Genomic DNA, 229,749 nt, shown 5'->3' with positions numbered 1-229,749 from the left:
TTGTCACAAGATAAACTGAGTCACAAGAGATGATAATGAGTACAAGTGTTGGGAGTATGCTCAGGGCAGTTGCAAGGTAATCTTGACCATGCTGTGATCTGTAAGAACAAAACAGAGGATGTAATCAGAAGCTAAAAGGATGACTTGTTTGTTTTCTCTCATCTTGTGTTTACTTCAGTTTGTCTTGCCAGTTCCTGAAATCATCTTTGTTATAAAGCTAATTACAGACAGCTCAGAACAGCTGAAGAAAGTTGCAGCTTGGAAGGACAGATAGGCAAGTGCAAAGATACCAGTGTGCCACAGCGATCTTTTCCTCCAAACTGGAACTCAGAAAGGAGGATCTTCTTTAAGACAGCATTTGTTAGCTTAAAGGAAATCCTCAAATGCAAGTGAATGGGATGACTGGTCCCCTAGTTGGAACGTGTGGCTAGAGGGGTGGGTGTTGCATGTACTTGGAAATGCACCACAAGGATAGTATAAGGTCCCATGTCAGACCTTACAGTATAAGGTTTACCCACGCTGGGTATGGGTATGTGTTTTGGCAGCATTGGCTCCCAAACAGGGTGTTCTTGTTGCCTGTAAGTCCATTTTAAGGCATTGAAGCAAGACTGTTGTTTGTGGTGATGCTCAGGTACTGTATCAGTAACAAATGTTCCCATGCACTGAACAAAATCAGGTAAAAATGCATTTTAAAAGCAGAGCATTTTACAGTTTACAACTATGAGCAAGCATGAATAGAAAAAGGCTGGCTCTTCATTTAATCTAGGAATATACTCCTTATGGGTAATAGCCTATTTTACTGTTGATCTAGGGTCCATCTGTTGATTATTAAGTGATGTAATTAGCTAAATGGTGTAGTTTGTTCACAGTCTGTGCTGCGTGTGGACATGGGAATCAGTTTGCACGTTGCTGTGTTTGTGAGAGCCCACCTGGAGTACTGTGTTCAGCTCTGGGGCCCCCAACACAAGAGCGAGTCCAGAGGAGGGCCACGAAAATGCTCAGAGGGCTGCAGCACCTCTCCTATGGAGACAGGCTGAGAGAGTTTGGCTTGTTCAGCCTGGAGAACAGAAAGCTCCGAGGAGACCTTAGAACACCGTTCCCTAAAGGGGTGCTACAAGAAACCTGGAAAAGACATTTTACAAAGGTGTGTAGTGAGAGGACAAGGGGGAATGGCTTTAAAGTAACAGTGGGTCAATTTAGCTTAGACATTCGGAAGAAGTTCTTTATTGTGAGGGTGGTGAGACAGTCACAGGCTGCCCCGGGAAGTTTTGGATGTCCCATTCCTGGAAGTGGATGGCGCTTTGAGCAACCTGGTCTAGTGAAAGGTGTCCCTGCCTATGGCAGGGGATTGGAACTAGACAATCTTTAAAGTCCCTTCCCATTCTATGATTCTGTCTCTGGGAACTGAAGACAATGGTGATGAGGTATGTGATAATTAACATCCATTCTCCTAAGAATCAATCCTCTCCACATTTCACAGGATGGTTCAGACCTGTGGATGTTTCAAGTTCACTTCTCTTGTTGACTGACCTCTGAGCTGGTATTTTCCATTTCTCGGCTCTGCATTTATATATTTGACAACTCTCTATTGTCCCTTACTTGTTTTATCCCATGTAACATTTTTTCCCCTCCTTCACTCTCTTAAATCTGCCCCCTAGACCAATTTCCACTGAATACCATAGAATGTCAAGCGTCTTCTCAGATCACAGTCCAGGATGTCTGATGCTTGGGTCTGCCAGGTTTTGGATGCTCCATCTATTAGTGCCAGGACCTATATAACCAGAGGGAAAGGATTCCTGCTGGTCTGTGGAACTCACAGCATTCATTGCTAGCCCTGAAGCCACCAAGGGATTGGACTTTGGAAAAACCATTTTAGCTTCCAGTTGTGTCCTCCCCCTGCTTTTTTCCACAGTAGAGCTAAGGTGCTCAGCGTGAGGAGAGCCCTTTTAGTTAGGAATCAAATGGTTTGCAATGGTTTTCCTGGAAGGTGGTGCAGACCTCCGAGTGGTGCAGAGGACGGGTCATGTGAAGACATGCTGTGAGTCACACAGCCAGCATTGGGGGAATATGGGGGAACATACAACATTCCACATCATCCCAGATTTGATACGTGTGAGAGCTGCTTCTCTTGCATTTGGGTTACCTCTTCATTTTCAAAGCCTGTACTTTAAAGGAAGCAAACCACTTTGCTGCTTGTTGATTGCTGTTGGAGATGTGATGGTGTATGTCAGTCTATGGTTTTGCTCGTGTGCACAGTATGGAAAAGCAGTGTGCTCCTCAGAAATGCATGCAGTCCTGCTGGAGATGTGCTGCTGACTGAATTCTCTTGCCAAGAAGGAAGATGTTGAAAATAGCCATGACTGAAATCGGAGCAGACAGGAACCTACACTGAACTCTCCTCAAAGTGCTTTTTCAACAGCAGTGCTCAGTGATCTTAATATGTCAGTGTGATCCCTGTGAAAACACCTTTTGCAGGGTTGTTCTTTCCTGTGGTGAGGCAGGGTCTCATTCAGCAGTGTTTGGGTGGGCTGTGACAACTGCCCCGGGAAACTGCTGATGCTTAGATGTGTCTGTGGGGGCAGAGGTGCCTGCAGGACTGTCTTTCAAGAATTAGTGACTTCACCAGTTCTGCAGCAAATCGAAGATGGTTACTTCGGTACTTACAGAGTTTGCACATGCCCTCAAGATGAGGGAATCTGGCTAAACTTGCTCCCTGGTAGCTGTAATGTGTCTAAAGAGAAGGGATCTGGAGGAGAACTTCTGAAATATTCCAGGAATGGGATATCTTGTGGGGAGTATCTGCTGATTGCCTCAGACATCATCCCCTTTGAGTAGTCCTCTGTCTTCACTGAACCCTTGCATTTTTCTGCCTGCCTGTCTTCTCTGAGCTCTTGCTTTTCTTTTTTGCCTCTCACTCATCCTCACTGTTTATGTCCATGAGTAAAGGCTTGCTCACGCTTGGCAGGACACTCTAGAAAGCAGGTTCATTCACTAAGTTATATGGATGTCTTGTACAGGTACTTTATTGAGAATTAAAACAGCCTGAAAGCATTTTGGCTTACTTCATTTTGGAAATGCATGAAGCCAGTGAATGCTTTTCAGCCCCAAGGATGGTTGTCTAGCTTCAGATTTGATCCTGTTTACACTGAGACTATCCAAGATTCGGGCCTTCAGATCACCTGGAGCTTTGTCTACACCTGCTCACGGGGTTTCTTGGCAGCCCTGAGCAGGGAAGTTACGCTGAACTAAGTTCTTACTGCAACCAGGTTGCAGCCGCTCCTGTGCGGAACCGGAGCGTCGTTTCGCCGCGATCGGCAGCCTGCCCTGCCGCTGAAATCCGGCAGCCGCGACTTGCACAAGTTATGTATGTGTGTGTGTGTGTGTGTAGCCCTGCGCCCGGAGGTTCGATGCGGCGGACACAGTCCGCTCCTAACCCGACACCGCTCGCTTTGGCACCCGCTTGTCCACCGGACCCGAGCGGGGGCGGCATTGGCTCCCCGGGGCGGGGCGCGGCGGGGCGGGACGAGGGGGCAGCGCTGCCCGGGCAGACGTGGCACCGGGCGGAGGCGGCGCTGCGGGGAGAGGGCCGGGGGAGGTGGCGGAGCGGGAGGGCCCGGGCGCCGCCAGGTGAGTGGGGCAGGGGCGACGGCGGCACCCGCGACCCCACCGCGGGGGTGAGCCGAGCCGAGCCGGGGCGGGGCGGGGCGGTGGGACGGGCAGCAACGGTGGGGGCAGCGCAGGTGGAGGTGGCTCGGTGCTGCGTGGCTGTGCCCGCGGCTGCTGCCGCTGCGGCACTGAAGCAGCTCCCTCGAGGGCGGGGGGGGGGGGGGGGGGGGCGAAACGGGGGAAATAAGAGCTGAAAGATAAATAACGGGGAGGAGAGGTGGAAAGGGGAGGCAAAAGAAAAAAAAGAAAGGCATATAAAAAGGGGGGAAAGGGGAAAAAAAAAGAAAAGGGAGGGCAAAAAGAGACGAAGGGAAAAAACAGGAATGACAAAAAGAAGGCAATAACGCAATAAAAGGCAAAAGGCGGTAAATAAAAAGGCAAGAAAAAGGCAAAATTAAAAAGAAAAAAAGAAAAAGCAAAAAAACAGAAAACGGGGGAAACAACCACAGGAAGAAAAGAAAAAAAATGGGGGGGAGAGGGGGGCAAAAATAGGGGGAAAAAAAGAGAAAAAAGAACAGATGGAAAAAAAAGCCAATGGGAAAATTAAAAGTAAATTTAAAAGGGGAAAAAAGTGCAAGAAACACCAAAAGGTAAAAAAGGGAAAAAAAGCCAAAAGATAAGGAAAGCAGCAGCAAGGGAAGGAAGGAGGCACGAGCAGGTGCTGGCGGCACTTCCCGGGCAGGGGTGGCCACAGCCCCGGTGCGGCGAGGGGCTGAGCGGTTCTGGGGAGCGGTGCCGTCCCTGCCGTGGCCTCTGCAATACTGAAGCTCTCCGGGCGCACCGGGAAGTTAAAGCTGCCGGGGTGAGCCCGGCCGTGTTTCCCGGCTCTCGTGTTCCACAGCGTTAAGTTACGCCGCAGGGGTACGTAAAGCCCCAAAGAGCTGGGTAATTGTCCTGGCTGTTGCAGTGAATGAGTAACCGGGAATAGCTGGGGATAACCAGGTGCTTCTATGCGTGGCATTACCTTTGTTGCACTGACGGCTGCCTTGGTCCCCTTCATTTCCTGCCTTCCTCAGTCCCCTAACTTAGATGTTTTTAAGAACTTGAGCTGGAGAGGAGTTGAGGGGATTTATTAAAACTAACGCGCTGTTGGCTGCTGTGTCTCCTGAGGGAGGGAGGCTTGGAATTACCTCCTCTGGCAGGGACGGAGGCTTCGGAGGTCGTGGGACCACACGCAGTTGTGCTCGGGAAGGCGTTAACCTCTCCTCTTTCAAATTAGGCAGCTGGTGAGCGGCTCGGGGCAGTGACACTTAGCTCAGGAATGGCTTTAGCGTGACGATTAATAGAATGTTACTGCTTTGGAAGGATGCAGAGGGCACGGATATTTCATCCATAGGAATCTGGTTTTGTAATTAAATATAGAAGTGTTGCAGGAGAAGGGGGAGAGCTTTTGTAATGTTTTTGCGAGGAGGTTTGCTAATGCTCTTCTGCTCCCTTGAGCCCTAAATGGTGTGGAAAGATTAAAACAGCCATTCTTTAATTTATAGAGTGCTTAATGTCTTTGGCAGGAACTTTAGGAAAAGTGATATCAATTAACTTCCGAGTTAGAGGCTCACTTATATTAGAGGAAAGTTGTGCCTGTTTGGTTTTCCGTGGCAGATGGGTGTGTAGAGCAGAAAAAGCTTCCGCTGGGTTGGTGACCTGGATAGGTAATACTGCCTGAAAACATCCCTGTGCTGTGCAGCAACTTTGAAACCACACTGCGCTGGTAGCATGTGGCATGGGACAAGAGGAAGGCTTCTGCCCCAAGGACTCGCCACTTTCAGACCTGAAATAGGAAAAATCTGCACACGTCGCATGGATCGGGATGTGGCTGCGTGTACAGCAGCTGTCCTGGCATGTTTGCTCAGCTCCGGCTTCTGTGCTTTATACCCACTCCTGTGTTTGCTGCGGTTGCCTTGTAGGGCTGAACGGATCCATACATCGCGGAGGGATGTAAACAGCGGCAGAACTGGGTAGTAAGATTTTAGGCGATTGGAAACACCCCAGAGGAGCAATAGTGGAGAGGCAATTTCCTGCATTTGTGGAGGGAAAAACCTCTCACACCAAGGTGAGCCAGAGCAGGGCTGAGTGGAAAGGGCAGGAGAAGGGGTTTAACCCTGAGGAAAAGGAAGGAAGTTTAGAGATAGGGGGGTTTAAATGTCTAGGAGGGTGACGTTTCCTGCAAGGGGAGCGCCAGGTCTGAAATACGTGCTTGGAGCCCTTCTTTCTGTATCTAGCAAGTTTCAGCCTACCCATGGTTGCACACCAGGCACGTCGAACGAGCGGCTTCAGCTGCTGCAAAGGGTTGGGGCCAACTCCTGGGCTTCCATGGTGGTGTGGTTTAGGGGAGCCAGGGACACAAGGGCTCCAGCCTCCGTGTTCTTTCTACATCCAGATAAAGCTGGTATGCATGACATGTTATAGTGGATCTTTTACTGAGTGGCATCTCTGGCAAGGAAGGGCTGCATTAGGAAGTAGTAGGAAAATATGGCTGTTCAACTGTAATCTTGTTTCATGTGCATTTTCTCCCTCGTTTTATTACTATGGCTATTTGCGTAAAAACATGAGATACGTTTCTTTGGAGTTTGGCCACTCCTGCTGTTTCTGCCCTGCTTGAAGCCGCAGTGTCCCTGTAACAGCAGCCATTTATGATATTGTGAAGGGTTATTTGCTTCAGAGAAGGGGAAGGGAACAGTGGGGAATCAATGAACTCTAAGGGCTTTGGTGCTACCTAACCGGCCATGTGGACAAGGTGAAGAAAACCCTCCTGTTCTGTCCATTGTACCCCAGCTGCAGGAGACCTTCTGTAGCTGAAACACCACAGTGGCAGCACTGGTTGTTTATTATTGAGTGTTTCAAAGTAGATTTATAGAAGTGGGATGATGAAAGTGCTGATCTGGGAGCTGGGATTCAGACCCTGATGCAGAAGTCCTCAGGACCCAAAGTGGTTTCTCTATGTCTCTGTCCCTGAGCAATAGAAAAAGCACATTTCTGTTGGTTATCTTGTCTCTGTAGCTTGCAGGCTTGAGGAATCAGAGATTCCTACATTGTGCCCATGGTAAATTGGATGTCTGGTCTCAGGTAAGGTGTCCAGCCATTGGTACAAACCTTGTGTGATCATGGTTGGTTCTGGTAAACATGTAGGGCTCCACTGCCAGGAAACTACCGGCCCCAGGAGAGCCAATGGTCCAGACAGTCTGCCCTCTCTACATCCATGGAGTGTGCCTTGTACCCTGCTGGCTGCAGCATCTTTGTCTTACCTAGGTATGGTGTAGCCTAGGGATGGCCAGAAAGGCTCTGTTGGCAATTGGTGTGGGAGAGTGTGGGTAACTGGTTGGTGGCCATCACAAGAACATCTGGGGGAAGTTAAGACTTGCACCTAGCCGGAGGGGGGTGTATAAAAGCAATTCTCTGCAATTAGTGGGAGAACTTCATATGAAAAACACCACAATAGGGAGAGAAACCATCAGTTTTGGGCAAAGAAATGCTTGTGCGAGCTTTCCCTTTCTGTGGAGGTGTGCTAGTTTATCTTTGAAATCTAGCCTGATGCTGGTTTCTTGGTACTTACATGGTGTTGAATCAAGCCTGACCCACTGCTGGAGACTGCCTGTGGCAGGTATATATCTGAAGTCAGGCCACTGCAGGGAGGAGAGCTGTATCTCCGAGGATGGGTATGACATGAGTAAAGGCTCCTCCTGTACATTGGTGCAGGGGATGTAGCTGAGAGCATCAGGAATACAGAGTGTGGGTTTGTGGTGGTGAACACCTACAGCTGCTCCAGTTCCATCTCTGCATCATGCTGAGTGAGGCAGAGTGGGGTGAGTAGCTTGCTTGTTGGAAGAGGTTACATTGTCAGGACTTTAGTCTGTAAAGATACAGCTGAAGGGGATGTGATCAAGGCTGCAGAGTGATTATTGGTGCTGGGAAGTAAATAGTCCACGTGTCCTGTGTCACTGGAGCACAGGGGCATGGAATGAAATTACCAGGCACCAGATTTAAAACCAGCGAAAAGGAAATGCATTTCCCAGACGGCACACCGTGGAGCTGTGGAGCTAGTGTTGCAGGATGCTGGGGACACCAGCGGTGTGGATGGATTCGGAAGGGGCCACCAAGGGCTGTTAAATGTAGGGCTGATGATGGAGCCTGTGCTGCAGGCAGTCCCTGGAAGGGTGCTGGGGGACTATTGCTTTCTGCTTGCTGGGGTGTCACTCTGCGGTTCAGCATCTGCTACGAGCTGCTCTTGGCACTGTCTGGGTAATCGCCTTGTGCTTCTGCAGACTAAGAAAGCAATAGTCGTGTTTTCTGTCTTTCCTGCTTCCACAGTAAAGTGCAATAAAACCATGAATCTTCTACAGTGGCGGATCCAGCACTGCAAGAATTTGCCTGAGGAGAACAGCTGACCTTCTTGGACCAGCTTCTCCTAGTCTCAGAGCTGTGAGTTGGGCAGGCCGAGGCAAAGCAAAGGATATGATGTTCAGCCTGAATGGTGCCAGAAGTGAGGGATATGTCCAAGAGTTGTTCCATGAGGAAGCACAGCAGGTATGTCGGTGGGCCATTTCCTTTCATAGCCCATGTTCCCATCTCCATGGTCTCTGCACCTCTTGGTCACCTTTGTGGCTGGTGTTTACCGAAAGTAAGAAAACTGCCCTTTGGTTTGCTGTGTAAACCAGAGGTATATTAATGAGAAAGGGAAAGAGGAGACTTGGTTTCCAGAAGGCAGGAAGGAGCGGTTGCAATGGGAAAATTGTAGTTTTGCTGGAGTTTCAGGTCTCGGTTCCAGTAGCTCTGAAATTCACTGTGTGCCCCTAGTGTACCATGTCTCCTCCAGGAATGTCATGTTCTGATCAGAGATGACTGTGTGATGGGAAGACCACCTTAACCTACTCTGTCAGTCCCAGCTGGATCAGCCACATTTGTCATCTCATCTAAGAGACTTCTCTAGTGAACTGAGGACCCCATTTGTCTTGGTGGGGTGCTTGGCAGGGACATTAGGAGAAGCACCATGTATAGCTGTAGGCTCTGTAAAGGACCTCTTGACTGGTCTCTTTGGTTCATATAATATCATCAATGGGGTTAAATTTGCTGAGGCTGAGTAGGATTCTATTGCTGCTTATCCTACAAGAGTATAAATAGGGTATTACAGGGAACCCTCTCTTCCAGGTTTCCCAGCAGCTCTGCTGCCCCTTCACCTTAGAGACATCTTGCAGCAAAGTAGTGCCTTAGCAGCTGTTGGTGGCTATCCCACTGCTGGTGTCTGGCTGTTGCACCTCTTCTGCAGCCTGCCTACACAATACAAGAGGTAAAAACAAAGGCTTTGCTTTTCTCTAGGTATGTCAAACACAGACCAAGCCCTGGTGGAAGATCCAGCTCTTTATGTGGGAGCCAGTGCTTTTTGGAACATGGGATGGTGTCTTCACCTCCTGCATGATCAACATTTTTGGAGTGGTTCTTTTCCTGAGGACAGGATGGCTTGTGGTGAGTGCTGACTTGGCTGAATGTATGAATAAGCATTTTCCTCCCCACCTCGTAACCTTGTATCTCCATCACCACCCAAGTGCTTTGGATTCTGTGCTGTTCACTGTAGGCATTGCTTACAACCTCTGGTATTTTGTACTGATTCAGAAAGTTCCACTAAAATGTAAAGCTGAAGTGGTCTTTGTAAGTGGCTGTCTATTTTAGATTTAGGAAAGAAGAAAAACACAACTACCAACCTTGACAATGAACAGGGACATCCTTGTGTTGTATTGCTGAGACAAAATAACTGCTTTTCAGGTGTAGTGCTGTAGTTACAGCTACTCAATCTCTTCCCAACACCACTAAAGTAGGTCTCTTCCAAATGTGTCAGTGTTGGAGTCCCTGATGTGGAGACTCCTCAGTCGGGTGGAACTGACATCGCTATTGAAGTGATTTCCGTTTATGCGTCCAGAATATCATCTCACTGAGGGTCAGAGCCTGGAAGAGTGTCTGTGCTCCAACTCCTGATGCAAAACATTGAAAGTCCCCCTAGGGACATGTGGGATTTTAGTTCCAGGCAGAGTTCATGTCACAGGCATGAGTTCGTGTAACAGACATGGTGACAAAAGGAGCAGGAAGACACTTGCACTCTGTATTGAAAATAGCTTTGAGGGGAGCTGCAGTCATGGTGGTGGTGAAATTGGAGTGATTTTCCTAGCTCCCTTTTTCTCCTGATCTTACTTCCTCCATGTCTCCTTTGAAAGCAAGTTACTGCTGAAGCAAACACAAATACAAATAAAGCCAGTAAATAAAAGAAAATCTAAAACAGCTGGAAGACAGCATAAAAGGAAGGGAGGAGAAGTTGGGATTGGCAGAGGGCATCCCTGGCAGAGGACAGGCATAAGTGAAGCCATTCGCAGAGTCAGGCTTTTGCTATAAATTTCCAGACTAGGGATGGTGAAGCTTTGCAATTCCAGAGCACCCTAATCTGGCCAAAATGTTCAGCAACTATTGTGACTCTGCACTAACCCCTTCCAGCACGCATGCATAAGTAAGCATCAGTGTTTAATGGGGGCTCTTTCTTTCCGCTTTCTATTTGCTATTGTTGCTGTGAGTCCAGCTTTCCTCCCTGGTTTTTGTGTTAACCCTTTCTTCTGTGGAAACCATGGAATTGCCCATTACCTAGCTGCTGCCATAGCCTGGTGCCACTAGCAGATTTGGGAAGAGCCCAAGGCTATGTGTATGTTTGTGTATGTGTGCTTTGCTTTTTCATTTCCTTTTCTGACACATGCCAGTTTTATTAACCCTTTTAACCTGAGGGTAAGCTGTTGAAGAAAAAGAACAATTGTTCTTTTAAAGACTAGTATTGGGTTGTAGCAGGCTGTGGTGCTGACCCAGCCAGCAGCTGTGTTTATAACAAAACCTTGGCTCTGTTCCCTACTGACCAGATAACGCCCCTGTCAAGGCAGCGGGATGCTGAACCAAAATAGGATCTTCTGATGATAGCAACATCCTGGATATATTTTCTGTTGTTTCACAAAAAAAGAGAAACGAGAAAAAACGCTGGGATTTCAACCCACCCCAAAGCTGGGAAGCAGCCTTTCAGTGCAGGTGATAAACAAGCCCTGTCAAGGCTAGCATGACCTCAGAAACCAGCACTGCTGGAGCAAGGTTGGAAAGGATGAGGACATGGCCTGTAATACGAGTAAAGGCAGGGGAGGGGAGGCCAGGCGTTAATGAAGCGCTGGGCACTGGAGGAGATTTCTGATCGTACAGTTGGAATCACTGCGCTGGGCTGAGCGGTTTGTCAGCAGGGGAAGATGGGCTGCAGTGCGAGGGATGGAAAACCTCTGACTCTGGAAAATAAATTACAGCCGTGTGCAAGGGGGGTGGAAGGTCCCGAGCTCCAAAGAGGCGCTTAAGAGCTTTTGGAGGTACTGAATGCCTTCTCTTCCTGAAAATCTGACCTAAATGGCAAACTGAACCCTCAAAATGAGGGCTATGCTGGTGCTTAAAGCTGCCAACAGGGACCTGTGGCTGGGTTTGTTCAGAGGCTTTTGCTGTTCACCCCATGGTGAGCCCGTGACTGGTGCAGCAGCTCCTCCCGGCACCCTCCCTCTGTCCAAGCAGGAAGCATTCGGGTTTTATTCAGTAGGACTGGATCCCCTGCAGGAAACTGCCCTGAGTACAGGGTGAGCAAGAGCCACCTGCCACTCGGTATATTGTCCTGTAGATAAGGGCCAGCGTGTGCTGGTTTGCGAGAGGGTTATTTGTCTTCCACGCTGTGTTGCCTCTGGGGTGTTGTTCTTTGGTATCTCATTGTTTGGGAGGATCAGAGCTTTTGAAGGTAAGTGTTCCGAAAAATTAAAATGTGAGCTTGGTGCTGTTAATAAATCAGCTTCACAAACCACGGGGGTTCAATTATGAAACTACTTTTTGTCATGAAAGTGTTCTGATTTTTTCAAGCATGTCATTATAAAGCATGCAAATACGTGGTGATCCCCTGCCCATGGTGGCTGAATTGTTTGACCTGCTCTTTTTAGACCAGAGCACAAATCCAGTGATTCATGCAGGAGCCTGGTCACGGGGCAGGAGCTTATGCAAAGGTCAGGCAGCCCCAGGACACGACAGGTCTTCTTCAGAAGAATGCCAATAGGAACTGTGAATTTGGCATTCTTTAGATAAGTGTGTGTGTGTTTGTGTTTCTTTTACTCTGTAATGACTCCAGAGTCAAAGACTAGAAGCGGGGACGTCCTTTTTCTGTCTGAACAGAGTTGGTGTAAGTTGATCATCATTTGATTTTTTTTTCCCCCCATTCCAGGGAAACACTGGCATTGTAATGGGCATGTTTCTGGTGTCCTTTGTCATCCTGGTTGCCCTGGTGACGGTCTTATCTGGAATTGGGGTGTGTGAGAAGTGCAGCATTGGAAGTGGAGGGGTCTACTCCATGATTTCTACTGTCCTTGGAGGTCAAGTAGGGGGCACCATTGGCCTCCTTTATATTTTCGGACAGGTAATTAAAATAAATTATTTAAAGAAGATTTGCAAACTTTGCAATGCAGATATTGATCATGTGCTCTCCTGCTGCAGGAAGCAATGCTCCAAGTAAAATCTGAGTAATGCTCCACCATGCTGGACAGCATATGAGAGCACCTCAGGGTGCATCCAGCCCCAATGTGCTCCCCAAGAGCAAGCCTGCACATGGCAGTACGCTACCTGGCATGGGTCACAGCAGTGGAGGAACTGGCTGTCCGAGCAAGCAAACTGTGTGGAACATGCCCTCCCATCCCAAATTACCCCCATTGCCAGGACATGCCCTTGCTGGTGGGAGACTGAAATTAAGCTGGGGTGGGAGAGGCCAGGGTGGCCACCTAAAGCACAGTGAGAGGCTGTGGGCTGGCAGGTTGGCCTTGGCATGCTCCCCATGCCCTTAAGGACCAATACACCTTGGCTGCTTCTCTGCGGGAGTCAGGAGCAGTGGAGCTGGTATGGGAGGAGGTCAGGGCAGCAGTAAGGGCCACAGCTAATTGACCTCTTGAGGTCCGAAAGTCACAGTTCTGGCTTTTCTGAAAGGTCCCAAGGAGCTGTCATGGTGGTGAAGCACTGAAATACACAAGTAGTAAACATAAAGAATGGAACGTAATATCTTAAACCCGCAGTAACTTAATCCCCTGCCCCCATAAAGATGTTATGAACAGTATAAAATGTGGTGAGGAGAGAAGCATTTTTAATTGAGGTTTGTTTTAACTGACTGGCTTACAACAATCTCCAAAAACTGGTAACAATGCCCAAGCCAAAACCAATCCCCCCTTCTCCTTTTGCTCCATGTTAAAAGCAAGTGTCCATAAAGCACAAACTGAACACAGTTACAAGCCAAGATATGGAAATGGGCCACACATGAGAATCCTTCCTGTCATATTTTCCACTCTTTGAGCGGACCATGCCTGGGAAAGCAGTCAGGTTGCAGCCTGTCCTGAGGGTTGTAAAAGCTGTGCTGTGGCAGTCCTGGCCCCTGCCTAGGCATCCCGTGTGGATGAGGGCCACGGGGTGGGAGCTGGCAGCTTGCTTGGAACACTTTGCCTGCTCCTGCAAGCTGATGCCTTTCCCTTCTCTTTGGCCTTGCTTTCTGCCCAAAGCGCTTTGCACCAGCTGCAGGCTGCTTCCCCACTACAAGATGCTCATGGAGCACTGTAACCTCAGACATAAGGCGAGTCCAGGCAGAAATGGGGATATTCACCATTCCCTGATCTGACTGAGGCAAATGGGGAACGACTGGCCACATTCCCTGGGAGGTGAGTGGTGTCTCAGTGCCCTGGGGCTCCTGCAGACATGAGCTCCTGCTGCAACAGCCAAGGTGAGCTGAGACCCAGCTGGGCTTTGCTGTCCTCCTGGGATGTGGAGCTGTGCTGTGTATCCCTCATCTGTGGACAGGGATAATGGGGTTGCAGGACCCAAGGTCACACCACCCATGCCAGTGTGCAGCTGTGTGCTCCAAGCTGGTTTGCCAGGGATGCCATGCACTGGAAAGGGTTGTTGCTGAAATGTCAGCTAATGGGAACCTCTGGGGGGAAATGTCCTGGTATTTAGGATTGCTGCCCTGCAGTGGGGTTTGAGGCCTGACTCTGAGCTGCGCATGTCCAGTCCTGCAGCTAGACAAACAAGCAGCTATCCCTGGAGCTCAGGGGGCATGGCTTGCATAATGCACCATCCTCAAAAGTGCAGGCTCCATTCCAGCAGCGAGATGGGGAGCCAGTGAAACATCAGACTTTACATCCAAACTAAACACCGAGTTAAAAATAACCCTGGGAGGCTATGAAGGGAGAAGCAAACTGCTGTTCTTCAGGCAGGTGTTGGACTGGGACCCTTTCCTTCAGGGAAACAGAAGAAGGGAAGAGACTTAGAGGTTGACTCATCCTTTTCTGCCTTGAAGAATCCAGTGTGTTTTCTCCTGGAACATTAATGGGGGGTAAATTTTAAAGCCAGTGGGAAGTTGGTGGGCTACCGGCCCTAGTGTCCAGCCTTCTCTGTTTACCTGGGCAGCAGGTATGCTGCTCTAGCAGTGTGCTGTCTTACTGTAGTGAGGTTAAGTCCCTGTAGACCAGAGTAACATTGAAGACTGTATTGTGACAGCACATGTCTATCTGTCTGAACAGAGACCCCTCAGCCCAGCATGGAAGCTGTGAACAGGCATCCCTTGTTCTGCCACGGTGCACTCACAGAACTCTGCTCCTCAGTGTGTTGCAGGTGCCATGTACATCACTGGCTTCGCAGAGTCCATAGCAGATGTCCTGAGCCTCAGCAACATCTGGGCAGTGCGCGGGATCTCCCTGGCTGTCCTGCTGGGCCTGCTGGGCATCAACCTGGCTGGGGTGAAGTGGATCATCAGGCTTCAGCTCCTGCTGCTCTTCCTACTGGCTGTCTCAACACTGGACTTTGTCATCGGGTCCTTTACACACCTTGATCTTGGTAAAATGGAGGGTTCATCACATTGGGATCAAGGGGTGTTAGTCTCCCAGGTTTTCTCCTTTGGTGTCTTTGTGAAATTAAACATCTGGGCAGAGGTAGAGTTCAGTGATTCCAGATGTGCCCCCTGTCCTTTGCTACTGAACTTTTAGAGGCACCTTGTAATTTTGCAAGGAGTAAGTATTTCCAGGGCATGACTGAAGATGCTTTATTAATTTGGGTGTTTAACCTCAAGAATTGAACTCTCAGTGAGTGCTGTTGTTACACTTGTATTGCACTCAGAGGTTTGCTAACAACAGAGACTGAATGCGTTTGCAGTCACCCTTTGTAGCCTTCTGCTAACTGCATTAAGCATAGTGCTCATGAAAACAGAGAATTGTGACTTTGCATTAAGGAGATCTTCTCCTCAGAGATCCTTGAGGTTACTTAGACTGTGCTGGGCTGCACACCGCTATATTCACTGCCCAGGACCATGCTGAGGAGCAGAGGAGGGAGCTGGGTGGGCTGGGCAGGTGACTGCTAGGATTTCAAGGAGCTGCGAGTACAGGTCTTCCCCCGTCAACCTTCTGAGGCCGACTTCAGCCTCCAGTGGCAGCTTCAGCTTGGGCAAGGTGAAGATTCAAGGCTCCCACCTGCAGCCCTGCTTGCACCCCGAGCCCCCTTCCCCTCCCTCCATCCTCATCCCCGAGAGGTGTTCACTGCAAAACACATCTCCAGGCTCGGTGAGCTTCAGTAGAAGGACCTGTGAGTGCCCACAGTGGTCACTCCAGCAGCAGCGAAGTGCTGAGTAAACGGAAGGTGTCGCCTTTTTCTTGGCTTCCCCTGAGTCCATCAGCACCTGGGGGGTTGCGAGCAACTTGCTGAAGTTGGTTTAAAGGAAAGATCTTCAGTTGGGAATTACAGTTGGGATTCAGGTGCTGAGCCGATGGCAAGAGGGGGGTCATGTAGGTGTTCACAGCAGCAATGGCTCAGCTGTCTTACGCTCCTGTGTTACTTTGTGCTGCCAGTCCAGGGTGCGAGGCCGGTGGGGGCAGAAGCTGCTGCACTCCTCTTGGAGAGAGCCTTGTGGAAAGGTGTTTGCATTTTACACTTAGCATGTAAGAAATGGAAGCTGGTGAAAGTCTCAGCAGACACTTGCGAAGGAGAACGGAGGACGGTTGAGCTCAGTGTGTGTTTGAACAGAGAAAGCCACTGACCTGCTCCTAACAGCTGTGTTTCATAGGAAGTTGTTTTCTAAAGGAAACAGGGGAGTTTGCATTTCAGTTGTGCTCAGAGGAGACCTTTAATGTGGACCTGGAGACCTTTCTATTAGTAGAGAGAAAATGAATGCTTGGCGTGAGACTTGATCGTAGGAGGGTGAATATGGGATCAGGAGGAGAGAATTATAGTACAGATGTCATCAGGAAACATGCCCTAGTTGAGGTCGATGTAGTCATCTTTGATTTCCTCCACTACTGAGCACTGTGCCATCTTCTTCTGAGAGAAAATAGGGAAAAGACGGGAAATAAGGCGGATGAGCATTGCAGATGCTGCAGCTTAGCCATGGCTGCTTAGAGAGGAGGGTTTCCAGTGCATGGAAGAACATGGGCTGATGGTGGCCAGATCGTAGCCCCAAACAGCAGAACCCCGGAGCAGCCCTGCCCGTATGGTGGGACCTACAGCCATAAGGCTGGCTGGGTAGAGCTGTGGGTTTCTGTTTCTACAAACCGCTTCTGTGTGAGAGAACTGTTCCGAGTTGGTTACTCTCAAGTCCTGCATTTCCCCAGAAGGCCTCTGAGTGGTGTGTCAGCATCAACGGTGAGCACTGAGCTCCGGGAAACCTCCTCGCTCTGCCTTGCATGCTTTCTGCAGGGCATGGATGGATGCTTTACTCTTGGGTGTGATTGTGCTCGTCAGCAAAGCATCCCTCCTGCAAGGAGCCTGCGGTAGGTGTCGGTGAAGCTCCACCCTCGAGAGTCGGCTGATGGTAACGTTGGGGTGCACTGCGTCTGAGCCCAGCATTTGAGACCCCTGTGGGGTGGGCAATCGACTGATCAGCTCTCTACAGCCTGCATGTGTGTGCAGTTGTTTTGGGTTTGGTTCTTCAGCTGCAGCAGTGACTGAGATGTGAAGGGCAGTGTGCAGGGAGAGGTCAGTTCTGAGGACAGACCTGTGAGCTGGAAAGATTTCAGCTAACATTTTATCTGGGTTGCCTCCTTGTTTTATGACAGGTTCATGGGGTTTCAGTTCACAGCCTCAGGTCTTGGTCTCCGAACCTATAAAACAGCCCTCGTGCCGTCATCTTGCCTTTCCTTCTCCTGCCATGGCAGCCTTTTCCCTCACTTACATTTCCAAGTGCTGTGCACATACCAAAGGACTGAGCAACTGCCAAACAGCAGTTATTTGGATTTAAGTAATCTCTAGGAATGCCTGTCCATCTTGAAGGCCTTAAACGGCTGCCTTTGTGTGGTTGCACTGGGTGGAGTCCCCTGCTCTTCTCCCCATTCCCTCAACTCACACCCAGGCACACACCAAATCGGATATTGTCCAAGCACTCACTCCCTTCCTGTGGTTTGCCTTTATTTTTAGTCTGAGGACAGAGCATGTTTACACAAAAGGGGGCTTCTCAGCAGGGCTTCCCGCTGCTTTCTCTCCTTGTTTTAATTTTCTTTCTCTCTATTGCTGTGGCTTACTCCTGCTCTGAGAACCGGCCGCGCTTCTGGAGCCCAGAGCTGGGGCTGGAGGAGCTAAACGGCTCCAGCTACACTGGAGCTCCAGGAGTGCTCTGATGCTGTTGACCCCAGTGAGACTGCAGGCAGGCCTGCCTGCTCCCTGCCATAGAGTCCCTCTGCCTGGCTCCGAGGGCTTTTGCTCCTTTCTGCAGGCAGCCTGCAGGGTGGGGTGGGACTGGCTGATTTTATAGAGTTAATCCTAAATCCTCCTCTTGGCCCTGGCCAGCGCTTTCCCTCAGGACAAGTCATGGTCCCAGGCTGGGATCTTGGCTAGGGGTGGGTAGCAGGGAGAGGCGCTCCCTGTGCTTCTGGAAACCAGCCTCCTTGAGCCATCTTTGGCTACTCACCTTAAAATTCAGTCCCACCTACAGAAACGGAGCCCCCCGTGCTCCTTCCGTGGGCCAGAAAACATCCGTGTTCTCTTTCTCCCTAGGCACAGCTTCCCGATTTTGCCAAATCTAACACAGGTGACTTGGAATCAGGCAGCACTTGACTTCCTAGCCCATAACCAAGAGCCAGCACTTGCTCTAAAATTGCACAGTAGCAGTGCAGGGTTTTCTTGGCTTGCGTGCATTTACATTTTAATTCTGGACATCCATACCAAAAAAATCAGCCTGAATTATTTTGGTGGGAGCAGTGAACATGAAGGAGAGGATGCTCCTCTCTGTGATCAGCTCCTCGGAACAGTGTGTGAAACTTTTTGGCCTCTTCACATCCTGAACATTAGAGTCACGGAAAAAGAAGATAAGCCCACTGTTAATGCCCACTCTTGTATTTTCCTAGCATATCTCTGCTAATTTTTGTGTAGGGTGACTCCCAAATACTCCCTTTCAATTAGGCGCCTGCTTTCCTGTTTGGCAGTGGCTCTCAGGTGCCCTGTTACAGCGGAGCGACTGCGGGAGCACATGGAGGGGGGTGAATGCTGGGAGGAGGGCTGGTGTTAATTTGGTGGTGCTTTGTTGGAGAGATGAAAGGAATCACCACATGAGCAGAAGGGGCCCATCAACAGCCTCTTAAATGCCTGGTAGGAAAAAGAAATAAATTATTTTGTTGGGAATTCAATAATTGGGTCCCCTTGGGCTGGGACCCTCCTTGTCCTGCAGCACATACCATATGGCTGGGGCAAGCGTGGAGCCTGGCTGCATGGGGCTGAGCCTCTTTCCTCTGGGCTGGGAAAATTGGGTAATTTGTTTCTCAGGGATGCAGGGAGGTTTGAAAGGCACGTTGCTGTCAGGATGCTTCTGCTTGGGATTATTTTCCATGCAAACCACATCCTTCATGTCACCAGCTTGGGGTTTAGCTTCCCGAGGATGCTCACACAGAGCCCAGAAAACTCATTTATCAATTTATCATCCTTGCTTCTTCCCCTGAGGGTGAGTCCTTTGGAGGATTCACCCTCCTTGGCAAGCTAGGGGAGCTGATGCTCTCCTGTAGGTACCCCTGGTGAGGAGCTGTGGGAGATGGTCTTCACCTGGGGCTCCTCCTGCAGACAGGGAACCTGCAGTTGGTAAAGTGATATATGTATATAAACACTGGTGATGTAAAGATCCCTCCAACAGTGCCTTGGGGGCTTTGATGGACTGAATTAATTAAATCTATTCCCACACATTTAACATGAAACTGATCAAAGCATCCTAATCAGGGGCTTTTGCTTGGCTCTGGGTTGTTTTATTTTATTTTTGGGCACAAGGGGTGTGCTCCAATTTCATAGGAGAGGGTGCAGGAAGGATGTGTGTGTCAGAAGATGATCTGTAGCTAATCCCGGAGGCTTTATCCAAGCTGATTGCTGGCTTCCTGGCCTGAGACACATCTGGAAACTGGCATTAAATTCCAAGTCGAAATCACTGAGTGAGCGGCAGTATAAAAAAAAATCCCCCTTTGCTACTGAGCAAGGTAGACACCGTGGTGAATAAAAGCAGAGGGCTGCTAATGCAGTCTTTATTTATTAAAAAACACAGGATTGCTTTCTCCAGGTTTTTCCAATTATAGTGCATTGAATGGCCCTGACATCACTCTTGAGCCAGGGCCAGCCTATTCAACAGTCTGGCGAAGACATTTATTAACTGGTTACCTGCCAATTGTCTGGGCTAGGAGCTGCGGGACAGATGTGTTTTCAAAAGTGATAACATTGTTAGAGGCCTTATTTAGATAGTGAGAGGAAAGCTGCACCACTCTGCCCAGGCACTCTGAAGTAGGCATTTAAAGTGGTTTATTAAAAAATAAATAATAATTAGGTTGAGCTATAACTTTCCTGTGTGGTTCCACTCTGCTGCCCTGTTTATAGGTAGATTTTCATGGTGTTTTCTCTTTGGAGGACAGCTGGTAGTAGGACTTTGTTGAGGAGCAGTGGTCTTGCCTGTTGGCAGATGCTCAGGGTGTCAGTACAGCTGCTGCTCATCAGGGCCTGGGGCTGGCATCCCTGTGCCCAGCTCCACTGAGGCCAGGCAGGATGTCTGAGCGTGCTGCCCTGAAGCATCTCCCAGGAGGTGAGTAAGGAGGAGGGGAGGACAGCTCAGGGCCTGCAGGTTCCTGCCCTCATGCAATTTCTGGGCTGTGCTGTGGATGCCGCTTGCATTTAACCTGCTCTTAAAAATGTGCAGTGGTAGATTCTCCACTATATCCTTGGGGATTCTGCTCTAGCTGCTCTATCTCAGTCTAACCCCTCCTTCCCGCAGCCAAAGCCTTTGGGTCCCTTGAACACTTGAGAACCAGCTGATATCTTTCTGCATTAAACCACCTTGCTTGGAAGACTTCTTGTGCTCCTCCTCAGTCTTCTCCAGGCTGTGCTGTCTCACTAGCCACATGGGGCACAGGAGCGAGGTGCCCTTGGCCACATGCTGCTGAGGATGAGGAGGGTCCTGGCCTCATGTGACACCCTGAAGCATGCTACTGCACAGTGCCATCAGGACTGGACTGGGCTGGGTCCACCCCTGGAGCAGGAGAAGGTTTGCTGAGGTTGTCACAGGTTTAAACTTGCTCAGTAGGTAACACTGCTCCTCATTTATACAGAAGATTTTGTACCTTTAATTTCTTTGCTGTTTCCCTGCGAGGCAATGCTAAACTCCTCTTCCTAGAGCTTGTAAATAAACCCTGAAATTCCTCACTCACTTCATCCCCTGCTAGATGCTGCCTTCACATGGGCTTTCCCCACATGCTCTGCCCATAAAACCTCCCATGTAGGGCTTCTTTTCAGCAGCGACTTGTTTAATGCTGGAGACCTAATAAAGTCAGCTGGCTTGGAGAAGATATATATAATCCCATAATCTCTCCATTTCTCCCTGTTGCTGTGTTTAAATGGGATAGCTTTATTTAATTGCACTGATTTTTTTTCTCTCTTTTATTTTGGTGCCACTACATGAGTCTTTTCAAATGATGGCGATGTTTTACCTCCTCTTTTTTTCATTCCACCAGTGTTTAATTCTAGTCACAGTTCAGCTGTGCCCTGAATCATCTTTCGTTATTTAGGCATTTAGTTTATGAAGATAATTTCTAGATATTAGATTCTTTCTCCAGCCAATTTACATCTAGTTTGCATTCCTCTCCTAGGCTAAAAACTTTGTGTGGGACATGGGTCCTTATCTACTGCTCGTCCTCTGCCGACGTGTGTTAACAATTTTTGGCCTTTTTTTGGCTGTAGGTAAGAGATTTTTAGCCTCGTCATACCTTCATTGGCCTGAATGATGGCCCAGTGGTTCTTGCTGATTTTCTTTTCTACTCCAAGGGAAATGCATTCACTGAAAAATGTGATTTTGGTAGGGAAAATGTGTTCTCTGATTTCAATTGAATTCAAGGAATAGTTTCAAACAACAACAAAAGAATCTTTTCAAGTCACAACATTTCGCTTAACCTTTCCAAAATCACACACTGATTTTCAGTTTGATTTGCAGTCTGAGACTAGACTTAAAGTTGTAGCTTTATGTGTTATATAGAGGATAATTAAAACCTCCCAAAAGTAAAATCAAACTATTGCTTTGGACACAGAATCAAAAGATTAACACATGGAATAGTTTTCTTTTGAAATACCATTGTCATCTGGATAATATATCCATAACTCGGAAGTACGGGATGCTCTAGTCACATATGGCAGAAGACTCTGTAGAACATAGTAGGGTCTGATGCATTATGTTACATTTTGGTTAACTGATTTCTTTTGAAAGATGGGATTTGATCCACATAGACTGGACTTTGTCCCAAGCAGTACATGGCGTAGCCTGAGTTAGAAAGGAGGTCACCCCAACGTGTCCAAAGGATGTGTGTCATCGCTGCTGCCATTTAACTGCCATTCATTTTCCTCCAATTGTTGTGGCTTGACTCAGCCTGAATTCTGGTTAATCAGGGCTGGGGTTTTCATCAGAGAAGTTCTGCAGGGAGCCTCCCACAACCAGGGACTCTGGGCATGACTTCCAAGAAATACCACTCTGTAATTAATAATAATATCCCATTGATGCAAACTGTATTCCTAGAAGAGGATGAAGCAAGGGATGTTTTACTGCTCATCCTCTTTGTAATGAATAAACCGTTTCTGCTTGCTGGTTTGAATACTGCTGAACAAACCAGGTAGTGGATACGACATCAAAAAATGAAAGAGTAATGGAAGGATTTTATATATTATGGCAAGCCTGGTACTTAGATAATATAAACCATAAGTAGACTTTGTAACGTTGAAATACCATGTTAAAATCCCTTCCTTTTTTTCTCCTAACCAAAATCTCAGATTTTCCACCTGCAGAAAACATCAATTTTTTTGGCTTTTTTTTTCTCCAAGAATAATTAAACCCCACCAACCTGTAGAGACAGAATAAGTGCCAAACAGCTCCACGAGCTAATTCCACAGGCACATTCCTAAGTTTTCCTTTACTTAAGCAGTGCTGAGGCACTAGGCTTCCATGATGAGGAGCTGCCTGTGTTGGCACTTTCGGGCTCTGCGTACGCCCATTGGTTTTCCACTTCTCCATCCTCTTGAGAAGCTGAGGTGGAGATAACACATGCACATGTGGAGATTGGCAGAAATTAGTGTTTCCTCCCAGCAAGTCTGGTCCCACAGGAGATGCGATGTGGCTGGAGAGAGCTCGGGGTGAGCATAGGCTGCTTCATGATCTGAGAGAGGTGATGGTATCCTGCGAGTGAAAATTGCCCCTTTAACTAAATCTGAATGTCAGAGACGTTCATATAAGCAGCTCCCTTTGTTTATTCTGCCTTTTGTGCTAGTTTTAGCTGTTGGCCAGCATCCTTTATTGCAGGTCTATTGGCTTTAGGAAGAGGAGGATGCTTGTGACCTGATGGCTGTCGTGGTTGGAGTGCTCCATGAAAAAAATCAAGGATGGACTGTGAGTGCATTTACTGAGGATGCATTTACCAGACATGGAGGATGTGAATACTTGGTTTTGTCACATACACAAAGGACGGATGGTCGCTGAGTGGGGTTTCTGCAGGTTTCTTCAAACAGATCACCCCCCAGCGCTTCTGCTCTAGGCTTTCCCACTCAGTTGGGGGTTTCAGTGCACAAATCCCATGCTCCTCCGTGCCTTCCGAAACATGACAGACCATTGCACTGGCTGGTGTTAAACCTCTTCCCATGTCAGTCTGCAGGGTGCACTGCCAAAACCCTGAGCAACTGGAGAAGAGGTTGTTGGCTGCCTTCAGAGACTTTGGAGAAGAGCAAGACAGGAAAGCAGTGAGTCCTTCCCCTCTACAGCGCTGTCAGTGTGACACACTTGATAATGTGTCAGCTCAGCTCAGAAATATTTATGCATGGGGTGATTCCCTGCCCTACAGCAAGGTTGCTGGCAGCCACTGGTGCAATGCCTGTCTCCATGCTGTGCTCTAAGTGTGGTCTAAATACCCTGTTTTCTTCCGTGCTGCTGGTGGCTGGGGCTGGCAGGTGCGGTGGAGGGTGGTTTTTTGGGAGAGGGTTAATGGTGGGATCCCTCAGAGCCCATGGCAGCAGGAAGCTGTATTGTGTGTTGACTTTAAACAGGAGGTTTGGGAGATCAGCTCTGGAGCAGAAAACAGGGACTTGGGAGGAACAAACACTCGCTGCTTCAGAAGGGCGGCGATTTCCTTTTGGGTAAACACGTCATTAATCTCAGGGAGCACATTCTTTTCCATCAAAAGATAAGGGATTCTAGTTGCCTTTCACAGGGCTTGGCCTTTTTAGATTGTTTTAACTGTGGCTTTCACTCCTTCAATTACAGACTTTACATAATCTCTCATTTTGGGTTTGCCAGGCTTATTATGGGTGCAGAGAATGTCTTGGGCAAGGGAACTTCTTTCCTTCTTTCTTTAAAATTGCTCTGATCCCTTTCTCCCTACCCCCTTACCATTTTTTTCACCACTAAAACCTGTCTGGTTTTTGCTACTTGCAGCTCTGATGAATTTGAAATGTGTGCTGTTTGTCCTAATTTATGAAACCATCTCACTAGGGCTAGTGGTACAATAGGAGCTTATTTGTTTGCCATAAGTGGAAAAAGAGCAATGGTCTCCTCTCCCTGCTCCAGGCTTCCTGTTGCTGCTCAGCTTTGGTTTGGCATTTCTGAGGATACCAACTTGCTGTGGCCAGTAAGGCATGGTAAGGTGCTGGCCAAGGCACCCAACGCTTAATGTTCAGCTGGCACCACCCTGCCATTTGGGGAAACAGCACCAGCTGAACTGCTGCTTTCACTCCTGCTGCCCGTGGCTTAGGGTCTGTGATTGTTCTGAGCTGTTTTGATTCTAAGTGTGTTTAACTGGGATTTAGGGATGAAATTACAGAGGGGATTTAGTCCCTTCCTGTTCTCACCTCCTCTTCTTCCCAGTACTTTGTGTTTAGGGCTGCCCGCAGTGGCATGGGTTGGGGTGGGGAGCTCCTGCATTACCCATTTGTCAGTGCCCTGGCAGCTTAAGCAGATGCTCTGCCATCTTTCTGCACTGATCCATCAGTGTGGCCATGTTCTATCACTGTAATTGCCCTTTTGTCACTGCATAATCATTGACCTGCATGCATTTAACACAGACATTCCTCTCTGAGTTTTCCTTTGCCTAGTTTAAGACTCCCGGAGCATAAATACTGAGGCTGTGGGAGCTGTCAGTAGGTAGGATGTGTCCTGGAGGACTGAGGCAAATCCAAGGAGTAAAGTCATTTGTGACGTCCAGAGGGTGAATCTGTAAGGTCAGGTATCAGAAGTCTTGTGTTTGCTCTTCTCTATCTGGGCTGGGCTGCACATACCCCATCTCCAGCTATGGAGTTGTGCCGCTGCCCACAAGTCCAGCATGGAGCAGATGAGCTCCTGGCTAGTAGAAAATGTGTGCTGATCCGTGCTGACTCACATGGCACATGTGTTGCATGGGAGCTGCAGAAAAGGACAACCAGGTTTGGTGAATGTGGTCCCCTTGGTAGATGAGTCCAGTGATAAGTGTCATGGAACAGACATTGATCTCTCCAGTCTCCTCATTCCCTCCATCTCTGCTCCCCTGCTCCCCTGTAGCTCTTCCCTTTTCCTTCTGTTTCTTCCCAGTCTTCCAGCCAAAACTTGTATATCCAGGGGGGAAACAGGAGACGTCCTGGAAAAAGTTAATGCATTTTTGTATCTCCATGCAGGTTCGGCAAAGATCATATTTATTCTCTGTGCCTGCCAGTGCAGCTCTGCCTGTTAACACACTTTGTTTTCATGACTCACCAGTTCACTGTCTCTGAGAAGACTGGGGCTTTCTGGTGAAAGCCTGTTCATTTGTCTCACAACAAGTTGAGCAGTGGACCGGTGGCACGGAAAACCCACCATACTGTCTTCTGTCCACATCCAGCCCTGCTTTTCTTCACTCTTTTCGTTCACAGCCTTTCCACGTTTTTCTCATAGATCTCTGCCTCCACCTGCCCTATACCAGGCTGGCAGCAGTGGGGCAGCACCTGGGAATAGCAGTGGTAGTATTGGACTTGCCTGGGAAAAAATGCAGGTAGGACCTCAGGAGTTGGATCTGGGAAGGTGTAAAGGCCTGGCTGCAGAAGTGGCCCAGCCTTGGAAGCACATTGGAAATGTGATTGTTAATGTCAGTGTTAAACAAGCCCAACACAGGAAGCCAAGCATGTGCACGGAGGGACACAGAGGCATGGGGCTTGTGACTGCGCTGCTTTGATTTTTTTATTCTATTGGGAAAGGCGATTCAAGGGTTATTCATGACCCTGGTGCCCTTTTCACACCTCTTTGATGATGCCAATTCGCTGAAGAGGTGCACTGCTTTTGGTGACTTTCGCTGACTGTGTTGCATGGTATTGCTGGGCTGCGGTTGTGGTCAGCTGGATCCACATCATTCTCTGGCATGTGTGAGTACCCCCTTCTGCAGAGGCATCTGGAGCATAGCTGTGTCAGTGCAGAGCAGTGTTCAGAGCTGTTATGTCAGAGGACCCTGCGCTGCTTGTTACCTTAAATTAGATTTCAGTATTTGCATAGTGTGTGGGGAACACAATGATAAAAAGATCGTGGGGTTTGTACAACATTCATGGTTTTGCTTCCAGATCTTCATAGGAGGAAGTGAAACTTTATCTTACTGTAGAGGTGTGTGTTCGGGTGAGATAGCAGCTGTGGGACCAGACTGTGAGGACCATTCCAGTTTCCTTGGCACTGGTGTGTCCAGGTATCTCTGGCACCTGCACCAGGACCCCACTCTGAATATGCTCTTGGACTGGTGTCCAAATGGGATGAGTGGATTTTGGAGCTTATGCCAGGTGGGGGTTAGAGGAGAAGAAGAAATGGTAAAGAGAGAGATAATTATGCCAGCAATATATAGTTGCTCTTTGGCTTTCCATGTCTTACATCGCACAGGATCCTGAAAATGCTGGGGTCAGACCTGGGAAATGTGCTGCAGGACAAACACTTCCAGCTGTTCCTCTGAAAGCAAGTCTCAGCAAGTACCTTCTAGGCAGGAATGTGTGGCCTTACTTATTTAGGAAAAGGGAAAAATCTCACCATTTTAAGCCTTCAGCATTCACCTTCATAATTAAAATCTCTAATCGCAAGCAGAGTGCAATACGTGACAGTCTTCAGGGAGCTGTTTCTTAAGGTGGTTTTCCATTTTTGCGCTCTTTAGCCCCTGCCTCAGTGCCAGGGTTTATTTAACCTTAAGCTTGTGAACGGGCTTATTGAATTTGGCCAAGACTTGACTAATCTGTAATGAGCTCCAGGTTGCCTGGAACTTGGCAGCACCATCATCCTCTGTGCCGTTGCATAATGGCCTGACCTCGCGTAACCACGGCTTTGCCTCATGCCCCTTCTTCAACCTCCTTGAGCCTGCTCTGAAAACCTGGGCTCCATGGAGGGGCCACCCTGCTAAGGGGTGTCCTGAGTGCTGAAAACCTCCTCAGCTGCTTTCATCCTTTTCCATGGGGTGAGAGGTGGCAGAAAGTGCAAGAAAGCCTCAAAGCTGGAAACCAGCTGGTGTGAATGGGGAATTCAGTGGTGGCAACCAGGTGAAGGCCAGTACGTCCTCCCAAGCACCTGTGGTGGCTGGGGAATGTGAGAATCCTGGCCACCCTCCTTCTCCTCCTCTCTCTCCAACTGCATCAGGCTGATCTGCAGTCCATTGGTGACCCCTGTGCTTGTGAATGGAGGATGCTCATCCTGGAAGCTCTTCCATTTGAAACTTGCTAGGTATTTTTTATTGTTAATTCATCATTTTAATAAGGGCAACTGGAAGGACTTATTTTGTCAGAAATCACAGGAATAATTCAGATGTTGCTCTAAGTCAATTTTTTCCCCTCTTATTTACTTCAGCTCCACCACTTGAGAAACCCGTTATTTACCTGCTCTTTATTGAGTATCCAATGATGAAAATAAATTGATACCATCTTTACTGTGCATTTCCCATAAGGTTGGTATGGCACAGAGAAAGAACTGGTTTATTTTCCTTCTAGCATGAACCTGGCAAGACTGTTTTATAGCCCTTCAGCTCCAGCCCTCTGCAAGCCAGCTGAGAGCAGGATCATTAAAGGCAGGATTTAGAGGCTGTGGGCTTGCATATATATTAATTGGGAGCAAAGTTTGTCAGACAAACACTTTGTAATGAGCGAGGAGGAAGGCATCTGGCCTGGATCTCAGGTACCCAGCAGTAAGCTGGAGGAAAAAATCCTCTTGCAAAAAATAAGAAGAATTAAAAAAATTAGTAAAATGATCTTGCCTTGTTTGGAGATCAGAGTGCCAAATATAGACCCTATCACATTTCCTTCCCTCCTCCTTCCGAAGCTCGTCCTTTTGAAGTGCACTTTCAATGGGATGTGGATAATTGACTCTGTGAACAACTGGCTGACTGCTCTGTTGGTTTAACCGATTGGTCTCAGTTGCTGATTCCTGTTTTGTTTTGGATGATTTTCAGCTCAATTGCCCCGTCAGCTACAATTAGTCCCACTAATATGACAGCTGGAAGGTAACAGATGAGTCGCTCTGGTCACAGGCATGGGGACAGCCAGGAGATACTCACAGCGTGGTGTTCTCAGCTCCATGGTCCTGTGCTGAAGCTTGCTTAAATCAATGGCAGTTGCAAATCCTGGTGTAAAACGGTTCAAAAGGGATGTGAGATTTGTTTCTCACACAGATAGGGTGACTGACTGAGGAATAAGGTAGCAATAGCTTTTGGATGGTTGCAAATAACTTTTGGATGAATTTTAATTTAATGAGACAAGAAAGCTCCTGGTTCTGTATAAAGGGAAATGTGGAGTGCCTGGGCTTCCTCTCGCACACCAGAGCATCAAGGAAAGGAAGCAGAAGTGGGATAGAGTTGTAGGTACATCCTGTGGCTCTTTCAACAAATCCACACTGTTGTTTTCTGTGGTTCCCGTGATATCTGCCATTGTTTTGGGCTTTGTTTCTTCTACCCACAATTTATATTTGGGGGACTAAAGTGGGAAAGGCAGCAGCAGACAAATGGATGGAGGACAAGGGATCATTTGGCTTCTTAAATTAATAGGAGATAGATGCATGGAGGTGCAGGTTAGATGTTGGACTCTTGGCCATGGTATGGCCAAAATGATATCACAGAAAATGTAGTCTGGTTGTATAATTGGAGACTTGAGGTACCCAAAGGGCCTAGGTCAGCCCATTGTTGAATTTATGTAGTCCCAAAAGCCATTTGGAAGGCCAGAGTTGAAGATGGTTCACTCGTGAAGCAAGATGGTGTGCCTGATGAGGTTCTGCAAGGGTCTGATATGGTTATTTGGCACTTCCTTTAACTGCCAAGGTGATGGAAAGGAGAATATGCAGATTCAATTTGCAGGTGACCCCCAGCTGGGAAGGGCTCCCAGCAGCCTCACTGAGGAGGTCAGACTTCCAGATGACCTCACACAAGCTGGGGAAGGTGATGTGAAAAGGGTGATTTGTGGGCTGATGAAGACAAAGTCCTACAGCCTGGCAGAAACTATCAACTATGCCAGTGCAGGATGGGACTGTTTCCAGTAGGTGAAAAGATGGTGTCAAAAAATGCAAGTAGCTTATGGACCAGGCAAGAAATAGCATCATGAACTGCAGACAGGGTGATTTGGGTTAGACAGCAGGGAAAACTGAAATGATAGGGATGGGGAAAATATGAGAGTAAACCACCAAGAGAGGCTAGAGTCCACTTCACAGGAGATTTAAGAATTGGTGGGGCAAACCTTCATCAAGGGTAACAGATATATTTGTTCCGGCTGCTACAGAGCACAGGTTGGAGAAGGTCTGCAAATCTCCTTGGGGTGAGATGAGTATTTTGCCCACTCCTTTTGTTTCATTAATGAAACATTAACATTTCTATGAGGAGCACATGCTTTCTGAAAAAACTCTTGGCCAAACTTCTCTTCAAGCAGCTTGATGGGAGCTTTGCAGGCAGCCCATGTGCCATGCTATTGTGTGCATGAATTCCAGTTGAAGGAGCTCAGGTCTGGTCTAATAGGAGCATACAGCCTACACAAATCTCCCCTTTATTTCTCTAGAAGCTGTGCTTTCTGTGGACATCTGTAACCAGAGATCAGTGTGTTGCGCTGAGCTTATTCCCTTTAAATCTCGTGTGGGACTTGTTCCCAATGAAGATAGCTGGTGCTTTTAAAAAGCCTAGCAGCAGGAGACCTCTTCTATCAGTGTGTTTCCATCCATGTTTGGGCAACACAATGAATGCAGATGTAGTAGGAAACTTTTGATTATCTATAGGTTTTTTTTTTTTCTGTGGCAACTTCAAAGCTCTGTGGTTAGTTATATTCTGAGACTTTAAATGGATATGTCTTGCGTTCAGAGCTCTGATTTAGTTTCCGGTTTAATCTATTGTCCAAACATCATTAATGTTGTCTTTGAGGCATGGGACAGCTTTGATGGAGTCTTTTTTTTTAATTTCTGGCCATCACCCCGTGCAGCCATAAACAGCATCCTGCCTGCTAATGAGAAAATTCAAGTTACTGCAGTCACGTGTCTTGTGGAAATAGACTGGAGTGGCAGGAGAGAAAAATGAACTGACTTTGCTCACCTTCCACCCCCAGCTGGCACGAGCATTTGGATTACTGACAGGCAGGAGATGTTTCCACAGATAGAGATACACCATTAAAAAGCAGGGACATCTGTTGAAAAGGAAATAATTCTTTTCATAGACGTATCATGAATTCCTTAATTCCTGCTTTTATGAGTTACGTTTTCTGGCTATAAGCATCTATACCCATTCCTGATTAATGCCCAGTTAGCATGTCAGGTGTTGGGCTCAGCTACTCCTAACAAATCGAGGTTTGTGGAAGAATTTGGCTTGTCTTTCTAGCGAAAAATGAGGGATCAGAATCCTCCGTTACATACCCAGTAAACCAGTTTCAAGATGTTGATAGCCTACACATTGCTTTCCCCATCTTCTGTAAAACTTTTTATTTGGAAAGTAAAGCTTGTGTGTGTATGTGACCTTGGAAACACCTGGCAGAAGCTGGTCAAGTTCTTGGTATTTACTCCTTGTTGCGCCGTGACAAATGTTTGCCAAAGATTTAGGAGGGGGGCAGCTGGTCATGATGCACAGCCCCATGTTGAGTTGAGTCCTGGTTTGGGGATAATAATGCAGCAACAAGTGGCAGTGAGAAGTTTTAGAGCACTTTATTCCTTCTTCATTGGGAAACCCATCTTGTTGGGGACAGCCTGCCCTGCAACAAGCTGGCGTTACTGGCTCTGGCCTCATTGACAACCAGTGTATAAGGTGAGTGTGTTGGTAGCAGCTTCACAGCGTGGGCCCATCTCAGGTCTTGTCTGTACAGGAGCTTGACTGGCAGAAACACAGGATTGGGATATGATGTGAGGGCTTGCTCAGGGATGCAGTTGTCTTACGGCTGCGTAATTTTGCTCTGTTTGGAAAGAGGATTAAAGTGGCATGGATAATGAGTATAAATACTAGCTGATCACCACAATGGACAGGTTTTACAAGAAGCTGTCCTGCTTGCTTGCAGCCAGAGCTGGGTGTGATCCATGTTCTGGCTTGGTGAGAGCTGCCCAGCCTGGTGGTGCCTCTTGAAGTGCTGGCCTGCATTGTGGCACCTTTCTATGGCATTTGCACCCTTGTAACCACACTGACCTCTTGTCTGCCTTCTCCCTCCACCAAATAAGTTGACGACATTCATCCTCTCAGTCTGTCCCAGGAAACAGCCACTGGTGTTGCATATGTGTAGAGGGTGGGTGATTGCCAAGAGCAGGCTGGAGGATCTCCTGCACTCCCTGTGGTTTCTCCTCTCACCCTGTGTGTCTTTGCAGAACATGGCTTCGTTGGCTACTCTGAAGAGCTTATGTTCAACAACACGCTGCCAGACTACAGCCAGGGAGAGTCCTTCTTCACAGTTTTTGGAGTGTTTTTCCCAGCTGCCACAGGTACAGTTAAGTTTTATCCTCCCCCTCTTTCCCTCCACTGTCACACCTTGGAAATGAGCAGAAGCAAAGGCAAGGTGAGTGGGATGGTACTTGGCCATAGCAGACTCATGTGGTTGGTAAAAAATGCTCAGACTTTCCTCCAGCACTTCAAATTTTACCCAGTCTTGTTCTGTTCACTTGAATGTGCTCTTCTGTCTCTCTGTCGTCGGAAACTGCTGGACAACGCTATGGGTTGATGGAGTGGTATAAATCCTTCCCTGCCAAGGAAAAGGCTCAGGCACTGGTCTGAGCCAATGCTATCAGGCCACAGGGTATCCAGCCTTTGTAAAAAGACTGATTTATCTTATTAGATAAGCCTTATGACTTGATTGCACTGGGAGGGTAGGAAGAGCACAGGAGGGCTTTCCTTACCACAGGCAGATGGCCAGGCTGGGCTGATGCCATTGCTCATGGTACTGACCCACCACTCTGCACGGTGTCACAGATGCATCTTTGCATGGTAGCAGAGCTCACGTTTATCATCTTAATTGAATACTTTCATATTATTCATTCCCTTAAATTACTGGGAAGATCCATGTCCACTTTCCAAAGCTGGCAATCTCCAGTGGGAATAAAATAACTATTAACTGAAGTTAATATCTTTTGTTGATGCTGTTTTTAAGCTATAAAAAGTACCAATTATAAGCAGTTTCCATAGCAATGAATCATTGGATTACAGAATGAATTTTCAGAGGATTACCTCTAAGCAACTCAGTGGAAGTTGTTCATAGAATTATGGTACAGAGAGACAAAATAAAGGGTTTTGTGAAACAGATGGGACTGATGGCAGAAATCATCGTCAGATGCATCCAGTGCAGGACTTCAAATTTTCCTTTGAAATCCTCTCTCCCAGCTTATGAGGCTGGCTATTGCCTTGCTGTAGACATCCTCCTGGAAAACTCACCTGCTTGAACTATTGGCACCATGGAGAAGTTGCTTTGTTCTTTCTACCTGGCCCAAGCGAGTCCCCCAGCCAAAGAAAGAGACTTTTCTCATGAGCCCTCCCTGTGATGCAGGAAAGCAGTTTTTTTCCAGCTCCCTGGTTATAGAAGAGGCATAGTTATGACAAAGCTGTGCAGAAAATTGCAATGATTAGCCATGTTAAATGGTTCTTTATCACTGCTAATGCTTGGCTGCTAGGAAGAATGCCAAAGCTAATAGATATAATTTATTTAAAGCCCTGGCAGCCTGTTGCTTTGTTAGTTAGCAGTAGTAATACCAGTAGTAATGTTAAACATTCTCTGAAAATAAAGTTTGGGTTGATGTATAATTACTTTGGTTGCTACACAGCTTTTTCATGTGTACTTTTTAATTGCTTGGTTATTTAAGCGATTTAAGTTATTCCTTTGGAATAGCAGTGCCAGTGGTACTATATAACATTGCTATTGCTCTCGTTCTGCTGTTTGTAGCGCTGTGGAGTTCAGGAGCCTCATAAAACACAGGGTTGTGTTCAGTGCTCTATCTGGAAGAACTTGTGATGTGCTTAAGAAATATTTATGGTGGGCATCAAGACTTCTGTGCTGCAGATCACAACTGGGGAGCCCAGTGCAATTTCAGCAGCTCTGGGAATAAAGCTCACAACTCCCAGGGCTGGGACAATGGGTGAGGGCTGGTTCCCCCATATCCCTCCTGACCCAGGCTGGTTTAGTTTGCCTTCTTCTCCACGATGGGGGTGTGATGCTAGGGCTGAAGATGGGACCCTTGGTTTCTCAATGTCCCACATGCTGGAGCAGAGCTGCTTCCCACTGCATTGCAGGTGCTGCCTGGATGCAGCCCGAGCCCGCCAGCAGGACAGGTGGTCCATGAGATTGAAGATGACACTTTAGGGATAGGTTTGGCAGTGGAATTAATAGCAGGCTGGAGAGATGTGATAGGATTGCCAGTGCCTCTGGTGGAGGGCAGGCAGCGTGATACAGATTGTGAGCAAGCGGCTGTGTCAGACTCCAACAACTCCACATGAAAGGGGGTGGCAGGGACATGTGAACATCACTCCCAGGTTATCACCTCCAGCTTGTGCTCCTGCTCCTCCCCAGCACCATCCCCAAGTGGTACCTATCTGCTGAAACCCCTGCAGTGACCCATCTGGAGCACTGGAAGTGAAATCCTTTGTGTTAACAGAAATTTGGGGAGAATTTCAGCAAAACAATGTTGTTTAGTTTTAAGGGGTTACTTCAAGCCAGTTTGAAACATTTCTTTGACCCCAAAAACCATTCTATCTGTAATAAATAAATGTTCTGTTTACTCTTCTTAATTTTTAGCATATGCTAGTTTACAATCTAAGATGCTGTTTTGATAAGAAAGGTTTTTTTTTTTAAAATGTTTAGGAAATTGTGAAACAAGATGTTTGGGTCTTTTTGGTATGAAATGTTCCTCTTTGAAGTGAAACTCTTTTGATCGCTTTGGGGTAAGCTCTTTCCCTTTGATATGGTTATCTGAATGGAATTGATCTAAGTTTGGTCTCTGGGATGTACTGAAAAGTGGGTTTAAGTTGCCCTTTTCCACCAGAAATAGCAGTGAAAGGGAAACTACGGAAATACTGGCTAGTAGCTGTAAAAGCAAAGAGGGGCAGCCACTTCAGGAAAAGGGAGCAGGACCTGAGGAGAGACCCTTGACAGACTGAATGGGCAGGAGGAGCAGCTGAGTGTGCTTCAGCTGCAGGGAATGGGATGGTCTTGCCAGCCTTTCAAAGGCCGGTAGCAACATGCTGCCTCTTATGAGCATCCTCCTTGGATTGCTTTACTCCAGGTTGAGTTGCTTCCTCTGTTTCTCTGTATTTTATTGGTACAACTCCAGCAACACAAGTGAAGTTATCCCAGTTTTATGGTGGAGCAGTAGTAAGCAGAGGCTGATCTGTTTGCTTCCTGGGTAATAGCTGTTTAAGCCATTTCAGCTGGATATGCAGTGTAGCTGGCTTTATTCCTTCAAGTTTGTAATTTAATAATCAAGAAGTAGCTGAGCATTCCAAAACATACCTCTAGAGCTGGTTTAAACGGGAGAGAATGGGCATGGAAGACTTGTATTTGCTGTCTTCTATCAAAAAGACTTTTTGATGTGAACATAACCCCTATAGAGATTCCGTGCATTAACCAGATGTTTTCCTTTGTGTTTGTAAACACCTTCTTGATGCACATGCTTTGCTGCTGCACTGTGATATGCAAACAGCCAGCTGCCCATCTAACCAGGGCTTTGCATGGGGAAGGAGTCTTGGGAGCTGCCTGCCCATGTTCACCTCCTAGCAGCAGCCATGCAACTGTCAATGCACTTTTAAAATGAAGTCACACGTTGTTTCTGTTGTGCAGAGAATGTTTTTCTACTAAATCCCTGAGGTTTCCTGTCTAATGAAAGGAGTGTGTTGTCATGTGATACAAGAAAGTAAGATGATGTTTGAAGTGGTGTTAGTGGAAAATATCAGTGTTCTGAAACCAGTTCTGAAATAAACTGTATTTGGCATTCGCAAAATGACAGCAAATGGATTTAGAAGTTTTCGGCTAAGCTATTAGATGATGTAAACTGGCACAACTCCATTGAAGTCAATGGAAAGCTGCCAGTTTACATCAGTGGAGAATGTGGCCCTTTAAAAAAATTAGCTACAATTCTTATCTAAGATTTTCCATTCTTCATGTCTTGGGTGAATTAAAAAAAGAAAACAAACCCAAAACTTTAACATTTTATAGCAAATTCACTGGAAAACGCGTTGGCTGTTTGTAGGTAGTCATATCTACAGTTATAAACCATGGCTGGTGGAGTTAGAAGCCAGAGCTGGTGGTGATGGTTGTGCCTAATGTACAGTGTAGGTGGTCCCCTTGTGCACGTATCCAGCCCCTGGATGATGCCGAGGACTGGATTATGCTGGGAATAGCAGCAATGTAGAGACTGTCTCAGCTATAATTTCCTGGCTGAGTTGACGATTTTTTCATGCTTCCTTGTCCAGAAGCTTTGTCATTATCTGCTGCTGTCTGAGATAATAGTGTGGAAAATCCAGCCTCCTATCTCATTGAAACAGAGAGGTGGATAATTTTCTCTGTGGACAACCTGCAGATATGATTGCTTGAGCTCAGAATAGACTGGCCATTTCCCTAGGGAAAGGTCTGTGTCTGGAGGAAGGAATGTCCCAGCTTCTCTGCGTCATTGAATTTTATATGGAAGTGTAGGGTTTTTCTTCTGTTGAGTAGCTCGAGTCTCTGGAAAGGCTGTTTGTGGCTGCTCACAAGCCAGATTGGTTCTTTGGCAGTTGGTGGCAGAGGCTATGGATCGTGAAGATTGCTTTGTTTTGTTTGAAAACTAACCAGGTTGTCCTTTCATTGAAAAGTGGGGTGGACAGTGTGCTGCACACAAAAGACCTGGTCAGTACTGCTCTTTGACAGCTCTCATCATGTCTGGAGAATTACTTTTTGAGAGGTGGTGGACAGGTGGCTTTGGCATTGTCCATGCATCTGTACTGTGAGATTGTCCATGCTTTTGCACTGATTGAATTAGAGATGAACTTGCAACACAGAGAAGATGGCTTTGGCCTGAGTGACTGAGAAATCTGTGTTGGTTCCCTCTGTGGTGGCCTTGGACTTTGGCAATGGAAGCCTCTGATCTGGAGATGCTGACAGAAGCTAATGGTGTGCACTGGCCTGGGTCTGACCCCTAGCTGCTGCCAGGCAGGAGGTCAGGCACTGGTGTCAAGATCCTGTTTATGAGGGCTCTGGCAAGTGATCTCCTGGCTGCTCCTGAATACACGTGGGTCTGTGGAGGGAGGCACTGAGGCGGACTGGGCTGTGCAGTCACCGCTATGCTGATGACTCACATGTCTTTAGCTTTTTTCATATCCAGTTCAGCAAACCCCATTTTGGTGTTTCCCCTGCACTTTGCTGAGCAAGGAGATTGAATGAGGAAGAGGTGAATCAAGCTCAAGCTGGAAGATTCAGAGGTGGTGCTAGATGTTTGGGAAACTTGGCCAAGAGGTACATGAGATTAATAGCAGTCCTGACAATAGTTTGCACCCTTTGAAAGAAAAATTCAGAGTATTCTTAGCTTTCTGCTTTGCCCCTGAATTGCAAAGTAGCATGCCAAGAGTGCTTCTTAGAGACTTCATGTAGCATGATGTTTGTGACCATTTCCACCAACTTCTGCCTTCCTGACTTTTCTCACTTCCAGCTAAGCCTATTGTGTAGCTGTTTAAGAGAAGCAGTGCTTGGAAGCTTTATCTGCGGAAAAGCACACCAATTGACAGGCTTTTAGCAGGGCTGTTCAGAAGTACATCCATACAGTAGTCTTCCAGGAGAAAATTAAGGGCTCATTTTGATTTGTAATGTTTTCAATATGGTATCAAGGATTTCAATCTGCTCTGAATCTGGCAAACAGCTCTTCCAGGAGCTGAGGAGTGCCGGGGCCATGGGGACTGGCGAGTAGCTGTTGGGGCTCTGGCTCTGTGGTGGAGAAGAGGACAGCAAAAGATGTCTGCTGAATGGAATGATCAAGGGGGGAAAGAAAAGATCAAAGAAAAAATGTTAATAATGAATAAATAAAGACTTGGATGCTTAGCCAATGTGTTTGGCAATATGTGAGTACCTTGTGCTCATTAACTGGCTCTTCTCATGGCAGCACAGTGAGGAGAGGAAGTGTTAAAATTTCCATCAAGCAGACAAGGAGATGGAGCTGTAAAGATGCACAGCAACACCTGGGATAGAGCAGGGAGATGAGCAACCCAGTTGTTGCTCCCTATTGTCAGTCTATCAGTAACCATGGTCTGTAGGGAAGGATCCATCTGGCTGGGCTGGGTTTGCCCCCTTTATTCTGGGATTTATCCCATGGCTCCCTTCTACCCTTTGTCAAGGGAGAAAACTCTTCCAAGCAGCAATCAATGAGCTTTAAAATGCAATGGGGTGTTGCTGCTTTAGAGATGTTGTCACTCAGATGTGCCGCCTGGGAGCCTTCATCAGTCTTGTGCCCTCTGAAAATGAGGGATGACTGCTGGACTTGGCAGCTGAGTGGCAGAACGGTGTGCGGTTGGTTCCCTGCTGCCATGGCTGGCAGATGCTGCGAGTGCCGTGGTGCTGGCGTCCTTCTTCTCATTGTTGTTCTGTGGTGATCTCACCCCGGCTCCCAGGGACCATCCCATGAGCGCTGCTGGCTGGCACCTGGCCCATACGCCTTTATAAAGATGTTAGTCTGACATCTGAGGGGTGAGATAGCAATGGACAGAAGTTAATGTCTTAAAAAGACTCTTCTGTCCTGACTTCTAATTGTCCAAATTCTCATCAGGATTCCAAATCACAGATTTTTATTTTATTTTATTTTATTGTATTGTATTGTATTGTATTATTTATAGCAGGTATCTGAAGTCTTCTAGGAAAAGTTTTCAGGTAATGTGACAAGAAAAGTTGTGTTTTCTTGGCAAATCTGGTATGACTCCTCCTTTAAGTACGGGCAAAGCCTCACAACCAGTTTGTACCTTGGGTTCCTAGCCTCAATATGGAGACTGTAATCCATTGCTTCATCCTGTTTCCCTTTCTTGCATCTTAGATGGCAATTTTTTAGGTTAAGGACCATTCCTGATTGTACAATACCCTGCACTCTGGCCAAAAATAACAGTTCAGTACTTTATTCTTAGTCCTACCATGTTTTCTACATGTTGCTGGGACAATCACTCGCCCTCTCAGCGCTTCTTTTTCCTATCTGCAAAGTAGAGATAATGCCTACTTCCAAAGCAGATCCCTTGGCTGGAAGGTGCCACCTACGTGCTGAGCACTGTTATTCCCTCTGCTAAATGTGCATGTGATAGTCATTAAGCACAGACAGGCCAGGCCATTTTGTAATGGTGGTTGTCCCCCATGAATGCAGGGAACTGTAATGGATCTGGTCTGGAGGGGGGTGGTACCACCTGCTGAATGCACTGCTGTGATGAACAGTAGCATTTATCTTTTCAACAATTAGGCAGCACTGTCTTCTGTGAGGTTTGCACTAAGATAAGATGGGTTTTGTTCTGCTTCCACCCAGCATTGTTCAAACTGGACAAAGGGTTCTTTGTAGATGTGGTATTGGTGCCTTGCTTCAAAGACATGAACAGTTTCTTACCAAGCATCAATGGAGACCAGTATTTGTGTGTACGGCAGTGCAATGAAGTGATACTGTTACTGGTTAATCAGTTAACTGATTGATTAAATTATATGACATATTGTAATACCTATTATATATGCTATAACTTAGATTAAATTGCATCTATACAGGTGTGATGGCTGGGTTCAATATGAGTGGAGATCTCCAGAAGCCTGCTACCAACATCCCCCTGGGGTCTCTGGCTGCCATTGGCACCTCGTAAGTCATTAACTGGGAAAAATTTACTCTTTGGAGACTGCTCTGGATGTGACCAATCTATTTCATATTCCCATCAGCCTATTATTACTAAGCCATCTGGAAAATTAAAGGCTGGCTGTCATTCAAACTGTTATCCATTACAACCACCTACTCTGGGTGGGTTAGAGAAGAGGTTCGCTAATGCAGATGTAATCAGTCTTTCCTTTGCTGGGTGGGATCTGTGTTGCTGCTAGAGCAGTTGTGCTGCTGCAGCCTGGCTGTCCCAGAACAGGATCAAAGTTCTTAAAGGCCTGGGGTGTGTGATTTTGTCACTTACTACTGTTCATTTTGAAGTGCTTTATTTTTCTATATAAATAGAAAATAATAAAAAAATAAAAAATGCAATTTTTATGGGAAAATGAGGCCAAGACAGGTGAAATGACCCTACAAGGCCAGAGGAGTGCAGGAGCCCTTCATCCCCAAGCAGTTCTCTTCCCAGGAAATTCTGCTTTCCAGGGGTAAAATACTGTTACATATTAAAAAAAACCCACAAACCTCAGTAGGTTTTCCTGACTGTTTTCATTGCCGCCTTAATTGCTTTCGAAATTATTACTTTTAATTGTGTACCAAGGTTTAGACAGAAAGGATCTTCACAATTTAGAGGGATTCCTGACAAAATTGGTGCTTGTTTGAAGTGAAGGGATTCTGTAGGACACAGAAGTATCACAGATGGAGGGACTGTGGCCATTTACATCTTTGCTGTCTAGGCTTTGCAGACAGACTGGATTATCCCTTCCCCTGAGTACTGGAAAGGCCAGGGACACCAGAAGAGGATCATGGCTGGGGTTGTAGAGCAGGCTGGCTGCAGTGTTTAATGTTACTGCCAGATGAGGGGATCACTGTACCTGCACAATCAGAACGGTTTGGGTTGGAAAGGAGCTTTCAAGGTCATCTAGTCCAACCCCCCTGCAATGAGCAGGGACATCTTCAACTAGATCAGGTTGCTCAGAACCCTGTCCAGCTTGACCTTGCATGTCTTCAGGAATGGGGCATCTGCTGCCTTTCTGGGCAACCTGTGCCAGTGTTGCACTATCCCCATCATAAAAAATTTCTTATGTCTAGTCCGAATCTACCCTCTTACAGTTTAAAAACATTACTCCTACAGGCCCTATCAAAAAAGTCTGTCCCCAGGACTGGGTTATTCTCCCCCCCCCCCCCCCCCCCCAGCAATAGCTCAGGTAGCTTCCCCTCAAGGGTACTGTAAGGTCATGCTGCAACTGTTCCTGGTATATTGTAGTGGGTAAGAAACATGGACTGGTGTTAAATTTATCCCTGAGGCTAAATAGTGCAGGAACAGCCCATGCAGAGTGATTGAAGACACAGCCTGCTGCTACTTGACTGTTTCCTGTCTCTGCTGATGAGCAGAAATACCAATGGTCTTGTCTTACTGGAAAAAAAAAGACTGTATTTTTATTGTTTGCAGGTGGTTTCTGTACATGGTCTTTGTTTTTCTGCTGGGAGCCATTTGTACCCGTCAGTCTCTCCGCTATGACTTCATGATAGCAGAGAAGGTAACTTGTTCAAATAACCCAGTGTAGTTTTATATAATGGTGCTTTCAAGTGGCCATCTGCCTCACTGAATGATTGAACTTTCCAAAGCCTAAGGAATTTGGGTACACATCCCTCGTAGAAATTCAGGGGGATTTTCCCATTGCAAATCTCAGTGCACAATTATTTGTATAATTTTGCATTTGTCAGCATGTCCAGTAATGCTGAATCTTGGCATAATCACCCAGCAATAGCTTTAAGAGCTAAAATATGCTAATATGGTCTAATGATAAATGCTGTATTTTATTCAGTGTTTCCTTTCTCTTTGGTGAAAGCTTAAATCAGATTGAAATCTCTAAAGAACCCTGCTGCCTATCTTTACTAAGTCAAGCAAAACTTACATTTCCACATCTAGTGGGCTATAATTGCAGGGCCAGCAACAGGATTATTAAATTTGAGACATTCCACGTGGGTGTATATACACGAGGGAGGTTTGCAGTGTTACAGGCAATGAACCTTATCATTTCAGGCCTTGAAAAAGAGAGCAAAAGATTTTGTTGTGTGCTGTTGTCTTACTTTAGATGGGATACAGAAGGGCTACATTTCTGTTATTCAGCATTATCCGGAATCATGGTTTCACCATATTTGACACTGTTTCTTGTGATTAATTTAAAAAGATGTTTGCCATTTATTTAATTTGTAGATAAAATGTAAATTTGAAAATCTGGCTTTGTTTTCTTTCTAAGTAATTGTAGCTCTAGAAGTCCTCCAGCCCCCCAGATAAGCTCCATATTATCGGTGTGGCTCCTGCTAAAGTCAAAAATCATTTCTGTTTCAGGGAAAAAAAGAATGAGCCAAAGGCAATGTCATTGTATGTTAATGACCTAGTAGGTGAAAAGTACAGTAACTAAAAGAATCAGCTTTAAATGAATCCACTGAAGAGACTGTTAAAGCTGTGGTTTAACTTCAAAACCCATGGGGTTGTGGAATGGATAAAAAATCTCACAGTAAAGAATGTGAAGATATTAAATAATGTTAAATATAAAAACCAACCAACCCAAGCCCCCAAAGAGCAAATTCAGTTTCCTTTTCCCTAGAATGGACCAAAACAGTGGTGCAATTCCAATATTCATGTTGCTTCTTTGAGTTATTCCAAGCTGCTTTAGATTTTAATGACTTTGTTTGAAGAGAGAGAGGTGGGGAGAGATTATTACACATCCGAATGCTCCCTTTCTGTCACTCACAGGTGAGCGAGTGTTTGGCTGCTTTTCTCCCTTACAATACTTGTTTGGTTTTTGAAACATAAAAATGAGATTCAGTAATTTCACTTCTAATGAGCTCCAAGTGCCAATTTCTTACAAAATATTCACACTCTCCATGCTCAAACCCCCCAGCAAATCCTTTCATCAACCTCGGTGAAAAGGACTCTTCCCCTCTTCCCCTGATTTGAATGCCAAGTAGTACATTTAAATGCAAGCATTTTTGGCAGCTAAAATAATATGTGGTATCTAGCACAACTGTTTGTGTCTTCCAAGTATTTCTCAAGGCAGGTCATGATTAGAGGAGAGGGAAGGGGAGATTCCCCATTGAGTCTCTGTCCGTTGATCTAGTGGAAACTGATAATTGCTTATCTTTGCCTCAAGTTTCTTCTGTCCCCCAAGATAAAATTCACAAGGCCAAGTGGACTCCATGGGGAAAATAAACGTTGTGGTAGGAAGTTTTGTGCAATCCTGGACCACAACATTAATTTTACGTGCCTTTACTGAAGAACAAGCATTTTATGGCTTTTTATCCAATCTCCTCTTTGCTCTGTGCAGATTTTATACCTGAGGAAAAGGCAAAGGTAGTTTGAATCATCTTTAGCCGTGTACATGTTTGTAATTCTTTCTAATAAAGCATGTGCCGCCTGACTTCAACAGGGGCAGAAGCTGGGAGGGACCATATTTGTTTAGACCTCATTTTCCATGAAAGGAGGTCTGGGAGCAAAGGACATGTGCAATGCAGGGGACCTGCATTCAGTGACATCCTCTGCCACAGATGTCTGTCTGGATCTCCAGCAGCTTGCTGCAATGGAGTATGGGCAGGATGGGTCTGGACTGAAATTTGGGGGTATTATCCCTGCCTGGTGTTTCTGCTGGTGTTACTCCCCCCAGCCTTGCCTTTCTCTGTGGCTGGCTGCTGGTTGTCAGACATGTATGGTCTTTGAGGACTGGGGGATGGATGAGGCGACCCCAGACCTTAGTCTGCTTGGCTGTATCTGCTCATGTCCTTACACCATGGCACCAGGAGCACTTCCGTTTCAAGGCTTTCTTGAACAGTGTTCATATTGTGGGGTTTTGTGTATTTGGGTGGGGTTTTTTTAGATATGCTGTCTGTGTTTGCAGCACTGAGGACCTGTGCAGAGGGACCCCAGTCCCCATTCTGTGTGATAGTCCATGAGCTACCCAACTTTCCCTCCATGCCTGTAGGAGATGCTCCCGATTTGAAAGGGTGCTCAATAGAAACCAGAAATAAATTCAGCCTTGTTAGCAATGTGGTTTTAAAGATTTAAGTTTTGTGTTGGCCAAAGGAAATTCTTTTCTCATTGAAGACAGGAAAATAAGGTCATTGTATTATATCCTTCAGAGCGTTTTGAGATGCCATTTGTTTAAGCGGCAATTTTGATTTGGTTTTACTGTGGGTTTCTTTCAGGATTGGTTTTCCCCTCTGGGACCCAGGGGTTTGCCTTCCTGTTTTGGATGGTTGGAAGCCTGGGCAGCTTTTCCTGTATGATGAGCACTGTATATAAGTGATCTCTCCTGAAATAAACTCACTTCCAGTTACTTAAGGGGAATCTAATAGCTGCTGCTTTGATGCAATTGCTCCAAGTGGCAAAGAATTTCTTGGATATGAGCTTGTCAAATGGCTCTGTCGGTACAGGATGTTCAGTATTAAATTACTTTTATGGGATAATTTTCCTGTATTAATTGCTTGCACTGTATATCACGGACCAGATAAATTGCTGCTTTCCCAAGGCTCACTCTGTTCATTTAGCAATGTTATGAAATACATGTGATCTCTTAAAATACATGTGTTTAAGACTGCCCGGGGGTCTTTAAAGAACAATATAATCAACTTCTCATTCTCTCTGCTTCCTCTAGGTATCCTTGGTGGGTTTCTTGTTTCTGCTAGGGCTGTACATCTCATCCCTGGCCTCCTGCATGGGAGGGCTATATGGAGCACCCAGAATCCTGCAGTGCATTGCCCAGGAGAATGTGATACCCAGGCTTGCTTTCCTTGGACATGGGGTTAGTCATCCTTTCTCTGATACTGCTGTCAAACCTTCACCTGAAGGAAAACTGGTGATTTGAGAAGCCAGGATGGCTATGTGTTTGTAGGGTGAGATGGGGGATCCATGAAATGCAGGGAGGGGAAGGCTTAGGTCCTGGTACCTTATGCACGTGCAGAAAAGCCAGGGAATGGATGGTTTTATTATAAAACCAAGAGGCCAGCTGCCTGCAGTCCTTTGCCTGCCTGTCCCTTGTGCTGCACTTCCTCTGTCCCAAGCTCTTCCATGGGGCTCCCATGCAGGAACAGCCCTGCTTCACTTCCAGCATCTCATTCACCCACCTCTGTGCTCCAGCCCTGGGCTCTGTCCTACCTCTGTGCATGGACAGCCCTTCCTGGATTGCCGTCAGTCCCCTCCCTCCCTCAGACCCACTTCTTTGAGATGTCCCCAGTAAAACAACTACTCATGAAACAGCTTTGCCCATGGGGAATTTTGCCAATGCGTTATTTATGCTGCTGCTGCCCCTAACCATGACTGAGGGAGGTTCCTAGATTTTCTCTGCCCTCCTGTCCAGGGAAGAAGCCTGAAGATTTTGTCCAAGCATGTAATGAAATGGATGGTAACTACCTCTATCTTTTTTTTCTTTCTTTTTCTTCTTCAATGCACATTTCCCTTGAGCTGTTCTTATCCTCCTTGGTAAACTCATAGCTGAGTATGTGACTAGTTGTGGTGCTGTGGATTCAGCCTGTGTGCAGTGGAGAAGAGGACACTTCTGTGTAAGATAAGGTGCCTTTTGAACACTATAAAATAAAACCAAACAATAGATTTGAAAAGTTAAGTTAGGGGGCTGCTAAGCTTGAGATATCCTTTGAAACAGTCTTGTTTTGAATATGACAAGAGGCTTTCCTTGTCCTCACAAATAATCCTCATTCATGTGAGATGTTCTACTGAGATCAACCAAAGTACCAGTCACTAAGGACTCTGTGGTCTTGGACTATACATTCAGCACAAACTACTTTTTATGTTCTTCTCTTCTTCTAAAAAGAAAGTAATGCCATCACTCTCAATAACCTGCAGTACCTCACTGCTGTCTCTCAGTGGCTGGGAAACCTCACAATGTTTTACTCCTTCAGAGCAGCTTGCAAACCAGAAATATTTTACTATATTGGTATTTCTGAATGTTTAAAATAGTTAAGTGTTTTATAATAATTTTCTATCTTTTCTTTATGTTTCTCAAAGTAATTTTCTAAAATTAAAGTCATAATAATAGCAATAATAATAACAAATAGTAAAAATTATAGGAGAAGCAGTTAACGACAGCAAAAGCTTCCATCTCCTGCAGGCAGTTGTCAGGTGATCCCAGAACAGGCTGTTCTCCACTTGGCAACCCTCATGAAATTCTCAGGGATGTACCAAACCTGACTGCAAAGTTGATTCCCTCTCTTTCTGTCTGTGTCATATTATCTGCTCTGAACTTTGCCGAGGCAGAGGGCCACGATGGGCAGGGCTCAAAAAGAGGTGAGAAATCAAAGGCAGATCACTCTTGCTCTTTCCTTCTCTCTGCCACCTTGAAGGTTGTCTAGATTGGCTTATGGATAGTTAAGTTTGCCTTTACCTATCTGTTCCACATCAGTTCTTCTTTTCTGTGGCTCAAGAAAGCACTGTGATCACTGTAACACCAGCTGATGGGAAGGACAGGAGTGTTTTCTGCGCAGTTAAACCTGAGGTTAACTTAGAGCAGAAGAAAAAGGAGTAATTTCCATTTGAGCTTTGTGTTTATTAAAGAAGCACATGAAGTAAGAGAAAACCTAAGATGTTTTGTAAGGTCCCTTGTAAGATGTTTTCAGTGATTTCTTTATGCACAAGCTTCTTGGGTACTGAAATGTCAAGAGAGTGCTTGGCCCAAGGTAGGGCATGTTAGACTTGGGATTAAAGCTCATGAGCTGAAGGGTCAAGTCTTTTCACCCCTGATGCCCTTTGCTTTGTTTCTCTTTTTCTCCTGCTTTCCCTGCCTTCACCCTACCCCAAGGAGGAGAGCAGGCAGTATTTCTCCTGGCTACCTGCCTTCTGATGCATTCCCAGCATTACTGGGGGCTGACTCCTGCCTTCCAGCATCCTCAGCTGCCTAACCTCTCTGCTGCTTTCCTCCTGCCACTGGGCTGAATGCAACTCAGAAAACCCCAAGTGCAGAGGCTCAGCAGACCATGGATTTAGCTCAGCCTCATGTCAGGGCAGGGCCAGAAGCTGCTGATGTGAAGGTGGCACTGCTCCATAGAGGCAGAGCTTCTTTGACTGTGTCTGGCAGTCAAAGCCTTTCCAAAGGCAGCATAAGGGAGCCTTGTAGGTAGCCAGTGATAGAGTCTTGAAGAGAAATTAGAGACAAGCAGTTAACCCTCATTAATATTTTTATTGCCAGATGTCCCATAAGCCTCACATATCTTTCTGAAGGTTTATTGCTGCTTTAATGACATTGTTTTACGATGGAGATACGGAGTGAGAGTGGATGAATTTTTCAAAGACAAAGCTTGACTAAGGCTCGGAGGTGAGGTGGGAACTCAGCAGGTTTTGGCTTCCACTCTAAGCTGGTGAGCCTCTGCTTGCACATGCATGTGTGAATTTCATGACTAAGGGAGTGTTGCAGACCACCCAGGTAACCACCCGTGGCAGCTAAGCAAGTGGGAATCCTCAAAGCGAGGCTTATGGTTATTAGCTTTAAATGTAAGTTTGTTTTCTTTATGAACTAGAAAGGACCCAACAAGACTCCAGTGGCTGCAATTTGCTTGACGAGTCTCATCACCATGGCTTTTGTCTTCATTGGGCAAGTGAACGTTCTTGCTCCCATAGTCACCATCAACTTCATGTTGACATATATTGCTGTAGACTATTCCTATTTCTCAGTCTCCTTGAGCTACGACATTCAACAGAAACCTGACAAGACTCAAATGGAAAATGCTAGACCTGCTCACTCTTCCCAGCCTTTAATTTTCAACAAGCCCTCCAGCCGTGCAGCAGATGGAATAATTCAAAGCAGATCAAATGGCACCTTGCTGGAATTCTCAAAAGACATGGACCAGCTTTTTAAACCATTTCGTAGTGAGCCAGGTGCTTGCAAAAATGAAGAAGCCAAGAATTTAACCCAGAAGGTCAAACAAAAGAAGACAAAGAAGCCAGCCAAGCAGACATTACAAGACAGCTTTCTGCTGGATCTCCATCACGATATTCCCTCAGCTCGGTACGGCTGGGATGAGACCACAGAGCCCCACAGTGACACCTGTGAGGACCTGGCTAAGCAGGACTGTTGGTGTGATGCAGGTCCATGCTCATCATCCCCTGTGGATGCCCAGCGGAAAACCAGGCTGCTGGAGCAGGGAGAGCAGCTCTTCAGTGAAGTGCCAGCGCTCTCTGGCCAGAGAGGAGCAGGTAAGGGCTGTAGCAGATAGAGATCTCTGTGTTCACAGGAGAGTGGTTTATAACCTTAGTCCTCCTGATGCTTTCCTGAAGGCAGGTGTGAAACTAGCTTTATGCAGGGCTGTCATTCAGTGATTCATAGCAGTAATATCATTTATTCCAGGTGAGGGTAAGAGTTCATCGCAGTGCATCACAGGAGAAGTTCCAACGCAATTTCCTATGGAAGATTAATCACAGGAAAGCAGGCAGGACTATACTTACTGTAGGGTTGTTTACTCTGTGCTCATTATTATACACATGCATGCTTAACACTGCACATTAAAAGGTTTTGAGTATATCTTGGGATTTACTTCATCCTGGTGGGGGGGTAAGAGGGAGCTGTGTGAGTCTAAAATTGAGGCTATTAAAGTGCGGTGGACCCCAGTCAGCAGGAGGAGTCTGTAATTCAACATCCACAGCTAAGAGTCTGAATTTCTTTTGTTGGTGATGTGGGTATTTGATAACTGTGCATTTGCTTGGAGTTTGTCATCTCAGTGCTGTAGAGGTTTATCAGCATTAGTCAGTTAAGGTTCATAAACCCCCCTGAGGAGAAAAGTATTATTTCTTTTTTTTTAATCCCCATGAAATTAGGGAAACCGAGGCAGAGACAGGCAGGTTTGGCCTTCAGATGGACTCAGTACCAGAGCTGGCAAGTTGTCTTTCCTGTTTTATGGTTTTTATTTTCTAGCATTTCATATTTCATTTTAGAGGTTTCAATCTAACTCTGCCATATCCAGCTGTCCTCTGTTTATCTGGAATCTGGTAATGAAAGTCAGAGAAAAAACACCACATTATAGCTCCACTCTAATGTCTTTTTTTTTTTTTTTTTAAATCTTCTTTCTCCTGTGTTTTTTTTTTTTTGTTTGTTTGTTTGTTTTTTGTTTTTTGTTTTTTTTTTCCTGTAGAATTGTCTATAAAGCAACAAAATCCAGAGCTGGGAATTCAGCGGTTACCAGAATCCTTGTACTCCAGATTCTGCAATCACTGGGTTTCCTTTGCTGGTGTAAGTAGTTGTCTTTTATTTTGAGCACTGATTTGTGATTGTAGAAAACAGAAGAAAATTCATCACTTACTGCAGTGTAATACACTCTCGTACTTTAAAATGGCTTTTGATTCTAATATCCCAGGTCACTTGAATTAAGTACTCAAGGTACCATGCATCTAGCAGTTCAAATTCAGAGAAAGCGAGATGGTGTATTAATTAAAATCACCGCAACAGCAGTAAAAAAACCCAACCCACCCAACCCCAAAAGATCCACATTCCAAGACTGGCATCTTAGGACTTTAGAGGTGTGTGGCTGGCTGGGGAAAAAAAACAGTGTCCCTTTTTTCACTGTGTGCAAACCTGCTTTTTCTTGCTGTGGGATGGAGTGAGACATCAGCTTCAGTACTATGTTACTTTCATTTATGAGCCAGTTTCTGCAGGCTCAGGGTGGGGTTTCATTAGTGCTGACCTCTTGATACCAGCAGCCCAGCTGTGAAATTCCATCTTTTGAGGGAGGAAAGTGTAGCATTCCACCAGCATGTTGCTTTAAAGAATAAATAACTTCTAAATAACTTCTGTCTCAAGCTGCTGTAGAATTTAAGACATTTAAATTTACCTTGGAAAGATAGATTGTTGAGCAGATGACAGGAAAAGGGTCAGATATGCATAATGAATGAACCATATGGTCTTACTGCATGAATGGGGATTTCATGGCAGCGTGTAAAATATAACAAACCCACTCAAACGACACATTGGACCCTTTAGTTTAATCCTCAGATGGAGTTTGACACTTACTTTTCAAATTTGCTGCTGCTGCCAGCAGCTAGCTCCTGGTGAGGGGTCCCACTGGACTGCAGCACTGGGGTGGGATGGATGTGGAGGCTTCTCTCTAGTGATGACATCTTTAGAAGGCCGCACATGGATGCTGTCTCTGGGCTTGGTAACTAAGGGGGTTCCCAGGCACATGTCATTGAGGAGCGGTCAGCTCTCTGCCTTCGCAGGGGAACTTGCTTGTGGAAATGACTGACATGTTCATTAAAGCAGATTTGATTTCCTTTCAACTGCAGCAGAGCTGAGGAAGGATCAAAGGTGCAAAATGAAATCAAAGAAGCAAAAATCAGATACATTTATTCATCCTGACTCCTTTTCCCTCCGCTCTCTCTCTTAAAGTTTCACCAGTTGTGTCAGTCTGGACTCATTTAGAATCACAGAATCATAGAATAGTCAAGGTTGGAAGGGACCTTAAGATCATTTAGTTACAACCCCCCTGCCATGGGCAGGGAGGGACACCTCACCCTGGACCATGTCACCAAAGGCTCTGTCCAAGCTGGCCTTGAACACCACAAGGGATGGAGCATTTACGCCTTCTTTGGGCAACCCATTCCAGTGCCTCACCACCCTCACAGTAAAGAACTTCTTCCTTGTATCTAACCTGCGCACGCTGCTGGCTCATGTTCAGTTTCTCATAGACCAGCACCCCCAAGTCCTTCTCTGCAGGGCTCAGAGCTTTTTGAGCTCTTTCTTTGCATGCCTCTTCCTAAGCTTGCCAATGAAGATGTTACCCCTGCCCCCATTATTATGCCCCTTTAAGCCAAACTTAGCACCTGAGTTGGTAAGTCTCTGGGTACTCCTCTTAGAGTATTTCAAGCAGAGACCCATGCTGCCTCTAGGACTCAGGGTAGCTCAGTGAAAGCTACCTCCATGCTGCTGAAGATGACACTGTAAACCTGTGCTGTTTCTCCTTTTAACAGTGTGCCCATATGAGGCTTCTTATCACACAAGAACCTCATTACCAAGAAACCTCAGCCATGCCATACCAAGTCTTTTCAGAGAACACTGGATAGAAACGCTCTGCATGTGGCCAAAAGCCACACACTGTGGAATGTTTTGCAGGCAGGAGATGACATGGTTCCCCAGGGGTCCTGCTGCATCACCAGCCTCAGCCACCAATACCAAAGAACGTCCAACTACCCACATAGTTGCAGCTGGCATCGTTGTGCAAGGAGAGTCTCTGTTGCGTCCCATCCTGGGACATTATGAGGGAGATGCCTAAAAGGAAACACTCATAAGGATAATTCCAAGTAGCAGCGTCCTAGGTCCTGACTGTGTACGTCTCTTACACAACACTGCCAAGAAGACCCTGAGAAAGATGGAGATGCAGAGATGCCATTGAAGCACTGGTTTTATATGCATTTAAAACCAAGATTCAGCATTTCTGGAAAACCAAACCAAACCACAACAAACCCAGCATTTATTGGTGGTCTCATGAGAACTTGAAAGATCCAGCACTGCCTCAGTTCTTAAAGAATTTCTGCTAGAGTGACGATGAAAGCTCTTCTTGCCAGGTTGAGGAAAAAAATGCTCCCATGGCAGGGGGCTTGGAACTAGATGATCTTAAGGTCCTCTCCAGCCCTAACTATTCAATGATTCTATGAAATTGCTGACCCAGTGTCAGGCTGTGTCTGAAGGTGTACAGTCATCCGCAGGCACCTGCGCTACCAGCTCTCCTGTAGGGCCAGAGCAGGAGTCAGTGGAGCCACTGGGCTGTGCAGGAAAAGAACTGTCAGGCTGTCATTGCCATGTGAGCTTACAGACTCTGGGGTAACCCCAAAGCATGTCTTCCCAATAGGTGATCGTGTGTCTCATCATAATGTTTGTGATTCAGTGGATCTACACCCTTGTCAGCCTGGGTGCAGCAGTTATTGTGTATTTCTACATTGGCCAAGTGAGCCCAGGACTCCCCCTTGGTGAGTATTATTTTTTTCCTGTAGTATTAAATCTGCTTAAAAATTCATTAAGCTTTAATTTAACTTAATGAGGGATTGAGACTCTGATGTTTAATATGCAGGTGACACAGTGAATGATGAAGTTTTGTTTCATTGCTGGTTTTAATAAATTTTCTCTCTATTTTTATATTGGATTCTAACTGTAACTGACATTGGTTTGATAGTTTGAACATTGTGCTTATTGCTTCATTATAATGTACTTGAAATGGCAAAACAAGATACTAAGACTTAACAAGGGTGGCAGATTGTGAATGTGTCACAGCAATGAGAAAAATCTGCTGTAAATACGTTTTAATAAACTTAATCTAAACCCACCTGAGAAAAAATGGGAATTATGACAAGTATCTCATTAAATCTCAACATTCCTAACTGCAGAACAAGAGAGCCTTTTGATTCCAGAACTAAACAGGTTGACTACGTAGGGAATGTAATCTGGGAAAATACTTTAAGGCAGAGGGTGTTAAAAAGGTCTGTTCATGTGATCGGCTTAAACAAGTTCAAAATTAAACAGTGAAGCACATTCAGAAAGAATCTCATGAGAGCCTACAGCTTCTTTGCACAGCCATAGGAGGGGTTTGTGTTGGTCTGTGTCTCTGAAGGGAGAAGGTGATATGCACAGTGTGCACATACTCATGTACTTATGCATACATACATGTGTAGGTACACACATACATATGTAGGTGCATGCATCTGTAAGTACCTGCACATGTGGATGTGCAGGTTTTTGTCCAAGATGAGAAAAGTCAAAAGAGCCTGAGTTCATGTGCCTTTTAGGCAATGCAGAAATAGCTGCCCAGGTTTATTTAGGTGAAGGATTATTAGGCACCAGTTAAGTAGGCACTAGATTTTAAAACCCAGATGATGAGAAACAAAAAACTAGTTGTCACTCAGTAGCCATCAAAACACAACTCAACCATTCTCCTTCTACTCTTATGTGACTTCTTTTCTATGTATTTGTGTGGAATAGTAGAAAAGAGCTGAGATTGTGGATAGTTCTTGCTAATTTGTATCTTTTGAGGTATATCTAAGTTTTAACAAAATGTTTTGCAGGCCCACATATTAAAAAAACCCACAAATTATGTTTTCAGACTTTGGACTTTGCCTTTGTGTATTCATAGTATTATATCTCTGTTATATGCTTTTGAAATAGGTACCAAAAATGACTTAAAAAGAATTTCTCAGTCAGTATGTAGAGGATTTTGGAAGGTGATCTGAGAAATAGCAACATGATTAGATATTTTTTCTTGGTTTCTTTTGTACATGCATTCCCATGCATACAGTCAAACAATGCACAGCAAAGAAAAAGTAGAAATGAACCCTCAAAGTTCAGCCTGATTTTTATTTGGCTGTGAGTGAACGTTGTTTCGTGGTCACATGGCATCCAACAGTCTGTGAGCATGTTCTCCAAAGGACTGAATGACCTTTCTGTCTATAAAGGGTGGGAGACACTAGCTTGAGAGATGCTTTGGATTAAGGACTAGATGAAGACCTCTGGAGCAGAAATACTTTTTCTCCTCTCTTTTTCTCCTCAGCAGTCTAAGCCAGCAGGAGCTGCTGGGTCTCTAGTCTCCTCCTTGTCCCTCAGCACAAACTTCTGCTGCTTTTGCTGCCAGCTCTGGCACTTCCCTGCCCCTGCAGTGAGCCAGTGCAGGAAACTAGCTACAGTGAGATCAGAAGAAATCAGTGTTGGTATAATAAGCAAAGACAGCTCTCCATGGGGTCAGACAAGAAGGAATGCATGGTGAGACCACAGCCACTCTTGCTGAGATGGTCTGAGTGGTTCCTCTCTTCCACCTATCCCTGCAGTGTGAATGATATTCGCAGTCTGGGGAGAGAAAAGGTACTGCAGTGGGTGTCTATGCTATGTTCATGGCTTTATGGGAGTTTAACAAACCTTGGTCTGGGAAGGGATAGCTGTTCCCCATGTGAAATTTGAGTTAATTTCTTGACAATGGCTTAAAAGCCACAGTATGTGGGAAGACTGCAAGAGTGTTCTCACCATCATGAAATCTTTGGGTACTGAAGTCTTATAACAAGCATGTTGGTTTGAGATTTTATGCAAAAAATTCGGTGGTGTAATGCTATTATGAGAGAATTATCAGTGTACTGACTTCTTGTGCCTTTTCTCTGTAGGAGCAGCAGCGAATTTCAGCTTCTTTGGCTGGATTAAGTCAGTTTTGATCACCTTGTGCAGGTTGGTACCAGTCACTTGGCAGTGAGAAAGGTGGTGATTGTTGTTCCTGTGGCCCACTTATGTGCACAGAGAGGGGTAGAAGAATTGATTTGCCTATTACCTTAACCAGTCTGTCTGGTTCTCCTTGCATACTCAAAGTTCTTCTCACTTAATGGTAAAAATTACTCCTTGCTTTCATAAGCCTTGCATATGGCTGGCCATGTAAGTGACACAATCTCCTTTGTCTTGTGTGTGGACATGTCAGCTGATGTCAGGTATCTTGGTGCCTGAAGTTTTATCTTACCCCAAAAGGTCTGTGCTCAACCTCTATGGCTCAGATTGAACAGGAAAATCTGGTAGGAAATGAGGAATGGGAGATTCCATCTCTTCCACCACCATTTATTGAAAGTAAATTACTGTGGTAGTGGTGAAACATGCACTCATGGCAGCTGTGCTCAAGTTTCAGAGAGGAAATTTGGGAGGAAGCTGCAATAGCTATGGGGCAAAATCAGTAAACAAAGTCTTCAGTGAAGGAGCCATTCAGTATTGAGTTTGCATGGGACTGCAGTAGCTTTGTCTTGGGGTTTTACTTCCCTGAACCTTAAGAGTTTTGTTTGGTTGGATACTAACTAGATTTCTTAATCTGTTTTGATGCTATTAATTATTAATTCCATTATGTTTGTGTTTCCCATAGCAGGGCATGACCATCTCTGCCTCTGCAATGCAATGGGGTTTGAGGTTCTCAGTGTATTGGGTTGGGTTTTTCTGTTGCAGCGTGTCATCACTGTAGTAAGGACTACAGAAGATGAGCTGCCAGTCATTATATGTGCAAATCTGATGGCTCCTTTAAAATAAATGAAAGTCCAGGCACTTAAGTACATTGGCACATGCACGTTGGCACATGCCTGTCTTGCCAGCTTTTGCCTCTGCCCACAGTCCCTATAACATGGCCATGTGCCTTTGAAAACAGAGGTGGTTTGAGAGAAAAGCTGGGGCTGATGGGACCTCTCTTAGGTCTCTATGGCAGGTCATTTTAGTTTGGTGCAGCTCCTGATTGTTGGTATGCCTCAGCCCTGTCTCCTGCCCATCGTCAGAGGTTCCTCACAGAAGGCTGGTTGAGATGTGAGGCTTTGTGGACAATTAACTGTCTCTGGAAAAGACAAACTATTCCTTTTGGAGAGGCAGCGCTGCTTCTTGTGGGTAGAGGTGCTGTTGTCGCAGGGGGATTTATCTTACGGGTTATCAGACTGACACAGTCGTCAGAGCTTCGCTCAGTGCAGTCAATGAGGAACGATCCTGGCAAGGAGGGCTGAGCTGAGAGCTGGTGAGTGCCCAAGGCAGAAACAGACCCTATTGAGTCTCTCCTCATGTGCAATCTCTGGGTCATCCAGCCAGCTTGTTTGCCTTACCTTAATGCTCCTCCTCATGCTGGTACAAAGACAATTCTGGCTCTGCTTGGGGGTCAGGTGGGTCATTTTGAAACCCACCTTTGCTACACTGCAAGAAAGTGCATTGAAGTAATTTACAGGTTTTTCTTCTGATCTTTTTTCTTGAAATCCAGGCAAAGTATTTTAATGAATTGGAGGTAAAGGAATCCCATTAGATTGCAAGAGAGTTGGAGGCAACCAAGGATCCTTGACACCTCTAAGGCTCTTAGATGCTCAGTGAGGTCTGAATTGGTGCTACCAGCTCTTACAGTTTTGATTTGGAATAAGGTTTTCTTAAAATCAGCCTCTGGGACAAAGAAATTGCAGGAAGATCTCCTCTTTCATTTAAAAGAGTTACAAAAATAATTGTACATTAAAGTTTAGGAAACTCTAAGAAGTGTCTTTTTCATTGGTCCTATGATTCTATGATGAGAAATATTTCATGTTCCTTCTTCTGCACAGTGTGGAAAGTGTTTGCCTTAGCCAGCATCCAAAAAGCAAACTTACTTGTTAAGAAAAATACATGTTTTCCAGAGTTTGCTGGGGGAAGGGAGTATATTTTTTGTGTGCCTTCTAAGAAAAATGTTTGCAGAGTAGCTCTATGCCTTCCAAGGGCATTGGGAAGGACTTAGCCTCTTCTCGAAGTGCCCTGCCTTGTTTGCACAGTGGAGAGCATGACCGCTAATGGATGTCAAACAAGGGGTGATGTAGATGCTTCTGCTTCTCTGTTTGCAGGAGAAGGCCATCTCCCAAGGAGCAGATCGTGGTGACACCGTCCTTTGCAACAGTTGGCATGGCGACCACACAGCTCACCGAGGAGAATGCAGACTTCGCCTCACGGGACCGCTATCACCAGTCCTCACTTATCAGCAGAGAGGAGTTTGAGAATCATTTCCATTAAAGGACACAGAGAAGAAATCAAGCTGTCACTGTCACTTCAAAAAGCATTTAGAAATGCTGATTGCTGCCACAGTGCCATGTGAAATACTCGAATATATATGAAAAGGATGTGAATAGTTATTGATATATTCAAGGCTTGTTTGTTTATGCGTACTACAACCTCGCTGAGTTTCAAATCTTATCCAAAATGGGGAAAAAAATGCAAATGAAAGAGCCAGTCCAGGGAAGTGATGACTTACTGAGGACAATATAATCCTGTTAAAGAATTCAATTATAAGCGCTATTGAGCTCTAAAGATCATTGCCGCTATAAAAGCGTGCAACACCCCATTTCAAATGTCCTCTGGGTGACCAAGGACGCTTTATGCCTGAGAGTGGTGACCTCACCAGCAGGAGCCAGTGCCCCATACCCAGCTGTGTGCCATGGATGGATGCAACCTTCCAGGTCAATTCACTTCTCCTCTCGGCATGAATTTGCCTGCTTCTAATACAGTCATTTTCTACCTCAGCATTTCAATAACAAAGGTCTTAGAAACTACTTTAAGGCATTAGACAATAAGCCAGAATCAGTGGCAAGTGATTATGAAATACATTCACAACTGGAATTGCACATTTAAATGCAGCAATGCAGTTTAATGACCTCTACTGTAAAACTGTGAAATGATGTCTTAGCAGCTGTTCGTAGTGATTTCCCACATCATTTCGGATGTGATACCTGGGACCTGACAACATAGCTGGGTCCAAATAGAGTACCTCCTGGCTGAAGGAATAGATGGCTCAGAAGTGCCTTAACAAAATATGTTTGCCTCATCTTTGCTTAAAGCCTATCCCGTAATGAGCCCCTGCAAGGAGCCATTCCTCCTGCTGAAGTGGTTTGGGATTTGCAGAGATTCACATGGGGATGCTGCAGGATTTCCTGTGCAGACCTTAGAGTGTGTGAGCAGTTGCTGTGGGGCAAGGTCTAAAAAGAATACCCCCATCACTATCGCTTCTGCTTCCCAGGGAAAACCCCCTCTGTTGAGAGCTGTCCTGCCTGCTGGCAGCAGTCTTGGCAGAGACTTACAGAGGTGAGAGAGAAGGGTCTGGGTTGAGGCAAGCCGCAGCACCACAGATCAGTTCTGATGCTACCAGGAGGGGGAAATCGCTGCCTTTCCCTTCATTTCATCTCTAATTGTTTCAGCCTTTAGATTATTTTGATTATTAGCTTATTTATTTCTCCTTCTGTGCAATAAAAGCTTGAGACAGAAGGAACTTCTGTTTGTGCTTGCTGTGGTTGCACTTGATGCCTTTGAACACCATTCCACTTGCCAGCACTCGGTGCCCTGGTGTTACCATCCATGGGGGGGCCCTCTCCTTCCCATCCCGTGGTCTGACCAGTTGCAGCTTTGGCTCTTCCAGTTTTCTTATAGAGGGAGGCAAAGGAGACTTTCTGCTGGGATGAAGAAGAGAGCAATCCTGGTGTACTGCAGAAAGTGGACTAATTTTTTTAAGGTTGCAGGTCTTTTACTGGGTGTTTCTAACCTTAATTATCTTGGTAGAGGCAAGAAGGAAGTTATGCTGCGTGTCCAGCTGAACCATTTCAAGTCAGTCATTCTGTGTTGGAAACACTTCTTCCAGGGTTCTTTATTTCTATTGCCTTTTGCCTTTGGTTTCCAAAGAATCTGGATCTGTTGTGGGGATGTGGCTTCATGCTAAAGCTTCCCCTGGCTTCCCTGAGACCAGTGGCTCCATCGTCCTCCCTGTGCTTGTAGCATTCTCAACCTTGGCAGCTACTGCTGTTGTGCAAACTTCAAACATGCCTTGGTGCTGATCCACTGCTGGCAAGCTTCATTGTGCTGTGTTATCCCCTGTTACAGTGTGATACACAACCATAATGCCATTACTGTAAAATCTGGTATTTCATAAAGTCCTGTCACATTAAAATATTGTGGGGTGCCTTCCCTCCTAAGGCTGGGATTGCCCAGCCCCACATTTCTGTATAGCTTGGACAAAAGAAAGCCCCAGAACATGGTATGGAGTGATTAATGGGCAGAAATTCCTGGGTTAACTTCTTTGTTAGCTCCTAAATAATTTAGTTCCCTTCTTAAAGTAAGGCAGCAAACAAGAGATGTAGAAGAGGATGGGGAAGATTCCCTTGGCCATGTAGCTGCCGGAAGAGCTGTGCTGGTTGAAGCCAGATGACTTTGGTGGTGGGGAGTGTGGGAGTGTTTGTCTCTCTGATGTCATGGTCCCTGATCATTCCCAAAACTGGGATGTGATGCGCCAGAAATACAAGCAGCTTCTCTCCTGGTCTAGAAGTATTGGGAAGGTGCCCCACAGCTTTGCTTTCCGTCAACTAAGTCTGCAGCAGCTGTCCCCTTCCCCTGCCACCATGGTCCTGACTCCTTAGCTCCAGCAACCTTTTGCATCTGAACATCCTCTGGAACAATTTTGGTTGTGACTGTTCACCTGCGCAATCTCTGCTGGCTGCTGGAGGAAGGCACCATGCTGTTCAGGGGCCCAGTGAGAGGCTGTCCAGGGGGTTCTGGGGTGCAGGATGGTCCATGCCTCCGTATTTTTGGAAAAAGGCAGTCACAGGGCTGGCAGTGTGGCCTGGCAATAGCTGCTATGGGGACCTGGCAGCAGAGGAGATGCTCTGCAGAGGTCATAGTTCTGGGGAGTTCTGATCTTTGTGCTTCGTGTGCTGCTGCTGGAGAAACTCTGCCACCTCCTCTACTGGCATCACCAACACAGCAGGAACCAGCTCCCTTCACCACCTGGTATGTATGGGCACCTGGCCCTTTCCTCCCATTCTGACGGGGAGGAATGCATTGCATAGGGCTGGTTTCCTTCTGCTGTTACAGGTTATGAGTAGAGCAGCTTTCCTCTTTAATGCTTGGAAAGGGACATGCTGATCTTTCCTGAAGTGTTAGCTCTGGTGTAGTTAACGGCAAGAGGGGAGGGAAGCCTTGTTTTAGCACCAGTAATCCCACAGACTGGGTAACACTAGAGACTTGATGAGTTAAAGCTGATAGGGGTATGCATGGCTTTGCACATCAAGCCTTTCCAGCAAGAAAAGGCAGTTGCATTGCCAAAGATTGGGGTGTCATGTCAAAAATGTCAGTTGTTTCTTTAGCACTCTAAATAAATGAGTGAAATTAGGGATAGGAATCTATCAGCTTCACACTTAGTGATTGAAGGGAAGAAATATAGGTGGGGATTGCTGTTGTGAGTGGTAACATGATGCTTTCACCCCTCTGTGAGCCAGGCTGATGCTGGCAGATGCTGAGGCTTTTGTGAAGCTTCAGGTTCCCCGAAGGAAGGTTTGGGACCTAGCTTTGAGCATTGTATGTCAAGTATAGGTTTCAGTTTGGTTAATGTCATTATGAAAAGGCCCCCTTATCTCCTAAGCCATGTAAGTTTCATTATCATCTGTAATTATTTTCCTTTCAGTTGGAAATTTGATTTTTTTTTTTTAATTATGTGAGAAATGAAAAGGTTTTGCAGTGGTTCAGGGTCTGAAAACATTAGTTTTTGAGAGAGATGTGGATGTAAAACCTCAGTTTTGTTCCTTTTCTGCGTTAACAACACTGTAGATCAGTGGCTCTAGTTTTGACGGCTTCCTTTGCAGAGCACGCAAGCACAGAAGGCAGGGAAGGATTAATATTTTATTATATGCCTTTCAGTATTGCCTGAAAGCTCATGCTGTGTTTGTGATCCCGCAGCACAAACAGGTACAAAATCAGAATCTTCTGCCTCAGAAACTTGCAGCACAAACAGTTGTTGTGGTTTAAGCCCAGGACAATAGCCAAAACTAAGAATGAGCATGAGGAAAGTGCAGTTTTATTGTGATATTGGCTGTGAGACAGCTCCTCAGTTGCTATAAGTTTTCATCATTCCCCTAGGTCTGCCTGTGTGTCCCATTAGGACTCTACATGGGAGAACCAAGCTCTATAACCTAGCTCAAACCCATCGTTTTTCTCTTCCCTCTTGGCTTTTTCTTAATCTTTGAGTTTCCTTGGATGGTCTTTGTGGTGTACACTGGCCAAAAAAATCACACACCTGCCATGATCATTTATTCACAGCAGATAGTCATGACCACAGTGCTGAAGTGGCAAAGAATGCTGACAAAATATGAAATTATGCTTCTGCTCATGGCTGAATTCAGGCACAGGGCTCTCTGTGCCACATGAGCTGGTATGCTCTCACCCATGCACCTCTGGTTCAGACAAGCAGAGTTCCTCAAACAGCATCATACTTACACCTGCAAAGGCTAGAAGAGATTTGCTGAATCACAGGAGCCAGCCTAGGATTGACATTTAGGTTAGTGGGAAATTGAGGTTGTTTGAATTATTGCCATTGCATGGTGAACTTCAGAAAAAGCAATTACTGGGATAAAAGAGAGAAAATTTTGTAGGCAACCTATAAATTGGGTAAGTTCATACAAAAGTGGTATATAATGGACTTATTTACATTCTGCAGTAGTGGGTTGCTGAGACCTAAATTTGGCGTAGCATCATTTAAACCCCAGTTGAGGTGAAACCTCAGAAGTAACAGCCCTAAAAGGTCTGTATGAGAGGCAATAGCAGCAAACTCCAGGCTAGAAATAAATAGCTTTAAAACCCATATGGCACAAGACGGGCTCGTTCCCTTTCTGCCTTCTTCTCTTCATGTTTTTTTTTCATGTAATTCTCATGCACGAACCCCTCAGCACCTGGGATTTGCCCCCCTCATGTGAGAGTGAATGGAAGCATGGGTGCACTCACAGAAACAGCGGTCAAGGAGTGAACCTGTAACATTATCTGATCCAAATGTTGCTTGTAAACTTTGGTAGGGGCTTTTTTTTTCTGGATTTTAAGGGGGCTGCTGTGCAGTATTTTGCTTAGCTCTAAAATGGCCTGGTTTTCCTTGACTTGCTCCAAACCAGAACTGGCTGAAAGGAGTCCTAAAAAAAAATAATAAATCTCAAATTTAGAATAGCTTTTTTTCCCAGCTAGATTTAGATGGCTGATTTTTATTCCCCCCCCCCCCCAAATACAGGATTTATTTCCAGTGACAGGATTCAAAACACGACATAATTTTAATGTGTTGTGCATTTTGCTGTGAGTGATGAGAAGAGATCACAAGACCTATATCCATCCTGATCTCCAAATGTCAAGTATCCGGAACAAACTGCTTCCAACAAGGCAAGCAGTTCTTGTAAAGATAAATCAATAAAAAAACACACACCCCCCAAAAAAAATTCAAGTAAAATTGTCAGGTACTAAGTGTCTTTTGGATGATTAGGATCCATTAGTGGATGGCTTACAGCATTGAGAGGAGATGGGGAAGGTAATTAATTACTTGGGAACTATCTGTCCACTTCGGAAACTCAGGACTTTTAATAACAAATTCCAGGAGTAGAAAATATTCACTTTGTACCTTAATTCATCATCAGCTTAAAACTTGTCTGAAGTTTATGAGCCGGATCCAAGTTTTGGACAGATCTGGGCTGAGTTTCAAGGGAGCTGCAGGAGTTTAGCGACATTGGCCAGGGCAGCGAAAACCTCCTATAGAACCGGAGGGAAGGGACCGGTCAATGTAATCCTGACAAAGTGCTGCAGAGATGCCTCTTCTGTACAGGTTCTTGTGGGTTTGGTGATTTCAGCCCAAAACAATGCAGAGCTGGGCAAACTTAGTCACATTTCTAGCCCCTCAATGTGGAAAATGGAAATCGGGGTGAAATAAAAAAAACACTGTTTTTCCTCCCCCAAAACAAGGTTGGGTTTCAATTAATCACTGTGCAGTATCAACCTTGTTTTATATAGTTATGTTAGAGGCTTCCTATGCTGATGAGGGATTTGTTTGTTTGCTTGCTTTTAACTCCTTTGTGTATCAAATGTGCTGGTTGCTTTCAGGTGGAAGAGTTGAATGCATTTTGTACATAATTCAGGGAGACATTTGAGGTCACAGCCTTTATCAGGAGGATGCTGTGCCATTATTTTATATCAGGCTTTGCCTGGCCCATCCAACTCCTCAGGCACGGTTTCATGCATTTAAATTTCCCATTAGTTTCGTGCTCTCAGAGAGGGAGGGGAGCAGCCCTCGGCCCAGACCTGCCCTGTAACCAGTATTAGTAGGATGTGGCAGTGAAGCGTGCAATCATGCCACAGGGATAAACAATTCCAGCACCACATGTGGAAAAGCCAAGTGCCGGTGGCCTTCACTGAGTGCTTGTGTTCCAGCATAGCCACTTTCATCCTTTGACGGTTTCCCCGTATTTTCATGTGGCTGCTGGAGCTGGAGCTCAAATGTACCAGTTGTAAATTGACTTCTTCAGTGCAGGGATATTCCTTATGAAGTGATGAAGGTAGGAATAAAATAACATGGCAGGAAAAAAACACAGTACCTTTACATTTACAGGCACTAAACCTTGGCAAATTAGGCACCTTGGTCAGGGAGGGATTGCATTTGGGAAGTCCAAAACTGGCTGATTCTTGGTGTTTCCTTTCAAAGTGTTTGTGAATAATGTGCTTCTCACTAATGGAATCATGATGGAGAGGTGAGAGATTTTTTTTCTGATGGTAAATACTGGTATAAGTGCATGGGTTCACACTGTGGGGCTTCTGCTGGGGCTGACAAAGGCATGTGCGTCAGAGGCTGCAATGGGCAATCCCCAGCCCCACCAGCCAGCTCGGTAGTGTGTCTTCTCACCTGTATTTTGGTGGGATGCATCTGGTTCAAGGGCAGCACAGGGCCCTTTGATCACTATTTCCCAGTGCTGGCTGTATGTATGGGCATATGGTCCTCATGGTCACCCCTGTTGTGGTCACCAAATGCCTTGTTTGATTCAGAAATGCAGTGTTATGGCTGCTCTGGCAGGCTTAATGGCAATCTGGGAGAGGGTCTTAGTTCCTCTTCTCCCAGAGAGGGTTAATCTGGGTCTTCACTGCTTTTATAGCCAGTGGCATGGTGTGGTGGGTCATGCAACAGATGCACCATAGGGGCACGGAGAGATGGAGCCATTTAATATGGTTGGACCAATCCCAGGCACAGCTACAGGTTGGGCAAAGAAGAGATTCAGAGCAGCCCTGTGGAGAAGGACTTGTGGGTGTTAGTCGATGAGCTGGCAGTGTGCGCTTGCAGCCCAGAAGGCCAACTGTATCCTGGGCTGCATCAAAATGAGTGTGACCAGCAGGTCGAAGGAGGTGATCCTGCCCCTCTACTCTGCTCTCGTGAGACCTCACCTGGAGTATTGTGTGCAGTTCTGGTGTCCTCAACATAAAAAGGACATGGAACTGTTGGAACAAGTCCAGAGGAGGGCCACGAAGATATCAGGTGTCTGGAGCACCTCCTGTATGAAGACAGGCTGAGGAAGTTGGGGCTGTTCAGCCTGGAGAAGAGAAGGGCTGCATGGAGACCTCATAGCAGCCTTCCAGTAGTTTAGATTGGATGTAAGGAAGAAGTTCTTTATTGTAAGGGTGGTGAGGCACTGGAATGTGTTGCCCAGGGAAGCTGTGAATGCTCCATCCCTGGTGGTGTTCAAGGCCAGATTGGACAAAGCCGTGGATGACATGGTTTAGTGTGAGGTGTCCCTCCCCATGGCAGGGGGGTTGGAACTAGATGATCTTAAAGTCCTTTCCAACCCTAACTATTTTATGATTCCATGAATATGGACACTCGTTGTTCTTTCAGTAATGTTTGTTTTGTACTTGCCTGCTTCTGTTATTGCTCTTGATGTGCCTGTTGAGTAAAACAGTAGAAATAATTTGTTGACACTTTTTTTTGGAAAAGCATTCGATACTGTGCTTCCTTCTGGTTGGATTTACAGCTTGGGAGGATGCAATAAGAGTGGGGAGCTGCTATGTGGCTTAGATGTTGGGGGAATCTCTTGGAAAAGGGGAAAAGAGAGGGATGAGACCTCTAGTCTTGGTGTTAGACTCTCAGGCTTGAGAGTGAATGGACACAAGAGCATCCATTTCATGTCAGGGCTGGGTTTGGTTTTGATTTGCCCCATGCAGCCCTGCTGGGGTTTCTCTGCCCCTGCTGCCTCACCTGTCTCACATAGGTAAAGGGTGTAGGAAAGAGTTGGGTTTGCTTGCTGACAAGACTTTTGTTTAAGGGCTAACAAAACTGTCTGAAGAATCATAGTTTTTACTGGCAAAACTTATTATCTTAGGAATCAGTAACATAAAGTCCTGCATTTCACATATAATGACATCCCCAAGCTGCTGCTCTACACATCCTGTGCCATCTCCTAAAGTATCAAAATATTTCACAGCTCTTCACCTGAGCTTCAACTCAGTCCCGTGGCATGTTACTTGGCTGTGTATTGGTCTCACCATTTTATCAATGAGGAAGCTTTTTTTTACACAACCTATTCCATACAGAATGGATGAGTACATTGACATAGGCTGAAGGAGCCTAAAGATGCCCTGCATGGTGGTAACTGCTTGTGCCTTCTGGGCCACTTGGGTCACACCATTTGTCAGGACTGGGATGCTTACTCATATAATTAAAGTGTCATTGGGCTCTGTTGGTGTTTCATGTCCCGAACTGACATTAGCTTGACTTGTTCCTTGAGTTTAAGCAAATCTGAAGCAAGAAGATGCCAAAAGTTACAGGAAGTAGAATGGGTGGATAGAGGAATGCCTCGAAGGGAGGAAAGCCCTTTTCCAGGGCTTTCATCTATGTTTATGAAAGCATCAGAGTGAAGGTTTCCAAGTGTGCTTCATGGCAAAGCTGTGCGGGATGGTGCAGAAAGCACCTGCATGTTGAGAGAAAAGCATAGGTCCAGGGGATACCAGGTCTTGTGTCTGGGTAAAGCAGAGGTCATTAATATGCTGGTGTGGGCTCATCAGTGCCACCTTTTGGGTGGAAAGAGGCTTCCAGGAGAGTGGGTTTATTGGCCATGGACATTGTGTTTGAAGGGAAAAATGGGGAGTGGGTCTGCAGACCATCTTTTGTCCTTGGCTGCGGTTATCTGGATGCAGTGTAGCATCACTTGTCACACCCCTCTGAAAGGTCAGATTCTTTTTTGCTTGTGGAAGTGAAGCCTAACTCTGAAATAGCTCAAGGGAAAAGCAAAGGGCCCACGAGAGCCTCAGGAGAGGATGGGTTTCTGTTCCCTGAGGAGGGTTTGCTCTGCCGGGACCCTAAACCTGGCACATTGTGATGCCAGCAGCCTCAGCGAGGCCCGACCTGCTGCTCCGTGGTGTGGTCTCTTGCAGAATCAGGAGCATGAAATTATGAGAGGGAATTTCAGAACAATGAAGGGAAATCCTTTGCCTCCCATGCAGCCCAGGCTGGGAAATTCACCATGGCAAGAAGCTGCAGCTTCAAACACAGCAGTTGGCGTTTAAAAGAGAGCAGGTTAGTTTTGTAACCAATGAAAGATTTTTAAGTAAGCTGGCAAGGACTCGGTATCGATGGCAATTCAGTTTGGGGCTATCTAATGCTCACCACACTCACCTGGAAAGAAACTTCTCTGTGCGGAGCACTGCACACCGTCAGGTTTTCATCTGCTTTAGAAACTGCATTGATCGAAGACAGAAACGTGACACAGGACGCAATAGATCGATCGCTGGCTTCGTTCCCCCGTAGCTCAAAAACGATTGCGGGAGCGTAACGGAGCCCATTTCCCCGAAGCCCGGTGCAGGACCCGGCCAGGCAGTGTTTGGGACGCCCTTCTTGCAGCCGGGCTGGGTTGTTTCCGCGGGCACCCCCTGACCTCCAGCGCCCCTGGGGCCTGGAAAAAGAACAGGGCAGCGCTTCCCTGGATAGAGAAACGCCTTAGTGCGGCAGCTGCTGCCGCGGAGCGATGCGCGGAGAGCGGCCGTGCGGGAGCGGGGGAACGCAGTCCGGCTGGGCCGCTGCGCGGGGCGCAGGATTTCCGCGCTGTGGGCATTTAAACTCGGTAGCGATAACGCTGTGCGCTAGGGCAGCTCCTCGGCGGTTTGCGGCTCGGGGTGGCGGGAGAAGACCAGGAAAAATAAAGTAAAAGTGAAAATAATTTAACTAATGGTAACGATGCTGCTGCTGCTCGCAGCCGGGTGAGGGAGAGGCCCGCCCGACGGCTGCGCGGGGCGGGAAGGGGGGCCGACGGGGTGGGGGCATACGGAGCCGGGCCGTGCAGTGCCGAGCCGAGCCACGGCTGGGTGATGTCAGGCTCGAGGAGGAGCCTCCGCCGCCTGCCCTTTTACTTTCGGGCGCCGGCACTTGGCTGCAGGCTGCCGCTACTGCTGGCAGGGTCCCCCCCTTACCCCCTCCGCTATGGGCACCCTACACTTTTAAGGCCGGGGCGGCTGCCCTCTGTGCCGCCCCGGAGGGGTGGGGGGGGTGCGGCGGCACGGTGAATTAGTTAAAAATCCCTATTTACGTGGTTATTCATTGCCCCGCTCCGGGCATGTGAACAACCACCCCCCTTTCCCCTCCATCCACCCCCAGCGCCATGCCGGCAGCCTGCACCCTGCTGCTGCTGCTGGGGCTGGGGCCGGTCCTGCCGACCGGGTCGCTTCCCCTCGCTTCCCTACGGCGTCTTCCATCTCCTCCTCCTCCGTCCCGAAGCCGCTTCGGCCGCCCTTCCTCGCCTCCCGCCGCGGGACACGCCGGCAGCCCGGGTGAGTGGCTCATAGGGATGGGGATGGGATGAGATTTGGTCCCGGCGGTGGAGGGTGCGCGGTATCCCACTCACTCTCCACTGCCTCACGACCAAGCCTTGCTGAGCATCCCTCTCCATTTTAAACCTTGCCTTTAAACCTTTAACTCGAAGGTCAGCAATGGAACTTCATACAGGAGCATGAGGAAGGTGCTGGTGGGTACCAGAGCACAGCCAACATGCAGTCACCCACCAAAATGCTTTCCAGGTGGGAAACTGGTGGCTTCTGTAGGTGATCTTCCTGAGCTGTCTACTGCTCATCTACAGACATGCCCTCATCTCACCTTAGTTGCTGTCCCACATGCAGGTGTGAGGACAGACACCATCATCTCTCTATAAATACCTTTTCTCTCTGCATCGCCTACAGATTGTCAGATTAGTCATGTGTGAAGTAACGTTTTTCCTTGCATGCCACATTTACAGTGTCGTTATCAGGAGTGATGAGTAGTTTGGTGCTTTATGAATGATGCTGAATTTGGTTTAAGGACAGGATAAACCATATTTTTTCCCAGAATAAGCAGGGCTCATTTCAAGTGTCAGCCAGTAAACTGGTTCACTTGCTCGCCAAAGAAGACACATGGTGAATGGTGAATTCTCAATGAGTTTGGAAAGCACTGGGTGTCTGAAGGTGGTATAAGGAAATCCAATACACCGAATTAGTCCTGTGTACTTTTAAATAAGTTTTACTTTAAATAACTTTAAATAAGTTTTAGGATTTGTTTGCTTGCCTGGGCTTGACCGTCAAATTTTGTCTTTTAATTTCTGATGTGGAAAGAATATCATGCTTTGGTACTCCGGGTTAAGTTTACTTTCATGGAGCTGTATGGTTTCAGGAAACGTGACAAAACTACATTTATAACATTTTAGTTTTCTTCAGGAAACCCAGGATGTGCCTTTGTAAGATGTATCCACACTGGACCAAAAGTGTAGTTGAGAATGTCAACTGGAATGTACCCTGCAGTGGACTAGAAAGCTCCTAATGAACAGTGTTTGTGTGAGAGCAACCTGGTGACTAGGATACTGCACCAAAATGAAGGAGCTTTGGGTCTGTTCCCAGCTCAGGCACTTCATTGTGCCACTCCAAGTGTCAGTTTACCCTCCAAACAGGGAGAGAATAATGCTGTTTTACCTGCTATCAACCTTGTGAAGATAAAATCTGCAACTTGCCACCAAAGTGTTCGCCTATTACTTGATGAGAGCTGTGCAAATTCCTCAGTGGACAGAAAAAACCTATTTAATTTCATCTCAGCTTTCAATCTGGCATCTTTTCCTGTGACCTTGATGACTCCTGAGAGTCAGCGGAGGAATGCATTTCCTTTGTTAAAAGTCTGAAAAGCTAGAACTATCTGTCCACATGCTGGAAAAGCCATTTGTCTGGCTGCCAGTGCCTGGACAACCAGCTCAGTGGAGGAGGCTTTGCTCGACGCAGCCTGTGCTCAGCAGCTACAGGTGCTCATGAATTATGTCAGCCCTATCCAGAAGGAGTGGGGGATGCATCATGGAGTGATAAATAGCCCAGCAGTAGCTCGCTCCCTAGCAAACAGCATCATGAATTACACTGGATCCTGACAGCTGCAATTCACTGGCTGTTAGCTACAGCTCTATGCTTGTCAGTCAAGGGAATTGTTTAGTGTTAGGGGAGCAGGCTGATGAGATCTCCTGAATCCGTCTCAGGTTGAGCTGCAGACGCTCGAGAAATCCATTTGTCTCATCACCGCTCCTGCCCCTCTGAGATGCTTTTCACCTTTGAAAGCACTTGCTTGAAGCAGGGCAGGAAGAGGTGGGGGGAGGAAGCATTTCTTGTGAGCCCATTACTTGTGAACGTGGAAATGAAGATTACACCTCTGTTTGAAATGAGTCTGAGGTTAGGCAACAAAAGCCCTTTCTCAGGCAGGCTTAGTGAGCAGATGGTGAGGCAGGGGGTATAGAAATGGGACTTTTGAGTCTCTCACAAAGCATGGGGTGAGGGAGAGGGGCGGAAGGCAGGCTGCCCTGAGGAGCCTCACTGCCTTCCCGGCCTGCCTGCTCCTCAGACTACATCTGCTGCCCCTCCCTGCCAAAGCCACTGTGGGCTTGTCTGGTGAAGAAAGGAGGACAGATGGCTCTCGCATGTTCCTTAAAGTACAGGCTGAACCCAGGGGGAGGAATAGAGGGGAAAAAAAAAAAAAGGTGAAGTAGAAAGCAAGAATGGTGACAGTAAAGTTAAAGCATCATCAAACCTCTCCATGGAATCCCTCCTGGCAGCTATTTTACATGGGCACTGGGCTAGCTGAAGGGCACTGTCTGCTGCCAGCCTGGGTCAGGTGGGGGTTTGGTTACTGGCTTTGTCCTCCTGCAGGTCTCCTTACTTCAGATTTCCCATCTGTAACATGGGAATAATTCCAGTGACTCCACGGCGATATGGAAGTGGCACCAAACCCCTGACAAAGTCACTTGGGCTGGGTTCTCCCCGTGTTCCTAAAGTGTCTTTTTTCTCTTTACTTCTGACCAGCACTGGTGCCCTGCCATGCTGCCCAGCACAGCATGGGGCCACCGGCAATGAGCTTGCCCTGAGAAGTTGATCTACTTTTCTGTCATCTGTGTCTGTCCTTCTGTCCTTTCTCTCCTGTGCCAGCTGCCTTTCTTTTCCGCTTCCCTGGTGGGAGCCCTGGGAACAAGGTGTGAAATCACCTGAGAAGAAATCAGCTTAGCTTGCAACAGGGATTTAGGCTGGCTGCTAGAAGGAACTTTTCAGCCCTCATGGAAGGGCAGAATCATCTCTGTTTATTTATGTATTTTTATAATTTTCTATTTTTGAAACTTTCTGTATGAGAAAGAAGCAAATTTAGGAGCAAGGGAAGAAGATGCTGAAGATGGTTATTTGCACAGAAGTATGGTGTTGCTTGCAAACCTGCCTCAAATTTCACAGTACGTATTTGTGGCTCCTGCAGGGCAGAGGCCCAGCTCTCTGTGCAGTCATGCCAATGCAGAGGTGTAAGATGCTGCTGTTTAGCTTTGATATGATTACAGGTGGCTGTGGGTGGTGCAGGAAGGATGCTTCCTGCCCCTGCAGCACAGGGACAAGGAAGATTACCTCCGGTGCCTCCACATTGCTATCAAAAGACTGATAGGCTGCAGGGTTTTCCTGTCTTGGGCATCTTCGTTGCTCCTCTCTGTGAGCTGTAAATGGATTTGGTTGGTGTGCTGTGAACATGAAGTCCCTGGAGTTCTATAGATTTAGCTCTGCTCCTTTGGGATATGTAATTAAAAGAAAAAAAAAAAAAAAAAGGGAGGAAAAAAGCCTTTCAGAAAAGGAGGGAGATATGAGATCAGATTTCCTGCCTGTTCCCCATTCCAAGTCCCTGAAGGCAGCAAGGGTCTTGTGCTGACCAGCTGGATTTGCATCAGTCTGTAAAAGCACTCTGTGTGATATTTAAGTGGTAAATGAATATGGTCTAAGGGATAATTGTGTAACCTGGCTGGCAGGGAGCACATAGTGATGTGTATTGATTTACACCTCTATATGCAGTGAATGTGAGCTCAAAGCTGTGACCGGGGCGCAGTGGGTAAGGGGTTAGCTGCTGTACCTAAAGCCTGTTATCAGGCTCTCTGCAAAATATAATTTCCCCATAGCAAACCATGAGAGCCAGCCCGTGCCCACTCCACAGGCATTCGCAGAGCACTCTGCTCTGGCTGCAGAGGGATAATTTATTCAGAGGGATAATTTAATTTGCTTTAGTTTTCTCTTGTGGCTGGGAGGAGAAGGGGGACAAGGGTGGTTGCTGCTGTGTCTGTGGGAGCCAGTACCAGCCTTTGCTGGTGCAGAGGTGCCTTCCTTAGGGAATGTGTTCAGTATTGAAAGTTGCAGATACTGAGAGTTTAGAAGAACATGGGTTTTCTGGGACAACTTGCTTCCTTCACCTGCTCTTACAGATCCCAGTTTTGGGGCTGGCAGTGAGAAACCCTCTGTGGTTGAGCTTCTAAGCTGTTTGGACTAGTTGGCCGGTCCTGTGGGTTCCCCATTGCTGGTAGCTACATGCCATTTCCAAAATATGGATAGGTACAGAGTGGTAGGGCTCAGCTATGGCTGAGCCTGCTGCCTTTTAGCAGCACAAGGCACAGCATGCTGTACCCAGTCCAGCTGCCCCTGCCATGTGTGGGAGGCTCAGGGCAGGACTGCAAACCTCCTCAGTACCCTGGGGGATGATCTGGAGCTGGATGGATCATAGACAGCCACTGTAAACTCTCTGGGTTCTGGCTTTGCTTTCAGTGAGAATCAGTTTCAAGATTGTTCCTCAGGTTTGGGAGTGAGGAGGGTTGGGATTGGTCAGGGTCTCTACGCAGATGAACAGCACTGCTCATGCTTGGGCTGATCCACTCAGACATGCATGGAGCTTCTCTGGAAAGAGGCATGGCCAGATCCTGGCACCTGCTGGGGCATCTTCCTGCTGTTGCAATGGTGCAAAGAAGCTTTCCGGGCAGTTTGACCAGCCAGAGGGTCAGAAAGTGCTCCAGGTGAATTAAAGGTTGTTTGATTGCAATATTCCCCTGATAATGTCTGCAACAAGATTCATAGTCTGTAGCTTGTGAGCAAGCTCCTCACCAGGTTTTAATACCCCAACCACAGGCCCTGCTATTTACATTCACTTGAAGATGTAGGTCATACAATATGTTTTTTCTCTTTCCTGATCAGCTGAGCGTAAAAGGCAGAATCCAATTTTCAGTGGCAGCAGAACCGATTACAAATTCAAATTTTTATTTCTCTGAGCAGTTTTGCAACATTTGCATTATAACCTGGTGTTCCCATAAATATTAGAGGTTCATTTCCTGGGGTATTCACCCAGAGCAGATACAAGAAGGCCACAAGCACAGGCTTTGTGAAAGAATGTAGTCTGTGAGAGCCTATCCAGGGAAAATGGTTTTGTCGTACCTGGCCACCCTTCCCTGTCACCCTTTTCTGTAGGGGCGGCCATGAAGGAAGATCATGAGGAAGAGGTGGGGCGGTCGTGAGGGGCAGCTATGATGGGTGAGGGGAGATTGTGAGGGGAGAGCAGGGCTGGCCGTGAGGGAAGATCATGGGGGCAGTGGTGGGGCAACTGTGAGGGGAGATCGTGAGGGGACAGGAGGAGTGGCCATGAGGGGCAAGGGGAGATTGTGAGGTGAGAGCAGGGGCAGCCATGGGCTATGAGGGATGGCCATGAGGGGTAAAGGCGGCAGCTATACAGTGTGGGACACTATGAAGGGGCAGATGAGGAGTGGCTGTGACTGGAAATCATGAGGGGCAGCCCTAAGGGGTATCAGTTTGCCCTCAGTGATATGGTTTAATGGTGCGCTCTGCAGTCCTGGGGTAACAGTTGGGCTCGATGACCTTACAGGTCTTTTCCAATTTAGTTGATTCTATGATTCTATATATACAGTTGATGCATGTACACCCACCACCATATATTTTTAATGCCCAGGTGTTATACCATAACATCCTGCTGCTTCAGCAAGGGCATGGTTATTTCATGGCTCTTTGACTATGCAGAGTTTGCATTCATCCTTTCAGGCTGAAATCATTTGTGTCCGAGGACAAGGAGAGAACTTTCCCACCCAAAAGGGAAATGATGTTGCATTGCTGAGCAACCAGCCCAAGTAATAATATAATCTTAGAAAAATGCAATTCCCTTGAGTAAAGGAAGCTCTGTAAACTTCAGCTCCTCCAAGCTGTTAGCGTAGCTGTTGCCTGTGTTATAGTAACGCTGCTGTCAGACCCAGTGTACTGAAGTGCTCAGGAGAGAACAGGGGAAAAAGGGATTGAGAACCAGTTCCTACCTAAAATGAGGACCTCCAGTAGGATCTGAATACTGTGAGGTTTATGTTATATAGACTTTAGGATCCTGGGTCATATAATTTCTTTGCTATTAATTTGGGTTTTATCTCAGCTGGGTGCAGGATGAGTGCTGAAGAGCTTGGAGAAGGGGTAGGCAGAGCCAGGGTGAGCAGAGGGATCAACTGGAGGAAGGTATAATGATGTGAGGTTTTCACTCACTGCGATGGTGTGGTCAAAAGTCTGGCTGTGTAAAACCAGGGGATAAAGAGGCTCATTTTTAGTGTTGCCAGTGTTTGGGCAAACACATGCAAGAGAGGGACACATGGTAAAGTTATTCTGTGAGCAGTATCTTTGGTTTGCTGTCTTCTGCTCACCATGGTGGGTGGCATTATAGTGTGCCATGGTTTATTTTAGGCTCCATGAACGCTGAGTGAGTACAGATCCCACAGCCAGGGCATGGAACGAAACACAGGGACCCTTCTTGGTTTGGGTTCAGCAGCTCCCAAGTCAGACACCCACTACAGCCTTAAGTTCTGGTCTTCATAAAACCTGTAGCAGCCTGCTGTCTTGCAGCTCTCTGCCTTCCAGGCTAAGTTGTTTCGATATAGGAGGAGAAATTAAGCTGTTTCAGAAGCTTTACCTCTTCAGAAACCAGTATAAAATACAAAAGATGCAACATTTATAAAGTGCCTGAAATGCAAACTCAAACCTATTTCCTACGTAGGAAACATCCTACAACCTGTCTCTGCTCTCATGCTGCTGCCTGCAGTCCCTCGCATGGCTTTGGATGAAGGTATTTCCCGTTGCCTGTCCTCTGTGCAGGCAGGGCTGTTGGGGAGGGTTATATCTGTTTCTGCATCTGCTGTGCCCTTGACTTGGAGTAATTTAATAAATAGTTTTGCAGTTGGCTACTTAAGCATATCCTGAGCTGCAGTCAGCATCTCGGCTGTGGGCGAGGGAGCGCTGCTGCCAAAAGTCAGGATCTGTGTTGAGAGACTCCTAAGATTTGGCTGTCTTTCCTTAAAACCCCAACTCCTAGAGTTGTCATTACAGGAGAATTGCTTAGAGGGTGAGAAGAAGAGCAGCTGGCTACTGAGGTGGTAGATAAAAACCCCTTGAAAAAGTGAACTGCAAATTCAGGAGACACTCAAGAAGTCCAGGTTGGCTGTATTTAACAATACCACTAGTTCAAAGCTGATCCAGAGGCTTTTGAGTCCAGGCAGAGAGGCTGTTTCACGCAGTCCTGCTTGGCAGGGCTCTGCCTGTGTGTCTGCAGGAGAAGTGCAACCATCTTAATCGGCTTGCTTTGCTAGGAAAACAGAGGGTGTGCAAAGAAGTGCAGGGCAGTGCAGCAGGGGAATTGGGTACAAATCCAATTGTTTTGTGTCCAGCTGTCTGAATACCTTGTGCAAGCGCCTTGACCTTAGCAGATTGGTTCTCCGCTGGGAGAAGCAAGCTCCATCTGCCTTTTCATCCTTTGTAAGGATGTGAAGCTACAAGGACTTTTAAAACTGCTTTTGCAGTGTCCTGACTGTGGTCTGGCCAGTTTAAACTGTTTGAGGGTAACTGTCACTGTCAATGTGACCAAATGCTGGAGGTCCTTCCCTTTGCCCATATGTGTGCGTAACCTGTCTTGTGCTCCCAAGTCAGTCCTTGCAAAACGTCTTCTGGAAATGCCATGACCTTTGTGTTCCCTTCACCAAGGCAAGCGCAGAGATGTTTGAGGGACCTTTTGCACAGTGGGTAGATGGCAAGAAGGATCTTGCAGCTGAAGTTTGGAAAAAAAAATACCCTTTTTTGACCCTGGGCTAAGTTAGCTCTGAGGTTAAATCAGCTGGGAAAGGAGTGAGGAGGATTTTTAAGTGGTCTGGTAGAAAGTTGTGCAAAGTGTGCCTGAATGGTTAACTGGACAGGGTTAACTGTTGTCCCAAGTGTGCAGCCCAGGCTGCATCTCCCAGAGGACATCGTATTGCACACATATGTTCAGGGTATTTTTCTCAGCATTTTTCAGCATGCTGTGATGGCAGAGGTTTTAAAGGCCTTTACAGGAATCAGTCTGACCTCTTTCCTCTATAGCCAAGCAGACATCATTGTCATTTCCACCACCAGAACCACCCCCAGATTCCCTTAGGAATCTCCAGACCATGGAAGAAACCCTGCACAGGAGTTTTGGGCTGATGGGCAAGCTCCTTTGGGTTACTGGGACCAAAAGAGGGCTCTATTTTTCTTGAAGAGCATGCTAAAAGGCTCTTCTGCATCTGCAGTGACAAGAGGAATTTGGTTTGATAGAGCACAATCATCCATGTCACTGCTTGTTAGGATGCTGGCGTTAACACCCTTCCTCTTGTGGAAAATCTCTCAAGCCCTGAGGGCTGACATGAAACGTCACGTTCTGTTGAACTTTGCTGAAGCAGGGTGAATCACACTAAGCTGAAGGTTTGGCTTCGATATATTATCAGAAGGATACCTTCTGTGGTGGCCTAGCAGGATGGTACTACTGCCCAGCCAGTATGACAGGATCTATTCTGGGGGGAGGACAGCACTTTCTGAAGTACGCATAAGTTGGTGAGGTGGAGGTTGAAGTTTAGATATTTGGGAGGTTTTTCATTTGGCTTTGGTTTTGAGCAATCTATAAAAACAAAAGGCGGTCTCAAGATGTCTCCCAAGGGATTTCAAGATGTCTCCCCTTACAGGATCACCCCAGAAGATATTTATCTAACACGTTTTAAAAAATTTTCTCCAGAGAAGGGTTTCACAGCACCTCCAAATAGCTGACTTGCTACGTCCATGCCATCATGGGTAAGAAAACACTTGTTATCTGGGAAACTGTAGTAGATGGTAGTTAAATCTTCTGCAAAGAAAGATATCCCATGCAAATGGTGGCCAGGTTTGACCCTGCATAACTTGTAAGATCTCACAAACTGACAAGGAAATTCAGCAATCTGGAGAGTCAATCCAAAAGGTAATGCTGTGTATTGAACTAATTCTACCCTTTGATGGGAATGAATTTCCAGGAGTGGAAAGATCAGCAAACCAACTGTGCATGATTTGCTTTCCTTGTCAATTGGAATCAAGGACCCTGATTGTGCAGCATAATACTGCCCTTGTAACTCAGCCTTTATCTTTGTGCTGGAGCAGGGTATAATTGTATCTGTGTCTGGAGAGACAAGGAGAAGGGTTTCAGTAGCTGGTGCTCACAAAGGCATCTTTAGAAAGCTCCTTACCCATGGTACAAGCTTGGAAGAGCTTAAAGGAAAATACCTCTGAGTAGCTTTAGGCATTTGAACAGTCATCATTGTTTGATTCAGCTTCAGTTACAGGGCTAACATATAAATGTTAATTCTTTTTAGGACATTATCAGCTCTTTCAGCAAATAGAGAATGGGGCTGCAGTATCAGACTTGTGGCCAACCCTGTAGATAAAAACCCTTTTAAAGGATGTTTTTTAGGAAGGAAACTTAATCAGAGAGTGCAGGATAATCATGAAGATGATCTTTTCTGAGGGGCATAGAGCAAATATGAAGCATGAGGAAAGCCAAATGATGACCAGGAGTTTTCTGACCTGGAGAATGAGAGTACCAGCAATTTTGTGGCTTCTGAGAACAGTCCATACTGTGCAGACAGAGGTCCTTATAATCCTGTCCTGCAAATTGCTGGTATGCCTGGAGATTGCATGGTGCTGGGTAAGCCACATCACATGTTAGGTTAAGACCAAAGTTGATGGCCACTTGATGTCAAGAACGTGCCAAGACAGTTGGTGTGAGATGGCTCTGTGCTGGGTAATTTGAGTCAGTGTGTGGGCAGATGGGGCTTGGGTGGAGATTTCTGGCCTCTTAATCTAGTGCGCTGCCTTGCTTATCACACAGTACCTGTATGCATCAAGGTAGCCTGTTGACCTGACCCTAGCTCCCTGTGAGTTCTCAGTGACAGCTCGGAGGGTGACAGTCCAATCCTGCCCTTCGCCATCACCCGTTTTCAGTGCTGGCTGCAGGGCTCAGGTACAGGATGCCTGCTGCAGAGCAGAGACCTTCATGCAGCCGGAAGAAGGTGTCTTGTTTTCAGCCTTCCCAAAACACACGCAGAAAGGCACTGGAAGTGGTAAATCTCTTCCTCCCTGGCTCTCAGAAAGGAAATGTGTGACTGCAGAGGCAGTGGGAGAGCAGCGATGGGGCAGTGGGAGAGACGCCTGCTCCAGCTACCCCAGGGCATGCTGTTCCTCTGCGGTGACAGTGGTGACCAGCTGGTGGGTGCAGCAGGGAAGGACCTGGCTTGTCCCCTGGAAGAAGGAGGTCCGGCTCCATCCTGAGCACTACCACCACCACTTCCGGCGGCTGATCAGTGTGGTGTCATCTAGGAAATGCGATTTAGATCATCATCCTTTCGCAGCAGATGGGGGAAGGGAGGTGGGGGCCCTTATCTTTTCTGGGGATTAATTTCTCTTTAAGCTGTTGTTTTGTTGTTTTTTTTTTTTTGCCAGTTTGTTTTTTTCTCCATCCCCTCACAAGTCTCACCATCTCTTGCTGGAAGAGTAGGAGCCACAAGAACATCCATGGTTTCCACTGCCATGACACCACGCCTTGCATCCCACCTTCAGCTGGGCTGCTGTCAGTTTTCCTCTGGGGTGGGCTTGGATTTTGCTAGTCTACAAGGAAGGAAGAATCCAGCGAGCCTTGTATCTGTGTGTCACCAAACTGCATCCATCTGTTGGCAGCCTTGTGATTTTCCTGCATCTGAGAGGGCCCTTCACCCCTCTTATCCCCATTGTGTTTTTGCGAAGTTGCTCAGTTCACAGGTTGGTCATAATTTCTGGTGCAGCCACTGGTCAGCAAAGCTCTTTGGCACATGCTTAGCGTTAAGCACAGAGAATTGTTCCCCAGGGGGCTCTTCTTAAGAGCATTGCTGGAGCTCTGATCAAGATACTTGGATCAAAGCCCACTGTGTGGTGATGGGCAGCATCTCTCTGCCCCAAGGGGCACATAGCAATTCCCGGCTGCTCCTGGTGTGGCCTTTCAGTGTTGCAGCACCCCTTTTCCTACTCTCTCCTCCATCTTTCCAGTATTTACTTTCCCCTCCTGGCTGTGGGAAGCAGCCCCTGGGCTCAGACCACTTTGAAGCAGGGACCTGTGTTTTTTTTTTTCCAGAGTCTGACATGAAAATACAGCCTTGTTTTCTTCTGAGTTTCCAAAAGGCCAGAATCTTCAGCTTCTGGAGAGGATGGCTCCTGCCATACATATTCTTCCCACTGCTGGGCATCACTTTTCGGTGCATATTGAGGTTTTATGCAGAAGAATCTGTATTTCAGCCCATAGTTTTTGTGGGTTTAAGCACAATCCCAAATAACCACAAATAACAATAGTTTTTTTTGGGTGGTGTGTTTTGTTGTTTTTTTTTTTTTTTGTCTGCAGTATCCATTTAAGTCAAATATAAGTCACTGAGCTTATGTTGTAGTAAATAAGCTACACAGAATGACTTCGGTTATACATGAGGTCAGGCAGAGTGAGCTAATGCTCCCTTCTGGAATTGAAATTAAACTTTTCAGAAAGCAAAATTTCATCCGACAGCTTCTAAGCTTCTGACACCTTTCCTTACAGAGGAGCTGCACAGTTCTCTGCACCTTGTGGGGCTGCTCAGCCCCTTATCACCAAGTACAGCCCTGCTTGGAGGCAGTTTTCTTATATTATCAGTTTAAATGAACGTGGGCAGCTGTTGGGGCATGTGATGGCACGAGGAGGTCACACCATGGATTGTGATGCCCCGATTAACATGCAAATGATGATTAATCTCTCCATAGCAGCAAGCTAGCTTCCCTGGAAATACTGTCCCATGTGTGATTTTTACCAATTGCAAACCTTGCAGAAAAATTCCAGGTTTCTGGAATTATTTATGTGAGAGCTCTGGAGAAAAGTCCGTGTTAGAAATTAAGTCTGATTTGTGCTTACAAAAGCCAGCAGCAGCATCGTCCTGCTCTCTCCAGCCCTATTTCTTTCCACTTAACCAGGACTGCACACGCTGCCATGGCTTTTTTCCTTTTTTTCCCCTTTCTTTTTTGCAGCCAGGATGTTTTTTCTTGCCTTTTTATTGTTCCAGTGACCTAGCAACTCCACTTTGGTGGAGCCCTGCCAGGAGACTTCCTCCCCGAGCCGTCTGACAGTCTCCGGCAGCACTGCCCTCGGAAGGGAGCAGAAGTTAAAATGACACCGGGCTGGGTCCCTGAATGGCTTTTGCTCTGGCTTCACGGGTGCCAGCGAGGGTACCATTGGCTTCCCACCAGATAAAGCTTCCAAGGGACTTTACAAACCTCGGCAAAGGAAGGAGAGGTGCTACATGGTGGTCATATTTTCTGTAACATTTCTGCAGGCCATTACAGAAAAGCCTGGTGCTGGGATTTAGCATTTGGAATCCATGGTGCAGCCAGGGTGGTTGGAGACGTTTCAGCATTGCAGGGTGGTAGGAGAGGGAAGGAGAGGAGGTCTGAGTGCTCAGATTGCTGTACGATTCAGGAGATTTTTTTTTGCTTATTTTTATTAATATTTACTGGAAACTGTGAGAAAGAAATCCCTTTGGTAAGTGCCTCGGGGCCCATCAGCTGGTGCTGGGGAAGAACTGCCTTCACACCCCATGGGGCTGCAGGGGCTTTTCCCACATTAACACTGGGAGACAATGCCGGAGGGGACACTTCTGAGGTAGAAAATAAATGAGTGGGCAAGCAATCAAATACAGCTAATCTGGGCTTTCTGCTCAGGAAAGGCAACAAGGACACTGATCCTAAGACCCTGTGGGGCCTCTCTGGGGCTAGAGGCTTGGTCCCCTCTGCACTGGATGTATAAATGGATGGATTGGGATTTTAGTGAAGCCTTGGTTATGAGTTTTTTTAGGAGTATCAGTAGTCACGAAGCAGTTTTATCCTTGTTGGAAGTGGACTTACAGTTGTATGTGTTTTCCAAAGGCTTGACAATACAACAGGAGGTTTTTTTAAAATTCAATTGCCAAAAACTGTTTAAAAACAGCTCATGGGAAGAGGTTTAAGGTGCTGCTCTGAGCTCTGGGCTGGTGGCTTTCAGGCAGCATGGCTCCATGAGGTCCCAGGGATCTCTGTATTGAACCTGAACTATCTGAGAAAGATTAGTAAGGGTTTCACAGGCTTGATTGGTGATCTGAAAGCCTACACCTCTCCAGGGGAATGTTTAAGACAGCAAAATTAAGAGGCTGGAAACCACTGGTTAAGTAGGACAATATCCTGTCCCTGCACTGTGCAGGTTTTATCCCTAGTTGCAGGTGGGCTATATGCATGCATCCCATGATTTTGGAAACAACCACAGGTTTCTGTGTACTCTATTTTGGAGTACTTGTTTTTCTGCTTAAGGGTAATGCTCTTAAGAACAGTAATTGGATCCTTTCTGTTCTCTTATGACATCTCTGAGCATCAGGCTCTGGGATCATGAAAAAAAGGGTATGAAGCAAAAATGGCCTTTAACACCATTCGTGGTTTTACAGATCCCAGAGGCAAGGTGGTGCAGAAGCGAAGTGTGTTTTTTGTCTCGTAAAGCAGCACTGCAAGTGAAGTGCCATGGCCTGATATAAGCAGGGCTGAGGCATGTCCCTGTGCAGGTACATGGCAATGTCCCCAGTGCTGTGGGCGTCCATTACCCGTAATGGCCAAGTAGACATTAACCTGGACCTTGTCACTCAGAGCTTGCAGGGTCTTCTAGCTGGCAATAAGCCCTCATCATCTTTCTCGAGCTGGCATATTAGAGCTCCAGTCACCTTTGGTGGGTGTATAAACTCTTTGTATTATGGTTAAAATGATTTAAAGTCCTGCTCTGTGTGGGACTCTGTGGGGAGAGGGCAAGCAGCACTAGGATCAGAGCAAGGCACTGGTGGTGAATGTGTCTATAGGGTACCCCATGCAAACTGAGCCCCACAGCAGAGCAGAAGGCAATGGCAGGGCTCCTGTACCTCTTCCCCATCCACCCTCTCATGTCCCCTTTCTTTGTCCAGCCTGAATAATCCCTTTTATTAATATAAAAAGAATTAGCAGAAAAGGGTTGACCACATGTGGTTAAAAACCTCTTGCATTCTTCCCATGCTTTGTACACGAGGGACCTTCCCCAAGCAATATTATCAGTGTGTTTACGCTCAACTGACCTGTCTCAAGTACGAAACTTTTTTTCAAGCTCCATTTCAGCCCCCCCCCCCCCCCCCCCCCCGCATCCCCTCCCTCCTCGAACTGCTTCTTTCAGGGCAAGAACAAGGAAGGAAACTGAAAATCCCAGAGAGCCCTGGACGGTCCAGATTTAGGGCTGTAGCTTTTGTTCGCACAAACTCACTTGGCTCCTAACCGGTCTCCACCCATGATCCCGACATCCGCAGCAGCCGTTCAAAACACGGTGCAGAGCCTGGCCCTGGCCCTGGTGGGGATCAGCAGCCACCTGTGCCACCCGCTGTGGGGCCAGCAGCCCTGGCTTTGCTCCCCGCTTCTTCTCTCTCACAGCATGCCTTTCTTCCTAACCCTTCCCTGCAACCCGCAAGGAGTTTTCGAAGTTGAGATGAGATTTTTCCCTCCGTGAGCCTTGGGTGATGTTAAGATTATGCAATGTTAACAGATGTGGGCTTTATAATTATAGCTGTCTGTCCTCGGGAGGAGCCTGCTTTCTCTTCACTCATGCTCCGCTCAGCATGGGATGCTCCCAGGATGGCTGTAGCCCTGGCAAAGCAGCCGCTGTATGAGCAGCTGTACAAGGAATGATCTCCAGGGAAAGGCTACTCTCCTCAGGAAGGACTGCTTTGGGGTGAAGGGCTGCTCTGGGCAGCCAAGCAACCACTAATGGTTTTTCTGGTGTGCAAACACAGATTAAATTTGTGTTCCCCAGTCAGGAGAGTATTTTTCTGCCCTTTGAGGAGGAAAATACCTTCTGCAGGAAAGCAGCGGTGCTGGGATACCTCATAGGGAACCCTGGCTGGCTGCACTACTCCTGCAAGGATCCTTCTCCCCTGGCATTAGCAAGATACATTCCTCCTTATTCCCTGTCCTGAAATGTCCACGAGCGACCACAGCTGCTGCTGCAAACTAGCAGCATTGTGTTGTGGTGCTGTGCTGTCCCATGGTTGAGCCTTGAGCATCACCATGACATTGCCCCAGCAACAGCCACCTCCTGGCCAAGGCAATGCCAGTGTTGGCATCCACCCAGGGATGGAGACAGAAAATGGCTGGTCCAAAAGGGATTTTTCAGGAGTCTCACAAGGTAGACATCCAGCTGGGCTGCCAGGAGCAAGCCCAATGCCTTGAGATATCAGCTGGAACTTCATCTGTTTGTCCTGGCTGCATTATAACTCAGCTCCCAGCAAGCCGTGGGCTTGTTATGCTTGCGAGGGAAAAAGTAAGTCCAAGCCTCAACCTGTCTGGTGAGCATCATTGCTAGTTTTAACTGGGAGGAAAAACACCGGTTCGGTGGGTGGCAGGAGAGTTTTGTGCTGGTAGTCAAATATTTCTCGATGGCTGCAGCTGCGTGGAGTTAAACCGTGGAAGGCAGTTGCCAGCTTAGGATGTGACAAAATTGTTAGTGACAAAGCAGTACCTGAGCTAAAGGGCCACTGCTTTAAACCTTTAATGCATCAGGGGAGGCCAGATGGTCCCACATGTATTTCTTTTTGGACGATGTTTGCATCTGGTCCATCCGCTCCAACAGAGGGTTTTCTTTGAAGGCTTATTTCCGCAGGCAAGTCAGAGGAGACTGCAGTTGTCTTGAACTTTTGGCAGGCTTGATGGTGGTGTGATGAGCTGAGATTTCATGTCTATTTTGTTGAACAGCCTGATTGTTTTCAGGTTTCCTTACTACACGCTGTGGGTTTGATTGTTGAGCATAGCTCCTGCTTTGTGCCTACTGAAAAGGGGACTTGAGCCTGTGCTAACACAAGGTTTTCCTCCCTGCTCTAGGACCTGGCATACATTGCACGGCAGAGTTAAATATGCCAGATGACTCTAACAAGCCTGTGTAAATAATACCTTCTTATTCAGCCCATCCACTTTCTGGCTGCACTCAAAGCCAGGTTTGCTGGTGCCCATGATAAGGGGAAGGGTTTTCTTTTTGGTTTATTCCCAAAAGCTCTGCAAAGCCAAAAGAGGATAGAGAAAACATCAGGGTGGATTTGTAGGGTGAACAACAACCAGATAAGCAACCAGCAGCATTTTGCTTTTGAACTGGTTGCATTCAATCAAGGTTCATAGCTGAAGGCTCTGCTTGCTGGCATTTCCAGGGTTATTTTTAAGAAGTGGCAATTAAACGCCTTGCTGTGGTGCCCCGCTATATATTTTAGAGTGCCTTGCTGGAGCCCTTGTTGACAAATGACTTGGCAACACAAGAAAGCAAATTTCCCTCTGTCTATACTCATCCCCTAAGGATTCCTTTGAGCATCTGCTGCTTTGCCTTCTTTCTTCTGGCTGCTGAGGCACAGTAAGCATGGGTTGCACAGCTGAAAGCTTTTAGCAAGAGAGGAGAGAAATTCACTGCACCACCCTCCAGCACACCCAAATTTTTGGGGGCCGCTATAAATGGACTTGTGGGCTACAATTACAGGCTGGATATTGGCTTGCAAATGAGTGTGGCAAGCGTCCCCTGCAACTTCACATCCCCTCATCCAAATGGTAACAACAAGCAGCTTGTTAGATGGGACAGGAGGTTGCGCACAGCAGGCTCCAGATGGCAGCGGCTGCTTGGTGTGCTTGGTGAGGTTGGCATCATAGCCATGGCTAGGGATGTCAATAAAAGCACCCAAGGGGCCCTGCTCCACTGAAGCTCCTTAGGCCTCCTGATGCTCAGAGTCCCATGATGAAGTGCAGTGTGTCCCATCTGTATGTATCTTTTTTCTTGCTGAGTTCCCTCTGAAACTATTTTGTATGGATAGAGGAGACCATGCCTGAAGCTGCCACCTCTGGCATGACAGGTACAGCAAACCCCAAGGAGACACGCAAGGCAAAGAGGAGTAGGTGTCCCATGGGTGTTTCTCTGAGGCACAGCTTTCTTACAGAAAATGCTTGGAGGCCAAAGACAGGCATGCAGGGCTTAACCTTCAACACTGGAGTTTTGGTTAGTCTGAGCTGTGCCTTTAGCTGCTGCTTGTGTACAGTCAGCAGCCCTGTTTAGAGTTGCCATGTGTGTGACAGGCTCCACATAGCCTGTTGGATCTCAAAGTTGCAAAGTGGGGTGAGTTTGCCTCCCAAAATATATGACTTTTCTCAGTTTCCTGAGAGGCTTCAGACTTTTTTCAGTTTCCCTAGCCAGGCTCCCATTCTGCCTACTCAACAAGTGGAGCGGGCATAGGGCTATTCCAGCCTGGAGATTGTGTTTTGGTTATATGAAAAGTGGGCAAAACTGGGATTTTGCTGTTTCAGATGATTCCACTGTGATTTGCACTTGCTTTGACTTGCTGTGGGCTTTGAAGAGCATCTGAGACTTCAGTGCCAGCCAAGCCTTGGGGCTATAATGTCTGGCAGGGATGGCTGTTCCTTGTTTTCATGACTGATGTGCAGGGAAATCCTTGTGCAGTCCTGCCTGATACTGTGGACTGGAAACCCCAGCTCCCCCAGCAAATCTCACTGCAACCACTCAGAGCAGCTGTCACTAGATGCCCTGCTCCAGGCAGACCCAAATCTAAAGCCACAACTATCTCACTGAGTCTCACTGCTGCTACCAGTGGTCAGCGTTAATGAGCAAGCCAAGAAGCTGTCTTCAGTCCTTGCTTAGGGCTCTATTTGGGAACACATTTCTATTCTAGAGATGCACACAGCCATCTGTGCAATTTTGGGGATCCCATAAAGCATGTAATGCCTGTTTGCATCCCTGGAAGAAGTAATTTTTGGGTCCATGAGATAAGCAGATGTAGAAATGCAGAAGAAACTTGTGCAAAGAGGGGATGAGATTGCTGTTGTTAGTCATCGGCATGGTGGGGATGAAGCACAGGGAGGGGAATAGCTAAACTAAAGGGTAATGCTGGCTTGGCAACCAACATTTATTCCGTAAGTGTGTTCATTCGTTTTCTAATGAAATGAGAAAATGATTCTGGATGATGGGAGAGGTGGGAGCTTGGAGCAGCCTTGTAGCAGGAGCAAGAGAGGAGACCCAAACACTTTTAGGATGGAACAGGGGCTCTGGCCATGTTTGCGCACAGAAAATGGACCTGCAGATGTACAAAATTCTCTATCTTGTTTCTCATGTTCTAAAATGTCTTATCTTAATGTCATAATGTCAAATATGCCAAAATGCCTATCACGTTGGGGTGTTTCAGCACCTGGATAGCCAGTGTAACCCACATCATACATTGATCCCTTCTGTCCTGGTGCCTGGTGGTGGCTGGATGGGTTATGCCAACAGTCCTGTTTGCTCTGCAGTTCTTTGCCAGCTTCATGCTACCTCTCTGGCGGTCGTGGGATTTAAAGTTAGGCGTCCCATCAGCGCTGGCTGAAGGGGAGAGCAGAAGAGCTGTGGGGCCCTCCCCACTCCCATTATGCCCTTGGGGTGGGGCACATGGGCTGTGCTGGGCTCCAGCCAGCCATTAGCTTTGGAGACATACACACTCTTCCCATGGGCTCCTGTCATGGTTTAACCCCAGCTGGGCAACCAAGTGCCTTGCAGCCACTCAGTCCTTCCGTCCACTCCAAGTGGGATGGGGAGGAGAATTGGAAGAAAAAAAAAGGTAAAGCCTGTAGGCTGAGATACAAACAGTTTAATATGTGAAATAAAGTAAAATATAATAGCAAGAAATAATAATAGTAATGAAAAAGAGCAAGCGTGAGAGAGGAATAAACCCTAAGAAAAATAATTAAAAAAGCAAGTGATGCACAAATTGCTCATTACCCATTGACTGATACCCAGCCCAATCTGAGCATTGATCAGTCCCTTCTGGGTTACTCTCAACAGTTTATATACTGGACATGATGTGCTGTGGTATGGAACACCCCTTTGGCTAGTTTGGGTCAGGTGTCCTGCTTCCTCCCAGCTTCTTGTGCTCCTCCTCACTGGCAAAGCATGAAAGACTGAAAAGTCCTTGACAAGGGTAAACGTTACTGAGCAATAGCTAAAATATTGGTATGTTATCAGCGTTGTCCTCTGACTAAAGCCAAAACACAGCACTGCACCAGCTATTAGGAAGAAAGTTAACTCCGTCCCAGCTGAAACCCAGACAACTCTACACTGTACCTATCTCCATAAAAATATTTAAGACCTTCTTTTTGCTACTTTAAAGATTTATTTCTCCTAACACACAAAAAGTGCGGGGGTGTGAATTGAATTAATCTTATGCACAAAGGTGGGTTTCAGCATTTGTCCCCACAGGCCAATCGAATTTCCACTGGTGTGAATCCAAAATAAATTTCATGTCTGTGTTTTGATTATGCAGAATTTTCTCCAGTGTAAATGAGATCAGGGCTTGGCCGTAGTGTTACTGCAGCTCGCCGTGCCTGCACGTCCAGCACTGGTGATGGGATTTTGATTTTTTTCTTGTTTTTCCTTTCAGTCATTGACAGTAGCCATCAGGAAAGCAGAAGCTCGTACACAGAGATAAGGACTTCTGGTGCCCTCATGGACAGCGTGGAGCTGATGACTACACTGGCTGGGAGCAGGGAGCATGCATCACTGCCTGCCAGGCATGGTATGGTGCCAGCAGTGAATGGGGTCATGGGGCACAGTGGTCCCCACACCAGCAGTGGGGATATCACCCCACTGGGAGCAGGACCCCCAGAGAGCCCATCTGCTGGGACAGCAACACACCTGCCTGCCTACAGCCATCATCGCGGTAAGTTTCGTTGATGCCAGAGTCCCTGTTTGCCACACTCAGCCCATGGTCCAAGCATAGCCAGTGGGTTAGGAAATATTCCTATCCCCAGTGCTAGGAATTCAGATTTCTGGAAGAAATCAAAACCTGATTTTTTTGAATGTTACGATGAAAGCGATTCTTGGGAGATGCTGCTGTCATTATTCAACACCCGGCATCACCTTCAAAAGTCCTGCCCATCCACGGAGCTCGAAGGCTGCACGCAGAGTGGAGACTCCCAACTCCCCATGCCTCTTTCAAGGAGGAGCTGAACCCCATCATGAACCCAACCTAGCTTATAAGTGCCTGGGATAAAAATATCTGACCGGCTGCATCATGATTTGTAGCTGAGGTCCTCATGTGCAAATCCTGCAAGTGAACGCTTACCTTTGGACTTGTTCATAATCTTCACCACATTGGTGGGACTGTGGTCATGAATAAACCAATGTACTTTTTTAAGCATGCATTAAATCAAAACCTTTTCCCACACCAGGACGACAAGGCTGTGCTAATTGCCCTGTTTCCACTTCATTTTTTTTCTCAATATCCCTGGATGAAATGTGTCTTGCTGAGATATGAGCACAGAGAATTCCTCTTTTTTTTTTAGGGAAAAAAGTTTGGAGGTGCCCAGGGTGCCAGCAGCTGGCTGTCCTGCCATAAACTCCTTATTGCCTTCTGCATTTTTAATGTTTTGAGTTTTTTTTTTTGTTTATTTTTGTTCTGTTTTTGTTTGTGTTTTAAATCTGGGTTTCTTTTGCCACACACAAATGAGGACAAATTTTGAAATACTGCTATATGTTTGTGACAGAAACCCTCTGTTTCTAGCAGTCCCTACTGCAGTGTGCTCAGTGTTAAACAAAGGAAACGGGATGCAGCTGTGACTCTATCTATTGCATATGGTAGGGGTGGGTACCACTGTGAGTGATGTTGCTGCCACTCCAGCAGAGACAAAATAACTTTTCCAGGGGAAATCATGAATGGTTTGGGTTGGAAGGGACCTTAAAGCTTATCCAGTCCCAACCCCATTTCCACTAGACCAGGTTGCTCAAAGTCCTGTCCAGCCTGGCCTTGAACACTTCCAGGGATGGGGCAGCCACAGCTTCTCTGGGCAACCTCTTCCAGTGCCTTATCACTCTCACAGTAAAGACCATGACCCTTCCTGCATTGCTTTCCAGCTAATGGAAGCCATCATCATTCTGTGGGCAGCTGGGAGAGAGACAGGAAGGCTCTGGGTTCTGCCAGCACCCCAGCAGCTGCTGAGAGTACAGTTTTGGCAGCCATCAGCACTGATTCGGTTGAAAGGATGCTGGGTGAGCCCCATGGGGCCTGGCGTGTGGCGGGGTTTGACAATACCATGACAGCAATGCTACCTTCATTTGCAGAGACTCATCGCTCAGGTGAGCCATCCCAGTTCAGCCTGGGAACAAGGTGGATGCTTTTACCTGGAGAAACTGGGCACCATTTAAGGCTGGCTCCCCTTGCATTGCTAGAGCATTGTGCGCTGGATCTGGCCCTCCACCCTCACCATGTGCTCAGGGCAGTTTTCTGGCTTGCTTCATGCATGAGAGTGGAGAAAAGGATCCGTGTGGCTTCTCTTAGTCTTGAGAATTATGGATTACTTGGTGCAGCTCCCAAACATAAAGTTGTTATAGGAGAGTACGGGCAAAGGGACCCCTGACTGTGGGGGGTAGGCAGAGAATGGCAATGCAGGATGCTGGGTGGGCATTTCAGCCTGTCTCTGTGCACTCATTTGTTTTCCCCCATTGTCTTGCAGGCACCAGTGACCCCTTGCAACTGCTGAGCAGCTGGATAGGCAAGGAGCCATCTGGTAGCCCTCCTGTAAGCACTGCAGCCACTTCACCAAGCCCCTCGGGGAGCAGTGGAGGGACGCTGCTGCCCGTCCCAAGCACTCCCTTCCCTGACTCTCCAGGACAGCCCCAGTCCTCCCCACAAGCCAGTAGCCAGACTGTTGCAAACAGTGTCATGCTGCACCCCAGGAATGTCATTGGCAACTCCACAAGCCCCTCACGCACAGCATCGCCTGCCATGGACAGCACTTTTGGAGGTGAGCTTTGCTGGCCCCCAGACTTGGTTTATACTTTTAAAAAGCCCTTATATAGCTTTTATTTTCTTGGAACAGAGAAGATGATGCGTTTTGCGTATATTCTGTTTGTTATTATTTGGATGGTTAGCTGAAATTTCCTGCTGAAAGCAGGAAAAAACAACAGAAGACATAATTTGGTCCAACATTTCTATTAAACATAAAAAAGGCCTTCGGACCTTATTGTTGTGTTCTCTGCAGGGTGGGCATCTGCAACTGTGAAATATCTCAGCTGGTTCAGTGCCAGCTACAGAGCAAAAGTGAGGTCGCAGCCCTACCTGAGCTGTGTGTTCCACCTGAGTGCTGCATGAAGTTGGTAATCCATACTCATGACCATGCCAGGGGAATTTGCTCTCAGCTAGACAGGAAGAGATGCCTCTGTTTCAACAACCCATACAGGACAGCAAACATGAGAGCCCTGGTCTTCGTGGCTTCCTCTCGCTTGCTTTGCAAGCAACTAGTTCCCGGAGCTCTCAAAACTGGAGGCTTTACCCCACTCCACACAAATTTATTGAAAACCTCAAGTGTTACCTACTCCTTATTCCATGTGTTGGGCTTGCCAGGAGCAAACACAACTGCAGCGTTCTCACCCTGAAATGTCTTCTCCCTCTGTCACAGCTGCTGGGAGCAGCATCAGGGCTGCAGAAAACCTGATGTCCAGTATCCAAAGGGTAGCACCTGGCTCAGCAGCAGCTCAGCCCTTGGCCTTGGTGACCTCTTTGCTGGCCCTAGCACAGGAACATTTCCCCAGGCCCTCCACAGAGCATGGGTTTGCCCCTTCTCACCCAGCTTTGGAAAGCACTGCTGTGGGTGAGCTTGGTTAGTCTATGGTTTGTTGTTTTACCCTATTTTGTGCTTCCTTAAACATTTTTCCGTGTTCTGTTAAGCCTTGGGATGTGAATTGAGCTGCAGGCTCACGCAGGAATGTGGCCATGCTCAGGTTTCTCCCCTTTGCTGTTTGATGCTGTGCTCAAGCTACAAAAAGATATTAAGAGAGCCTGGACTGATTTCCACTGGGTGGGATTTAAAGACAAGTCCCTGCAGTCCTTATCCCATGGGGTTTCCCACTGGCCGAGCTACGCCACCTCTCATGAAGCTGTGCTGTCCTGGCAGTGAGCCCCGGGTTTTGTGCAAGGTCTTCCTGCAGTGAGGGGATTCATGCTTTTTCAGAAGAGTACTTTGTCCAGATTGAAAACTTCCTATGTTTTAATATCTGTACGTGCACTCTAAGCATCTGGGAAGATAATGCATCCATCTGTTTATAATTTCATATGTATGATATGAATCTTTTTTTTTTTATTATTGTACTGTAGCCATTGGAAGCAGCTACCAGCCATCCAATAGCTCAGCCACGGAGAGGAGAATTTCAGACTTCCTCACCACCAGCACCTCCATTTCCACAACAGACACCAAGGGTGGAGGGAGGATGTTAAGGTCTCTGCCAGCCAGCACCAGGCTGGCTGATGCAGCAGAGATTTCCACCTCTGGTACTGAAATGACCAGCTCTTCAGCCCAGAGCCAGTCCCTTGGGATGTCTCTGGGAGGCCAGTATGGTGGTGGCAGAGGGGCCACAGACTTGTCACTCGTGGGCTCATCGTCTGCTTTGGAAAGCACTTCTCCAGGTGAGTTTTGATAGCTAGCCATATAACTCAGAACATTATTTAAGGATCCTTTATAAACAAAATACATCCTTCTTATTTTAAAGAAAGAAGGAATAATATTGTATTTGGCACATTCTGTACATTTAAAAACATTTCACAGAAATGAAAGTATGGATAAATATTATTCTTGTTGGAAGAAAAGGATAGATTTTCCTTGAATTTTCAGTTGAATTTTGCAAGCAATAATTTCAGCAGTTCCTATAGAGAGACAATTTTTTCCCTGTCTTAATGATTTCCCAGTATGAAATATTTCCATATAGAATATTCACATATACATTATCTGCATCTACTGTCTACATCATAGCAGGATGAAACCTACCCAGCTGTTTTCATTTATGTGCATGCAGTTTTATAGTTCTTTTCTCCAATTTTTTAGCCTTTAGCAACAATTACGATCCCAAGAGCGTCCCAGCTGCAGAAGAGGCGATGCTGCGCTCAGACACCCACGGTGCTGACTTGCCCAGTATGGCAGCAGGCGCACCAGGGTACCCCACAAATGGCCACACAACTGGCATGACAGAGGGATCTGCCAATAACACCAACCCCACCAGCTCTTCAGGGGAGACATTCTCCTCCTCAGGGGCCAGGACACACCATCCTAGTGGCTCACAGGAAACCTCTGATCTCCCAATGCCTCCCAGGGAGCCTTTGCTCACAAGCTCCTTCTCTGCCTCCGAAAGTACTTTCAGAGGTAAATTCGTTAGTCTGAAAGCTGGCTGCTTTGGGGCTGGACAAGATCTCATATACCTATGTTGTTTTCTCTTACATATGTCCATCAGTTGTTATTGGATACATGGATATTCTTATTACTGGCTGTGTTGGGCTGACAGTGGGGCTGGTGGAAAGGGTGGGAGTGCATCTCAGCTTTTGGGTGAAAAAGTGAAAACCATCAATGTCCTCATTGCTAATGCAACTCCTGTGCTGGGAAAAGCAGTCATTGGTCAGAAATATGTGCATGCACATTCTGCCTGCCAAGAGACACTTTTGCTGGGGATTTGCAGCCATCATCTGGCACTGCATCTGCCATGCTGATCTGTAAGAGAGGCAGTGTTCTGAGAGTCCCCACAGCTACAACATTGCTGACTTGTCCCATGCCCTTGGAGTGGTCCCAGATGAGCTCTGCTCCACCATCCACTATTAATTCGTAATTCAGCCCATCACTCTGTGAGTTACAGTGCAGCTCCTGCTCCTGGTGAGCTGGTGAAATACCAGCATCCCAAGCGCTGCAGTATGGGAGAGCCCTGGGCAGCATGCCTGCTAAGCGTGGGATAAATCAGGCTGCACTGAACATGAGGCTGGGGCATGGGGGTGTTTCTGAGTATCTTGTGAGTGAGGCTGTGGCCTGCCCTGCACGGACCTGAGTGCCCAGTGCTGCGGGGCGCTCGGCCCCGCAGCTGTGCTGTCGGCCCACCACTGAGGTGGCAGCTTGGCTCTCTGGACTGTCACTAGAAAACCTAAGTCAGGACTGTTTTAGCTCATCCTTTAGATTTAGCTTGACGTTTTAAAGGCAGCTTAAATGTATAAACTGGATACTGTGCACAGCCTGCACTTCAAAAATCTGATTTCAAGTTGAGATTTTCATGGCTTTTTTTTTTTAAGCCACATATGCTTGGATGTGAAGGGTTCAACTCTTCCCAGAGCTGCGCCTTTTCCAGCTTGAGAACCTGGTCATTTCAATTTCTCAACGAACAGCATAGAAATGTGCGCTATATAAACAAGCCCTAGATGTCTAGTTCTAGATGCATAAATCAAACTGCTTTTATTGTGTCTTAGGTGTCAGAAGCAGCCACCAACCAGTTGACAGCTCAGCAACAAACAAAAACCCCCGTGCTTCCTCTCCCACCAGCACTTTCTTTTCAGCCATGGCCGCAGGCAGCAGTGGGAGGTCCCCAAGATCTGCCACCAGCAGTAGCCGATGGACAGCAGAAGTCTCCACGGCCACTAGTGGCATGTACAGGACCTTGGGCACAATCCGATCCCTGTCCACATCTTCTGTGAAAGAGACCTATGGATTTCATGGGTCCAGAGAAATCACGGATTTCACCGAGTGGATGGCAGACTCTGTGCTAACACGCTCTCGCTCTCCTTCAGACGGTCCTTCCTTAGGTGAGCTCAAGTTAGAAGTGAAATACCATTTTACTTGTAAGTAAAAGGAGGACTGTTACTGTATCTCACACTTGCCTGACTCTTTTCATCTGTGCAGAATATGTTGTTTGGAAGGATACAGTGTGATCGTGTGTCTGAACCTTTTCAGCTCTTGCTTGACCAAATAATGTAGTTTGGGTTTTTTACAGAAAGGGCACATATGTGGAAAGTTTCTCCATTTAACAGGCAAAAGAACTCAGCATTAGATCAAGGATTAGATCATGTGCCTGCAGTCCCAGGGACAGACCTCAGTGCTGCCCTCTGTCCTACCCCTTGGTCCATGCTGCTTCACAGAAATATGACCAGCTCAACGAATTTAAGGCAACTTTCAATGTAGTCTCTGAGGTCCTTCACGTCGCAGCTCAGTCCAAGACCTTACTGGGGTGCTGAAGGGGTTTGATCTCCCAGTCCCATTTCTTTAGAGTCCTTCTTGAAGACCATCATACTACTCAGTGCAGTGCCTTGTCTGAACTGATTTCCAGGCTTTTCTGTGTTGTTACAGTATTTGTTTGTTCTAGCAGCATGGAGTGCACTCAGGCACATAATGATGAAATCAAGTGCTCAGTGTTAATAGTTCAACAGTTTTTATGTAATAGCAGTTTTCTCAGCATCAAACCATGATTTTAGAAGGCAAATTTCTGTATGAAGGATTAATGTCTTTGGAAATTTCCTATTTTCTTTGGATGATTCTCTGGATTTCATATTTACTAATTGTGTATGTACTTGCTGCCTCTGGGTTTTACTGGAAGAAAGCTCATCTGTTTATTTATAGTTTTGTATGTATAAAAACGTAAATTATTTCTTTATCACCTCTTAGCTACTGGAAGCAGCCATGTATCATTCAGCATCCTGGCAACAGACAGAAGAACCAATTTCCCTACCACCAGTACCTCTGCTTCCACAACAGCTGCCAAGGGTGGAGGGAGAACGTTAAGGTCTTTGCCAGCCAGCACCAGACTGGTCCAAACAACAGAGACTTCCACCACTGATACCAGATCTGTCAGCTCTCCAGACCATACTCAGCCCTCTTTGGGAGCCCAGGGTGGTGGTGGCAGAAGTGCCACTGTGTCATCCACAGACCCATTTCTTGCAGGCTCACCACCTGCTTCAGAAAGCATTTCCCCAGGTGAGCTCTGACTGTACCCATGGGGCTTCTTCCTATAGACCTCTAACGACTGCTCTGAATGGAGGAGTAGGGGCATGCAAAAAAGTGCTGGACAATGGTGTTGGTCATCATGGAAGAAAATTTCGACTTCCAGAGAAAAGTGCATTAACTATTTTTCACATTTAGTCACCAGAAAAAAAACAACAGCCTTACTACAAGAGCAGTCTGGCCTTGAGATTTGGTGTGCTTTGCTGAGACGGCACAATTTCAAGACTGCCCTGTGGGCTGTGTATATACAAACAGCACATAACACTAGTCATTCCAGACTCTTGCCCTGGGATGCAAATGCAGTATTTATTGATCCCATACAAGCCTGCCATGCTTTGTTTCGAGTACCAGGGACTTTGGTGCTGCTGTAACCCCCCATCACCCACCACAGTGGCACTGCAGGTGTACTGTTCCCATGGCTGGACTGTAGTGCTGGAGCAGCACTGAAGGGAAGCAAAACCAATAGAGCTCTTGCAGCTTGTTCCTGGTGCCCTTTTCAAGTTGTTCTCCTATGAGCAGCAGTTCCTTGCACAGGAAAGGGTTATGTCTTCACGGTTAGTGTTTTCTCCAGGTTTGGTTTTTCCGTCGTATCTTTGCCATCAGCCTAAGGGTGGTGGTGGAAGAGAGCACACCCACCTGTTTATAGCTTAGGGTGTATAATTGTATTTTGCTTTGCTCTTTCTCAGCTGAAGGGACTTTGGCAACAGGAGGATGCCTGCCCAATGCTCCTCTCACCAGTACACCCAGCTCAGTGATACCCACCAACGGCGGGGAGAGGAGCACAGTGCCTGTGTCAGACACCCATGCAGCATCCAATGTGGCAGGGAGCTCTGCTTCTGCTTCGCCCCACACCAGCTCCTTCGATGTGGTTCTCCTACCATCCTCATCAGCAACAGAGCCTGGGAGGCAGAGCAGTGTTTCACAGAGTGGTGCTGGACTTGCTGAACTTCCAACAAAGCCACTGCCTGCATTTTCTCCCAGCATTTCAGTCCCATTGCCTCCACCAAGTGTTTCAGGTGGGTCTTCTGATTTCCAGGTTTGCTGTTGAGGACATCCCTGCGCCTTGCCACCCTCCTGAGCTTCCGAGTTGTCTAGCTTTAAACTAGATTTGCCTTTTTAGTAAGTCTGGTTTATAGTGAATGGTATTTTAGCATTGTATAGCTGGTGAGTTATTTGCCTCGTGACATCTGGGGCAGTGTTCCTTATGCTGGGAACTAGACAGCCAGGCAGCTCTTCTGGGCCATATTTCAAAGCTGTCATGTAGCCTTGACCTGAGCACTCAAACCAGGGAAGCCTGGCATGAGACATGGCAAGGAATTGGTGGACCTTTTGCCATTCCTCCTATCCCAGTTATTGTGTATTTCAGCCTCAGCTCTGCTCTGCTCAGCTCAGCTCTGCTCTGTCCTGTCAGAGCAGGTATGAAAGCTACTGATCTGCCCAAGGGAATTTTCTGCACAACCTTCTAGACTAGTTCCTACATTCCTGCCACCATTCTCCTCCAGAAACACCATGCACCCCAATCTGTTTAATTTTTCTGATGTAAAAATGCCAGAAAAGTAAAGGGGGAAAGTACAGGCTGCCTGAAAACCCCACTTAGCAAATAAGTCATGCTGGTCACCAAGTAACACCTTCACTGTGGGGATCGACATATTCAGATTTTAGTCCCTGAAGAGTCCTCAAAGGTATTATTAATATGCAAAATAAACGTTTTTAAATAATTCTATGTGTATATCTGATTTGCAGTTCCAGAGGGAGGGAGAACAGTTTCTGGTGCTCCTACTGACACTGTATATATCTCGACCACACTCTCCAGCCACAAGGAGGGGACATCTCAGGCTGTAGCTAACCATGGCACGTGGAGCACAGCAGCAGAAAGCCCCATGTCTCACACAGACATGGCCAGGGAGCCCCGTACTAGCTTCCTCCCATCTTCCACAGCATGGCCTGGAGCAGGACACTTCACATCCAGCCAAGCAGGCTATCTAGAGCCCAAGGTCACCCTTTCATCCGGGGTCTCCACCTACTTCTCAGTTACCCGTGTACCTTCAGGTGAGTTTTATTCAACTCTGGGATGGAGTTTGAAATAGAAAACACAGTACTGCCCCTCCACTCCCCTCTTCCATGGGGTTGATACGACCACAAACATGTCAGAGTTTTGTGGGTATCGTGATGAGGATTTATAAGCAGTGGTGATTCTGCTGCTTAGTATTGCATATCTGCAGCTGTTGATGCTTAACAAAAACATCCCAGGACTGAGATGTGTAACTTCCTCCTGCAGGACACATCCACTGCCTGCCTGGGTTGTGGTGATAATTATATGCCATTGTGACTCTAATGGTACTGATTGTCTCTCTCTCTTTCTTTAGAATAAGCTTTTTGTATAAAACCCACATTTAAGGTGATATATATGTGAGATCTTCTTAATCTGTATTTAATCTTTATCTGTGCAATTTTATTAATCTGCATTTCCAAGCAGAATTGTTGTAGAACTCACAAGTGCTATCTACTCTGAGATGATAAAAATTAGATGCCTGCTTTTTGATCCTATTCCAGCTGTGGCCAGCAGCCATCACTCCCTAAGCAGCTTGAGTGCTGAGGAAAGGATGCCCAGCCCCATCACTGATCCTGTGTACAGTTCATCCAGGTCTGCTGGGGGTGGAGAGAGGACACTGCACTCAGTGACGGATGGTGTGTTGGCTGGCGGCACCGGTAGCTCTGCTTCCTATGCCGAAACTGACAGCTCTCCAGCGCCAGCTCAGACGGTGTCAGCGGAGCAGAGTGGGACAGTCAATGCCTCCGCCAGCAGGGGCTTTGCGACGGAGACGCTCTTCACACGTTCTTCCAAGTTACCCACTTACTCTTCTGTCCAAAACGATCTCACAAGTAAGTTAGTGAGTGTACACCCAGTGTACATTTGAGGTGGGGGGATGTTCATATTGCCCTGCATTTATCTATGTTGTATACAAAATTCTCATTTATTAGTCCATGCAATGCCACCTGTGAGTTCACTCAGGGGAAAGTTTTTACCAAGGGGCTCAAAACCAGACCCCTCTAGCTAGGAATCATTCCAGAAGCGAAGCCATGAACCTGAGCAGGGAAACTCTCTTGTTTTGATGTCCTCATTATTTTTTTTTTCATCCTAACTGGTTTCTTTTGGGTGATACTTTCAAGTGTTTCACGATGACCGAAATTAATCGTAGAATTAAATCAAGTTTTCAATACTCTATTTTTTATTTTTAGAGATTGCTGAGCTTAGCTGTACATCCTGAAATTGACTGCGTCTTTTATAGTAGATAATCTGAATTTTTTGCAGACCGATGTGGTAATAATTTAGGATTTCCTGACTGCAGTTTTCAATCAGTGAGTTCATGATAAGCTGCAAAGTAACATAATGTAATAAATTCATTTGCAGAGGCAAGAAGATCACTGTATCTAAAAACAAATCAGCAGAAGAAGATGGATATTCTTTAGTTGGGAGTTGAGGATAAGAAGAAGAGAATATGAGTTTCATAAATTTCAAGTGATAAAGAGAACAGATATATTTTCCTGCTTAGCTTGCCACAAAATATCATGGAATGATAAGCGCTCAATCACATTAGAGAAAAGCAATACTGAAAGAACAGTGTTTTAGAAACCTATGTATTTCGCAGAAGCCTTGTGACTGTCTGAGTTCACCATTTTAGAACCAATTAAATGCAGGCTCATAATTCAATACCTATGTTTGGATGGCGCTCCAATTTTTTTTAAGAGCATGGGCCAGTTCACAGACAAGAACTTTTTATGTAATTAACGAATTATTTTAATATGACATCAAAATACTTTCATACTACTCCACCTTTCTAATATATTTTGTTCTTTTAATCCAGGCTTTTCAAGCAGCCATCAGCCAGTCAATAGCATCGATGCTGAGAAAAGGACCTCAGTTTCTCATACGGATGGCACATACATTTCAACCACATATACCAGAGGAGGAGAAAGGACCCTCCTGTCTATCTCGAATAGCAGCACCTCTGCAGACTCCTCAGAAAGTTCCACTTTTTTTCCTGAAATTTCCAACCCTTCTGATCCATCAAAATCTTCTGTGGCACTGGACAGGAGGAACAATGTATCCAGAGAAGGCAGTTTTGTTGAACCATCTACAGAGCCGTTGCTGGTACACTCTTCCAAACAGTTGACTTCTGCTTCTGCAGGCAGCGTACAACATACAACTCTCTTCAACACTGACTCTGGGTTGATGACCACTGGCAGGTCATCTATATCTTCATCAGCATTTCCAGCCCCTTCCTCACTGTCATCTCTGCGTCACTCACTGTCATCAACACCAGCACCAAATTATCTGTTTACATCATCGGAGTCATCTGAGCCACTCTTGTCCTCTGTAATGGCATCTTCATCCCCTCTGCAGGCTTTGTCATCCTCCTCACCCACTTCCTCATTGTTTTCCCCATCTTATTCGTTAGCATCTTTATTGCCTCTGTTTTCATCGCCATCATCGGTCTCACAGTCCAATGATAGCAATCAAACAAGCACCTCTGTAGCTACGACTGTGGTCAGGCGGGTGCCCTCCACAGCTGCCGTGGCTGGGAGCTCACACAGAGAGACCAAAAAGCACAATGTCACGCACCAGCCCCGAGACAGCACCACCTTTACCTCCACCGGGTCTCTTCTTCCTACAGCACCTATGGAGCAGCTTGGTGGACACATCGTGTCTGTTTCTGATCCCGTGACAGTAACAGAGACCACCTCACCCAGAGTCACCACTTCCCAGGGGGGCAGCTTTGGGAAGGCAACGCCGCTGCTTACCACAGCCAGTGATGCCCCACAGCCTGGGCCAACAGAGGCACCCCATACCCCCTCACTGAGTGCCACAAACCACAGCATCATCATCCCTGTGGTTGTACGGACCACAGTGAAACCTGCGCTGACAACACCAGCCAGTCACCCACCAACCCCAGGTGATGCCAGCACTACGAAAGACCATAGAGCTCAAACGCCGGCTGCCACTAAGCGTGTCTATACCATTAGTGAAAGTACAGAAGCTGTGGATCCCACCACTGCAAGGCTTGGTAAAGTCACCGAGGAAAGCATCCTTGTTACGAGTCCTTCTGAAGCCTCTCCAACCAGCAAGACCACTGTGAGCCTTGCAACTACTCTGGCTGCTACCAAAGCAACCACTGTTCCTCCATCAGGTAGCACACCAAGGCTGAGGATGTCATCTCCAGCAACAGGTAATGTGCCTAGTGGTGCTCATCAGTGGTGGGGACACCAGGAACACCTGGTTCCCCCTTTAAGGGTCTCCAAAGGGTTATGTATGTATGTATGATAAGCCTGTTGTCAGCAGGGTTTGAGGGTAAGAACTCAGTCTCCATGTTGGTATTTTTAAGCTGTTTAGCAATCAAGCTGAACTGTTGGAAGAGGGTGAGCATTCTGGTGAACATTTCTGTTATAAATGGTAAGCTGAAATTTGAAAATTTTAAGAAAATAAAGCTGACTGGCCTTTTAGGTAAGAGTAGGATGCATTTTATATTTGTTGATTAGTTGGCAGTGTTGCTGGATATCAATCAATATTTAGTTTATTCATGAGAAAAGGCAGTTGGCCAGCACCTGGTATTTGTGTTGGAACTTCTGTTACTACGATCTATGGTAGTTTTCTCCCCACATCACTAAATCATCTCCTACTCAAGGGCCTGTTGCTTCTTCTGGCAGGCTACATAGAATCATTGAATCATAGAGTAGTTAGAGTTGGAAAGGACCTTGCTGGTTCCAACCCCCCTGCCATGGGCAGGGACACCTCACACTAAGCCATGACACCCAAGGCTCTGTCCAGCCCCGTCCTGAACACCACCAGGGATGGAGCATTCACAACTTCCTTGGGCAGCCCATTCCAGTGCCTCACCACCCTTACAGTAAAGAACTTCTTCCTTATAGCCAATCTAAACTTCCCCTGTTTAAGTTTTAACCCGTTACCCTTTGGTGTACATCTTGCTGAGTGTATTGTTACAATCATTTATAACTGCTGCCAGGCTCCTTATCTTCTCAAGTAAATACATTGACCAAAGTTTTATATGAGTGGAAACCAACTGTGTGTCTGAAGTTCAGGAGCCTGGCCCTTATGCCACTGTAGGATATTGTGTGTGCTAATTGCATTAATCTCAGTGAAATACTGGCAATGGTATATATTCCATCCAATAATTAAGTATTTAAAGGTTACTTATCAAGCTAATTGGTTTTAATTATAGCTACAGCTCCATGAAAGAAAAAAAAAAAAAACAAAACCCAACAACAACAAAAAAAAACCAAAACCCCAAAACTGTAGAGGAATGGATTTTTAATGAAAAAATTAAGGGAGCATATCCTTTATATCAAGCAATTCACACTTTAGGCAAGTTACTCTTTTCTTTAAGTACTGAGGTTTCCCACTTACCAGAATGCAAAAGAGTCTTCTGCTACCTTGGACATAACGCTCTGTACATGGGCACTCACCATCGTGAGAGAAGAAGCTGCACTGGTCCCCATGGAACAAAGCACAAACTGAAGGACAGCAAAATGAAAAGTCAGTATTTTAAAATATGTCCACTCATTTCTGGCTGCTTATATCAGAAGCAGCAAATCTCCTCCTTGCTGATGGTGGAGTAGCCGTGCCAGGCTAGTTGAGACAGGTAATTGCGTCCAACAGCGTGTCCTAACACAGAGGCTGGCTCAGGACTCTGGTCTGCGCGGCCTCTGTGATGCCATGGGGATCACAGTGCTGTCAGATACACACACATGGGTTTGGCTCTCATGCTTTGTGCTTTAATTGCAAAGCCCATCCTTCTTGCCTCTGCTGCAGTCCTCATTAGCAACCGCAAAATAGTTACAATTGGGGTGTAAGCTGTCTTGCTTGTCTTGTACTGCCTTGTTGCCAACAAGTCCACAGTCCTGCCTATGATCTGCCCTTGCATGTGTGTGTGATGTGTTTGTGCTTGTGTGAGTCACAGGCAGAGCAAGAGGAGCATTTTTGACCAGGACATGTTTTTTTTTCAAAGGGGAGTATTAGCTCTCTTCTTCAATTTGCAGTTTGAGTTGATTCATCTATGAAGCATCTGAGACTATACTCATTAATCCCCTGATACTCCTTATTTCTCAGTTGGTGTGTGCTCCCCAAGTCCTCGCTCTCTCAGAAGACAGTGCATTACAAGTGATGGCACAGGCAGGTATCGCTGCTGTGGCCACCCCAGCCTGGCATGGAGGAAACTGCAGCCCTAGTAAAGATGGTGACAGCAGATAAGGCTGCTTCCACCATTACTGGGTAGCCTACAGACTGCGTCAGTGTTCAAGCACTAGCTTTGGATCATGGAAACAGGGCTTAGATGAAAAGGGCAGGCCTTTGGTAAAGGAGTCCATGGTCCAAAGTCTATCACTGACTGTCTCTCCATCCTTAACTGTAAGATTGTTTGTCTTTGGAAAATACTCTGAGATCTGCAGATGAGCAGCGCTGTAGACAAGCTGGGTGTTCATATTAACATGCATCAACACTGGATCCCAAGGGCTTTTGAATGAATATTCAAGAGAAAGTGGTTTGTGTTTATTCTTTCAGCTCCAACAGAATAAGTAAGCTCCATCAGGATAAATAGTAAGCGCAAATGATGCAATATAGAATCTGATAATGCTCAGGGGGTCAGAGAAGAGGAGCCAACTTGATCTTTTTTAACCCAGCAGTTGATTTTTGTGATTCTGTAACTATAACCTGGGGTTTTTTTTCTGCTTTTGTAGATGTGGATAAATGTCTTTCCAACCCTTGTCCTGCACTGGCCACCTGCAACAACACCCATGGCTCTTATATTTGTCAGTGTCCTCTTGGCTATGAGCTGGAAAAAGGAAAGTGCAATTTAGGTAAGAAAAGTGAAAAAACAGTGAAGAAAAAGATGGAAGTAATTATCTGTAATCTTCTAAAATAAATTAACTGAAGCTCATACTAGTTCAGGAGCTTAATGTTGCTCCCAGCCACCAGTTTTAACAAGAGCTTTTTACTGTTTATACAAGTGCAGTGTCTAATGGCTGTTGTGCTGGGGAGCAGGCACAGTGATGGCTCAGAGTTTCTTAAAAACAGCAACAGAGTGATGGGCTCAGGCTTGTTACTAAGGACAGATGTGCCCCTTCTGTTCCTCATGTGTTTTACAACCCCCAGAAATCATTCAGCAGCTTCTCATAGCTCGAAGCCCTACAAACAGTGGGGATGGCACTTGACTTGAGAGAAGTGACATGGGCTATTGTGTAACCTGGCTTCAGTGGGATCAGCCATGTGTGGAAAGTTAAGCAGCCATGAAAAGTCTTTGTAAGATCAAGGTCTTGTTTTGTACCTTTAGCATTTTTCATGCAACGCAATTATTAGTTGGAACTCAGGTTCTGACCCCCTCCTTTCTATTAGAGGACTCTAAATCTCAAGGATTTACAATGTCTCATTGTAAAGTGGAATTTGTTTTGCTAGGGTTTCTTCTGACCCTTAATCAGCAAGGATTAGAGGAATGGAAATTTTGCTAAGGAGACATGGGTGAGGTGTCCCTTAAGGGTGTTTTGAAACATTTCTTCGAGCTGGAATGTGTCAGCTTCTAATTTAGAGAGTTGCTTTGATTATGCCTCGAACTGGGATATGAGTAGATTATATAAACACTGTGAGGGTGATTCTCATCTCTTTTTTACTGAGAATTGTTACATTATAGCTGTCTGATATAAAATCTGTGCTGAAGATAGGCTTTGTGTATGAGGAAAAATGGGAAAGAATTGGAGGCTTTATAACGTTGTGTGCAATGGTATTCTGTTTTTCTGAGCTCTTGAGTTCTCATTTCCACTGAGTATCTCATGACACTTCGTACAAGATTTAGGGGTATTATCTCTCCAAGTCTGGACAACTCGGATTATTGAATTCTGCTGCCATGAATCAAATATCAATCTAAGAATGGAAAAATGCATCTTTTGGACCTCTTTTCAAATGTCATTGCTCATTCTGTCCAACAATTTGAAAAATTAAAATGTCCTTTTTCCAGTGGCTTATTTCGACTTGCTCATTTGCTTTCTTTCCATTGGAGGGGTGGGTGAGATATTTGACATGTTTACCCAAAATTATTATAAATAGCTTTGGTACCTAAAGCTGTCTTGTTGCTAAATTTACCTAGTTCTGTCTGTGCTCAGGGATCCTTTTAAATTAGTCTGTGTTTCTATATGAAATGTAGGAATGCTGCAGTGAAATGCTGGCTGAACAGCACTGAGCTCTGGAGTTTGACTTGGGATGTGGGAACACTGCCGTAAACCTTGGGAAAAATCCCAAGGCTGGGAATTTGCTTTAGTGGGGCAGTGACTATAAGCTGTGAGTTTTCTGTCCACTGTGTGAAGGGGTTTTCCATGCAGACAGGCGGTCATGTAAATGTGAGATGTGGATAAACCACAGTTACACATGGTATGGAGATGTGTGTTCTGACTAACTTGTCTTATTCTCCTTTTTAGTAAGAATATTTATTGGCCAGGTGCCCCTGAAACTCAATATTACCCATGGAAAGTATGCAGAGCTCCTCCACGTTGAGGGTGAGATCCTGGCGATGGTGAGTGTCATTGTCAGGACTTCGTCAATGCTGATGAGACAGGTCCCCTTTGCTCCTTTTACATTTGTCATGGGTAGCCATGAGACTCTCTAGTGTGGATTTAGCCTTTTTAATCATCGAACCATCCTGGTCTGGAGCTAGTAGGATTGGCAAGATGCGTGCTTTTAAACTGCATCATGCTTCTCTCCCCTTCTCTGCCCTGGCTGTCAAGACAGCAGCAGAGAGATCTGACTGCTATGGGGCTTAAGACAACATATCTGCCCAGAAAATCCTGAAGCCCTTTTTGTGAAGTGATGTGGCTGGGTTCATGCTTCTGTAGCCTACGTTCTCTCCTAGTGTCCGCTGGCTGCATTGCCTTCTCCAAACCCTGAAAGGGCATTAGTGCTCTTCTAAGGTCAAACATTAAAACAGTAACTCTGGGTTTCATTGTTCATCAGTATATTTTACAGGTACTGGGGCAGGTTGGACTGCAGCTGGTGACACCTTGCTTTTAAGTCAAACCCCATGAGATGAAGCTCAACAGCAGCACCCACCCAAATATACCTTCCTCTTTGTAGAGCTCCCAGCCGTGCTATCGCAGCCATGTGGCTTTCAGTCAGTTAGGAGCAAGTGGTGGGTGAGCTATTAGTTCCCCATATGCTGTGCCATCAGTTGCTCCAAAAAGAACCCTGGGCTGGGGAAAGGTACATCTCTGTGCGTTTTTTTAGCCAGGTCATTGCATGCATGAATTTGACCTGTTAGCAGTTGCTGGGTTGGCTGCAATTCATCCCAACTTTTTTTGGAGTAGGTGATTTGGAGATCCCACAAAAGTAGGGGGGAGATGGAGTGAGTTGCCTTGATGCTGCCTGCCTGGCTTGTGCTGGGGAGTGAAAACAAATGGCCACATGGATCCAAGGGGAAGGAGGCTCCTTGGAAGATGTGCAGGCTCTGAGGGTGCCACTTGGATCTTGGCCTTGCACAAGGCTCTCTTCCCACTAGCTTCTGGCTCATCCTCAGAAGCCCCACTTTGTGGTCATTGCATAGTGGGGCTCCAGGCAGATGCTCATGTTGAAATCCCCAAGCCTTTGTTCCTGTCCAAGACGGCATAATGGTGACTTCAGCCATCCCTTGCTGGCAACAGGATGACACACTTTTCTTATTGAGCAGATGAAGTGCTGGGATGCTCAGAGCCCCCTTGGCCTCAGCAGACAGCTCTGGTGAATGCAGGGGGTGGTATTGGTGACCCAGAAGGACTATCCTGTGCTGTGTCCCACGGGGCTGAATCCCTCCTCACCCCCATGGCTACTAATAGCTGCTCTCTCCTTCTTTGCAGCTTGATGCATCACTGTCCGGCTTACCAGGGTACCATCACTCCACAGTTAAGGCAACCAGGTAAGGCTAAGGCTACTGGGGGAAGAATGAGAAACCTAAGCATTTAGGATGTTCAACTTGAGATCCACATTCCCCATTCTGAGTGGGTGTTGGGCTCGATGTAATCTGACCTGACAGTAGTCAGTGCATGGGGAATGCTTGATCATCTTGTGTGGCTCTCCTGGTATCCCCTCCTGGACTGAGGGGCCTGGGGATGGGCCTGTGAGCTGCCCAGGAGGGATTTATGGATGGTTTCAAAATTAGCTACCAGCACCCCTTCCAGCCCCAAATTAACCTCTCTGTATGTAAGTTTGTCCTGTTTCTGAGGACTGTTACAATGCATGACTGTTTCAGTATGTATGCAGTATTTGTCTGTGATAAGCATCGCTTGCTTTATGTATAATATGCATTAATAAGAGTCCTATGTATAAGGTGCTAACAATGACATCAGACTGACCTGTGGTACTCAGGGCTGTTTTGTTTTGTTTTCTGTTAGGGAGACGAATTTTGTGCATGTTTCAGTGCAATCCACATTCTCTTTAGCATCCAATGTGACTCTTTATGACGTTGTTAGCAGTGTGAAAAGCTACATTCGAGCTTGCAAATCCCCCACTGAAGCCTGCCAGTTCATCTCCAGCCTGAAGCCGCTCCACAGAGGTAAATAGCATCTGGAGGGACTGTGGTGGGAGGGGAAAGGGGTGTTTTATTTGGCTTCTTCTATAACAAAGAGAAAGATTTTGGCATTTGGAAAAACCCCTCTGAATCTTTTTTATCTTATTTAAATGGGAGTCATCTTAAGAGACTCTCGGTATGAAAGGGATGCAGATATTGAGCCTTATCTTTGCCACATGTGTGAGAAATCTGTTCCTCTGTGAAAACATCACACAACACGGGATTAGAAGGCATTGTAGGGCAGCCTTTCATCTTTGGGATGTGACACTGGGCCCCAGCCAGATCAAAAAACCGTAAGTCTTAATTCCACTGGTGCAGCTGGGAGGCAGGGAAACATTGTGAAAGCCAAGAGACAAACCCTCTCAGTGAAGTTGATTGAAACCACTGGAGGCTATATGGGGAACTCTGCTCTCCTGACTGCCCAGTTTCAGTGATGCCCTGTCTAAAAATGACTCACAATTAAGAGCTTTTGATTTCTGTTACCAAATCCTTACCTGCCAAAGAGGAATGTGGATGTAGCACAGAGAACTTGAGAAACACATTAGTGTTGTCACAAACAGTGTGGCCAACAGGACTAGGGAAGTCATAATCTCCCTGTACTCAGGACTGGTGGGGCTGCATCTTCAATACTGTGTTCAGTTCTGGGCTCCACACTATGGGATTGATACTGAGTTGCTGGAGTGGGTCCAAAGAAGGGAAACAAACCTGGTGAAGGGTCTGGAGCACAAGTCTTATGAGGAATGTCTGAGGGAACTGGGGTCATTTAGACTGGAGAAGAGAAGGCTCCGGGGGAACCTTGTCACTCTCCTCAACTACCTGAAAGGAGGATGGAGAGAGGAGGTGGCTGGTCTTCTCCCAAGTAACAAGAGGTAATGGCCTCAAGCTGCTTCAGGAGAGGTTTAAATTGGATATTAGGAAATATTTCTTTATAGAAAGGGTAGTCAGGCATTGGAACAGGCTGCCCAGGGAAGTAGTGGAATCACCATCCCTGTAAGTGTTCAAATAACATGTAGATGAGGCCCTCAGTGACACGGTTTAGTGGTGGACTCAGCAGTCTGAGGGTAACAGTTGGACTTGATCTTAAAGGTCTTTTCCAGCCTAGTTAATTCTATGATTCTGTGAGTGTTGTGCAGGACCTTCTCTAGGTGGACCCCATTGTTGGTGCTGGCCCTGTGCCCTGTACCTCCTGGTCCTTGCTTTCTGAGGGAGCGATAGAGGAGATTTAGCTGCGAGAGGTACCAGCAGGATGCAGGGAATGAGCACCCTTGAAAGGCAGGCTACTGCAACAGAACTTCTGTTCATGGAGCTCTGTGACTTCAGGGTTTGAGGCTTTGAGGATAAAGAGCAGCACCACTCAGCCTGGGTGTAGTGGGAAACCCCACAGATTGTTTTGGCAAAATAAACACAAAGATGAGACATTTAGCATGCGCTTTTAACATGCTGTGCTTTAAAGCCGCACTCCACCAAGGACTGAATTACCTGAATTATTTTGGTAGATTCTCTCAGACTGTATCTAGCCATTACCTCTGATTACAATGCTTCTGCTAAAGTCTACTTTTAACTTGAAATAAGCAAAATAAGGAACAAATTATGTACTTGTGTAAGCGCTTACAAGAAAAGACGTCAGATAAAAAAAAAAATATGATGGATCTAACAGGGAGAGGTTCATAAAAGGTGAGTGCCAAATGAGTGACGTGTATTCCATAAAATCCTATTTCTCATGAATATTTTTTTTGTTTCTTCATTCCATTTAGTCTGACCTCCCAGTGAAAAATGTAAATTTGGTGACACAGTTTTCATCATTTACCCACAGTTTTGCTGAATGCTTGTTGTAACAAATCTGACTTTCTGAAGTAAATCTGACTTTCTGAAGTAAAACACTACTTTGAAGTAATGTAAATGAAAGGACAAATTCTTTGTTTGAAAAATGAAAAAAAATCCAGTGCTTAATATTGAAATGGAAAAAAAAAAATTGCTTTGGGCTTAGCAAAATGTTTTGCTTGCTATAAGCTTAAAAAATGATTTGTTGAACTATCTCAGGGGTGAATGTGTTTCAGCTTGAGCCAAACCAAATTTTTCTTTTTCATTTCCCCTTCTGCCTCCAAGCTGAAACATTTATTATTCTCTCCTTCTATTGGCCCTTACAAATGATGGTAGATATGCAAGAAAAGGTGGCACAGAGTCATGTTGACTGTCTCCTAGTGTAAAAAATACTACTTAAAAGAAAAAAAAGAAAGGAGATTAAAGCAACACATGAGCTGAATGTGATGCCAGGAAAGCACATGCATGTAATGGTGGGTTTAGAGAGAACTGCACTGATGTTGGCTACCTCCTCCTGACAGTTGGCAGCTTGTGCAAGCAGAAAGACCCTGAATGTGACAAGGAAACTTCTGAATGCACTGACTTTGATGGAGTTGCACTCTGCCAGTGCAAAAGTGGGTACTTCAAATACAACAAGATGGACCACTCCTGCAGAGGTATGGCTCTCTACAGCGCGTTTTGCCTGAATTTTGCTTAAACTTTTTGTTCCAGTAGAAATGAGTGTGTTTGTGCCACTATGAAGGCAAGAAGCTCAATATTGTGAGCAAATATTAGCAGCTCAAGTTTCTTTTATTTAGTTAGGGGACTTTTCAGCAGACACTGAAGATACAGTCTCTCTCTAGGAATAATATTATCTCTTTCTAGAGCATGCTGTGAATCACAGTGATTGAGAAGAGGGAGAAAGGGGCCTGACTGCTTTGGGCTTCAGTTCAGTGGCACAGAGCAGAGATGACGTGTGCCTCTGGTTGTTTTGATTTTGTCTGAACTCTCAGCGAACTTTGTAGAAGTGCTTTGAACTCAAAAGCCTATATTAAGACATCATCAATATTTTTAAAATAAGTACCTGAAAGTTATTGATTTATTTTTCAGGTGGGTTCCTAATAGAAATTTTAAGCTTAAGTACTATATTATTATTTAGCTGCTCTTCAGATAATGAAATCTAGTTTTGCTGTATTTTAAACAAGGTCTTTGTCTATGTGCTGATGGTCAGAATGACTTCTGTAGGATCAGGGTGTCCATCCCTAGTTCCAGCAGTTATTGCAGGTCTTCTTAAGAAATGCAATTTTCTGATGACATATCAATAAGAATTGCAGTAGTGATTATATATTGCTTCTGGCAGTTTCTGCTGGGTTGCTGTTGAAATAGAAGGAGATGCTTTATGTATTCCAAATCTGATCAGAGAGTGAGAAAAATGTGCCTGGAAATAACTCATGGACTGCAGGCTCTGGTATGGACATCACGGAGATAGGTTCCAGGCCATGGTGACCTTCCTTTGCCCTATGGCTCTAGCCAAAATCTTTCTCTTTCGTGTTTTAATTCCCTCCCTTCATCTTGTATGTTGGGAGAAGGATTTCTATTAGGAAACACTGACCATCTCCATTGAACCCTGAGAGGCAGAGAAGGGCTTACTCAGTGAGTGGGGAGCTGAGCTGAAATCTGGGAGGCTTTGCTCAATTCTAGCTCCATCATTTACAGTGGGAACCCAAGGGCAAATTACTCCATTTTTCCTGTCCGTGTCTCTTGTGAAGGAGTGTTGTGAAGATAAATATCTGAAAGGCTGTGAGGCACTCAGATGCGATGGTTGCAGAGGGGTAAGAGATCTAACGTCTTATAACATGTGGTTAGTTCCTACTTACAGGTATTTTTTGTTGTGCAAAATATGAAAATATCTCTACCTACGTATAGCGAGGCCTCAGTTCCACCTTCAGCTCTGCGCTGTCAGTAAGAAACATCTTATTGACTAGCTTGAGAGTGTCTGAGGGACAGGGTTGATGCGGAATTTAGGCTGCAGCAGAGTGAGGGTAGCACCGACTGCATCATGCCATGCTCTGGCAAGTTACCAGATTTACAGCATCACTTTGTTCCTATCTGGGTAAACCAGGTGGTTTGGGATTTTTAAAGGCTTTTTCAAAAGCCAAGCTATGGCACTCATTTGGTATTTAGGTCTATTTTCTGATAAACATAGCATACAATATGCAGGCTTCTTTGAAAATCTCTGCCCTCTTAGTGACTAAACAGGAACTGAGGTCTCCTGAGCATCCGACCCTCATTGTGGGTCATGAAAATGTGGCACAGTAACTCCAATTATAGTATTTGCAAAGAGGGAAATGGCTATTGTGCTGCCCTGTCCGGTCTCCCCCGTGGGAAGGCGAGTGTGGCTGGGAGAGGCGCTGGGACATGGAGGATCAGCCACCTTGACCTTCGGGGATTGTTCTGCTCGGCCTTGCAGTGGCTGTCCCCTGGGGCATGCTTGAAAAACCACCTCCTGGACCAAGGAAAAGTTGTGCCTCTGAGCTACATGTTGGTCGTGGTACCTCTTTGTGTGCAGTTCGTCTGCCTCTGGGTCGTTGATGATTTTCAGCCTTCCTGGTATCTTCAGGGCTGTTTTAGAAACAGAGCAACAAACCCAGTGTGCCATCTTTTCAACAGCATGCTATTTTTAATAGCATGAGTGTTACTGAAGTGAAACAAGGAGCAGCAAAGCAGGTTTCCAAAGAGACACCCAAGTCTCTTTCAGGAAGGCAAAGGCGATGGAATCCAGAAAAAAAAGCACAACCTAATAGCTTTGCTTGGCCCCTGACACTTAAACCTTTCCTCCATTCCCTGCTCATGTTTAAAACTTGCTGAGCGAGCGTGACAGTCTGAGCTCTCCTGGGAGCATGTTCAAAGGAGCAGGAAAGATGCCAGAGGAGAAAGCAAAGTGTCAGGAAAAGGCAGGGTTGAGGAGAGGAAGAGATATAAGCAATAAGCATTTAAGTAAGACAGAGATATGCATGTTCAGGATCTTGCTTTTCCTCTTTACTGCCCCTATAGCCTCCTGGCCTGGAGCTGTGTGCCCATGGGGTCCCAGGGATGTGCTTGCCCAAGGCACAACTCTAGCTTTGAGGCCGCTTGAGTTGTATGTGTCCCACACATGTTACTGAGCAGGAGAGATTAGGTTGGGCTCCATCGTCTACCTGCAGGCTCCTCCAGGTCTCTCCAATGTGCAAGCAACAGGCTGGGGCTGGGGAACATGCAACTGCTGCGCTCATTGGGGAAGGCAACTCCACTGAGCTGTTGAGGTGATTCTTCCCTCCACTTTACTGTAGATCTCATTATTGCCTGATCTTGTGGCTTGCTTTGGTAAAACATTTGATCCATAATGGTTTTGGTTTTCTTTTATTAGCAAGTGAAAGGAGCAACACTTCCTGTCTCATTTTCTAATACCTCCATATTATGAATGAACTAGGCAAAGACCCTTTGGGATTTACTACCTTTGTCCTAGTTGTCTGTTGGCTGAGGCTCTTAACTCTTCCTTGATTTCAAAGAAACTATCTTAAAGAGAGAAAAATAAATCCAGTGCAAAAAGTATCATGATGAGATGCAGCAGGGGGCTATACAAAGAGCCTTAGCCTCCCCATCCCCAGCTCTGGGGGAATATATGGAGTGCAAGAGTTAGTGGAAGAGTAGTGGGGATATATAGGGCAGAGAAAGGAGTGCAAGACCAGCTGCCATTGACATCAATCCCTCATCGTTGTTGATGCCAGTTGCCATACAAAGCCTGGGCCTAGAACAGTAATATTCTTGATGTGAATTCATCACTCATCTGAGTCCACACACCATGAGTGACACAAGACACTTAGATGGTGTGTAGGCAAACAGTATTTCAGCATGACTGCAAGCAAGGCAAGGCAACCACGAGCAGAGCGCCAGCCACACTGGGTTGTGTCGCCTGGAAAGTAGAGACTGGGGCAAAGCTGTGAAGGAGGCCTGGTGGGTAAAGAAGAGGTCCCCAGTTCTGGCTTGTAAGGCTAATATGGTCTCTGGGTGCATTTAGGGGGCACAGACAGGCAGAAGAGGGGAAGTTCTGTTATCCCTGGGCTTGCGACATCTATTTCTGGGAATCAGTGATCAAAAGGGTCCAAGAAAACCTGGGAGCGTTCAGAGAAAAGCTGCAATAACTAGGGAGAGTCAGAGATCTCTGTGTACTTGGCTGTATTAAAGTAGTGATTCGACGGTGAGGAGGAGAAATGTGATCATGTAACCTTTTCCAATCTAGCAAGTAAACATCCAAAAGCTGGAATTTGACACTGGTATAATTCAGACCAGAAAGAAGGTGAATGTTTTTCATGACTGGGGAAATTAACTTCATGAGCATCTGACCCAGGGTTATGGTTGATTGTCTGTAACTGAAAATATTAGAATCAATCTTGGATGGTTCTCCAAAATGTAGCTCCAGTTCAACTATTTGATTTGAAACTGGAATTAAATTTAGGGAAGTTCTGTGACCTGTATTATGAGGGGAGTTCACAGTTGCATTGCTCCCTGCTGGCATCAATATCACTTGTTATTGGTGCTGGAAGAACCATAAACTTCTGAATCCAGCCAGTACACTAGTGCTCTCTCTTGGTTTACTATGATACAACAGCCCATCCTAATGGACAGTGTTGTACATTTGTCCTTCTTTTATTCCTTCCTCCCTCCCTGTCTGTGTCAAGTGTTTCTGAAAATACAGCTGCTGGCTGTGACAGAGGCAAAAAGGCATTTGGTGTGTATTTGAGAGCAGCAGCGGAGGAGGTGAGGGCTTTGCCGCTTAGTTGAGACCTCTGCTGGAAGCCCCCTTTTCTCCCTGCAGATTTCCTCACACTTGCTGGGGTGGCTGAGCTTTTGGCTTTGGGTTTTCCATACAGTTAGAGAGCAGGGCAGAGGGAAGGTAGTGTTGGGAGGTGCCACCTCACCAGTTTTAAGCTTATAGTGTTGGGGGGGGGGAGTCCATGAGCATTTTTGTTTTCAGTTAACAATCTGGGCTTTCCCAGATGCTTGGGTGATGTCTTGCAGACCCCAAGGGCTGCTGCATGTCCTAGCCCTGGCTTGTCCCTCTACCCAAAACGACTCTGTCTGTGTCATTCCTACCCAGGTCTTTGAGTGACCACTGCCTCTGTGAAAGGCAGCAGATCTGCAGGAGCCCTTATAAATGTATGTCCAATGTTATAATCACATCTAGTGTTCATCAGAAGGGTAGCATAATTTTCTTGCATAATTCAGGTGATGAGATAGCTGTCTGTAAGCACAGAAATGATTTTATTTCAAAATGATGGTTTTAGGTTTTTTGCTAATATTTTGTACATAGCAGTTTTCTGGCTTATTTAGGCCTAGTACATTTTATTTCCATTCTATAGTAAAATATTACGTTTCAAAATTTAATTTAGCTGCAAATTTGAACAACAGGAAAAAAGGTGGCATGAGGCAAAACATACCGCTTCAGGTTATCCTAACTGTGTCTGTGTAACATTTTGTTGCAATACTAACATTTAAATTTAATTAAATAACGCACATCAGTTCTAAAATAACAGTGTTCAAACTAGGTTTCAAAACAAAAACTGGAGGAACTTGCAGATATTTTACACTGCTCTTTTGTGGGAAACAGTACAAGTGTGCATGGGTTTCCATTTGGGCAAGAAGGGGTTGCGCTGGGCATTAGGTTACCTGCCGCCTACCCTGAGCCAGGCTCTGGGCTAGCTCTGCCAGGAAGTCCTGAAATGGTCCTGTCAAAGCCAGCGGGAGGTGAATTTAAGTGCACGGTGTTTCGCCTAAACCAGAGCAAATATTGCATCACGTCAGAGTGCATGGCGTTCCTTCTGTGCCAGCAGCGCAGACCGGCATGTCAGTCTCAGGGTTGACCGGGGTGAGGCTGCCGCGGGAAGAGGCGATGGGAAATGCCTTCCGTGCACCGCTACGTGGTGCTCATGGCCCTTCTCTTTTCTGTGTTTTTAGCCTGTGAAGATGGATATAAGCTGGAAAATGAGACCTGTGTGAGGTATGGTGACTGTTCCCTCCTCCTAGTCCACGTCCTTTTGAATATTGTTTTGGTGACCTGTTGTCACAACTAAGCCACTGAAACTCCATGTTGTGTTCTGTTACCAGCTGCCCATTTGGCTTAGGTGGATTCAACTGTGGAAACCGTAAGTACCAAATTTTGTTTCTTTTAATTTCTACAGTGTCAGAAATGGGAGATTTGAAGCAAGTAATTGCAGATGACTGTGTCTAAAATGCAATAGGTACAGAATACTCTTGTCAGGTTTTTTTGTTTCTTCATTTTCTGCTGAGAATTATTTTGTTGACCTTCTTTGTCAAAGTTGTCAGTGTTATCTTCTAAAGAAAGATGTCCTTTTCTCTGGATACTCTGTCACGATATCATGTATGGAGGGCACTCTTAGTATCATAGAATAGTTTGGGTTGGAAGGGACCTTCAAAGGTCATCTGGTCCAACCCCCCTCTTGAAACAAGGTATTCAGAGGTTAATCCATGAAATATCATTTAAATTATTCTGATTTATTAGTAAAGGTAATCTGTCCTCTGGGGAAACATGACCTTGTTTTCCCTTTAGCAGGAGATCCCAACTCCATCCATTTCACTCAGAAATTTAAGGCAATATTGCTTGCAGAGGGAGGAAAGATGGGATATAAATAGTTAGTCCCTTTGCATGAGGACTGTGGACATGTTTACAGTAGAATTTACAGCTACATTGCTGTTTCTAAGTGAGTCTCTGTCTTTCTTGTCTGCAGCATATCAGCTTATCACTGTGGTGATTGCAGCTGCAGGAGGTGGACTTCTGCTTATCATGGGCATAGCACTTATCGTCACCTGCTGCCGGTAGGTACCACCAGAAGCCCCAGCTCCTCCATGGCATCTTCTCAGTGGGTCACACCACACTTAATGCTCTACACATGAACCCTGATGGACCAAAACACAGGATAGCTAAGCAGGTGGATTAATCAGATACTGAAGTATTGCACTGTGCTTTCATTTGGGACATATATTTCTGTTTTCCACCAACCAGGCCAAAAAAAATTGAACTCTGTGTCTCTTAAGCATGTGCCTGACAGTCACATTGTCTAAGGATGGAGATTCAAAAGAGTCCTTCCCCCTCAGAGCTGTAAGGCAGCAATAAGTCTCCAAAAATGCAAGCTAAGTAGAAAAGAGAAGTTTAGTCAACAGTAGCGATTACTGGCCATTGCTGAAGTGGTATTTGAGTGTATTTAAGGCTATTTTCATTTTCCTTTATGGACAAGTCCTGCATATGCTCTTACTCTGTGTGTCTCCTACTCAAATACACACATGCATGTACACATGCAGCTCCCATACCAGCAGGTAGATTCGGACTGGAAGCAAGATTCAGACTAGAAGCCTGTCAAGGAAGCTCCGCTTCATGATTTATATATCATGAAAAGGGCTTCCTTGCAGTAACACCCTCTCCCTCTCATTTCAGCCCCCAAATCTAGGATTTCAAAGCTCTCTGATTAAAGTTATCAACTGGGTTTATCAGTAACACAGATGTGGCAGTAAATTGGTTGGCGCAGTGGTATATGCTTGTTCCCTCGTGTTTTGAGCCGGGGTGACCAGCAGAAGGGTGTGATGGCCAGATCTCTGCAGGGATGGATTGATCTTCTCATGAGTCTTGGCCTTTGGCAGGTTATGTGACTTCCTGGAGGGTACTCTAATTTGAACTGGAAATGTCGCCAAAGTCCACTCATACATGGTAATCATGTTAGGGGCATTTGATGTCATTCAGGCCAGCCCCATTTAGGTTTTCCTTCTAAGGAATTGACATAGTGACATAGTGCCTAGAAGTGCTATACTTGAGCACTTGGAGACTTGAAGACCATGGGAGCGTCCATATGTTTTTCTTTCCTCCTGGATTTCCATTACTTTTTTATTGACTCAGGTGGATACACATATTTATAATAGACAGCAGGCATAAGTGGGATCAGGAGAGGTTCAGACTGAATGTAGGGGAAAACTTTTTCACCAAGAGGACAGTGAAGCAGTGGAACAACTTGCTCAGAGAGGATATGCCATCCCTATCCTTGGAAATTTCAAATCCCACCTGATAATGCCCTCAGTAGGACAATCTGACCTCGTATCTAATTTTGCCTTGGAACAGAGGATTGGACTACAGCCCTTCTGAAGTGATCTTTGTTCCCAGTCAAGGTTCATTACAGAAGTAAATCTTCTGAGATCACGTCAGAAAAGCATGTAAGATAGCAGGATAAGTTGTATGTTTTCATTTTCCTTCATTCTTTTATAAACAGGAAGAATAAAAATGACATAAGTAAACTCATTTTCAAGAGTGGGGATTTCCAGATGTCACCATATGCTGAATATCCGAAGAATCCCCGGGCACAGGAGTGGGGCAGAGAGACCATCGAGATGCAGGAGAATGGGAGCACCAAGAACCTGTTGCAGATGACAGATGTATATTATTCGGTATCAAACCATAGCTTAACTATTAACCCTTTGTCCCTGACACAGCAAAGACACATTCCTGATGAGATGTCATTAGGAAGAGTGCTAGGGAAATGTCTAGGAGCATTTTGGTAGATGCCCCAAAAACCCAGTCCTAAAGAAGGACAGTTAAAGGTTTTGGGCAGACTGCTAGGTATCCTTGTGGGTAGTTTTTTCACATCTGCCCTCACTGATGATGCTGAAAAGTTGAGACCTCTGCCTGGGGGACTTAATCCCAATATGGGCAGATGCTGGTCATTGAGGACCCCTCTTTTCTTCCACTTTTCCTTTCTCCAGTGTACAGGCAATTTCCTGGAGCAGAAAGGGTGTTTAAGGAGCATCCTTTCAAGCTCTGAAGTGGCAGGAAAGAAGTAGTGGAGGAGTAATAGGCTGTGTAGGGCACAGAAAATCACAAGCACAAGACCTGCTGTCATAGTTGGTACCATCTGCTAATGTCTGTATTCAGAGCTGTGATACTTTTATATCATCTGTCACTAATCCGCAGCAACATGCTGGAAGTACTTAAGGTGTGTGTGGGTTACTCATGTGAGTGAAGGTTGCAGAATTTCACATAAGTCACACATTCTGGACTTCTGCTTTCCAGAGCAGAAAGCAGCAAGCAATACTTTTTTTTCTGGCTTGTATTTTAAGTTTTCCAGTAAGCAAGTTTACTGGATTTCACAGCCTAAATGGAAATATTTCTCCTTCTTGCTTCCAGTAAGAATGGGAGATTTGGAAATAAAAATGCATTCCTTAAACATTTTTAAAGACTTTTATTTTGCTGGCAACTAGAAAGGGGAGCTTTTCAGAAAGTGGTAGGTCATCAGGGTTTTGTATAGATCTTCTCGGTACCAGATCAAACCAGTTGCCTTGATGTTATTTACCAGGTGAAAGGATTGTACAGTCTTGGTCTTAGACATCAAAGCTCCTCAACCAAGTGTCCCCAGGACATTTACTTAAGTAAGAGAAGGGAAGAGAAAGGGAGATCAGATCACTTTGTGTTTGACATATAATCCAAGCCCCTGTGTTGGGATAGTAGGTACCTATGGTTAATTGGGAGAGAAGTGCTCCCAGGTAATACTCAAAGCAGATGACTAACTTTGATTTTCTAGAAGTGTTTCCTTCAAGGATGGCTCTGGGACAATATCCTTTTGATGAGTCATTTCCATACCTGATCTCATCAGCACAATCCTTGGATTAAAAATTAACTGTGCACTTAGACTGCATTTGATGGAGGCAGGTAAACTTCAAATCTGCTAATTGGCAAGGTGTTGAATCTAGATTGCATCAGAAAAGCTCCTTCAGGCAATGCATAGCTCCCACATTAAAAATCATTCTAGGTTATAGAGGTCATTAGTGATCATGTTATTGCTTCTAGCTACTCAAATAACTGCTGGGAAACTTGGTAAGGCTGTGTCTGAAGGAGGATTTGAGTGTGCAAGTAAGACCCTTCTTATTTCATTTTTTTGCTAATCCAGCCAACTGGACTGAGAAATCCTGAACTGGAAAGAAATGGACTTTATCCTCCCTACACTGGTTTGCCTGGATCTCGACATTCATGCATCTACCCTGGACAATACAATCCATCCTTCATTAGTGATGAAACCAGAAGAAGAGACTATTTTTAGCAGGGAGTGGAAAGGGAGTGGAAGATTGACACAGTTCTGTGGCCCTTGATCCCCAGGTACAATCTGTCTCCTGGGCAGTTCAGCCCATATCAGTCTTACTCTTCCCATTTAACAGGAAGGACTTTGAACTTCATGCCGAGCATTGCTGCCCTGAGGAATCGTTGCACTCCCTAAGCAGCAGAAGGAAGGACAAGGAGGAAGAGGGAATGGCTCAAGGTGCACATCACTGAAAGACCCAGGTGGAAGTTAATACATGTACTCCAGATTTGTTCTGTGCTGCTGCTTTGCTCACTTTACGCTACATGGCAAGCATGGATCAGTATAGGCAGATGAACTATGCCTAGGACTCTTCACTGAATACCACTAAAGAGCGTTTTGTTTACAGATCTTGTTTTCTGTTGACTGTGCTTGTCTTAGCCAACCTTTAGGCAAAGATTCACTTTGCAAAGTGCAACTGCTTTTGGTAGGGCAAGTTTGTCCACTCCCTTTTACATTGCTGCATTGCTTTCTGCTTCATATACAACAGGGAAGCTGGCTTGTCCTCTGGCCCTAACCTTCTTGCTGGTAGAAATTCTTTAAAATGCTGGGTCCTTGGTGAAGTCTGATGCCTGTTAATGTAAACTGAATTCATGAGCTGGTTGATTCCAAGGAGTATGGGAAAGTTAGTCATACTACTACAATTTTAACTGAAAAAAGACAAAGTTGATCCTATGCACTGCTTTGAAAACTTTCCATATATCAGAAAGAGTACGAGTATGATGTTTTGCCAACCAGCATAGCTCAGAAGTGATGCCACTATACATCATCATAGTGCTTCTGTATAGGAACTTATGGGACTCTGTTTCTCTGCAGGGATTTAGAAACAGCAATATAATGTTAAATAATTGCTCACAGGGCTGTGAATTCAGCATCCTCCTTAGAATCTGGGAAGGAGCAATAACGCTATAGCCCTAGTTTGGCAGTGGAACCTGAATTCTGGGTTCTACAGGCAGGACATAGTTTTCAAGCCTCCCCAGCCCACCTTGACTTCTGTAGGAGTTGTGGAGGCTTTCAGTACTGTGGAAAATAAGGCTCGCTGCAATCAGTTGTATTCAAGGGAGAGAAAAATAGTATGTTTTCAATCCTAGTGGAACAAATATCACTTATGTTGAAGTGTTTTGCTTGCTTTCATCACAGTTTTGAATGATTCATACCAGGCAGATTTCCTCACCTAGGCATGTTAATTCATATTAATCGTCTTGGCAAAAGCTGAAGAATGTAAGTTATTATATTTCTCACCAAAGATAAAATTCAACAGTAATGGGCTGTATTCCGAGCTAGGTGTTGAAAAAGAGATCTTACTTATCAGAGAATCATATAATTTGGGTTGGAAGGGACCTTGAAGATCATCTCTCTAGAGTGTCCTGCAGCTGAACACAGTGCTGCAGGTGAGGTCTCCTGAGAGCAGAGGGGGAGAATCACCTCCCTTGACTTGCTTTTGATGAAGCCCAGGTTGTGGTTGGCTTTCTGGGCTGCAAGTGCATGTTGCTGGGTCATGTTGAGCTTCTTGTTGAACAACACCCCCAAGTCCTTCCCTGAATTCATTCTCTGCTGAGGCTGTATTTTTTCGTGGGGTTGCAGGAAGTATAAGGAAGTATATGCACCGCTTACCTTTAATGCAGTGTTAACTTGACATCCAAACCCATCCAGATACAGATCCTTCCCCTTAATGTGACTGTGCTTGTATGAGGATAACAGATAGCACAATTCCTTAGCCACTAACCCACCATCTCTCTAGTGCGTACATAAGTTAGTTTCACTGAAGAGCAAATAGCCACTGATATTCTCTTCTCCCCACTATGCTTGAAAAACAGTGCCTACAAGTTCATAATGTAGCTCAACTCACTGAAGCACTAAGGATCATGGGATGCATCCTCCAAACTGCCTAACCTCAAGTACGAACAGCAGTTCAGATATGTTGTGTGGTCACTCACCAGAGGCAAACCTGAGGTGATTAGGAGCCCTCCACCAGGGAGCAGGTACTCGTGTTCTACAGATGGTGTGAGTTTTCAGATCCTTTCCCAGTACTTTGGAGGCTGTTGTGCTCTTTATCAAAAGTGAGCAACAGCTACCCAGTGGAAGGGGAGCTAGCTAGCACTAGGCATCTATTAGCTGTGAAGGCTAAGAAGTTTCTGTTTCCTCAAAACTGCAAGACAGGAGAGACACCACAAATGTGCTTTGAAGACACAGTTTGGTGCACCAGCCATAGCATACAAGCACAGTGTCTTTTTATACCTCACCCCTTATCTACTATGTAGAAACAGTAGTGTGAGCTTGCAAAAAAATTAAAAAATCTTCATGGATGCCTAGGGCAGTATCCTTATCCTTTGCACTTTCATAATCTTTTGGTGACCGCACATGCAGCTTCATGCTTGTCTGATCCATAATCAACCTTGCAGGTGTCAGTACACCTGTTCATCTCAACTTTAGGGAAGAAATGAATGGATGCTCATGGGAACCGCAGCTGCCTAAGGAGCTGTATTTAAGGAAAACTCTAGTTAAGTAGCCAAAATAGTGTAATAGGTAAGGCAGAAGAACTAGCTGTTCCCTTCCATGCTGATCGGTGTTTCCAGCCCATAAATGATGTTCTTCCTTTCGTTAGCAGCTGATATCTTAGCTGCACAGGACCCATTGTATGATGTAAACTCAGGGCTTGACTCTGCTGTGCTATAGGATCCTTCAGAGAGGACATTGGCAGGGTCTTTCTGTGCCAGTGAGTTGCCTGTTTTTGAGAGTTCCCAGGACCTAAAAGACTGCCTTTCCCATGGTATGGAGGACAGTTTTGTCTGTATTACAGAAGCAAAGAGGAAGCTGGGATTCATGTTAAGTCTATGTCCAAGGCATATAGGTGAGCACTGGGCTCTGTCCATCTTTACTAAAGCAGCTGAGCAAAAAGGAAGAGTGTCCCAGCAATGATGGTAGGATTTAACCACATGCCAGCATTTTGTCAGCTACTGAAGAATTTAAACACATGCTTATAGGCAAACACGTTTAACTGCTTGGTTATTTTGAAGACTGCGAAACGTGCCTGTGTGTGCCAAGTACAAAGTAGGAAATACCAACTCACATTGCAGGTCAATCCCTCCATTTAAAGAGTAACATGGACTATATGAACAAAACTCCTGGTCTGTATCTCACAGCAAATTTCAAGGGATTTGAGTGGAAATAAGATAGGGCTGTTCCTTATTGAGATCACACAAAAGTTTGCAAGCAATTACTTTTAATTTCTCAACGATCTTCAAATCCTTCTTAAAGCTGTATCTGGAATGAAAGAGTCTCAATAAACACAGCAGGATTTTCTGACTGAGGACTGCAAAACTTGGCCTTTTCCAAAGCAGAGACCTTTACTGCACTGAAATTTTCTCTCTGTCAAAGCAGGTAAACGTTGGAAAATTTCTTATGAGAATTTATCCATTGCAGGCTGACTTTCTTTTTAGCTTTGGTAAGAGAGGAGTCATGGAGCCACTACATAGTCTATAGGAGGAGGAAAAGGGTCTCTCCTGACCTGCAGCACCTTCTCTGGGTGTTGTAGGAGGCCCCGCTCAGCGGACAGGAAAGGATTTAGGCAAAAGTCAGCACCTGGGTGAGTGCAGGTGCTTTCCCACATGTGAACCAGGAAATCCTTGTGGAGCCAGCAGATGCAGCCCCAGGTGATTCAGATCCCCAGGTTTCTACCAGCCCTGCCACGTCCCACACTGCAGTGTTTCTGGGTAGAAGGGGTGGGGTACACGGCAGTGTGCTTTGCTAGTTTATGGTAATTATTTTACTGCAGTTGTTTACTAACACATTCCAGCAGCAATGGGCTCACCCAACCACAGCAGGTATGTGACCTGTTTCTGTACAGCTTGCCTCTTTTAAAGCTGCCACCAGGATCCTATTTGCCTGCTTCCTCTTTGTCTCCCATAAACTAAACACCTTCTGGCAGTGGAGTGGGGCTTATGGCTCCTGTCAGATGTGAGAAGGGTCTCCATGTGCCCTCAATATTTTTAAGTGCAGATGCCTCTCTGTTCAGTATCTTAGTTCCCATAGGATATCCAAATAAATGCATCTTAGACTATTTAGACTACTTTTAGCTACCCCAAATTTCAAATTTTGAGCACACTGGATGTTTTTGCCAAGGGGAATTTTTATTCCACTATCCAAGAGGACAAGATAGAAGTGGTATGTTTCTTCTAGGGAGGATGCAAGTGGTTCAGCCAGATGTGAGGAAAGGAAGAAAAACTACACCAACACTGCATAGAAATTTTCTTTTGCTCCTGTCAGCTGTGGAAAGCTGGGGGAGAAGTCAGCAAGGGCCCATAGGCAGTTGTGTGGGTGTATTTTTGATTAACTTTGGAAAAAATGCTAATTCTGTTGCTTGACAGGAGATGTGGAAGGCACGTGTTTGCTACTATGGTGCTCTGCCAGTTGTGGTAACAAAAGCCCTTCACCCACAGAAATACCTCTGGCAGTAAGCCTAGGAGAGTTAATCCCAGGGAACAGAGCCGCAAAATGCAGATTTGAGGGACTATTCAAAAGGGATGCTCGTACATGCAGCCTTCCTGTGTCAGCCATGCACTGCTGCTCTCTCTGGCCAGCCTTCCCAGATGCACTGGGAAAATGAGAGGCCTTTTGCGTACTGTTGAAACCTCACAGTCCTGAATCGGGCTATATGAAGAGAGGATTTTGACACCCTTTTCTTTCCACATTTACAGCATTTATGTAACACAGCAGCAATGAATCACGTTGTTGCAGCATTTCCCGTAGGTCTCACTGTCACGGTCACGTACTGAGTAACACCTTGTGACCAGCCTTCTAAAAGGTGTTTGCCTCCACACTACATGGTAGTAAAAAGCTTTTAAAAATAGCAATAAATTTGAGTTAGAGGGAGGTGCTTGTCACTGTGTAATTGTTTGTGCTAGTACTTTTAAAGGGTGTTTGCTGGCACCTGAGTGAGCAGCAGAGCAGGTCTGGACACTGCTGCAGACACCAAGCACTTCCCTAGGACTTGTCTCCAATGCTGGTCAATGGCCATGTCCGTTCCAAATCCAGCTGGACTTCTTGTTCCCTTATAGTGATGTTTAATCTTCAGTTTTCTTCCTTAAATTAACAAGAACAGATGCATTTTACTTATATACTCTTCCTATGCTGACTAATGTTTTTTCCTCTTTACACACAAAGGACTTAATCCAGCATTCATTATAGTGGCTGGGGTGACTCTCACATGGACTGTAATCGATTTTTTTTAGGCCTAAATTATTCCACCTGTGTGTTATATATGCTTTCCCCTAGCTCCATGTTCTGCCTATTTCTGTGATACTGTTGCTGCCTTTCCATGTTTTATTTATATTTTAAAGTATACTTATTACTGTAGCAGGACCTGTATTATGTGAGATTGACCAAAACAGATTGAAACACCTTCCTGAGAAGAGAGTGGATGTGAATTTTTTGTAGTCGTTTTACTGATCAGCCAACCTGTTGTCTTTTGTGTAAGATCTTCAAGGGATGTAGAGGTGCTTCCTCTTTAGTCAGAGATAAAAACAGCTATTCAGTTCACTCTTACTTGTCTCTTAAGAAATGAAGCAAGATCTCTCAGTTTCAAAAGAGGCATTCACTGTGTGCCTCTAAGATTTCAGGAACTTTGCAATGTGTATTTAAGTGTATTTAATTCTTCATTCCCTTGTACTACTGAAATTAAAATCAGGACAGAAATCCATGAAGGGCTAAGAAATAACAAAGAAAAAAAAAAGAAAAAAGAAGCAAAGCAAGGAATATGACTGTGTTTTGCAGAAGTAAACATCTGAAGTGGGTGTGGCTCCTGTACTGTAAGGTCTGTATGTCGGATAGCCCCTCTTCTGTGTCTACTTTGTTGTGCATGTGCATAATATCCTTGTTGAGGAAAAACATAGAAAGGGTGCCTGATGCTCCTCAGAAGTGGGATGTAAGTGTGCTAAGTCCCTTGGTCTTTATTCTGGTAAAATGCTAGAAGGGATGAGAGTCTTGTTTGGGTTAACGACTGCAGCAGGCCGCTTCCCAGATCTGCAGAATCCTATATGGAAAAGTCCCATGGAATACAGTAAAATCTGATCACTTCTGTTGAACAGTGCCATAGAATTCACCTGACATAAAAGGTCTCAAATAAAATCAGCTAGGGTAGGTTTAGTTTAAAGACAAAACAAACAAAAAAACCAACAGAATAAATACTCAATAGTTTCCTTTTTTAAAGGAAATTCTGTTAAACTCAGTGATTTGTTTTAAGACCTGTTAAATTCTACCTGACTTCCTCCTACCAGAAGGTCAGCCTCGGTGTGTAAAATCATAATGGTTTATTTGAGGTTTCCTAACAGAAGGTCAAAACTTGGTGTGTAAAATCTTAATGGTTTATTTGAGCAGCTTTCAGAATTGCAGTAGTAAAGCTCACCTTTTGTAAGCTCTATTTCAAAAGGTAAATTTTCAGCATTTGTTTGTGCTTCTTTTAACAACCTGAGTGTAAACCTGCTTTATGTTCATGCTATTGCCCTGTTACATTCTCTGTATCTCTAAATGTTTGCTTCCAAGTCATTGGGGTCCTGAGGACATTTTCCAAACCAGTATTATTTAAAGTTTTATCATATTTTCAGACTCCACTAATTATACAGTACTGTAGTGGCAAAATATAATTTTTAAGGATTGGATTATTTTTATACCTTCATCCAATATTGTTAAATCTGGCGTTCTAGTCAGTATTGCAAAAGGATACAATAAAGCTATGAATATTACAATGTCTCAGCTTTTTCATTGTCTTTAGCTTTCCCTGTAAAGAGATTCATACACAACTATAATTGGAAATATAATCTAGAAAACAAGAAATTTTATAGTTCTTCTGCTCTTCTTGAGGTGCTTGGTGATTGAATACTTAAAATGAAAAGCAAAGAAGAAATGAGTATGTTCTGTTAGTTGTGCTAAATGAACTTCTACTCAGCTGAAATACAAGATGTGTTCTGATACATTTATCATTAAGAAGCTAATTAAGTAGCATTAAGCAGCTCAATTTATTTTTTTCATCAATTTAATTTTTCATCTTACTGGAATTGCAAGAGAATTAGTCAGGTTGTGGGGTTTTGTGTGTTGGAGAGGAGGAAAACCTCAGGAGAGGTCGGTGCAGCATAGCTGTTTGCAAGGGCAAGGGACTGGACCTGACCACAGTGAGATCAGTCCTGCCTCAGCGAGCTCCACAGGGGACTGTGAAGAACATATATCTGAGTGTCTCTTAGAGGAAGAAAGAAGAGGATACCCTGAATCCAAATGAGCACAATGTCCAGCCCAGCCTGATGGGAAGAGGTGTGATGTGGAAGAGCATCTGGAATAATGGCAGGTATGCTCATCTGGGACTAAGGTGGGATTCATCTGCTTTATCAAAACTTAGGTGGCAGATTGAAGCTATTTGAACCAACCATTTGGCTCCTCTAGTAAACATGAAAATATACAAGCATTAGCAGAGAGTAGCTGCCCCCATGGTAAGATAACCTTCACCCTTGACAGTAGTGTCACAAGACCCCACACTAGACAGCTGTCCTAGATGAAGTAAATAACACTTGCAGAGAAATGGTGAGTCTAGAATATCTTCATAGAATAATAAAATCATAGAATGGTTTGGGTTGGAAAGGACTTTAAATATTATCTAGTTCCAACACCACACCATGGGCAGGGACACCTTCCATTAGACCAGGTTGCTCAAAGCCCCATCCAGCCTGCCCTTGAATACTTTAAGGGATGGCGCAGCCATAGCTTCTCTGGCAACGTATTCCAGTGCCTCACCTCCCTCATAGTGAAGAATTTCTTCCTAATATCAAATCTAAGTCTACCCTCTTTCAGTTTAAAGCCATTCCCCCTTGTCCTGCCACTACTTGCTCTTATAAGAGCACAGCTTGGTGTTGTCAGCAGACTTGCTGAGGGTTCATTCAATCCCACTGTCCATGTGGCTGACAAAGTTGTTAAACAGCTCCAGTCCCAATACCAGTCCCTGAGGAATGCCACTTGTCACTGGTCTCCATTTGGACATTGAACTGTTGACCGCAACTTTTTCAGGGGCTGCCATCCAGCCAATTCTTTATCCACCAGGTGGTCCATCTGTCAAATCCATGTCTCTACAGCTTAGAGACAAGGATGTTGTACGCTACAGTGTCAAATGCTTTGCAAAAGTCCAGGTAATCTTGCTACATTCTGAAACGTATAGTCTACTTTTTACTTGGATATAGTACAGAATTGTGTTATATGCCTGCTCCCTGTCCTGTAAGACTCCAGCGAGAAAATAATGGAGAGAGTAACATGATTAAATCCTGAGGTTCGGTTCATTTGCAAGAGAAGGACTGCTAGCAGTGTCTCAGTTTTGTTACCAATACCATTGCAAGTTGTTCTGTTTTATGTGTGACATCCATGTCTTTTAAGCAAATTGGCAGTGCAAAAGAACTGGTCACAGCATTGTCATAAGACTAGGGAAAAGACCCTTGCAAATACAGACAAGAACATGATTTAACAGTTCTTCCCACTTCAGATTTGCATACCAGTACCTCTGAGACCACCAGTGTGTGCCCTCAACCATCTTGTGGATCACTTGAAAAGAAGTCGAAGGGTATTTATCTGCTTCCCCTGATCATGGGTGAATCTGCATGTATAGCACTTTCATTTAGACTTTCTGGAGGGTTTTTTTTAAGCTTATAGCTAATCGAAACATACATTTCTACTTGTGTATGTAATGTGCAGTGGATGAACCAAATTACATATGTAGTAGTAAAATATATAGGAATTTAGTAAGGAATAGGATTGAAAAAAATAAAGAGGAATAAAGTATCCATCTGATGGATACTTTGTAGTATCTATCTGTAGATAGATACTATAAAGAAGTATAGAAGACACTTGCTCCTACTTGAATGTATGTCTTCTGGCAGCGTGATTGCCCCTTAATTACATGCAAATTACAGCTGAATGAGGCCGCAAAGGACTATGGACCTCCTAATAGATAAATGAGGCCTTTTACCTTTGATATTCCATTTTCCTGCCATCAACAAAGATCAAGAGAAAAAATTCTGTTACTAAGTACAGCATACTTTATTCCACAACAATCACATAACAATCCATAACAATGTCTATGCTCTTGGTTGCCATGTCTGAGCCTTGATGCACAGCTCTGGCTTTATAGCTTCTGGAGAGTTATTTAGTTGTATCTGGAAGAGAGTTTTCTCTGTAATTCCTTACGGGACTTCACAACTGCTGTGGCTATTTGAGTCTGGATTAACAGTCAACTATCATTTAAATATGTGCTTGATAATGTCATTAATAATTGCATTAGAGCTGCTGATGTTTCACAGACATCAGTTCTCCTGTTCAGGTAATTCTCTGTCTCTTCTCCTTAACCATCAAGACTCCATTACTAATTCCCCTACAAACTGTCAAGCAATGCGGCACACACAGCCTGTCATCCCTCTTCTTCCTGGGAAGAGGCTGTTGTGACTACTGGTGCATCACAGAATGGACAGGGAAGGGCAAGCAGAGACAAAAAGATCTGATATGTGCAAGGGCATGTCTGTTCAGCACGTTATTTCCTGGGGGAACTGCTGCCTTTTGCATGGCAAATAATTCACACTTCCCAAACTGTGATCATGATAAACAAGAACAACCAGGTAAGAGTGGAAGTGAACTCTAAAAATACAGGTAATACGCCAGCCCCTGATGTGCATTCACTGTAGAGAATAGTTTTAACGTGGGACTACACACCCAACCAGTAGATACCAGTGTAGCCAGCAAAGCTACACTGTTTACACGTGCTGAAGACCCGACCCTCATTTTCAGTAATCAGCTGAGAAGCTCTCTTGGTCCTATAGTCTTGCTTCATAGCCAACACAGTGAGATTTTAAGACCTGGGTTAGTCTGATTGCGCCTTGAGGCAGCACTGGAAAATCAGGGCATATTGTCAGGATTGAAGAGTCCTGACAATATGGGAGGATATTGACAGAGGACCACTGGCATACAGCTCCACCAAACACCCTGACAGCCTCCCTCCCCTCTGCACACCGATTTCCAGCTGAAGCACATGCTGTGGCTGCCCAAATGGCTGGTATCTGAGGGGTTTGGGTCTTGCTGGGGTCCCACAGCACAGTCTTCTCAGGACTGAAATGCTTTATTCTAACCAGACTTAGGGTTCAGTTTTTGGGTGGCCCCTGCTCTCCATGAGGTGAAGCTGGGAGGGCAGTGGAGGCCTGGGGCAGAGGTCAGATGCTGCCCAAGCAGGGTGGCACAGTGCTCTGGTGACAAACACTCCACAGGCATTTCTTTCCCTTTTTCTGCCAGCTCCTTGGCAAAGGAGTGTTTTAAGGAGGAGTCCAGAGGAATCAAATGGGTTGGAATGGGCAACTGGCACAAGAGTGAGCCACCACAGGGGCAGGAGCTGGATTCAGCATGGCCCAGGGGGCAGCTGGAGTGAGAGGGGTCTGTGGAGGGCCTGAGCACACTCCCCGCAGTCCTGGGGCTGGCTCTGACCCTGGCCACCCTCGCAGGCCAGCCCTGCTCCCTGGGCAGGGGCAGTGGGACAGGCTCTGTCTGCTCCTGGTCCCCCGCCACCCTCAGCCATGCAGCTCCCTGACAGTAAACATGAACTACGTTGAGCCCAGGCTCTCCTGACCCTAGCTCTAGCTCCTAAGGGACTCCCTAAGCCTGGCCTGATCCCCCACAGGACTCCCACTGCCATAGGAAAGGCTGGGGACAGTCCCCATGACTGGATCTGGGCCCAGCACTGAACTCCCAGGCTGGGAAAGGGAGGGCAAATTGAGACCCCGTCTTCGTCTCCCTTCAGAGCTTGGGATTTCTGCCACCCCACATCACTACCCTGGAGACCACAAGGGTGGCTGTCATGGGGCTCCCTCCAGGTCTGAGGGCCAGTCTCAGGCTGCCAAAGGGCAATGCAGATGCTGCCCAGGGGTCACTGTGAGGACTGGAGGTAGGTGTGGGGAGCAGGCTGCACTGGAGGGTCTTCAGGGCTGGAGGGGCAAAGGAAGATGCCTATAAACCACCCCATGGTTTGGACTCAGCATCCTGAGCAGGACCACGTGGCAGGGTGCAGAGGGATGAGGCCACTCATTCCATGTACTGTCAGAGAGGCATCCATCCATTTTTGCTGTCTGTAAGACACTAACGTTTCCTGGTTCAGTACAAGTTAAAAGTTTAGGACAGCCCTCAGCTCAGGAATGACTTGAGCAATTCTTCTGGTCATTCACACCCTCCATACAAGGAGAGCCACCCTCTGAATATACAAGATTAATACACACAACTGCTGTTCTTAAAACAGCAGGTGAAACAAAAGAACGTGAGGTATTTAACACACAGAGCTGTTACTTTGCATTCAGAGACGTGTTCATAACCTGCCAGTGTTGCTGGCAGTGGAGTGTGCCATAGGAGACCAGCTGCACAACCATTAGAGGTGGCTTTGTGGGGGGTACACCAGTGCATTGCTTATCCTTCTTGTCCATATCTGATAACAGCAGGATAGGCTGTGTTTATTTCATAGAAAGACTTTACTGGCAGTTGTGGCAGGATCTAGGCTCACCCAGGCCTTCAGAGTAAGTGAAATGACACCTTTGCCTGAAGAGGAGGAATTGGAAATCACCATGGGCCGTCCGACTTCAAATGGCCTCAAGCAGCACGTTTTACTGGAGCACAGAGCAGAACAAGCACACTGTTCAGCTAGAGAATTTGGGCAGGTGAGACACCTAAAAATAAGATGTTTTGGGAAAACCAGATCCTGCCTGCAGAGACTTTTCCAATTTTGGTCTCTAGCTAGCAATTTTCAGAGGCTTCCTGGGATGCAATATCAGAAAATCTGTCTCCCACTTGTTTTGCTTGTGTCACAGCTGTGTTACCAGCTTCATGGCCTTCTGGGCTACTTTTTACTTCTAGATCTGCTGTGGGCACCCTGCTTCAGCCTGACCATACCTGCTTCCAAATGTCCCCCCAACTTCTTTTCAAGAAAGAAGCACTGCCACCCAGATAAAGTCAAAAAGCATCTGTCTGTCCTGCCTGCTCCCCTTTCTGCTGCCGCACCACTTTGGTGAGCTTGCAACACACGTAAGACGGCAGCAAACAAAACATCCATAATCGCTGCTAGAAAGGCCAAGGTCAATACTGTTTCTTTGATGTCAAAAATGCAGGTGTTGTCTGTTCCTTTTTACTCTGCTGGGCAGCAAGAAGTGCTTTGGAATAGAATTTTGCTTATAAGGAAGGAATAATTGGAGTCTGAGGCATAGAACACTTCTGAACTGATACTTTACTGCAAGGAAAGTGAGCATGTCGGTCCCAGGTACTCTGCTCCAAGTGCATAATTAGCATGCCTTGGGATGGGATAGCTTCTTCCACTTTAAGAACAGATTATAAAACACCCTCTATTTAATTTGCACTGAAGGTGTCAGTATGGAGACCTGGCAAAGGACAGCTTGTGTGCTGTCAGTTCCCAGGTCAGCTTATTTAGCAGTAACTTCCTTGTTAACAGGTCTCGAGCATTTATCACTTAAAGGAAGAAAAAGCCTTGCAGGTCCAGGAATCTCCTCCCAGCCTGAGGAAGAAATAAAACACAGCTTGGATCTGTCATTTGCTGCTTGCTGCCATGACGTCAGCTTGGGGCTGAACCTTCCACCTGTTGCTCGGACCTTAAACGAGCTGACGCCAGAAGAGAAAAGCACTTTCTCTTGAGTTTAGCAGCAAGTAGCAGCAGCAACAGAAGTCGCAATGAGGTGCTGTGTAGTCCTTGCTGTCCTGCTCAGTTTGGTGCTCTTTTCGAAAGGTAAGAAACACTATCTTCTGTTTTGGGATTTATCAGGGCAGTGTCCTGGGTTCAGCTATTCTGTGGCAGTGAATGGGTTGCTTAGCACTTTCAGCAGCTGCTGAGGAGCTGGAGGTCAGTGGCACTACAAAATTCAGCATGCCTAGATTTTGATTAATTAGCAACAAAAAATTTCACAGTTTTCCTTGTTCACAGAACAATGCCAAATCAGTGGTGCTTGTGATTAACCTAATTTAGTCCATTCTAAGAGCAGTTTTCAGGACCTGCACGCTAAACCCAGGTAATTCAAGCTCTTACCGCCACAACAAAAGGTGCAACTGTTCCACCCCAGTACCCAGTGAAAGGAGTGCTGCCACTGGCTTTCTGGCCAAGGGCTCCTAAAGCAATCAGCCTGGAAAACAGCACTACTACCTTTCACTCCCTCCTATTAAAATTAATCATGACCACCAGCTTGGGTGGCAGAGGGTTGCACCGTGGTCCATTTGAACTGAAGGGCAGGTGACATTTCTTAAGCTATTTTTCCTGGCGTTGAGACAAACTTGGACACTGTGGGCCAGAGCACAAACTTGGCTGTCTCCAGTATTCAGTGACAGATACAAGGGAGCGAAGGCATTAGCAGAAGTAGAGTTAAGGCTTTTATGTGAAAAGTTTTGTGGTGACTTGAAGCTGTGGGAGGTCAGGAACTCTCAGCTCATACAGAAATAAAGCTACAGAAATATGAGACAAATTAAGACCCTCACTGATGTTGTTAAGCTTGCAACAGGTGACAGATGGTTGTGGACTGTTTTTTGTTGACTACTGTGAGTGAATATATGTATTTGAACATATGTATAACAACTACAACATGCTACAGACCAATTTTTACCTATAAATTATAAGCATGTAAGTCTTCAAGACTGTCAGTTGTTTTTCTGATTCGAGGACTGTGGGTAACATCATGATGTGAAAAATCTTGACCCGAGAGCAAATGAAAGCAATGTGAGTCCTTCACTTACTTTAACAGACTTTGCATCAGGATGGGCCTGCCCAAAACAATTTTTCATTCTAAGCAAGCGTTGTAAAAACTTTGCAGGATGTATCTGTTTGAATAGTATTGGCAAAGGCCCTGCCCTTTTCTGCAGCCAGATGTCTCTCTTATTCCATGATCTCCATTTCTTTATCTCCATAGTAAAGACATAAGTCTCTTAACACAGCAGGTTGGGTCTAGGCAGATAGAGCCATAAAATAACCACCTTTGCTCAGGTTACCTTTGACAAGCTGGTCAGCAAGGTTCAGTTGCATCTCATGTGCTCTGTGATCACCACAGATGTGATTCTTCCCAAGTCCAAATGATACTCATGGACAACTTAGCCAGAGCCTCTGCAAGGCTAACAGTTCTAGACTAAGAATTAGCTCTGTAAAAGCTTACTGCCCCAAGATACTGAAACAGGATCTTGAGATCTAGACTGAGAAGGCAGTATAAACAATGCTCCAAAACCATGGTCTGTGGACAGCATAGATTCATATTATCCTCACTGTAGGAAAAAAGTAACCTTTCTTTTCATTGACTGAGGAACAAACAATGCTGCATATAGGACTTTCCTGGGTTCAGCTAGGGGTGTCCTCACTCAGTGACCAGTGGAGGCAGAAAACTTGTCAAAAAACTGGCACTGGTGTTTCTCCTTCACCTAGATATAAATGGCTTGCTTACTTCAGGCTTTGTCTTTTTGATGTGCCTTTTCTATGTCAGCTTTATTGATCAGAAGAAAGAAGTTCATAAAACTTGCCTCACTTTGGATTTTCAAAGCCCTACAAAGCTCTTGAAAAGTGGAGTCTATTTTTCAAATGTCTATTAAGATTTCAGTGCTTTTTTAATATACCTGCTATAAGAGTGAATTAGTGCCAAGGATTTTAGCCACAAATACATTAATCTTCCAGCTGCATGCTGTTAATGACTCAGATTAAATTATGATTGCAGTGGCATTAGCTCAGAGTAAACATGTTTATTCTTAACTCATGTATTAACTAATTCAGAGTAAATATGATGCAAACTGGCCATTTGTCAGCCTTTATCCGCAAGGCTGGTTTAGTAGTTGTTCTCTTCATTTCTAGACAAAAAGAAAAAAAAAAACCACCCAAAACATTCCTTGTATCAAGAGTTAAGAATGACACAGTTTGAATATAAAATAAACAACCTAAAATAAGTAGACACTTTGGAAAAGTAAACATAGTAACAGGTAAAGCTGAAACCATAACGTGAGGAAAATTTTCTTCAACTGTTCTCTGGTATCAGTCAGGTTTCTATTTATGCAGAAAGAATTATAACAAGGATGGAAAGAATGAGGAAAAGTAATGTATGTAACTACCATAGTGGCATGGAAATGTAGTCCTGGAAAGAGGGTTTGATACCACCGATGATATTTTAGCAATATATGCATTCTCTGAATAAAAATACTCTGCTTTCAGTGTCCACTTCAATAGTTACACCATAGGAGAGGGTGATAGAGAATGTGATCATTACTCTACTACTGCTCTGAAAGAGTCCATATATCATTTTACAGGCTGTTTCTACTGAGAACATCTTCCAAGCTGCAAAAAAAGCTATATATGTGTCTTGCAGTAAAAGTATTTTTTGTGGATTAATCTGAGGTCTAGAGCAAAATCTAAAAACTCACTGTGAACATGTTAACAGTGGAGTGCAATATCATGTAAATCTGATGAAATGCAGAACAAGCAATGAAGATGAATGATGGCAAAATAAAACTGGCTGTTGGAGGGATGATAAAAGCAAATTGATGTAGCAGGAGAAAGTGGCAACACTGACACAAGGTCAGAGCACAGCTGCTTATGCTCTCAGGTTGGAATATAGGCATTGTGAGAGGGATCACCTGAAAATGCTCTGACATCCAGCAATGGATGAATGCTAAGGCATTTGGAAGGCAAAGGGAGCATCCCTGCATGGAGATAGCATATAATGATAAGGAAGCAGGACAAAATCACCCAGGGGAAAAAGGCAGAAAGAGTAAAAAACTACAATAACTAGGAAGGAAACAAATGCCAGGGTATGGAAGAAAGGCTTCAAGTTAAAAAAAAGACACCAAAGAGGTATGGGGCCTGGGCAGCGACCAAAGCCATCCCAGGGATTTGGCAGCTAAAGCCACTACAACCCAACTCGGAGTTTGTGCTGCACACACGGTTACCCCAGAGTTTCCCAAAATAAACTACTGATCAGTGCTCCCACCTCTTTTTCACTGCATCAGGAAACAGTGATATAGTTCCTGAGACAACAACATCAACGACAGAAGGAAGTGAAGGTAAGGAGCAAAAACCCTCTGTCAGCCCCTTCCACGGCACAATAGGAGTTACCCAGTCCAAGGGAGCAATACCGTCCACACAGACAGGGACACCTTCCCCTGACTGGGTTTGCCCAGGTTATTCTCCCAGGGGAGACAAAGGTGCCTGGGTCAATGCTGAAAATCCTCCCCAGCTGTTCCTCTTTCCCCGCTGACCTTTGCTGTCAGGTCAAAGTCTTGCAGAAGATTTGAAGTGGCTGCTCCTTTCCTGCCTTGTGCCTTTGCTTCATGCACCAGTCCCAGGTGCAAGAGGCTCCTGCAGAGGAGGTGCGCAGGGCAAGGCCGAGACTGGTTCTTGTAGGGAATTGTCCTGGGGCTTTTTGGAGCATGGAATGGAGGAAAACACCAGCATGAGGCCGAGTGTAAGGAACAGCTTCCTCTTCTTTCACCCAAATCATCCAGGGGAGAAGGACACCATGGGGGAGGAGAGGCTCTGCTGGATACCCGCAGCCTAATGGCACCACTCAACCTGCTCTGGCACTTGGTCCTGGCTCCAGGCTTCAACCCAGGCCAGGCGAAGGGAGCTTTCCCGCACGGCGACACACATGTGCCAATGGCTGAGACAGCAGTGTCCAGCAGGTACAGCTGAGCTGGGGCAATACAGGGCCTTTGAAGACACCAGAGACACATCAGTCTAAATGGGCATCACAGTCATTGAGAGGCCAAAGGCAGGGCAGGGCTACCCAGGGCATTGACAGCTCAGCCCCCCTCAGGTCCCCCACTTCCCAGCTCAGAGTTTGTGCTGCACACACGGTTACCCCAGACTTTCCCAACACAAAACACTAATCAGTGCTCCATCTCCTTTTCTCTTATCAGCAAACGATACAGCTCTTGAGACAACACCAACAACACAAACAAGTGAAGGTAAGGAGCAAAACTCCTCAGTGAGTCCCTTCCGAGGGCACAATTGGAGTTACCCAGTCCAAGGGAGCAATACCGTCCACACAGACAGGGACACCTTCCCCTGACTGGGTTTGCCCAGGTTATTCTCCCAGGGGAGACAAAGGTGCCTGGGTCAATGCTGCAAATCCTCCCCAGCTGTTCCTCTTTCCCCGCTGACCTTTGCTGTCAGGTCAAAGTCTTGCAGAAGATTTGAAGTGGCTGCTCCTTTCCTGCCTTGTGCCTTTGCTTCATGCACCAGTCCCAGGTACAAGAGGCTCCTGCAGAGGAGGTGCGCAGGGCAAGGCCGAGACTGGTTCTTGTAGGGAATTGTCCTGGGGCTTTTTGGAGCATGGAAATGGAGGAAAACACCAGCATGAAGCTGAGTGTGAAGAGGCATGTCAAGGGATGATGGAGCATCCCCTGAGAGGGATGCTCCAAACCTAGTTAAGCTGCCTGTGCCAGTGTTGTGCTGGATGCCCCATGCAGGTAGGTCATACATGCTATTGGGTCACCGTGAGGGGGGGAATCCCTTCCATGGCTGCCCTCAGCTTGTGCTCCACAGCGGACTTGGACAGGCGCATCCCTCCTGCTAGCACCTTAGTTTCCCATCACACCTGCCTGCTGACCCCAGAGGTACCCGAGTTTCCCAACACAAAACACTAATCAGTGCTCCCACCTCTTTTTCACTTCATCAGGAAACAATGATACAGCTCCTGAGACAACACCAGCGACAACAGAAGGAAGTGAAGGTATGGAGCAAAAACCCTCTGTCAGCCCCTTCCATGGCACGATCGAAGCGACCCAGTCCAAGGGAGCAATACCGTCCACACAGACAGGGACACATTCCCCTGACTGGGTTTGCCCAGGTTATTCTCCCAGGGGAGACAAAAGTGCCTGGGTCAATGCTGCAAATCCTCCCCAGCTGTTCCTCTTTCCCCGCTGACCTTTGCTGTCAGGTCAAAGTCTTGCAGAAGATTTGAAGTGGCTGCTCCTTTCCTGCCTTGTGCCTTTGCTTCATGCACCAGTCCCAGGTGCAAGAGGCTCCTGCAGAGGAGGTGCGCAGGGCAAGGCCGAGACTGGTTCTTGTAGGGAATTGCTCCTGGGGATTTTTTGAACATATGCATGGTGGGAACTGAGGAAAACACCAGCATGAGGCCGAGTTTGAGGGGTTGTGTCCAGGGATGCTCCCTAGCTGGCCAGGCTGCCTATGCCAGTATGGTTCCGAGTGACCCTTGCAGGTGGGTCATACCTCCTGTTGGGTCACTGTGAGGAGGGGAAGCCTTCTCACAGCTGCCCTCAGCCTGTCCTCCACATTGGGCTTGGGCTACCACATCCCTCCTGCTAGCACCCCAGCTCACCATTATGCCTGACTGCCGTTCGCACAGAACGGCTTCCTCTTTTTTCACCCAGATGATCCTGGGGAGAAGAGCACCAATGGGAGCAGAGGCTCTGCTGGATATCCCCATCTTAATGGCACCACTTACCCTGCTCTGGCAGTTGGTCCTGGCTCCAGACTTCAACCTGGGCAGGTGAAGATAGGTTTCCTCCATAGAGTCACACATGTGCCAATGGCTGAGACAGCTGTGTCCAGCGAGTGCAGTTGAGCTGACACAATAGAGTGCCTGTGTGGGGATGTGCTCACACACTGCCATTTGAGAGAGAAAGAACTGCAGGCACATCAGTCTACACAGGCATCATGGCCAGGAAGATCCAAAAGGCTGGGAAAGGGTTCCCAGGACTTTGGTAGCTCAACCCCGTCACGTCCCCCACTTCCCAGCTGAGAGTTTGTGCTGCACACGCAGTTACCCCAGAGTTTCCAACAAAAAACACTGATCAGTGCTCCCATCTCCTTTTCACTTCATCAGGAAACAATGATACAGCTCCTGAGACAACACCAGCGACAACAGAAGGAAGTGAAGGTAAGGAGCAAAAACGCTCTGTCAGGTCCTTCTGAGCTCAAGATTGGAGTGACCCACTCCAAGGGGCAATACCGTCTACACAGACAGGGACACCTTCCCCTGACTGGGTTTGCCCAGGTTATTCTCCCAGGGGAGACAGAGGTGACTGGGTCAATGCTGCAAATCCTCCCCAGCTGTTCCTCTTTCCCCGCTGACCTTTGCTGTCAGGTCAAAGTCTTGCAGAAGATTTGAAGTGGCTGCTCCTTTCCTGCCTTGTGCCTTTGCTTCATGCACCAGTCCCAGGTGCAAGAGGCTCCTGCAGAGGAGGTGCGCAGGGCAAGGCCGAGACTGGTTCTTGTAGGGAATTGTCCTGGGGCTTTTTGGAGCATGGAAATGGAGGAAAACACCAGCAAGAAGCTGAGTGTCAACAGGCATGTCAGGGGATGATGGAGCATCCCCTGAGAGGGATGCTCCATGCCTGGTTAAGCTGCCTGTGCCAGTGTTGTGCTGGATGCCCCATGCAGGTAGGTCATACATGCTATTGGGTCACCGTGAGGGGGGGAATCCCTTCCATGGCTGCCCTCAGCTTGTGCTCCACAGTGGACTTGGACAGGCGCATCCCTCCTGCTAGCACCTTAGTTTCCCATCACACCTGCCTGCTGACCCCAGAGGTACCCGAGTTTCCCAACACAAAACACTAATCAGTGCTCCCACCTCTTTTTCACTTCATCAGGAAACAATGATACAGCTCCTGAGACAACGCCAGCGACAACAGAAGGAAGTGAAGGTAAGGAGCAAAAACTATCTGTCAGCCCCTTCCATGGCACTATCGGAGCGACCCAGTCCAAGGGAGCAATACCGTCCACACAGACAGGGACACATTCCCCTGACTGGGTTTGCCCAGGTTATTCTCCCAGGGGAGACAAAAGTGCAGATAATCTTAACACCTCACCTGGAAAGAAAAGGTAGATGATTGTGGGGAGCTTCCTAACAGCATTGCCTGAAGGGAGCAAGAGAAATGCGTTGCACAGAGACCTGGGTAAGAAATGGTAGTGTCATCAATGCTGCAAATCCTCCCCAGCTGTTCCTCTTTCCCCGCTGACCTTTGCTGTCAGGTCAAAGTCTTGCAGAAGATTTGAAGTGGCTGCTCCTTTCCTGCCTTGTGCCTTTGCTTCATGCACCAGTCCCAGGTGCAAGAGGCTCCTGCAGAGGAGGTGTGCAGGGCAAGGCCGAGACTGGTTCTTGCCAGGAATTGTCCTGGGGCTTTTTGGAGCATGGAAATGGAGGAAAACACCAGCAAGAAGCTGAATGTGAGCGGCCATGTCATGGGATGTTACCTGGCTAAGCTGCCTGTGCCAGTGTTTTGCTGGATGTCCTATGTAGGTGCATCATACCTTCTTTTGGGTCACTGTGAGGAGGGGAAGCCTTCTCACAGCTGCCCTCAGCTTGTCCTCTATGGTAGGCTCGGATGAGCATGTCCCTCCTGCTGTCACCCCCCTGCTCCATTGTGCCTGTCTGCTGTCTGCAAAGTTACCCCTGATTTTTCTGACACAACACTAGCCAGTGCTCCCATCTCGTTTTTATGCGGAAATAATGATAGAATTGCTGAGACAATGGCATTGATAACCCGAGGAAGTGACGTTAAGGAGCCAAAATGATCTGTCAGCCCCTTCTGAAGCCAGATTGTAGTGACCTAGTCCCAGGGAGCACTTCAGTTTTCACAGGATTTGGATAATTTTCAATTATTTTTAAACTAATAAATTATGTATACTGCTGAAATACATAGTTTAAAATCCTTGTATAGTATGTAATTATTTAGAAATTGTGTGATTGTATTTTAGGCAAAGACTATTGTATAAAAAATAAATTTAAATATTTGACATTATTCCAATGTGCTTTTGCTTGCTAAATCTCTCTTCTGGTGTATTTGCTTATCTCATATTTCTATGAGTTTTCTGTTTCTTATTGCTGTGCATGTTTCTAGGCTAGGCTCTCTCAGGTTGATTTTCAAGGAAGGTTTAACTAGACCTTTTCCTGTAGTGTTACTGATCTTATAAGTCTTTAAGAGGACCTAGGTTGGCTCAGGACAGAGGCATGAGCTACAGGATACTCCAGGTACAATTAAGATGCTGTGAGGGTGGAAACAAGAGCCTTGCCCTAGTCTTGGGTAGCAATGACTAACTTGGCACTGGGGGAGAAGGAGAGATATGCAGGGCCTGCAGAACTTTCAGACAAAGAAAATTTGCCGGGAGAGGGCAAATCAAGTGGAGAGAGAGGTTGCCAGGGAAAAGATATCACAGGCAGACATGCAGGGTAAATCACACTGAGCAACAGGTTGCAGGAAATGAGGGCAAGGCACTGACTAGAGTGCAGGGCAAGGTAGAAGTGGGTCCAGGAAAGGTTTGGAGGCATCATACCATGCTGTGTTCAATGACCTCAGTGTAACAAGACACTAACATGGCTGACATACTATTTTCCCTTTTCCAGGAGCGAACCCAACATCATCTTCAACAACAACACCAGCAAGTAAGTGAAAGGCAGCAATCAGCACAAATCTGTGAAGTTTAACTGCCGAAGAAGTATGTTATAGTGGCCAGTTAATATAATTAATTATACGATGACAGTTATAAGCCCTGCAACAAATGTCTTAGCAGCATACTCTGGTACCTATTTAGGTATGCATACTATGATGATTAACTTAGGAGCTTTCATTTTATTAATGTGTCTGAAGGTAAGGACACTACCATGACACTTTATTTTAACAAGGCAAATGCATACCAGTGCACAATTAAAGACACACGCCATTGTAGCCTGCCTTTTTCTCTTAATGACTGATTTTGGCAACCCTTGATATACTTTTTGGGGGGCTTAGTAGTATTAAGTAGAGTTAAATGGTGAATGCTTAGTATGAGAGATAATGAATTTCAGCCTTACTCTATGTTCTCACGGTGGTATCCTGATGGGTTGTGTATAGAAAATGCTTACTATGCAGACACCAAGCACGCAAAACATAGCCATGTGCTCTTTAATTGCACCTATACTCTATAAAAATATTCCTGGTAGTTTCCTTTAGTAGAAGTAGATATAAACCCTTTCATGTATGATCTACTTTGTATATGAGGTGGCTACTGCAATTTCATAGAAATCCTGATATTTTTCATCTTTGTAGCAACGGACTTCTGCAACCCAGACCCTTGTGGAAAAAAATTGGCTAGTTGTGTTGCTTTATATAGCAATTATACCTGCCAGTGCCAATATGGATTCTACTATAGCAATGGGAATTGTCATGCAGGTGAGTTACAGAAGGGCAATCTATATTTTTATTTACTTCCCAGATAACTGCTCAGGTGAATTTTATTTCCCATATCCTTTGTTCTCATGTTGTAATTGAAAACATAATCAGTCTGGGAAAGTGACTGCTGAATGATGCCTTGCTTTGCAGACAGCCACTGCTACAATGACCTAGATCGTTATCTCACAAAACAGTAAGAGACAAAGAGGTTAATGGCTAAGAAAAGAGGCAAGTTCTCTGTTGGGGTTGCTGGAGATTAAAATGAGTAAAAAGCAGGGGAAAATGAAAGTATAAACCTGACATCAAATATTAATGGCTAGGGTTTAAAAATACCCAAACCCATGAAGACTTCTGAATAATTGATTTTTTCTATTGCTAAATACTCATCACAGTTTTGTTGAAATGCATCTCTGCTCTGAGATGCTGCTGAAGGCCATGTGTGTGAACAAATAGGACTTCTTATTTAAGTGCCAGCAAGCAGGATTGTCAGAGTGACTTGTGAACCTAAAGAAGCACTTAGACACTGAATTGCTTTCTCAGATATGGTGAACCACATTAGCTGCTTAGTGGCTGCAGATTTGGCTTTCTTAATATGGGTATTTTCAAACTAAACGCTATAACACCTTTTGTTAGCTCCAGGTCATGCTTACAGTTTAACATTATTCATAGTCCGGCCAGTCTAGCTGAGTACAGGATCCTCCCTGCTTCCCAGGTAGTGAGAGTACGTCCCCCATTGTGGCTGAATTGATTGAGCAAACATTTGTTGCTACTAATTCCTGCAGTGTATGAAAAATAACGCTGATTGGTTTCTGCATTGTATTTCCCAATCTCTGAAGACTGGAGAACTCTAAGGTGAACGCAACTTGCTTGAATGCTTTGCAACTAATTAATATTCTCTGTTCTCATTCCAGGGAAAATATTCCCAGGTGTCATTACACTGACAGGATCTTACAGTAGCAGTGTTCAAACTGTAAATTCTCTGGAATATGAAGAGGTGTTGAAAAATATAACAATATGGGTGAGTAAGGATGTTTGGTTTTTTTTTTCTGTGTATGTAATACACCCTGAATGTCATGCATACAGAGGGGATACATGCTGTCTGTAGTGTGGAGCCTAGAATTTCTTACCTGAGAAATATATTTCTTTCAAAGAATGCTTCACACTAGTTTAGAGCTATTCATAAAATACTTGAATTTTGCCCTCAGATTAGTACATGCATGACTCTTGATGAAATGAAGATATGTACCTGAAATAAGTAAGATCTACATTTTAAGTGCCACTTTTATTCTGGGAAGTTCTCACATAAATTGCTCTGTATTTTTCACCATTCCCACTCCAGAAACCATGGGGCTGAGCAAAACTTTGCTGTGCATTTAGTTTCTGATCTCAGCTGTTTGTTGAGGGCTCAGTGGTATGAGTAAAAATGAACTTCTTCTAAAAAAACCCCAACAATTGTTTCCACACAGCACAGACTTTCCAGAATGGCTGTCCAGCTGTGTCTAAATACTTAAATAATAAACCTTTTCCATAAGCATACCAGTATTAGAATTTTAATACTATTAGTGAAATGGATATTACAAATTTTGAGCATTTTATCATGATAGATAAAATCTGGTAATGGATTTCCTGGATAAATTTATATTACCACATTGAAACAAGTATATTTATTTCTGGAAGTAAGAAAGAAGAGGTCTGTCTCTACCAGACAGCTGCTCAAAAAATATTCACCAAATATTAATCACAATTCATAAAAAAATGATTATCAAATTCTTCATGATATTCTGTTGCTTGCTATGAATGTTTTATCAGGAAGCAATCAAAAATTGTCCCTCCAGAATGTTAAATGAAGATTTTCATCAACCTTTTCATCCAACAGTTTTTCATGACATGGCTACAGAAGTGCCTTATCTGCAGCACTAGAATAGATATGTAATAGTATGCAAAAGTGAAAATAGCATAGGAAAGAGTTTTAATGTTATTAAAAAGAAGGATAATTTATTTTCAGTTGGCTTAGATATCTTAGGATTTTCACACTGTGCCTTCTGCTTGTGTGGCAGTTGGAGGCAGCTGCCACACAAGTTGTTGGACCAGTTGTTCCCTGCTTCACAAGGGATGAGGTAGAACAGTGACTTTTCTACTGACCCTATCCAACCCCCAGAGATTTCATCAGTGCTGTGCTTCTCCCCTGATCAAGATCAACCCCTGATGATCCCACTTCACTACATCTAAGTGACGCATGGCATCTGTAAGGATGTCTACTTCTCCCTCTTCCCTTTACTTATTCTTAGGTTGGTATCACAGAGATACCCTTCTAAGTAATGGCTCTGCAAGGGAGTATCTGTAGCTATCCAGCCGGTCAACTCTAGTGCACTGCCTGACATCCATCCAACTCATGTCTCTTCATCCTTCAACTGCTCTCCCGTATTTCCTGTTCTGCATCACCACCCCACTGCATCTTTTCTGCTATACCTTGCACAGTGGATGTTACAGATCGACTTGCTTTATTTGTAATGATAGTATCATGCTCTGGATTAAAACTTTACAGCTGAAGCCTAAGTGGTTTATGTGATTTTGGTCTATGTTTCTGCTTGCCTGTAACTCCAATTCATTTACTGTTCTTACTTACAGTTTAAGGATGCCTTCAAAGATTTAGATGGCTTTGCAGAGACTGTCATCGTGGAAATTCAGTGAGTTTGATTTTAGCACACTTAGCTTCCTACACACCCTATTTTAATCCGTTTTCCACAGAGTACCTAGTTCAAGAAAGAATATGGGATGAGTTCAGTTCAGTATGCCTCCTGGTTTTTTTTTGTAGTTTTAAAGTTCCTGGGATGCTGGCCCTATTTTTACCCCATGGATTTCCAATACATCTGTGAAGTGTGCTGGCTGAAACAGCTCAGCAGCAGATGTTTCACTTTTAGCACACTGGATATTGCACTGTGCTATAACTAGCATTCCATGTGATATCTAACATGGCTCTGCAATTGTGATAGTTAAGTGAACAGGCCCAACTTGGATTCCCAATTTAATTGAAGAAATATCCTCATTATAGAAGGCTGTTGCATCTCATTGTGCATTTGGTGCTCTCCAGCTGAACCCAATCCAGCTAGCTTCTACTTACATTTTAGGATGAAGGAAGCTAGGGGAGAAAAGAAAGTTTGGCAGAAGTCTTCTCTTGTGTTTGCATGTAGCTTGCTATCCATATAGATAATATAAGACTTTAAAATGGTGTTATCTGTACTTTTCAGACAGATTCAGAAAGAAAGCAGAGCTTCTTCTCGACTGAGTGTCACAGTGACAAACCTGTTTAAGGACAACTCAAATGTAACCAATGTAACAGTTACTAATGCAATATATGCTGAAATAAATGAATCGAACTATGTCTCTGCATACACAGGTATGTAATTCTTTACTGTGAAGTAAATAATCGGCAGAAACAGAGATTCCTGTCTTCAAAGCTGGTTAGAACATTTCAGTGTGCTCATCAAAGCTCATCAGGGCATAAGCCTTGTTGATTTTAAGGAGCTGAATGTTCAATCTTAGGTAATTTTGAAGGCTCAACCATTCAGTGCTGGGCTTTATTGTCTTGTTAACGCTTTCTACTTCTTGTATGAAGAAAAAAAAAAGAAAATACTCATTCCTAAGTTGCATGTTGATTTTAACCTGCTGAGTGTTAAGCGGCTGGAAAAATCAGGACTGAATATGTACATGTATTGTGCTTCTGAGAATAAGCCAGTATTTTACTGGCAAAATAGGATGAAACTCTCTTTAGATTACTTCTTCCATAATTAACTATGGTAATTGAAGCGAGGCCTCACTGATTAGTCTAGGAACTAAGTGATTCATAGCTCTAAACCTGTGAAGTCTTACATAACTAAAAGTGTAATACTTGGAGAATGATTTTCTAAATGAAATACTGATTTTTTTTATTTTTTTAAAATACACTCATACTTTGAAATCAGCTTTTGTAAAAGGCGCAGTTAATAATTAAAGGAGTCCATTTCCTGGCTTATAGCCTGAGTTTGGTCTCTAAAGGTGACTGTGTCCACTTCAATCATGACATTTCCTATGTGCTGATCCTAAACCTGAGAGGGAAATAGAAAAAAAAAAAAGCACCAGGACAATCACATCCCTCCACTGTATTCCACCCAATGAGGTTTGTAAACCATTCCCACCACTGGGACATGGATCTAAATAGCAACATGTTGGGCAAACAGCATAATAATATGGATAATGAAATGAGCTGCATGCCTGCAAATACTTGTATCTACGTAGAACTGCACGGGATATGGACTCACAGTTCAGTCACAGAAAGATAAGTGCTGGGTTTTTTCTACAGTTGATTCAAGGTAAGTCAAAAAGTCAAGAGTTCGGAATATGAACTTATGGGTAGAATTTCCTGCGTGGTGGACTGGGAGATCTGAAGGTTTCGAGGCAGTTGTAGAATGCTGGCAAACAAGGTCAGAAGATGTGATAGAAACAGGACCTTAACTTGTAAAGAGCTAGGGAAAAGACTGGTCCAAATACCTGTGATACTGATGTTCCCAAAAAAAGGACTTGCAGTTGGGGTTTTTTTTGAACTTACTAAATAATTGGTTTATGATTTACTGAGCAAGTGCACTCCTTTCTGTGAAATCATACTAATAGTGCTCAGGTTTGCTTCCTGACTGTTTCTCTTTTAAAGTTGCAACATACTGTGCTGCTTTTAAATGTGATACTCAAACTACATACTGCAAAGAAGCTATGTATCCAGAATGCTTATGCCAGGATGATTTTGCAAAGACAGAATGGGATGAACGTTCTTGTTCAGGTAAGAACCTGGCTACTTTATCTATCCCTGGAAGGCTGACCTTGTTATTCCCTGCCTCAGTCCCTTTTTGAAAAGGGTGCTCTGCAAATGTGCTAACCTCTAAAAATCAGAGAATGTTTGTCTTTTAAAGAAAACCATAGAAACACATTCTCATTTTTCACTTCAAACACACCCATAATTCTGTCCTAGTAGAATAAAATACTAAAGCCTGATAAAACTATCACTGAAACCAGGGACTAGGCAACTCATTAAATGCATTCTTAAACTCTTGGTAGGAATCAAAAGTTAAATAGGTAAAGGATGGAAAAATGCCACATCCCTGGCAGTGTTCAAGGTGAGGTTGAATGGAGCTTTGAGCAACCTTGTCTTAGTGGAAAGTGTCTCAGCTCGTGGGAGGGGGGTTGGTACTAGATGATCTTTGAGGTCCCTTTCAACCCAGACCACTTTATGATCTTAAATTGAATTATTTAAATTGAATCCAATATTTACAGCCTTCTCTGCCAGGACACATTTTGGGAATAAATTCTAGGCATTACATGGAGGCAGCTGTGGGGACTGACAGAGCTGGAAGTCTCACGATTGACTACATGATCTCTCAAAGCTCTGTTCCTTTTTTGTAGTTATAAAATGGCATTATCTGTGTTTATCTGGGTTTTTGTGGGAAGAATGATTTATGTGATTTTTAGGAACTGTTAGTTTTTGGGATTTTATTTACTTGCTTTTTTGAATCTTTTAATGAGTACTGTGGTTATATTTCTACAGACGTGAGATGTACCTTATTTTCTTCTCATGAAAACTAAAATTTTCACACTACAGAAAAAAAGTCTGAGATATGAGATTTTAGGAAAAACAACAAATGTTGCAAACACTCATGATTAAATCACGAAAGCTGACTACAATAAAGTCCAGTGAGATGTGACCCAGTGTAAGCGTGGCCCATTGTAGGCCCTTGCGGACCCTAACCTGTCTGAATCTCACCCAGTTTTAGATCAATTGCAATACAACTCATCTGCTGTGACATCAAATTGCAAGTCATTGTTGCCTGTGGATGGAGCTATGGTTTTAAACAGAGACTGTTTGCTTCTAATTTTGTGCTTTTGTATTTCAGTTTCTGTTCTACACAGGTATAGCCCTAAAAAAGCCATTTTGGTGTTTTGAAATGCAATAAAGTTGTGTGTGTTTACAGTACAATTAAAAAAAAAAAAGGTGGAAGGGGAGATTTCTCCAATGTTGATTTTTTTTTTTGGGGGGGGCTACCTTCAATTCACTCGGTATTTTTTCCCTCTGAAAATACAGACTGCAGTGAAAGCTGTTCTTCAGAACAAAACAAGTACTGTGAAAGAGTAGGAGCGGTTCCAACATGCAAATGCATGGCTAACTTTAAAAAGAAGAATGATAACTGTGTACCGTGAGTAGCCAGTTTTTTCTTGTTTTCCTGTGTTCTAGGCAAAGATATGCAAAAAGAACATCTAACACGGGGTCACCCTCAATCTTGAAGAACAGGCTGCAGCTATGTGAGTCAGAGAGGTGCCTTAGCAGGTGGACAAATGCCCATGATGTCACAAGATAGGGCATTTTAACTGCTCAGCGTTAGCTGTTGGTGTGCACTCATAATACCTGAGGAGAAATTCAAGAAGATTCAAGGTCATCTCTGAGCCAGTGAAGAGGATAAGCTACTTTACGCTTATTTTGAGAGTTGCCCACATAAACATGAATTATTCTGTCATGGTTTAACCCCAGCTGGAAAATGTTCAATAATGAAAATTGTTTTAAAAATGTAATGAAAAGGGAGACAACAAGAAGAAAAAGAAATAACCCCCCCCAAACAACAGTGATACATGATACAATTGCTCACCACCCACTGGGCCATGCTCAGCCTGCCTGTGAGCAACGATCGGTGCCTCCAGCCAACTCCCCCCCAGTTTATACACTGAGCATGATGTGCTGTGGTATGGAATACCCCTTGTGCTAATTTGGATCAGGTGTCCTGGCTGTGTTCCCTCCTGGCTTCTTGTGCAACTCCTCGGCGGCAGAACATGAGAGACTGAAAAGTCCTTGACTTGGGGTCAGCACTGCTTAGCAACAACTAAACCATCAGTGTGTTATCAACATTATTCTCACGCTAAAGCCAAAACATAGCACCGCAGAAGCTACTAGGAAGAAAATTAACTCTATCCCAGCTGAAACCAAGATGTACTCCTTCAGAGTAACTCAGCCATAGGAACTGGTATGCTGAAGCATTTAGTAAGCAACAGGCATTAAGCAAGACTTACTTCAAATCCCTGGGCAGTTTCCACTGATATCAGAGAGGACTCTCTTTCCCGATAACTTTCAGACCTATGTTATTTTGGTTTGGTTTTCTCTCTGCAGGAATTTCTGTTAGCTCAGGATCAGAACAGAGCAGTATTGTTTGCTGGTGCAGCTGAATAAGTGACTGGTTGTGCTCTGCTCTTGTGAATAAGCAGATGGACCTTACTCCCCATATCCATTAATTCAGCTCTTTCTGTAGTTATTTCTGCTACACACTGAACACTTGTTACTGTAAAGTCAATGTATTTTAAATATGAGAAACTAGTAAGGGAGGAAGGTTAAGACCTGCCAGTCCTTATAAACCTTGTATTGACACTTTTGTTAAAGACAGTGGGTAGGAATTCCAAGTGACTCAGAGATGCAGTGGTTAGTTCTCTGGAAAAATTAGGCCCTCTTGACATTTTTCAGGCTAAGAACCCAAAACTTCGAGTATGCGGCTCACCAATCATTCTGAAAATATCAGTCTGTTTTACTCTAACAATGAAACTAAAGAATTCAATATAAAGATAGCATTAAAAAGGAAACTGTAACGAACACACCTTGTGGAGAAGTTGCTTATAAAATGTGGAATTACGCTATTTTGTGATTACAGAATGGTTTGTGTTAGAAAAGACCTTAAAGATCATCTGCTTGATGATATTATCTTTCTTTTCTTTCCCATTTTTAATTTTTGCTGTCATGTAGCTGTCCAGTGGGCTACTCTGGGGAGGACTGCAAGGACAGTAAGTACAAGAATTTATGATTTTAAATTATAGCATGGAATAAAACCTGGTAGTGTTTAATCTGCCTGAGATGTGCCTGCAATGAGAGGTGCCACTATCCCCTATTAGGGTTGCCACCATGCTGTATTGATAGCAGGAAAATGTTAGAAAGAAGAGGGCCGTCTATACACCCAAGATGGGAACTTACTGCAATAAATATCAGAGCTATCCAAATCAAATATCAGTACAGATTTTCTCCCATTTCCAGGTCTTTTCTCTTTCTATATTTATACCACAGTTTGGTATTATTCTTGGGGTCAGGAAATTTCGAGAGCTGAATGCTGGCAAATTAAGTCTTTAACACTATGTTTTAAAAGGTGTATTAACTTTCTTCCACCCTGTATAGCTATGTGAAATAATTCAAAAGATGCTATTTTAAAAGATTTAATGTCATGCTTACAAATAACTTATACAGTCCACTTACTGTTGTTGCTTGTTCTTTTGTGGTAAAATTGAATAAGTCCCTGCCCACAGCAGGGAGGTTGGAACTAGATGATCTTAAGGTCCTTTCCAACCCTAACTATTCTATGATTCTATGAAATTCCACTGTTGCCTGGAAGTAAAAATCCTCTTGAAACTCACGTTCAAGCAGACAGTAGCATTTCCTCTAAGACCTCTGCATTAAGACCAGTAGTTTTAAGTCTAACAAACACAGGTTATTTAACAGAAAAACATTTAGTCCTCATCTAAAGTTATGCAATGCTGAACTCAGCACCAATAGATTTGTTTGTCCTGTAGTTAATTGCCATCTTTACTAAAAAGTCAGTGGATTACTCTCATTTGAAATATTTCTGCTTTAATATCTAGCTACTGGTTCTGGCTTGTTCTTTGCCTTGCAAGCACTGCATAGTATCTAGTACTCTATACCAGTGAAGAGATGATGACTCTGTGTTATCTCATAACTGTAGCCATCTGAAAAAGCTAATCAGATGGACCTTCCAAAACTTCCTCCCTTTTCTGAGTCAGTTTTGCAGGTGATTGCTTCAACTTTGCCAGTTTCCACCATCATCTAGTTTAGGTGAGGACATTATTCATGTCTTCTATTGTTTGCATATGCCTAAACTCAGAACATCTAATACAGTTGAAGGAAGGTTAAAAACCAAATAATTCTGATTCTTCACTTCTCACACTTCCTTTGGCTTTATTTGAGCAGATGGTCTACCTATGTGGCCCTTTGGAGTCTCACACTGTTCTAATCTTAAATTATCCATGTTTAACATACCTGTTTCCATGGCTATGAGATTTTCAAGGGTTTTCTTCTGGTTTTGCTTGAGAGGTTGGAGATTGGTGAATGGTAGTTTTTGTGCAGCACAGTGAATCTTACCAGGTGTAAATGTTTGGAAAGAAAGACACTTTTTTGTCACATAGAACATATTTTTCTAGTGAAATTTGGGGAATTTTAAGACCTTTTTTATAAAGCAAATGAAAAAGCTAATCAGCACAAAATCAACACACTGTGAATTTAAACACAAATTTTAGAAACACTAATAATAAACTTCCTTCCTGCCTGCCTGCTTCCCTCTCTCCTTTCCATCCTTCCCCTCTCCCTCTTCACTTCCTCTCTTCATTCCTCTCTCCCTCCTTTCCTCCTTTCCTCCCCCTTCTCCCCTTTCTTTCCTCTACCACTCCACCTCATAATAAGACGACAGGGCAAAGACTTAATTTTCAATATTTACCATGAGATTTCAGTTGATGTTTCTTGTTTGGTTTGGTGGTTTGTTTTTCACTTCCCAGGTACAGAACTCATCCTTATAATAGTGGGTACAGTGCTTGGAGCCATAATCCTGAGTTTGCTGATAGCAGTCTCTATTGTTTCAGCAAGGTAAGAGTATTTCTTACAATTGAATAGAAGCTGCATTGCTGCATGTTTCTAGAGAACTAAGCAGAAATTTAGAGAGGGCCATGGTTGCAAATGTGGTTGCATTCCTATTTGGACAGACAAGTTCATTTAAGTCATGTAGCCATTAGAGTTTGGTTTTGCCTGTGTGATCTTCCCAGAAGTATTTATTTTCTTGCTGTGAAATCAACTATAAAAGATTCAGCCAAGTCTTCAAAATATACACCTTAACACATTAATCCTAATCCTGCCCTAGCCAGTACTGATATGGCATCCAAATAAGACTGAAGAAAGATGTTGATATCAGAAAGCTGTGTGGCCCAAATTCAGACCCTCTGCAGCTTTCCCTGCTAGCACTGCAGCTCAAGGCCTGGCGTGCCCTGTTCAGTTCAATACAGGTGACATTTCCAGTCAAGAATCTCTTTAAAGCTTGCTATTCCTGGTGTGCTGGCAAATTCCCAATTGCAGTTGCACTTCTTCACTTCCCCCCATACAATAAATATAGAAATACTATGTTGCATACAATAAATATCGAAATACTATGTTGCATACCATAAATACAGAAATCCTCAAGCAGTTCCTCAGTGCTGCCCACCTAAAGGTGCTTACAAGACTGCCCATAGCAGTACAGCTTGCCAGCAGGTGCACAAGTGTGTGTAGAATGTCCGGACTTGTGATCACAGACAATTCAAATGCATCATTTGAGTCTCCAGCATTGGCTGCAGGCATGAGGGCAACTTTTTTTTAACTGGGCCTAAGGAATGCCTCATTTCTTCCTCTGAATAGCCAATTAGAGCTAGTGGTGGTGAAGGAAACCTCTTCACTCTAGGAACCAGTTGAAAGAGGTCAAAGTCCCCCTCTGTCCCTCCTGGTAGATTAGCCCCGTCTGTGATAAGAGATGCCAAACTTTGTACTCTACCATTGAAAACAAGGGTTTTGCAATAGGTATGCTAGAAAAATCTGTTTCAGGTTTCAGAATAGGACTGAACATTCAAATTAAGGTGGGAGTGGACAATTCAAGAAGTTAGACTTACTCAATAAGTGAGGCGTACTAAAAGGACTTAAAACCTCCCTTGTTCTTTTGTTTCCTCTGAAGAAACAAGCACAGGCAAGATCCAGAGCAGAAAAGACTGATAAAGTCAGGATATTCCAACTCAAATACCTGTGCTGATGGACAGACCAGGATGTTCCCTCGAGTCCAGACCACTTCTGGCCATGTGAACCCAGGGTATCAGCCAAACAACCCGTATGAGATGCGTTCAACAAACAGAGGTCAATATGATGATTTGGTAAGTGTTTCACAGGGGCCTACAGGAATTGTGTTCCTGAACTGTAACACTGTGGGCTACAGACATGTTTGGAACCTAAACCCCACTCTGTCCATCCTCCCTTGATCTAGAAGTGGTATGAAGGATGCAGTTGAAGCTGAAAAAAAATCCCTTAATACAGAGATCTGCACCCATGTTATGAAGCCCTTTCTAGAGCTCCAGTAGTCATCCTCGAGTCTCAGAAGGAATACGTGAAAAGCAAGGGTTAAAGCAACAGTTTGGCTACCAAGTGGTCTGCTGTGTTCTAGGACATCCGTCTGTGTTGACTGAACACATTCTTCAGCACAGGTGCACATGCAAGCATCACAGGCTGTTTTAACCTGTGCTTCTTTTAAGCCAGTTGTAGTGTCAATAGGTGTTGCAGGGGCACTTCCTGGTTGCAATCTCATGCAAGATTTAGAGTCAGCTTAAGTTGGCAGAGCTGTCCAGAGGGTGGCTGTTCTCCCACCCACTCTGCCGCTGCCTATTTCACAGCAAGAACCTCTACAGTTGCTGCAGCGTTGCAAAGGGCTGAAGTGCCATGAAAAAGCTAGCACAGCTGTTGGCACTGATACAGCCCAGGGGAGTCTGTTTAGCAGAGGCATGTCATTAGCTGGACCTTGTGTTCTGAAAAAAACCTGCCTGTTTTATCTTTGAACTCTGCAAGGTTGCTGCTGAGGGAGCAAGGTCTTGAGAAGTGCTATGCTGTGATATGATTAATTTGCTGGATTCTACATGTGTCGAGTAAATGGGAAAAACATTGTCCCATTTGAAATGACATTTTAACTCCACCTCTATGGTGCAAAAATCTACTGTTTAGAGGAGAAAAAATGTTTAATTGTTTTAAATTGTTTTAAATTCAGTTTGTGGAATTGAGGCCTAAACCATCATAGAATCATAGAATAGTTAGGGTTGGAAAGGACCTTAAGATCATCTAGTTCCAACCCCCCTGCCATGGGCAGGGACACCTCACACTAAACCATGTCATCCAAGGCTCTGTCCAACCTGGCCTTGAACATCGCCAGGGATGGAGCATCCACAACTTCCATGGGCAACCCATTCCAGTGCCTCACCACCCTAACAGGAAAGAACTTCTTCCTTATAGCCAATTTAAACTTCCCCTGTTTAAGTTTGAGCCCATTATCCCTTGTCCTATCACTACAGTCCCTAATGAAGAGTCCCTCTCCAGCATCCCTATAGGCCCCCTTCAGATACTGGAAGGCTGCTATGAGGTCTCCACGCAGCCTTCTCTTCTCCAGGCTGAACAGCCCCAACTTTCTCAGCCTGTCTTCCTATGGGAGGTGCTCCAGTCCCCTGATCATCCTCGTGGCCCTCCTCTGGACTTGTTCCAACAGTTCCATGTCCTTTTTATGTTGAGGACACCAGAACTGTACACAGTACTCCAAGTGAAACCTGATGTTTAAAAAAAACCCCACCTTTTAAAAAGCTGCCAACTAAGAGAAGAAAAACATCTATTTAGTTAGTTGGTTGATCAGATTCACATAGATTTTAGCATTTCTAACTTTCCAAAGATGTCAACTTTTCACTGACAAAAATCTGCCTGTTTGGTAGTCCTTGAGAGCTGGTGTGCCGCAGAGAGAGGGCTATCATGTGCAGTGTGCTACATGCTGAACTATTCTGAGAAAGGCGCTTTCTGACCCAGAGTTACTCTTTATTTCTTTCTTTTCTTGTCCAAATTCTTTTCAGTATGAAATATCACGGGAGCATGAGGGCTTTAGGATGCAGAGCAAATATTAAGTGACCAGAGCGGTATAAAGATGGATGACCACCACAGCAATGGGTCAGACCAAATTGTTTCACAGCCTCTCACCAATGCAGATACTTCAGCACAAGAGACAACAAAATCTACAGCCCCAGCTTCTCTGAAGATTTTCTAAAGGAAAACCCCTGCTTGAAAGAGATCATGGACAACTCTCTGAAATAAGAGAAAATGAAGCAGAGGGTAGGAGGAAGACAATGACTCTCACAAGAGTTAGGGGGCTCCAGTGAACACCAGAATTCCTTCAGGCCAGTACAATGGCAAGAAAGTGAGTGTAGACAAGATACCAGGGGTTTAACCTGCTGTTTTTCAGTTCTTCTGGAAGATGGTCCAGGCAATATGTGTGATAGTGAAAATGTCATCGCCCTGATCTTTGCCTACATTTGTGCTCACTCTATTTCATCTAGAGGCAGCCTGCATGGCTTTGGGAAGATCAAAACTGTTCTTCATGAGAACCTAACCTTTTTCTTTATACTACACCAGATACAGTCTTTCTCCCCCCCCCCAACCCCCTAAAATTTCCTATGTGAAAGCATTCTGTTCAGATCTCTGCTGACATGTGTTGTGAGAGACAATGGTACTTGTCTGATCTTTTACACAGCCTTCCTTCCCAATACAATGACAAGAAACAATATCTTCAAACAAACACTATTGTTCTTCATCTTGCACAACCACATTGATTTTACATTCTCAGTTCCTGTGGAAAGTGTTAGCATTTTTTTCTCTTATACTCTTTGTGTTTTCATTGAATGATTTTGTTTGAGGGGCTTTTTTTTCTTTCTTTTTTTTTATTACTCAGACACAATAAATCCGTAAAAGAATCCACATTTTATCATACTTTACTGAGTATGAATTATCCATTGACTAGCATTAACATTTCTGTGAATATATTTATAATATATATATGCACAAATATCTACATATATTTAAAGGTTAAACCCATTTACAGCATCACTTAATTCCATGTTATATTTTGTGTTTTGGTTTTTAACTTTTCCTATTAAAATTTTTCCTATTAAACATTATTGTTTCACAGTACCAAGGCTTTTTTTATATTGCTTCCCAATGGTGTAAGTGGGGTATTTTACAGTTCCAGAGACTGTTTTATGTTACAACTTGTGCAGCGTTTAGATGCAAGTGTGCACAGACTGGTTTCATCAGCACCCAGTTTTCAGTCAGAGGTTCTGATCAGAAATAGTGTTAGATATTAACGAAGTTAAAGTGTTTAGTGATTTAAGGCTGGCACCATTTTTCTGTAATTATTTTTTGATTGGAACTGGGTAGTTAGTGCAACTTGGTCAGCTTTGAAAATGCTGGCCAAGCTGCTCTCTGTGATGGCAGCTTTGTGTGTATGGGTCTGTTAATGTCACACAGCTAAAAAGGAAGTGTCTTTCAGCTTAAATGACAAATCTGGGGCCAGAGGTAGAAAACACTGTGTGCAGCTGAAGAAGTTACTAGGATGTGCATGCAGATGGGTTGTTCCAGTGTTCTCGGTGATCAAAACCGGCTCCCATCCAGCAGCTATGCAGTTGAAAATTGAGAACTAACCAGTCCTGATCTTTCTCATGTGGCTTCTCTAGCAAAGGAAGATAGACCCGGCTCTCTCTGAACTGCCTGCAATGGGCAGTAGTTCAGAAGTAGCCTGATGAGAAAAGGTGTAACTTTAGTTCTGTTTTTTTCCTGTGTTTTCACTGTTTCTTTCTTCCAGTTGAAAAATGGGTGGGATACAGGCAGAACAAATGGCAAAAAAAGAGTCACAAAGCTCAGTGTAGATTTACTGGCTTCAGCCAGCTGATATTGCTTAGATACCTGCTCCTCCCCTACTTAATACAGCAGACTGAAACTCAAGGTTACATGGATTCTAATAGATTTTTTCTTTATCAAGAAAAAGCCCATACATCATGGTCTTTCATTGAAGTTAATTGCCAGGTTCTATCAGCTTAGTGCAGAGGATCCCTAAAATATATGTAACAGTAGCCTGCTGCAGAGGCCCATGGAAAGACTATTAAGTGTTATCTCTTATTCTTCTGCAAACCAATAGCGGTTGGAAGTGCAGCTGAAAGCTCAACAGTAAATGACACTTTAATGCAGCAAAACTTTATTGAGGATGTGATACCTAGATTATCTGCTGTCACTGGTAATAAAAGGAGCAAAAAGAGTCAGGTGCTTTTGTCATTTAACTGCATAGGAATTTTCATTGCACTAGCTCAAAGCTAACTTCTGCAGCTGCAATCGGGTCTCATTTAGCCTGTGGTGGGGAGGGGCTATCAGATCCTGAGGTAACCATACTACTCTGGCATTTCAAAGGCAGCTACAGTTATTTTATCTGGACTGGAATTCTGTGCTGAAAAGGCAAACTTTCAGATGTTTCTCTTTCGTTTGGCTATTAGCAATGTGTAATTCTGTCGGGAAATGTGATCATGGAAAATAAGTCTTTGTGGTGTTTTTATGACTGCCGCCATTTGGCTCATGCTTTGTTTCAGCTGCCCATCCTTCAAAATCCAGAGAAAGGGGAGCTGAATGCTATCCTCATCTGTCAGTGTGAGAGACGAGATGCCCACATCCAGGGCAAGAGGCTTCAGAGAACTGCCAAAACTCGTTTCATGTCCTGGGATCTCTCATCCATCTTTTCCCCAGAGACACAGGATGTCCTGCTGGCCTGTGACCCACAGAGGATGGTGGAAGATGGTGCCGCTCTAGTCTGCCACTTGCTTTTATCCCAGTCCAAAAACTACACTGGAGAGTGTAATTGCTTTGCACATATGCATGGATATGTACTAAATAGCATTAACAGAGCTGGGACAGAGCTTGCATAGTTATAGCACATACTTGTATGGATACATTGGGATTACTTAAGTCTCATGCCACTGGATACACCCGAGCATACTCAAGTGATGTGGGGTGGCAGTGGAGAGGTATGGTGCTGTAGATAGTGGTGGGATAAGAGCTTGGGCCTGGGCAGCTGTCTCAGAGGAGCTGTGCCACAGTAGCATGGCAGAATGGTGGGGTAAAGATGGGCTTAATCAGACCTGCCGGCTCTTGTACCATGTGCACTGCTTATGCCTGAAACCAGCTCAAAAATAAGATGTAAAACTCTGCAACCACACACCCCTCAACAAAGCCCAGCATCCAAACTTGCATGTGAAAGGCAGCACCTTTCAGGCCTGAAAGCAGGAAGCATTTTGCATTTTTCTGATGACCTGCTGGTGAAAACCACACCTTGTTTCCTTTATGAGACTGTTTATACGTAGATCCTGCATGTGACATGCCAGGCTGGAGGCATAAACAAGTAAGAGCAATGACGGTAAGATACTGTTTTAAAGGTGAATGAGAGCACTCCTTCCAATCAAGGAACATGGGTAAGGGAAAAGAAACCCCTCTAGCAAAAAGTGCTCCCCTGCTCTCTAGGAATGGCTTCCCCAACAGAAACCATGGGTACAGAGAGCTTTTAGGGAATCTCAGGTGAGGGCTGAAGGGACTCACGCAGATGCCCCAGTGAACATCACTGTCCTTAGCTGGTTTTGGGGGGACCACCTCGGCTTCAGGAGGGTGACTGGTCTCTGGCACAACCCAGAGACAGAGGATCCTGCTTGAAATTCAGGGTCTGTTAGCCCAGGGCCAACAAGCACAGAAAGGCCAGCAAGGCACACCTAGCACTGCCTCTTTCATCTGCTAACCTGTAGAGGAGGACTGACACTTGCCAAGTTTGACAACTGCAAAGTCATCAATTTTTTTAATTAGTCAATGCTATTTTTTCTCAATTTCCCAGCCTTCGCCCTTTTTTTTTTTAGCCCGGTAATGCTCTCTGTTTTGAAGCCTTGTGTCTGGTGTTTGCAGATGAAGCAGCTTTTGCTTCTTGAGGGCTCCCAGGAGTATTAAATTGATTTCTCTAAGGTTTTGGAGTGGGAGCTGAAAATACTGATTTTTGCAGAAACTAGAAAAAAAAACACCTAAACCCAACCCTAAAACCCTAAAGTGGTCGAAGAACAGGGAAACTTGTAAAACATGTCAGGTCACAGTGCAACAGGAAATAAATAGAACTAAAAATAAGCAGTAAATTGCCTTGAAAATGATGCTCTAACTGCTGATAAAAGGCTCTTTAAATATATCAAAGCCACAAAGGCAGCTTAGGAAATTGGTGGGAATGCTGATGACCAGGGTATAAAAAGAGCAGATGGGGATGATGAAGATGTAGCAGAAAAGCTCAGTGATTTGTCTGTGGCTGTTTTTGCAGCTGAAGCTGTTGGGGACCTTCCCAGGTCTGTGACATTGCAGCAGGTCAGCTGGAGGAGCCAGAGAAATCTGAAGTAAAAAGTTAACATGGAGCAAAGAGGTAGCAGGAGTAAAGGAAAGTAAGTGCAGTAAGTAGGTAACAGGTAATATAAGGTCAAATAGATAAAGTGGCTGTTAATAAGTGACCAGGACCAGGTGTCACTGACCCAGGAAATCCAGAGGAGCAGCACAGCCCAGCGACACAGGGGGCTGTGGTACCCAGCTGTGCTCCTGGGCACAGCCAGCCAGTCACATCCATAGACTCACTGTGATGTGCTGAGACATCATTGGTGGCTCTCTTACCCTTTGACTCAGGGTGGCAACCAAACACTCACCGGTCTGGGGGTATGCAAAGCTAAAGGAGGTCAGTGTTCAGCAGACACTAAAAAAACATGCAGGTATGGGTGGTGAACATTGTGCCACAGGGGTTACGGATGCTGTATCTGCATGTTCAGAAAGAGATTAGGCCAATTCAAGGATGCAAGCGCACAGAGGTGCACCCTCTAACAATAGGATGAGAAAGTGGGGATGCTGGGGGAAGGTGCTGTAGAAAAAGCCAGGCCCCCAAGATAGGCCTTCCTGTTGCAGGCCCTGGAGCACAGCCTGGGGCTGGAGGGACAGCCTGGGCCAGGGGATCATTTGTCACTTTCTGAACTCATGACTTGCCTTATTCAACGGCAGCCCAGCCTGAACAATGATGCCTGGGGTGTGAGTACATAGTGTGTTTTGTGCACCCTAATTATGCCCAGGCTGTTCATAAACCATGGAGAGCAGGGTAAGGTGCTGTACACGGGGCTTCTTACTGTTTATATAAAAACAGCCTCGTAAAAGAAACAGGGGAAAATTTCGCAAGCAGGTAACTCAAAAAAATGCAAAATGCTTCCGGCTTTTTAGCTGGGAAGGTGCTGCCTTCACATGCAAGCTCCAAAAACCAGCCTCTGGAAGTAAACCCAGAACAACAGCTCCCACCCTCCGCCTCCTGGTGGAAGCAAAACAGTTTGCAAAGGAGCTGTGCCTCGCTTCTCTCTGTCCCAGTCCCCTGGCAGTGTCCCCAGGCCCCTGGGGTGACCCCTATGGCACCTTCCAAGGCAGGCAACATTAAGGGGAGCAGAGAGAAAATCTCTGCCCAGCTGTGGCTCAAACATTGCAGATTTCCCCAGGGGAGCTGAAAGACTTGCAAGGCCAGAAAGGAAGAAAATAGGGCACTGACAGGAGTCAGCAGTTTTGCCCATGACTCCAGAGAGGGCTGTGGAGGGACCAGCATTGCTTTTGGGGGGCACCTATGGCAACTAGGCATTTTCTTCTTCTTTTTTTTTTTTTTACCTAGCCTGTTCTGAAACACTAATCCATCTGGTAGCACCCTGAGGGACATTCTTCCCAGCTGGGTTCACAGTTTGGTTATTGCTTTGGTAGTACATTTTCTAAAGTGACATTAACAGCTTCCCAGAGTAATATCTGTCATGTCTTGGTGGGGTGGGGAGGGTGAGGAAAGCTTTCAGCCCTCTGAGATGGCTCCCCTAGACCCTTGTGGGTGTCCTTGTTGCCTGCCCCATGGCTGCTGAAAAGCCTGGTTAAATATCGGGGAATTTCTGCCTCTCTTTTCGTCATGGATATTCTGATGTAGCTGGGGAAAGAAAGTCTGCTGCTTAAATGAGACTTTGGAAAAGTGGCTTTCTCCAAAGTCTCTTATCCATACAGAGCCTTTTGTGGGGTAAATCAGCCAAAAATTATAAAAAAAATGTTTCATACCTGGGACAGCCAACGAATTCAAGAGGTTATTATAGTGCTAAGGTACCTAATTTCCTCTCAAGCAGAGGAATGTTTAAATTGGTGGAAATCAGGGGTCAAGTCCAGGCAGGTATTTTGGTGTCTAACTTGTACTGATATTAATGGGAATAGGGGTCCTTGGGGAGGAATTGTGGACCTGTGCCTATATATCATTCCTAGAAATGAAACAAGGCTTGTGCTGCACATAGGTAACAGTATGTTATTATTCTTCTCAAAGCGAGGTCTTTCCTTGTAGACTTTTCATCATTTCTCAACTGCTTTGTCCTTCCAAGGCTGGTGTGAACAGGCTCTGCAGCAAGCTCATGCTGGGCAGAAACCATTTACCAGAAAAATAAGCAAAAAACCAGAGTGCAGTGATTTATTTCCAGTAGTGATTAAATAGCCAAGTGTCAGCTGAGATTTGAAAAAGCTGCATGGGGCACTGGAGGCTCAAACTGCATAGATCTAGGGTGAATTTCTTGGAAAAACATTCATACCTCCAGAGCTCTCTGCTCACTCAGGCACCTGGGACCTCTGTTCAGGGGAAATTTTGCCAAAGATCTAAGTGAAGCCAAGCCTACCTGTCTCTACCTGCTAACATATTAAATCATATTTAATGATGTTACCCCCACATGCATGCACACAAAGGGAATCTCTTTGGGCTTTCCATTTATGAGAAACCTTCTGCTAAGTGCACCCAGTAAATACTGCTGGCTTTTGTGGCTCTCCCTGAGTACTAATCAAAATGGGTCCAGTTTATTTGAGGCAAGGTCACAGAATCATAGAATAATTTGGGTTGGAAGGACCTTCAAACGCCATCTAGTCCACACCCCCCACACCCCCCCCCCCCCCCCCCCCCGCAATAATCAGGGACATCTCCAACTAGATCAGGTTGCTCAGAACCACATCCAGCCTGGCCTTCAATGTCTCCAGGGATGGTGCATCCTCCACCCCTCTGGGCAACCTGTGCCAGTGTTTTATCTAGATCAGGTTTTTACCACCTCTGTAAATTTTTTTCTCCACATCCATCCTGAATTTCCCCTCATTTGTTTAAACCCACCCTTCCTCGTCCTATCGCAACAGGCACCGCTACAAAGTCTCTCTCCAGATGTGCAGGAAGAGAGAATATTTAATACACCGTGCAGGGTGGTAGGGGCGGACCTTTAGGCTGTCAAACCCTCCTCCCACTCCCTGTTCTCTGCGACTTGGCGAAGCTCCTGGCCACAAGATGGAGCTGGCTCTTTGCTTTTGCAGGAAAAGCTACGCGAAAGGCAAAACGTTTTAATAAGCACATTTTAAATGGGGCTAACCCTTAACAGACAGCACAGTCAGCTTTCCAGGGAGCTGCTAATTTTTAACCCTCTCCTGTGTCGCAGCCTTGGGCATCCTCATGCCTGTCTGATGGCATGCTTCTTAACTCCAGGGATTGGAGCATATTTTTGGAGGTTGTTTATGGCTGGAGACATTCATCACCCATTTCCCTGCAGTATGTCAGTGAGCCCCTCCTCAAAACAGCCATTCAGGCAGCCAAGTGGCCCCCAGCCTGTGCCGGGAGCTGTAGAAACAACAAAACTTGTGAAGTTTGGGCTTGCTCCACCATCACGGTTTGAAAGACTCAAGTTTATGCACCTTAGAAGCATGAGGAAAATCTCCCCCATGTACCTCCCTCGCTTTCCAGCTCAGCAGCTCCAGGCATGGACTTGCACAAAGATTTATACTGAATCCTTCCTTTTTTTTTCATGTAGGAGAGACGCAAAACTTGGCAAGACAATTTAGGTGCCATTCCCTGCTTCCCAGCAGATCAAGAGTTAGAGCATTGCTCTTGAGTAGCTGAGAAGAGAGGCTGGCCCTCAGATGGGAAACACAGATATTTTTATATCTATTTTTGTAGCAGGCAGCCACAGCATGCACTACCTCTTTAGCAGGAGGATAACACATAAGAAAGGATGATATTCATGATTGCCATTTTTTGGCATGTGATCCTTGTCTCTTACTGACAAGAGTTTTTTGTGGATTCGAATTTTTTGTAGTTTTCATGGAAAAATCAAGAGACAAAGTTTTGCCGTGGTTGTGAAAACCCCAGCTGCCAAGTCTGTGGGCTGGTATGGGGGGAAGGCAGCATAAGGATGGCAAAACTGCACAGTGCCTGTGTCTCTCTGTGCTCTCACTTGCCATCGCAGTGCAGCCAAAAGGATCTGGCAAACAGCATGGTAAGGAACTGGAAAGGAAGACAAAGTGTTTTCCTAGTTAACAAACTGTTTGTAACATGGTGAAGACTCCCAAGGTTCAAAAAAGTTTCTGTTTTTTTTCATATCTCCGAGTTTGACCCTAGCTCCCCCGAAACTCCTTTTTATTAAAACCTTGAATCAGCCCAGCTTCATCATCATCATATAGGTTCCAGTTTTGCCCATCTTTTGTTGCATGGGGAGACATCTAGGCATGACTCAGATGCTTTTATCCACCCTTCCTGCCACGAGAAAGATACGATAATGAAAACCTATCTTTAAACCACCTGAAGTATCACTGATAAAGCATTTTATTTGTTTTGACTGATGATAAAAGAGCCAAAGAACTATCTTATAATTGCACCACTTGCAAATGCATGCCTAGGTCAGGCACACTGGGTTTATGTCCTGCTTTGACCATAGCTTTAAAATGCAAGTGATAAGAACGCAAGCACAAAGATAGATCAGGCCTTTCCAGCCCAGGGGTTTTCCAATCCCTGTTCCAGTAGAACAGTGCAGCGGTACTCAAACCCAAGTTCAAGGGTCTCTGTGGTACAAAATACTTACAGGAATCTGAGAGATCTTAGTCCCATCCAGAATGGCATTCTGTGGACAGGAGAAATGACGGTCAAGAGAGAAAAGACATGGGCAGTGCTGATGGCTGTTCCTGGAGATCAAGAATGACTTTGTTGCAGTTCATCCTTTCACAATCCCCAGGAGATAGAGATCTTCATTAGGTTCCCATCCCAAAATTGTGCTGTTGCCTCGAACTATTCTGCTGGTTTCTATGATCCCTTTGTCTTTAATAATCTTGTTAACACACAGGCAGTAAAAGGTTTTTTTCTCAGTCCCTTATTCAGCACAAGGGAATCTGAGGAGGAAGATGAAGAGTTTATGTGATTTCATGCATGGAGGCAATCTTGTTTTGGGGCATCTACTGCCACCTCATCCCTGACTCCAAATAACTAGCCAGTACATGTCATTCCAGAGCCCTCATCACCAGCAAGCAGGAAGGATTTACACAAAAAGCTTCTCTAGGGACCTCATTTCAGGCCATACAGTACCTCTGGTGATGCTTCATTTCTTGGTCCCTGGCTAACCTCAGGGACACAATGCTGCCTGCTTCTCTGAAGCTGAGCTGCCCACCCCCTAGTGGACATTCCCCATGCTCAACCACCACAGAATCTCCCTCTTGAGCTTACAGCTGCTTACTTGGTCACCAGTGCAATTGCATCCCCATTTGCTGCTGCATGTGGGGGCAAGAGTGCACTGCTGGCTTCAGAAAAGGATATTAACATTGTCCTTATTGGGCAAGCCACAATACTTCCTCCCCTGAAGCTCTGAGGAGTCTTTCCCTGTAAAGCCCTAGCCCACACTGTGGTCTGGTGGTCAGCAGTGGTCTACTGGGATGAGACATATGTGATGTCTCACAGCTGTGTATCTGTGGGACCTTCACAATGGTTTGGCTTGAAAAGTACGATAATAAGAGTACATGACTGACAGCAAATGCTGGGCACTGACAATAGCCTGTGATTCAAAACTGTGTAGTAGCAGCTCCTGACCTTCTGCCTTCACTCAGGGGTTTCTCATGGGGGCTGCAGGGTGAGGTCAGCCTGTGATTCGGGTACTTGGAATGGTGCCATGGGCACCCACAGAAAGCAAGGGCAGGTGCTCAACCTCTTCTGAACCTAGCTAAATATAACTGGTGATTGGTGAGCTCCTATGCCTCTCCTGGCTCTAGTCCTTCTGCAGAACATTCCTTCTGAAAGTTGTCCTCTTCCTCAAATCCTCTTCCCTGCTACTCTAGCTAAGATGCCACAGCCAAGTTTTGCAAGGTGGTTTTCTTCCCTCCAAGTAGTTTCTTCCTCCCCTGCTTTTCCTTTCTCCCTTGTGTTCACTCATCACTTGCTCCTATGCATCTGCTCCTTTCCCCAGCACTCTGCAGACAGCATGGCAGGACACAAGGATGAAGGATGAGGAATGAGACAGGTGGGACAAGGAATGGGGGTCTCCCTGCTCCTAAGACCAGGGTGATTAAAGCTCTCACACACAAGCCTGTCTAGGTATGTTTGTACATGTTGTGTCTCAGGCTACTTGATCATGGCCAGAAGATCTGAGAAGGGATTTCTAGGTCTGCATGAGGGTACTCTGTGATCATTAAGGCTTACATCAGGTACTTTATCTCATTCAAATACAGGATCTGCATTCCATTTTCTTTCTTTTCACAGAAATACTAAAAATAGACCACAGAGGAAGATCCCACTTTGAAGTCCCTGCACACCACATCTTGCATTTCCAGGTCAGTCACAACCTGAGCAGTATTACTTTTATTATTAATAAAGGGTGATGGGATGCACCTTATTGTGCTCTTGGGATAGGAGGGAGAGCTGATGCTGTTCCTTTCCCCACACACAGCCGTCAGCTTGAGAGCAACGTGTAGGTCACAGCCTGGCCCATGCACCGCGTTGCTATCACAGCAGCAGTTTTGGTGAGGCATTTAGTAATATTTTTGCTCTGTCTGCAAACAGTATTGCAATGCTCCTACAGGCACAGGAGAAGTCACTCTGATCTAGCAGCACCAGGTCACTTAAAATGTTACAACTTTTGTAGCGGGTATTTCCTAAGACAGCAAATAGTCACTTTAAATCCAAATTGATATCTCCCAGGGGTATGGAGAGGCTGAAGAAATCAGCGAGGTTTATGACAGCAGTGTTGGAAGTAGTGCAAATAAGGGGAAATTTTGGCAGGTGGCATTACAGTTTATCATTTCTTTCTGACAACAGCAAAGCAATGTATTGGATTGAGGGCCATGTGCTTTAAGCAGCATCTAACAGTGAGATCTAGTAGACATTATGCTAAAGTGGCATGAAGGGCTGCAGGCCACGGGTAGTTAACTGTTACTATAAATTGCCTTTAAAATCAGTGATCAGCTGTATGGTTGATTTATGATTTCTTTTAAAAACAGAATGGAAAGCTCCCTACCAACCCAAACACAGTCATAAATCTGCCATTTCCTTTAGATCTGCAGTGTTGACATCCCATCCCACCAGGGACAAATGGCGGGTGTGTGGGAAATGCCAAAAAGCCGGCAGGCAGGGCAGCGCTGCCTGGATGCCCTTGCTTAGAGAGCCCTTTAACAGATGGCCACAGCTTGTTTGCACAGAGAAAATCCCTGAAGCAGGAAAATGCCATGTAAGAGCAGCCACTGACGCGTGGGGAAATGGGTGCAAGCCCTGCTGTGAGCCAGGAGAGGAGAACACACATTATTGGTGTGCCTCTGGATACCTACGCATGTGTGTCATGTGTGTGTCCGTGTGTCTCTGCACACTGTGCACCTCTGTGTGTGTGTCTGTGAAAGGTATGCACGTGTGTGTGCACATGTGCAGGCATCTGTGGGCAGGTCCACACATGCATATGTGTGTATGCAGGCGGGTGTATGCATCTGCGTGCACGGAATGTGCATGCATGTATGTATGTGGTGCAGGCACGCATGTACGTGTGCGACTGTGTGTGCCTATGTAGCTTGCGTGTGCGCCCGTCCCTGTGCACGCACATCCACACTTGTGCGTGGGCCAGGCCGTGCCGGCCCGTGCCCGCTCCGCGGGACGGGGTTCCGCCTTCCCGGCGCGGCGCGGCGGGGCGGGGAGGTGGCAGCGCACCCCCGGGAGCGGGACCGGCGCACAGACACACACACGGACACGCGTCCCGTCCGTCCCGTCCCGTCCCGTCCCGCCGCTCCCGGGGCAGCTCCCCGGCGCCGCCCCCGCCTCCTCCTCCGCCGCCGCGGCTGCACAAAAGGCGGCGGGGAGGGCCCGGCCGGCAAGGGCTGCCCGGCCGCCCCGGCCGCCCGGACTATGCCCCGCCAAGGGGGGCTGCCGGCCCCCGCCGCCTCCCGACGGCCCCCCCCGCTCCTCCTCCTCCGCCTCCTCCTCCTGGCCGCCCCGCTGCAGCCCGGCAGAGGTAAGGGCCGCTCCGCTCCGCTCCCCCCCGCTCCGGGCCCTGCAAACGCCTCCCCGGAAGGCGGTTTATCCCCCAGACCCGCTCCGGTGCACTTTTGTTGCGAGTTGTAGGCTTTCCTCCTCTCTTTCCCCGTCTTCGCCTGCCCCAGTCCCGCTCCCGTTCGTTCCCCCTACAGCTTTGCGTGTGCTCCCCTTCGTTCCCCCTCCAGCCCCGGTGCCGGCGGGACGCAGCTCGCTGCCCCCCGCTCCGTGGGCGGCTGGTGCCGGGTCTCTGCGCTTCCCCTCTGGGCCCGGGCCGCGCCGGCGGGCTGCACCTCGCACACCCCCTCCAGCCGTGCCCTTGTTGTGGGGCGGGGGGACCCGCTCGGCAGCAGCGCATGGACCACATCCTTGGGTGTTGCTGGAAGGGATCTGACACCTTCGTGTTAAAAAGCGTGGGGCAGCTATATACACACTTCTATGTAGAAACTTTAATGGAACTAGCTATAACCACTTCTGTTCAGGGAGAAGCACTTCCCTGCGGTGTTTGTCTGAGCAGTGTGTATTAATTGATTAGAAGAGGGACAGCAGCAGAAAGCCACAAACCTTTGCCCGGGACCGCTCTTCTCGCTTTCACCTTATCGTTCCCTCGCTCTCATCTTATACTCTTTCCCCCAGTGTCCATCGCTCCTGGAGAGCGATCCTTGTCCCCCGTGGGGATACTCGCGCCACTCCTGGACACAGTGTGGTTTGTGACTCTGCTTAAATAGCACAGGAAATGTGTTTCCTCTACTCTCTGAACACTTGGGGAAACTTTTTTATATGAAGGATCCCCACCAAATGCCTAAGTACTCCATTCTGGTACTTGCTGTCAGTGCTTAATGTTCTCATGAGTTATCTTAAGGAGAGGCTCATTGCAGAGTGCTGTGACGTGACTGCAAAAAGCTCAGAACAGGCTTTCTCGGCTTTTTTGATTTATTTATTTTGTAACTCTGATCTTTAGAATTGATGGTTCAAGAGTGCATCAGATCATCCCAAGCATGAGGCTTTTCGAATGCTTATTGCATTGCTTATTATATAAATAAAATGACGTTTTTTTTCACACTTAGCTGTAGAAAGAACAAAGTACATCACTTTTTTTTTTCTTTTCTTTTCCCCCTAAGCAAGCCAGTACATTCATCTCAGATTGAGGAGCTGCCCCAAACTAGGATTTCCTGCAGAACAGGTTTAAAATGAGGTCTGGTTTACTCATAAAGATGCCTCGAGCATCTTTATAAGTAAATTTATTAAGTGCCTTTCATGAGTTTCCTATCTTGCTCTGCATCAGTATTTTGATGTATCAAAATCTCAGCTGTATAGTAGGATGCACTGTATTCCTCTTCTTTGCTGGGCTCTCCTGTGGCTCAGCCCAAGGGAGAGGTGCTGTCTGGAGACTCCTTTTGTCTCAGTTTTCTGGTGGATACTGCTCTGCAAAATTAAACAGGGTGCAGAGCTTGGGACGTGGTGGCATCAGTGTGACAGACCTGGGGTACTGAGCTCAGCAATCCAAGAGGGGTGGGTTATTTTCCTCTAGAGTAATCCAAACTAAATCCTGGATGGAATTTTCCCCATTATAAGAAGTTTAGTTGATGTTCAGGAGTGGTTTCATTGAATGTATCAGAATCAAGGAGCAGACTGAGTTTCTTCCAGTCTTACCAGGTAACTTGCCCCAGATCTGGAAGGATCTGGACTAGCATGAGCATCTTCAGGTCCTTCCTTTGCTCAGTTCAGGAAAGACCATGCTGAATCAAGCACAGCAAAGACACGCATCTGGAAAATCCTGTGTGTTTTAAATCCAACCCAAAAAGCTCAGATTTCAGTCCAAAATCAGAGGGCTTCACAAAATTCTGTTTTCACAACAATGCTGGAAACAGTTTGGTATTGCTCCAAAGTGGAAAGAAAAGCATACTTGGAAACTTCAAAAGCTGCCACCGAGGGGAATGTCACCCCATGGCTGGCCACAGGAGCGGGGGCTGCTTTGGTTATGGCAGCGGGTGGAAAGAGGAGACTTTGGGTTTCATTCAGATACTACTGTTACTAAGTAAACTCTCAAAAATCCAGCAGTCATGAATGGAGGTAAATATTATGCTATTTCCATGCAGATGGGCAAGTGGAGCTGTGGGAGAGCCAGGTCTGGGTAGCCAGGCTATGAACATAAGTGTTTGCTTTATAAAGCCCATTATTTTTGCTGTGTTACCCTGTGCACCATGGCCAGAGCAGCAGCTCTTGAGGAGAGGCTTTGGGCTGTGTTGTAATGTGTGCTAGTGTTAATCTCTGTGTAAATTATAACTCAGTCCAACAAGTTATGTTTCGTTTTATATTACCTATTCATGTTTTGAGCTCTTGCAACATCCAGGGGCTGGAATATAACTTCTGAATGTGAACAAGGAATGAAATGCCTTGCTACATGGTAACAGCCAGCAAAAAAATAAAAACCCTAAGAAGGCTCTTGTTCAGTATGAATGGGCCCAAGCAGCCCATCTGAATGAGAGCCATAGAGAAGGTCCAGGACGCCGTGCTCCCGGGTTAGAGTTAACCACCTTGCGGGCAGCAGAGACCCGTCAGTACAGGGCTCTGACACAGTCATGCCTTGGCGATGACTGAGAATTACTGACAGGACCTACTTATCCTCTTTTTGCTTTTAGCCTAAGGCACGCTAAGTTTTCCTCCAGCTGTCCAGCTTGATTCACTGCTTCCTGCACTCACAGCCCAGCCCCATATGGGAACGACCCAGGCAGCCACCGCTTTTCATTTTTCGGTATAATAATCACATGGGATACAGCAAAAATCCTTTATCCAAAGATCCTGGGGCAGAAAGTCCTTGGGACAGGAGAAAACTCCATGTGGCTCTTCACCAGCCATTGGCAAATCTGCGCAATCTGCAAGTTACACCCAGCAGCAGCATGGTGCTTTGGTATCCGCAGATGCAACTGGCTGAAAATAGAGGCCTGACAATGCTTTTATTGACATTTGGGTTGGAAAAAATAGCAGACAGGGAGTTCGAGCCAGAGGCGTTTCATTGGGAGTGTGCAGCCTCTGTGCTGAATCCTCAGTTGAAGATTTGTTTAATCAGTTATTGACAGTAGAAGTTAATAGCTGCACCCGGGAGAGCTGAGGCATCGGTGGTATCGAAGGGCACATTCATAGCCACAGGCATGCTTAAACAAACTGCTGCATTCAAAGCTGATACCATTGATTTTGCTTCAGCTTAACTTGTGTGGTTCCACTTCATTTTTAAAGCCCAAACTTTAAAATTGTGGATTTTGCAAGAGAAACTTGTTCGTTACCCCTTGTGTTGCTGGACACCAGCAATCCAGGAGTGAAGATCATCACAACTTCCCTGGTTGCTGCTGCCTTGTCTGGTTCAGAGCTCCTGCCAGCATCACGGGGAGAGCCCTCAGCTGCAGCGTGGTGTCTTCCATCCCAGCCAGCCTTGGATGTGCCCCAGTGCAAACATGCTGCCCCGCTTAACCTGGGTATCCTGTGGAAATGACACTTATAATAATTAAAAGTAATTTACTGTAACAAGTCTACTATGGAAATCACCCATGTGGAGGAGGGAGATGAGTATCTTCCAAAGCTGCTTTAAGATGAAAATTGTGGGGAGGGGTGCCTCATATATTCAGCTGGAAAAACTGAGATGTTCCTAGTGTGACTTTGAAAGTTGGTATCTTGGAATGATTTTGGACAGCCACCTCCATATTTCAGGCTGGTCAAACACCTATTGCCTTCTGTTCACAGTGATTAAAGTATTTTGTTAGGAAGATGAATAGTTGAACTCTTTTATTAACCAGAAATCAGTTGAAAACAAGAAGGAAGAAAAAATACCAGAGTAATATTTTAAAGGTTCTCAGTCCCCCAACACAGGTTTCTGTCCTTTTCATTTTTGTTAGGAAAGGAAAAGAAAGCGAGACCTCCTTGCAGATGAAGAGAGATTTATGCCTTCTGCCTTTTAAGCTCCTGGATATCCTTTGCTCTTGTCTGAACTTATAGTATGTTTAATGTTGAGAATATCTCAGAAACCCCTTGAACACTGTTTTGCAGTGCAGTTCAGCCCACTCTGTTCTGTTCTCTCTTGCTGAAGGTCTCAATCTGTGTACCAGTGGAAGCGCCACATCTTGCGAAGAGTGTCTCCTCATCCATCCCAAGTGTGCCTGGTGCTCCAAGGAGGTAAGTGGGCAGACTTTGCTTGTCTTGCATACTCTCTGTAACACAGGAAGGGAGCTATTCCACCTGACTGTTCCATGCGAGAAGGGGTGGGTGAGGGCAGTGGGTGCTCCAATGCTGAGCATATTTTGGGTGCATGTGACTACTCAGCTCTTTGACACCACAGGAATCAAGTCCCTGACCCTGCTGGCTCCTTCACATCCTCAACAGAGCAGCACTGTTCCTTGGGTCCTTCTGTTCCTTCAATTACCTTCTTGGTTTTGGTGGGTGCTGGGTCCCTGCATGTTGCAGGGAGCCTTGCTTGAAAGCTCTCTCCCTAAAAAGCCCTAAGTCCCCCACTGTTGTCATGCTACGTGTCCCTTGCTGTGTGGCCTGGCATGGCACAGGTTCTCTGTAATGAAGATAATTCTCCTTTCTGAATCTGTTGTGTCATTCTGGGGGCTGACCATGCTTCTGGCATTCGCGCCATGGTCTGGCAATGAGTTACACAGCTTAACTGCATTCTTCAGAGTGAAAATGCATCCTTACATTGGTGCTGAAGCTGCTCACCTGTAATTTAATTTGGCTTCCTTGGTTTGTGATAAATTGTAAATATCTTTCCCTGCTTCCTAAGGACTGCTTATGAGTTTAGGTATACATATATATCTTATCAAATACACATCTTGCCATGTAATGATTTCTGGAGAACAAGGTGTGTGAAAGACCTGATAATGTCTGATGCATAGATAGATGTTGTCTGCATAGTGCCTGTGTCCATCCTAAGTATTTAAGAGAGAAATGCGGATGCTTACAGAGGTAGGGAAAGACCCTGCCTACTTGCAGGCACAGGTGCTGTGCCAGGAACCAGCTTTGGGCTGTGACAAAGCCCAGAGCAGTGAATGGTATTGAACCTCTAGACAAACATGGGTGGCATGATGCTCTTCTATTTCCTGCTGACCCTTTTTCCTCTAATGTGGCTGTCCCAGTGCTGTTTTCGGGGAGGTAAGCTGTGGGGTTCAGCACACACTGAACCTTCCAGCTATAGCTGGTGATGCTGAGCTGAGGATGTAGGTGATGTCCATGTGCCCTTCTGATGCTGCCATCCTTCCTCCTGCCAGCTCTGCCTGGGATGGCTGCATCCCCTCAGGGTGGAGGATGGGGATGGAGATGGGCATAAGGCCAGGGATGTCCCCAGCCCTGTGGTTTGGCTGCATTCCAGGAGGTACCCCAGCCTCTGATCCTCCAGGTCTGTTTTACTGGATTTTCACTTAATTTGTAAGCACAGCTGCAGCTTTCCAAGGAAACCATCCTAATGCTGCTAGCACCATGCTACCTGACAGCATAATGGCTTTCATGGGGGTTTTCACAGCAAGGCAAATGGTGTGGAGAAGGGAAAGAGTAAAGCAATAGATCCCGCTTTTGAGACATCTTGTAAACAGCTGTAAGAGCTCCCCTTGCAGCCATCTCATCTGTGGTGCTGAGACTGGATCCAGGAACGCTGGCTATTAAGCTATGGGTACCCAATAGCTTGCCTTTTTGTTTATTTTATTGGCTTTTTTTTTCTTCTTGGCATCAAAAGACAACTTTTAGCAAACTGCTGCCAGTGGAAATGTTTATCTGGTGGTCACTGTGACCACTAATTTTATGGCAGCTCATGGGACTGGCAGCCTGACTCTTACCTTGCAAACAGGAGAATTACCAGAAAAAAAAAAAAAAAGAATATATTTCTGAATGGAACAGAGGGGCCAAGAAGGAAGATGGGTGTTTACAGGGAAGTGCTGTAATACTTCCTGACCTTTAGCCTGCAGTAGCAATTTAAAAATACATTTCAAGGTGTTTTGTGCCAAGAGCTACGTGTTTAGAAGCTGCTGTCCCCATTACATACTGCATGCTAAAATTTAGCAAGTTCTTACTCTAGTTCTGTATTTAATATTTTTTTTTTTTTAGAATTTATTGTTTGAAACCAATTATTTCTCTTTAACTGAGATCATCAGGTGAGGTAATGGGATTGTGAAAGATATCGAGCGGTTTTCCACTTCAGAAGTTTTAAAGTGACAGTATAAACTCTTAATTTCACAACCTTATTTCCCGTCCCTCTGCTGCAGCTCAGTCAGGTATGCTTATTAAATTGCCATTAGACTGTTTGCCTTAGCTATTTCCATTAGCTGTCATTTGCTATGTATGCTGCCTGGAAGCATTTATCCCAGTCAAATTCTATAGTTCTGCTGCTGTTTAAGTATCAGAGCTAAGACACTGGAGAGATTTCCACAGATGCTAGTTATGTTGGTTTAAAAATGTGATCAGCTGATTAGTCTGCTCCCTTTGCATTTACTTAATGGGTTTGGGAGCAAATTGGGCCAGTTGTTGTCATCTTTGTAGGCAACAATTAATAATTTTGTCAGGAAGTATGTATAGTAGAAGTCTAAGTATATACAATGTAATTTTATATATATTATAATATGTGTATATATTACATGTACAGGAAGTGTAAATACGTTTATAGTATCTATAAACAAAACATATTTACATATATCTTCCTGTGTATGTATACCTTCTCATATATAATATTCCTTCCTTTGGGGAATTGTGTACCTTCTCATATGTAATATTCCTTCCTTTGGGGAATAAGATCACTTTGGGGTGCCATCATACCCATTTATTCTTTGTCTCCCTGAGTGCCCAGCAATGCCAGTGCTGTGAGGGACCCCTCGGCTGTAGGAGAGGAGCAATTTGAGCAGAAAAGCTGTGCTGTTTCCCAGAGATGGTCATGCTTCATGCAACCTCCTGTAAGATTGTATCCTTTTCCATCACCCATTGCACTCCTAGATCCCGGCTCCATGTGACCACAAAGGAGCAGAAAGTCTCAAGCCCTCATGGACTGCAAGTAGGGGTTAGGAGGGCATGAAAACAATTCTGTGGATACAAGGAGCCCTATCCCAATAGTTTTCCAAGTGGGATAAGGTTACTTGTATTTATGTTACCTTGAATTGTGGGTAAGAGAATGTGTATAGATAAACGCTTACAGCAGAATAGTCAAGATGCTATAAATTTATGACTACCACCTACTAACCTGTTAGTACAGTGTGCATCATGCTCTGTTGGCTTGAATCAGCTTCTGTTCACTTCTGGTTGCGTTTGGCACCTCTGCTCCCATCCAAGAGCATGATGATGGATGAGTTGATGATAGCAGCTTCTGGTATGCGGCAGCCCTGGAGCCCCCAGTGGCTGCTGAGCAAACCACAAGTCTTTGGGCTGTTGGAAATTTGGAAGCAGACATCGAATCTGTTGTCCTGTGGAAGAATACCTTGAAAGGCAGGACTTAAACGAGATGATCTGCTTAAATGGTACTTAAAAGAGGAGGTATGAATGTGTGGCCTTAACATCGCCTGAACATGCCTTGAGCACAGGGCTGTCTGGGGAAAACACACAACTCTTGGACAATGGAGACTGCTGCAGCCTTTCCATCTGTGCTGGAATCTGGGAAGGTTCCTCAACTTCTCCTGCAAGCTACAGAAGAAGCTGGAAATGACTAGAAATTGCTGGCACACTGCTGGTGAAAGACTCTGGCTAGAAAATGCATGCTAGCCCATGGGGTTGCTCTGTGGCAGCCTGGTTTTTGTGGTGGGAGAGGAGGATGCTTGTTGCTTTTTCTGCAGTGGCATCAGGTTGCCCAGGCTCAGCAGAGCTTACTGGGCTTGCTGGAGGGAGCAGAGGGCTCTGGATGTGGTTTCAGTGCTGTCTCCGAGCTGCCAGGTGGGGTGTGATAAGCAGGTGGGGGATTTGCTCATGATAAACTCACCTGTCGTTGAGGTGAGGTTGCAGGGGGAATGCTCTCCAAAAAAGGATTTGGGAGTACCAGTACAAGGAGGGAAATTATGTCATTACATTCCTGTTACCTGCGTTTGCTGCTTTGGGGAGCAACATACCAATGTGCAGAGGCTCCTTGTGTTTCTAAGAGTGTGCACCTTGTTCTCATCCTTGCGTTACCTATGTGGCTGCATTTATGTGTGTACACGTGAAATAGAGATGCATGTTAATTAAACTGAATTTTCCTTTTTGATAAATAGAACTGAAATTTCCCCAATGGCACCCTCTCTTTTCCATCGGGTTGCTTTTACCCCATCTCTATAATGTGTGCCTGGAGAATAAGGAAGGAAAATCAAGGATGTTCCTAGAGGGAGCATGTAAATATTTGTTTTTTTTTAATGGAGAAAGTAAGCATATTTCAGATTGAATTAGTGCAGAACTGGATTGATTAAAGCAAAAAATGGTAGGGATGTATCTAGTCAGGTGTTAGATATAGTCTGTTAGATACAGTTGGTGCTATTCTCCATTTTTTTTAGCATGAATCAAGCAATTTGTCTTAAAACTGTCAAACTGATGAGCATGTAATTGTCACACTGTTGTCTCCATTCACTCTGTCTGCTTGTGTGCATTTGCTTTTGTGAGCTTGTTAGCGCAGAGGCTGGATTGCACAGTGCCCACTGGGCTGTGAACAACTAATGTTACTAACAAGGTCTAGGTGGGATCTTCTTGAATTAGGGCTTTTCTGGGGCACAAGGCAGGGCTTGGGGTGGTTCCTGCTTGCCATGGGGTAACTGCTGCATATCTCACTGAAGCTGGCATGCAGATGGTTGGTGGGTATTTGGGCACACCAGATTGCTTAGCTGACTGTGAGGTGTCCTCTGCTCAGGGGGATTTGGGGTTTGAACCAGTGTGCCACGTCTGAGCTAGCATGGGGCTGCCTTTCGGCGTGGTTGCTTGTGAATTATTTGGACCTCCATAATACTCTTTACCCCTCAAAACTGTTCATGCTTTTTTCCTTTAATTCAGCCTCCAGGAGCCTCAGTATTCTCTGTCACAGAAAACTTTGCACTTGAGTTGGATTGTCCCTGGTAGCCATAGTTTGGGCTTTGGGTTTTGACCTACAGGTGCACATGAGGGGTGTTTGTTTGCAGGACGCTGTGGTGATTGCTGGGGCTTTCCCAAGGCCACTGTCACTGTCCTGCTTGGTGTCACTCTTCCTGGATTAGAAACAGAAGCAGTATGGGTCAGTCCTGCACCCTTGGGTGCTGAGCTGCACCCCTTCCCCTGGGGTGTTTTCACCCCTGAGGGATTGTTTTTTCCATTTTTACCAAATAAGCAAAGACCTGGGTTTGATTTGAGCTGCAGCTTAGCAATTGCTGCCCTGCGGCAAGTGCTCTGGGCCCATTTTAGGAGAAAGTTGAGAGAAAATAGCTCGGTCAAGTGAGGGGAACCTAAGAACTGGAAGTGTGCAGAGGTGCTGCTGACCTAAGCTTTGTGCAGCACTTGTCAGGAGTTGTGTAGGGGCTTTCCTCCAATCCCCTGGGCTTCCTTTGGAGAACTTTTTGTAATGAAGGCTGCAGAAAACCACATTACAGCAACTGAAAGTTTCTTGACGCCATGCAAATGGACAGGCTTGCATTTGCACAGGCACCCTGCCCCAAAAAAGCCCCCATCATGTCCCACACGGGTGTGCTCCTTGCCCTGTGTGTCGGCACTGTCTTCTCAGCGTGCAGATGCTGCTCTCGTGTACGCCCCTTGCTGTATAAACAGTACCATACCCAGAGCTGTTTCTTGTGGCGTTATGAACTCGACTGCAAAAGAGTAGCAGCTGGGGAAGGAAGCCAGCATCCTCTTCTCCCTGGGCTGCCTGCCCCTCCTAGCTCTTGTTCTACTACCCCAGCCGGAAAATTAAACCCTAATTCAAAGTCCTTTGAAGGCGAGTCTTTCCGTTCACATCAAGAAGCTTTGGAGCCGACACTGGGGAGAATTAGAAGTACCTGATAAAGGCTGCAGTTGCACAGGCAGCCCTAAATACTATCCTGTTTGAATGCTTCTCTCCAGCGTTAATTCCTGAGGAATAATTAAAGGTTCCCAGTGGCATTTCTGGTGCTGTTTGTGGGATGTCCTTTCTAATAGATGGCAGCAGAAATGGTCTGGCACCTGGCAGAGGTGCTCATTTAGAACCATGGTTTAGGTAGAGGAGAGCAGGAGAGCATCTCCTCACAGGTGCCCTGCTTCTGGGGGGACCAGCCCAGGAGTGTGCCTGGACCCCACAAGGTTTTCACTGACTTTTAGATCAAAGCACATCCGATATACACTTTCCTCCAAGACTTCCCTTAAACATGCTGTTCTGCAAGGCTGGGTGTTGGCTTTGGTTTTGTGAGGGATTCTGATTTTTATTTCATCATGCTGGCAGTGATTCCGATAGCCCCAGCCCCCCTTTCTGGAATTTCATCTGTTTACATGATGTGTTCCAGGAAATTTCTGTTGGTATCCCTCCGAAGTGCCATCTCCTTGGCTGGATCCCGCCGCTGGATGCTGGAATGCAAATCTCGCATTTTTCAAATAACGTTGGGACCTCATGGTGAGAAAATGCAGCAGACAGCCTCTGCCTGTGTCCCGGGGCCCCGCATCTGAGGCTCTCCTTGGGTTCCATAAGGGCACCTCGTGGGGTGTGAAAGCAAGATCTGTCAGATGACCTCTTGTTCTCAATGTCTCCCCCATCCTCTGCCATGCCAGAGCTTCAGCAAAATGTGAGGTTTATTCAGATCTGCACTGTTTTTTTGGCTGTACAGCTGAAGGAGGGGCTGGCGTCTCTGTGAGCATCTTCTCTGCATTATTTCATGTCACTTTAGTCCATCAGCCCTGGAGCAGAACATGCTTGTCTCTATTGTTGTAGTGCAGAAATAAGTAGGAATTGACTGTTGGAAATCCATTAAGTTCGGGGCATGTGACTTGCTCCCTTCGGTGCTCTGGGGGAAAAAAATTTTAAAAGGCATTCTAAGAAATGGGCTCCATGCAAAAGGCTGCATTGTGCAGCCGGTTGTTCCTGAGTGCCGTCCCACACAAGGCTGCATTATGCACCACACACGGGGCTTGCAGGGGGGGCTGGAGTCCTGGGGATGGGCACTGGGACACTCTCTGCCATGGCATCCTGTCCTCTGGGAGTAAGCCACTGCCTGCGCCTCTCTGCCTGCAGCAAGCATGGGCTGCCTTCTGACCACCTCCTGTGAAAGCTTTCCTACCTCCCTTATTGTCTGGCAAAGCTGCCCAGGACAGCCTGCCCACATCAAACCGCTCTACCTGTGCTCCACCTCAGGGACCACTTGCCGTCACTTTTGTCCCCATGTGATGGTGCAGTGCAGAGGTGTGAGGTTGGGGGGACACGTGGTGCTAGTGCAGTGGTCTCATCCAGGGAAGAAGGCACAGGTCCCTGGAGCCACCCTACCTCAGTCTCCAGCTTCACATCTTGACTTGGCTCTCTGGGTTGGTGGGTTTGTTCTACTTCCCTTGGTACCACCTCTTTGTCCTCTCTTCTCTTTTTTGCAAAGCTCCTGTGAGTCGATGCATGTGCAAAAGATAACAGCTTCTTGGTTTTACCCTTGAAGATATGGTAACTGGCTGTCCAGGCAGCAAAACAAACATTTTTGCTTTGCTTTCACATGGTCCAAGACAGGGCTGGGAATTGTAGCTGGAGTGATCAAGTCTTACTTTTCTGCTGCAGTGGTTTGTGAGCAAATTCATTTTTGAATCTGTGCAGGATTTCTGTTTTGGTAGATGCCTTTGAAAAGTTCAGTGCAGGTTGCTTTTGAGTTCAGCCACCACAACAACTTCTCCTTGTCATCTCCTATTTGCTACAGATACCAGCACATCAAAACAAAGCTCTTGCTGTGGCATTGATGTTGCTCCCTCCCTTTTCCTTTTGTCCATTCTTCACCCCCAGGAATTTGGCAGCACAAAGTCCATCACATCACGGTGCGACTTCCTGCAGAACCTGATTGCAAAGGGTTGTGCTGGAGCCATTGAAAACCCCAGCAGCAGCATCAGCGTGGTGAAGAACGTCCCTCTGAGCAGCAAGGGCTCGGGCCAGACTCACCTGGATGTCACACAGATCACACCTCAGAAGGTTGCCTTGAATCTTCGTCCTGGTGAGTCCCCAGTGGCTTTGAGTGAATGCTGGGGGGTGTGCGGGTGAGAAAAGGTGCCCGGAACATGCCAAGAGTGTGTTGCAGCTCATATCCTTGTAGCCCACTAAAGCAGGCGGCTGCTGGTGCCTTCCACAGCCCATGAATTTTGGTGGTGCATCAGAAACAGGTTTGGTACTGAGGTGTATGCCTTTTGTGAGAGGATACTGCTATCATGCAAAGTCAATCAAAGCCACCCATATCTGTTACCAATATTAATCTTCACCCTTACATGTGTTTGAGATGAACCTGCTTAGCTTAAAAATGTAGTCACTGGATGGAAGGAGTTAAAATAGCTTTGTATCCCCACCAAACTGACAGTGGTTGACTCTAAACTGAGAGAGCTCCTTCTATAAATTGGAAACAAAAATATGTTTTCTGTCGGTATGCAAAACAGCCATGGGATCAAGGCAGAAGATGGAGATTTGAATTGTAACTCAGGCCTTGGACTGTAGCCAGATCCTTGTTTCATTCCCCTGAGCCATCATTTTTCTTCAGTCTCTTCCTTTTAATTAAAAAATAGAAGGGAATGGCTGGACTGAGCCAAGTGGGCATGCTTGTTATCAAAAATGTTTGCGTGGTGGGGGGAGGCTTTAATGTGGGTTCAGAATTTTGAGGAAATTTTGGCAGTTGATATTTCTGAAGGGGGGGGAAAAAAAGCTCTTTATTGCAAAGTTAAGCAAATATAAAAGCGTAATTCATTATAAGCAATTGGAGTGGGTTTCTAAGGCTTATAGTTTTGTGATGGTTCTCATGAGCATACAGAAAAATGAAATGTGATTTTTGCCCAAGAAAAACAGGAGTTTGTGCTGGTGCTCGTGCTATTGGTGCTCTCAGAGCCTACCAGTAGCTGTAGGATTTTTTGGTTTAATTCTATGGATTGGATAGCATGTCTCTCACACATGCTTCCTCAGCAGTACGCTTGCTGCCATCAGTCAGATCATCAAATGTAAAGAAATTTTGCCTCAGCCTTAAAAACAGATACCTGATGGTAGTCACCACTGGATGCATGGCTTCTGTAACCTAATGCTGCTGACGAAACAGGTTTGCTCCCATAAAAAAAGGGAGTTGTTATTACAAAACGAGTAACAAATTGCTATTTGTTTCTTGAGGGAATTCCTGGAAGAAAGGGCTGGCTCAGCTTCCACATATCGTCTCCCGAGATCCTCCTTCATGCATGTTGACTGGTGCTTAGCAAATTCTCCTTTCCCAGTCCTGGGCAGTTTCATCCAGCCAGAGGTGTGGATGCTTATCCCTCCAGTCTGCAGCAGGGTGTGGGGATCCATGTCCCTCCGGCTTCCTGGGGCCCATGCTGTTGAATGCTTTGGGCTGCACAGGGCTGGTGTGCTGGTCCTGCCAGCCCTCGCAGGGACCACGCTTGTGTCCGTCTTTGATTCTCCTTGGACAGCAGAAAAGCCCTTCACGTCTAGGCTGAGTTGCAGGAATCACCCCAAAGATGTCCACAGTGATGCCCATGGTGAGCTCTCTTCCCCATGCTCCTCTTGCAGAGCACCAAAGTCGTTGCAGAGTGATATACCTGGATGTTTGCAACAGCATCTCCTTTTTTTGCTCTCTTTTTGACCTTGGGCAGCACTCTGTCTTAGGGCTGATGACTTCCTAAACCCTTGTATTACCATCCCAAGTTTAAACTATTCCTTAATCCTTGAGCCTGAGAATGGGTTTCACCCTGTGAACCCAAGACAAAAAGGAAACAATGTTGATTTAATTTTGAGCATGAAGGGTGTACGATTTCAAAGATGAATTGACACGCCAGTCTGTGGCAATGCTGATCTTTTATACTGAGACCACTAAGCAGAAGCAGAAGGGAATGTATTGTCAATTGTTTGTGTTCCCACCCAGGCAGTTTGATCTCATCATCCTGTGGCAGAAGTCACATCCCCAAATCTCTGTGCCCACAGCTAATTTCCACGGGTCTTAAATTGGTGTCCTCACAGGGTAGCTTTCAGATAGAGCATTTAGATTTTATGATATTGCTTTTAAATCTTGGGTCCAGCTATAAAGCACTGCATCCTGGTTAAATGAAAATTATGAGTAATGTAAAAGGGATTAAAAAATTGAATAGGTGGAAGTAGTGTTGCCCATCAAGCTGTAAGCCTCACCAAGCAGAAAAGGCAGCTTTTCTTGGATAAACATGATTGTCGAGGTTGTGCTCTTAAATTGGCCGAAAGCAGTTTTTACAGTTTCTGCATTTCCTCTGTGAGAGTATCCAAGAAATATTTCTGAATTCAGTTTTTACATTAAAACTTTTAAGTAAAACCCTAAGGAGAGGATAGTGGTAACAGTATGTGGGGAAGGAGAGGGTTGGATTATCCCTAGAAGTGTGAGAGTAATACTGTGCACAGAGAATAATAATTCTTTTGCACTTACATCTACATACCTTAGCGATATTTTCTGTGAGTTAATTGGTTTGTACAGATAGGAATGAAAGAAGAACCAGGCCCAGGGTCCTGTTAGTTTTGGTGCTTCTCAGGGACTAATGAATTCGTAACTGTTAAGAAGTTTGATCAGAGCTTCCCAAGTACCCTTTCTGCCACAGGAATTCCCATCTTAGGACCTGCTCATGAAGGGCAGTGTTTTGGAAACAGAAATGTTGGGAAGTGCAGAAGGATACCCCTTCTTTTTCTGGAAGGGTTGGGTATTCCAGTGGGAACAATAAGTAGGAATGGAAAAAATAGGTATAGGAAATAATAATGAATTTTCCCGGAGTTAAACACATTCTTTGCAGAACTGAATTAAGGTCATGCTAGCAATCACTGTTACCCTGCACTCAGTGCTAACAAGTTTGGCACTATATAAATTATGATCTTCTTTGCTCCCCTACAAATGCATGCCAGGTACAGCATCAGGCCCACCTGATAACTTTGCTTACTGTTGGGCCTCTATAACTTTGCTTACTGTTGGGCCAGTGCTGAGTTGCATACAACACCTCAGTGCTGTGCCAGGAAAGTCCTGCTCCTGTCAGAAAAGAAAGCCAGGGAGAATAAGGAAGAATATTGATGTCAAGAGTTTCCTCCTTCCTACAGCTGATTTCTGGACAATACCTATGTGTGCATGTACGCACATGGTGCCTCTCAAGAGCCTTGCCTTTGTAGGGTGGTATTGGATCAGGCTTCAGAGGGGAGCAATTATCTGTAAGAAAAGAAGACCTGGCTTGGAAGTACCCTTGATCTAAATGTGCTGGGAAATCATTAGAAGAGAGGTCTTGGTTTAGGTGCTGCAGCTGACTCCTCTGGTACCCAGCACTGAGCTGGCTGAGATACACAGAGAAGTGGTGGAGCAAAGAGCACATCCATACCTAAACCCTTCACAGCTCTGCAAAAGAGGCAGGCTCTGACACATGCCCGAGGGTGCTGGGACCCTGGCTCCTTCAGCGAGCGGGTGTGCTGGGCATGTATTGGCTCTGCGTGCAGCTCAACACAGCATGACCGCAGGTGCCAGGTCTCCTGTCTGCAGGACTGAAAAGCCCCTCACACCATGTCTTGCCAGCACAGCAGTTTTGGGATGCTGCTGCTGTTGCATGTCATTGGGCTGGAAGTAAGTGGAAGCAGCTGTGCTGCTGCACACAATGAGGAGAACAATAAAATGGCTAGGGAAATGCTTTCACAATACTAAAATATGTGCATTTCATTTCTGGGTAAGAAGAGGGGAAGTCACAAGTGTTTTACAGAACCTGCCGATGCCTGAAGTTCAGCCTTGGCCCTGAAGATCCGGGAGGGAAGGGCAGGAGTGGGAGTTTGGTCTTGAGAGGATCCAAGTCTCTGGGTCTGCCACTCCACTTAGCTGGAAAACAATTTGTGGTGGCACCTGGGGTCATGGGGTCTCCAAATCATCCTTGGGTTGAAGGTGCTGTGTCTGGAGTTTCCATTAAGACCTCTCTCTCAGCAAAGCATAAGGCAAACATCTGCCATCCACTAGGGCCCATCTGGTGGGAAGTTGAGTTCACTCTGAAGCCACTTCACCTTTTTCAAGATGTGGGCAGTGCCAGCAGGGGCCTCCCCTCACAGCACCTCTTCTGGAGGCATCTCTGGTGAAAGTAGTTTGGCACAGGGGAAAGCCAGGGGAAAGGCTCTCTTCTGCTCTTCTCCACATTTGCGCAGCCTGTGACTCAGCCCTGTCTGCTCCTTCCCTTGTGTTCTTTACTTCCAGAAGCTTCATGTCTGCCTCAGTGCTTCATCAGGTGATGCTAACAACCTTCTTTTTCCAGTTCACTTTTGCCCTGCTTTCTCTGGAATTGTGGCACAGGTCATTTTTTTGGGAAAGGTCCTTTTCAAAGCTGTTTCTTCTGTGTCTGCTTTAACTTGACTTCCCTGCTTAGATGACATCTCGCATTCATTTCACACTGGCTGTTTTCTCCTGACCCTCTTCCTTCTCCTGCTCCACCTCCTTCTCTCTTCTGTGCAGGACTGCTTGGACTGCTCCTGGTTTGCTTTGAGGACATAACCAAGTAAGCATGTGAGGCGTCCCTCTTCCAGTAGTCCCTGAAACATCCATTTGAGGTTCACATTGCTTGCTTTTCTTTCCAGTTTTATAGGAAGTCTCCTCTGGCCTGTACACAGTCAGGGGCAGCAGCATTTTTCATGTGTCCCCCACCTTAGATGTTCTCTCAACTGGGATGGAAAGGCCCTTTCCCATATCTCCAAAGTAAAATAGAGACATACACTTCATAAATGTGTCTATTCCTTGCCAGCCAGCACAGTACATAGCTTAAGAGGACCCATAGTCACTACCTGCTTTCCTGATAGTCTCCCAAAGGATGGATTTGGAAAAACTTATTCCCCTCAGCCTCTTCTTTTGCAGGTCATCTACCCGCTCTGCAGCGGGAGAGGGAGAAAGCATGTGGTCTGTTTTATACGTGTGCTAGGAGTTTCCTTTTCACTGCACTCAACTCTTGTGTGTATGCAGGTGACAAGACCTCCTTCCGTGTTCAGGTTCGGCAAGTTGAGGACTATCCCGTGGACCTCTACTACCTGATGGATCTTTCCCTGTCAATGAACGATGACCTAGATAATATTCGCAATCTGGGAACAAAGCTGGCTGAAGAGATGCGAAAGCTCACTAGCAATTTTCGGCTGGGGTTTGGATCTTTTGTGGACAAAAATATTTCTCCTTTCTCCTACACAGCACCAAGATACCAAAACAATCCCTGCATTGGGTAAGTGGTAGGTGTACCCTTGAAGAGACAAGCCCTGTGTTTGCACAGAGCCTGGCTGCAGTCTTCTCCTTTCATTCTTGCTTTAAATAATGAGCCACACTTAAGCCCCAGCTTTGGGAACGCTGGTTAGCTGTGGCTGACATTGTGATGCTCCAGAGTGATTTGAAATGGGGCAATTTACAGTTTTGCAGTGGCTGTTGGGAGGTCTCTGCAGGTAGAGATGGGAAACTGCTGTGTGAGTAGCCTGAAGATATTTTTACATACCTGAAGAGGATGCAGGCATGGCAGGCTTTTTTACAGGCTTTCAGAAAAAGGAGGAAGAGCCAGAAATTCTTGATTTCTGGTCCTAGCTCTGAGTCATAGTTTGGCCTTGAGTAAATCAATTACGCTCTTTGTCTCCATTTTACAGATAAGCAGACTAAAGCAATGTATGTTTTTCCCAACAGAAGTGTTTGGAGGAACTGATTTGTGACTGTAATACTGATAAATGGGTTCTTGTAAAGTGTTTTGAAGACGTCGGGCAGTTTTTTTCATCTTTATTGCTGTGGAAGGAAAGCAGACTGGCAGTTGCAAAAGACACAAATGATGTGGTTTGCTTTGCATGATATCAGTGCCTTCCCCCTTTTTTTTGGTTTTTCTTTTTTTCCTGATTTTTAGTGTCTTTGCAAGAGTCTTTTTGTTTGCCTTTTAACCACCAGAATCAGGTACAAGCCAAATGAATTGGGGATTATGGTAGAGTGAAACTGGGTGTAGTGAAGGGTGTTCAGGCTCAGACGGATTTAGAAGTTGGCATGAAAGGATGGATACAGCAGCAAGTGCCCTCCTGGCAGAATGTCACTGTTGGCATTTACCTTAGTGGTCCCTATCTACGCTTCATTCCTCACTGGGGTGCTTTCTAGTCGTGTAAGGACAGTAAAGTTAGCGCTTTTATTTGAGCCATTTGTGGATACTTACCTTGTCAGATCACTACAGGAATCAATGCCAAGTTCTGTGAACATGTGTCCTGTAAGTTTTCTGTATGAGAGACAGATAAAGAGAGCTTGCATCAGCTATGAGTTTTTTGGCTATCCAAGCATTGACTAAGCATTTGGCATCTCATTGCACATTGACTATTGACCAGACAAAATTATCTGTATTCTCTTTTTACCAGTTCTGTTGAGAGAGGAGAGTCACATGGATTTTTAACACTGAAAACTCGTGCTTTGGCCATGAAGCATAGACAAAAGTGGCTGTTGACTGAGCCAAGGTGACTCGCCACCATGGCACTGTACATCACGCTCTTCATAGCTCTTCCCCCCATAGATTTGCCATGACCTTAGAGGGATGTTCTCAGTCATCTTTATCATCATCAGTCTTCATCAACCACTAGCTGCTCAGGGGCTGAGGGCTGGGTTTCACCATGTTTTGCTGGTGTATGATTTAATTGAAGTGACATGGCTTTTTCTGGGTGAAATAGAGTGACACATGGAGGAGGGGAGAGGTGAGAGAGGAGGAGAGAATGGAGCTAGATAACTCTGCAGCAGGGCCTGCCTGAAACTGACAATGCCTTTTTATCAATGTCATCCAGAGCTGTTGCCTGAGCTTTTCCCACTGTGATCAGGCTAATTGCATATTGGTTTGGTTTTACCCAGTTGGTTGCTTTTCTGTTTATGTGTTACACTGAGCCAACCTGATCTTGGGAAACCATTTAGACAGGATTGCCCAGTACAGCTTTTCTGATGGGTCTTCCATTCCTGTTGCCATCTGTCTCCTCTTCACCCAGTCCAGGGGGCCTATAGGGATGCTGGGGAGGGACTCTTCATTAGGGACTGTAGTGACAGGACAAGGGGCAATGGGTTCAAACTTAAACAGGGGAAGTTTAGATTGGATATAAGGAAGAAATTCTTTCCTGTTAGGGTGATGAGGCACTGGAATGGGTTGCCCAGGGAGGTTGTGAATGCTCCATCCCTGGCAGTGTTCAGGGCCAGGCTGGACAAAGCCTTGGGTGGCATGGCTTAGTGTGAGGTGTCCCTGCCCATGGCAGGGGGGTTGGAACTAGATGATCTTAAGGTCCTTTCCAACCCTAACTACTCTATGATTCTATGCTGACTACCCATTGTTCTCTGGTGGCATCACCATCCCGTGCCTGCCTTGGGAGCAGGCTGTCACTACTGCTGGGTGACTTGCTGATGTGGTGGGTTGTCAGGTGTGGTTTGTTTGCAGCTGTCTCTAGTGTCAAAGCAGACTTTGTCCAGTGGCCTGCTCAGATCTAAGAAAAGCTGCAAATAAACATGAGCTGCAGTGGGTAGGTTTTGCCCCCTGTCCAGGCTCTGTCCTCCTCCTCACAGTAATGGCTGTCCTGCAAGTCTGGCTGAGATCCCTTGTGCTTCCTCCATCTACCCCAGCTTGCTGCTTGCCCATGCTGCTGGCTCAGCATGCCAGCTGAGACCTCCCAGGGAGCTAGGATGTGGCCTCTTGCAGCCACAGTATCACTGAGAAGAGATAATACAAAGGAAACAAACACTAAATTAAAAAAGATAAGGACAAGGACGCACAGTGTTTGTTAGACTGAGGACCTAATTGCCCATCTATCTGTGTTACACCCTGTGAAGGTTACAGCCCGAGATAACCCACCTGCTCTTCTGCATCCCCTTGCATAGTCACTTCAATATTCATTGTCTGTCCTGCTGCTGCCAGCAGCTTCTGCAGCAAACCTGAAGCGTAAAACAAAGGAAAAAGGATTAAGTTATTCATCTTCATTGGAGATGGAGCCCTGTAGTGTGTCAGTGTTTTCTTTCTGCACAAGGGATCTGGCAAAGTGAGCACCCAGATGTATCATGTGTGTTAAGGGCTGCTTGCTGAGACCCTGCAGTGCAGAGGTTTCAGACACTGCAAACTCCTTGCCTTGGCCCTAGGATACAAGCCTGAACAAGGTGCTGATCACAAGAGATGGCTGTAATAGCCAACTGGGCCCAGGGCAGTGGGACCTGCCCGGTGGCTAGGTGTGTGCATAGCTGTGCGGGGTCCTTTGTGAGGGATTTGAGTTCCCAGCGGTGGTAAATTGTAAATACTTCTTTGTGTAAAACGCCTCTTACAACTTACCCATACTGGGTCATGTGCCAGCAGAGGCCTTTAATTGTTCTCCAGGCTTTATCTTTGAAGATAAGAGCGAATTAGTGCCAGCCCAACTCCTTTTTAAACACATTTTCTTTTTAACCCTTGTCTTCCCTCTTCCCTCCACTAATTTCCACACCACGGGAGCTGCCCTGCTGAGCTCTCCCAACCATGTGGCGAGCACCAAAGCTGCCTCCTGATAGTTCTGCATGGAAAAAAGAAGTTTTCCTGGTAAGCCTCTAAGGCATTTCTTTGCCTTAGGGTGCCCCTCCTACCTTTCTGCTTCAGCAGCACTCGGGAAAGTGGAGATGGTGTTTGCTCATCAGTCAGAGTGGGAGGATGCATGAGATAATGCTAGTTATTAATGCAACTCATGTTGAGCAATTTCCAGGTGCCTGGTGATGTGCAGTGAGTGACATGTATTGCCAAGAAAACTGGATAACAAAGTGAAATGCACATTGAAAAATAGGGAAAAAGTAGCTCTTGGCAGTGATGCTCTTCTGTGGTGCCCTTTAACACCAGCCCACCCATTCTGCTGGTGTGAGGCACAGCTCACACCACCCTCCCAGGCTACAGGGGAGGGTGGTTTTGCCAAAACACACCCTCTGTATCCTGCTCCGTGAATTCCCAGTGTGAAAACTGCTTTATGGGTGCTGAAAAAGCAGAGCCACACAGCCCAGGGCAGGCTGGTGCTTTGTGTCTCCACTCACACCTTACATGGAGAGAAATGTTTGGTCTTGGTGAGATCTTTGAGAACTTCAGCTGCTCAAAGATCCTGGGAGAAACAAACAAACAAATGGGTCTCTACTGTGGGGGTTTGTGGATAAATAACCAGAAATAAAAGTGTCCAAAACATGGAGCCTTGGGAGCTACTTCATCCCTCTGATCAGGTGACCAGCCTGGTAGAGCTGAGAGTTTCTGCAGCTTTTGGCTGCTGGTGTGGTTCCTTCCAGCTGACCAGTCCTCTGTTCCTCCTGCAGTTACAAGCTGTTCCCCAGTTGTGTCCCATCCTTTGGCTTCCGCCACCTCCTGTCCCTAACGGATAAAGTCGACCGTTTCAATGAAGAAGTTCAGAAACAGAAGGTTTCCCGCAACCGAGATGCTCCAGAGGGTGGTTTCGATGCAATTTTGCAGGCTGCTGTGTGCAAGGTGAGTCTCTCTGATTTCTGTGGGTTTAAACAAGGCAAAAGAGGAGGGAGTTTCTTCTGCTCTGTTCTTTTACCAGGATGGAGCTTCAGTATAACATTTCTTGGAAGTAACTACTTATTTTTTCTTGCAAAGCAGTAAAATGCCTTGAAAAGTAGAGGCTATTGTTTTCATGCTCTTTTGTACATGAACAGGCAAAGAAAAAAACGGCTAATTTTTTTTTCTTCTTTAAAGTGGGTAAAAATGGAGCTTTTGCAAATGCAAATTTAGGGCTGAGATTTCACCACATGGTTAGACTTGTGGGCACTGATCCCTGAGCACTCCGGCTGAAATCCTTTACGGTTCACGTATACTTGTGTGCAGCAGCACTGTGCATCAGCTCAATGCATTTCTGAACCACATGTCAAACAGATCTTGCAGTGGTTGACTCATGTTGAGGGTTGGAGCTGGTTCCTACTGCTCGTACCTGCCCCTTTTGTGTGTGGGGCAGGATGATCCCACCTCCAGGCACTGACAGCCTGCTCTCCCTCTTTGTCAGCAAAACTGGAGCTATTAGCAGTGATTAAAGACAGAGTTCATCAGCTTGTTGCAATGGTAGCCACATCCTTAGGATTTTTTTAAATGTTTGCTTGAAGATCTTTCTGGAACAAGTAGGTGGGTTGTTCTCTATCCCTTTGTGCGTCAGGAATGGAAGGGTTTGCTCCCCTTCACTGTGTGGCTGAATATCCCTGCCTGCCAGGGATGGCTCTGGTTGCTTCTTTTCCTTCTTGATTACAGTCAAGTTTGGGTTTTGTTTGATCCAGCCTTGCATAGTCCTTTTGTTAGCTGTGTTTTCTTCTGGGTCTGGATTTTGGGAGCCAGGAGATAAACATCGTCTGCAGGAGTGATAGGATGCAGGCTTGTGGGAAAACAGATTTTCCCTTACCTTGGTTGGCTTCATTTGTTTCATGCTTTCGGCAGGACTTAACCTGCTCCACTGGATCTGATGCCACCCAATAGTCCACTTCCCTCTCCCAGCCTGGCACAGATATTGTTGGCACAACTACAGCACTTCTCCCAATACTGTGGGCATCATGTGCTTCTCAGTTTTGCAGAGACGGCTCTCATGGTTATAGCAGAGACATATCAGGATGGTGACTCAGTTGTGCCACCCACCGTGTAGATTTTGTGGTCCCTCCCTCCATGTTATTGCAAAAATCGGACAAAATTGTTCTATGGTGCAAAAATACTGTGGTGTCTATCATGCGGGCTCATTTTGGAGGTGGTGGTAGAAGACAGGAGACTTGCAAGATGATTTCGGCACATTTGTGCCATCTTAAACTGCTGGTAAGGACCATAATCTTCTACTGTCATTTCTGAGTGCACAGCCTGGTCCCTACTAAATTCAGAATATAAATTTAGATGCACGCACCATCTAAATTCTGGATGCCCTCTTGGAAGGGTGAGCTTCCAAGGTGAGGTGAGTGTGTGCGCTTCCATGGCTCTTGGCATGATGTGGCAGGTGATGACAGAGGAATTTCTGCAGCCGTGGCAGTTAATTAATTATTGGAGCTTGTGTGTGGGAAAGAAAGTCCATGGGAGCGGTGTGCGAGGCAGGAGAAATGGCTGCGTCATGACTTGTGCTGCCTTGGCAGCCCCTTGCTGCAAGTGGAGCAGCTGCCTGTTAATCACAGGCGTGAGCAACAAACGCTCTGTCCATCCAGGCTTTGAACAGCCAAAATTCCAGGTCAGCTGATTGACCTCCTAAGCTCCATAGCCAAAATGGGGACTTAGTGGTTTATTTCCCTCAAAATGGCCCAGACTGGTCTGCAGATGTGGGTTGTGGTGGGGCTCAGCACCATCCAGGCGATGAAGGTGGCAGACATCTGGGGTGGCAGTGAAATGTTGCTTCCTGATGAGGATGATCTTTGCATCCAGTGGTGATTAAGGAAGCATCATAGTGACTAAACCCTGCACAGACAGTAGTTTCTAGTAAGTCAGGAACTATTTTCCCCCCGATGCAGGGAGAGCAGCATAGAGATATCTTGGTGACTTCTGGGGTGGGTTTCTTCATCACTACTGAGGCACCCCATTGCATCTCACTGGCATGTTCAAGCTTCTTCCAGCTTTCACCCTCTCTATCATATTCAGAACCCAAGATTTAGGGCAGTTATGACTTTAGGAAGTGCCCTGCCTTCAGGGTGAAGTAGGGTGCTGACCATGAGGTACTTTGTGTTCAGCAGCAGAGTGCGTGGCATCAAGGGGGACATCCCAGAGAAATCTGTCCATGGCATTCCAGAGTCTTGCTGTTTCCAAGCCACAGTGTCCAATTGTGGTCTTCTCCTCCCCTTCAGGCAGTGAGATGTCAGAAACAATACCTACTCTGTTGACTAGGTATTTACATACTGTAATTCTTATAAAGCATTTCTTCTGCATGAGCTGTCTAAGAGCTCTGTAATGATCAAATAATTTTTTTGGCCTGGTTTTCAACCCAAGGAGTGGGGAAAGTTTGTACAGCTAATACAGACTAACAAGCAAGCCCAGGGCTTGGCTTGTTTCTGAAAGATGAAGATATGGTAAATGTTATTCTGGAGGCAGTGAAGAGCCAGAGACAATAAGCCTTTATCCTGATGCTGAAATGGTAAGCCAGGAATATTAATCAACCTTCTGTAATTACATTTTCTATCTCTGGTATTTCGGTCCTCTGCCATTTTTTAAGTGCAAGCATCATATGGCTCAGTGGTATGTATAAGTTTCAGACCTTACATAGGAAGATGCAGCAAGAAGATAATGCTGTATTAGAAAATAAAGTGTCTTTTGAAATAGATTTGATTGATGCTTCCTAGAATGGTACATGGAGATGGCCAAGACATCTGGGAGACACAGAGGTGTCTTTCAGAGCTATGCCAAATGAAGAACATTTTGGTTTTTAATCTCTAAGGAATACTTGTCTTGTACCTCTGTCTGTTTCTTCCTTCCAAAAAGGTCTGCACCTGGGAAAGAGTTGGGGTTTTACATATACTGATGAATCCAGGGGGGTCTTCTGGCAGTTGATGTCTTGACAATTGAGCTGTTTTTACTCAGCACCCAAAGCTTAAATTTAGATGTTTAGGTCAGGCTTGGAAATACTGGTGCAGGGTTTTGCAGCCTTTTCAAAATGATTTAGAGGGCTGGGCTGAGACAGCTGTGCCAGTTTTGCCAGTCACTCTTGGCTGTAAGTGAGAAGCTGTTCTTCTGGGGTACGGGAGGCAACTGCAGCTGGTTACAGGAGTAGGGGCAGAATTTGTAGCGTGCCCAGCCCTGCAGAGACATGTCTTCTCACCTCACCCTGCTTTGGGTCAGGTCCCACCCCTGCTTTCAAAATCCTTTATATCCCACAAGGATCAAAAACCAGATGAGGGGGCAGATGTCAATGCAGGGGTTTTTGTTCAACAATCCCAGTCCAGTAAAAATAAATGGAAGTCTCTTTGGTTATTTGTTTTAAGCAGAGCAGAGTGCTGCTCTGGATTTCGCAGTGGAAACTGCATGCTGAAGAGCTGTATTTTCCAACACCTGGAAGCTGCTGATGGAGGCAGAGTGAGATGTGGCAGCTCCTTGGCGTGCTGGCTTCTCTGGGCATGTTTTCCATAGGTCTTCAGCTCTTTCAGCGTAGCATTGACACTAACTTGGCCACCCCATCTGAGACACCCCAGTCTGATGCTCCAAGCCATCAAATGTTCTCAGTGCCCAGATATTGGCACTGGAACTGTGGGTGCTTGCTGGTTTTTGGAAGCTGAGTTGCTGAACTGAGCAACCAAAGTTGTTTTGATGTTGTTTACATATGAAACTGTGGGTTGGAGGCACAGAGAATTTGTCTGTCTGTGATTGCAAGGTGGACTTAGCAAGCAGGTGAACAGCAGCATCACACCTGAAGTGGCTTCATAGCTGCTGCTTCAGTGCAGCTCGTTTTCTTTGTGCATAGTTCATTTCTAAGGAAATAAAACTCAGATTAATCCTTTTAATCTCTTTGGGAGTTTCTTGGCCTAAATCATTAAGAAAAGAAACAAACCAGCTTTCTATATGCTGGTGGCTGAGTAGACTGAGAGCTGCCTCTTGCATTGTGAGGGCTGTAATCACTTTTGGATGAATTCTTAAGAAATTACATTTGGGGATGAAGATTTTGCCTTTTATGCAGTGGGGTCACTTCAGTAGAATGACTTCTGCTTCCCAGAGCAAAAAAGCCCTCACTCCACACTGAGCTGGACTGTAATGTGCTGGTATATGGCAAAGGATGTGTGTTGCCAAAGATTTCTTCCTGTGGGCTATGTGTTGTGTGGGTCTTTAAAATGCCATTAAAATAAAAATGCCTTCTGCATTAGAGAGGAAAAATAAATCTACTCTGGAATAGTGTCCTTGAAGCAAGAGTTTTGTATTTGTTGGAAAGATCAACAGGCTTTGGGCTATGACTCACATTTGCAGGCGAAAATTGTACTGGTGGCTGTGATTCCACGCCCTTCTGCCTGTTCTGCCCTCTTGCCATACCCATGCCAACGCTTCATGTAGGAAGTGTCTTTACAACTGGGCTGTGGCAGCCCATAAGCTAGTATCTTACTGTAAAACAAGGCAGAGTTCAGATTCTGCTGAATAAGCTGAGCAGTAAGCTCTGGAGGAGTTGGTTATATTCATCTGTGCTGCATTCCCGTCAGTAAGCTTTTACCAGCTTTTCCTCCATCCCTTCACAAGGGATTTGTGCTGTGTTGCTCTGAGTTGGGGGCTGGAAGGAGGGGGATGCTGGATGTGTGTGGGGAGGGAAGATCTGGGGCTGCATCTTTGCCAGCAGATTGGTAGGGTAGCCAGCCCAAGGGGAAGCTGTGGGAGACTGGGCTCTCTGGCTCTGGTCTCTGCCATGGCAGGAGCCAACCTTGGCCTGCCTGGCTTGGCAAGGAGCTGGCAGCAGGAGCAGCCAGAGAGCACAGGGGAGTGTACTGCAATGCTGTGGTTTCCAAAAATTTCCTTTACACTTCTCTGTTTCATTCAATTCCATTGCAACAAACTGCTTCAGTGTGCTGTTGTAGGTACAGATCTGCTTCTCAGGCCAATGCAAAGCTGGAAACCTGGGGAAGCTCCATGGGACAGAAATGTTTAATATCTAAGTCTTATTCCTTTACTTGGAAAAAGTCTGTCCCCGCATCTCTTTCCATGCAAAAATGGTGATAATATCTGGTCCTTGTACTGTCTTTAACATCTTGGTGATTTCATAGGGAGCTAGAGCATGGCTTAGAATTAGCATGTTTCTAAATAGGCAGAAGTTGCTCACAGCAGAGCTGTGGGGGGCAGTTGTGCTTGGATTAGTGCAGTCAGCCACTGCCAAAGGTCCTGCAGCTGCACTGTGCTCCAGCTGTGTGTGTCCCTGCTCTTCTGGGCTGTGGGGCAGAGGAGATTGAGCTGTTTGGGGCAAGTGAAGTAGTGCACAACAAAAGCAGGAGGTTTGGAGACACCATGGCTTCCAGAAGATGTGTGCAGAAAGGGACCATAGCAAAGTGCCTGTGCATGTGTGTGGTTGCACCAAAGCCAGTCCCCTTAGGCAGGAACCTACTTTGTGCATCACAGCTCAGAAATTGCCTTTAAAAGCTGGTGGTAATGAAAATGCTGAGTGGGGGTATTGCAGTTCTTGCTGTTGCCTTGGCTGCTCCACAGAACTGAGGAAAAAAGGTCAGATTAAATATATGTGTGTGGAGGAAGCTGGCAGGTCTCCTTTGGCTATAAAAGCAGCTGAAATTCTTATTCTTGGATCTGGGTAGAGAAGGTCTGGTGGACAGTTTGCATACCTCCTCATGCCTTTTTAAGTAAGTGTCCTGGAAGGAGATGCTGGGAAATGCTCACTGGGCCCCTGACATTTTGTTTTCTTAGCGGGGTTGGGTGGACAGGAGCATGGTACTCCTCTAATTAGTGCTAATGGGTCTGCTGCTGGCTGGGCATGTGTCTGGGATCATGTGTGGGGCGAGAGGTGAGTTGTGGGGTTGGCAGGGGCAGACCGGCTGTCTCATGGCTTTGTTTTTCCCCAGGAGAAAGTTGGCTGGCGTAAGGAGGCGTCTCACCTGCTGGTCTTCACAACGGATGATGTGCCCCACATAGCCCTGGATGGGAAGCTGGGGGGGCTGGTGCAGCCCCATGATGGCCAGTGCCACCTGAATGAAGCCAACGAGTACAGTGCATCCAGCCAGCTGGTGAGGAGGGACATGTGGTCCAGCCCTTGAAGATCTTGGGGTGTTGGTGGACCTCTCTAGAGACCAGCCATTCCTGACTCCTGTAGCTTCTGGCAAGCATAGTGCCTGACCAGCATGGTTTCACCTGGTTCTGCAATTTGCAGATAAAATTTGCTGTTCCCCTTGGGCATCCCCTGCAGTGAATGCTTCTGTGAGTTAAGAGCTTACTGAGTTCCTCCAGGGCTTATTGCAAGGGAGGGAAAAGTAACTCGGAAGAGCATCAGATTTTGCCTGCAAAGCATAAAGGAAACAAAAAAATTACATCCCTTTTCTAAGATGTCCAGTGGACTCTCAGCTTCTCTCTGACATAGGTCTTGGTAGCAAACAGGCAAAGTTGCCTTTCTTGGTTTTCATTTAAACTCAGTGGAGAACACTTCCAGGATGAATGAGTAATTGCTTGCTGCCTTATTATCACATCCTTCTTCAGAATGGTCCTTTACTCAGCAGATCACAAGCACTAATTATGATTTTTGTTTCTGGATGGCTGTCACCCTCTAAGGGGAGGTGTGTTCTGAATGGCTGTATTATGGCCAGAGGCTAGGCTCCATGAGAAACCTCTTTGCACCCACCTGTGCAATCCTAGCAAGTGTATACATAAGGGAGCACAGCTGCCAAACTGACACAGAGCTGACGCTGCCAAGCTGATGTGGGGATGCTGCCTTAGTGTTGTCCATGTTTGAGTCTTGGAGGCTGCCAATCACCTCTCCAGTCTGCAAGGAAATGAGGTGTTTTTCCCTGAGGAAGGCACTCGAGAAGCAGCTGGGGGTTTTAAACTCAAGCTGGTCACTTGAAACCGAGTCCTGGTTCATTATTTTGTTGCTTGTGCATAGCTAGAGCACCTATCTTCCTGCCACCCTCTCTGAAAGGAAAGTCTGAAGAATTAAAGAGCTTATTGTAATCTCCTTATGGTTCCAGTATGCAGAAAGGGCAAGCAATGGATGTTTCCACTTCGAGAGAAAAATCATACATTTTTGCTTACAGCAGTCCTAGATCCCTGCCTTGCATCACCTGGTGCAAGATAGCATCCCTTAATGAAGATAGTAGTCAGTTTATTACACATGTGAGTCTGCTGATGGCAAAGCAGAAAGAGGAAAGAAAGAAATCCAGCTGATGGTGTTGTCAGTCATATATTCTACTGAAGGGTGAAGCAGAAATATCAAAGAGATGACAGAATTTCTGCTATTTTAGTTGGAATCGTGATGGTACATCAGGGACTTCATCCCACAGTGAAACATGCCATGTGTCTGGTATGAATTTTCCTGTTGAAGAGCAATGAAATTAGTCTTTGTTTCTGTGTTACCCATCAGTTTTCCTGCCCTTTTTTTGCACCTAGGATTATCCTTCCCTGGCACTTCTTGGGGAGAAACTTGCTGAAAACAACATCCACCTGATTTTCGCAGTTACAAAAAGTCATTACATCCTGTACAAGGTAAGTGCTACCGAGCTGCCAGGGCTGAGGGGAGGATTTAAAAGCCTCTTGGAAGCATCTTCCTGCCTGGCACTGTGGAGCAGAGGCAGATGCAAGCATGTGTGTGTGCAGCCACAAGCACAGATGTGTGCAGCTGCAAATACATGTGTGCATGGCCACATGCTGCCTGCAGGGCTGGCAGATGCAGGCAGATGCAGGCAGGCGAGGCTCAGCCCTCTGTCCATCCCCACAGTCCTTCCAGCAGAAAGTACTAAAGCTTCTTAGAGCAAACAGATATATATGTTAGTGAGCATATGAAAACCTAAAATAGACTCCAGCTTAATCCTGATGTTCGGATGGCTGCCAGCTATGCAGCGTGCGAGAGAGCAGAGACCTGTTCAGCCCATTCTGCAGTGACTTAATCCCATTACCTAATCGCGTGCAGAGTTTCTGCCCAGCTGTGTTTTTCCATCGCAGAGTCCAGGGCCCTGACGTGCCACATACAACTTGGAACTTCTCTCACCATGCCTGCTCTTCCCTTTGAAAGGAGGAGGTGATGTGAGCCTGTGTCTGGCGCTGCCCTATGGGCTTTCTTTCTTACACGAGTGCAGGGGAGGTATTTGAGGTGGGGTTGCTTTTGGAAACCTCTGCTTCAGCTCTCAAGGCTTGAGCTAAATCAACAAGCAGCCGTGTTGCTACGGTCGAGATGCTGCTGCTCGCCGGCAGGGAACAGGAGGGCTGAGCTCATTCTCCACCCCCTCTCCAGGGATGATCGAGGTCTGAGGCAAGACAGGACAGCCGCACCTCCCTGCCTGTGGTGCCGGCTCTCCAGGGTGCACAGCTGCTGGGTCTTGCCTCCTCCGGCAGCAGATGCACGTCTGTTAGTCCCTGTCCTGTGGCTGTGAGCTTTGTTCAGTGTCTGACCTGCGGCATTACCTATGCTGTGCTTTCAAAAGCTCCACATTTAACGGGAACCAGCCCATACAGTGTACACCACCAGACAATGGGGCAGGGTGTGCGGCCGTTGTTCCTGACATGGGGTTGGTCCCTCCTCACCCTCTGCTTTACTCTCTGCATCTCTGCATTTTCTTTAATTATTTATATTTTTCCCCCAAGAACTTCACTGCCTTGATTCCTGGGACAACAGTGGAGATCTTGCACAAAGACTCCAAGAACATCATTGAGCTGATCGTCAAGGCCTACAATGTAAGTGCATTTAATACCACAGCTGCTGCTATGTGTAGTGCCAAGAGCTCTGCTGGCTTGCCTCTCCCCAGCATGTTCCACCCGGCTTGGCCGCCTCCCTCCAGAGTCCTTTGCACACTGCTGGAGCTAGGGCATCCACCCTTGGGATGCAAACAAGGTGTGTGAGGTGGAGAAGGAGCAAGGGATACCCAAGGGAGCCTGCAGCACAGCAGAGTTTTCACCCCACATCTCTTGTGTGCAGAATTACCCTCAATATACAGTCCTGATCTAAACCAATTCTCTCTAAGCACCCTACCAATAGGTAAAATAGATTATTTCTTTGCTATCTGATGTTCAGAGGCCTCCTGAGGCTTCAGCTGAAGTCACAGCCTTTTGCTGGTCTCCATGCAGCACAAATTGGTTCTCAGAACCCCATGAGCATCACCATCTCTCTTGGGTTCTAAACAAGCTCTGCCTGTGTGGCATTGCCAGTGCAGCCTGGCATGCTGCAATGGGTCCTATGGAAGACAGCCAAGGACCTGCAGTTGTACTGCTGACCTGATGTTGTCCATCTCCATGGAAATTAGAGGAGTAGCTCAATTGGAAGCAGCTAAGTTGCACGGTTTTTTTGGTAGTTAGTTGCTGACATTTCTGTTGACTTCTCCTTTAGTTCTTATGGGTCAGCTCTTCATGCTTCTGGAAGGATATTGCTGTTTTGGTGCTGGGCATGGAGATCTGACCCCATAATTATCAGCCTTCAGGTAAAGTTCTTCAGTTTTTGACACGGCTGCAAGTTCTTCTTCTTGGTACTATGTTCATTAACAAGGGAGTGAGGAAGTACTTCTTTGGAGGAGTTTACACATCCAGAGGTGATGTAGGATTGTGCTGTGCTTTGTGTGACCTGTAACATTCATCTTTCCTTCCCCTACATCTCCCTGCAGTTAAAGCAGCATTTGTTTGTGCTCTTGGGAAGAATGCTTCCCAAAGCTGCACCCTCTGAGGAAAGGCAATAAGCAGCTAACACTGCTAATGAGGCCTTGGAGATCCTGCAAAACAAAAGCCCAGTTGTCAGTTTGTTCCCTTGAGGAAGGAGGTTTTTGTGACTAAGATGCTTTGCTGGGGAGAAAGAAATGAACATTCACTCCACATTGGCTTTGCATACAGTCTCAGTGCCATTGCATGAAAACCTAACTTAGCCTCAGTTTTCCAGCTGTTACATGCATCTGTACCTCCATTTCATCACCCCTTAAGCCTTTGCAGATAGATATAAGCTGATGAAAACTGCCAGGGATCTGATGCTCCCACCCCTGCTCCCTCCTTATATTTGCTTGCGAGCTTTCCAGTGCAGCTGGCTGGAAACCACTAGGATGTTGAGACCAAAGTCCCCCAAAGAAGGAGCTGTGTGGGATGACCTGCTGTTGCTGAGACTGGGGCTGGTTTCTTGCCTGTTCAGCTGGGTGGGTATGGGTTGGACCCCTGGGCACGCTGCTGGGAGCTGGCAGCTCCTGTCTGTGCTGTGGGCAGCCTGGGGCTGCGTGAAACCTGGTACCACCGAGCCTGTCTCATCTTGGTAACTTTGTTTTCCTCCTGAAATGAAGGAGGAATTCTCACTGAAGGAGAAGGTTAAAAGTTCTGTGTCTCAAGCAGGAACGAACCTTTTTATATTCCTTATGAAAAGGGAACTGAGCCTGGAGAAACTTTCTGTATGTGATGGGGACCATCTTCTTTTCGACCAAAAATCATTCTATCATTCTCAACCCAAACCATTCAGTGATTCTGTGATTCCCCTGCAGGGTGGCAGTGGCTGGTGCTCTGGGTCTGGGCTCAGGCTCTCCCCTCCTGGGCTCAGTCTCTCCACTTTAGTAATTTGGCCATCTCTGGTCCAGTCTCATTTGCTTCCCTCCACCAATGCATACATCAGACTTGCTCAGGGCTTATGTTACCCCTGAGATCCCTTTCCCCCATCTCTTCTTCTTCATGTCACCTCTCCCTCATCCTCCAGAAAACAGGGACTGCTTTTTTCTCTGCCCTCACTGAGAAAAAAACCTTGGTGTGGTGTCCTGTCTTCTGCCTAGATTAGATGCTCTGGGCAAGAAGTTGGGAGAGTGCATCAGTGTGACAGCTGATTTCTATGGGATAATTTTGGGCAGAGCAATATTCCTTTACTGGCACACACAGCATTCAGCCCACAGGCAATGAATGTTCTGTGTGGTCCAAATTGCCACCCTATAGTGGCTCCTCCATCTACAGCAGAGAGATGGGAAATTATTCCTTGCTTTCCTCAAGGGCTGTTTAGATTCACCTAGTGAAAACTCATCTATTTCCTTTCTCTTTCCAAAAGCATCAGCTCTTTGCTGGCATGTGAACCCTAGGTTTGTTATCACATGGATTGGCAAAAGGTCTGAACTAGCACTTTTCCTTAATCCGGACACTTCGGTGAGGGCTGGAGACAAGGAGGAGAAGGATGAAGCTGCAGGCTGGCTTTGGAAAATAAATGTTTGTACAAAAAGCCCCAGTTTGCAAACCTTTGTCGGTTTTGGACACCACTCTTAAAAAAAATCAGTTCCAGCCGTTGGAAGAGTTAAACAAAACAATTGAATTAATACTTATAAACTCCATTTTGGTTTGACCTTAAAAATCTGTGTGTGCAGCAGGGTGGAGAAATGAGAAGCAGAAGAAAGGGGGTAGGAACACACCAAAAGCTCTGATGGAAAACACTTTTCATTTTGAAAAGTTTTGCAAAAAAAAAAAAAAAAAAAAGAGACTCCTCGCCCTCCCCCCCCATGGGGGTGTTTCCAGCTGATGCATCTGAAAGGGTACTTTTTGTTTGGCATTGTCTCCTGAGAAGGAGAATACATTTTTCTGACCAGGTGGGTGAAATCTAGAAAGCAGGACAGCGTCAGTGCAGTTTTACAGCTTCTTCGTGCTATATGACTGTCATGGTTTAAACCCAGTCAGGTAACTCGTTCACTCACTCCCCCCCTCTTTCCCTCCCCCTACTCCCAGAGGGACAGAGAGGAGAATCAAAAAGAATGCAGCTCCCACGGGTTGAGATAAGAACAGTTTAGTAACTAAGGTATAACACAAATCACTACTGCTACCACCAATGATAATAATGATAAAGGAGATAGCAAGGGAAGAGAATACAACACCTCACCACCACCGACCGATAACTCACCCCCCAGCCCGACCGAGCACCGACCGATACCTCCTCCAACCCTGCAGTGCACCAGCCCTTCCAGGTAACTCCCAGTTACATCCTGGGCATGACGTGCTGTGGTATGGAATACCTCTTTGGTCAGTTTGGGTCAGGTGTCCTGTCTCTGCTTCCTCCTGGCTTCCTCTCCTCCCTGGCAGACCATGAGGCTCACAAAGTCCTTGGCTAAACCAAAACTTCCTTGTTATCAGCTCTGTTCCCGATCTGAAAGTCAAAACACTGCGCTGCACCAGCTACCAAGAAGGAGAACAATGACTGCTGCTGCTCATCCCAGGACAATGACATGTGTCACAGGAAGACTGCCAGTGGAAAATCAGGCTTTGCATTTCACTAAGGGGCTGGTTTATGGGGAGGAGGCAGTGCAGATGTGGGTATGAGACTCTGACCATTAGCTCAGAGATGCTCCATTTATGCCCAACGCAAATGTCAGTGTGTGTGCAGGGGTGATTTTTTTTTTTTCATATAGGTGCAGAGATGTCCTAGCCTCTGTCTGAAAACATCAGGAGAAGAGACTGAAGCAGAAGAAACCCACTGGCCTTTGGGAACCTGACAGTTTGCTTTCCTGTTGTGTTTCTAGAGTATTCGGTCCAAGGTGGAGCTCACAGTCTGGGACAGCCCTGAGGACATTGGCTTGACCTTCACTGCCACATGCCAGGACGGATTATCCTATCCTGGGCTCAGGAAGTGTGGGGATCTCAAAATAGGAGATACGGTGAGTGTGCCTGTCAGTCTGTCCCCTGGAGGAATTGTTTTACCCTCTGTGCAGATGTTTACCTCTCCTGATGAGTGGTCCTGGGTGGTGAAATGCAGCTTTGCTCATCTTCCTCTGCTCTCCTCGTGCCATGTTAATAGAGAAACCCATGGAGAGTGGCTCTGCTGGAAGTGGTTCTGGGTGGTATAGATCAGCCTAAGGTCAGCTGTGAGGAAAGAGGGAGCATGCATGTCTTGTCTATAGCACCCTGAGCCAAAGGGTCTTGGTCAGGCAGCAGGACACAATAGTCAAGAAAGGGCACTTTTTTTTTCTTTTAATCCCATGTATTCACTTCAGACTGCCATCTGTGACATCTTTATTGCCATGGTCTGCTGGTCTTTTCCTGAGCCATTAAATATTCAAGGTTTTCTTGTTATTGTTTGAGAATCCTGGCTTGTGTCAGAAATAGCGTGGCCAGCAGGACTAGGGAAGTGATTGTCTTCCTGTACTCGGCACTTGTGAGGCTGCACCTCAAATACTGTGTTCAGTTCCAGGCCCCTCACTGCAAGAGAGATGTTGAGTTGCTGAAGGGATCCAGAGAAGGGCAATGGAGCTGGTGAAGGGTCTGGAGCACAAGTCTGATGAGGTGACCTGGAGGTATTGAGTCTGGAGAAAAGGAGGCTCAGGGGGGACCTTATTGTTCTCTACAACTACCTGAAAGGAGGATGGAGAGAGGTGACTGGTCTCTGGTGACAAGAGGAAAGAGTCTCAAGTTGAAAAAGGGCGGGTTTAGATTGAATATTAGGAACAGTTTCTTCACTGAAAGGGTTGCAAAGAATCTGAGCAGGCTGCCCAGGGAAGGGGTTGAGTCACCATCCCTGGAGGTATTTGAAAGATGTAGATGTGGCACTTTAAGACAGAATTTAGTGGTGGACTTGACAGTGATATGTTAATGGTTAGACTCCGTGATCTTAAGGGCTTTTTCCAACCTAAATGATTCTATGATTCTGTGATTCTAATCTAAACTTGTCTTTCCTGGTGTGAAGAGGTCATGGTTATCTTTAGAGGTATTGCAAAAAAAGACAGGGTACTCGGAAAGGCAGCAACCGTCCTCTCGTGTGTTCCGTTCCTAGGATTACTGGATAGTAGCACAGATAAAAATACAGTTTGGCCCTTAAATTTAACTGTATACACAGCATAATCCATCCTGTGATTTTTTTTTTTTTTTTATAAGAAATCAGAGAAGCTAAGCTTTGCTTGTTTTGTTTGCTTTGTATAGAAATACAGATAAATGACTTGCTGGACTGCAGAATGGGGTAGGAAGGCTCAGATAGTGGGGAGTCTTCTCCCCTTCTTCAGTCTTTTTCTGTGTGTGAGGATGCGAGTACAAGTTTGTTAGCAGCCTGATTGCCTTATTTGAGAAGAGTGACTCTGCAAACATACTGGAGCTTTAAGCCCTGAGACATATAAAAATAGTTTGAAAGAGTCAGCAGTAACTGTACTTTTCCCCTGCCAAATAAGGACTAAGCGAAGTGTTAAAAAGGGAGGTGGCCTCTGCTTTTTTAGCTGACTTTCCTGGATCTGCAGTGGGTGATAGGCAGGTAAAAACAATCCCTGTATCTCCTTGTTCCCACAGCATAGCGAGTCTCCAAGGTAGCAGAGTTAATCTGGTGTTTAATCCTGGGCTCCTGGCTTTGGCAAAAGCCGGGTGGTCGCTCCAGCCACTGTAGCTCATCCATAAAGGGGTTTGGAGCCAGGTGCAGCAAGGAGCTGGCATAGTACCTCTCCTATTTTAGGTGCACCTGAGTATCAAGGTGTCTGCACAGGCAGATGTGCCATAGGATCATGGGGGTCCTGTTCCTCCATCCTCTCTTGCTCTGCTGCTGTCTGCCCCATTGCTTCCACATGGATCAAGATTTGTCTCCTGCTAAGAAAGTTTCTGCAAAGAGAATAATGCTGGCACTGGGTCCTAATTTCCCGGGGTTTAGTCCTGTGGCAATGGTGAAAGGGAGCAACATTACCCTGATTCCCTTAGCTTGCTTTCTGGTGTCTGTAATTTGAGCTCTTTGGCTAATTGCTTCAGGTCTTGGGAATGGGAGGAGGTCAGGGGAGGTTTCCTGGGGGTGCAGCTGCCCTGGCTGGGACTGGCTGTGGTGCCGCATGGTGGGATGGTGCAGGCAGCCAGAGCTTCGTGTCACCCCAAATGTCTCAAGAGAAAAATCATTCACTCCTGATCCCAAGGAAAGGGGCCTGTTTCTTTGGAGTAAGATAATCCTCTTTGCTAACCAGCAGGTCTAGGCAGCACTGGCTGGCCCCAGACCCAACCCCCACCCCGCGAAACAGCAGGATCAAATCATGGGCCAAGCAAGTGGCCATAGGATGCCCTTGGTTTTCCCAAGGAGAAAATCCCTGATACTGAATTGTAGCAACAGAAAATGAGTAGGGGTGTGATGTATAACTATATAATGAAGTATAACCCTTCTGAAGCCAGTCTTAATAGAAACATCCATCAAAACTGGCCTGTTAGCAGCATGCTAAAAGCTTGAAACCGTGTAACTGCTGCACAGCTCCATGTGCAGATCAGGATTCCCGTAAAACCTTCGAAACCTGTGATCTTCAGGCACCTTGCGCCCTTGTGCTGTGTCCTTGGTAGTGCTTGGCTCCAACAGAGTTTATTGTTTCAATAGCATGAAAACTGGGTTATTTGCCAGAGTTTTGCTGTGTTTATTTCATGGGAATAGGCAGGTACCTTCCTGCTTCACAGAAACCAAGAGTCTCTGATAGGCAAAATTACTGCTAATGGCTGACAGTGAAGAGTTTTTAAATGTTAAGGTTGCCAGGGGGACTGGCAAATGTCAGTGCATTGAGCTGCAGATGCCATCTTTGGATAAGCAATTACAGAATCGGAGAATAATAGAATGGATTAGGTTGGAAAGGACCTTAAGATCATCTAGTTCCAGCCCCTGCCATGGGTAGGGACACCTCCCACTAGACAAGGATGCTCAAGGCCGCATCCAACCTGGCCTTGAACACTTCCAGGGATGGAGCTATGGAGCAGAATTGTTTTGGGGGTTTTGTGCACCTGGGAGTGAAGTTCAACGTGTTGAGCATGGCCATGATCCAGGGAATGCTCCGTGGCTTTTCCCTGGGACATTTGCCCTTTTCTCCTGCCTTTCTCCCCAGGGCAATCTTGAGGGGCATTTTGTGGCTGTATGTGTTAACTTACATCTCAACCTGTGCCCTCAGGTTTCCTTTGAGGTGGCGGTGGAGGCACGGAGCTGCCCTGCTGAGGACACTTCCCACACCTTCACCATCAAGCCTGCCGGCTTTCGGGACACGCTGGAGGTGGCAGTGACCTACAGCTGCCTCTGTGGCTGCACCAGCCATGCCGCACCAGCCAGTGCCAAGTGCAGCGGCAACGGGACCTACACCTGCGGGCTGTGCGAGTGCGACGCTGGCTACCTGGGGGCAAGGTGCGAGTGTGAGGAGGGTGCCAGCGGGGACGTGCACCAGGCCATGTGCCGGGAGGCGGAGGGTAAGCCCCTCTGCAGCGGGAGAGGGGAGTGCAGCTGCAACCAGTGCCTCTGCTACAAGAGTGAGTTTGGGAACATCTACGGGCCCTTCTGCGAGTGTGATGACTTCTCCTGCGCCAGGTACAAGGGAGTCCTCTGCTCAGGTAGGAGCCTCTCCCCCCTCATGCCCTCTGCTTAGTGGGGAGGGGGAAACCACCCCAACATGGGGAAGGCTGCTGGGCTGGTGCATGAAGGGTGTGCAATGCAGTGAAAGGAAAGGTTATGCTTCAGTCTGTTACTTACTACAGAAAATCTGTGTTAAAGATTCCTAGAGGTATTTTATGTATAGACTTTTCTGTGCATTGGGAAAACAAGTCATTCATTGGGAAAGATGTATCCAGTCAGCTTTGCTTAAGCAGAGGTAGTGGAGTTATTTAGCTGCGTTTGCTAAAATGGCTTTAATTCCTTCTCAGTCCAAGGTCACATAATTTACCTTGCACGTAATTGCCTGGATTAGCCCTCAGACATAATTCCCTCAGTTGGAGCTGAGCAAAAAGTTATCCTTTGAAATTGTCCTGCTTTCAAGCAAGTAAAACATTTTCATAACTGAAAATCTTGGTCGTAAGCTTGGAAATAGCCATTTTTAACGTTTTCTCCAGGGAAGTGGTGTTTTTTGACCCCTGCTGTTTATTTCAGTCTGCGTTTTTCTGAGCTGGGCAATAAGTGATTGGGCACCTTTTGGTTGCAGATTTCTGGATGTTTAAGATGGTCATATCATTAGGTGGGGAGAGAATGTTCATGCTCATTTTCCTGTAGCCTGGCCAGTGATGCTTTGCCACTGCTGAAGATGGGGCAGATGATAACCCAGTCTTTGGCATTGCTCTGAGGCTCCCCACTGCAGAGGGGGTGAGAAAATCCGGTACCACCTCCCACAGTGAACATGTCCTGCCGAGGGCTGGGAGAGTCCCTGCTGATAATGCAGGAGCAGAAAGAGGGGTGAGCAAGTAGGAAAAAGGTATTTGAAAGTAGAAGGGGGGTTGGGGGGAATAACCTAAACTGTGAAGTAGTTAGGTGAAGTACTGCCTGACTCCATATGACCAAATTGTTTTAATAGCTTCATTCCACCCAAAAGGAGTATATTTAATAGCAAGCAGGGCAGCGGTGCTATAAAGAGAGGTTGGAAGTTACTGGTATAGTGGTTGGTACTGCAAGAGAAGGACACCGCTTTGCTCATATTTCCTTTTCATTAGGAGAGCCAGAGCTCTGATGCCCCACAGGAAAGTAAATTGTGTTCCACCTGCTTTCTTCTGTCCCTGTGGAGGGCTTCTGGTGCTGGGAAGGGCAGCATAGCTGGTTTGGGATTTGCCAGAGTTGTTTAAAGTCATTTGAAAGTCCTTTTTATAGCTATGAAAGAAAACAAAGGGTAGGCTGAGGCCAAGTGGCCTCTTTGCTCCAGGGGTGGGATGGAGTCTGGCATGACTGTGTGGGTTGGATCTCCCTGTGCCTCTGGCATTTCTATTGCTGTTGGTTTGTTGGCTATTATTTTCTTTTTTTTTTGAAGAAATTCCAGTCGTTCTGCTGCTAAATCTGAGTTGTAACAAGCACTATGCAATGACATAACATTTTGAGGTGGTTTTGTCAGCCCAAGAGGCTTGGGGCTTCACCAGCCCCACAAAAGTGTCTGAGCTTTCACAGCAGGGCTGTGCCCATAGCTGTCCCTAACAAACAGCCCTCTGCCACATAAGCACCTCTGGTGGCTTTCATCAGATCCATGCTCTCTCCCTCCCTGCAGATGGGGTCTTCCTGAAAAAGACCGTGTTTAGCTCTGCACTGAGCCTCTGGCAGCACAGGTAGACTTGACAGCCAGGGGTGTTTGGCTGCAGGGCCTTGGATTCAGGGTAACCTCCAGGGTGGGGTCCAGCTGCTGCTTTTGTTCCTGCAAGGAGGAGAAATGACACCCTGCCCTCCCTATGTCTTCTCCTGGACACAGTGTTTGCCCCTTAAAAGCCCTGGCATTCCAGTGCCCACCATTCTTGCAGGCTCAATCCCACCATGAAGGGGAGACCAACAGCTTTTAGCAAGTGCAGAAACCAAAAAAGCAGCATGTGGGAGCTGTCATTTTGCTGCAGATCATTGTTGTCTCTGTCCTTGCCTGGGAGTTGCCTGGCTTGGACCCATGGGGGGAACTCATCACTCCTGTCAAGGGCTTTATTTATACTGCATTAACCTTCTGGTAGTGTAGAAGGAGCTTAATGCTTCTCGGTGCATTTCAGATGACTGTTTTTTTGAACAGTGGTTTCACCCCAGAGGAACCCAACCTCAGTTTTAGCACGTGAGCTGTGGTGTCCCTGGTTAAGTGCATTTACACCTGCTTAAGCTTTTGAATAAGATGATAGTGTCATGAACCCTGAGTGATCATCCTGAACAGAGCAGGTGGGAAGCAGCCGGTCCAACCTGACCCGACATCTGGGGAGCACCAGGAGGAAAGCACAGTTTTTGAAGCTGAGGAGTGAAAATCCATACATGCGAACTGCTTTGCATGTACGTGGCTGTGCTTTTTGCATGCACGTCATGAGGTTCATCATGAGGCTTATCATGAACCTCATGAGCCCATCACCAACCAGCCTGGGTATTTCTTCCTTTTATGATCCAGAGTGACACTATTCCCACTGAGTCACTGCCATGACACAGGGCTGGCTGGCAGATCGCATTCAGGCATCCTGCATTCCTAGTGAAAGCCTCAGTGGGTTGAAATTGTTTCAGATGAACTGTGAGTTTCTTGTCTCTTGGTGCTTAGTCCTTTGGCCAACAAAAGTATTTTCATTCCTGGGTCCATTTGTAAATATTGGCGCCTCATTTTGTCAGTGTTTGAGAGGAGTGATGACTGCAGACACTGCTGCATATGGCTCCTGTCCTTTTGTAGCCCTCCAGGAAGTGGAAAAGCAGATTTTAGGTGGGAGATAATCTAAAGGAGAAGCAAGTATTTAGTTCCTGTCAGTGGGAGATTTAACGTGCCTCCTGCATCTGTGGGGTGACTGGGAAAAGGAGTAATTTATAACACCTTGTAAATGCTGATTCAATTTGCATCCAACTCTTAGTCAGTGCTACGTGGTCACTAATAAGTGGCATTTGTTCTGCTGCTCCCTGAGTCCAGTTAACAGCTCCAGAGTATCTATTTCGAACCATTAATCTAACTTTGGGTCACTGGGGACAGCTTGCAGCAGCGCTCTGTTCCTCCAAAAGATGTAACCAGGTTATCCACTGTACCATACTCTAAGAAAGCAGGCAGTTACTTTCCAAACCATTAAATGCTTCACTCTGAGTTTTTCTCTGGACACAGAAGTTGTCCTCATGCACCGAGACCTTTGGTACATCTCTCTGGCCTCTCTCTGAAATATGGGTGTCTGTGGGACAGGAGAAGAGAGCAGTACTGTGGTAGCCAGGCTCAGGAAGGGGCAGCTGGCTTTGTGGCCCGCAGCTTTTTGAACCCCTTGGCTGCCTGCCAGGCAGTTTGACAAAGGAGGAAACATCTCAGTGCTAATTGCATTCCTGAGGGTCCCATAAAAAGAGGTCAAGAGGGAGGAGAGGCCCCAGCGAGGGCATCACTTGTTCGCCTCTAATGAAGAGAGACTGACTCACTGGAGGACAAGCTTCGTTAGCTTCAGTGCTGCAGACCTATTTTTTTCTCTAAGGGGGCTATGCAGAACAGAACAGCATCGTCTTTACTTTGGTGCTTCTGGAGAAATTTCCCCTTAACTATTGACACTGTTACCTGTCTCCCTCTGTGGATGTCATTTGTGCACTCTTCAGCCCAGACTGTAGTTGTGCACAGGAACATTGCTACTGAGGTGTAAGTAAAGAGCACTCACCATGCGGCAGAACGTTTCCCCCTAAATACAAAGGATCTCATCCCGAAAATCCATACTGTCCAAGTAACACAGCGACTGCTGATGTTGGTGCAGCTTTGTCAGGTCAGGTCTTTTGTGGCTTCTCCATTTTTTTTAGAATTAGGCAATAAATCAGATTTATAAATGCTCCGTGATTGTAAATCAAGCCCTGCAACTTCTCTCTAGCTCTTAAGCATCTGCTAACATCTTAACTGGTTAAAATGACTAAAGATTGTAGGTGGCTAAAGCATAGCGAGATGGAGATGCCTCAGAGCACAGAAACTGTGAGTCTGGCCTTGTTTGCTGGTACAGGGCTTTCAGGGACACAAAAAGCTTGGGTCAGCAATAAACCATCAGGTGTCAAATCTGCAAATACCCGCAAGTACCAGAATCACTTCTGAAATGGGATTTAGGAAGTGACAGCTCACTGATAATCCGTGGCTTATTTCACAGAGAACAGCCAAACTGATGTGCAATGCGGCTCCAGCTACCCTGCAGAAACCACTTCAAAAACTGCTGAGGATGTACAAGTCTTCAGTATTTGTTCTGAATGCTTCCCTTTCTTGGTTTTATAAAATGGGGAATCGCTGTGAGGTTTTAGCCTGTGCTAAGGTCCAGTGAGATGAGGCTTTTCTGTCTAGCACAGCCTCAAACTAGAAATCTCACTCCTGCTTCTGCAGTTTGTTTCTCATATTCCCTGTTGTAGGCACTGTAGCAGTGTTTAGCACCACTGTGTTTACAGGAGGTCTGTGGGATGATGTGGAACTGTGATGACTTCAGTGCTGGCACGGCAGTTTCTCGTTGTGCAATAGGGTCCCGCTCTTTGAGAGAAGTACTCAGGTTTGATGGCACTGCTGGTATCTGTACCCTTATGTTTCTAGTGGGTTCTGTTACCATACAAATCACTGTGCCCATGAACACATCTTATGAAGTAGACTTTTTTCCATACTTACCTTTGTAGCTGTTTGTCCTGGGTTCAGCAGTAGCAGTCATTTTTTCTTCTTCTTAGTAGGTGGTGCAGTGCTGTGTTTTTGACTTTAGGCCTGGGAACGGTGCTGATAGCGCTGATGTTTTTAGTTACTACTCAAATGTTTGGTCTGGCCAAGGACTTTGTGAGCCTCATGCTCTGCCAGGAAGGAGGGAAGCTGGGAGGAAGCAGGGACAGGACACCTGACCCAAACTGATCAAAGAGGTATTCCATACCACAGCACGTCATGCCCAGGATGTAACTGGGAGTTACCCGGAAGGGCTGGGAGACTGCAGGGTTGGAGGAGGTGTCTGTCGGAGCTTGGTCGGGTGGGGTGGGGCGAGTTATCGGTCGGTGGGTGGTGAGGTGTTGTATTCTCTTCCCTTGTTATTTCCTTTATCATTATTATTACTGGTGGTAGCAGTAGTGATTTGTGTTATACCTTAGTTACTGGACTGCTCTTAACCTGTGGGAGTTGCATTCTTTTGATTCTCCTCTCTGTCCCTCCTGGAGCAGGGGGAGGGCAAGAAGGGGGGGGGGGGGGGGGGGGGAAGTGAGTGAACGAGCTGCCTGACTGGTTTTAAACCACGACACTGTTATTCAACTACCCAGTGACAGTGCCTGAATGGACGATGCTGGTGTGCAGTTGAAGGCTCAGATGTGAGGATAAAGGTGATCCAGCTTTAACACTTCTTTTATTGTCTTAATTCTCTTCATTCCTAGTGTGAAAGTTTTTACCAGAAGCTGCTGTTAAGAAAGAAATGGGTAATACTTGGTTTATTAACCTTTGACGTGCAGGTTAGGGGCTGAATGTGGTTTGGGGAGGAAGGGGAGCTTGCCTGTGCCCACTGCCTGTGGTGATGCCAAGGAGTGGAGGATGGCATTAAGTAAATTTAGCCGCTGCCAGAAGGGAAGAGAGTGGCTTGTGGCAGAAAGAGAATAGGGAACAGAGCCTAAACCGCATCTGCAATGTTTTCTTTTAAGTCATGTCAAGTCTTGTCATCTTTAGGCTTTTGATCTGGGGAATTTAGTTTTTTTCTTTTTAATTTAGATTGTATAAAAAGTTGGCATCTGAGCATTGCCCACTAAAAAAGGACCTGAAGGGGAGAGGCAAAAGGACTGTATAAGATGTGGAGGTTAAAAATAATCCTTTGTTTGATACTAACTGCTTGTGTGGCTGTGAGCCATGCAGCAGCAGAGGAGATGTGGCCCTGTCTCTGGGACAGCTACCCCACAGGTCAATCCTGCTCTGGTCCCCAAGCTGGAGGAGGATTGGGAGCATACCTCTACCAGCATTTTAAGGCTTATTTTGGTGATAGAGGGTGCAGTGTCAGCTCAGGTCACTGTGGTGCAACCTTGCATTGCCAGTTGCTTCATTAGTAGTCCCAGTTATCAGCAGCAGGTGAGAAGCTCATGAGAGGGGGCCAGGCAGTGGCTGTATGTGCTGTCAGGACTGCAGAGCATGGGAGAGTGGTTTGGGGTGAGCTGAACCTGGTAAAGTCTCTGAGCCCAAACCCTTTTCCATTAGGATTATAGGACTATGAGTGTCTCTTTTCCCCAACAAACAGCAGGGTAGAGGACAGGGAGCTGAAAGCCATCTGAGGGTGGGCTAGAAAAAGGAGCGTCATCACGCTTCATGCATCACTGGGTACCCATTGCTCCTTCTTAGCAGCCAACAAACCTGGTTCCAGGCACCTTGAGGTCTCCTGCCTACAGAGCTGCTGCGCAGCCCGGGGGGACCTTATGGCCAGAATAAAAAGGAGATGGCACTGCAGTAGCATCTCTCTTAAGATGTGGTCAAGAATGGGAGTGTCCCTGCTGGGTGGGCATCCCTTGCCAGCTGACATCCCCCCTCCACCTGTGAAACATTTTGTTTCAACAAGAATAGACTGCAAACATTGAATAAAAAACAAATCAAATGGGAGACCTCTGCTGTCCTCTTCTTTTTTCAGGGTTAAACTACAAAGCTGAATGTGTCCCACTTACTCTTATCACGTGTATTAGTGTGAAGAAATGTAAGGTTTAGGTCAGTTCTGTTTGCTCACATCCTGTGCGTCAACCTAAAGAAGTGTAAGGTCCAAGTCAGGTGGCAGGGCTGAGATGGGGATTAATTGGAAGAGCAGTTAACTGAATTCACCTGCATCCCTCTCTGACCAACACCACTCTCACCCTGCACACATGTTCCCTGCAGATGCTGTTTGGCCTTGTGTCCAATGTAATTTGCCTGTATCTTAGCTCTAAAAAAGTCCTTATTGCTTTTTTTTCAAAGTGTGTTTGTATAAACCAGATTTTTTCTGATGTCAGTTGCTGATATTCCTTCATTCCTGCTTGACCTCCTGCAGAGGGTGGGGGCTCCCCTGCCATTGCAACATTCTGGGGAGGCAGGGTGTGATTGCTCAAGCAGTGATTTGGAAAACATTTCCACATGCAGGGAAGGAACTGTGGAGGAGCATGCTGCTGCTGTCACGTGTGGGATGTTGGCTTTTAGGGCTCTGGCAACAGGAGCTGGTGGACAAGCCTTGGGGTCATCCTAGGCTGCTTCCCACGGTGCCTTCCTCAAAGGCCAAGTCTGGCCATGCTTGACCTGGAAACAGTGAGTTCTGAGACCAACACTCGAAACCTCTCAGCCTTTAATGGGGAACGTCACTGAAAATCTTACCACTCTTTACACAGTGTGAAGAGGATGAGAAATCCCAGGAATGCGTATGGGACATGCTTAGCCATTGTGGGCAGCACGTGGTGCTCTGTGTTTGCATTGTACCCTGTGCTGGGGTGGCACCTTCTGTGATGGGAAGCATTGATGTCCAGCCCCAGGCTCCCAGATAATTCAAAAGAGTGGAAAGAGACTCCCCAGGAGCTGTTCGAGTGGCTGGCTGGCTTCCTCATCCCTCTTCAGCAGTATTTGATTTTTTTTCTTGCAAGCAAAGGGCTCCTGAGCATCAACCATTATTGTTTTAGAGAGCTGGAGCGAGGCAGAGAAATGGGGGAACTCGCACCTTGATGTGTTACCGCTAATTATTGATACCTGTCACCATGTGTCAATGAATTGTTTGTTATATGTAACAGAGAAGATAGGGAGGATTTTCATTTGAAACACATCCTCTAATAACGCAGGCTTTCTGGGTCATGTGAATGGCCTTTGGCTCAGGCACTACCTTCTTCCTCTCGGCAGTCCTACATCAAGAGAGGTGGGCACCCTGCAAACCACTGTCTCAGAAGGGGCCTGTCTTTAATGCTGTCTCACTGGTGTCTCTGCAGCCAGCCTCTCAGTCTTGAGAGCTCCTTCACTCTTTGCAGATGGTTTTGAAGTCTCTCTGCCTTAAGCTACCAAATTCAGCAGCGTGTCCCATGTATTTCTGGGTGTGCTTATCTCCACGAGCTGTGGCTCATAGAGAGGGGCTGAGAGATGGGCGGGAGGTGTTTGCACCCCAAATTTCATCTTTATGAAGTCTCTATTTCCCTTGCACACAGATCCTTGGTGGCCTTTTGGAGGTGCATGGAGGTGACTCAGCGCATGTGTTTCCTCACATCTCCAGTCCTTGGGAGGCTCCTGGAAACCTCCCTGCTGCTTCCCCTCCAGGGCATCATTTCCATCCTTCCCCAGTCTCTCTCTTCTACTTCCTCTCCAAATTTATTTTTTCCGCTTTGACCTGGTTTCTGTTCTCCTTCCAATGTAATCCTGAGATGTGCTGCCCTCCTCCAAGAGTGTGCACCTCCCCGTCCCGCCCTGTGCCTATTGAAAAGGCTGAGGATCTCAAGGGGTTCAAATAGCCACTGTACTGGGGCAAATGGCATGGGATGACCCTTGCCCTCTGGCTGTGACCTGTGAAAGCATGGCCAGTTCTTGTAACTGTGGCATATAAAAATGCCTAGCTCCCCCTCTGTTTGCTCTGCTAATGAATGTTTCAGGTTAGAGAAGGCTGCATTTCAGTGCAGGTGGATGGTTCTTAGCTAGAATGCTTCATGTATACGCTCCTCTGGATTTCTTTCGCAATAAATAAATGCAGTATTAGGTATTATACCACCAGGTATTACAGTTACAGAGTTGCCTGTTAAATATTACTGATTAAGTTTAGATTGGATATAAGGAAGAAGTTCTTTACTGTTAGCGTGGTGAGGCACTGGAATGGGTTGCCCAGGGAAGCTGTGAATGCTCCATCCTGGTGGTGTTCAAGACCAGGTTGGACAGAGCCTTGGGTGACCTGGTTTAGTGGGAGGTGTCCCTGCCCTTGGTAGGCGGGCTGGAACTTGATGATCTTAAGGTCCTTTCCAACCCGAACCATTCTATGATTCTATGATTATTTGGGATTTGGACATGATGATCCTTATGGGTCCCTTCCAACTCAAGATATTGTATGATCGTTGCATGGATTTCTCATGGGAACATCAATGTTTTTCATTTGTGTTTCTGCTCAGTGATGTGTTTATTCTTCATCTCCCTTTCTGTTTCTGGCAGCAGGTATACCTTGCCTGCCCTACCTTGCTTACCCCAACCGTTTGTGTTGGTTGTTCACACTGAAACAGCAACTGAGTCAAACTTTCTTTTCCCAGCATATCGCATATTGCTTTGGCAGAGTTTCCATTCCATTCCTGGCATGAAAGGGCAAAGCCGCCTTTTCTTACCCCTCCTTTCCCCTTGCCCTGACCCTCGTTGCTGTCAAAGTCTTGCAGCTCTCCCCAAATCTGGCAGCAGCTCCTTTGAGGACCAACCAGCACATAGTGCTGCTGTTCCTGCCTCTTTTCACTGGGGTTTCTCCTTGTCCCTGAGCGGACCTTTTGCAAGCATTAATGCATGCTAATGAGGCATTAAATGCCAGGGCAGAATTAAAGAATAAAGAAGTGACGTCTTTGACATCTTTACAGGAGCCAGAGCTCTGTCTGTGGGTTTCTGTTCTTAAAGAGGCACAGCATGTGGGTCACAACCAGAGGTGTCACCTAATAGTGCATGCATTAGATATACCCAGCCCGCCCTATTCTGCTGCAGCTGCCCACTCCCACAGCCAGGAATCACATATTTCAGAAAGCAGAAAGCTCCAAAGTAAAACCAAGATGAACTTTGAAAACACAGCTCATCACCTCCTTGCTCCCCAGAGAGCGGTCTTAGAACAAGCTCGCTTAAATGCTCTGCCTCTGTGGTCAGCAGCTCACTGAGTTTGTCGTTTGCATTTGATACTTCTGATGACAGTAATTAACAGAAATAAACATTTGGAAATGAATGCTGTATTGGGGGTTTAGAGGCAGATGAAAGCCTCAGAGCAGCACATGAGTGAAATTCTGGGCCTCTGCATTTCTTGTTGACATGCACTGACAACCTGTGAATTTTGCTTAATTTGGTTTAAAAAATTAAATGTAAATAATTGACCTGAAAGAGAAGTGCAGCACAGGCTGAAGGTTCATTCTTTCTTTTTTTTGTCATATTTTGAATGATATTCTGCTTTCTTTCAGCTTCTTTGGAAAGGAAGAAATCTGTTCCAAAACCATGGACCTTTGGTGAACTTGAACCAGATTATGTGTTTGCATCCAAACACAGAACTGGGCAAGGCTCCCATGGCACTGGATTTTGTACAGAAAGACTCTCTCTCTGCTTTGGAGCCCACTCCTCTCAACAAGGTCCAGCTGAAAGGGCATTCAGCCCACTTGGGCTTTGGCAGGGTGGGAATTAGCCTGCTTTTCATTTGAAGGATGGACCTGAACCATAGAATTTGGCCCTGGAGTTCAGGCATTTGTGATTGTGCAGCTTTGTTTTGAAGCCACATTTTATTTTAAGAACAAATCTGGAGGCTTTTTGGGTTTGAGCTTATAGGAGCCTGCTCAGGCACTTGGGCAGGAGGATGAAGCTCATCCTTCCCGGAGGCACCACACTTTGGTGGATGGGTTGTGGCACTATAGCTTTTCTCAAGACCTTTATCTGCATTTCATCTAACTGTGTGCTCACTGTATATCCCCTCATGTTTCTAAATCTTCCAGAGCCTTCATGGTGTCAAAAGCTGAAGGCTTACTGTAGAGTTGTATAAGCAGACCTGGGCAAAGAGATGGGCCAAGAAAGTATATAACTAGGGGAAAAGCTTCTGGTTCTGAACCCATGGCTGATGGTGGTATCTTGGCAGGGTTGAGAGAGCCAAGTGGAAATTGCTCTTTGTCAAACAGTTTTCTTTGTCAGGCTTTTTTTGGGAGAAAATAAACAAATGGGGGGAGCTGCACTGAGAGTGTTTTGCAAGCAGCTCTCACCTGTATCATCTGTAAGGGGTCTGGGGAGCTGGCTGGGGAGAGGAGCACTGCAGTGGAAAAGGCATTGGTACATCCCATGGGAGGCCAAATAAACTCCTGCAGAAGAAGGGATGGAGGTTGATAGAAGAGGACAGTGGCACAGAGCCCTTTTCCAGTTAGAGAATTGGAAGGCTAAAGGAGAGGGAAAAACAGGATTCACACAAACACACCTTATCCGGCTTAAGGAATAGTATGAAGTGTTAGCAGGTTTTGCAGTATCTTCCATGTCAGGTTCTTAAGGGGTGACAAAACCAAGGATGAGCATGTGCCCAATTTGGTGGAATGGTATTTGGACCCACGGCTCAAAAGGAATCAGTGCACCTATCCTGATTGCCCCAACTTGGGAAGAAGAGCTGTGTCTCTGGGAGGATCTGGCAGCAGTTCTCACCCTGTATCGCTCCCTGCACTGGGAGTAGTGTTGGCAGCAGCACCTAGAAGCTCCGGTTCCCAGGTCTGGGCCCCTGTCCAAAAGGCCACGTGTGGCAGGCTCAGCTGAGGCGCTAACGTAAGCAAAAGTCAGGAGATCTGTGGAGTGCTGAGCTTACCTAAAAAAAAAACCAACAAAAAAAAAGACCAGAAAAAAGGAAGGCTTATTTTAAGCAATGCAGCTTTAGGTCTCCTTCAGGAAATGACTCCGCGCTGCCAGTTTTGGCTTTCTGGTGGATCATCAGCCATATCTCGTGATTGTGTTTCAGCTTCCCTTCTGCAGCAGAGAAGGAAAATGAGGAAAGGCTGGCCAGGGCTGCCACAGGAAATCCGCCTGCCCCTGGTCACTTTCAGCTACCTTCATGAGACAGCAGTTTCCAAAGCCCTGTTTTCCCTGCCCAGTTCTTGTTTAACCTAGAAGTTCCCAAGTGAGTGAGAAACTAGGGGGCTGAGGGCTTTTTCTATAATGGCTGTGCTGCAACATGGGGGATGCTGGCAGTAATGTGGAGCTGGTGATAGGGCTTGTGGTACCCAAGCAGCTCAAGCATGTATTTATTCCTTCACATTTGGTTTCATTAGGCTGCTACATCTGGTGCTATTTTTGATGACTGGTGAGCTCAACCAGCACTAGCATTGAAATCAAGACTTATTTAAAGCCTTGTCAATTCTTGGACAAACCCATATGCTTCAGGATATAAATGTCTGTTGAAATTAATACATTGGAAAGATGCACACAGATCCATGGCATCTGGTGTAAAAAACACACAGAAAAGAACTATTTACTTACTACTAGCCTCTTAGCGTTGGTTTTGTTGTTTCAGTATTGCATTGTGGATAAACGAGCATGGGCGAGCTCTTTTCTGGTGTGAATGAAGGCAGTCGGTGGATGCATTTCAGCTTACACAGAAACCTTAGACCCCTGACATTTGGCTTTGTTTATATAGTAACCTCCTTTTCACAAGAGGTCGTTATGTTTGTAGGCTCCAGGACTTGGGGATGCTCCTGCCAACCTGCCACCCCTGTTTTCCCTGTCAGACTGGTGTGACCTGGGGAATGAATCCTTACTCATGCCCCAGTATTTAAAACTTCCTGAGCTCTCCATGACTTCTAACGGTGCCAACCATCTGGCAGCAGAACTGTGCCGTGAACCAGAGCTGTGCCGTGGGCAGGCTGCCTCACCTTGCCTGGCCTCTGGAAGTGCAGCTCTGGCTGCTTTGAGTCATGGAAAGGGATTAGTGGGAAAGTTGATGATTTATTTGCCTAAGCAGGCACTCTCTCTTGCCATAGCCTTTTCCCAAATGGAAAGGTCTATGTTTTCCAAGTGTTCAGAGCCTTCTTCCGCTGCCCTCCCTCCTCCCAGTCAAAATGTGCCATTCATGGAGCCTCCACTGCAGACGTCAAGCACTTTTTGCTGAGAGACTGGTCTGGTACTAAACTGATATTCGGGCCATGCCCTGTGTCAGTAGGGTTTGACCACTTTTTCACAAGCAGACCTTTTGGATGCATCTGTCTCTGGGGAGTACGATGTGTGGCTTCTGCGCTGGGGCTCTCTGGGTGATGGTTATGGTGGCCAGGTCTCCTTAAAGGAGTGGTAGCAGGAGTCTGGAAATTGCTTGCTGTAACTCAATTCTCTCTATTGGTTTTCCTGTGGGTTTTTGTGGTTTTTTTGCTTTTGGTTTGAGTTTGTTGGGGTTTTTTTTTTTTTGAATGAGTTGTTCAAGTAACCAAAAATGACAAAAGCCCAGCATTTCAAAGGTCCTGACCCAAAGCCTGTATGTGAGCCCAGAGGCACAAAAATAACTGCCTTGAATTAATAGGAACAAAATGCACTTTGATCGTTCCCCTCCCAAGTGCTCAGAAACCAAGAAATTGGCTTAAAAATACTGAGGATTATATTTTTCTTGTGTGATAGGCACATCAATTTAATTTTCTAGAAGGTGGAGAAAAAGGGACTGTTGGAGGGGTTTGTTTTCAAACCCTTTCTCCCCCTCCATAAAAGCTGGTACCTTTTATTTTTATTATTTCTTTCAAAAGAAAACTGGTATTTTTGCACAGTTTTATGGTCCCCAGAAGTAAGGGGCTTTAGGTAAACCACTTCCTATCCAAAGACCTAGTGACAAGGCTTTTAGTGCTTTGAGTTTCAGACCTCTTGGTGCAGCAGTGGTCTGTGCAGTTCTTAAAAGGCAAACAGTCTGTCCCGCCAAGCACTCGGCGACTGTGGGGTCACACTCTGCAGCCTACTGTCAGGAAGCCTGGGATGAAATCAGGGTCAGAGGCTGGGAATTTCTGCCCGAAGTTGCTGCCCTAATTCCTACTCACCAGCAACAACCCTGCTCGGGGACTGGGGCCACAGCGCACAGTGCTGGTGTTGGGCTGCCAAGCCAGCTTTGCACCGTGCCGGGGTGAGGGCAGAGAGGGTTTGCAGCTGTCATCCCATTGGGCAACTGAGGGGGAGAGGCAGACAGCTGGGGTGAAATGAGGACAGCTGGACATCCTGATGATAGAAGGTGCCTGAGTGACAGTGAGATGTGCTGCGGAGCCAGAACATGGCAGTGGGATGGGGATGTATTTCAGAGAGATAGAGGGGCCAGCTGGGCTGCGGGTCTAAGTCCACCTTCGTGGCCCCCTTGGGAAGAGGGTGCCTCCAAGCAGTGGTGCACCCCATTGCTCCCCTGTGGATCCCAGACTAGTCCAAACTTAGTCTCTCTGTTTCTGCTCTCCCCCTGCAGAAGCATTGCTTTCTTCTGCTACACCCTCCCAGCATGTTTCTGCAGCCTGCCTAACATGTGTTTCCTGTTAGCCCCCCCCCCCCCCCCCCCCCAAAATCAAGAGCTGCCTGGAAAGTATGTTATCAAATTCAGAGGGAGCATGTCATTTCCCAGTTAGATCTGGATCTTTTAAATGTGTATGCTTGTCTCATTTCAAGGATGGGAACAGAAGAAAATACCTCTTGTTATGTTTGGAGAACATAATTGATGTCTTTTGGCTTCACAAAGCAGCTTTAACAGAGAACATGCAAACACAAAGGGTTGAAGAGGGTTAAAGTACAGGGTATTGTCCTGCACCATGAGACTTCTGGTGCAGAGGTGTGTTGAAACACACCCTCCTTGAAGACTCATTTTCATGTTGGAAATGAAACTAGGAAGTGAAACTAGGTTAATCATCAGCACAGTGATGGAAGGCTTCCTGCAGGCATGATCTTACATGGCATACAGACTGCTTAACTACATCAGCACAAAGTATGACCATAGGATAGCTGAGACTGCAAACGTGCAGCACATTTTTCTGCAAAATACGAGTACCAGGTAGCACTATGCATGCTGTAAACCTCAGCTCTGGGTCACCATCACCAAAAGGCTCACTGCCTCAAGGATCCTCTTGGGTTGTGTCCTGAGGGAGACGATGGAGTGGAGTCCCATCTCTCGTGCTCGAGATGGACATTGAGAAGTAGGATGACTTTTGCTACAGCCATATAAGGAATAAATGTGTGCCATTAACCATGTATTTCCAGTCTTCAAGCTGTGTGGGAGGTGGATGGAGAGCCCCAGAAGTGGAGATCATGGCACTTGCAGGAGTAGGTAATCTTTCATGCTGATGCGGTGAAGATTGTAACATCTTTGCCATTAAAGGTCAGCATGGAAATTCCCACTCTTGGCACATGCCCCATGATGAGTTTCAGCCAGTGACTTGTCTGGGTTCAGTAGTAGCAGTCATTTTTCTCCTTCTTGGTAGCTGGTGTAGTGCAGTGTTTTGACTGTCAGCTCGGGAACAGAGCTGATAGCGATGTTTTGGTTTGGCCAAGGACTTTGTGAGCCTCATGCTCTGCCAGGGAGGAGGGGAAGCCGGGAGGAAGCAGAGACAGGACACCTGACCCAAACTGACCAAAGAGGTATTCCATACCACAGCACGTCATGCCCAGGATGTAACTGGGAGTTAGCCGGAAGGGCTGAGAGTCTGCAGGGTTGGAGGAGGTATCGGTCGGAGCTTGGTCGGGCTTGGGGGCCGAGTTATCGGTCAGCTGGTGGTGAGGTGTTGTATTCTCTTCCCTTGTTATTTCCTTTATCATTATTATCACTGGTGGTAGCAGCAGTGATTTGTGTTATACCTTAGTTACTAAACTGTTCTTATCTCAACCCGTGGGAGTTGCATTCTTTTCGATTGTCCTCTCCGTCCCTTTGGGAGTAGGGGGAGGGAAAGAAGGGGGGGGTGAGTGAACGAGTTGCCTGACTGGGTTTAAACCACGACAGACTTCTTGTCTGCTTAGCCAGTGTGGCCAAGGCAGAAAACACATTTCAACATGTTTTTAAATTTTAAGCTCACACCCCACACTTAGTCGCCCTCATATAGAGGGCTTTTTCTTCATACCTTTCAGTAAACAAAAACATTTGCTTTAAGATTATGTTTCTTATTTTTTCCAATAGCAGTGGTTTAATAGGATGCATTATTTGGAAATGGCTGTTTCCCTTCCCCAGGACAGTTGTTCAAGCTCCATACCCAGCCTGCCAAGGAATTGAAGGGATGTGCCTCCTTTTTTATGGCCTCCTATACTGGACTGGCACTGACAGCTTTAACAACTAAATCATTTTATGGTCCAGAGACATATTTCTAACGAATTCACGTCTTGTGCTAGGCTCTGTGGTGTTGTCGGAGGACTGAGCTGAAGCTGATGGTACAGGGACTCTGCCCAAGAGTAGAGGGTGGCTGCCACCCAGATTGAGACCATGGGGCAGTGTGAATGCAATCAGCTCACTTCTCATGGCTCTCACAGCTCAAATTCAAGTGTGAGCATATTTACTAGAAGCCATATACATGGATTCCCAAGGCCAGCTGCTCTGGATTCCTTGAAATAGTGCCCATTTAAGAAAACCATGATTTATAGCTAATTTGGACACTTTAATTGCCATGGAGGCACAAAATTCTGTGTGTGAGAGGCTGATTGCCTGAATTAATTGTGAATAAAAGCCAGCCACCCCATTTGGTTTGCTTGTGAAGTGGAGGGCACAGGCGTCCCTGCTCTGCAGCTGCACCATGAGCAGCAGCAGTGGTGACTGTAGCTGTATCCACAGGCTCAAAAAAGGAGCTTTGTAGGGAAAGGGCAAACCAAACCTGCTTGTACAGATGTCTGGGGAAAGAGCAAGGCTGTCGTTGTGAAGGCAAACAGAGGGAAAGACTTCTAATCTCCATCAGATGTAGGCAAGGAAAGAGGTCACCTCTAGAGATCATGTAAACGTAGAATCATAGAATTGTTAGGGTTGGAAAGGACCTTAAGATCATCTAGTTCCAACCCCCCTGCCGTGGGCAGGGACACCTCACACTAAACCATATCACCCAAGGCCTCGTCCAACCTGGTCTTGAACACTGCCAGGGATGGAGCATTCACAACTTCCCTGGGCAACCCATTCCAGTGCCTCACCACCCTAACAGGAAAGAATTTTCTTCTTATATCCAACCTAAACTTCCCCTGTTTAAGTTTTAACCCGTTACCCCTTGTCCTATCACTACAGTCCCTAATGAAGGGTCCCTCTCCAGCATCCCTATAGGCCCCCTTCAGATACTGGAAGGCTGCTATGAGGTCTTCACGCAGCCTTCTCTTCTCCAGGCTGAACAGCCCCAACTTTCTCAGCCTGTCTTCATACAGGAGGTGCTCCAGTCCCCTGATCATCCTCGTGGCCCTCCTCTGGACTTGTTCCAACAGTTCCATGTCCTTTTTATGTTGAGGACACCAGAACTGCACACGATACTCCAAGTGAGGTCTCACAAGAGCAGAGTAAAGGGGCAGGATCACCTCCTTTGACCTGCTGGTCACGCTCCTTTTGATGCAGCCCAGGATATGGTTGGCTTTCTGGGCTGCAAGCGCACACTGAAGCCAGCTCATGTTCATTTTCTCACCAACACCCCCCAAGTCCTTCTCCACAGGGCTGCTCTGAATCTCTTCTCTGCCCAACCTGTACCTGTGCCTGGGATTGCTCCGACCCAGGTGTAGGACCTTGCACTTGTCATGGTTAAACTTCATGAGGTTGGCATCAGCCCACCTCACAAGTGTGTCAAGGTCCCTCTGGATGGCATTCCTTCCCTCCAGGGTATCAACCGAACCACACAGCTTGGTGTCATCGGCAAACTTGCTGAGGGCACACTCAATCCCACTGTCCATGTCAGCGACAAAGATGTTGAACAAGACCGGTCCCAACACCGATCCCTGAGGGACACCACTCGTTACTGGTCTCCAGCCGGACACTGAGCCATTGGCCACAACTCTTTGTGTGCGGCCATCCAGCCAGTTCTTTATCCACCGAGTGGTCCATCCATCAAATTGATGTCTCTCCAATTTAGAGACAAGGATGTCATGTGGGACAGTGTCGAATGCTTTGCACAAATCCAGGTAGATGACATCAACTGTTCTACCCCTGTCCATCAGTTCTGTAGCCCCATCACAGAAGGCCACCAAATTGGTCAGGCAGGATTTCCTCTTAGTGAAGCCATGCTGGCTGTCACCAAGCACCTTGTTGTTTTTCATGTGCCTTAGCATGCCTTCCAGGAGAATCTGCTCCAAGATTTTGCAGGCACAGAGATGAGACTGACTGGTCTGTAATTTCCCGGGTCATCCATTTTCCCCTTCTTGAAAATGGGGGTTATATTTCCCTTTTTCCAGTCATCAGGAACTTCACCTGACTGCCATGATTTCTCAAATATGATGGCCAGCAGCTTCGCAACTTCATTCACCAGCTCCTTCAGGACCTGTGGATGGATTTCATCAGGACCCATGGACTTGTGCACGTTCAGATTTTTAAGATGGTCTCGAACCAGTTCCTGCAGTGGGTGCAAGGTCTTCATTCTCACAGTCCCTGCATCTGCCTTCCAAGACTTGGGTGGTTTGGTCAGAGCCTTTGGCAGTGAAGACCGAGGCAAAGAAGTCATTCAGAACCTCAGCCTTCTCCAAATCCTGTGTAGCCAGTTCTCACGAGAGCTTCCTGAGGGGGCCTACATTCTCCCTAGTCTGTTTTTTATTTGCTATGTACCTGTAGAATCCCTTCCTGTTATCTTTCACATCCCTAGCTAAGTTTAATTCTAACATAATCTCCTCTGTCTGGTAATGTTTGAGTTTGCAGGCTGAATCCAAAGCAAATGGTGGGAGTGCAAAAGAGGTTGTAGGGGAGGGCAACTTGTGATGCGCTGGAGCATATGAGATGCCTAGTAAAACAGAAGGTGCTCCAATGACTTTTGGCAAGGGATATAGCTTGACAATCCACAGCCGCTCTTGGAGTGATGGGAGAGGCAGGAAGATCAGCGGGTTTGTGTCGATGAAAGGAGCATGCATATAATTTATCCTGTCTGAGGCACTTGAGGTTGTTTCCAGTGGGAAAGCTGAGCTGTAATTAAGTTGCTGATGAGCATCGTATACAAGCCCTTCAGCTCTATAAACTGTGCCTTCAAAGGCATCTCTGCTCCTGTGACTGACCAAGGAGGAATTCAACCAGTATTTCCAATGAGCTGATGGATGCCTTTCTGAAACCAGATGCTCGGCAGCGAGCCACTCCACTTACCATCACTGAAAGCCTTGAAGCTTGTTGACTCAGCCAGTCACTAAACCCATAGCTGCAAGGGGATACTTCAGTAGGGGAGTGGATCTGTTTCTTCATCCATCTCTGCTGTGAGCTGCCCTAAGCTACTCTAGGTTCAGCTGGTACTAGCAACCTTGATGGTACGCCTGGGACACAGAGGTCTTGCTTGGACACAGGAGACACTGCTTGTTGATTTATTTTTTTTTAAGGTATTTTAAGGTTTGGGGGAGTACTTCTTAAGTAAACCTATTAGGAAAGAAGGGTAGGAAAAACCTTATGAAATGACTGACCTGTTAGGCTTTTTGCTGCTGCACCCTGGGCTCAGGACCTCCAAGGAAGCACAGCTCCATTTGCATTTTCCTATCTCTTGGTGTAACAGAGAAAAGAATAGATTAATTCATACAAAACACCATCCAGCCCAGTAAACATGGAAGCCCTCGCAGGAGCTCCCTCTTTTACACTGGTTTGGAGGCTCAGCAGTAATACTGAACTTCAGAGCTCAGAGTCCACAGAGGGCAGGGAAGTGTGGAGGAGGAGAAAACTTCATGTCGAGTGGTGTGGCCTGGAGATGGCTAGGCTGGAAGCAATACTTGGGGCCCTACTTACTATCATGGTGGCTCTGCTAGCAAAACCTGTTGCAAGACTGAGCAGAACACTGGCTGCAGTCTGTCTATGCCACCTCCTGTTCACCTCATGCGCTGAGCAGTGAGACCGCATTGACTCTGCCACATCCTCTTGTGCCCTGAAGTATTCATCTGCCCAGTGTCATGCCTCTGAGATGGACATACCTGCTTTGAGAATCAGTATTTCAAAAGCTGTTGCAGATCCCCTTCATCATCCTGGATACTTTTGTTACTCCAGTGTCTGTGGAAATCATGGTGCTGCACATAACCCTCCTAGTGTAGCCGGAACCTTCAGGTGGGTGCATGAGTGAAGTCATGTGATGCTTAAGAATCAATCACTAGGGACCAAGTGATAGAGTTTCTGCTAGCCTTCTGCAGAGGCGGATGGTGTAGCGCTCTGCAAAGCCCAGTTATGAGGTGCTGGGCACCAAGGGGCAGAGGTGGGGAATATTCATTTTGTGGGTAAGAAAAGCTCATGGCAACATGCTGCCAAAACGTGCTTCCAGGTGCTAATGTTTGCTTCGTGGTGTCAAGCACTGACCGGGGACAAACCAGGAGGGTGTAAAATGGCACCTTGGAAAGAGGAGGATACTTGGGGGCCCTCATCTGGAGAGAGAAAAATAAGAAGGTAGCAAGTTTGACACACTGGCCGGGGCATGCAGTCTCTACCCTAATTGTGTTTGAGGTCTGCAATAGTAGGTGGTTGTTCCGTGTGTGGACTTGGGGTGGAAGTCATCTCACCCAGCTGAGGGCTGTCTGATTGAAAGGAAGCTGCTCTGTTCTCCCCATGGTCACCTGTTCTAGCCTCCTGTTCCCAGGAAGGGAGAGATGCCCATTTGTCTTTAGTTACTATAGAAGAAAGCTGCAGAAGCTGGTAAATAGGTATATTTTGCTGCTAAATGTAGATAATAGTTTGATATCTAGGTGTTCACCGTCACCATCTCTTTGTTGCTATGCCATGCAAGGTCTCTAGCAGCTTTTCCTGCCTGGGATGCTGGTGACACCTCCCCTCTGCTCTTGCCTTCAGGCCGTGGAGAGTGTCACTGTGGGGAATGCAAGTGCCATGCGGGTTACATCGGGGACAACTGCAACTGCTCCACCGAGACAGATGGCTGTGTGTCCAGCGATGGGCAGATGTGCAGCGGCAGGGGCAGCTGCATCTGTGGGAAGTGCCAATGCACCGAGCCAGGGGCTTTTGGAGAGACGTGTGAGAAGTGTCCCACCTGCCCAGGTGTCTGCAGCACTAAAAGGTACTCATGGTGGAGTCAGGAGGGACGTCTCGCTGGTGGGAAGGGCAGCACTTTAGTTCCTGGGAGACTTTGCAACTAAGGGGTTACTCCTGGTTCATTAAACAGGGGTGATGAGCCCCAGGCAAGCCTGCTGCAGCTCAAAGCCCACAGTAAGCAACCTGAGAGTATCCCAGAGGAGCAACAAGTGTTGTTGCCAAGTCCTCATGGAGGTTCATGTCCCTGTTTGTTTCCAGTGCTGTCCCACTCTGCACGAAAGGCTGGCAACCCCACTTTTGCTCTACCCTCATCTGCAAACGTCTGGGCCCAGAGAGCTGTGAGCTGCAGAGGAGGGAAGGATGGGTATGACTGCCTGCCTCCCTCATAGCAGCAGAGGTGCCCTGGACATCAGCTTCAGTCTGGCGCAGAGCAGCAATACCGTATGCCTTGATGTCAGGCAGGATGGATTTTGCCATAGCTGGTGCGAAGCTCCTGACATCCAAAGGGCAAACAGACCCCAAACCTACCTGCTGCTTTGTACCTCATTGATTCTATTCTTAGAATCTTGAGATGGAGATGCTTGGCCCTGAAGTTGCTTTTTCTTTGTAGTGCAGATGTGCATTCTCCAGACCAACACCCAGGAAGTCACTTTCCCGGGGGTGAATCGCTGTGTTTATGTAGTTTCCTATGGGTGCTTCATCTTCCTCTCCATGTGTCTTTTTGCAGGGATTGCATTGAATGCAAGCTGTTTAACTCAGGAAGACTGGCTGATAACCAAACCTGCCAAAAGCACTGTAAGGATGAGATCATCACCACTGTGGATGTTCTTGGTAAGTAGGCAGCAGCAGAACTACAGGCGGTGAGAGCCAGCAACTGTTTTAGTTCCTCTTAACCAGACCAAGACCCATCTGGAACCTCAGGGTTTTAAAATGTATGTGTATATAGGATGTATATGTGGTATTTGTGACCCTCCCTATGGGCTGCTGTATATTGCTGTATATTGAGGTCAAACCCCTTGGATTCTAAATAACATCTTACCATATCTAAACATTGATGCCAGTGCAAGGAGCAAAGACAGTGGGATGAGATCAGATGAGAGAAGATTAAATGAGCCGTGGGAAACTGCAGAAGAACAAAGTATCACCCTAAAAAGACGTTCTCTAATCTTCTGAGAATTTGTCTTGGAAGAAGTGAGCTTGTAAGAAAGCAAAGCTGTTTTGGAGACAATGATTTCTGCTTTGGTGGAACTGACTGCTAAAAGCCTCTTTGGCAAGCTCCTCTCCTTTGTGTTCTCTTCTAGAGGTCACCCAAATGTGCATCCCTCAGCAGATGACTTTCACCCCTTCTTTTCAAGCTCCATTCTGGGAGGCCCTAGTTGTTATTTAGGGGAATAGAGAGGATCCAAACTTGTGGCAGTTTTAATTGCAATCCTGACCCTGGCCTTAGTGATACCCCTTGGAGAGAGGGATGGAGATCAAGCAGGGATAAATTATTGTCCACATCTGACATTTCCTCCTCTTCCCATAGTTTTTAGAGGTAGGAGTGTTCTACCTTACTTGTCCTTTCTCTCCCTTCCTCCCAAGCTGCCTGCAGGCAATGTTTTTCCCATTGACTCCTCTTGTATCCAGTGTCTAGGTTTTGAATTACAACCAGTAGGGTTTCCTACCTTTCCCTTTGGGAGATTTGCTGCTGTTCTCGCCATCCTCACTGCAGTTTAGCAGGGAGTGCACCTATAGAGCACCCTGAGAGAGGTTACAATGCACTTCAAATCATAGAAAGCTCGTTTCTGATGTCTGACATGCCTGTGTTTCTTAGGAGCCACCAAATACTGGGGATTAAAACTCAGTTCTCCTTCCTGGGTGTTGCAGCATTCCTAAAGCCAGGTTTTGTGCTGACTGCACACTGGGAGGTGAGTCTGGGCTGTGATTTGCCGACCCCCTACATGGCTTTCAGAGAAAAAACAGCCAGATTTCTGGTTTAAGACATTTTTGAGAATTATGCTTATTCTTCAGTTCAGCTACTGCAGTCAAATTGCAGGTGGTGCTGAGTTCTTGGGAGCTCAGGGCACCCTATGGCTTGGAGATCAGGGCTGCTAGAGAAAGGGGTAAAGCAAAATGTTCCTAGAGAAACCGTTTGGGAACTGTGGACTTCTTCACAGGCAGACTCAGCCAAATCCTGGTGCTCAAGTGTTTTTATGTTATGTAGCACATCTTAGAAGTCCCTGCTGAGAGGCCAGATGCTGATATTTGTCATGGAAGACATAAGTCTACATTGTCCTGGCAGTGGAGGATGGGATCTTCTTAAATACCAAGTTGTGATGAACACACCCTGGAAGATCCCAAGGGCCTTTTGGCTCTGGGTATGAAGCAACCAGTGCTTCAAAGCTTTGTAGAGCAGAGGCATCTCTTGGAATCTGAGCCAGAATGATATATTTTGGGAGGCTTATATGACTTGTACTGGACTTTGCAGGATCTCCTTTGGTTCTGCAGTATTACATATCCATTCCTGATAGCTCCAGGGAGGAGGTTTCATGAGGGGAACATGATAGGTCCAGTGCTGAGCTGAACCTGCCAACAGCACACATCAGTGAAAGCACCTCTCTCTGTAGATGTGTGATCTCTCAAACTCAGTGAAGACCAATGGAAATAATTACTATCAAGACTTTATTCATCTGTATCTTTTAGAAGAATAATGGTGGAAGGATGGGATTGAAAGCAGATGGGCCTGGAGGAACTAATATTTGCTGCTCAGTTCAGAAGAGCATTAGTCAAGAAACATGGAAGTTTTATCTGTATTACTCTAATTAGTACCTTGCTTTGTAATACTCAGCACTTCCCCAGCCTGCCTTTGATGTCACTGTGTAGGTAGAGCATGTTTTTCCTTCCTGAGGTTTGTCCACACCAGGAACCTTGTCAGGACTCAACAGAGGGGCAGTTGCATCTGGGCTTAGAGCTGTTGAAGTGGAGGGTATTAATCTTTCAACTGAAAGCAAGTCAAAGGCATTGAAAGGAAAGACAGACAGGAGAGAGATAAGGGGCTGAAACAGCAGTAGTCGTTAGCGTGATAGTTTTTCAGCATGACAGACAGGCATGGATATGAGTGCAGTGAGCTATGGGAAGCATTTTCCAGGTGCCTAAGCCAAGGTCACATCTTTGCTGGACAGATAGACTGAATGCCCAAATTCCTGCCTTTGCCTTGAAACTCGCAGCCCAAGCAGGCCTACAGAGATGTGCCCCTGCAGAGATACCTGGCATGGCTGGAGGTATTGCCCCGTCTCCATCCAGGCACTGTCACTACAATGAGGTGTCGTGGTTTAAACCCAGTCAGGCAACTCGTTCACTCACTCCCCTCCTTCTTTCCCTCCCCCTACTCCCAAAGGGACGGAGAGGACAATCGAAAAGAATGCAACTCCCACAGGTTGAGATAAGAACAGTTTAGTAACTAAGGTATAACACAAATCACTACTGCTACCACCAGTAATAATAATGATAAAGGAAATAACAAGGGAAGAGAATACAACACCTCACCACCAGCCAACCGATAACTCGCCCCCCCCAGCCCGACCAAGTACCAACCCATACCTCCTCCAACCCTGCAGTGCACCAGCCCTTCCAGGTAACTCCCAGTTACATCCTGGGCATGACGTGCTGTGGTATGGAATACCTCTTTGGTCAGTTTGGGTCAGGTGTCCTGTCTCTGCTTCCTCCTGGCTTCCCCTCCTCCCTGGCAGAGCATGAGGCTCACAAAGTCCTTGGCCAAACCAAAGCATCCTTGTTATCAGCTCTGTTCCCAGGCCGAAAGTCAAAACACTGCACTGCACCAGCTACCAAGAAGGAGAAAAATGACTGCTACTGCTGAACCCAGGACATCAGGACACCCCATGAGTGTAGCCATGCAGGGCAGTAGATCTGCTGAAGTCATCCCTAGAGCTAGAGGTGCAAACCTCAGATGATGGCTTTGATAAAACTTTTTAACAGCTTTTGTGAAGCAGACCTCCTCAGGAAGCATCTTACAGTGATCAGAGCAGTGACAGGCTCTGGTCACAGTACGGTATGCCTGGTCTGTCTGGTATGTTAAACAGGCAAACATAGAGTGCCCCTATGGCCATGGGAATCAAATAGTCTCCTTTCTTGCAACTCCTGCATGTCCGCATCCTCCCCTCCAACCAACTCCTTCCTTCCCCTTCCCTCCCTCCTCCTCTCCCCATTTTCCTCTTCTATCTCACTCTTTAAAAACTTCTCAGCTGTTTCTGGAGCTGGAGCCGTTCAGCACAGCTGAAGCGTGAGCCAGCTGTGGGCTGCTGCTGCCGCTGGCCCTGTCTGTGGTCTCACAGGCTGGGCCTGAGCCCCTCACTTTCTCTTCAGCTTCCGCTCTTCAAGAAATGTAGCAAATTAAGAAGATGCCATTAATAGCCAAAACAGACTTGTGGAAAGGAAACGGTGGTGTGAGTGCGTGAAGTTGCATCTGCTTGCCATGCAGCGTTTGCTGAGTGCCACATTTTCTCCAGCAGTAAGTCTGGACACCGCTCAGTTAGAGTTCGCACAAATCGTGATCAAACGGTTCTGCTTTCCAGGCTTCCTCCCTGTTCCTCCTCTCCCAGGCTCATGGGAAGCCCTGCTCAGCTTGTAGGGGAGAATTGTGCTGATTTTTAATATTAAACCTGCCAACTAAGTCAACCTAAGTGCCGTATTGCAGCTTTAGACATATCCATTAGGAAGGGTGACTAGGTCAGAAATCAGGGAAACCAATGCCATTGCAAGTTCTTATGGGGAATTTAGCTTAAAAAGAAGAAATTAGGATACAAGACTTCTTCAGTCTTTAGGACTTTTTTTTTATTTAAAACATAATAAAAAGTTCCGCAACTCTGCATTTCATTCCAGAAACAGATGACCCGAATGCGATTCTCTGCGCCTACCCAGTGAATAACTGTGTTATGAAGTTCACCTACTTGGAGCTTGCCAGTGGGAAATCCAACCTCACCGTTCTCAAAGAGCCAGGTTGGTTCTCCCTTGGGTTTGCTTTTAATAGCACAGGGTGCTCTGGGAGAGCTGGTGGGCTGGTGGGGAGCCTGGAGGTTTGCGGAAAGTTGTTTTCACTGGCTGCATAAAGGCACACATGAGCAGATGAACTGGGATGATTTAAAGTAACATGGTTTACAGTGCTAAAACCCAGATCCAAATGCTCCCAACTTAGTGAAAAAAGGACTCTCGGAGTGAAATATGCACCTGAGCTGCCAGCATAGCTAGCAATTGGCTGAAGGGCTTTCTGCCAGCCTGGGATGCTTAAGTTAAACCCAGCCTATTTTTATAGCAAAAAGCATGCCATGTACTGGTTTGGTGATAGAGCCACTGGGAGAAAAATATCTGAAGGGAGAACCTGATGATGCTGGTTAAGTCAGGATGTTAGGAAACCTCCACGCTACCTATGGATTTTTGCATTGCCAAAGTGCTAGTTTTTCTGGTCCAGGCAGTGTAAGGGCTGTGTCCCTGCCCCTGTGCCCTGGCTACTGCAGACAGCTGTGTTTTCAAGTGTTATTTTTGTCACATGCAATGTGGTTTCCCAAAGCAAACCACACGTGGTGTTGCAGGACAAACTGGCAAGCACCCAGCAGCAGCTTCTTGCGATCTCCTCTGGTCTTCAGAGGCACAGGCCAGTACAGGAAAGACTGAGATACCACATGTTTATTTAACTGGTGCTGCAGCTTGCACTTAATTGAAAGACCAGTTGATTAGCTGATGTGATGTACTTATTTAATGTGCCTAGAGATAACCTCTGTCCATGTGGCCCAGAAGATGAGCTGGCTTTTGCCAGAGGCACCCTAATCCTCTGTGTCCCGCATGGGTCACCTGGCATTAAAACCAGGCATCACTGCTGGACGGTGGCACTGCAGCACTGCTCTTCCCCGAAGCGCTGTGTGACATCCCAGTGACATCCATGAGAGCTGTGCCTTGACCTGCCTCTAGCCAGGAATTTTTTAACTAAAAAACATCCTCTTGGCTTCAGAGAGGACTGTTGCTTCTTTTGATTTAGTCACTGCTGCTAGGGCTGCCCTGAGGCCATGTGCTCAGTGGCTGCCATCCAGGTCCTTACATCCTGGTATTCTGATCCAGAATACACTTGCACCAGGGCTATTTACCTCCTCCCCCTTGTTATCAGCATGCAGCTCAGCCCCCAGCACCGTGACGATTGTGCTGGCAGTGATCGGCAGTGTGGTCCTGGTCGGCATCCTCCTGCTGGGGCTCTGGAAGCTGCTCGTCACCATTCACGACAGGCGGGAGTTCGACCGATTCCAGAGTGAACGTTCCCGGGCCAGATACGAAATGGTGAGCCAGGGTAGGGATGCTGCTGGTGTATCAGAGGGCTACTGCGGTGCACCAGCAGCAAACAGCTCTGCAGTGATGGAGAACAGTGGCAGGTGTGGGGAATGTGGGTGCTCATACTCTGCAGCAGGGCTTCAGGGTCTGGCACATTGCACTGCCCTTCCCCTTGGAAAGTTACAAATGCTCTGCAAAATTATACTCAGCCTTTGGTTTCATCATGTATTCCCCAGCAGTACTGAAGGGCTGAAGGAGGGAGGGGAGCGGGGACCAGGCTCCAACTGGTGACAGCCGGGTTGGTCTGGTCTATGGTGGAGCATTTCTGGGAGGTTTGAGATGGGGTTTGCAGCATGTGAGGATATTACCTGTGCCTGCAGACAGGACAGAAGGCAGGTCTGATAGGCAAACTATGGAGAAACAGTACTGTTTTGGGATCTAAATGCACATTTCAGTCAAACTGGAAAATGAAAGGGGGATTAGATATATTTTAACCAGATATGGAATTTGTTACTCATCTTTGTTCTTTCTGTCTGCTTATTTCTCCAAAGGCATCCAATCCTCTCTACCGAAAGCCTATTTCCACACATAATGTAGAGTTCACGTTCAACAAGCTCAACAAGTCTTACAATGGTACAGTTGACTGATGGGGTCTTGGTGCCTTAGACTGCTGAGGACAATTGCTTGACTGTATGTGCTGCTTCCCCACTTGAAGATGGGATCCTCTTCAGGGTGGAGAATCCCTTACGACAGGACTGGTCGATGACCAGAGCCTGTTATTTGCACAGTAAGGAGAAAAGTCTGGTTCATTCTGGAGGCACGGACACAAAGACAGGCTCCCTGCCTGTGCTGATGGACTCCGAGCCGCGTATGACTCCGTACCCCAGCTTTCTGGATATATTAAACCTGCCAACTAAGTCAACCAAGTGCCATATTGCAGCTTTAGACATATCCCTTTAGAAAGGGTGACTAGGTCAAAAATCAGGGGAACCCATGCCATTGCAAGTTGTTAGGGGGAAATTAGCTTAAAAAGAAGAGGGTTTTGGAAGCATTTGTGTAAGAAATTAGGATACAGGAGTTCTGCAGTCTTTAGGATTTTTTTATATAAAAACCAAAATAAAACTATTGTGCATATATGATGCTGTAAGTAGAATTCATTGTTTCCTTCCTAAGCTTCCCACCAAAACTGAGGCTTGCTCCTGCAAGCAACAGTGGTGCTGCCTGATTGTTTTATTAATAAAGCCTTATCAGCCAAAGCATGGCTATAAAAATAGGAGATGGAGCCTCAGTGACTGCTGCAGAAGGTATGTTGATTTAATACCCTGGTTTTGACCCAGGGCTGGGAGTGCCAGAAGGAGCTCCTGCTCTGTGCCGGAGGTGTTAAACAGACAGGAAGCTGGTGGGAGCCCAAGGGAAATTGGAGTTTAGGCTGAGGAAACTAAATTAAACACCATTCCTTGGGGTGGGCAAGGAAGCATCTGGTCTGGGTGCCTGCAGGAGGGCAGCTGGGAGCACACAGCACCTCATCCAGACCTCTGACGTTTTACCAGAAGACTAGTGCTGTGGGGTCTAGGGGAGCCCAACTGGAAAAGCAGGGAAGCCCTGAGCTTCTGGCTGGAATGGGAGCTGGACAAAACCCAGCGTTTTTGCTTCGCAGCACACATCCTGCTT

At 46.1% G+C, this 229,749-nt stretch overlaps 4 protein-coding genes across 16 annotated transcripts; all 4 read left to right on the top strand.

Moving 5' to 3' along the window:
• The first annotated feature begins 3,529 nt into the window (after nt 1–3,529).
• Nucleotides 3,530–59,879, top strand: SLC12A8 (solute carrier family 12 member 8). Of its 5 annotated transcripts, none has more exons than XM_061474700.1 (14): nt 3,530–3,627; nt 7,972–8,187; nt 8,977–9,123; nt 11,924–12,115; nt 14,337–14,568; nt 30,980–31,093; nt 38,347–38,434; nt 39,897–39,984; nt 43,102–43,248; nt 45,974–46,649; nt 47,582–47,679; nt 50,291–50,408; nt 52,581–52,641; nt 54,783–59,879. In XM_061474700.1, exons 2-14 carry the CDS (start codon nt 8,116–8,118, stop codon nt 54,946–54,948), a joined length of 2,199 nt encoding a protein of 732 aa, XP_061330684.1. In that variant the 5' UTR covers nt 3,530–3,627; nt 7,972–8,115; the 3' UTR covers nt 54,949–59,879. The 5 variants fall into 5 exon arrangements, with proteins under 5 accessions (XP_061330684.1, XP_061330596.1, XP_061330515.1 ...); XM_061474612.1 differs by lacking the exon at nt 3,530–3,627 and adding an exon at nt 7,308–7,461 and having other exon boundaries at nt 7,977–8,187; XM_061474531.1 differs by lacking the exon at nt 3,530–3,627 and having other exon boundaries at nt 7,472–8,187.
• Nucleotides 59,880–65,131: 5,252 nt separating this feature from the next.
• On the top strand, nt 65,132–122,526 carry HEG1 (heart development protein with EGF like domains 1). 7 transcript variants are annotated; one of them, XM_061472888.1, is made up of 23 exons: nt 65,132–65,523; nt 84,861–85,139; nt 86,333–86,467; nt 86,932–87,222; nt 87,877–88,068; nt 88,572–88,880; nt 89,296–89,598; nt 90,693–91,025; nt 91,882–92,190; nt 92,904–93,233; nt 93,961–94,266; nt 94,771–95,100; nt 96,084–97,445; nt 99,970–100,089; nt 101,698–101,792; nt 103,105–103,163; nt 103,639–103,799; nt 106,157–106,291; nt 111,609–111,651; nt 111,759–111,796; nt 112,400–112,487; nt 113,927–114,101; nt 115,598–122,526. In XM_061472888.1, exons 1-23 carry the CDS (start codon nt 65,355–65,357, stop codon nt 115,745–115,747), a joined length of 5,712 nt encoding a protein of 1,903 aa, XP_061328872.1. In that variant the 5' UTR covers nt 65,132–65,354; the 3' UTR covers nt 115,748–122,526. The 7 variants fall into 7 exon arrangements, 6 of the variants coding, with proteins under 6 accessions (XP_061328872.1, XP_061328793.1, XP_061329044.1 ...); XM_061472809.1 differs by having other exon boundaries at nt 87,877–88,077; XM_061473060.1 differs by lacking the exon at nt 91,882–92,190 and having other exon boundaries at nt 87,877–88,077.
• A 3,367-nt stretch (nt 122,527–125,893) lies between these two features.
• MUC13 (mucin 13, cell surface associated) lies at nt 125,894–151,820 on the top strand. Of its 2 annotated transcripts, XM_061476161.1 has the most exons (12): nt 125,894–126,666; nt 128,283–128,573; nt 137,855–137,977; nt 138,889–138,995; nt 140,606–140,664; nt 141,226–141,374; nt 142,662–142,787; nt 144,084–144,195; nt 145,782–145,819; nt 147,593–147,680; nt 148,792–148,984; nt 150,710–151,820. In XM_061476161.1, exons 2-12 carry the CDS (start codon nt 128,519–128,521, stop codon nt 150,758–150,760), a joined length of 1,101 nt encoding a protein of 366 aa, XP_061332145.1. In that variant the 5' UTR covers nt 125,894–126,666; nt 128,283–128,518; the 3' UTR covers nt 150,761–151,820. The 2 variants fall into 2 exon arrangements, with proteins under 2 accessions (XP_061332145.1, XP_061332220.1); XM_061476236.1 differs by lacking the exons at nt 125,894–126,666; nt 148,792–148,984; nt 150,710–151,820 and adding an exon at nt 147,952–147,976 and having other exon boundaries at nt 128,285–128,573.
• An 11,048-nt stretch (nt 151,821–162,868) lies between these two features.
• On the top strand, nt 162,869–229,212 carry ITGB5 (integrin subunit beta 5). Of its 2 annotated transcripts, XM_061470895.1 has the most exons (15): nt 162,869–163,006; nt 167,108–167,193; nt 174,920–175,124; nt 180,084–180,333; nt 184,407–184,575; nt 190,596–190,757; nt 192,130–192,225; nt 193,321–193,410; nt 197,184–197,318; nt 200,544–200,973; nt 221,566–221,788; nt 222,491–222,594; nt 226,645–226,761; nt 227,921–228,087; nt 228,630–229,212. In XM_061470895.1, the coding sequence occupies exons 1-15, from the start codon at nt 162,901–162,903 to the stop codon at nt 228,723–228,725; spliced, it is 2,436 nt and encodes an 811-aa protein (XP_061326879.1). In that variant the 5' UTR covers nt 162,869–162,900; the 3' UTR covers nt 228,726–229,212. The 2 variants fall into 2 exon arrangements, with proteins under 2 accessions (XP_061326879.1, XP_061326962.1); XM_061470978.1 differs by lacking the exons at nt 162,869–163,006; nt 167,108–167,193 and adding an exon at nt 179,583–179,625 and having other exon boundaries at nt 175,039–175,124.
• Nucleotides 229,213–229,749: the final 537 nt, after the last annotated feature.

The sequence above is a fragment of the Pezoporus flaviventris genome, unplaced genomic scaffold (genome assembly GCF_033815535.1).
Source record: "Pezoporus flaviventris isolate CSIRO_AGI_PZ_B2104156 unplaced genomic scaffold, CSIRO_AGI_Pfla_v1 ptg000001l, whole genome shotgun sequence".
NCBI classification, from domain to species: Eukaryota; Metazoa; Chordata; class Aves; order Psittaciformes; family Psittacidae; genus Pezoporus; species Pezoporus flaviventris.
This window is presented reverse-complemented; position numbering and strand designations above follow the sequence as displayed.

Excerpts from the sequence above, each read along its gene's own strand:
- HEG1 (XM_061472809.1), top strand. The coding sequence starts at position 65,355 with ATGCCGGCAGCCTGCACCCTGCTGCTGCTGCTGGGGCTGGGGCCGGTC. Across the intron at positions 94,267-94,770 it reads AGTTACCCGTGTACCTTCAG|CTGTGGCCAGCAGCCATCAC; the intron begins GTGAGTTTTATT and ends ATCCTATTCCAG. Across the intron at positions 100,090-101,697 it reads AAAAGGAAAGTGCAATTTAG|TAAGAATATTTATTGGCCAG; the intron begins GTAAGAAAAGTG and ends TCTCCTTTTTAG.
- ITGB5 (XM_061470895.1), top strand. The coding sequence starts at position 162,901 with ATGCCCCGCCAAGGGGGGCTGCCGGCCCCCGCCGCCTCCCGACGGCCC. Across the intron at positions 192,226-193,320 it reads GTCATTACATCCTGTACAAG|AACTTCACTGCCTTGATTCC; the intron begins GTAAGTGCTACC and ends TTTTCCCCCAAG. Across the intron at positions 197,319-200,543 it reads ATCTCAAAATAGGAGATACG|GTTTCCTTTGAGGTGGCGGT; the intron begins GTGAGTGTGCCT and ends CTGTGCCCTCAG.
- SLC12A8 (XM_061474700.1), top strand. The coding sequence starts at position 8,116 with ATGATGTTCAGCCTGAATGGTGCCAGAAGTGAGGGATATGTCCAAGAG. Across the intron at positions 14,569-30,979 it reads CTTTACACACCTTGATCTTG|AACATGGCTTCGTTGGCTAC; the intron begins GTAAAATGGAGG and ends GTGTCTTTGCAG. Across the intron at positions 39,985-43,101 it reads ACTTCATGATAGCAGAGAAG|GTATCCTTGGTGGGTTTCTT; the intron begins GTAACTTGTTCA and ends TGCTTCCTCTAG.
- MUC13 (XM_061476161.1), top strand. The coding sequence starts at position 128,519 with ATGAGGTGCTGTGTAGTCCTTGCTGTCCTGCTCAGTTTGGTGCTCTTT. Across the intron at positions 141,375-142,661 it reads CTATGTCTCTGCATACACAG|TTGCAACATACTGTGCTGCT; the intron begins GTATGTAATTCT and ends TCTCTTTTAAAG. Across the intron at positions 144,196-145,781 it reads AAGAATGATAACTGTGTACC|CTGTCCAGTGGGCTACTCTG; the intron begins GTGAGTAGCCAG and ends GCTGTCATGTAG.